The 248,863-nt window shown below is 43.1% G+C and overlaps 6 protein-coding genes, 3 non-coding genes and 3 pseudogenes across 31 annotated transcripts; 8 read left to right on the top strand and 4 right to left on the bottom strand.

Annotated features, from left to right (window-relative positions):
* Positions 1–11,798: 11,798 nt before the first annotated feature.
* On the bottom strand, positions 11,799–20,217 carry LOC112922214 (large ribosomal subunit protein eL27-like; annotated as a pseudogene).
* A 30,341-nt stretch (positions 20,218–50,558) lies between these two features.
* HSD17B6 (hydroxysteroid 17-beta dehydrogenase 6) lies at positions 50,559–92,049 on the bottom strand. 3 transcript variants are annotated; one of them, XM_072746224.1, is made up of 6 exons: positions 91,955–92,026; positions 67,404–67,496; positions 61,712–62,044; positions 59,052–59,310; positions 54,887–55,050; positions 50,559–51,990 (listed from the first exon to the last, which is right to left on the bottom strand). In XM_072746224.1, exons 3-6 carry the CDS (start codon positions 62,022–62,024, stop codon positions 51,773–51,775), a joined length of 954 nt encoding a protein of 317 aa, XP_072602325.1. In that variant the 5' UTR covers positions 62,025–62,044; positions 67,404–67,496; positions 91,955–92,026; the 3' UTR covers positions 50,559–51,772. The 3 variants fall into 3 exon arrangements, with proteins under 3 accessions (XP_072602325.1, XP_025857693.1, XP_072602324.1); XM_026001908.2 differs by lacking the exon at positions 67,404–67,496 and having other exon boundaries at positions 91,955–92,049; XM_072746223.1 differs by lacking the exons at positions 67,404–67,496; positions 91,955–92,026 and adding an exon at positions 82,536–82,618.
* Positions 82,160–82,264, bottom strand: LOC112922427 (U6 spliceosomal RNA). Its single transcript, XR_003235438.1, has one exon. It is a non-coding gene; the product is annotated as a U6 spliceosomal RNA (small nuclear RNA).
* Positions 92,050–92,124: 75 nt separating the features above from the next.
* Positions 92,125–115,576, top strand: PRIM1 (DNA primase subunit 1). Of its 2 annotated transcripts, XM_026001910.2 has the most exons (13): positions 92,125–92,311; positions 92,963–93,120; positions 98,624–98,730; positions 98,802–98,875; positions 100,492–100,628; positions 101,028–101,086; positions 102,092–102,201; positions 103,149–103,237; positions 103,407–103,545; positions 105,786–105,855; positions 106,923–107,014; positions 112,544–112,642; positions 114,190–115,576. In XM_026001910.2, the coding sequence occupies exons 1-13, from the start codon at positions 92,209–92,211 to the stop codon at positions 114,207–114,209; spliced, it is 1,257 nt and encodes a 418-aa protein (XP_025857695.1). In that variant the 5' UTR covers positions 92,125–92,208; the 3' UTR covers positions 114,210–115,576. The 2 variants fall into 2 exon arrangements, with proteins under 2 accessions (XP_025857695.1, XP_025857696.1); XM_026001911.2 differs by lacking the exons at positions 112,544–112,642; positions 114,190–115,576 and adding an exon at positions 109,208–109,239.
* A 2,731-nt stretch (positions 115,577–118,307) lies between these two features.
* On the top strand, positions 118,308–131,341 carry NACA (nascent polypeptide associated complex subunit alpha). Of its 9 annotated transcripts, none has more exons than XM_026001915.2 (8): positions 118,308–118,427; positions 119,147–119,309; positions 128,497–128,582; positions 128,763–128,840; positions 129,761–129,907; positions 130,534–130,662; positions 130,877–130,999; positions 131,216–131,341. In XM_026001915.2, exons 2-8 carry the CDS (start codon positions 119,240–119,242, stop codon positions 131,228–131,230), a joined length of 648 nt encoding a protein of 215 aa, XP_025857700.1. In that variant the 5' UTR covers positions 118,308–118,427; positions 119,147–119,239; the 3' UTR covers positions 131,231–131,341. The 9 variants fall into 9 exon arrangements, with proteins under 9 accessions (XP_025857700.1, XP_025857697.1, XP_072602322.1 ...); XM_072746221.1 differs by having other exon boundaries at positions 118,346–118,427; positions 119,238–119,309; XM_072746220.1 differs by having other exon boundaries at positions 118,416–119,016.
* A 3,518-nt stretch (positions 131,342–134,859) lies between these two features.
* LOC140597511 (large ribosomal subunit protein uL23 pseudogene) lies at positions 134,860–136,994 on the top strand (annotated as a pseudogene).
* A 9,109-nt stretch (positions 136,995–146,103) lies between these two features.
* On the bottom strand, positions 146,104–167,362 carry LOC112922215 (cytohesin-2-like; annotated as a pseudogene).
* A 5,589-nt stretch (positions 167,363–172,951) lies between these two features.
* Positions 172,952–197,797, top strand: PTGES3 (prostaglandin E synthase 3). Its single transcript, XM_026001662.2, has 9 exons — positions 172,952–172,960; positions 173,962–174,953; positions 191,215–191,328; positions 191,476–191,545; positions 192,269–192,367; positions 193,070–193,159; positions 195,404–195,466; positions 196,302–196,326; positions 196,642–197,797. The coding sequence occupies exons 1-9, from the start codon at positions 172,952–172,954 to the stop codon at positions 196,659–196,661; spliced, it is 1,482 nt and encodes a 493-aa protein (XP_025857447.2). The 3' UTR covers positions 196,662–197,797.
* Positions 197,798–204,443: 6,646 nt separating this feature from the next.
* Positions 204,444–211,058, top strand: ATP5F1B (ATP synthase F1 subunit beta). The gene is made up of 10 exons (XM_026001921.2): positions 204,444–204,648; positions 205,112–205,294; positions 205,532–205,706; positions 206,710–206,831; positions 207,092–207,276; positions 207,793–207,951; positions 208,061–208,183; positions 208,860–209,072; positions 209,606–209,807; positions 210,808–211,058. The coding sequence occupies exons 1-10, from the start codon at positions 204,525–204,527 to the stop codon at positions 210,903–210,905; spliced, it is 1,584 nt and encodes a 527-aa protein (XP_025857706.1). The 5' UTR covers positions 204,444–204,524; the 3' UTR covers positions 210,906–211,058.
* On the top strand, positions 205,361–205,436 carry LOC112922423 (small nucleolar RNA SNORD59). Its single transcript, XR_003235434.1, has one exon. It is a non-coding gene; the product is annotated as a small nucleolar RNA SNORD59 (small nucleolar RNA).
* LOC112922422 (small nucleolar RNA SNORD59) lies at positions 206,916–206,986 on the top strand. The gene has a single exon (XR_003235433.1). It is a non-coding gene; the product is annotated as a small nucleolar RNA SNORD59 (small nucleolar RNA).
* Positions 211,059–212,350: 1,292 nt separating the features above from the next.
* On the top strand, positions 212,351–247,653 carry BAZ2A (bromodomain adjacent to zinc finger domain 2A). 12 transcript variants are annotated; one of them, XM_026001920.2, is made up of 30 exons: positions 212,351–212,886; positions 217,671–217,755; positions 228,411–228,548; positions 230,128–230,721; positions 231,609–231,794; positions 232,412–232,630; positions 233,083–233,583; positions 233,723–233,783; positions 234,835–234,943; positions 235,113–235,214; positions 235,370–235,580; positions 236,839–236,939; positions 237,279–237,344; positions 237,531–237,761; positions 237,902–238,156; positions 238,553–238,767; positions 239,053–239,127; positions 239,336–239,516; positions 239,618–239,677; positions 239,869–240,013; positions 241,331–242,013; positions 242,156–242,360; positions 242,477–242,632; positions 242,745–242,896; positions 243,084–243,373; positions 243,485–243,617; positions 243,731–243,877; positions 244,273–244,496; positions 244,620–244,763; positions 244,844–247,653. In XM_026001920.2, exons 3-30 carry the CDS (start codon positions 228,413–228,415, stop codon positions 245,007–245,009), a joined length of 5,748 nt encoding a protein of 1,915 aa, XP_025857705.1. In that variant the 5' UTR covers positions 212,351–212,886; positions 217,671–217,755; positions 228,411–228,412; the 3' UTR covers positions 245,010–247,653. The 12 variants fall into 12 exon arrangements, with proteins under 12 accessions (XP_025857705.1, XP_025857704.1, XP_025857702.1 ...); XM_026001919.2 differs by having other exon boundaries at positions 212,686–212,886; positions 244,270–244,496; XM_026001917.2 differs by lacking the exons at positions 212,351–212,886; positions 217,671–217,755 and adding an exon at positions 218,158–218,404 and having other exon boundaries at positions 244,270–244,496.
* Positions 247,654–248,863: the final 1,210 nt, after the last annotated feature.

Raw genomic sequence — 248,863 nt, 5'->3', positions numbered from 1 at the left:
CTCTGCCTGGAACACCTTGCACCTTCTCGCCTGCCTTTTCAGGCTTTAGCTCAGCTCCTGTGTGAAGCTCCCAGATCTCCTGTCCTAGAGTTAAACCAGTCATCTCCATGTATGCTTCCCTTGCATTTAGTAAAATCCCATGCAGTCAGTAGATATTAATTATACAGTCAGAGGCCACGACTTTTAAGGTTCTCAACAGTCCATGCCCACAGGAAGACACTCGAGTGACTCGGAGCAGTTTTTGCTGTATTATAACTAGCTTCTGACCTGCTGTCCCTTTCTCAGGCTGGGAGGTAACATGCCCTCATCCTCACCTCCCCCAAAAGACATGCTAGCTTAGACTAAAGTTGCCTGGCAAAACAATGTTGAGAGTAACCACAACTGTACAACCAGAGAAATCATTATAAAAGTATGAAAATAATAAAGTTTTGGTAGGAATGTTTCTAATTGCATGTTAATGTGTCTCAGATCTTAACTTTTTCCTGCTCTCCCACCTAACAATGGTGATACATATTGCATATTCATGGATGTACTTTTGCTGCATTTGCTTTGACCATAGTGACCACATGATGTATCATTCAAACCATTCCCTGTGTCCAGCTTTGACCCATTACCTGCAGCTTCTCACCGGGGTTTTCCATCCTCATCCTTCAGAGCACTTACCCAGGGTGCCAAGTGAAGAAAGAACATAAAGGGGATGACTGGGTGGCTCAGTGGTTGAGCGTCTGCCTTTGGCTCGGGTCGTGATCCCTGGGTCCTGGGATGGAGTCCTGCATTAGGTTCCCTGCATGGAGCCTGCTTCTCCCTCTGCCTGTGTCTATGCCTCGCTCTCTGTGTCTCTCATGAATAAATTTTAAAAAGAAAGAAAGAAGAAAGAAAGAAAGAAAGAAAGAGAGAGAGAGAGAGAAAGAAAGAAAGAAAGAAAGAAAGAAAGAAAGAAAGAAAGAAAGAAAGAAAAGAAAAAGAAAGAAAGAAAGGAAAAGAAAGAAAAGAAAGAAAAGAAAGAAAGAGAAAGAATTAAAGAAAAAAGAAAAGAAAGTCTTTCAAACTTACCCAGTTAAAGATTTTGTTTGCTGGAGTTAGAGCCCCATCTGTCGAGTGCCTACGTGTGTCATGTCGTCCACCCCACTGAGTTATTCTGTAAAAAATACCACTTCATATAATGCTGAGGTGACTCATAGAAGGTGTTGGATAATGTAGAGTCTTCTGATGGCGCCATCTGAAAACCAAAAGAGCAGTGTGATTCTTCTTAGATTAGTTGTGACTTTTATTCTGATTTTACCATTTTAATACAATTTTGGCCACAATTTAGTTGCAGAATGGCAGAGGACAGAGACCTGTCAGGTAGGAAGAAGGTAAGATAATCTAGAGACCTCGGAGGGAGTAGTAAGGATGTACTCCCTCGGAGGGAGTAGTAAGGATGGGGAAAGGTCGAGCAGAGGAGGGAAGAGATGATCTGGAACAGGGGCTCGGAGCTGGGAGAGATACCAACGCCAGGGGAAAGGATTGACCAGGCAGGCTCACTGAGGAGACTCAGAGGCTGGGATGGGAGAAGAGGGATCTTGTGGCTCAGGCACCTGAGCCCTGCTAATGATGGGAGAAGAGGGATCTTGTGGCTCCTTCCTCTGTGGAGAAGCCAATAAGCGTGAAGGATGTGCTGACAAATTAGTGGGGGCACAGAAAAGGAAACTGAGGGAGATCCAGACCCAAGGACAGATTTCTCCATGAATTCGAAGACAAGGTCTTCTCTTGAAAGAGAAAAAAAGTGGATGGTAGGGTTTGAAAGAAGGGGAGGAGAAAACATCTGGACAATTGTTTGGGAATATGGGGGGGAAGCTGATTAGAGAGATGGGGTAGTATTACATAGAGGTTGAGAACAGTGGGCTCTTGGTGGCAGCAATCCCCACAAACAGTAATTTTAGTCTAGCAGAACTTGGTAGTGGGTGGTCGAGGAGAGAAGGGGGCCAAATGGGTTGACCCAGAATTGAGGTTTTGCTTGGCAGGTGGCACCAGGATGGGAGGGTACTGACCGGCTGAGGTCTGTCTATGAGTGATCACCTGTGAGTCAGGACTTAGAACAGGGAGGGTGGGGTAACAACGAAGGGCTGATATGGTTAACATCTTTAATCCAGAGAATATATAAAAAGCTCATACACTTTAATTAGAACACCATGAGTAAGTCTTCCCTTAAAACAAGAGACACAAATCATGAACAGGAATTACAGATAACCTAACAAATACATGGAGAATGTTTGACCTCATCAGGGGTCAAAGAAATAGGAATTTAAATACTAAGGTATCATTTTCACCTACCAGGGTTTCAAAAAAGCCCATTTTTGAAAATAAAAATACTTCATGTTGATAGATGAGAGAAAAACTACAAGGGTGTAAGTTAATACAAATCTTTAAGAAGGTAATTTTTTTAAAAGATTTTATTTATTTATTCATGAGAGACAGAGAGAGAGAGAGAGAGAGAGAGAGAGAGAGGCAGAGACACAGGCAGAGGGAGAAGCAGGCTCCATGCAGGGAGCCCGACGTGGGACTCGATCCCTGGACTCCAGGACCACACCCTGGGCCGAAGGCGGTGTTAAACCTCTGAGCCACCCGGGCTGCCTTTAAGAAGGTAATTTGGCAACAGTTTCTGCAAGCTTAAAATTTTAGGGGAGCCTATGTGGCTCAGTCAGTTAAGCGACCTTTCAGCTCAGGCCATGATCTCAGGGTCACCTGCTTGAGATTGTCTCCTGCTGCTCCTGCCCCTGCTTGTGCATGCACACCTATGCTCTCTCTCAACTAAATAAATAAATCTTTAAACAATATATTAAATTTTTACCCCTTGGGGTGGCTCAGTTGGTTAAGTATCTGACTCTTGATTTCAGCTCTGATTTGTGATCTCAGGGTCATGGGATCGAGCCCAGCGTCAGGCATGCTCAGCGTGGAGTCTGTTTGAGACTCTCTCTCCTTCTCCCCCGCCCCTCCCCCAACTCACACGTGTGCTCTCGCTCTCTCTCTAAAATAAATTTTTTAAAAAGATTTTATTTATTTATTCATGAGAGATACACACAGAGAGAGGCAGAGATATAGGCAGAGGGAGAAACAGGCTCCCCAGCAGGGAACCTGATGCAGGACTCGATCCCCAGACCTAGGATCATGCCCTGAGCTGAAGGCAAAAGTTCAACCGCTGAGCCACCCAGGAGTCCCTTATTATCCTTAAGGTACAGAAAGCTTTTCCAAGCATTACACAAAATCTAAATGGGATGAAAGTAATAAACTATAGATTTGAATAAAAATTAAAACCTTATTACCAAAAATACTTTCAATAAAATTAAAAGGTGATTCAACAAGGAGAAATGGGGAAAGAATATTTTTTACCAAATGGTGCCGGGACCACATACATACACCCCGTATATACACCCCGTATATCCTCATGTAAAAGAAATATACAAGAAACAAAATGATTAGTTGCTAAATGATGAAGATAGCATAAAGTTAATATGTACAGTATATTTACCCTTTTATTTCTAAAATGTATACAAAGGGATAGAAAAACCAAAGAACATGCAACCAACATTAACAGAGGTTATCACTAAATGGTGGGATTTCTTTTTATTTTAATTTTGTTCTTTATGTTAATCTCTAGTTTCCATAATTTCTGTAATGAGTGAATATATACATAGCTTTTATAATTGGAACAAATGATATATTTTTAGAACACTGGATATTAGTTCAGAACATGCATGCTTTATATTATTATATGAAAAAACATCCCAAGTACTAGAGATTTGTGTCATATAACACCCCCTTAAAAGATTTTTTCCCAACCTACTCTGAATCTGCTCATAGTGCCAGCTGAGTGAACAGTGTTTCCACTCCTTTGACTACAGCTAAAGGAACCAGTGGTAAACTTGACCATGATCAGGCTATCAGATTATATCCCAGGACTTGTAATTGGGATTCAGAACCTCTAGTCAATTATCTCCCGAGTTCTTGGACTAAGAGACCAGGTAGGGATAAGATGGGCATTTCTGCCATATGTATAGAAATTAGGAAGTCAATCCTAGAAGAAAAGATCAATATAAAAGAACAAGCAGTTTGAGAGACCATGAGACGTTTAAAGATTGTCCGTACCGTTCGTAAAAGCTACATTGCTCACTAATTCTTTTTTCGTAAAAATGAATCCTTTTGGCTGAGGATTCAAGGATTCAATCCTTTTGGCTGAGTTCATGCAAGGCATTATGTGGGAAAACTTCAATTGACAAGAGGAGACCCTAAGAGTATAAATCCCTGAGATTTAGCATAACTTCCTGAAGAATTTCAGACTTTAAAAGCCTTTAAAAGCTATGGCTTTAGTAGGATCCAAGCTGAGCTCTCCTGAAGGTAAAGGTTGACCCAACTAATGTGTTGGTTAAAGGTGGAACAGACAGAAAGTTGCACTAGAATTTTCCTGTGATACAATGGAAGAGTAGGAATGGAACAAGACAGACCCAGAGAAGAGGGGAGGGATTTGCTAGGCCAGATGGTAGGGGAGGGGCTGGGGCTTCAACTTCCTCTTTGTTCCCTCTTTCACCACCTAGGAACTATGATGCTGGCCGGGGGTTCTAGTCTAGGGCGCACATTTGTAGTTGCCAGAGTAAGACAACAGTGTCATCTCCTTTTCCTGAGGAGACAGGGTACCATGGCTGAGCGCAAGCTCATCTCCCTAAGGACTTGATTCTCCCTCCTACTTTCTGTCCGGGTGGGGCTCTTACTTCTGCTCTACTATCTACAGAGGACTCAGGCCTTACCAAACTTGGGGAAATTAGAGACACTGGTCAGGTAAGGGGTCTGAAGGCCCAGGCCTTAGTATGCGTTGACTCTGTTTTTCCTGATTCTCTCCCTTCTTTAATATAGAGTTGCAACTAGTAAGCGCAGAAGAAATGATCATGTTAGAAACATCACGGTTTTGCAACCATCATAATTAATCCACACAAGGATGGTAAATGGATACTAAAACTAGTGGGTGAAGATTTGACGAGAATTCAGGTATTTACATGCCCTCCAGTGTCTCCTACAAAATACTTATTAATTACAAAGAGAAAAATAGTAAATTTTTAAAAAGATTTTATTTATTCATGAGAGACAGAGAGAGAGGCACAGACACAGGAAGAGGGAGAAGCAGGCTCCCTGCGGGGAGCCCGACGTGGGACTTGATCCTGAGACCCCAGGGTCACACCCTGGGCAGGAGGCAAATGCTCCACCGCCGAGAGCTACCCCCCCACCCCCACCCCGGGCATCCTGAAAAATAGTAAATTTTACCATTGAGAAAATGGAAAAGCAGAGCACCAAATGGTCAAAGTTACTATCGCCATAATAGTAAAAATTCACATCGTGTGCTTTCTGATATGACCCTCTAAGGGCTCAGGATTGCTGCCGTGGCATTTCTTTTTTTAATTAATTAATCATTTTATTTAAATCCAATTTGCCAACATACAGTGTAACCCCCAGTGCTCATCCCATCAGGTGCCCCCCTCAGTGCCCGTCCCCCACTTACCCCACCCCCCGCCCACGTCCCCTTCCACTACCCTTTGTTTGTTTCCCAGAGTTGGGAGTCTCTCATGGTTGGTCTCCCTCTCTAATTTTCCCCATTCAGTTTCCCCTCTTTCCCTTATAGTCCCTTTCACTATTTCTTATATTTTCTGTGGCATTTCTGCCAACAATGCCTAAGGTGAACCTAATCACAAAGAAACATTAGGCAAATATAAATTGAAGAATAATCTGCAAAATAAAAGCTGTATATTCTTCATAACTAAAAGACATGAAAGATAGAAGACTTAGAAAGTACTACAGATGGAAAGAAACCAAAGAGAAATGACAACAAGATGCAACACATGATCCTGGGTTGGGTCCTGGAGGTATGCACACACATATACACCGATGCCAGTTTGTCAGGACAACTGACAACATTTGAATGGGAAGTAGATGGTAGTATTGACTTTATATCAATTTCCTGAAGTAGATGGTTTTACTGTAGGTATGTGGAAGGATTCTTTATCTCAGGAAACATACACTGAAGTGTTTAGGGGTAATAGGGCATCATTACTCTCAGCTTATCCCCAAACCGCCAGAGGGAGGAAGATAGAGAATAATAAAGCAAATATGGTAAAATGTTAAAAGGGAATCTGGATGAAGGGATACTAGAGTTATTTGTATTATTTCTGCATCTTTTCTGTGGGCTTGAAATTGTTTCAAATATTTTTATTTAAAAAGAGAAGTCATCACACAAACAGATGTCCAAGTTTAATTGTGATATGTGATATAAAGAGAATAAAGTGTTTATTAATTGGCAATAAGGGAGGGGATCCCTGGGTGGTGCAGCGGTTTGGCGCCTGCCTTTGGCCCAGGGCGCGATCCTGGAGACCCGGGATCGAATCCCACATCAGGCTCCCGGTGCATGGAGCCTGCTTCTCCCTCTGCCTGTGTCTCTGCCTCTCTCTCTCTCTCTGTGTGACTATCATAAAAAAAAAAAAAAAAAAATGGCAATAAGGGGAAATTTGCCTGCTATAAAGGGGAATACAGAAAGGCTATGGTGTGGGAGTGACTTACAAGCTGCCCATTGAGGAATGAGCAGGAGATAAATCAGGTTAAAAAAAAATTGAGATAAGCAGCTTAACGTAGAGAGAGAAACAAGTAGATGGGAAGGAGGAAACACGGCAAAGAGCTAAGCATGAAAGAGGCCAGTGGGACTGGTGCAGGGACCAGCTGGCAGACGGGGGTGAGGAGAGGCTGAGGGTTTTACGCTGAGGACAAAGGGAAGCCACCGAAGAAGACATGAGTTACACTTGACAGGATCACTTTAATCACTGGCTGGAGAACAGACTGTAGGATACAGGGGCCAGTTAGAAGGCCAGATGAATGGTCACAGGGATGAAAGCAGTAGTGGGAATCCAGATTTATTTCAGAAACATAATAAACAGGACACAGAGATGGATTGAGTAGAAATCCAAGAGAGAGAAATGTGGCAGGAATGACCCCTTGGGTTTTGGCTCCTACCAATGGAATGGATTGAGGTAACATTTCTTTCTTTCTTTTTTTTTTTTTTTTTTGAGAATTCATTTATTTTTTCATGAGAGACACAGAGAGAGGCAGGAGAGCAAGCTTCCTGTGGGGAGCCCAATGTAGGACTCAAACCCAGGACCCCAGGATCACGACCTGAGTCAGAGGCAGACACTCAACCACTGAGCCACCCAGGTGTCCTGAGGTGACATTTCTTAAGAAGGGGAAACTTCAGAAGAAATAGATATGCAGGAGGGTGAAGAGTAAGAAATCATTCTGCACAAATTAAATTTGCTACACCTTGTCTGCATGTGTGGTATATTTTGTACTTTTTGAAGAATGGAATTGATGTGCCCACGAGACATGGAAGTGGAGGCATGAAGCTGGGTAATGAGCTACACAAGGTTTGGAGTGTAAAAGACCTGTGCGCTGTCTGATAACCCACTTGGGAAAAGCCAGGTAATGAAAGGTAGTCAAAGAATTAAACAAATAAACGAACGAACTACTCTTTCACTCCTTTGAATGATGTACATTTCTCTTAACATTTAACTTATTCTAATCATTGATAGTTATTTTTATACATCTGGATTACAAAGTATGTATTTTATTCATTTTCCTTCCCCCATGCTGCCTTCAAAATGTAGGAACTAATCTACATTTATTAAAGAGAATTTTCTAGTCAAATAAAAATCTTAATTGGGTTGAATTAAATGACTATTAAGTTGGGTTTTTTTCAAGATTTTATTTATTTATTCATGAGAGACAGAGAGAGAGAGAAGCAGAGACACAGGCAGAGGGAGAAGCAAGCTCCATGCAGGGAGCCCGACATGAGACTCGATCCCAGGACTCCAGGATCACACCCTGAGCTGAAGGCGGTACTAAACCACTGAGCCACCTGGGCTGCTCCAAGTAGGTTTTTTCTATGAAATTGTTTACATATAAAAGGAAAAAAGGAAGAGAATGTCAATTTATTGCATGAAAAACTAGACAATTTGATTTCTATAGATTTCAAGTTGGGGCTTTTTGTGTTGAGCAATCTCTTCCTGCCTACTGCATTGCCATCCTGTACATAAACAGAAATAATCAGTGGACAAAAAACATCATTGTTAAACCAAATAGACCACAAAACGACATTCTATGGTCAATATAATCCAAAAGAAATTAGTTTGCATTCCTGTATTTGAAATAGTCCTCAAAGAACCTAGGAATTAGGCATTTTACATGTATCACTTCCAGTATTACAAGATAGGAATTATGCTGACAACTGTCACAATAACAAAATTTAATAGCTAGATGCTAGAACAGATGACCAGTTAAATTGTAGGCACCTGAGATCTGTGTCTCTAACGCTGGCAAATCCAAACTCTAACTAGGTGAGTCTAGAAGATCTTCCTTCTTTCTCAGGGGTAACGAAGAGACCGTGGCCATGTGGCTTCACTGGACCTCATGGGCCTCTACCTCCTTCTGCCCTGGTACTAGAAGCAGGTGGCAAGCCACCTTCTAGACCAGTATGCCTTCATCACCAGCTGTGACACAGGCTTTCAGGAACTGTCAGACTGGGAAAGGGGCCAAGCAGCCAGATATCTGGCAGGATATCCCAAGACAGAGAGCATCACTATGGCCACGCAACAGACAAAGAAGCACCTGGGGGCGACTGTCCATTATACAGGCTCCTTGAGCCTCAAGGTTTCAGAATTACCAGATAACATGTCCAATAAAAAGTATCAGGAATCAGGATGGAGATACATTGAGGTTTTTGTTTGTCTTTACATTAGGAACCACATATACATTAGTATTCATGAAGTAAATATATTTGGGACTGCCGTAAAAAAAAAAAAATCGGGTTGCGTGGAATATATATGTCTCAGGGTGGAAGGTGGAGGGTGGAGGAAGTTTACTAGCAGTGAGGAAATAGGTTTAACAGGCAAGAATATGTACCTGGAAACGGAAGGTAGATAAAGGATAGAAAGGCAAGGAAGGAAAAGAAAGAGATGACTGTGGAGTAGAAACTCTAAGGTGCATGCATGGTAGCCTCTGAAAATCTAGGGTGAAAATATTCCTCTGGTTTCCTTCAAGCCGAAAACCATTGTGCTGCCCACGTCATTGTGTTATCTTTTCCTGAGAACAGTATAAACCTGTCTTTCTCAATCACAAGATGAAAATCAGAAAACCTCCTGCATCCAAGAAGCATTCTAGGATGACTTTATTGCTTAGTCAAAGCCCACATATATAAATGAATATAAAAATATTCATTTATGAATGAATATAAAATGGGACAATTCTAGGAAAATAAGTGAGACCAATCATGCCCCAAATCTGGTCAGCAGGACTCAGAGTCCCTGTGTGTTTTCTCCTCTTATCAGTCCCGGGAAGGCTTTCTGAGGAAGCCCAGGCCAATAGCACACACGGCTTCCTGTGACCCTAGCAGGCTCCTGACCCCTGGCAAGGGAGCAGCAAATTTCCCTGTTTCCTAGAAGAGAGTCCAGGTCGGACCATTTGGGGAGCAGAAAGAGGGCACCCAGCAATGACAGGCGCAACAGGCAGCCTGCAGATAGCAGCTGTCAGAGTCTCTCTGCCCACCTGACACTCACCTGGCCGGCCCGATGCCCCCAGGTGAGAGCTCTGAGTGGGAGCACGGGGATCCCCGACAGAGGCTGTGACCAGGGAGGGCACACTGCCTGTCCCCCACCCACCCACTGTGCCCACACTGAGGGGCCTGCTGCTCCCTGCAAGTCCCGCTCAAGCCCTCCCCCTTGCAGGGCCTACCGCTCCACCTTGCAGGGCCCTCCCACTCCCAGTTCTGGAAGGAAATGCAGAGTTCCTTTCCTCTGCCCACGCCGGGGCTCCCCCCAGTCATTCCCAAGGGCTCCTGCAGCTGGAGAGGAAGACAACCCTTGCCCACCACTTGGTATTAAGGCACTGGGCCCCCTCCTAGGGCCAAAGTTCCAGGCCTTCCTTGGGGGCTTTGGCAACAATGCTTGTTCACAGTTGATGAGAGCGGCATCATTTTCTAGCTTAAATTCAAGACAAGAAACTGCTTCGATCTTTTCTCTGAGCCTCGTGGTTACTGAGGCTCCCCCAAAAGAGCATGTGATACTGCCTTGCTTCAGCCAGTTTTATTTTATTTATTTTATTTTATTTTATTAAAGAGTTTATTTCTTTATTTATGAAAGACACAGAGAGAGAGAGGGGCAGAGACACAGGCAGAGGGAGAAGCAGGCTCCATGCAGGGAGCCTGATGCGGGACTCGATCCCAAGACCCCGGGATCATGCCGTGAACCAAAGGCAGATGCTCAACCACTGAGCCACCCAGGTGCCCCAGCCAGTTTTCTTTTAAAATAGAGTTTTAGGGGTACCTGAGGGGCCCCTAGTTAGCATCTGTCTTCGATTCAAGTCATGATCCCGGGATCCTGGGATCAAGCCCCACATCCAGCTCCCCGTTCAATGGGGAGTCTGCTTCTCCCTCTCCCACTCCCCCTACTTGTGCTCTCTCTCTCTCTCTCTCTCTCTCTCTCTCTCTCTGTCAAATAAATAAAATCTTTTTTAAAAATAAAACAAAACAGCGTTTTACTTAAAAAATGGATTCTAGGGGCACCTGGCTGGCTCAATCAGCAGAGCATGGGACTCTTGATCTTGGTTCATGAGGGGGTGTCCCACGTTGCAGGTAGACTTTACTTAATTAAAAGAAAAATTAATGGAACTCAAAGTGAAATCATCACAACTACCCATGATTCATGTTAGTCAGTGGTTGGCGATGTCTTTGTAGCAATCATCACCCTCAGAAATTCTGTTGACATGAGAAAATTTTGTATTTATTTTCATTCACTTACTTTGAGGGAGAGGGGCAGAGGGACATGGGGCAGCAGAGAGAGAATCCCCAGGCGGCTCCATGCCCAGTGTAGAGCCCGACTCAAGGCTCCACCTCACAACCTTGAGACCATGACCTGAGCCCCAGTCAAGAGCAGGATGCTGAGCAACCCAGGGACCCAGACCTGAGAGATCTTAATCCCTACATGATTTACCGAACAATGGACCGTTAACGAGGTGGCATATATTTTGTAATCATTTATTTCATTTTTTAAAAAGATGTATTGATTCATTTTGGAGAGAGAGAGAGAGCACGTGAGCAGCGGGAGGGGCAGGCGCCCCTGCTGAGCTCCCACCCCCTCTCCCTAGGGCTCCACCTCTGGAGCCTGAGATCAGGACCTGAGCCCAAACCAGCAGGCAGACGCCTAACTGACTGAGCCACCCAGGCCTCCCTGCAGTCGCTTATCTCAGAAAGGTCCTATTCGGCCATTTGTGTCAAAATCCTGGGGTGAACACACCTTTACTGCCTCAGCATCTCCATAGACACTGACAAGCCCTCAGGCCCCAGGAAGCGCAGCTCCTGCCAAGTGTCCCTTGTCCTTGTCTCCTGCAGTGAAGACAGAGGAAGGGGAAAGGCCTTCCTGGCTCCCCGGAGACCCGCCTGCGTGCGTTCACCCCTTCAATGTGTCTGAAACAAGCCTCTTACACTTCAGGAGCTAAATGTGATGTGCTGGGGACCGCTGGGGACCACGGTGCCCCAGGGTCACCTTTGCCCCTTTCTGCCTCCCTGAGTCAGAGACTTTGCTCTTGAAGCGCAGCCCAGCAGCCCGAACCTTCTCTGCAAAGCGAGTTGCACGCACTCTCCGAGCTCCTTGGGCGTCTAACTGGGTCCTAAGAGTTACCTGAGCAGTTCTAGGTCTCCCGGGAGGGGACAGATGTCTTCAAAGAGCTTGACACCCATTCTAGTTGCACACCCGCTCCCCTAAGAGGCTGGGCGGCCTGGGCCCTCCAGGCAGCCGCCACTCCCCGGAGCTCTGCGCTGGCAGGGCCGCAGCAGCCCTCGCCTCTGCCTTTCCAGAAGGCTCTCTCAGCGGGGACGGCCTTTCTGGGGCAGCCAGCCGGCCGGGCCATAGGCTGTGCCAGAGGGCAGCCCGTGCATGCCCACGCCCACGCCCACGCATGCACCCAGAGTCTGAGGGGCGAGGGTAAAGGGTGTCATTATTCTACAAGAAAGGCAATGTCGGTCCCGGGGGTGGTTTCCTGGCCTCTGGCCTCACTAAGCAGCGAGGGAGTTCGGGCGGTCCGGGGCAGTGAGGCTGGGGCCCAGAAGGCCGGCCGTTGTGACCTGGCGGGTGTATGTGGAAATGGAGACCCTGCCCCTTTGTGCAGTTTTGCAAATGATGGTCTGTTTTCCTGGACACATTTTGCCCGAGTCACTGTCCAGGGACGGGACCCTGTCACCTGGGTGGGTCCACTCTCATGTGGCCCTACATCAGCATTTCTCAATCAGGCATGTGAAAGCACCGAGATGTGTCAAGTCATGGGGAGATGCAGCAGTTTCTTACTTAACAAGTAAAATTGCAGTGGCAGAGGTTGTCCAGGCTCCCTTCAAAAATACATTGAGAAAAGATACTTTCGAAAGGAGTTGAGGTCACCTCTGACCTCACTCCCTATAGGTCGGTCACATTCCAATCAACAGAGGGTTTGTGGGATTTTGTTTTTAAGACTTATTGATCTATTTTAGAAAGTGTGTGTGCGCGTGTGTGTGTGTGTGTGTGTGAGAGAGAGAGAGAGAGAGAGAGAGAGAGAGAGAGAATGGGGGGAGCAGCGTTGGAGGAAGAGAATCTCAAGCAAACCGAGCCCAATGGGGTCCTCAATGCCATGACCCATGAAATCATGACCTGAGCTGAAAACCAAGAGCCAGATGCCTCACGGACTGAGCCACCCCAGCTCCTTCCAGCTCACTCCAGCTCTCCCCTGTCCCCAGGATCTTGAGCCCACCCGGACTCCAGTGCCACTGACCCAACAACCACCTTTCCACTAACCCTCATCTCTTGCTTTGTTCCCCACCTACACTCTCCAATCTGTTACTGTGACCTCTCCCCCACTGGCCATGCCTGAGACTCTTGCCCCAATCCCCTTAACGCTACTCACTTGGCCAAACCACAGGAACACTGGAGCAGTTGGAGGAGAACTCCCAGCAGGGTCCTCCCACGCTCTCCCAGCCACCCTTGCAGCCCTGTCTGTGCATATGCAGTAGAGCACAGCCCCCTGGGCCCCTGCAGCATCCCTCCAGCAATCCCACCCTCTCCCACCTCTCCTGAATCATCACTTTCTTGCTTCCACTACTTTTTATTTTTCCCTCTTGTTATCCTTTCACCACCCTCATCACCACTGCCACGACCACATCTTTTTCCTGTTGCCACAAAATTCCTCTCTAGACTTGTCCATACTCACTGCCTCCAAACCCTCTTCCCATATTCGATTGAATATTTCTGTGATGCACTCACACCCACCACTCTTCCCAAACTGCTTCCACGGAGGTGTCCAGTGACCTCCATCTGGACTGCCAGGGTTCACTTCATGTCCTCACCCTGCTTTACATAGAAGCATTTGACCACTCTCTCTGTCTCCTTCTTGATAGACTTGGTGTCCCTTGGCTTCCAGGACACCAAGCTCTTGGAACTTATTTCCTCTTATCTCAATGCTTCCTCTCAGTTTCCTTTGCTGGCTCCCCAACTTTCTCCAGATCTTTAATGCAGAGTGCCCTCGGGGCTCAGCCCTCAACACCCCATGCAGCTATACTTCCATCTCACCCATACCTCTCTGCTGAGCTCCAGACCCGCGTTCCCAATGGCCTCCTCCACATTTCCACTTGAATGCCTAGGAGACATCTCAGCTTTAACCTTAGTGAGCGGATCGTTTTATTTTATGTTTTCCTGAAGGCAGATCATTGTGTAAATCATTCCCACTGAATCCAAGGTAATTCTTAAGAAGTTTTAATTTTCAAAAAGTATCTTTGGTAAAGTCTTAGTATCAGGCATCAAGTCACAGCTATATTTTGATCACTAAGGCCTGTTTTGTTTTTCTGCATAGTGTTTCCTCCTCATGAGTTGTGAGGAGAATTTGTGAGGCAGCCCAAGGAACTAGTAGACACGTTGTGGATTTGATCAAAGATCAACTGAGGAGAGAGACAGGTGTTAGTTTCCTGCAAGAAATGCCAAAGCTAGTCATGACATGCCCTCCAAGGAGAAGAGAGTACACCCAGCAGGACCGCCTGCAGTCAAGAGTGCCACGTGCAAATTTTACACATTCTCATGACTCTTTCATCCTTGCACCAACCTGGCACAGGCCTGAGAGCCAGCTGGCATCCTGGACAAGTGCTCTGAGGGGAGAAAGATAGAGCTCCATGGAGAGAGTCTTAAAGCTACAAGGTGTCCTAGGGACACCTGGCTGGCTCAGAGTGTAGAGAGTGCAACTCTTGATCTCAGGGTTGTGAGTTTGAGCCCCACCTTGGGTGTGGAGATTACTTAAAAATAAAATCTTTAAAAAAAAATTAAAAGGTGTCCTAGCCCAATCAGCTTGAGGTCCGAACCAACTTGCAGTCCAACATGGTCAGGTCTTTTGACTTATTGCCATGAAGGAGGCTGCACCCCAGGAGACCCATGGCTCATCTCACCAAACAAAGGATAAGAGTTAGTACAGGATTTAGGAGTGAAGCAATGTTTTAATAGGCTCCAAGCAAGCAGGGCTGTGTGAAAAGAGGTCTATCTCGTGTCTGAATTGCAAAGTGGACCTAGGGTCATCTTAGAAGGTTGACCCTTCAACAACATAGGGGTTTAGGGACGCTAACCCCCTGCATAGTTGAAAATTCACACCTAAGTTTTGATGCCCTAAAAACTTAACTGTAAATAGCCTACTGTTGCCTGGAAGCACTAGTGATAACATAAACAGTAAACTGACACATATTTTGTATATTATATGCACTATATGCTGTACTTTTATAATAAAGCAAGCTAGAGAAAAGAAAGTGTTATTAATAAAATCATAATGAAGGGCACCTGGGTGGGTCAGTGGTTGAGCATCTGCCTTTGGCTCAGACTGTTGTTATCTCAGGGTCCTGGGATCAAGTCCCACATCAGGCTCCCCACAGGGGGCCTGCTTCTCCCTCTGCCTCTGCCTCTCTCTGTGTGTGTGTCTCATGTATAAAGAAATAAAATCAGGCAGCCCGGGTGGCTCAGCAGTTTAGCCCCACCTTCGGCCCAGGTCATAGTCCTGAAGACCCGGGATTCAGTCCCACATCGGGCTCCCTGCATGGAGCCTGCTTCTCCCTCTGCCTGTGTCTCTGCCTCTCTCTGTGTGTGTGTCTCTCAGGAATAAATAAATGAAATTTAAAAATAATAATAATAACTTTAAAAAGAAAAGAAAATCATAAGGGAAGTGCAAAAAATGCCAGAAGAGCAGTCAAGGAGACTTCGATAGTGATAGGTATTTGAGATGCTGTGATGGCTCTGAGACCATGTAAGCCCTGTACAATTAATTACTGCAGAGAGAGGCTTCCAGGACTTTCTCCAAAGAACATACACAGACAGGTCTGGGAACAAAGATTGGTTCCTGAGTGATAGCCAGCCAGAAACTGAAGATCTCAATCCTATAACCACAAGAAGTGAATTCGACCAACAAAGTAAAAGGGCTTGGAAGCAGATTCATACCTAGAGCATTCAGTGATCCTATGATGGGTTCATAAATATTTACAAATAAAATATCCTTATGTCATATCCTTAACCTGACTACCCTACAGAATACATTTTTAAAAGTCTTTAGAGTTGACACACAATGTTTTAGGTGTACAATATAGTGCTTTATCATCTCTATACTATGCTATGTTCACCACAAGTGTGGCTACCTTCAGCTCCCATCTGACAACACACTACAATAGCATTGACTCTATTCCCTCTGTTATATTTTTTATTCCCATGACTTATTTATTCCATAACTGGAAGCTTATACCACACATAATATTGCATTAACTGAGGGGACCACTCTCTTTTCTCCAGGGTTCACAATTTTGCCTCTTCCCAGCTTGGGTAAAGAATCTGCTACAAATGAGGATATCATAATTTCAGAGTATTTAGTCCTAGGTACAGGGAGATACCTGCTACATCCACAAGGCCATTTGATACACCAACTTCCAGCTGCCAAGTTGAAGGTCTGGCTTGAATTCCACTGGAAAAGAATCACTTTACAGGTGGTGTAAAGGAAAAAGCAGAGCTTCCCACCTCCAGACATCAGTTCAGATCAGGCATCTATATCAAATCCTAGGTTCTATTATGCAAATTCAAGGATCTGATTTCAAATGCCAATGTTTTCCAAAGGTGCTCCCCCTTAATTTTAAGAGTAGCAAATGTTCAAATAAATGTTATATGTTGAAAAAAAAAAAGTAAAGAAAATCGTAAGAGAAATTACATTTACAGTACTATACTGTGTTTATCAAATTTTTAAAATCTGTATATAAGTAGACTATGAAGTTCAAACCCATGTTTCTCAAGGGTCAAACATACAGTTAAAATAGCTGCAAAATGTTGTGTCTAGCCCCCGTCATCTGAAACTCTGCATCTGAATTGTATATTGAAGCTGCTTCTGTGTCAAAGTGACTCAGAGATAAGAATGGGATATTCATTTTTACTGATATAATTTTAAACAGCAAGGTTTTTGATAATCGATGCTCTTTTAGAGAACAAGGTTTCTCAGTAAGTGAAAAATACAGTAGTCGCTCAAACAAAGGGGTTGTTAAAACACCACGGTTGCAGCATGTCCTTTGGAAAAATGTTCTGCCAGAAATTTACTTTCTCAGTTCAGGTTAATATTTACTTTCTCAAGGACAGGAGCAGGATGTGGGGGATGCAGGGGAGCACTTGTGGCAAGTGACACAAGGACTTGGTTAAACTTTTGCTTTCTTTGCAATTCACTCTGTAGCTCTCTTGCATTTTCCTTCTGTGCATCTCCCTTCCACTCCCAGTCTTTTTTTTTTTTTTTCACTCCCAGTCTTGAGAAGAAAACAGGGTATTAATATTCTCTGCCTCACCCTACAAGCCTTTCATCCCCAATAGCCCTGGGCCCCAAGCATGACGTAGGAAGTGAAAGTGTTAGCTCGGGGGCTGTATCTGTTTGAGGAAAGTAAAATATCTTCCTTTGAGACTTGGCAGGTGAAGTCATTTCAAAGCTGATGACAGTCTGTCCTATAAAAGCCACCTTCTCCTCTGACACTTCTGGGATGGTTGGAGCCTATAACCCTGTTCAAAACTCTCATACTCAAGTCTAGCAATTAACATTTTATGTACTTGCTTAATATGGCTGTTATTTCAAGCAAGTTGTAATCTTTTTGAGAGAAGGAATGTTGCCATAAATATGTGTGTGTTTAATATACATATAAACAATCTTTTGGTCTTTCTTAGGAGCCCTCAGTGGTACTGAGCACAGAACAATCAGCTAATACCTCCCGCCCAGGTTGGTGCTGGCACAACACCGGGACAAGACCCCTTGTCCTTTCCCATTTGAACAGAAAATTCAGTAACAGGTGAGAGGTTAGGAAGAGTGTAGAGCCAAAACCATACATTGGCAAGAGGCTGCCCTCCTGGCCTATGAATTTTTAACTCTTCAAAAATTAAAATAGGGAAGGGCAGTTAATTTAAAAATTAAAGCAGGCTGAGGGGATCCTCTATCTGAGCACCAGTGACCATCTTGGAGGGGTACAGGATGAGATACCCCAAATATGCCACTTTGGCATAAAAATTATTTCTAGTTAAAAGTAATAAAAATCGGGCAGCCTGGGTGGCTCAGCGGTTTAGTGCAACCTTCAGCCCAGAGTGTGATCCTGGATACCTGGGATGGAGTCCCACGTCGGGCTCCCTGCATGGAGCCTGCTTCTCCCTCTGCCTGTGTCTCTGCCTCTCTCTGTGTATCTCTCATGAATAAATAAAATCTTTGAAAAAAAAAAAGTAATAAAAATCCAGCATATGCAGGAAAGTCTCTCTGCCCCCAACCCATCACTGCTTAAATTTACATTGAAAGGGAGAGCCATGGGATACCTGGGGGCTCAGCGGTTGAGCCAGGGCCTGATCCTGGAGTCCAGAATCGAGTCCCACGTCCGGCTCCCTGCATGGAGCCTGCTTCTCCCTCTGCCTGTGTCTCTGCCTCTCTCTCTGTGTCTCTCATGAATAGACAAATAAAATTAAAAAGAGAGAGAGAGAGAGAAGGGAGAGCTTGTACCAGGAAGAGAAGTACTAACAGAGACCCCCTTTATCAAAAGAACTCAGCTGCTTGATAGAACAATCCTGTTTTTGCAAACATCTCCTTTCACCTTTTCACTACTTTTCACGCCTTTGTGACCTCAGGCCTTAAGTTTAAGCTCATACGAGCTTCCATTGCTTCATCATCTTCAGAGCTTCATGTCTGTCTGGATTCCCATCTGTATACACTTTAAATTTGATTTTCTCCTGTTAATCTGTCTCATGCCAATTAGGTTCAAAGTCCAGCTGGAAAGACCACAGAGCAGAGGGAGGTCTTCCTCCCCGACAACCCCCACCTTGTCAGTCATGAGGAGGACGGATGCTATGGGCTGATTCTATTGGACGTGAAGATTAGGATCCTGACTGATCCTCTTTTGCCTCCTTCTTCGTTTCTTCTTCCTCCTTCTTTGCCTTCTCTTCTTCCTCCTCTGCTCGTTCCTTTCTGCTTCACCTACTTCCTTTTCTTTCTCTCTCTTCTATTTTTCTCCCACATCTTTGTGGAAATCAAAGTGTTTCCCAGACTCACTGCCCAGCTGCAGCGTCGCTTCATAACACCCCCACGCCGTTTCCAGGGCCAATGGTCTGTCCTCTCTGCCCATTCAGGTATGCTCCAAGGGGGCCTCTGAAAGCATAGCATGACCTGCACCCAGTTGCTGGAGTGTCAAGACATTGGTTAATAAAAAGTAGTTGGGATCCCTGGGTGGCGCAGCGGTTTGGCGCCTGCCTTTGGCCCAGGGCGCGATCCTGGAGACCCGGGATCGAATCCCACGTCGGGCTCCCGGTGCATGGAGCCTGCTTCTCCCTCTGCCTGTGTCTCTGCCTCTCTCTCTCTCTCTCTGTGACTATCATAAATAAATAAAAAAAAATTAAAATAAAAAAATAAAAAAAAATAATAAAAAGTAGTTGTGGTATCACAATTTACAGTGTTTAATTACAAATCTACAGCAGGAGGCAGACTTATCAACAACATAAGCCTCTTTTCTTTATTATCCGGTTTGTTTGATTGTTTGAGATTTTAAAAACAAGAGAGGGTTACAGATTACACAGCTGTAAATTCCCCGGATGTAGGTAACATACGTGACCTTCATCTCTTGGAGAGAAAAGTGAAGATCCAAGGTACATACTGCCCTAGGAACATTGCCCCCAACACCTATTTTAAAAGCAAATCATCTACCAGCATTACAATTATTTAAGTTTCAACTCATGGTTATTCTCTGTCTGGGTCCAGAACCAATGTACTCTGAACTGGGACACCTTTGGGAAGGATGGGGGGGGGGTGGGTGGGCATGCCAGCCATGTGCCTCCTGCAGTGGTGATTTCCCACAATTTCCCAAGCTCAGCAAGATTCCTACAGGATCAGCCTCACTCTTGGCAGCGAACACAGTAGCCCTGGAATCACTTCCCCCTGGCCTAGAGAAGCCTCTGCAATCTCTGACCCACGAACCCTACTCCTATCTTTCCAGCTCACTCCCTCCAGTAAATAAATCTCCTTAGATCCCACCAGGATATACATTCAGATTGGGTCTACTGCCTCTTCCCTGGCTCCGTACCACGATGTATTCACTTTGATCTTTTTCCAGCTTAAATTGCATGAACAATTTTTTTTTTTTTTTAATGACTGCAACAAAACAGTTATACATATATAACACTGCAGCTTCTGGAAGAAGTTTGTTCTTGCCAGTCTTGTGCCTCTCCTTGAACTTGATCTTGGCCTTTCTTCAGGCCTTGTGTTTAGGGGCAGGGTCTCAGAAGACATCCTGTTTGAGGTCAGTTTTGTCCAAGGGGCTATTCACAGAGTACTTCATGGGCATGAGGTGATTGTAGTTGTGAACTTTCACCAAAGATTTTATCTTTGACCTCTTGGCGATTTCCTTCTTGCCCATGGCAGCTGTCACTTTGTGTGGGGCATAGCGGTCAATTCCAGACACCAGAGAGTGGCTGTAGGGACAGTCTGGGGTGCCCTCACCAATGTTCTTCACAATGACCAGTTTGCATCCAGAGTGGCATCCAGCCAGGACCAGCACCGCCTTCCTGGCTTTCATGAACTCGCCCACCTTAAGCACCAGCCACTTGAGCCTACAGCAGAAAGGAAGAAACCGCACTTCCACTTAGACAATTCTTTTTAATCATTCCTTCCTTTATCCTCAACTCATTTGTCTGTCTTCAGGAAAAGTGCCCTCACTCAGCCAAACCACAGCTCTAGTTGAATCCAACTCTTGTGTCTGCTCCACATGCTGAACATGGCTGAAGAACAGCTAAGAGCTAAGCTGATGTATTTAAATTGACAAACTTCTGGGGCCCCTGGGTGGCCCAGTTGGTTAAGTATCTGCCTTTGGCTCAGGTCATGATGCCAGGGTCCTGGATCGAGCCCTGCATCAGTTTCTCTGCTCAACAGGGAGTCTGCTTCTCCCTTTCCCTAGGCCACTCTCCCTGCTTGTGCTCTCTTGCGCTCTCTCTCTCTCAAATAAATAAGTAAATAAAGTCTTTTAAAAAAAAAATTGACAAACTTCTGTTGGGCCTTGACTGCTACCCAGCTAGCACATTATCCTGCCCTAGCCCATTCTCTCCCACACTCCTAGGCGAGTACTTTACACTTTGTCCTCTTTTTTCAAACTACCAATGTCTCCCCTAGCTCACTTTAAAGGAGTGATCTTGCTTCCTGCTTTACTTAGTGAATTGAAGCATTTTCAAAGAATTTCCACCACTCCCAGGACCTCATAGTCTCAGTATCTTTGAGCACATATGCCGCCCTGTCTTCTGTCACCAGAGGTGATCTCTCCACATGTCTGTCAGCCAATCCTTCCCAGGTCCTCCTATGACACTTCATTCTCTCCAACTTGAGCCAGCCTGTCAGCACACAAACACAGTTGTTTCTCTCACCTTAAACCAAAACAAAACAAACAAACAAACAACAACAACAACAACAACAACAACAAAAGACAAAAGACAAGCAAGAAAGAAAACTCTTGACTCTTCCCCACTGGGAACCACCCTACTTCTTTGTCCTCCCATATCGAGCACTCCTCCAAAGAGTGCATACTGTCTCTGGTTTCTCTCTCCCCATTTTTTCTTAAACCTATTCCAACCAGGCTTTGCCTCACAGCTCCCCTGTAAGTGCTCCTGGCAAAGCCACCAATCACCATTGATAAATCGAATAGTCCTTTATCTTACTTGACCTATCAGCATTTGGCACAGTGGATCACTCCCTCCTTAATATACTTTGTTTCCTGGGATCCAGGATGCCACACTTCACCTGGTTTTCCTTCTTCTTCTCTGGTTTTTCCATTGGTGACTCTGTCCTTCCTTCCAGCTCCCAGTGTTGCCATACTCCTGTACTCAGTCCTTGGACTTCTCCATCTGTATTTTCACCCACTCCCTTAGTGAGCTGATGCACTGACCATATCTTGACAAATTCCAAGTTCATATTGTATCTGTGACTCACACCTCTCTCCCCAGCTTAACCTCAACTACTTCAGCTGCCTCCTCGACTTCTCAAATTTCACATTTCAAAAACCCAACTCTTGATATTCCCCCTTAGAACTGAAAAAAAAAAGTACCTAGTAACCAGTGACATGCTTATAGAAAAGTCTCCAGAAATATATGTATATAAATTATAAATAAATATACACATAGGGGTGCTCAAATGTCAACCCGATTAGTGTCTATAACCAAAGGAATTTGGAGGCCACTATCTTACGTCTAATCTTCACTCATAGTTTTCATGGAGAAAGAAACATTATTCCAAGCACTTTCTTTACTCATCACAGCAACTCAGTGCATTCATTGTGTGATGTCCTTCCCATCCAAGTATGTGGCAAAGTAGGAATTTGAACCTAGATCTGCCTGTGAAAAGGGTTCATGTTTTTTCCTAATAAGAAACCATCCAGTCCTTCACCAAAGTTCTGACTGTCAGGATTTTCTAGAAGAACAATTACTGAAGTATTAATCCTACCAAAATTCTCTAAGGACTCTTTCCTCTCAGATTATACTCATATTTTGTGGATATCAGTACAATGGAGGTGGTGACAGTATTTCCACACATGTGGTTTGCACTGCTAAACACTCTCAATCTTCTCACCTTCTTCCACATGATGCGATGGCTTGGGCTCTGTCATTCTCCCGTCAGTCTGGACCTTAGTCTCTGACATACATACACACGTCTTCATAGACCATCTTAGGAGAAAGTTTCATCAAACAAGAGCTTCAGACATCAGACACTTCCAATTGTTGTTGCATTGGGCTCGGTGCTGCTCCATAATGCTGGGTGTTCAGCTGAATATTTGGAAAATGAATCCCATGGACTTGAGTTCATGACTTACAGAAGAGACAAGCAGATCAATGATTAATTAGCTATGCAACAAGCCCTCACTGTCTGAATCCAGCTGGGCCCTGAGCTCAGAAAACAGAATCTATGGCTCAGAAGGTAACTATACTGTGTGACCTCTGGCTTATTAATCATAAAATCATCTCCCTGAGGGTGGATTCATGACTTCTCCTAGGCGCTGGCCCAAGGCCTAGCGTAGAGGAATACAAGTGTTTGTTGGAAAAAAAAAAAAATGCAGATATGTACATATCAAGTCCTTAGAGAAACAATGAGAAAGATACTTAATCTCCCTTGGTGCAGGGACCCCTGGGTGGCTCAGCAGTTGGGCATCTGCCTTCAGCTCAGATCATGATCCTGGAGACCCGGGATCGAGTCCCACATCAGGCTCCCTGCAGGGAGTCTGTTTTCCCCTCTGCCCATGTCTCTGCCTCTCTCTGTGTGTCTCTCATGAATAAATAAATAAAATCTTTAAAAAAAATTTCCCTTGGGACAATAGGTCAAGAAAGGATTCACAAACGACTTGGGCTCTAAGCTGAGAAGTTGGCAAGGGGAGGAAGGGCATTCTGGGCAGAGGAAAACCTCTGTTGCAAAGACATGGAAAGAAGGTTTAAAAGAGCTCATGACAGGGCAGCCCCGGTGGCACAGCGGTTTAGCGCCGCCTGCAGCCCAGGGCGTGATCCTGGAGACCCTGGATGGAGTCCCACGTCAGGCTCTCTGTATGATGCCTGCTTCTCCCTCTGCCTGTGTCTCTGCCTCTCTCTCTCTCTCTCTGTCTCTATGAATAAATAAGTAAAAAATAAAAAAAAATAAAAGAGCTCATGACAGAGTTGCCTGCGTGGCTCAGACAGTTAAGCACCCAACTCTTGATTTCAGCTCAGGTTGTGATCTCAGGGTTGTGGGATTGAGTCCTGCGTTGAGCTCCACACTTAGCACAGAGTTTGCTTGTTCCTCTTCCTCTACTCCTCCCTCTGTACATGCTCTTTCTCTCTCAAATAAACAAATAAAATCTTAAAAAAAAAAAAAGAAAGAAAGAAAAGAAAAGAAAGAAAAGAAAAAGCCCTCATGAGTCCAGGGAACCACATGGTGCTCATCATGGCTGTCACAGAAGTGGGGGGAGGGTCCCTGAGAGAGGTGTGTGACCGGGCAGGAAAAGGTAGCACTAATGCCTCCTTCGGCCTGAAGATACTTCAGGCCTGACAAGGAAATTTATTTCCATCTCATGCCTTTGAGTGGACTTCTTCCCCAGCCCCCTAAGTTTTCCCCTTTCCTATTCTTTCCAAGCACTTTGCCTTGAGCATCGTTGCGAGGACAGGCTGGCACTATTCACAGTTACTCCTAGGTTTACCTTGGCTCACATTCTCTTGCCTCACCTCTCAGAAGGGAGAGTTGTCCTTTTGAAATTCATGTGGTTATCATAGAGCCTGGCAGCTCCAGAACAGGTCTCTCAAACCCTGACAACATATAAGATATTCCAGGGCTGCTGATCAGGCATCCCCAGAGGCAAAGGAGAGTTTGGAGAAAAGTTCTCTGAAGGCTATAGATTCCCTCCTCAATTCCCCAAGAGTGGGGTGGCAAACATATTTGTTCGGACAATATTTATTGAGCATTGTTTCCAGGCTCACTTGCTGCCTCTCCTTCACGCTTTGATGGATCTCTTTTCCCGGTACCTCAACACCTAGTACACTTGAGCTACATGTCAGGCCAATTCTAACCGCTTTATAAGAATAACTCAGTACATTTTCACAACAAACCCCTGAGGTAGGCGGTCTAATTATTCTTCTTTCGTAGATGAGAAAACTGAGGTAAAAGATGTCGAGTTACTTGTCAAGATCACCTAGCAAGTCAGTGGCCAAGTCAGGAATAGGATCCAGACGTTCACTGCCGAGCCTGTGCTTGTAACCCAGCGTACTGCTGCCTCTCCTCACACATTAGACCTGGAACACAGATAAACTTACTTTTCTCCCTGCTCCAGAGGATACATTTTTTGTTTTGTTTCTTAGCGTTTTTCTTACTTGCTTTCATAAGTATGTGTTAACACATCTCTTCTAACACTTTCTTTATGTCAGCTTACCACAGTCTGAGTGAATTCATTTCTAAAATCTAGCTCTACGGATTATTTGCTCCTCAGAGCTGAGCTGGGAAGAATTGGGTCTAACCAACGGAGGTGTAGCTTCTCCCTGAGGTAACTCAGGCCTTCCTCAGAGCACAACCCAGCCTGCAGCTCACACATCAGAATGCACAAAACCTTCAGAATTCACAAAACATATAAAAAACATTATATGTTCTCATTCATTTGGGGAATATAAATAATAGTGAAAGGGAATATAGGGGAAGGGAGAAGAGGTGTGTGGGAAATATCAGAAAGGGAGACAGAACATAAAGACTCCTAACTCTGGGAAACGAACTATGGGTGGTGGAAGGGGAGGAGGGCGGGGGGTGGGGGTGAATGGGTGACGGGCACTGAGGGGGACACTTGACGGGATGAGCACTGGGTGTTATTCTGTATGTTGGCAAATTGAACTCCAACAAAAAATAAATTTATTATTAAAAAAAATAATTCACAAAACCCTGGATTTGTATGTGAAACACATCAAAGAGTAGAACTTTAAGTAGTAGCATAAGCAGAACATAGGAACACAGTTCCAGATTCAAACTCGAGCCAACTTCCTCACTCAGTTTATCCAGTGACATTGGATAAACTGTAAAACTTCCCTCAGCCTGTCTCTTTATCGCTGAAAGAGTGACGATAGCTTTCCTAGCCCAAAGACCCTGGGAAGCATCAATTTAACTGATCACATGTGAAGAGCTTCGCATAGTATCTGACACAATGAGTACTCAAAAAAAAGTTCGCTTTAAAAAAATTATTCTCCCCTCAACAAACTAGGGATAGAAGGAAATCACTTCAGCATAATGAAGGCCATATGTGACAAGCCCACAGTGAACATCATACTCGGAGGTGAAATGCTGAAAGCTTTTCCTCTAAGATCAGGAACAAGACAAGGATGCCCAATCGCACCGTTTCTATTCAACATGGTGTTGGAAGCTCTAGCCAGAGCAATTAGCCAAAAAAAATAAAAGGCATCCAAATTAGAAAAGAAAAAGTAAGATTATCTCTGTTCGCAGATGACCTGATTTTATATGGAGAAAACCCTAAAGGCTCTCCACACACACACAAAAAAAAACCGTTAACACTAATGTGCAAATTCAGAAAAGTCGTAGGATACAGCTCAACACAAAAAATATCAGTTGTGTTTCTATACACTAACAATAAATAACCCAAGAAGGAAATTAGGAAAGCAACCCCATTTATAGTAGTATCAGAAAGAACAAAATACTTAGGGGGTACCTGGGTAGCTCAGTCAGTTAAGTGGCTGACTCTTGATTTTAGCTAAGGTCATGATCTCAGGGTCCTGGGTTTGAGGCCCACGTTTAGTACCATGCTCAGGGGGAGTCTGCTTGTCTCTCTTCCTGTCCCTCCCCCTGCTCATGCTCTCCCTCTCTAAAATAAACAAATATTTATTTATTTAACTGGCACAGTCAGTTAGGCATCTGACTCTTGGTCTTGGCTCAGCTTGTGATCTCAAGGTCAGGAGATGAAGCCTGGCATCAGGCTCCTGAGCAGAGTCTGCTTGAGTCTCTCTCTCCTTCTCCCTCTGTTCCCCCACTGAATACATACATACATACATACATACATACATAAATTTGAAATAAAATCTTTTTTTAAAAAAAAAAGAATAAAATACTTAGAAACAAACTTAAGCAGAGAGTCAAAACACTTATACACTAAAATGGTACTGACAGAAACTAAAGAGAACATAACTAAAAGGAAAGACATCCAGTGTTCATGGATTGGAAGATGTTATTACTACCTAAAGAGATCTGTAGTATCAGTGCAATCTCCATCAAAATCCCAATGATTTTTTTTTACAGAATTAAAAAAAATATATCCATCCCAAATTCAGTTGGAATTTTGAGGGACCCTGAATAGGCAAAACAATCTTTTTTTTAAAGATTTTATTTATTGGGGATCCCTGGGTGGCTCAGCGGTTTAGGGCCTGCCTTTGGCCCAGGGCATGAAACTGGAGACCCGGGATTGAGTCCCACGTTGGGCTCTCCGCAGGGAGCCTGCTTCTCCCTCTGCCTGTGTCTCTGCCTCTCTCTGTGTGTGTCTCTTGTGAATAAATAAATAAAATTGAGAGACACAGAGAGAGAGAGAGGCAGAGACACAGGCAGTCCCTGCAGGGAGCCCAGTGCAGGACTCGATCCCAGACCCGATCCACAACCTGAGCCAAAGGCAGATGCTCAACCACTCAGCCACCCAGGAGCCCCTAGCCAAAACAATTTTAATAAAAACTGAAGTTGGAGATCTCATACTTCCTGATTTCAAAACTTGCTAAAAGTTAAGGTAACCTGAATAGTGTGGTATTGGTATAAAGATAGACATATAGACCAATGGAATGGAATAGAAAGTCCAGAAATAAAACATTGCATATATGGTCAGATGATTTTTTTAAGATTTTGTTTATTTATTGAGAGAAAGAGAGAGAGCGTGTTCACACAAGCAGGGGGAGGGGCAGAGGCAGAGGAAGACAGAGGGAGAGAAGCAGACTCCCTGCTGAGCACAGAGACTGAGGGAGGGGGTGATGGGTGGTGTCTCCATCCCAGGACCCTGAGATCACGACCTGAGCTGAAATCAAGAGCTGATGCTTAACTGACTGAGCCCCATGGTCAAATGACTTTTGATGAAGGCACTAAAACCAGTTAAAGGGGAAAGGGTAGTCTTTTCAACAAATGATGCTGGGAAATCTAAATATCTACATACAAAAGAATGAAGGTAGATCTTTACCTTATACCATATACAAAAATTAACTCAAAATGAATAAAAGATTTAGAGATATAGCTATAAAACTCTTAGCTTTTAAGAAAAAACAGGGGGAAATCTTCCTGACATTAGATTTGGCAATGATTTCTTGGGTATGACACCAAAAGCACAGGCAACAAAAGAATAGATATATTGGATTATATCAAATTAAAAACTTTTTTGCACTCCTGACTTTTTGGTTATATATTTTGCTGCTGAAACAAAGGTTTTACGAGTTTAGTGTTTCCTCTGACAGTGGAGTCATGTTGGTAGCTGCCATGTTCATGGCAAACACATGTCTCCACCTGCAAAAGAAGAGTAAATCGTGCAACCAACGGTCCACAGATGGCATGAACTCCTTCCTCAACATTTCTCTCTCAGATTTTCAGGGAAGCTTTTAATTTGTTTACTTAATAATAAACCAACCTTATGACTGGCACTATAATAAAAGGCAAACACCTTAAATCACTCCTGTAATGTATCAGCCAAATAGCATTTGATCAAAAGCATAGATGGAAGTTGATGATCCAAGGCCTTCATGTGGAGAAATTATTTATTTTTCCAGACATTATCCAATAGTCTAGACAAAATTCAATTTCTCTAAAAAGTAGTCAAGTTATATGATGTAGTTAAAACAGTGAGGATTAAAAAAATAATAATAAAAATAAAAATAATAAAATAAAAAAAAAAATAAAAAACAGTGAGGATTAATATTATTGTTTTTAATGGCTGAGGACAGTTTTCCATGTTCCAAATACAGATTTCCATGTTCTCCCATTTCATTCTTATCCTTCCAGCCTCCCCCAGCTCATCTAAACAAACAAACAGATTTTTTTTTTTTTAAACAAACAGATTTTAAAAAAGGTTATGACTTTTTGCTTTTATTATCTAGGTTAGGCAAATTGTTCCCCAATTTTCCACTGTTAAAGAACAAAATTCAACCGAGTAAGTTTGAAGATCTAATTGGTTTTATTAAATTATTCTTGAATGAGGCAACATCCCATCTAGCAAACACAGGGGAGTTCCAAGGAACTGCCCAAAATGGAAGGTTTTTAAAAGCAGAGAAGGGGGGATCCCTGGGTGGCGCAGCGGTTTGGCGCCTGCCTTTGGCCCGGGGCGTGATCCTGGAGACCCGGGATCGAATCCCACGTCGGGCTCCCGGTGCATGGAGCCTGCTTCTCCCTCTACCTATGTCTCTGCTTCTCTCTCTCTCACTGTGTGCCTATCATAAATAAATAAAATTTAAAAAAAAAATTAAAAAAAATAAATAAAAGCAGAGAAGGGATGTAAAAAAGGGAATGTATTACCAAGGAATGCATAGCTTTAGGCATGTCACCCTCCTAAGGGGAGTCAAAGGGTCTGCTAGGCAATTACCTCCTAGTACCTATCAGAAAATTCAGTTCTGGCTGGTTAAGGGTTACATTAGGGGTTGGAGTGGGGATGGTTGAAACTGCAGTTAGATTAGGTATTAAGTCTTGGTTTCATGACATAGGGCCCCAACATAAGTGACACCATTTGGAGCCTGTGGTTTTATTTTTAACACCATCAAGTTTTAATTTTGTCAAAGAGACATAATCACTATCCTCTTCAAAGTCCATCCCAATCCTCTTCAAAGTCCATCCCAAGTAGTCATTTTTCTATCATGAATTTTTCAATTACCCAGTCATCTCAATCAGCACAGACTTCTTTGATTCATTCTTACTTGCATTTAATGCAAAGTCATGCTATTCAGTTTCTGGATACTGATATGAGCCGGGACCGGGCTCTACTAAAGGTTATGGTTGGTGGAACTGGTTGGCCCTAAAAGACCTCTAAGCTCCACTGGGAAGGCAGATAGAAGCAGGCCCAAGCTAACCCAGAACAGCCTGTACCTTTGAGCAGGTGAGTCAACAGATTGTACATAAGTAGTACTTTAGTACAATCACTTCCCCAGGGGAGATGTTATGTTCAATCACATTGAAGCTTTGGAATATTTCTCAAATCCGTTCCTTTTTTGTTTCTTAACTACACTGATCTGACATTTTGTGAAAACAATAATTCTGAATGTTAACCTGATAGATATTTGATATTAAAAGAGTCTCTTTAATTTAAATGATGCCTTGTGATATCTCTGCCCAGAGCAATGTGACTCCCATGACTAATACTGTCAAAATAATCTATTTCAATACATTTGTCAGTACATCATATTTGGAAAAAGGTGTCAGTGTTATGTGTTATGTAAGTTGAGCTAGATCTTTCCTTGGCTGGATTTCATGCATTTTGTCAGTTAATATTTGTGTTTGGGGCCCCTGGGGGGCTCAGTTGGTTAAGCGGCCAGCTCTTGTCAAGATCTCAGGGTCCTAAGATTAAGGCCTGCGTTGGGGCTCTGCGATCAGGGGTGGGACAGTGGGGAGTGGGTGAGGGAGTCTGCCTGGGGATTCTTTCTCTCTCTCTCCTTCTCCCTCTGCCCCTCCCCCAGCTTTTACACACACACACACACACACACACAGACACATAAACACACACACACTCTCTCTTTCTGAATAAAAGAAATCTTTAAAATATATATTTGTGTTTGTAAATGCTACTGCAATTAGCAGCACTGGGACTTTAGATCTGTGTTTTGTATTAATTTGGGAGGGGAGGAGGTCAGGGAGCATATTTTCAAGGCTCCATAACAGGTAATTTGAAGATAGAAAAACTCCTTTAAGTTATGGCAAAGGCGCCTGACGTCTCTGTAGATCTGTTTCTTTTCTGTCCCACAGTACACAGTTCTGCGCTCTTTTATCTAATGGAGTCTTGATGCTTTGTCTACCAGCATATGTGGACATTTATATGACATAGCTATTAGGTATTTGTTTGTCATATTTGCTACAGCTTCTATGCCCAGAGAGGAGATATTATTGTGATCAAAATAGTTATGGTCTTTAATGTCAAATTAGACATCCCCCAAAACAAATATTTTTTTAAACAGCCTAAATATCCAATTCCTAGGAATTACATGAATTACAAATTAAAATTCAAATCATTAAAATATATAAAGATTATGTAGAGAGACAGTATATTAAGTGAAAAAAGGACATTGTTTTGACACTATACTTAAAATGTTAAAAGTATGTCTGCATAGTGAAACGTGGCAAAAAATCAAATGGTTTAATTTGTTAGGGTGACTGAACTCTTGTTAGTTGGATTATTATCTTTCTTTATTTTCATTTGAGTGAATGCTGTTCATGCAGTTTCTAAATTGTTTTTTAAAGAATCTAGCCATTGATTATTTGAAAACAAAGTTGTTACATTTTGAATCTTATTATCCCCTCTGTAACATGGGGATAATAATAATAATACACCCTCAGAGGGATGTTGAGACTTAAAATTATTTTTTTTTGAGACTTAAAATTAGACAATGTTTTTACCAACATTTTGGAAACTGCCCAATATTAGGCAAATGTAAAGTCACATAAAAAGCTAATGAAATAGATCAACTCACCAGGATGTCCACTTTAAAGATCTTACGATCTTATGTTCAATTATAATTCAATAAAGTTTTTTTAAAAAGATTTTATTTATTTATTCATGAGAGACACAAAGAAAGAGGCAGAGACACAGTCAGAGGGAGAAGCAGACTCCCTACAGGGAGCCTGATGTGGGACTTGATCCCAGAACTCTGGGATCACACTCCGAGCCAGAGGCAGGCACTCAACTGTTGAGCCACTCAGGAGTCCCTCAATAAAGCTTTAAAAAAAGAAAAAGAAAAAGAAAAAAGCTAGTGGGATACAAATATGAGAAGAAAAAACTAATGGGATACAAATATGAGAAAAAAAGCTAGTGGGAAACAAATATGAGAGAACGAAACTAACATTCATTGAATACCTTGGTATTCATGCCATGGTACTAGGATCTCTCTACATTCATGCACGTGTGTACACACACACACGCACACACACACAATCTCATTTAATCTTCAAACAGTTCCTGTCCCCTATAGGTCCTACCTTTTCTAGCAACCTGATCTCCCACCAGAGTTCCCTAGCAAGAACACTCTCTTTAAGGACAGTCCTGTCCATACACACCCTTGCACGAGGCTGCTCATACACTTTGACTCACATTGTCCAATTTGACAAGTACCTGCTGAGTAGCTACCAAGATAAATGATACAAATGTATAGAAGATTGAGTCCTTTATCTAAAGAGTTGCCAATATCTGGGTACCTGGGTGGCTTAGTTAGCGGAGCATGCAACACTGGATCTCAGAATCATAAGTTTGGGCCCCATGTTGGACAGTAGAGCCTACTTAAAGAAGAATAAAGCATTATCAATCTCATTTGAGAAAATAGAAAGATCTAGCTTACTCAAGGTAGAAAAGTTATGTACAACTTAGAACTTATAATTTATTATCCAAACCAAGTCATTTTTGAGAGTGTGAGAGGGATATTAATAATCATGCTGAGGCAATATAAGTAAAAACTGGCAAAATAGGACATATAGGCCCCATAAGGAGATTAGATCTGAGTAAACTTTTGTTTGTTGAACACCAAGAGAGACATGGATTTGCACACCTGGAACAGGTGAAATAGGACCAAATTAAATCAATCCGCATGATGGAGACTTTGACATTCCCATGGGAAATCCCCAGAGCAATGGGAAGAAGTCAAGAGGCTGGGTGTAGGTGGAAGAGCATCAGAGAGAGAAGGCCCCATGATAAAGGTAAAAGAGAAGTCAAGTTTGGGGGATCAAGCCAGTTACGGATATTTAATTGCTTTCTTTGAGGCGTGTGAACGCCCTTCAGTTTCTCCCTACAAAATCTTGAATGAAACCTAAGGAAGAGTAGATCCTTCACTACTCTTTTGTAAATGGATTCTTTGGGGGAAGATTGGGATTCTGAATCCTACTTTTGGATTTATGTGGGGCAGAAACTGTTTCTGGCTACCCGAGCAAGAGCACAAAAGACCACCATATCTGGGTTCATCAACAAAAACAAGTCCTCAAGTCTAACCTATTGCTAAACACTAGAGGCCTTATATGCATTTTCATTCATATTTAAACAAGCTTCAGTCCTCCTGTGTGGTCTAGACTGTGAGTCTCCTTGCCTCTGTGACCTCACTGCCTGGCTCCAAGGAGCTCATTTGTGTTACATGGATGCCAACTTAAAAAATTAAAGCTAAAAGAATATAAAAAAGGTTTAGGGGACATCAGGTGTCCTTGGGTCTAAACTAAAGAGACGTCAACTTTGTTACATAATCACATTAAAAGTTTTTCATGGCACTATTTTATATTCATTGGCCCCTGTGCCCTGGCTTTTCCACATAAAACCACCACTTTGTTACCACTTCCACCCACACCAAAATCCTGCAGCATATCTCAATGAACAACTCTTCATATCTGTGAAGCTCTGAGTGTCTGTCTCTGCTGTCTCATTCAATGAATATTTATTAAGCAACTATTATGTTCAAGGGACAATGTCTTTTGACGTCCCCCACAACCCCCCTGAGGCCCAATGCAAGAAGTAAACAAAGGCACTATTATAAATGTACACCCAGACACTGAATAATGACGAATGAGGGTGCTTTACTTCTGCAATTTGTGCTTTCAAAATGATTACATCCTGTACTTCCTGCATCCCAGCTTTCCCTGTGCTTTTTAAACTTTTCTAACTTGGGCTGTAAGCATGATATAAGCCATCTAGAATCAGCATTTGTAAGTCAGGTTATTAAAGTTTAGGAAAACTTTGTTGGTCATAGTATGTCCTCATTTCAGCTTCTATGGCTAATGAGAAGTGACTACAATACGTGAGAAGTAGAATGTGTCCTTAGACCAGCGGAACCGAAGAACTTGACTGCTGTAACAAATTGCTTCACTCTTCCTCATATAACTAAATTGCATAGAAATGGAAGTTCAGTTTCCAACTCAATAAAGAAGTGTACAGAGTTGGTTCTGTGCAGAGAAGAGGGTTGGTGTGAGGTGGAGGAGCCTGGGCTCGCACAGAGGTTGGAGCCCTCCTCAGAGGAGACTTAGGAAGGTGAAGTGTTAAGAGGAAGCCTCAAGAAAGAGGGACAGGCGAATACTATAGTGAGGTCAGTTGACGTCAGAGCTGACTAGCATCCGTTAGTTTTTTAATCTGGAAGTTACAGGAGCTGGCAAAGAGCTAACTTACACTAGGCTGAGGAGGCCACAGGGTAAAGAAGTGGAGAGTGGGGGCACCTGGGTGGCTTAGCTGTTTGAGTGTCTGCCTTCGGCTCAGATCATGATCCCAGAGTCCTGGGATCGAGCTCCATGCTGGACTCCTTGCTCAGAGGGTAGCCTGCCTCTTCCTCTCCTCCCAGCTCGTGCTCTCTTTATCTCTCTCACTCAAATAAATTAAAAAATCTTTAAAGATAAATAAAATAAAATGGAGTCATTGAAGTATTTGTTTCAAAAAAGAAGTGGAGAGTGGAATATAAACTACTCTTTTTGAAGAATTTGAATTCAAAGGGAAGAGCAAGACAGGGCAATATCTAGAAAGAGATGCTAAAGTGCAGAAGAAGTCTTTTCAAGATGGAAGATGGAAGAGCGTCTCTAGGCCTAAAGGAAGAGCCTATGGACAGGAGAGGTTGAGGACACAGGCTAGGGAAGGAGTAACTGCGGGAGTAAGATGCAGGAGGGATTGGAGACAGAACAGGAGAAGGAATTAGCCTTACAACAAGAGGAGGGACGCTTATTCCCATAAAACTACAGGGAAGGAAATTATGTTGGTCAGTGAGTGGGAAACACAGGAAATGGAGAGGTTCTTCATTTCTAACTTTCCTCATTCCTCAATTTTCAGTATAACTAGTAGACTGTGGGGTTGGAGCCTTGAGAATAATGGTGAATGTTTAAATGAACTCCTAGGAAATGGGAGACAAGTGGTTAGGGACTTAGACGATGCTGCGGTAAGCTAACTCAGTGTACGACTGGAACCTCAATATTACAGTAGCAAGATTGACTATTACAATGGACCATGTGTCTGTCCTCTCCCGGGAAGAAAGTGAAGGCAAGGACAGGTTGATTGATTGAAGGAAGTGAAGGAAAGCGTCAAGGGACCTGCAGAGTACATGAGGCCACAGCAAGGGATTTGGGAAGAGAAAATGGAGACACCTGGAAATATCTTGTAAAAGAAACAAACTGAGGCTTCAGAGAAGAAATGCCTCTGAACGTTAAAAGTCTGAATTGATGACCTGGCTGCCTGAAATAGAAATAGTCACTAAAGTTAGAGAGATCGAGAAAGTGTGGGGACACCTGAGTGGCTCAGTCAGTTAAGCAAGTGACTCTTGATTTTGGCTCAGGTCATGATTTCAGGGTTGTGAGATCAAGCCCCGAGCCAACCTCTGCACTGAGTGCGGAGCCCGCTTGGGATTCTCTCTCTCTCTCTCTCTCCTCTTGCCCCTCTCTCAGTCCCTCCCTCTCTAAAGAAAAAAAAAAGTGTGAAACTAGGATATTATATCATCATCATGGATACAGAAGACACCGAGACTGATGATAAAACTGTGATGGAGAAGACCATAGTAAGCCAGATGAAAAAACATAATGGATGTGGTGGGCATTTGGTTTTTGACTACTCAGCTTCTAATTCTTCCTCTTTAAATATAGCACCTGGAGGGGTGCCTGGCTGGCTCAGGCAGTAGAATATGAGACTCTTGATCTTGGGGTTGTGAGTTTGAATCCCATGTTGGGTGTAGAGATTACTTAAAAAGAAAATCTTTTTAATCTTTATTTCTTTTAAGAGTTTATTTATAGGGATGCCTGGGTGGCTCAGTAGTTGAGCATCCGGCTTCAGCTCAGGGCATGGTTCCAGGCTCCTGGGATCGAGTCTGGCATCGGGCTCCCTGCGAGAAGCCTGCTTCTCCCTCTGCCTATGTCTCTGCTTCTCTCTGTGTGTCTCTTGAGAGGCAGAGACATAGGCAGAGGCAGAAGCAAGCTCCCCTCTGGGAGCCCGACGCCAGACTCAATCACAGGGTCTGAGCCAAAGACAGATGCTCAACCACTGAGCCACTCAGGCATCCCTAAATTTTTTTAAAAAAATAAGTTAGCCATTATTTTATGAAGACTCTACCCAAAGACAAAGACTTAACACCTGCAATTGCAGATGACACCTTCCCACATCATTCTGTGAAGAATCACTTTGCATTTCGAACAAATGACAGTTTTGATTCCAAGTTTTCTTGTCCACATGTGATAAATGAAGCCAAAGCTGTTGATGTGTCAACTCATTAGCAGAAGAATTTCACAAATGGCTAATAATGTCACTTTATGTCAGTATTATCATGTGATTCAAATAGAAGATGAATTAATTACAATAATGCAGGGATCCCTGGGTGGCACAGCGGTTTGGCGCCTGCCTTTGGCCCAGGGCGCGACCCTGGAGACCCGGGATCAAATCCCACGTCGGGCTCCCGGTACATGGAGCCTGCTTCTCCCTCTGCCTGTGTCTCTGCCTCTCTCTCTCTCTCTCTGTGACTATCATAAATTTAAAAAAATAATAAAATAAAAATTAAAAAAATAAAAAAACAAAAAATTACAATAATGCTTTGACTTTTTATCAAACTAATAAAATGAAAGTAAATTTTTTGAAGTTAATTCAAAACTATGAAAGATGAAAACATGCAACATTGTAAATATAACTGTAAATTCAGCTTAAAAGTTCAACATTAAGATAAAGTTATTATTTTTGGTGGTAATAATTACAAGTACAAAAGTTGATAGAGTCCAATGTCATAATGAGAACAATGTTTTGACTAAATTAAAATTTTGTGGAGGAGAAATGCACTTGGCCTCGGTTGTGGCACACAAATCATTAATGATGGCTTCCAAACAAGCTGGAATCTTTTACCAACCAAAGTAAAAGTTCTGTCAACTTTCACAAATGTTTTAATTTATATACAGAGGAGCTGAACTACAAATGTGTTGTGGCAAAACTGATGCTAAAAGTAAATATTTTGGGGCAGCCCTGGTGGCTCAACGGTTTAGTGCCGCCTTCAGCCGAGGGCATGATCCTGGAGACCCGGGATCGGGTCCCACGTCGGGCTCCCTCTGCCTGTGTCTCTGCCTCTCTCTCTCTTTCATGAATAAATAAAATTTTTAAAAAAAGTAAATACTTTGTTCTAATTCCACTGCAGAGTATTTTACCCAAAGAATACAAAAACACGAATTCAAAAAGATATATGCACCCTATGTTTATTGCAGCATTATTTACAACGGCTAAATTATGGAAGGAGCCCAAATATCCAAGAGTAGATGATGGATAAAGAAGATGCTCTCTCTGCCTTCTGAGTACGGAGGTGGTTTCAGATTTCACCCAGGAAGCTCCTGGGAGGGTTTCAAACCAACACAAAATTATATAATTTTAAGTATTTCAGCATCAACTTTCATTCCCAAAAATGTCCCAGTTTCAACAATGATTATGCAGTCACCCTATATTTGGAATTATACACACTGCACGGGTTTTTTCTTTTTCCAATCAACATTGGAAATGTTGTCAAAAATCTTCAAACGTCCCATTGGGTTTTCTATTGAAGATGTGCACACCCGCCACTCTGCACTTGTCCTTGTCCTTCTTTCCTAAGAGTTTAAAATGAACAGCTTATCTGGAGAGTCAAAGACAAAGATTTAATATGTTTTGCCATGTTAAGGTTTATTCTTTTCAACTGATGTAATGGTGCTCTAAAATTGTTGATATCCACCCATTCCACAAATATTTACCGTGTTTGTACCTGGCTAGACCCAGGGCCAAGTACCCTGTGTACCTGGTACCCCTCCAGAATGTTATAATCCACTGTGAGAGAGAAGTCTGTGGAGAGAAAACAGTAAAAAAAAAGACAGCTCAGGAATAGTGACAGTGTTGATGAAGTGTCACCAGAATCCCTAGGAGGGAGAGGTCACTGGAGCAGGTCTTCCCAGAGGGTAGGGATAGCATGTATGAAGGTACAGGTTTTGGAATATTACTTAAAACCATAATCCAATTCCAAATCTTTATTTACCATAGATGTAAGGGGGGGTAACTAAACCGGTGGTGTTCTTCTGTTTTTTATTCACTGCCTCAACAAACCTCTATGTGACATGTACCAGCTAAATCCAGGGGAAACTGAAGTCTTCAGAATTTTACAGGCTGGGGAAGAGACAGCCACATCACACTGCACATTTGTCACAATGTGGTGAGCGCTGGGATGGCGGTTCCTCTGATGTTTTGTGCTCCAACCAGAGGAAAAGCCATGCCTCAGACTAAGGGGAAGAGAACAGAGTCAGGGAAGTGTTCTTAGAAGTGATACCTAAACTGAGATTTTATTTTGTTTTTATGTGATAAAACATACGTAACAAATTTTACCATTCTAATCATTTTTAAGTATACAGTTAAGTGGCAATAAGGATATCCACATGGTGCAACCTGAACTGAGACTCTTACAATGGTTCTTTTTTATTTTTTACAATGCTCTTTGTAGAAAATTTAGAAAGTATGACTTACAGGAATAAAACAAGGAAGGAAATGAGAAATAAAGGCAGACAGGCAAAGGATGAAGAAAGAATGATCTGTAATCCCACTGGACAGAACCCATGTTAACACTCAAATGTGTAACCTTTTAGACTTTTCCTTTTTTTTTTTTTTTTTAAGATTTTATTTATTCATGAGAGACCCAGAGAGAGGCAGAGACACAGGCAGAGGGAGAAGCAGGCTCCATGCAGGGAGTCTGACACGGGACTCGATCCTGGGACCCCAGGATCACCCCCCGGGCCGAAGGCGGGCACCAAACCACTGAGCCACCCAGGGATCCCTAGACTTTTCTTTATTTGTGTGAGTATATGTATGCACACGTGTAACCTTTTTTAATTAATTTATTTTTTTTTAGAGTGATAGTGAGGAGAGGGGCAGAGAAGACAGAAGAGAAAGAAAGAATCTCAAGCAGACTCCCCACTGAGGGTGGAGCCTAATGCAGGGCTCAACCCCAGGACCCTGAGATCATGACCTGAGCCAAAGGCAAGTAACCGACTCAGCTACCCAGGTGCCCCACAGGTGTTCCCTTTTTAAAAGTCAAATGTAGGGGCACCTGGGTGGCTCAAATGGTTATGTGTCTGCCTGACTCAGGTTCATGATCTTAGGGTCCTGGGGTTGAGTCCCACATCGGGTTCCCTGCTTGGTGGGGAGCCTGCTTCTCCCTCTGCCTGTGTCTCTGCCTCTCTCTCTCTCTCTCTCTCTCTGTCTCTCATGAATAAATAAAATCTTTTAAAAAAATAAATAAATTGCTGGATTTAAGAGTATTCATAACATTACAAATTCTAATGATGTATAATCAAACTAGCCCCCAACAGGCTTGAAGCAATTTACATTCTCACAAGCAGTGGGTCAAAGTGCCCTAAGCCAGGACTTGAGGCTTCCTTAAGGACGCACTGCCTCATTGGGAGACTGTTAGTTGCTGCTGGACCGGAGGTGAGAAGTCCTCGTCAAGGAAAACCCTGAAAACCATTCCTTTAACTGGAAGTGAAAGTACGAAAACATCTAGAGTTGCCTGCTTTATCTCTGGCAATAAGAAACTATACAGGTGGTAAGAACGTCAACTTGGCCCTTAAATTATTACAGAGGCTTTGGGTAATGCTGTCCCCAACTCCCATCCTATCATCTACCCCTAGTAGAAGGCACCCCAGTGCTTTCTTTCCCCTATTCCCTAAGAACAGGAACCTCATCACACTGATTAATAGACTGGTTTTCTAGCCTGCCAGAAATATAAATATAAATATCTCCTATCATAAACACAACATAAATTATAGAAAATTAAAACATTACAAACATGTACAAGTATAGGTCCAGGGTGCTTGGGGGCTCAGTCCGTCAAGCATCTGCCTTCGGTTCAGGTCATGATCCCAGGGTCCTGGGATTGATCCCCACAGCAGGCAATCTGCTTCTCCCTCTTCTGCTCCCCCTGCTTGTGTTTTCTCTCTCTCTCTGTCAAATAAATAAATAAAATCTTAAAAAAAAAAAAAAGAAACAAAGAAAATATAGGTTCAATCAATCCCCATCCTGCCTCTGAGACAAACACCAACAACCGGGATTATTTCTCTCTCACACACACATACACCTGCCCCTCACATGCATGCATGTATGTATATGTACATATATAAATTTATTTTTAAAGAGGTTTCATAATATACATGCTACTCTATATTTTTTAATTGATAATATATCTTACACACAGCTTTCTATGTAGATAAAAACTTGATTATTTAGAGGTTTTGTTTAAGCAATTCACTAACAGGAAGGTTAATGTTTTATTTATCCTGTACAGCACATCTAAATGAATGTCTAGAGGCTTCCAACGGTACAAAATAGTGTAATTCATGGGGGAAAAACTCCTAAACGTGCAGAGAGAGCTATCACTCTTTTGAGATCCAGTCAGCAATTTAAGTTGATTTTTGTTCCTGCAATTGCTAACTCTTCAAGAAAACCTTCCCCTCAAAGCATCAGAAAAAAAGATAATTTTATATTTCCTGTATTTGTGTCATTCAACAAATATTTATTTAATGACTACTAGATGAAAGGTCCTAAAGTTTTACTGACACATTTATTGATTGATTTCCTCTATAAGGACTAAACTATTTTGTAATGCTGGTGCCCTCTAAACAGTCTACACTTTACTAAATCAACTGACAGGATAAATAGAAGTTTCTGTAAATGATCTACTTGAACATATTTTTTTGAAACAGTGTTTGGCCACAATACAATTTTTAACAATACCTACTAAAATGAGAACCTAGAAAAGTAGATTCAAATTATTACTCTCTATTGAAAAAAATGTGGGTTTTTTTTTACATTCAACAAATACTTTTTTACTGTTACTATACATGAGGTATAGTAGTAGGTGTTTAAAGATGCAGTTCCTATAATTTGAGATTATACAGACTATAATTTCTTTAAATTTTATTTTTGTTATTAAAATTTGTGTCCTACAAAATAGTATAAAGAATATTAATTAGGGGTGACTGAGTGGCTCAGTTAGTTGAACATCCAACACTTGATTTTGGCTCAGGTCATGATCTTAGGGACCTGGGATTAAGCCCTGCATCAGGTTCCCAGGCTCAGTGGGAGTCTGCTTGAGATTATCTCTCTCCCTCTCCCTCTGCCCCTCACCCCCCTGCCATGCTCTCTTAATCTCAAATAAATAAATAAATAAATAAATAAATAAATAAATCTTTTTTAAAAAAAAGAATATTAATTAATGCCTGCACCTATATATATCTAACACCTAGCTTAAGAAATATAACATTACTTCAATTGACATCTCCAATATACACTTCTTCAATCCCCAAAAGTAATTCCTCAATCCCCAAAGGTAATTACCATCAGGTAGTAAACATGCTAGTACTTCTACTATATACATTTATGTCCATAAGCAATATAGAGCACTTTCTGCAAGTTCTAACACTTTAAACAAAAGATATCATACTACTGTTCATATCTTCTGCAACTTACTTTTGTCACTCATTGTGTTTTTAAATATTATCTACATTGATATATGTAGCTTAATCCTCATGAGGATTCATGTTAACCATCAGATGGATGGTTGGATGGATGGATGGTTGGATAGATAGATAGATGATAGATAGATGAATGGATGATAAGTAGATCATCTAACCATTGTATGAACATACTACAATTTATCCATTTATCCTGTAAATCAACAGATAAGTTGTTTCTAGTTTATCATAATTCAAACAATAAAATAATGGAGCTTGTTGTACAGATCTTCTTGTGTGCATGTATGATATTTATGATCTGTACCTGGGAGTGAAATTGTTGAGTCATAGGGCAACTGCATTTCAACTTTATCAGATATTTCCCAAATTGCTCACCAAAATGGCTCTACAAATTTAATCTTGCACAGGAGTGTGGAACCTACCATTGATCTGTAGCTTTCCGCTAGGTATTGGCTGACTTTAATTTTTGGCAGTATCGTGGATGTGGAATTGTATCTCTCTGTGGTTTTACTTTGCATTTCTCTGGTTACTAGTGAAAATGAGTATATTTTATATATGTATTAGTCATTCAGATTTTCATTTCCTCTGTTCATTTTTCTTTTCTTTTTTTTTTTTTTTAGAGAATTAACAATTATATTGAGTCTTCTGACCTACTCATAAACAGTGTATCTATCCATTATATTTTGGCTTTCTTTATTTTTTTTAATTTTTAATTCCAGTTTAGTTAACATACAATGTTGTATTAGTTTCAGGTATATAATGCAGTGATTCAACAACCATCTATGTGTTACTCAGTGTTCATTAAGATAAGTGTACTCTTATTAATCTCTTTCACCTATTTCACCCATCACCCCTAACAACCTCCCCCCTGGTAACCATCTGTTCTCAATAGTTAAGAGTCTGTTTTTTGGTTTGTCTTCCCCACACACACACCTTTTTTCCTTGTCCATTTTTCTATCATTGTTTCTTTTTCTTTTTCTTTTTTAATAATCTCTACACGCAATGTGGGACTCAGACTCATGACCCTGAGATCAAGTTGCATGTTCTACCAACTTAACCAGCCAGGTACCACATCACTGTTTCTCTTGGTTATAATTTCAAATTCTCTCCATTTAACAGTAAAACTCTGTGATATATATGGAAGCACAAAAGACCCCAAAATGGCAAATAAATCCTGAGAAAAACAAAGCAGGAAGCATCACACTTTCTGATTTCAACTACACTATAAAGCTATAGGGTTTAAAACAGTAAGATACTGAGATGCCTGGGTGGCTCAGTAGGTTAACATTTGCCTTCAGCTCAGGTCATGATCTCAGGGTCCTGGGATCAAACCCCACATTGGGCTCTCTACTCAGTAGGGAGCCTGATTCTCCCTCTTCCTCTGCTGCTCTCCTTGCTTGGGCTCTCTCTCTCTCTCTCTCTCAAATAAATAAACAAAATCTTAAAAAATAATTATAATAAAAGAAAACAGTATGGTACTGACATAAAAACAGTCAACTAGACCAGTGAAAAAGAATCAAGAGTCCAGAGATAAACCCTAGTATATACAATCAACTTATATTTGACAAGGGAGCCAAGAATATTCAACGAATAAAAGACAGTTTCTTCAATAAATGGTGCTGGGAAAACTGGCTATTCATTTGTAAAGAATGAAACTGGACCTTTATCTAACACTACCCACAAAAATAAAATTGAAATGGATTAGACTTAAATGTAAGATGGAAACCATGAAACTCCTAGGAGAAAACAAAGGGAAAAAGCTTGTTGACATGGGTCTTAGAAATGATTTTTTTGGAAGTCACACCTAAAGCACAAGCAACAGAAAAAAAAATAAATAAGTGAACTAAAAAGCATCTGCACAGAAAAAAAAAATCAACAAAGCAAAAGGACAACCCACTGAATGGAAAAAAAATTTTGCAAACCATATATCTGATAAGGAATTAATATCCAAAATATATTAAGAACTCATTCAACTCAATAGAAAAAAAAACAAATAATCCAATTTTAACGATGGGCAAAGAATGGAATAGGCATTTTTCCAAAGAAGATACATGAATGGCCAACAGGTACATGAAAAGATCCTCAATATCTCTAGTCACTAGGGAAATGCAAATTAAAACCACAATGAGATATCACCCCACACCTGTTAGAATGGCTATCATTAAAAAGATATGAGAGGGGATCCCTGGGTGGCGCAGCGGTTTGGCGCCTGCCTTTGGCCCAGGGCGCGATCCTGGAGACCCGGGATCGAATCCCACATCGGGCTCCCGGTGCATGGGGCCTGCTTCTCCCTCTGCCTGTGTCTCTGCCTCTCTCTCTCTCTCTCTCTGTGACTATCATAAATAAATAAAAATTAAAAAAAATAAAAATAAAAAGATATGAGATAACAAATGCTAGCATGGATGTGGAGAAAAGGGAATTTTTATGTCCTATTGGTGAGAATGTAAGTTGGTACAGCCACTATGAAAAGCAGCATGAAAGCTCCACAAAAAAATTAAAAATAAAACTACCATATGACCCAGTAATTCCACTTCTGGTAATATATCCAAAAGACATAAAAATACTAATGCAAAAAAAAAAAACTAATGCAAAAGGTATCTGCGCCCTCATTTTCATAGCAACACTACTGACATTGGCCAAGACAAACAATGGATAAAGTTGTGAGATATGTATATATAATATATAATATTATATATATATATATATATATGGGTATATGTATATATATGGATGCCTGCATATATATATAATAATTATTATTTATATGATTATTTATTTATATGTATATATATACCCAGGTATCCCTACATTTATCTTTATTTTTTTTTTAATTTTTTTTAATTATTTATTTATTTATGATAGTCACTGAGAGAGAGAGAGAGGCAGAGACACAGGCAGAGGGAGAAGCAGGCTCCATGCACCCGGAGCCTGACATGGGATTCGATCCCGGGTCTCCAGGATCGCGCCCTGGGCCAAAGGCAGGCGCCAAACCGCTGCGCCACCCAGGGATCCCTACATTTATCTTTAAAAAAAAAGATTTATGTATTTATTTGAGAGAGAGAGTACATAAGCAGGGGGTGGGGGAGCAGAGGGGAAGAAAGAGGAGAAGCAGACTCCTGGTTGAGTGTGGAGCCTGGAGTGTGGATCTCAAGAGTCCTGAGTACATTTATCTTGGGGCACCTGGGTCGCTCAGTGGTTGAGCATCTGCCTTCGGCTCAGGGCGTGATCCTGGGGTCCTGGGATCAAGTCCCGCATCAGGCTCCCTGGAAGGAGTCTGCTTCTCCCTCTCCCTATGTCTCTGCCTGTCTCTGTGTGTCTCTCATGAATAAATAAATAAAATCTTTTTTAAAAAAGAGTACATTTATCTTGATGAGCACTAAGTAATATGTAGAATTGCTGAAGCACTGTATTATATACCTGAAACTAATTTAACACTGTATATTAACTATACTGGAATTAAAATAAAATAAAATAATTAAAATTTAAATATCCTCCCTTGGATGAAAAAAAGTACAAACTTCCAGTTATAAGATAAATAACTACTAAGACTATAATATAAATATGATACTAATATTGCTGTATAATATATAGGAAAGTTATTAAGAGAGTAGATCTTAAGAGTTCTCAACGCAAGGAGACTGCTTTTTATTTTATCTATATGAGATGATAGATGTTAACTAAACCTATTGTGGTTAATTATCTCACATTATATGTAAATTCAACCATCATGCGATATACCTTAAACTTATACAGTGTTGTATGTGAATTATTTCTCAATAAAACTGGAAAAAATTTTAATTTTAAAAATTTGTGGTGTATTTGTGGTTACCTATGATGCAAATACATCTCTCCAATTGGTGGCTTGTCTTTTGGCCTATGATATAGAGAAGTCCTTAATTTCATTGCAGTCAGACTTAATACCTCCTTACGACTATGTTTTTGTGTATATATCTTATTTAAAGAGTCTTCCCTAGCCTACACATATAAATATGCTCTCAATGTTTTATTTAGATCATTAGAAAGTTTTGCTTTTCACATTTAGGCATTTATTCCTCTGGAACTCATTTTTGTGTGTAGTATGGAATAGGTATCAAATTTTATTATCATCCATTTAAAAAAAACTATTCTCCAATATTTGTTATCAGATTGTTTCCCCACTACCTTTTTATTATACTGTTGTGTCAAGCTTCCACATGTCTCAGCTCTCTAATCTGCTCTTTTTTTTTTAAGGTTTTGTTTAAATTCTAGTTACTTAATCTATAGTATAATATTGGTTTCAGGAGTAGAATTTAGTGATTCATCACTTACATATAACACCCAGTGCTCATCACAAGTGCCCTTCTTAATACTCATCACCCATTTAGCCCATTCCCTACCCACCTCCCCTCCAGCAACCCTCAGTTTGTTCTCTATAGTTAAGTCTCTTATGGTTTGCCTCCTTCTCTTTTTTGCCTCTTCCCCTATGTTAATCTGTTTGTTTTTAAAATTCCACATATGGATGAAATCATAAATATTTGTCTTTCTCTGACTGAGTTATTTCAATTAGCGTAATACACTCTGGCTCCATGCACATCACTGCAAATGGCAAGATTTTGTTCTTTTTGATGGCTGAATAGTATTTCATTGTGTATATACACCACACCTTCTTTATCCATTCATCAGTTGATGGACATTTGGGCTCTTTCCATAATTTGATTTTTGGGTTTTTAAATTATTTTTTAAAGATTTTTATTTATTTATTTGATAGAGAGAGCACAAACAGGAGGAGCGGCAGAAGGAGAGGGAGAAGCAGACCACCTGCTGAGCAGGGAGCCCTACTCAGGGCTGGATCCCAGGACCTTGGGATCATGACCTGAGTTGAAGGCTGATGCTTAACCCACTGAGCCACCCAGCTAGCTGCCCCTGTAATTTGACTATTGTTGATAATGCTGCTGTAAACATCAAGGTGCTTGAGCCCCTTCTAAATTAGTATTTTTGTATCCTTTGGGTAAATACCCAGTAGTGCAATTCCTGAGTCATAAGGTAGTTCTATTTTTAACTCTTTGAGGAGCCTCCATACAGTCTTCCAGAGTGGCTGCATCAGTTCACATTCCCACCAACAGTGTAAGAGTTCACATTCCCACCCTTTTCTCCACATCCTCACCAACATCTGTTGTTTTCTGTGTTATTAATTTTAACCACCCTAACTAATGTGAGGTGGTATCTCATTGTGGTTTTGATTTGTTTTCCCTGATAATGAGTGATGTTGAGCATCTTTTTTGTATCTGTTAGCCATCTGTATGTCTTCTTTGGGAAAATGTCTATTCATGTCTTCTCCCCATTTCTTAACTGGATTATTTGGTTTTTGGGTGTTGAGTTTGATAAGTTCTTTATATATTTTCAATACTAACCTTTTATCAGTTCTGTCATTGCAAATATCTTCTCCTGTTGGTTGCCTTTTAGTTTTATTGATTCTTTCCTTCACTGTGCAGAAGCTTTTTATCTTAATAAAGTCCCAATCATTCATTTTCAATTTTGTTTCCTTTGCCTCCAGAGACATGTCTAGTAAGAATTTGCTAAGGCTGAGGTCAAAAATGTTGCTGCCTCTGTTCTCGAGGATTTCCATGGTTTCCGGTCTCACATTTAGGTCTTTCTTCCATTTTGAGTTTATTTTTGTGTATAAGAAAATGGTCCAATTTCATTCCTCTGCACATTGCTATCCAGTTTTCCGAATACCATTTGTTGAAGAGACTGTCTTTTTTTCCATTGGATATTCCTTCCTGCTTTGTTGAAGATGAGTTCACCATAGAGTTGAGGGTCCATTTCTGGGTTCTCTATTCTGTTCCATTGATCTCGGTGTCTGTTTTTGTGCCAGTACCATGTTGTCTTGAATCACAGGTTTGTAAGACAACTTGAAATCCAGCATTGTGATGCCACCAGCTATGGTTTTCTTTTTCAGCATTCCTTTGGCTATTCGGGATCTTTTCTGGTTCCATATAATTTTTAGGATTGTATTTTGTATTTTCTGTGGAAAATGTTGATGGTATTTTGATAGGGATTGCATTGAATGTGTAGATTGCTCTTGGTAGCATAGACATTTTCACAATATTTGTTCTTCTAATCCATGAGCATGGTTTAGTGGTCACAGACTCCTTTAGTTTTTGTTTGTCTGGGAAACTCTTTATCTCTCTTTTTATTCTGAATGACAGCCTTGCTGGGTAAAGTATCTTTGGCTGCCTATTTTTGCCGGTCAGCACATTGAATATATCATGCTACTGTCTTCTGGCCTGCCAACTTTCTGTGGAGAGATCTGCTGCTAACTTTGTCTTCCCTTGTAAGTTAGGATTTTCTTTCTCCTTGCCTGCAGTGTTGAGTATTTGGACCTTATCCAATGTTGGCAAGTTCTAACTAGGTGTGCTTGGGTTTGCTTGTTAAGAGGCTAGATTCTATTTCCCCTAGAGCTTAAGTTTGGCAGCACTCTGCTAGTAGACTTGGTGAGTCCCGGGGGTTTATGCTGGTCTTCTGGGGGAAGGACCCACTGCTACTCTCTCAGGCACCCTTGCCCAAGTTAAGGGGGCATAGCTTGGTATAATTGGCTCAAGCCCTCACTGTGGGTGCTATGCTGATGGGGTGGAGAAAGGAGGCAGTTCACACCCCTGCTGTTCAGGAAGCCCTCACAGAAGAGTGAACCATCTCCCCTCACGTGTCCCAGGCTTCCCTCAGATCCCTGCCTTCACCCTGTCTGTGTCCCCCAACAGAGCAGTGCTCCTGCATTTTATCTCAGGTCCACTGGCTGGGTTTCAAAATTCCAAATTTGGGGCACCGGGCTGGCTCAGGGGGTTAGCATCTGCCTTCAGATCAGGTCATGATCCCAGCATCCTGGGATTGAGCCCACATCAGGCTCCCTGTGCAGAGAGATTGCTTCTCCCTCTCCCTCTGCCTGCTGCTCCCCTTGCTTGTGCTTTTTCTCCCTCTCTCTGTCAAATAAATAAAACCTTTAAAAAAAAAAAAAACAAATTTTAGGGAGCTAGGGAGGCATGGACCCTCCCTGATTCTCTGGAGGAGAGTCTCACTGCACTATAGCTGGTGCCAATTTGTCCTAGAAGGGCAGTCACACGAATGCACAGAGCTTGGAGTTTGTGGCAAAGTGCAGCAAAAAAGCTGGTGTCCAGGCTAGCTGCCCTTGGCATCTCTACTCATATGCTAATGAGTGCTCAATGGCACTCGCTCTTTTGTCCCCCGGAGAGACAGAGCCACCTCTCCCAAATGCACTCCAAGAACTGTTTTTCCCAGTGCAACTCCGGTGATCCTCAAACCATGCATCCGCTCCTGGGCCTCTCCCATCCTTCTCCACAGGAGTACCAATATATCTGCCAGGGTCCACCCAGCGATGTGCAGACTTCTAAAACTTTAGTCTTTGAGCTCTGCTGCTTGTAAAAACTTGCAATACTCAGCCCCTTCCATTTTCCCCATCAGTGGTTTTGGGGAAGTGTTTTTCTTGTGCAATGCCCTGAGCTCTGTTCTCTCTTTGTCACTCTCCCCTCTCTCCCTGATCAGGACACCCTTCTCTCTGCAGCAAAAGTGATTGTTTTCTCCCCCAAATCATGTCTCAGCATCTCCGACCTTCCACAGTGTGGCCTCTTTTCTCCTGGTTGTGCAATTTGTTCTCTCACTCCTGAGATTGATTTCCTGGGTATTCAGAATGATTTGATATTTGTCTATGTTCTAGGGATGAGGTAAATAGAGGGTCCTACTACTCCACTATTTTAACCCAAATCCCTCCACTCAGCTCTTTACATCTTTTTTTTTTTTTTTTAAGATTTTATTTATTTATTCATGAGAGACACAGAGAGGCAGAGGCAGAGGGAGAAGCAGGTTCCCTATGGGGAGCCTGATGCAGGACTCAATCCCAGGACCCCAGGATCACGACCTGAACCAGAGGCAAATGCTCAATCACTGAGCCACCCAGGTGCCCCCCCCCTTTTTTTTCAGCTCTTTACATCTATTGGTCTATCTTTGCTTTGCATTTATTTGTTTATATTATTTTTATAGTAAGTCTAATGCTCAGAGGAGGCAAGTTTCCTTTATCTTGTTCTTCAAAAGTCTCTTGGTAGTGCATACCTTTTTGCTCTTACTATTAAATTTGAAAACCAGCTTTTTAATTTGAATAAAATGCTGTTGGAATTTTAACTGGATTGGATTTATAAGTTATTTGAAAGAAACTGATATATCTTTTTCTGATATTGAGACTCCCTATTCATAGTGATGGTATGTTTTTACATTTACTTAGGCTTTCTTTAATGTCTTGCAATAAAATTTTATAATTTCCTAAGTGAAGGCATTGCATATCTTCTGTTAGATTTATTCCTAGGTACCTTATATTTTTTGTTGCTGTTGCAAATGATAGCTTTTTATATTACAGTTCCTATATAATGTCTGAGATTTCCTTCAATATAAACCAGGTTTGAATTTAGAATCATGTTAATGTTTTACATATTCAAAAAATAAAATCAGGGCAGCCGGGTGGCTCAGTTACTGAAGCACTAAGCCTTCAGCTCAGGTCATGATCTCAGAGTCCTGGGATCGAGCCTGTTCAGTGGGGAGGCTGCTTCCCCATCTTCCTCTGCCCCTCCCCCCACTCCACTCATGCTCTCTCTCAAATAAATAAATAAATAATAAATAAATAAATTCTTTAAAAAAATAAAATCAATGAGCTTGCAGGGGGAAGAAAGGTAAATTAAATACTAACAGGAAAGAAATACACCAAACTGTGTTTTGAATAAATAATAAGAATAAACTGAATGAAGAAAAAAATCTAATGTTTGCAAGGAGTACTTTGACTATATATTTTCTGTTTAAAGACACACACACACACGTAAATATTGAACTCCATCTGGTAGATTTTTTAAAAAGTTGTACAGGTATAAGAATTCTAAAAATATGAAACACATAATGACAGCAATGGCTTATAACTTATTAAATAAGAATCCATGAGTCCATTCTTATAATAAATTAAAAAATAAAGGAGATGGAAATTTCAAGTTGTAGATGGAATGAGGGAGTTAAAAATCACCATTTGTAATCATCACAGTAATAACTGATTTTAAAAAGAATCATTAATAATTATAAAATTAGTAGGTAAAAGTTTGATGAGGAACAGGATATTTATATAATCTCAAAATATCCTCACAAATTACCTATTAATTACAAAAGAAAAAAATTAACTTTATAGTGGAGAAACTTGGCAGCCTCTGTTTTAACCAAGGGTTCAAACTTAACATCACCAATAATGAGATAAACTGACATCTATGACCACTGATATGATGCACTGAGAGGGACACAATATTACCTCTGTGGCATTTTTGCCAAAATGCATAACCTGAATCTGATCATGAGGACAGGCCATACAATCCAAATGGGGGGGATGCTTTACAAAATAACTAGTACTCTTCAAAAATATCAGTATCATAAAAGTTGTTTTTTTGGGTTTTTTTTTTTTTTTTTTTCAGTTAAGAAGCTATTATAGGTTAAATGAGAGTACAGGGAGATAACAACTAAATCAAAGTATGACCCTGTATTGGATCTGTTGAAATGGAATAGATAATTCTATAATCTGTTTAACTATCTAAAAAATACTACTGATAGTGTTCTGACATCTGGGACAACCAAAAGTAAAAAATAAAAACAGTGCAAGTAAAAAACCAAGGCAATGAGGAACTCTCAGAAAAACAACCAAAAAAATCATGGTACTATAAAGGAAAAATACTTGACTAAACAGTACGCAATAGTCACATACTTAACAAAGTCAACACTATTAATTTGACTGAAAATAAGATAAAACTTTATTAAAAATATGGAAATATAGGAAATGGCCAGGAAAGTGGTATAAATAAGCTAATAGGAAAAATCAACAGGATTTTCCTTAACAAGAAATCAACTGAGAATGTCTAAACTTAATAAATCAAGAAGTAACAGTATATTATTTACAAATACAGAGATTACTACCAGAAGAAGTAGCTAAAAGTTAAAAGCATTTACCTCTGAGGAGCAGCAATGAAGGGTTGGGAACTGCTGGCTTTTTTTTTTTTTAAGCTTTTGAATGTTAGCTGAACATTTCACTATGTGTGTGTATATATTTTAGATTTTATTTATTTATTCACAATAGACAGTAGAGAGAGAGAAGCAGAGACACATGAGGAGGGAGAAGCAGGCTCCATGCCAGGAGCCCAATGCAGGACTCGATCCCCGGACTCCAGGATAGCGCCCTGGGCCAAAGGCAGGTGCCAAACCGCTGAGCCACCCAGGGATCCCCTGTGTATATTATTTTAATTAAAAACATTAAAAACAAAACAAAACAAAAAAACATTAAAAACCACTTATTTTTAAACAAAGAAGAAACATCCTCAAAAATAGCTGGCAACAGAGAGAAGGCAGAAATATTTCATTTAAATAAATGAAATATTTATTTAAAGTACCATAGTACAGATCCATTTCTTTTTTTTTTTTAATTTTTTTTTTATTTTTATTTATTTATGATAGTCACAGAGAGACAGAGAGAGAGGCAGAGACATAGGCAGAGGGAGAAACAGGCTCCATGCACCGGGAGCCTGATGTGGGATTTGATCCCGGGTCTCCAGGATCGCGCCCTGGGCCAAAGGCAAGCGCCAAACCACTGCGCCACCCAGGGATCCCTACAGATCCATTTCAAATAAACAGGCCCATATATTTCTCAATAGTCCTCAAGCAATAGTGTATAATTGCACAGGAAAACTATTCATTTTTGTAAAGATATAATATTAAAACAAGTTCAATTGTTTTCAGTCCACTCTGTTTAACAGGCAAAGAAAAACGATGTATTTGGAAATATTCTAATGAAAAAACGCTTAAAATAGTAAAAATTTATTACCTAAAGGAAAAAGCTTTGGATATCTAGAATATAAACATGTTAATTCCAAATAAGGATTACTGAGATACTAATGATCAATTTCAGACTTTCCTCTTCTTCATTTCAAGAGCCATCAAACTAGTTTTCTTAGACTGCTTGGGCTGGTTTGGGCCAGGATCTCGTCAATATGTAGTCTGCCAGTGATGTAGGCAAATAAGATAAAGGAATGAAGAAAAACTGAGAATCCCAACCAGCTGAATATCGAGTGCGGGGATGCACAGATGTCAAAGCATGTTCCATGCAGTCAGTGACCAGGTTCAGGTTTGTGCTACATTTCAAGAGCCCTTGTTTGACGCCATTGTGATCTGTATACAAAAAGAGAAATGACGGTTAGCGATCTTACTCCCTGTGGTTTTGGGTTTTTAAGATTTTATTTATTTATCTGAGAGAGAGAGAGAGAGAGAGAATAAGTGGGGGACAGGGGCTGAGGAAGGAGAAGCAGACTCTCTGCTGAGCACAGGGAGCCCATCTCAGGACATCTCCATCCCAGGACTCTGAGGTCACAACCTGAACCAAAAGACACTTAACCAATTGAGCCACCCAGGCGTCCCAATCCTTGCATTTTAGTGTTAAGATCCTGTTATACGCTCATAGAAGTCTAACTACATTTTATTTCTACAAGGATTAGGCTGATTAGATCTATGCTTCCCAGTGACAGCCACTAGCCAAATGTAGTTACTGAACTTAAAATATAGCTAGTATAACTAAAAATGGAATTTAAAAATTTTAATTTTAAAACTCAAAGCCGGGGATCCCTGGGTGGCGCAGCAGTTTGGTGCCTGCCTTTGGCCCAGGGCGCAATCCTGGAGACCTGGGATCGAGTCCCACATCGGGCTCCCGGTGCATGGAGCCTGCTTCTCCCTCTGCCTGTGTCTCTGCCTCTCTCTCTCTCTCTCTCTCAATCTCTGTGTGTGTGTATGTGACTATCATAAATAAATAAAAATTTAAAAAAATAAATAAAACTCAAAGCCATTGTTGGAAAACGTTTTAGTATTTTTGGAATAACAGAGATATGTGAATCTACCTTTGCAACTGGAAAGTTTTTAAATCTTGTTGAGATATAATTAATATACCATAAAATTCAGCCATTTATTTATTTTTTTAAAAAGATTTATTTATTTATTTATAAGAGACACAGAGAGAGGGAGAAGCAGGTTCCCTGCAGGGAGCCCAATGCGGAACTTGATCCCACATCCCGGGATCAAACCCTGAGCCAAAGGCAGATGCCCAACCGCTGAGCCACCCAGGCATCCCAAAATTCAGCCATTTAAAGTGAAATCAATGGCTTTTAGTATATTTAGAGTTATGCAACATCACCACAATCTAAGTTTAGAATATTCTTATTATCCCCAGAAGAAAACTTACACCTATCAGCATCACCAACCCAGCTGTAGGGTTGCTGCTGTCTCTGTGGATTGCCTTTTCTGGACCTTTCATATACATAGAGTTACACATTGTAATCCTTTGGGACTGGCTTCTTTTCACTAAGCAAAACGTTCTCAAGCCAAACGTTCTCAAGCCTCTTCCAGGCTGTAGCATGTATCAGTACTTCATTCCTTTTTATTGCCAAATAATATCCTATTGTATGACTATTGTCTTTTGCGTACCCATTCATCAGTTGATGGACATTTAAGTAGTTTCTGCTTTTGAGATATTATGAATAATACTGCTGGCAACTCTAAATTTTCTTAATCTATAGATGAAGTATTTCCTAGGAAAACTTAGCATCCAAGTTGAAATATGCTGTAAATGTAAAATATGCACCGATTTTCAAAGACTAATAAGAAAAAAGAATATAAAATACCTTAACAACTTTATATTGATAATAAATACTGAAATGATAGTATTTTGGATATGTACAATTAAATAAACTGGATTAGAATTAATTAATTTCACTTGTTTCCTTTTTTTGAAGAGGCAACTAGAAAATTTAAGATTACATATACGGCTCTCGTTATATTTCTATTGGATAGCACTGTAAAGTTATCCATGATAACTCTATGAACATTTCAACTCCTTTTAAGTCATGAAATATATATATCTTTTTATATCTATATATACTTTCATGTATAGCCACTACAATAAATTCTATTTTCCTCTTAATTTCTATCATCAAACTGTATGTATCCAGAGGGGGAAAAATTCCCAATACACAGTTTAAAACCTTAGATGGGGAAGAGTTTACAGCTATGGCTGCCCCTGGCATGCTGGGAACAGTTCCCTAGCGAGTTCTGAAAAGCTCAGGCACTGTTTTGTGCCAGCTTTTTCCTGATCCACTTTTTCTCCCCTGTGCTAATGGTGACCCTCTTGGGCCATATGCGCCCAGAAGACAGTGCTGCAGGTCAGGAGTCTTCTGTTCGACTTCTGTCTACCTCCTTTTCGCTGATAAATAAACCATACCACTCAAAGCCAGCGACAAGGCTGCTGCTACCCTACCCATCACAGGGTCCCTTTATGAAAGGAGAGCTGCTCCATTTGGCCTTGGCAAGTTGTTGACTTCTCTGTGTGAAGAAAAAGCATTGCTTCTCCCAGCAAGATGGAACCCCACACCAATGTGCCTAACTTACTTCTATGAAGACGACTGCCTTGCACCCACTCCCAAACTGCCTTCTCTTCCAGGTCATAAGAATGACATTCTTACAAGAAATTGAACCATCTCACCCCAATGAAGCTCCTGAGACCTGCATATGAGGTCTAGTCTCTGGACACAGTCAATAAGGCCCTGCAAAGCTAGCCCTCACCCTCTTCCCTCTGCCCACACACAGCCTTCCTCTTCCTACAATAAGACATGGAGTTTGTGGTTGGGCCCTTTGTTACCAAAAGGGTAGACAATACTAAAGGCTGGACTTTAGTTGTGCAGGCCTCCCACACCAGCCCCACCAAACTACAGAGGGGCACACAAGATCCAGAGGTACCATACCTCTAACCATGTAATCCCTCCCTCCTGCTCAGGTGGCCAGGCCCACAGGTGACAAAGCAGCACAAGCCTTGGTCCTTGGCTATCTATATAACCTCTTCCTCAGCCATGGCAGCCATCACCAACAACCATGAGAGCACTGGGACTTTCCCAAACCCCTCCTGTCCTGGGAAGGTTTTGCTTAAGGACCTCTGCTCTCAGAGGACCTGCCAATCATTCTCACCAACCCTCTTTTCCCCTTCTCATGCAAGGTTATCTATTATCCTATCCAAAAAAAAGCTCACGAGCATCAAAGAACTTCTGTCCATAGGCTTCCTTAATATGCGTGGGGACTTCTTCCCAGGCTTGCTTTAGTCTCTCTAGGCACCACGCCACATGTGTCATTCCGGTCCTGAAGTAGCCGGGTTCAACTATGCTGATTTTCACCCCAAAATGTCGAAGCTCACGCCTGAAAATAAAAACCCTCAATTTAACTCTTTTGATTGAAAGATACCACAATTTCAACGCTCTCAGGGAGGAAAACAAAAAAGAACAAGTTTATAAAAACATCTCTACTGAATATTTTAAAGGATAAAGAAATGGAGAGGAAAAAAATTTTTTTAATATCTCTAGGTCCAACAAATCGGGACATGATCATACAAACTACCATAACCATTCAATTCTACATCCACTCTTTTCAGAGTTATTAAGTACCTGCCATGTATTAGATGTAGAACCACGAAGAATACAAGGAATAATAAAGAAAGTTAGCATTATTATGACAGGTATTGTGCTGAGTATTTCACATGCATGATCTCAGAAAATTAAGACTCAGTTGCTTGCCTCAAAAAGCTCACAGTGGGGGAGTCCAACAAGTAAGCAAATAATTGTCATACAACTCAAAAGAATTATAAAGGAGAGGTATTCGAGGGGCCATATAAGTAGAGAGGAGGAGGCAGACAGATTTCTGAGGGAGTCAGAGAAGGCTTCAGTGAGGAGAGAATGTTTCAGTAGAGCCTTGAAGGATAAAGAGGGAATTTCTGAGTAAAGAAAGGGGATGAACATAATACCAAGTAGTGGAATCGTATCCACAAGAGCATGGGCTTCTGAAAAATCACCATATATTCAAAGACTACAAGAGACCATTAGTGGAATATGACATGGGCATTAAGATTACAAGTCACTGGTCGCTCTAGAATACTCAGGTTAGTTCAACAAACAGTTCCAAAATATTTATCAGGGGCTGAGTATGTAGTAGCAGGTATGGGGCTAGGTGCTGCCTTCACCAAGTGAAGGAAGATGGCACCATGACCACAGTGGAGGTATCCTCTAGGTGCTTAGGAGACAATGATGAGGGGTACTCCCTAATCTAGAGGTTCAAGTAGCCTCACTGGAGAAGGTGAAGCCCAAGCTGATATCAAGAAGAAATGTTTGAGGAACACCTGGGTGGTTCAGCGGTTGAGCGTCTGCCTTTGGCTCAGGGCGTGATCCCAGGATCCAGGATCGAGTCCTGCATCGGGCTCCCCATGGGGAGTCTACTTCTCCCTCTGCCTGTGTCTCTGCCTCTCTCTGTGTGTCTCTCATGAATAAATAAATAAATCTCTTTTTTAAAAAAAGAGAAATGTCTGAAATAATAGTCCATAAGAAGGTAAAACACAAAGCATCATGACCCTCTAAGCAGTGAGTGACTGGTCCTCAAAGTGTGGTCCCCAAATAAATGGCAACACCAGCATCTGGGAGCCTGTTAGAAATACAAATTATTGGGCTCTAGTCTAGATTTATAAAGTCAGAAACTCTGGAGGTGAGACCCGACAATCTGTTTGAATAAGCCATCCAAGTGGCTCTGAGACATCCTAGAGGTTAAAAACCACTGTTCTAAAGGAAAAGCCTCCCTTTATCAAAGCAAAACCTAAAACTTTCCGTGGTAGAGCCTCAGTGAAAGATCCTCCAGGTGCCAGCGTGTGCTGGAGAAGAGAGGGCTATGCAAGCCAGTGGTACCTCTGGCTTCCCCTTGCAGCTTCCTCACTGTGATCCCCATCACACCACAACATCTACATTCCCTTTAAAACTCCAACTCAAATGTGGGACAGAACTTCCTTTCCCTGTTCCGCCTTAGCACAATTAAGGCACATTGCAATTTTCTAAAGGAATTTATGATTTGAACATTGGAAGGACATTCTTTGCTCTTGGTCTGCGAATGAGTCAAGGGGTCCGAGACACCAGTCATGAGTGGTGGTAAACCAGCAGGAGCAGCCACATAGGGGCAGGCAGAACGTCAGTTAGGCTGCAGGCCAGGCAAGGTGCCTGCTACACGGTGACGACTCACATGACTTCCTCAGGTATTTCCCTATTCTCTTCCTAGGCAGATAGTACAATGTGCGTGTTATACGAGATATCTACCAGTTATGGCACATGGTGGCTCAGTAACGGCCCCCAGAGATCCCTGGAACCTATAAATGTCACCCTATGTGGCACTTCACAGTTGTGATTAAATTAAGCGTCTTGAGATAGGGAGATTATGCTAGATAATTTGGGTGTGCCCTTAGTGCAATCACAACTACCCTTATAAGCGACACAGAGGCAGATCTGAAGGCCCGTAGGGGATGAGAAGGCAATGTGACCTTGGAGGCAGAGACTGGAGTGATGTAGTCACAAGCCAAGGAATGGAAAGCCACCAGAAACTGGAAGAGGCAAGGAAAAGATTCTCCCCGAGAGCCTTCAGAAGGCACCTGGCCCTGACAACAACGTGATTTTGGCCCAGTAACACTGATTACAGACTTTGGCCTCCAGAACTGTGAGGAAACAAATACGTGTCGCTTTCAATGTGTATGGGACACCTGGCTGGCTCAGTCGGTAGAGCATGCGATTCTTGATCTTGGGGTTGTGAGTTCGAGCCCCACATTGGGTATGGAGATTACCTAAAAAAATTAAGGGTTTTTTTTTTTTTTTTTTTTCAAAAAAAAGATTATATTTATTCATTCATGAGAGAGAGAGAGAGAGAGAGAGAGAGGAGAGACACAGGCAGGGGGAGAAGCAGGCTCCATGCAGGGAGCCTGACATGGGGCTCGATCCGAGGACTCCAGGATCACAACCTGGGCTGAAGGCAGCGCTAAACCACTGAGCCACCCAGGCGTCCCTAAAAAAATTAAGTCTTAAAAAAAAGTTACAGCAGCTATAGGAAGCTAATCCATAGTGCCTAAAAATATTCACAGCTCATTTCCAAGTAACTGCCCTAAAGTCAGCCCCCGCTAATGGGGAGACTAAGCAGCAATATTTCGTGCCATGTGACTACACCATCATGTCCACAGCTAACTGGACCAGGGAAGGTACTGGATGGGGAGGAAAGCCCTGCCTGGGACGGGATGGCTCTGCCTGTTATTACCTGTGTTATGACTATGAAGACTTACTAATCTCTGTGCCCCAGTTTCCTCACACCTACAATAAAGATACAAATAATACCTTCCTCATTGGGTTGCGTGAAAATTAAATGACCTGTTAGATGTCAAGTACCTACAACAGTGTCTGGCACAACAATAAGTACACAAAAATGTCACGTAAGAGGTCACTTGGCACACACAGAAAATAAACACAGCTGATAGAGTCATCTCTCTTGGGAATGAAAATGTAAAGGGAAATATAAAAAGGAAGAAGCTGACAGAGCAACATGAAGCTAAAACACTGCCTGAAAAAAAGCCAGGAGGTAGAGGCAGGGCCAACTAAGGGCTGTGGTGAACTGAAGTCCTAAGAAAAGAAGTTCTTAGATAAAGAAAAGATAAACAAAAAAAAAAGAAGAAGAAGAAGAAGAAGAAGAAGGAGAAGGAGAAGAAGAAGAAGAAGAAGAAGAAGAAGAAGAAGAAGAAGAAGAAGAAGAAGAAGAAAAGATATACAGAGTAAGGAGATGAGCGCCCAGAGAGAGAGAGAGAGAGAGAGAGTCTCACCAGGGAGAGACAAGGCCAGGCTCACGTTAAGGGGGAAGGAGGACAGTCACCTTCTCTTCAGAAATGAAATTTCATCAAAGATAAATCTTGAGAATTAAAGTGTGATCGGTGGCAGGAGACAAAGACCTAGGGTCGAAACACAGTTATGCCAAACCCTGGTTATGGCAGGTGAACTTGGGAAAAGAGATTTAAATCTGAGCTTCAGTTTCCTTTTTTTTTTTTTTAAGACTTTGTTTATCTATTTGACAGAGAAAGAGGGAGAGCACATGCAGCGGAGCGGCAGGCAGAGGGAGAGGCTAAATCCCAGGACCCTGGGATCACAACCTGAGCTTAAGGCAGACGTTCAACTGATTGAGCCACCGAAGTGCCCATGAGCCTCAGTCTCCTATATAAAACAGACTAGTAATAATATCTACAAATCAAGATTTTTAGAGTAATGAAACGGGATAATGTAGGTGAAAGCAATCAGAACAATGGCTAAAACATATTTAAGTGCTCAAGAGTTGCTTTTGTTTTAACTTAAGAGCATTACCTCAGAGTATCTGAAAAGGCTTCTACTCCGTACTTGGAGCTACAGTAGGCTCCTCCAAAGAAAGCAAGTCTTCCCAGAATGCTGGAGACATTAACAATCCTCCCCCGTGCTCTCCTCAGCAAGGGAAGCATGCTTAAGGTCACTTCAATCAAACCAGTGAGGTTCACTTTGAAGACATCCACATAGGCCTCTATCTTCAGCCACTCGCTGCAGCAATGTGGGTGAAAAATGCCTGCATTGTTGACCAGGCCCCAGAGACCTAGAACAAAGTCAAAGCAGAAGTTCAGTTTCAAACAAAACTGACAAACTTTTTACTTTAATCAATCTTCCTGCTGACAACTAAAAAAATGTTAGACAAAATATATTCTCTAATGTTTCTGAGTCCATCAGTTTGTAACAAGAAAGTATAAAAAAGGTCAGGCCAAAAACTAAGAAAAGGCGGGAATCCAGAAACAATAAAGAGGACACTGATACCAGCTTTGATTTGAAGGAATTTGCCAACCAATGTGAATACGGGTTTTGGTATTTATAGCCTCAATAAGATATGAAGTCCAGGGCCCACCTAAGGTAGGGATTCTAATAAAAAATAGTTTCTTCAGGACACCTGAGTGGCTCAGTGGTTGAGCATCTGCCTTTGGCTCAGGGCGTAATCCTGGGGTCCTGGGATCGAGTCCTGCATCAGGCTCCCTGCAGGGGGCCTGCTTCTCCCTCTGCCTGTGTCTCTGCTTCTCTTTCTGTGTCCCTCATGAATAAATAAATAAAATCTTAAAAAACAAACAAACAAACAACTATGAGTAGATAGGATCTATTCAGCATTTGTTGAGCCCTTAACAGGTACCAGAGAATATGCCAGAAACTAGAAGTACAATAATGGGTAAGGAAGGCCCGTGTCTTCAAGGTAGCTCACACTCTAACAGATGGGAAACCAGTAACAATACAACAGAAATAAACTGCAAGGCACAGCACAGAGGCTGTAACTCCCCAGAATTCCTGACTCTGCCTGGGATACATCCTCAGAGAGGATATAATATGTTGAAGTCAACTTTCAAGTCAATTTTTTAAAATATCAAACCTCCTGCAACCCAACAAAACAATGTTATTGCTAGTCTGCAACTCCTGGGGTGAAGTGAGGTTTAGGAAGGTCAATTAACAAGATCTATGGAATCAGAAAACAAGAGGGAGAGACAGGAAGGGGAATGAAGAGGATCTGGATAAAAATTAAACTTAGAAGTGAAGACTCGTGGGGTGCTTGGGTGGCTCAGTCAGTTCAGTGTTTGCCTTCAGCTCTGGTCATGATCCCAGGGGTCCTGGGATAGACCCCTGACATGAGTTCCCTGCTCAGTGGGGAGTCTGTTCCTCCCTCTGCCCTTGTCCCTGTTCCTGCTCTCTCCTCTCTCAAATACATAAATAAAATCTTTAAAAAAAAAAAAAAAAAAAAAAGAAGTGAAGACTCATCCACAATTGCCAAAAACTGAAAACAACCAAGATGTCCTTCAGGAGGTGAATGACAAAAAACTGCTATACATACAGTGGAATCTTATTCAGTAATAAAAAGAAATGAGCTATCAAGCCACAGAAAGACAAGTAGGAAGCTGAAATGCATGTTGCTAGTTGCAAGAAGCCATTTTAAAAGGCCATATATACAATGTGATTCAACTACATGACATTCAGGAAAAGGCAAAACTATGCAGACAGGAAAAAGATGAGTAATTGCCAGGATTCGCGGGGGTTGGAGGGCACAGATGGCAACCAGGTGGAACACAGGATCTTAGGGCAGTGAAACTATTCTATATCATACTATATGGTGGATACATGTTATTTAACATTCAGCAAAACCCACAGAATTGTACAATACAAAGTGGACCCTAATGTAAACTATGGACTTTAGTTAATGATAACATATTAATATTGGCTCATCAAATGTAATAAACGTATCACACCAATGTAAGATGTTAATAATAGAGGAAACTGTAAGAGGGGTTGTATATGGGAACTGTGTACTCACTTTGAATTTTTCTGTCAATCTACAATATCTCTAAGAAATACAGTCTATTGATCAGAAAAAAATTTTTTAGAAAGAAATGGACCAAAGACTGACTTCAAAGAATGACTATGTATTTCTAAATATATGTATATATTATATATATATATATATATATATTTTTTTTTTTTTTTTTTTAACTTGAGAGAGAGAGTATAAGCAATGGGAGGAGCAAACAGAGAGGGAGAAGCAGATTCCCCAACAAGCAGGGAGCCCAACACGGGACTCAATCCCAGGACCTGGAATCATGACCTCAGCCAAATTTGGACTCTTCACCGACTGAGCCATCCAGGGGCCCAGGAATGACTATATTTTAAATGGTAGCAAAGGGGGAAAGAATCAGTTTCTTAAGAATACCTTGAAAATTGTTTAAACATAAATAACTATGTTATAAATACCCCACTGACAAGGTGAAATAATAGCTTCAAATCTATTTGGCTCATTTTTCAAGGTAAACATTGTTAAGGAAATGAAACACTACCAAAGAGCACGATCATCTTTCAAATGAAAAAGACAGCTTGCTGTCTTTTAAGCCCTGCTTTTGAGATTTTATATATAGAGAGAAAATTTTAACATCTTCATGCCCAAGTAAATAAAAGGAGAAAATACTTCTCCATACCTCTGTCCCCCACATGCTCCTCCACCCACTGGGTGGCCGCCAAAATGCTCTCTGTCTTGGTGACATCCAGGATCACCGTGTCCAGCCTGTCTGACGTCTGGCTTCTCAGCTGCTGGGCCCCCTTCTCCGTCAGACATGCAGCCAGCACCCTCAAGCCTCGCAGGTCCAGCTGCCTGGCCAGCAGGTTCCCGAAGCCCGAGTCACAGCCCGTGATGAAGACATACTTGTCCTGCAGGTGGCTCACCACCTGTCTCTCCCGGTACCAGCGCAGGAGGTAGTACAGGCCCACGAGGGCTGCCAGGGACCACCACATGGTGAGGGGACCTCCTTCCCCTTCAAAAGAAAGAGAATGGCTTTTATTTCATTTTGTCCTTTTCTCTTTAACCAATTATCTACTGAGTATATATTATATGTCAGGCATTGCACCAGGTGTTGGGGACTCCATAGTCACTAATGCTCAAGGAGCCACAGTCTAGAGAGGGGATCGGAGGTAACCAGACGAGTGCAATGCAGTGAGGTGAGTGCCAAAGCAATATACACACAGTCTAATGAGGCTGCAAAGGAGTATGACCACTGCCTACAAAGTTAGAAATGGCTTCACAGACGCAGTAATTTTGGAACTAATTCCTATAAGAGTTCAAAAAGTAGCCAGATGAAGGGCATTCCAGGCAGCAGTAGTGTGTACATGAAGAAAGTGGTGAGCAGCGTAACTTCCTGATGCCTACAAGCAGTTCAGCACGGTGCGGTACAGAGCATAGAGGCAGGAAAGGCTCAGACCATGATGGTCCTTGTGGACCACACTAAGGAATCTGGACATTATCTTGTTGCTATTATTGGGAAGTATTAAATTAAGGAGTAAGATGAACAGATTTAGCTTTAGAGAGATCTGTCTCACGGTGGGAGTAGAAGGTATATTTAACAGGGCTTTGAGGAAAGCAAAGAGACCAGTTAAGAGACCCAACTGTTTGGGTGAAATAGAGCAGCCAAAGCAGTTTGTAGGGCAGCCCTGGTGGCTTAGTGGTTTAGTGCCGCCTTCCGCCCAGGGTGTGATCCTGGAGACCTGGGATCGAGTCCCACGTCAGGCTCCCTGCATGGAGCCTGCTTCTCCCTCTGCCTGTCTCTCTCTCTCTCTCTCTCTCTCTCTCTCTCTGTCTCTAATAAATAAATAAAATCTTAAAAAAAAAAGTAGTTTGTAAATAAAGACCAATTAAGATGCCTTGTTAAAATAAGTGTTCAAAGATGCCCACATTTCTTCATGTAGTTCTAGAGAAAGAGCCACCATTTGGGGGGCAATCTTTAGTGTTGGGTGAAGTAACATATGATTCGTAAGCACATAACCACTAACAAAGATGGATGTGAGCCCTCTAGGACATCGGAAGGCCTGGATGACACCTGCATGACACCTGCATGAGGTGACTGCCATTCAAAATCTCTGGCTTGGCATTCAGGCCTTCCCAGCGGTCTGGCCCTTGACTTACTCCTTTGGCTTCTTTCTTGCCACATCTCTCTTGCACCCTATTTTTCAATCATAACTAGCAGCTTTCAGTACACAATTCACAGTATAGGCTTTTCACACCACAGTAGACAATTCTCTCAACAATTCCTTTCTTCCAGCCCTAATCCATTTGACAAATAATGCTCATCTGTTAATACTTAGCTGAATCATCATTTTTTATTCAAGAAACATCAATTCAATATCTACTACAAGTTAGACACAATGTTAGGCACTGATAAACAACAGTAAACCCAACAATGTTCCATTATTCACTGAATTCACCATCTAAGTGTGAAGGCCAACAAGAAAAAGCAATGGAACAGAATTAAGGACAAGATGCGCTTGGCAGATCTTAGGTTTCTTGAAAGAGTAAAATAGAAGTTGATATCTAAAGGATAATAAAACAATAATAATAATAACAATAGCTAACAACAAAATAGCATAACACTTGCTGTGTATCAGGACCTTCTCTAAGCATTTCCCATATATTAACTCACTGAATTCTTACAACAGCACACTATGGCACAGTCCTGTCCAAGCCCTGTGTTAGGTTCAAATGCCAAAACAATTAGTATTGCAAGTGATTCAGTGGGGGAAAAGGGAGGAGTGCAGGAGTGCAGGAGTAGATGGTAATGCGGGTGTGAAAGGAGAGAGAGAAGGGAGGATTTGAGAGGAAGCTCCTTAAAGTGTAGGACAGCCTACACTTTAGGAAGGTCTCAACCAGGCCAGAGGGGGGCCCTTGAGCACAGACTGCCCAGTAGAATCCTGCACTGGGCAGAACTTGCTGGGCTCTACTGCTGCTGCCATGCCCAGTCACTGGCTGGGGGTGCCCAGAAGTGTGCCTCAGTATACATTCCATAGCCGATCCAAAAGCAACAGCTGGAGGCTGTGAGTCAACTGCACTCCTTAAAGCAAAAAAGACATCTGAGTAATGCACCTCCACAACTGCCACATTACTTTATAGATGAGCACCGAGAGATTAAGGATAGCTCAGGCAAGTGGTGGGGAGAGTGGTCCAGGCATAAGATTTTCCTGACCCCTCTTGACCTGACCCCTGGTCTGACAAAATGGACTGCTTCCTTCCTGGCATCCCCACTGCAGCCTGCACTTGAGTGGATCATGGCACTCACCAACTTGTTGCAAGGCTTCCTCCCACTTTTAGATGAACACCCTGGAGAGCCCAGGGTTGTGTATTCATCTGCACCTGGCACAGTAAATGGTACACAGTCGGTGCTATGTTGTTAGACAAATGCTGTTAGATAAATTAAATGAAAATATCCTGAGGTGGGGGTGGGGGTGGAGGGACAAAGGGAACAAAGGGAACAACAGGAAGAATGAGCCAGAGAAGTAATAGAAAGAAAGCCCAAGGAAGCCAACGTTAGAGGGGCTTCATGAGGATCAACTTCGCAGCATGGAGGTTCACTGAATACTAGCAGGTTACTGGCAATCGAAACAAGACTCTTAGGGAGTTAAGAGTGAAGACGCCAGCCTGCAGTGGGCTGATGGATGGACTGGAGGGCAGAAAGTAGAGCCTTTCAAAAGAGTCTGGGAAAGAGAGGAAAGAAGGCAATAGCTCTAGAGGAATGAAGGGTTATGATACTGTGATTTATAATAAAATATATACATATGGTCTTTGTTCATTTCTGGCATAATGTTCCTAAAACACTTGGAATTTCCTAAGTGAGGAGAACACGAAGCTGTCTTATCATGTAAATGAGGTTACTTTGCAAACCACACCTAAGGATGAGGGAAGCAATAATGTGATTGGAGGGTTGGAAGGAACCCCACCCACTCCTCCACCTCTGGGAAGGGGAAAGGGGCTGGAGACTGAGTCCAATCACCAATGACCGATGATTTAAATCAATAATGCCTATGTAATGAAGCTTCCATAAAAAAGCAAAAGAATGGGGTTCAGAGAGCTTATGAATTGGTGAACACTTGGGAGATTCCGGGAGGGCTACATGCTTAGAGAGGGCATGCAAGCTCTGTATCCTTCCCCACTCCTTGCTCTAGGCATCTCTTCCATCTAGCTATTCCTAAATTATATCCTTTTATAATAAACCAGTCATCTAGTACATACAATATTTTTGTGAATTTTTTAAAATTCCAGTATAGTTAACATGCAGTGTTATATTATTTTCAGGTATACAATATGTGATTCGACAATTCTATACATCACCTGGTGCTAATCATGTTAAGTGTACTCTTTATCCCCTTCACCTATTTCATCCACCCCCACCAACCCCCCCTCTGGTGACCTTCAGTTTGTTCTCTATAGTTAAGCGTTTCTATGAGTTTGGTGAGGAAGTCTAGCAAATTAATATAGCTCAAAAAGGGGATCACTGGAACTTCCAATGTGTAACCAGTCGGTCAGAAGCACAGGTGCTAACCTGGCTGGTAAATGGCATCTGCAGTTGGGGGGGAGGAGGCTGTCTTGCAGAACTGAACCTTTAACCTCTGGGATTTGATGCTATCTCCTGGTAGACAGTGATGATGTGGGAAACAAAGCAGAAGGAAAATTATTAGATTTCCTTATTATTTACAAACACTTGACAAGTCCTTGAAACAGACAGAGTGATGTGCCTCTAGGGATTCAGCTGCCTAAATGTTAGTATTTTGCTAAGAGCAAAAGGCAATCTTAGCCCAGGACCCTGAAGCCTTCTTTAACATACAAAAATCCCTTTGGAAATGTCCTTTATCTCTACCTCCCAAGATACTTGTTAGCAATCATCCCCCAGCCATTTGAACCACTGATAAGCATCTGAAGGGTCTCATGACTCAGGTTTTATCAGACAGTAATAAATGACCTTTTCCCAACAATAGATAGCCCCCTCAAGGTCCTGGAAACTTTGATTCCAAAATTCCTTAGAGACTTATGATATCCCCAGCCCCTTCCCAACTTGAGAGTATATAAACTGCCACCCCTAATAACCCCATTGCAGCTCTTTCTGTCCACAGGCCCTGCCCCTGCCCTCATGCTTTCATAAAACCACCTTTTTGCCCCAAAGGCATCTCAAGAATTCTTCCTTGGGCTCTGAAGCCCAACATCTTTCCTACATCAATGTCTGAATGGAGCTGAACTGGAGGACACCCAGCTGGTGTCACAGAATTGCTTGTCAGCGGGGACAACACCCCTCCCCCTGCCAACACACTGTAACTGGGTGCAGAGCCACTCAGGGTGTAGGGGAGTAAAACTGAAGGAGCCAGTGCGTGGGGAGAAAATAACTGACAGAGATGTTTAATGCTCCCTCCCTCTCTCCACCTCTCTTTCCCTCTCCCTCTCCCTCCACCTCCCCACTCTTTCCCACCCCCAGCTTTCGGTCTTTTTCCAATCTGGGAGCTCAGCGTTCTCTAGCCCTTGCTTCCGTTCTGCCTACCTGGCATTCTCTGGTGCACTCTACGGATGGCTTCAGCCTGCCTGTTTATTCACTAAAAGAGTAATTTCCTCACGCCAATCAAAGATGAAAATCTACTTCCCCATCTGAGAGCAGCTCAGGCTGCACCGACTCCCCGGGGTCCTACTCTTCAAGCACCGCATACCCAGCAGCAAGAAGACAGCTGCAGAAGAGAGATGCCAGGCCAAACAGAATCTCCAGACGCGGGCCACACCTAAACGTGAGCTAAAGATGCCCTGACTGCTTCAAATATCAAACCCCAAGTGAGTGGTCTGCTTGTTTTACAACCATCCATCTGCAAAAGCTGGGCAATCACTTAGGCTTCTGCCTTTGACCCAGGAGATTTAGACTGATATACTACTATTTCTGGATTTATCAACCCTAGACAATTTCAACCGACTTCCTGTTGAGGTAAGGGGAACTTAGCTCTTTCTCACACTACATCGTCAGTCTCTCTTTCTCATCCACATGATGCTACCTGGTTAATTTTCTTTAAGGAGTTTTGAAGTGCAACTCAGAAAACACCTTCATAAACACATGCACAACTAAGATCTAACCATTTACTCCAGGCCTAACCGCCCCCCACCCTCCACCCCACCCACCCCACCCCACCCCCGTCTTCATCAGCATTTGAAGCTGCTCTCCCACAAAGATCTTGAAAGCTGAAACTGTCCTCTCCGACTACAGCCCTTTGTATCTTTAGGGCTCTTCCCCCTTCTTCCCTCACCTCTTCCGGTCTCTTTCCTCCTACTGTGCCCTCCCTTTCCTCCGTCTCTATTATTACAGTCCTCTTACAGCTTACCGCCTTGTTCAGTGTAGGTCCCACGGCCAGCCACTTGAGGGATGTTTTACTGGCCTCCCAAAGCCTGTACCATCCGCCTTCCCTCACTGGCGGCTGTCAAAGGGCACAAGGGAATGGCCATAAAACAAACAAGTTATTTGTTGTCAATTTGTTATCAAATCAAGGATAGCCCTCCTCGGCTGGACTTTCGCTGATACAAGGCAGACCTTCTGTTTGCCTCCATCTGACCCTTCCCTCCTGTTTTCCCAATAACACCCACTCCAAATCTTCTCTAACTTTCTCGATTTCCCAACCGCCCGTTCACCGGGGCTCTTCTTCCACAGACGAGCTCCCTTCTTGTCTCCGCCAAAATCCAGACCAGCTCATCCTCCTTAAAATTGAACCAATGGCCGGCACAATCTAATTCATACCCACATTTTACCTCTCCTTTCAGGCTGCCACATCCACAGAGGACATCCCCACTCTAAATGTCTCTTGATTCTGTCCTCTGGGCTGCCTCTTCTGTCTTCCTTCCTCCCTGAGACCAGGCTACCCCGCTACCCTCTAAATGATCATCCTCTCTTACCTCATATGGTCAAAATATTCAAAGAGCCTAAGAACAGGTCCTCTGTTGTCCCATCACCCATTGTGTTCCCCAACCCCTTGTACTCCACCTCCCACTCCCATCACTCTCAGGAAACTCAGAGCTCACCAAGAACCTGGCAGCCAATCCTCAAGACCTCTTATCTCTCTTCCTTCTCTGATATCACTGCAATAGTTAGCACTTTCCTTTTTCTAGTAATCTTACCTGATTCTCAGATTCCAACTGGCTCTTGGGTGAAGGAGGAGGTTGCTTTCAGATCATGCCAATGCCCTTGTTGGAGACTCTCTATGGCTCCCTATCCCCCACAGATACAGTCAAAACTCCTCAGCATGGCAAATAATTATAATAGTGAATAGTAATTAAGAACTTATCTTCTGCCAGGCACTGTTCAAAGCAACACACACATATGTGATCCTCATGCGACCACCTCATGAGGTATGTGCAATCATTATGCCCATTTTTCAGGCGAGGACACCAAGGCACAAATCAAGGCAAAAATTAAGTGCATTGTCCAAAGTCAAACAGAAAATGAGTAGTAGAGACAGGATCAAGTCACTATATATATTCTCTCTCCCCTAGAAGACTTCCCATGGTCTGGCCCTGGTCTACTTTTCCCATTTAAGCTCCCTGCTCTCACAGGCAGAAGCCATCACCTGCTCCATCTTAACCACCCAATTCTGGGAACATGTTCCTCCCTTGACTTCTGAGATACTCCACTCTCCTGGTTCTCCTGCTTCCATCACAGTGCTCCTTCCCTTCCTCCTCCTCTGCCCTTCCCCTTCTTCCTATGCCCTAAATGCAAAGATTCCCCAATGTTCTGTCCCAGAATCCTTCCCTGCCTGTTCCTCACTCTCTCCTGGGCAATCTTATCCCCTCTCAACTCTCACTTCCACACAACTGCTCATATCTGTATCCCCAACCTGACCATTTTCTGAGGCCCTGTCCTTTATTTCTAATTTCCTTAAGTACTCTCCAGCCCGATGTTTAGCCAGATATTCAATATACCCAAGATAGAACTCATCATCTTCTCTCTTAAAAGTGCTTCTCCTTCAGTATTCCCAATTTCTATTTGTATTACATTTTAGCCTTAATGTGCTGACACATTCTCTTCCTTGCCACATATATTCCTTGAGATGAGGCTGTAGAGTCTGGCTCTGTTGTGTCTGGAGCACCTGTTCCCTCCTACTCACTCCTATGGCTGCATCCATTGTTCAAGCCTTCAACTCTTAGTGCCTCTTGCTTGCCTATCATAGACGACTTCTCGCTGTCCCCATGGTGTCAGTCCCTTCCCCTCTCATCCACATGGTGCTGTCTGGTTAACTTCCCCAAAGCACAGTTCTGCTGATGTAACTCCACGTAAAGCACTGAACCTACTAAAAATATTCTAAGTCTAAAACCTTAGTTGGGTGTACAAGGCCTTCCATGATTAGGCCTCAAACTTATCTCCCTTTCCTCTCACTCATAGAGCCTATGTTGCAACCAAACGAAAGAACTGGCCACTCTCCACCTAGTTGTGCTCTGGTCTGTCCATGCTCTTACCACTCCTTTTCCTGTAAATGCCCTTGTTGCTCCTCTCTGCATGTCAAATACTATCTTGTCCTCCCACAATGCTCAGCAATTCATACCTCCTCCATATAAAGCTCCCTCTGAAGCATCAACCAGCAGATAGATCTGTTCTCCCATAACATCTATTCATACCTCTCCCATATAACTCATCTCTCCAACAGGACTGGTACCCCTGGTGCAGTTCTGTGAGTGATTCATCTTTATAAGTGACACAGCAGCCACCTCAGGGCTTTCGTCCAGTATGTAATTGAATTGAATAAACAATTACCACTTCTGGAAGAGCCTGTTTGGTTTTTTTTTGTGTTTTGTTTGTTTAAGATTTTATTTATTTATTCATGAGAGACACAGAGAGAGAGAGAGAGAGAGAGAGAGGCAGGGACACAGGCAGAGGGAGAAGCAGGCGCTCCCTGCGGGGAGCCCGATGTGGGGAGCCCGATGTGGGGCTCGATCTTCGGACCCAGGATCCGGGATCATGCCCTGAACTGAAGGCTGACGCTCAACTGCTGAGCCACCCAGGTGCCCCACTGTTGTTTTCAGCACAATTGAAAAACAATGCCACTGCACCTAATTGATCAACTATAATTATATGTCATGTATCCCCTGCAGTATTTATGTTTTTCTTAAAGGCCGCAATTGTAATACATAGCGTTTCTACAGGCTTTTCCCCTCTGTAGATAGTTAGAAAGTATCTAATTCCACAAAGACGCATGGAAGCAAATGTAATAAGCCAAGACTCTCCTACTCAACCTGACCACTCTGCCAGGAACTGGGCTTGTCCAAAGCCTTGTCCAGTCTTCGGCTGTTCCATTTTCATCACTCTTCACTCACACTCAGTTGCTTTTCAAACCATACAGCTTCTTCTTCTTCTTTTTGTTCTTGGTGCATTTTATATCTTTATTTGATAGTTGGCAGTTGGTTAGTTCTCATCCACATTAACTGTCTGTAGATTTTTTAAAGTGATGACAGATACATAGTTAACCAACATATAGGGCTATTTTGGTCAATCTTCATCCTCATTATGTTTTCTGGACAACCACACACACAGATACAAAATGGAACATTCCTCCTTATTCCTTTGGCCCAGAGAGCTTTGTTGAGCCTGATGTCCATGCACACATCTGGAGTTCCCATCTTCTTCATGGCAATTTTTTGGATCTCTTTGAGTACGAGAGGCGATGCTTCTTGAAACTCACTCAGTGGATGTGCTAGTGAAGGTCGACAGTGTGTTCTCTGGTCACTACCATGTTAACAGCACAACAGTCCTTCTTTGTGGGAGCCACTCTGCTAGGTCCTGGTTGGAAAGGAAACCACATCCTACAAATTCTCTACTACTATTTCTTACTCCTCTGCTCTTCCTGACACTCTACCTTGGATTTTTACCTTCACTCTTCTCACCCAGCTAATCTGTCTCCCAGCTTACAGTTCATTCTACACATCACTGCTGGCTTCATTTTTCTCGGGCCCAGCCTCAGTCATGTTATTCCCCTTCAGCAGTCCCCAGTGGCCCACCAGACAAAGTATAAACCTCACCAGATGATTTCAGGCCCTGTACCTAAAGTCCAACCTACTAATGTCAGTCTGCGGTTCTTAAAAAGAAAACTACAAACCCAAAATGGAGTCACTTAACATAAAAGTATATATATGTGCATAAGTATATAAAGTATGCCTACACACAATGGAATAGTGGCCATCAAAAAGAATGAAATCTTTTTTTTTTACAATGGCATGGGTGGAACTAGAAGGAAACAAGTCAGTCAGAGAAAGACAAATACCATATGATTTTACTCATATGTGGAATTTAAGAAACAAAACAGGAGTGCCTGGGTGTCTCAGTCCATTAAGCATCTGCCCTCAGCTCAGGTCATGATCTCAAGGTCCTGGGATCAAGCCCCACATTGGGTTCCCTGCTCAGTGGAGAGTCTGTTTCTCGTCTCCCTCTGTACCTTCTTCCATCCTGTGCTTTCTCTCTTTCTTTCAAATAAATAAATAAATAAATAATTTTTTAAAAAGTAAAAAAGAAACAAAACAGATGAACATAAGGGATGGGAAGGAAGAAGAAAATAAGACAAAAACAGAGAGGGAGGCAAACCATAAGAGACTCCTAACTATTGAAAACAAATTGAGGGTTGCCAGAGGGCAGGTAGGTGGGGGGGGACAGTGTAACCAGGTGATGGGCATTAAGGAGAACATGCAATGTAATGAGCACTGGGTATTGTATGCAACTGATGAATCACTGAATTCTACCTCTAAAACCAATAATACAGTATATGTTAATCAAATGGAATTTAAATTTTAAAAAATTTTAAAGGATGATTTCCTTAGATTATTGGTCTGTTTTTTGTTTTGTTTTGTTTTGTTTTTTGGTCTGTTCTTAATAAAAACCTGATAAAAGGGGTTTTTCTTTACCTTTAATGTAATCTGCCTAGAAAAACAAAGATTCTACATTTTGTCTTTATCGGATCTTTAATTACTCAGAAGAAAAAAGCTGAGTTTAATATTAAAAGAGCTAAGGGGGGTCCTGGGTGGCTCAATGCATTAAGTGCTTGCCTTCGGCTCAGGTCATGATCCCAGGTCCTGGGACTGAGCCCTGTGTAGAATTCCCTGCTCAGTGGGGAGCCTGCTTCTCCATCTCCCTCTGCCCTTCCCACAGTTCATGCTCTATCTTAAATAAATAAATTAAATCTTTAAAAAAAAAAAGGGGGGGGGGCAGCCCCGGTGGCACAGCAGTTTAGCGCTGCCTGCAGCCCAGGGCGTGATCCTAGAGACCCGGGATCTAGTCCCACGTCAGGCTCTCTGTGTGGTGCCTGCTTCTCCCTCTGCCTGTGTCTCTGCCTCTCTCTCTGCCTCTATGAATAAGTAAAATAAAATCTTAAAAAAAAAAAAAAGAGCTAAGGCTTTTTACAACTATTTAACTTTCTGTATTGGCCCATAAAGTCTTAATGTCACTTCGGTTAAATGGATAACTAAGTACTGTTTCACGGTGACCTATGATCCTATTTGACCAAGTATTTTAAAGCCCCTTTAGTATCCTTTGATAATTTTCCCAGAATCAAATTCTAAATGAAGTCTTTTGACCACAAACTAACTTTTAAGTTTTCCTGAGGGTTCCTGGAACATTTCAAAAGATTTGATCTCCTCATAAAAGAGAGATATGAAACTAATTAGGCTTATTTGGTATGTTAGATTTCATGGGAAACATTATAAAATAAGTGATGCTTAACCCTTCGTCGATTATATTTATGTAGATATACATTATGAAAATAAGTGTTTTACAAATTGTATGAAACCTAGAAATTTGATAATTCCTAGTATATGCTATCACTTGTAATTCTAGTTATCATCTTGTCAATGACATAGTAATGAACTCTAATCAGACCTTAATGACTTTTTAAATTTTATTTTATTTAAATTCAATTCATTAACATATAGTGTATTATTAGTTCAGTGATTCATCAGGTATATGTAACACCCAATGCTCATTACATCACATGTCCTCCTTAATGTTTATCATCCAGTTACCCCATCCCCCCACCCCACCCCTCCAGCATCCCTGTTTGTTTCTTATGATTAAGAATCTTTTTTTTTTTTTTTAGATTTTATTTATTTATTCATGAGAGACACACAGAGAGGCAGAGACACTGGCAGAGGGAGAAGGAGAAGCAGGCTCCCTGCAAGGAGCCCGATGTGGGACCCAATCCCGGATCCTGGGATCATGCCCTGAACCAAAGGCAGAGGCTCAACTGCTGAGCCACCCAGGCATCCCTAATTAAGAATCTCTTATGATTTGTCTCCCTCTCTGATTTCGTCTTATTTTTCCCTCCCTTCCCCATGATCCTCTGTTTGGTTTCTTAAATTCCACATATGAGTGAAATCATATGATAACTGTCTTTTTCTGATTTACTTATTTCACTTAGCATAATATCCTCTAGTTCCATCCACATCATTGCAAATGGTAAAACTTCTTTTTTTTTTTTTAAGATTTAGGGGATCCCTGGATGGCTCAGTGGTTTAGAGTCTGCCTTCAGCCCAGGGCATGATCCTGGAGACCCAGGATTGAGTCCCATGTCGGGTTCCCTGCATGGAGCCTGCTTCTCCCTCTGCCTGTGTCTCTGCTTCTCTCTCTCTCTCTCCCTCTCTCTCTCTCTCTCTCTGTCTCATGAATAAATAAATAAAATCTTTTTTAAAAATATTTATTTATTCATGAGACACACACACACAGAGAGAGAGAGAGAGGCAGAGACACAGGCAGAGGGAGAAGCAGGCTCCATGCAGGGAGCCTGATGTAGGACTCGATCCCAGGACCCTGGGATCACGCCCTGAGCCAAAGGTAGATGCTCAACTGCTGAGCTACCTAGATGTCCCGGTAAGATTTCATTTTTGATGGCTGAGTAATATTCCATTGACTATATATACCCCATCTTCTTTGTCCATTCATCTGTCAATGGACATCTGGGCTCTTTCCATAATTTGGCTATTGTTAACCATGACCTTTTTAAGCCATTTACAAACAGTTACTGCTTTACTCAGATGCCTTTACAAAAGCTTCCAGCAAATGTTTCATCTTCAGAGAAATTCATGGAAAGGAATCTGACAAGTACTCTAGAATACAGATTTCTGATAACTTTCAGATCATACAACTGAACTAAGAATTTCCAAAACTGGTGGGAAAACTGGATTTAAACAGAACAAGAATTAGAATTAATAACATGGGACTAATGAACTGAAGAAGATTATTATAATTTTTATGACTCGTTTAAAACATCACTCATTCTCTAAAATTTTGCTTTTTCATATTTTAGGAAAACTTCTTTTTCTTGTAACTTACCAAAAATTTGGTAAGATATAGACATTTACTTTCTCTCCCTACCTGATCCCTCCATAGTTCAAAAACTCTTGAGTATTCTTTTTATGACAAAAATAGTCATTTACATAAATTCAGTGAAAATCTGTTCTCCTTTTAACAGGACACAAGTAGAAAGACTGGTTGTATTACCAAAGCTTTGACTGGAATATCCTATTTTTTTTAAAGATTTTTATTCATTTATTTGAGAGAGAGAGAGAGAGCATAAGCTGGTGAAAGAGGGAGAGAAAGAAAGAGACTCCCTGCTGAGCAGGAACCCTCCCCTCCTCCCCCGCTCCAGGATCATGACCTGAGCCAAAGGCAGATGCTTAAATGACTGAGTCACCCAGGTGCTTCAGAATATCATATCTTAAAGAGATGGGCCTAGACTCAGATATGATTAGACTTTTTAAAAAATATTTTATTTATTTATTTGACATAAAGAACACAGGCAGGGGGAGGAACGGGCAGAGGGAGAGGGAAAAGCCGGGCCCCTGATGCATGGCTCGATCTCAAGACCCTGGGATCATGACCTAAGCCAAAGGCAGACACTTAACCAACTGAGCCACCCAAGGGCCCACGACTAGACACTTTTTGTTTAGCTTCCAATTTTCTTCCATCCTTCTGATTTGGAACAGGTAAGAGCAAAGACTGCCTTTTGAATCTCCTTGGAAGTGACTTTACCAGGTCTTCTTCACTACTTAAAGGGCAGCCAGATTTCAGGGACTTAAACCTTGAAAATGCATCCACAGCTGAAGAAGGCCCCACCTACATCTGGTCCTACACAAGCAGTGGAGACTTCCAAATCAAAGTGAGTAGGAAAATAAGCTGACATTGAGATAGACTGCTTCTCTCCTAAGACATCAGATCAAGACTTCATACTTTAACTAAATATGAAATGCTTTCTTCTTCCCTTTCTTTCCTCTGGTGCTGACCTGGAAAGATACCATCATCCACATCTCCTAGGTCATGGCTAGGAGTGGAAACCTTCACCTTTCAGACTACTGGATTTGTCATCAAATCTTCTATCTGTCCATTAACAATGCCACGTTACTGGCATTGGTCTGTGCCTTCTCAGAGTTTGCCTCTGTCTGTGGTGATTACCATTCCCCTTGAGTCTATGAATGGCTAAATAGCGTAGCTGGGCGATGCCTCTTAGGGTTTCTAACTGTGTCCCTAATTTTTCACAAGTGAAATAAGACATCTCAATGATCGGTTTCCCTGGATTGACATTATTAAGTTAGAAAAAACCTACCAAGAGGCATTTGTGACTCAGGATTCACTTTCTTTGTCAGAGTCATACTTCCCTGATTAGGAGTAAAAGTAAATGAGAATATGATCAGAAACTTCTCCTTAACTCTTGAAGATATTGCAAAATTTTGCTAAAACAACAGCTGCCCAACAAGGATCCTTAGACTCTCAAAGTTGTTCTTCATAATAAGATAGTCCTTGATTATATGTTAGCTGAACAAGGTGTCTCTGTTGTGGCTAACACCACGTGTGATATCTAGATTAACACTTGTGGGAAAGCTAAAACTCAACTACATAAGATCACTGAATAAGCCACTTGGCTTAAAAAGGTGACTCCTTCCATAAAGTCTTTGTTTGACTTATTTGATTTTGATTGGTTTGGGTCCTAGGGACTATGGCTTCAAAGTACACTTCAAACATTGGAAATTATCCTCCTTAAAATAATTATAATAATCTCTCTGATGTGTTTTATTCTCTCAAAAGTTTTATATGCATGTTCATAGCCACTAACCACCAAGCAAATGATCTCCCTAAGACTGGGACATCAGAAAAAGAACAAAGAGGATGAACAACTCAAAAATTGTGAATCTGAGGTTATAACCTGTGGATATCTCAGAAATTAAGCAAAAAAAGGTCATGACCTATAAATACCAAAGGATCAACAAAAGCTGTATTAAAAAGAAAAACACAGGCCCAAAACGGTATCACTTAGGTCAAGGCCTAATTTAGTTTTAATTAGGGGCTTAATACCTAATTTAACTGCAGTTTCAACCTTCTCCCAGAAATATAGTCTTAACCAGGAATTTTCTGATCAGCACCTATGAGTCGGCCACATGGGCTCTCTCCATCCTCCAAAGGAAGATGGGATAATCTGAATGCTAAAACCCCCTAATCTTCCCCCTAAGGGAAAGCAACCTTGCCTAGAATAATCCTTTTCTTTTGTTAATAATTTTCTTGCCCTACCCTCCTTCTATAAAAACCTTCCATTGTGTACAACTCCTCTGAGTTCCCCTCTACTTGCTAGATGGGAGGATGCCTGACTCATGAATCATTTAATAAAGCCAATTAAATCTTCAAATTTACTCAGTTGAATTTTGTTTTTCTAACAGCTGTGAAAAACTGCAGAATAGTAGTTGAGGGTGGCGCTAATGCCTTAAATTTTTATCACATCTCAAAAAACAATTTTTTTAAATCACATTTCTCACTTAAACTCAAAGTCTGATCAAAAGGGGGGAACGTTAAAAAGAAAACTTCAGGCCCCAAATGGAGTCACTTATGTTAAGATCCCATGTCAGTAAACCATGATTTAATACTGAAGCTAACTACAGTTTCAACCTCCCCAGGAATGCAACCTTTAACCATCCAAAATGGAATTTCCTGGCCAACACTAGGAGATAATCTCCCATAGACCCTTTCTCCCTTAGGAGGGCAACCTTGCCTAAAGAATGCATTCCTTGCTAAAAAATTTCTTCTTAAAAACCTTTCCTTTTCCAAGCTCAGTGCAGCTCCCCTCTACTTGCTAAATGGGATACTGCCTGATTCATGAATTATTTAATAAAGTCAATTAGATCCTCAAATTTACTCTGTTGAATTTTGTTTTTTAACAGTCAAGTTGGAAAACTCAGTTTCTCCCTCTGGGGTTTTGCTCCTGCCATTTCCTCTACTTATTCACTGAAACAGACATTTATTAAATACCAACTCTGTGCCAAACCCTGGGTAAGGACTGAGGGTACAAAGATGAGTAGAACAGTGCCAACCCTTAAAAAACTCACAAAACAAGTAGGGGATATAGAAATAGAAATAAATCACTAAGAAAATGTGGAGACGACAGGAAGAGAAAGCACCTATTTTTGCCAAAGATGTAAGGGCAGAGGTAGTGTTAGAAGTGAACAGAAGCTCAGCACACTAAGAAGTATACCCCAGGCAGCAGGAACAGGAAATGAGAAGGCAGAGAGTTTTGTAAGGCTGGAGATGATGCTAGAAAAATAGTAGGGACCTGATCAGGAAAGCCCTTAATTGGCATGCTTAAAAAATGTAGACTGTGTCCTACATTTTTTCATTCATTCATCTAATAAACATTTATTGAGCACCCACTATGTGCCAGGTACTGCATTAAGTGCTCACCCCTCATTCATTGCTGATGAAAATGTAAAATGGCTCAGTTGCTTTGGCACCTTGAAAACATTATACTCAGTGGAAGAAGTCAGTTGCTAAAGACTATATATTGCATGATTCAATTTATATGAAATTTCTAGAATAGACAAATCTATAGAGACAAAGAGTAGATGAGTAGTTACCTAGGGTTGGGCTGAAGGAGTTGAGGGAAAATGGGGAGTGACTGTGAAAGAGAGTAATAAACATATTCTAAAATTTATTTTGGTTATGATCACACAACTGTGAATATATTAAGAGTGACTGAATTGTAAACTTTAAATGTGTGAAGTATGTATGTGACTTAGATCTCAATAAAGCTTTTAAAAAAGTAAACAATAGACATAATAAATAGGTTAGAAGAGGATATGCACTTTGGAAAAAAGAAAAAGAGCAGAATAAGGGGGATCAAGAAGGCTGGAGAGAGGATAGTTTATAGCATTTAGTTGTCAGAGTAGGCCTCAAAGAGAAAGCAACATCTGAAACAAAGATATACAGGAGATGAAAGAGTTAACCATTCAGTGGATCTGAAGAGGAAGGGAGCAATTAGAAATATAAGAGGCGGGATCCCTGGGTGGCGCAGCGGTTTGGCACGATCCTAGAGACACGGGATCGAATCCCACATCGGGCTCCTGGTGCATGGAGCCTGCTTCTCCCTCTGCCTGTGTCTCTGCCTCTCTCTCTCTCCCTCTCTCTGTGACTATCATAAGTAAATAAAAAAAAAAAAAGAAAGAAAGAAATATAAGAGGCAGATACCCTAGGACCTAGTGATTAGATGGGGGAGTCCTAGGAAGATTTCCATTTTCAAATCCTTGAGATGCAAGCATGGTCAATATATATAGAAAATCCTGGGGGATCCCTGGGTGGCTCAGAGGTCGAGTGCCTGCCTTCAGTCCAGGGCACGATCCTGGAGTCCCGGGATCGAGTCCTGCATCAGGCTCCCTGCATGGAGCCTGCTTCTCCCTCTGCCTGTGCCTCTGCCTCTCCCTCTCTGTCTCTCTCATGAATAAATAAATAAAATCTTTTTTAAAAAAATTCCAATGGCATTTTTCACAGAAGTAGAAAAAACAATCCTAAAATTTTTAGGGAAGCAAAAAGAGACCCTAATACCCAAATTAATACTGAGAAAGAAGAACAAAGCTGGAGGCCTCACACTTCCTGATTCCAAACTATACTACAAAGCTACAGTAATCAAAGAAGTATGTTACTGGCATAAAAACACACAGAGACTAAGGAAACAGAATCAAGAGCCCAGAAACAAACCCACATATACACAGTCAACATATATATAGGATCCAAAAAGACAAGAAATAGTAAGTGTTGGAAAGGATGGGGAACAACCTGAAGGAAGCTGGAAAGAGAGAGCAGAAAGCCTGAGTTAAGTCTCAGGGAGATGAGCAACACTGGGGCAGGGTTCTGCTTAGTGTCTTCACTGAGCTATGTCCTTGGGCTGGAGATGCTTGAGTTCAAACATGACTCTGCAGGGAACACCTACAGAGCCTTTTCTTTACCAACAGTGCAGTCATTGGCCTGTTCTGTCTTGGGGACTTGGTCCTGAGACTATCCACATAAACGACAGAGGTCATCTGGCCATTTCCCAGCCTGAGATCTCCTTCCTCTTCTCCCCATTTAGAGTGAGCTCTTCTCCCAGAGAAGGTTATTTATATTTTTGGGTGGGGCAATGTAAGTATAAGGAAAAAAGGGAAAAGCTAGCAGAAGAGGAAACAATGGTATAAAAGGATGTAGGGAAGTGGGACATGTCCAGGGGCTCCAAGAAGAAGTAGAGATGGTCTAATCTCTACCTAAGCACCACTAGGTTGTCCCTCCATTGTTCCTCTCTCCCCATTACCAGTCTCCAGATCCCATCCTTCAGCCCAGGTCTTAGTGACAGGGCTCCTTTGAAGCCCCATGAATTATCTCTCCAGTTGTCTTGGAATCTAGGGCAACCACAGGGTCCCTAGCCACTGGCATGGATATTAAAAATGTAAGTATCAACCGCGCCCCCGATTGGTTTCTCTACAACCAGGAAACCCAAAAGAAACTAGCAGCAATACTCTTATATCTATCCCTCAGTAGAGCAACCATAAAAACCTGATACAGATGTGAGAAGGAGGGAAGACTAGCAATCCTCAATGTTAGGCTCTCTGCTGTGTGGGCTTCCCTACCTAGCCATTGTACTTGCTGTGTTCTGAAGATTCTCACATCCCAACCTGGCGATGTTTCAAGCTTCCATGATGTTCCTCTTCAGCAACAGTGCACAATGTATTCCATTTGTCAGAACATTTTGGGGGGGAGCCTGTTAGTTGATACCAGTGAGACTACCTGCTAATTTCCTGCCTACTTCTCCTTTTCTTCCTTTCTAAGAATCTCTCTGCATGAGTTCCCCTGCCCCCAACCCTAATTTTGTGAATACCATAAAGTCTTGAGCCTGGATTGTGAGACCAGATTACCTGGGTCCAAATTCGGGCTTTATCATTTACTTGTTTTGTGACCTTGGGTAAGTGAATTAACCTCTCTATACCTGGATGCTCATTTTCAAAATGGGAAAATGACACCTCAGTGATTTGTTGAGAGTTAAATGAGTTAACACACATAAAACAGTATAAAATTATTAGATATTATTAGCACTATTTTGGTTGTTGTTGTTTTATCGGTGCCATTCTACACCTTTCTCTATGAGTCCTACCTCTTCCTTCAGGCTTTAACAGAAGGAAATTTCACCATGAGAACTCAAACTACCTGGTGCATTCAGCTACCACTTTTTCACAGTACACGAAACTCCATGTGTTGCAACTTCCTTCATCATTTCTACCAGCCCTTTATCCCCATACTAGACAATGCCAGTTCACCCTGACTTTCTTCAATCTCAAGCGGAGGACATATCTCTCTGTAATACGGTGCACAGCAAAATAAGGAGTAGCCTTTATTCCCTCCTTTCAAATCTTCAGACCTGGGTTTGTCTATAGACACCTATCAGTCTAGTCCCTGATGCTATGAGTGCGTCTATAATCACCACATGGAATCATGGACTGATCTACCACAACATTCTTTCTTCCCATGTTGGACATACAGACTAGGTGGTGCTCAAGTCAATAACTGTTTATCATAATCAGATGTCACTGTGCACCCACCATAATGTTTTAACTGAAAAAAAAAAAAAAGCTGACAATGTCAAGTGCTGACAAGAATATGGATCAATCATTTCCATTCAAAGAGCTGATTCAATCAATCTGAAAAAATGGTTTGTCCTTATTTACCAAAAATAAAGATCCACCTTCCCTATACTAATTGATTCCACTTTTAGGTACATTATAACAATGACAACAAAATATGTGCATCATAAGATGTGTTCATAGCAGCATTATCTGCAATAGCCAAAAGCTGAAAACAACCAAATATGTAACAACAGTTAAGTAAGTTGAAATATGTTCATACAATGTAATGCTATATAGTGACAAAAAAGAACTACAGCTACACAATTAGATGTATGAATCTCACAAACTTAATACAAAGAGGCAAAACTAATCTATCTTGCTGCAAATCAGATTCCTGATTACCCATGCGGAGGTGGGTGGTGTGAAAGATGGAGCGAGGTTTTACGGGTTGTCTGTGGTGCTGGTAATGTTCTATTTCTTGGCCTGTGTGGCTGTAATAGAAGTATTAATTTTGTAAAAATTCACTGAATTGTCCACTTATGACCTGTATCTTTTTGACTCAAATTAGATAAATAAAATTACTTCTTTGATTAAAAAAAAAAAAAGTCTGAAGAAAATTGCCTCTGCATTTGCTTATGAAATTCTTATCCACTTGATGAGATGAGCACTGGGTGTTATATGTTGGCAAATTGAATTTAAATAAAATATATTTTTAAAAATTCTTATCAAGAACAGCATGCATCTGTAAACTATGCAAGATCCCACATAATAAAAGCTGTCATGCATTTACTACCAGGAGAGACTTTGTGTTTTCTAAGTAAAGAGTATGCTACTGATTATTTTTAAACTACTTAGTTTTTCATATTTATCTTATCAGTTCAAAGCCAGGGATCCCTGGGTGGCGCAGCGGTTTAGCACCTGCCTTTGGCCCAGGGCGCAATCCTGGAGACCCGGGATTGAATCCCACGTCGGACTCCCGGTGCATGGAGCCTGCTTCTCCCTCTGCCTGTGTCTCTGCCTCTCTCTCTCTCTCTCTCTCTCTCTGTGACTATCATAAATGAATAAAAATTTAAAAAAAAGTTCAAAGCCAAATTTAATTAGTGATCAATCAGAGTAATTCTCTTAGCCTTTGTCGACAGCACTTTTTCTTCTCTCTTCTATCACTTTAATTTTCTATTTCTTTTTTGTACTCCACTGGCTATTTATTTTTTAAAACATGGCACACTTCACGAATTTGCGTGTCATCCTTGTGCAGGGGCCATGCTAATCTTCCCTATCACTCCAATTTTAGTATGTGTGCTGCCAAAGCGAGAACTCAATTTGCATTTTAATATCCCTAAGTGCATATATGTCTTTCACTTTAGGTTACCTCAAACTCTTTTTGAAGATGCTGCATCTGTCCAAGAATAAAACTTTAAAAGATTCTCCAATCTCAGCCTCATTCCAAAAACTGACTTCACTTCTGCCAAGGGGAAAAAATAAGCAAATACTCCAACAACTGATGCCTTGGACAGGCATTTTTTAAATATCACACTTCATTTCATATCAGTATATAAGATTCCACAAAGAGAAAGGAGAAATGTTACCTGAAGAATTCTTGTTTGGGAATATATGTCAGATTTCAAATACTCCTTGTTTAACTGCCTTTGGAATTTTACTTCTCTGTTTCCTACAGAATTAGAAATTTAAGAAGTGGGAAAGAATAATGGGATGATTAAACCGTGTTTACTGGACAAGTGAGAAGAAAAGAAAGAAAGAAAGAAAGAAAGAAAGAAAGAAAGAAAGAAAGAAAGAAAGAAAGAAAGAAAGAGAAAGGGAAAGGGAAAGGGAAAGGGAAGGAAAGGAAAGGAAAGGAAAGGAAAGGAAAGGAAAGGAAAGGAAAGAAAAGAAAAGAAAAGAAAAGAAAAGAAAAGAAAAGAAAAGAAAAGAAAAGAAAAAAGAAAAGAAAAGAAAAGAAAAGAAAAGAATAAATTTACCACTCCCACTACAAAGAGCTTGCTGGAAATGGGAGAAGGGGTGGCTTTGGGGTGGGGGAGTGGGGACTGTCTAAGGCAAGACCCAAACTAGACTGTCAAGCTTCAGCAACACAATTCTCTTGATTTAATTAGAGAAGGCTCCTTTTGCTTACCCACTGCTTCATGAACTTACCTCACAGCTACCAGTATTAACTATGAAAGAGTTGATTTTCCCCACTGTCAAGAATCTTAATTTATAGAACATACCCAGGAGCTCTTATTTGCAAGGATAAAATCACCCCCCAACTTTTTTTTCACCCCCAACTTTTAAACAATACTTTCCCAAACTCCAAAGGACTGAATATTTTTTTAATATTTTATTTATTTATTCATGAGAGACACACTGAGAGAGGCAGAGACACAGGCAGAGGGAGAAGCAGGCTCCCTACGTAGAGTCTGATGCAGAACTCGATCCCAGGACCCCGGGATCACAACCTGAGCCAAAGGCAGCTGCTCAACCACTGAGCCACTCAGGTGCCCCAAGAGTAAAGATTTAAAAAGCAGAAAGAATAATGCTGATGAAATGTCTTTCAGGAATGAAAGCTGAAAGATCTTTGCAGAAAATAAAAAAATCATCATCAAGACCTCTCTCCACACAGACCTTATCTCCTCCCTGTCCCCAACCCAACACACACACACATATACACACACAGCTTAGGAAAAGTCTAGTCCCGGAGACTTAAGAGGACTTCCTGAATCCCCACGGGGAGTGGCCCCCTCCCACTCCAGTGCTGCCCACCCTCCACCTTATACACTGCTTTCACAACGTCTCCCTCTTGTGGGAAGAGCCGGGGCCACTCCACTATTTGAGCTAAGCTTGCAGTTCTCAAGGATGACCAGTGTCATCCTTGCTCAGCTGGACACTCAGTGTCATCCTTGCTCAGCTGGACACGCAGTTCTCAAGGATGACCATTGTCATCCTTGCTCATCTGTTATAACCAAAACAAAAAGCAGAAAGAAAAGAGCTGCCCTGGCTAACCAGAGCATTTCCCATACTCTTCAGTCCTCCATCCTCCAGTTTAAGCTGGAATACTACAGTGCAAACCCCTGCTGGAGTTAGGAGTAAGGAAGCTGGCTAATTTTACCAGAGCCCACAAGCCTGCCAACCTGAGATTAGCTGCTTCACACTTGGGATCTAAGCCTTCAAGTAGTCAGACACCTTTCCAAAGAGCTGCAGCTGCTTAGTCTCAGGCCCTACAGCCAGGATATGTGCCTTTGTGCGTATGTGTGTATGTGTGTGTATGTGTGTATGTGTGTGTGTGTGTGTGTGTGTGTGTGTTAACAGCTTTATTGAGACAAAGTTCACACACCATACAATTCACCCTTTCAAAGTATACAGTTTGGTAGGTTTTAGTATATTCACAGGGTATCTCATTTCAGAACACTTTCTTCACCCCAAAAAGAAACCCTGTACTCCTTAGCAGTCACCATTCTTTCTTACCCTAGCCCTAGGCAACCACTAGTCTACTTTCCACGTCCATGGATTTGCCTATTCTGGAAATGTCACATACATGGAATTACACGATACGTGGCCCTTTATGACTGGCTCCTTTCGTGTAGAATGGTTTCAAGCTTCTTCCACACAGTAGTGTGTATCAGTATGCAGTACTGTAATTTGTTAAGAAATATACATTTGGTCTTTCAGATGACCAAAAACATATTTTTCATAAATGTTTGGTCTTCGTCAATATTTCTGGCTCACAGGTCCCAAAGCCCTTAGAATTTCCTGAGGGATAGAGAGCAACGGGAGCATCTTTCCTTACAATGTTTGGCCTTTTCTCCTCAGTCCCTGAAATCACTTCAAAGTCAAGAAGGTAAAGTGGGTATACTGTTATTCCTAACAACCCCCTTTCTACCACAACTGGGTTTATGTTAATGCGGTGATTTTTGAAAAGCACTTCATTGGCTGCCAGGGGAGCCAACCAGGAGTAAAAGGTTGGGATTTTTTCAGTCCCACTCCCAGACCTTCAGGGAGAAAGAAGGGGCCAGAGATAGTTTAATCACCAAAGATCAACGATTTAATTGATTGTGCCTATATAATGAAGCTGCCATAAAACTCAAAAAGGGCAAGGTTCAGGGAGTTTCCAGGTTGGTGAACACACGTAGATTCGATTCAGGAAGAATCTGGAGAGGGCATGGAAGCTCCATGCCCTTTCCCACGTACCTTGCCTTATGTATCTCTTCATCTGGCTATTGATTCATATCCTTTGTAATAAATTGGTAATCTAGTGAGTAAATGGGTTTCCTGAGGTCTGTGAGCAGCTCCAGAAAATTAATCAAACCCAAGGAGCGATCTGTGGGACACTGATTTGTAGCCAGTGGGTCAGAAGCACGAGTGACAAGATGGGCTTGCAATCAGCATCTGAAGCAGGGCAGTCTTAAGTGATTGAACCCTTAACCTACAGAATCTGATGCTACCTCCAGGTAGATAATGTCGTAATGGAGTTGAATTGTAGGACACCCAGCTAGTGTCTAAAGAATTGGTTTGGATATGTGGGAAACACTCTGTACCCACATTGGAATGGGAATCAGCATCCTCTCACAACTCTCCTCCCTTTGGCTCTTATGAAATCACCCTCTACCAGCTCTTTTCTGCTTCTATTCCTATTCATTCCCATTGTCTTTTGCTGGCTCCTCTTCCTTTACCAAGTTTCTAAAGTCAGTATCGTTAAGAGTTCTATCCTGGCCCTTCTTCTCTTCTCATTGAACACATCCTCAGTAATCATCGCCTTCAACTCTGATCTTCAGTCCGGATGACTCCTGAGATTTAGCTCCTCAGATCCAAATGCCTGCTAGACATCTTCCACTGGGTTCACTGATACATTCCATAAACAGAGTTCCTATTGTGAGCTAGGGATTAGAGGTGAGTAAGTAGACATGATATTTGAAATCTTAGAATTTACAATCTAAGCAGAAAAAACAGACATTCAATATATAATCCCACAAATAAATATATCATTACATACTGATGGGAACTATGAAAGAAAAGCACAGGGTGCTTAGAGAGTATCACAGCAGTAACTCAACTTTCCAAAACTATAATAATGATACTTCGTTGCAATCTGGTCCTCCTCATTTCCTTTTTCTTTTCTTTTCTTTTTTTTTTTAAGATTTTTATTTTATTTATTTATTCATGAGAGAGAGAGAGAGAGAGAGGCAGAGACACAGGCAGAGGGAGAAGCAGGCTCCACGCAGGGAGCCCGACATGGGACTCGATCCTGGGTCTCCAGGATCACGCCCTGGGCTGCAGGCAGCGCTAAACCGCTGCGCCACCAGGGCTGCCCTGGTCCTCCTCATTTTCATCTTATTTCTTATCCCTAAATCTAATCCACTCAACAAATGTAATGAGTTCACACTAGGTGCCAGACAACCCCCTTCTCTCCAGCTGACCAAGCCTGAAGCCTGAGAAATCATCCTAGACCACTTCCTCACTCCCCACACCCAATCAATATTAATTCTACCACCTTAAGTCAGTTATGTCCACCCAATCCCCTCCATCTACACTTTACTGTCTTAGTTCAGGCCCCAAATATTTGTCACCTGGATTCCAGCAACAGTTTCTGGGGACTGCTCTGCCTCTGGTTGCTCTCTCCTATCTGCCCTCCTCAGAGCTCCAGAATTTATTTCTAAAACACAACTTTGTTTATGCCTCTCTCCTGCTTAAAAGACTTCCAAGGCTCCTCACTGTCTTCCCACCAATCCAAATTCCTGAGGAAGAACAAGGCTTGATGTGTTTCCATTTGAATCTGTCATCCTTTATTTTATGCAGTCTGCGAAGAGAAAGCTAGACCCAAAGAGTACGTAGCTTCATGACTAACATGAAAACCTACACAATATGCACACTGGCAGATTACTTATCAAAAAACTGATGGGTTAATTTACAGTTTATTTTTTTTTTTAAACATTTTTTTTAATCTTTATTTATTTATGATAGTCACAGAGAGAGAGAGAGGCAGAGACACAGGCAGAGGGAGAAGCAGGCTCCATGCACCGGGAGCCCGACGTGGGATTCGATCCCGGGTCTCCAGGATCGCGCCCTGGGCCAAAGGCAGGCGCCAAACCGCTGCGCCACCCAGGGATCCCTAATTTACAGTTTAGATGAAAAAAATCAATTTTATATATGAAATACAGTATAGAGATTAAAAAAAAACCTGCATGTTTAATATGTTATATCAGCTTTGTGGTTATCATTTGCTTTGTAGTTAGAAGAAGCATACATGTGATATTAAACTAAAACTTTGCTCTTAAACAATTATGAAGGTTCTCTTTATTACTTTTCAGTAGTTCATGATAACAAGAGACAAAATCTATCATAATTAAACTTATTTTTTTATTATCTTATTTTATTATTTATGATAGTCACACAGAGAGAGAGAGAGAGAGAGAGAAAGAGAGAGAGGCAGAGACACAGGCAGAGGGAGAAGCAGGCTCCATGCACCGGGAGCCTGACGTGGGATTCGATCCCGGGTCTCCAGGATTGCGCCCTGGGCCAAAGGCAGGCGCCAAACCGCTGCGCCACCCAGGGATCCCTATCATAATTAAACTTAAATATGACCTTGGCCACAACTAGATAAGTCTCTATTATGATCTTGCATCATCAGAACACATTCTCTAAACTTCTCCTTTTTACCTTATTAAAGAGGAAAACAACTGGTGCAGAGGTATTTCATTTTTTTTTTTTTTAATTTTTATTTATGGGACACCTGGATGGCTCAGCAGTTGATCGTCTGCCTTAGGCTCAGGGCGTGATCCCATCTGGGGACCGAGTCCCGCACTGGGCTCCCTGTGAGAAGCCTGCTTCTCTCTCTACCTAGGTCTCTGCCTCTGTGTCTCTCATGAATAAATAAAATCTTTTTAAAAAGAAGAAGAAGCGGGATCCCTGAGTGGCGCAGCGGTTTGGTGCCTGCCTTTGGCCCAGGGCGCAATCCTGGAGACCCGGGATCGAGTCCCACATCGGGCTCCCGGTGCGTGGAGCCTGCTTCTCCCTCTGCCTGTCTCTGCCTCTTTCTCTCTGTGTCTCTCATGAATAAATAAAATAAAATCTTTAAGAAAAAAAAGATTATTTACTCTAAGACGGCTCATCAAATTTTAATATGATCAATATTCTATCTTAATTTTAACCAAAGCAGAATAAAAACAAAAGATAAATCATTTCTATTTCCACATGCAATGCTCTAGCTATGCTAGATGCAATGCTTGCCTCTTAGCTCCACCTCTCATCAGGCCTTCCCTTCAAGTCTGAGCTCTGTCCATATGGAACTCAAGCAGTTTCTGGAAAGTGCCATGCCATTTACAATTTTGTGCCTGTGTCCCTGTACCAATCCTACCCAATTCTTAAGGAAAATGCTGATACCTATAGACAGCTGGGTTATAAATACACCTATAACACTTCATTACATTTTTTGATTTGTGTTTATTGCCCCTATTAGGTTATAACTTTCTCAGAAACAAAAACTATGTCATTAATTTTTTTCGCCCTAGAATCTAGCTAAGTGCTCAACACAAATGTTCATTAGCTATCTGTGGATCTATCAATCAAATAGATCATCCTTTATATGTTAAAAACATCCGAAATAACAAGAGTCAAACTAGAAAGGAAGTCATGAAGTAGGTGTCCAAGTCTGCAAATAATTTGCGGAGACCTAGGATTGATGGATTACCCAAAGAGGATGATGGTAGATGTATGTAGTAAAAGAAAACAGGATGTCAGACGGTTTATGGCTTGAAGGACAAAGGGGTTTTGCAGCTATGTGGATGAAAGCACAAGGGGAAACCAACTGAATGACAATACTGCCCCCCAGTGGCACCTAAAATAACAGCCTTTATACCAGGGCACTTTTACAGAATAACAACTTTCTGATAGAGTGTGGTTGTGGCCTAAGAACTGTGCTAGGGACTTCTCACTTTATTTCACTTAATTCTGACAACAACTCCTTGTAGAGACACAACATGTAGCTTAGCAGTTAAATGCAGATAGCTGTCTGGCTTTCCCAACATACTAGGTGGTGTGACCTTGGACCAAGAATTTAAGTTCTCTACATATTTCCCCATCTATAAAATAGGATAATACTACTATCTACCACATAGGGTTCTTATGAGGGATAAATTCTTTTAAGTAGGCTCCAGGCCGAGCGTGGCTCAATGAGCCTGAACTCATGACCCTGAAATCAAGACCTGAACTGGGATCAAAGTCAGACTCTCAATGGACTAAGCTATCCAGGTGCCCCAATTAAGTTCTTTTTTTTTTTTTTAACAATCCTATACATCACTCAGTGGTCACCATGGTAAGTGTAGTCACCGTCTGTCTCCAAACAGTGTTATTACAATCTTATTCACTATTGGGACGTCTGGGTGGCTCAGTGGTTGAGCATCTGCCTTTGGCCCAGGGCATGATCCCGGAGTCCTGGGACCGAGTCCCGCATCGGGCTCCCTGCATGGAGCCTGCTTCCCCCTCTGCCTGTGTCTCTGCCTCTCTCTCTCTCTCTCTCTCTGTATCTCTCATGAATAAATAAATAAAATATTTTTTAAAAATCTTATTCACTATATTCCCTATGTTGTACTTTTCATTTCTGTGACTTCTTTATTTTATAACAGAAGTTAATACTTCCTAATCCCCTTTATCCATTTCACCCATCCCCCTACCCACCTCACCTCCAGCAACCACTATTTGGTCTCTGTATTTAAGAGTCTGTTTTTTTTGTTTGTTTGTTTGTTTGTCTCTTCATTTTGTTTCTTAGATTCCACATATGAGTTAAATAATAAGGTATTTGTATTTCTCTGTCTCACTTATTTCACTTAACATAATACTCTCTAGGTCCGTTCCTGTTATTGCAAATGTCAAGACCTCACTCTCTTTTATGGCTGAATAATATTCCTCTGTGTGTGTGGGTGGGGGGTGAGGTGATATCACATCTTTGTCCATTCATCTATTTTAGATACTTGGCTTGCCCACATATCTTTGCTACTGTAAATAATCTACAATAAACACAGGGGTGCACATATCTTTTCTAATTAGTGCTTCCATTTTCTTTGAGTAAATACCCAATCATAGAATTACTTGATCATAGGGTATTTCTATTTTTAGTTTTTTGAGGAAAGTCCATACTGTTTTCCAAGGGCCAGCACCAATTTACATTTCCACCAATAGTTCACAAGGGTTCTTTTTCCTCCACATCCTCACCAACACCTGTTATTTCTTGTCTTTTTAATTTTACCCATTCTGACAGGTGTAAGGGAGAAAAATAAATTCTCAAAAGGGTTCTTGACAGCATAGCAAATGCTCTATAAATAGTAGCTATTATTATTCCCTTTTTCTGATGAGAAAATCAATGTTAAATAAATTGAGTACACAGTAATAACTTAAAAAAATATAACTTCCTTTGCTTTTTTCCCTTACATCTTAGCTCTCTCAGGTGTTGTGCTCCTTAGTGGTTCTGAAATTCAAACAGGGGACTCTCAAATATTCCAAAGAAGTCAGTTCCTAAAGGCAGCAATGCAAAAACTGAGAAACCTCCATTAAAAAGTCCAGAGGGAGGGGAAGCCTGGGTGGCTCAACACTTGAGTGTCTGTCTTTGGCTCAGGTGGTGATCAGGAGTCCTGGGATTGAGTCCCATGTTGGGCTCCCCTCTGCCTATGTCTCTGCCTCTCTCTGTGTGTCTCTTATGAGTTAATAAATAGAATATTAAAAAAAAAAAAAGTCCAGAGAGAGACGGCTCTGAAAAAGAGCACTCCCCACGGCACTCTTGCTTTTCTTATTAGAGAGATCTTCCCAGTAACAAAATTCACCCTACTCAAAACAAGATGCATAAGGATTGTGAAAATCAACAAAGTTTGTGCACGAAATTAGATTTCAAGGAATATTCAAATAAGTATGATCTGCCCAGAGTCCATTTTTGACCACTTTGCCCACAAAAGCTAAAAGACTGTGATCATTTTCGAGATTAGGCTAAGAGAGACTCTATTCTCTCCTTGTTCTTCTACTGTTACTGCAAACATAAAATTCATGAAAATGATGGTTTTCAAGTAACATACTTTGTAATTATAGACTTCCCACCCCACTCCACATTTGCAATGAGGTGTATCTTTACCAGGTAAGATTGATTGGCAGATTGGCACGTGAGTAGCAGACTCCTTTCAAAGCTCTCCATGATTCTGCAAGATTCCTCTAATTCAGATTTTAGAATTCCTGGATGTTCTATTTGAGAGACTGAGTATACAAACAGTGGCCATATGTAAAGACAGAAGTTTGAGGAACCCTGGCTGGCTCAGGTGGAAGAGCATGCAACTCAGGGTTGGGAGTTCAAGCCCTATGTTGGGTGTAGACTTTACTTAAAAACAAAACCGTGACCTACAACCTGAAGAAGCCAACCCAGGAAACCAATCCCCCTATCTATCTATAATAAACACCCCAGGAAGCCAGCGTGCTGTAAGTTAGACTTGCAGAAGTCAGATCACTGTCTGTAGTAATAGTCCAGGAAGCCAAACAATAGCCCCTATAACAACTGGCCCCAAATGGCCAGCCCTTGATTAATAAATACCAGCTTCCCTAAATTTTGTGGCCACTTCCAATTTAGGACCAACCAGATAAAGTCAAATATGTGTCCCTACTCCTGGATAGCCCAACCACAGCTTTCCCATTGCAAACAGCCTTGAATCGAGGTATACCTGAAACCTCCCCTCCCCCCACTGTAAAGCTTTCCCTTGCCTCTGCCAGCCTTTGAGTCTTTGCCAAAACTCCAGTGTCTGCGGCTGACCCCTTGCCATATAGCAAACTCTGAGTAAATAGGCTTTGATTTTCTTATTTGCTTGGTCTTCGTTTATTTCCACATATTAGACCTAGTAATTCTATGAAGAATTAATTTCCAAACCCTCTTTAAAAGATACTGGCTTACACTGTTTAAATGCGTTATTTCTGAAACATCATAAAGTTAGCGGGGAACATCATTTCTTACTTCATCTTAGCACCTAAGTCCAGAAGCCCAAGGGCTCACCTTTCCGCTGGGGATCCCTCCCGGAACGGAAGCGGCTTTCCTCTGCCCACCAGAGCAGCCGAGTTTAGCGAGGCAGCTGATTCGCTGAGATCCCGCCGCGCCCAGGCCAACCCCCAAGAGGGAACTACAATTCCCAAAGGCCCTCGCAGAGGCCGGGGCGTGGGCACAGCGCGCCTGCGCAGTGGCCGAAGCTCGGGCTGTGTGCTTCCCGCCAATTCTTGCGGTCATCCTGCAGAGGTTGAGTCCCGTGCTCCATGGCGACCTATGACCCGGCCGAGCTGCCCGAGCTGCTTAAGCTTTATTACCGGAGGCTTTTCCCCTACGCCCAGTACTACCGCTGGCTCAACTATGGCGGAGGTGATGGAAGCCGGGGGCGGAGAGGGCAGTGGTTCGGGGGGCGGTGAGGAGGGGGCTCTGGGAGGGCGCCTCCTGCGCGCCGGGCGTCCTGTCTCGCGCTCCCACCACCTCAGGGGTGTAAAGGGGCCGAGCGGGCGAGCGTAAGCAGCCTCGGCCCCTGCGCGGTCGGACTCCAGTCAGGGCCGCGCTCGCCGGCCGCGGTGCCTGAGCCCGGGCGACGACTGGGTCCGAGCCTCAGGCAGCAGAGGCGGCTCCCGCCTCAGGGCCCGCGGGCAGCTCCCGGCAGGGGAGAGCTGCCGACTTCGCAGCTGAGCTTCTTGCGGCCCGCCGAGGAGCCGCGGGTGACATTGCACCTTTAAATATTTCTGAATGAATGAATGAATGAATGAATGAATGAATGAATAAAATTTCTGCATCTTTTCCCCCATTTTTACTTTTCCTATCAGATGCAGGATGGTAAACCCTTTCAAGTTAGGGAGTAGGTCTTTTTTTTTTTTTTTTTTTAATATGTAGCACAGTGTTGGGCACAGAGGGCTCATTAAAATTATCTTCTCATGGGTCAGAGTTATAATGCCCCGAGCTGAATAAAGTACCAAATTAACAAAACAAAAAGTACCAAATTAACTTTAAAATTGTATATTTATTTTGCAGTAATAAAGAATTACTTTCAACACCGTGAATTTTCATTCACATTGAAAGATGATATTTACATTCGCTACCAATCCTTCAGCAACCAGAGGGATCTGGAAAAGGAGATGCAGAAAATGAACCCATACAAGATTGATATAGGCGCGGTATATTCCCACAGAGTAAGAAGTCTTTTGTGTATTTTGTAGTTTTGTTTTTAAACCAAGAACAGGGCAGCCTGGGTGGCTCAGCGGTTTAGCACCTGCCTCAGGCCCAGGGCCTGATCCTGGAGTCCCGGGATCGAGTCCCACATCGGGCTCCCTGCATGGAGCCTGCTTCTCCCTCTGCCTGTGTCTCTGCCTCTTTCTCTCTCTCTCCCTGTGTCTCTCATGAATAAATAAAATCTTTAAAAATAAATAAGTAAAATAAACCAAGAATGGATTGGTGCCCCCATTGTTCTGAGATTTAATTATTAGAGCTTATTCTAGTGGAGCCCCACTTTAACTTTCTTGCAAGTAAATTGCAGTATTTTTTGTTCCTTGATAGTCTACATTTGGAAGTGAGTTGGTTGTATTCCAGCATTGGAGGTGTTTTGTTTTAAAGAGCTTTATCCAATGTAACTCTGAGATCGACAGTCACCTACTCTACGGGCAGAGCCAGGCCAGCACCCCACGGAGTCTTGATTCCTCTGTTTCTTTCACACTCTACATCTGTTCCATTAGGGAATCCCTTTAGCTCTACTAAAATAGTATCTGAAATCCAACCACTGGTACCAGTGCTACTACCATTATCATCTTTCATCTGAATTATGGTAAAAACTTTCTAACAATTTGCCCCTATAGACTCTAAAGTCTATTCTTCAGAGAGTAGCCAGAGCAGTGCTTTTATTTTTTTTTTTAAGATTTTATTTATTTATTCATGAGACAGAGAGAGAGAGAGGCAGAGACACAGAGGGAGAAGCAGATTTTACACAGGGAGCCCAACGTGGGACTCCATCCCAGGTCTCCAGGATCATGCCCTGAGCTGAAGGCGGCGCTAAACCACTGAGCCACCCGGGCTGCCCAACAGCAGTCCTTTTAAAGCAAGTCAGAATCTGTGATTCCTCTGCTCAAAACCATTCTCCAGTGGCTCCCCATTTCACTCAGAGTAGAAGCCCCTCTCTCCCCCTCACTCCCTCCACTCCAGCCACACTAACCCTTGCTCAAGCAGTTTCCACTGCCCAATCCCATTTTCCCAGGTATCTTGTGGGTTCCTTCCCTCACCTCCTCAAGTCTTCACTCGGTGATGCCTACTGTAACCTGCCACTCCTACCCATCGCTACTGATGTAGTCTAAATGCTAGAATAGTGCCTGGCAGAGAGTGCACCATAAATATTTGTTGAACGAGTGAACATACCAAAATTGCCATTCTTTCTCTCCTTAAAAACACACAAATGAGGGGGAGAAATACGCTCATGGGATAATAGCTTTTATATGGAGCTTTTTCTTTTCTTTATTTTTAGAGAGAGAGTGCAGGTGTGCAAGCAGGGGGAGAGGCAAAGAATCTCAAGCCGACTTACTGGTAGAGCCCAACACAGAGCTGAATCCTCTGACCTTGAACTCATGACCTGAGCCAAAATGAGAAGTCAGACACTTAATGGACTGAGCCACCCAGGCACCCCAGGCTTTTTTTTTTTTTTTTTTAGTGTTTCCTACTCCCATTATTTTCTGCTCCCCAGAGGCAACTACTTTCTTTTAGCTGATTCTTAAGGTATTTGCCCCTCGTGTGTAAATAACATTTTTGTATTTCTTCTGTTTTCCATTTTAAGCATAATCTACTTGACCTTCTACTCTGGCAAGTGAGGATTTAGCTTTTTTTCACCTCACCTTCCCATTTCCACATGTCCCAATATGTTAGATTAAAAATCTGGGTGGCCCAGTCAGTTAAGCATCTGCCTTTGGTTCCGATCATGTTCCCGGGGTCCTGGAATGGAACCCCACATTGGGCTCCCTGCTCAGCAGGAAGTCTGCTTCCCCTCCCCCTCTGCACCTGCCACCCCCCACTTGTATGCTCTCCCTCTCTCTCTCAAATAAATAAATAAAATATTTTTTAAAAATCAGGGTTAGATCACTAAGTCAACCCCAAATTTCTTGCCAATTGACTAATCTCCTAATGTATTCAGACCCACCAGGTAGTTGGTCAGTTTCATCCCAAAGAAATTTCACTGGAGCTTTCCAACCTCCAAGCTGAACTGATTGCTCCCTCTAAGCCTCATGGATAAATATGATCCTGTAATCACCCCAGTTTCCTTTCACCTCTCTCCTATTTTGGATCCTGTGTTGCCTGAATCCTTTGTTCTCTTTGTGGTTTACTTCCTGGTTTTGGTAGAGCACATTCTTCAGGAGCTTCCTGAAAAAAGGTGCATGGAAAAGAAAATACTTGACACTTTCTGTATCTGGAAAATGTCTTCATTCTACCTTTAGGCTTAAGTAATGGTTGAGTTTGTATATCAGTTTCCCCTAGTTTCCAGTGTTGCTGTTAAGACTACTGATGCAGGGGGATCCCTGGGTGGTGCAGCGGTTTGGCGCCTGCCTTTGGCCCAGGGCACAATCCTGGAGACCCGGGATTGAATCCCACGTCCGGCTCTTGGTGCATGGAGCCTGCTTCTCCCTCTGCCTATGTCTCTGCGTCTCTCTTTCTCTCTGTGTGACTATCATAAATAAATAAAAGAAAAAAAATAAAGTAACTATCTATATAAACTGCATTAAAAAAAAAAAAAGACTACTGATGCAGGGCAGCCCCGGTGGCGCAGCGGTTTAGCGCTGCCTGCAGCCTGGGGTGTAATCCTGGAGATCCAGGATCAAGTCCCACATCAGGCTTCCTGTATGGAGCCTGCCTCTCCTTTTGCCTGTGTCTCTGCCTCTCTCTCTCTCTCTGTCTCTATGAATAAACAAAATCTTTAAAAAAAAAAAAAAAAAAAGACTACTAATGCATTCTCATTTTTGTTCCACTATGTTGGATTTGAAAGCTCTTAGGATTTTCTACCTATCCCCCGTCTCCCTAATGTTCTAAAATTTGACTATGATGTGCCTTGGTGTGCATGTTTTTACACCTATTGTGCTAGATACTTGATGGGCTCTTATAATCATGAACTCATGTCCTTCAATTCTAGGACATTTTCTTTTTTCTCTTTTAAGATTTTATTTTGGGGACACCTGGGTGGCTCAGTGGTTGAGCATCTGCCTTCAGCCCAGGGAATGATCCTGGGGTTCAGGGACCAAGTCCAACATCGGGTTCCCTGCATGGAGCCTGCTCCCTCTGTGTATGTCTCTGCCTCTCCGTGTCTCTCACAATAAATAAATAAATCTTAAAAAATATATATTTTATTTTGAAGTAGTCTCTATACCCAATGTGGGGCTCAAACTTAAAATACAGAGATTGGGCAGTCCGTGTGGCCCAGTAGTTTAGCGCTACCTTTGGCCCGGGGTGTGATCCTAAAGACCTGGGATGAAGTCCCATGTTGGGCTCCCTGCATGGGGCCTGCTTCTCTCTCTGCCTGTGTCTCTGCGTCTTTCTGTGTGTCTCTCATGAATCAATAAGTAAAATCTTAAAAAAAAAAAAAAAAAAAACAGAGATCAACAGTCTCATGCTCTACTGACTGAGCCATCCAGGCACCCCCTTTTTTTTTTCTTAAATACAATTTTTTTTATCTAATTTTTCTCTGATGTCTCTAGAAATCCTTAAGTCAGATGTTATATGTCTTGGACTGGTCCACTACTTCTTTTTTAATCCTATTTTCTATTTTTTTGTCCTTTTACTCTACTCTCTGGGGAATTTCCATTGAGGTTTTCATTTCTGCTATTTTAATTTCCAAGAACTTTTTTTAGAGCATCCAATACTTTTTTTCATTAATACGTCATATCTTTCTGAGGATATCAATGATAGTTTAAGTTTTTTGTTATTCAGTGTTTTCTCAAAGTTGCTTTTTTTTCCCCGTTTTAACTCCTCTTCCATATTAGAGGCTTTCCTCAAGTCTGGTAATTTCTTGCATGTTGTTTATATTTAAAAATAGAGTACTAAGGACGCCTGGGTGGCTCAGCAGTTGGGCATCAGTCTTCAGCTCAGGGCGTAGTCCGGGTTCAGGGATTAAGTCTGTTGGGCTGTTGTTGCAGGGGGCCTGCTTCTCCCTCTGCCTGTGTCTCTGCCTCTTTCTCTCTCTCTCTCTCTGTCTCTCTGTCTCTCATGAATAAATAAATAGAATGTTTTTTAAATAAATAAAGTACTAAAAAAGCTGATTGGAAGATGTGTATACATGGCTGAGATTTATTACAGAGTGATCTGGCTGGACCAATTTTTGGGAAGGAAGTTCTGATGTCAATTTCTCTAGATCTTTGCTTAAATGAAAACTCCACTAGCACAGAGATGTTTGTTTTGATCACTCATCTTCTATTCCTAATGCCTGACACTCCTGATCAGATTCTTCAGAGAGGAATCTTCTGGTCTCCTACCTGGGGTGGCAGTGATAGGATATAGAAGTGGAGAAGAGCACTGGGTCTCAGCTTTCCATACGTAAATACTCACTTAATCCCCTGTATATCAGTACAATACACTTTCTTCAACAGTACCTGTTGTTCCTGCCTCCCATCCCAATCCAAAGAGACCCACTGTTTGAGGTTCTCCCTATAATAATTAGGTATCTGCCAGGAAACTAAAAGTGCAGTCACCTAGCTCTGCAGAGTAATGGAGGAATCTGAGGAACTAACTACTTCATAGATTTTTCACTGATAATATTTTTAATCATAGCTTCACCTCTACCACACAAACACACAGTCTTACTCTCTCACTCTAGAGATACCTGTTTTCACCTGAATTTTGGGGGGATGCTGAGGTGTAATTTCCTTATTGAGAGCTTAAGATTCAGCTCTTATGGGTATCCTTATAAAAATTGTGGTAATATTTTCTCCTCTCTGGAACTTTTTGATTTTTAAAAAGATTTTTTCCTCTGGTCCTTTTTAAAAAGATTTTTTAAATATCTTTTCTTTAATATCTTAATATCTTATCTTTTCTTTAAAAGATTTAATTTAAAAGATTTTTTAAATTTCTTTCTTAAGAAAACCTTTACTATCATTTTTGTGCAGGTTTGGAAAGACCAAGATAGGTATCTGTAGCCTGCTTTCTATACCTGGTGGCCCATAGCCTCAAAGGAGGTTACTTACAGCTTGAGCCAAAGGCTCAGTTCAAACTAATTGAGATCTTTTGAATTATTGAAATATTTTAAATATATTTTTATTACTTATATGTCCAATAATAATTAAAGGTCTTTAAGACAGCTTGCAATAGGGCATTATTTGTATGTGCTTTTCCTAATCAGAAACCTAAAAAAGCTTTATTATGATCTCTTACTGATTAATAAATATTTATTATTCAAGGGTTACATGTCAATTATATCAGTAGAACTAGAAAAAAAAACAAATATCTATGGTAATATATATTTATCAAAACCTGTTTTAGGTAGATGAAATTTACCCTGTCATCAATTCTGGGTGTATAGAATCCAAATTAATGAATTTTAACTGATAGAAAGTTGGCATTATAGTATGGTTTCTTCATTGCTCTTCGGCCACTTTTTTTATGTGTGGGTAGAAAATAGCATAATTGGCAGCATGACAGCTCTTATAGAAAATGATTGATATTTTCTACTTGTAGCCCAATCAACACAATACAGTAAAGCTGGGAGCTTTCCAGGCTCAGGAAAAAGAACTGGTGTTTGACATTGACATGACAGACTATGACGATGTGAGGAGATGTTGTAGGTAAGTGCTGCATGCCTTGCTGGTAGGGTGGGTGATATCACTGACAATGAGTAATGATTCCTGTGCTCCAGTTCTGCAGACATATGTTCTAAGTGCTGGACCCTCATGACGATGGCCATACACATAATCGACCGAGCACTGAAGGGCAAGTATTGGCAGTGGGGTCAAATGCAATAATCTGTTTTCCTGTGGATATTTATCTGTCTATACCATTTTATAATCAAATTTCATAGATTTCTAACATGTTTCCTTGAAACATATGGCCAGAAAATAAGAGATTTTTAGAATAAAGTTGTAGTTGAAACTCTAATAAAGCTATTGATCAAACCAGTGAGTTTCTTCCCAATCCAGTCATCTGTCGAGCAGCTGTATGTACTACAAACTGTCCTAGATGAGGGAAATATGAAAGATGATGATTACCTCAAGTAGGTTATACAGTCTAGGAAGGAGACAAAATTGAGGATTACATTTATGTTAAGTAATACACACAGGGTGCCCTGGAGATATAGAACAGCAGGAGTACATACAGGAATGGAAAGAGACTGCATCAGAAAAGGTAATGATAGGGGCAACTGAATAGCTCAGTGACTGAGCATCTACTTTTGGCTCAGGTCATGATCCCAGGGTCCTGGGATCTAGTCCCGCATCAGCTCTCTACAGGGAGCCTGCTTCTCCATCTGCCTATGTCTCTGCCTCTCTCTCTCTCTCTCTCTCTGTGTCTCTCATGAATAAATAAATAAAATATTTTTTTAAAAAAATGAAAAAAAAATAAAAAAGAAAAAAATGAAAAGGTGATGATAATAATGTTAAAAATAGCTAACTCTCAGCACACCTGGGTGGCTCAGTTGGTTAAGCCTCCAACTCTTGATTTCAGCCCAGGTCATGATCTCAGGGTCCTGGGATCTAGCCCCACGTTGGACTTCGTGCTGGGTGTGGAGCCGGCTTAGGATTCTCTCTCCCTCTGCCCCTGTACACACATGCTCTCTCTCTCTCTCTCTCTGAAAAAATAAATAAATAAATAAGCTAACTCTATATAGGCTGTGTATCGTGTACAGGCACTGTTCTAAACACTTTAAATTTATTAACTTTTTTTTTTTTTTTTTAATTTTATTTATTTATGATAGTCATACAGAGAGAAAGAGAGAGGCAGAGACACAGGCGGAGGGAGAAGCAGGCTCCATGCGCCGGGAGCCTGATGTGGGACTCGATCCCGGGTCTCCAGGATCGCGCCCTGGGCCAAAGGCAGGCGCCAAACCGCTGCGCCACCCAGGGATCCCAAATTTATTAACTTTTTTAATGTCCCTAGACAGGGTTGTGTTGTTGTTTTTTTTTAAGATTTTATTTATTTGAGAGAGAACACAGGTGGGGGTCGGGGCAGAGGGAGAAGAAAAAGTAGACTCCCTGCTGAGCAGGGAGCCTGATGCTGGGCTCAATCCCAGGACCCTAGGATCATGACCTGAGCCGAATGCAATCACTTAACACACTAAGCCAACCAGGCGTCCCCCTAGACATGGTCTTAAATGATAAATGGCAATTGGTCAAGGAGAAAAATGGAAATGCTAGAGTGTGAAGAAATTCTTGGCAGAGAGAGGAGACCACGATACGTATAGACATGAAGGCAAGACCATAGACACAGGAAACTACATGTAATTTAGTATAGTTAAGGTGAGCACATGTGAATAAGAGGTAAAAATGAAACCAAGGAAGTAAGCGAGAACCAGTTTATTTATAGATTTTAAAACTTATTTCTCCCCTCCTCAGAGGACTTTGGATTTAAGCATCGTCTCTGGGTATATTCTGGAAGGAGAGGTGTTCATTGTTGGGTCTGTGATGAATCAGTTAGAAAATTGTCCTCTGCAGTACGTTCTGGGATAGTTGAGTATTTGAGTCTTGTAAAGGTAAGATCTCAATGATCTTTTACATTTTTTTGTTTGCCAGATATTTCCAAGCCTGAAATGTTTAGTGAAAAAAATGAAACTATCTTTTATATGCATATTCCAGAGTAGATGATCTTACCAGCAGATCAAATAATCATAAGTAGCTACATTTTCTAAGATCTTTCATATTTTACTGTAAATATCCTCCTTTGTAACAAAAGGAAAAAATTGCTTTTCTAGTTCAATTATATCAAGTGAAGTTAACCCAGAAAGTTACAGGTATTGAAACTATATAAAATAGCATGTAAATTTCTGTATTTTGACAATTTAATCATATCTGTAGAACACATTAAAGAAATTTTTTTAGTATTTCATTTGTGTCATATATATGAAGTTCTTTTTTGATGGTTTATTTTTCAGGGTGGTCAGGACGTTAAAAAGAAAGTCCACCTAAGTGAAAAAATTCACCCTTTTGTCAGGTCTGTTGGGAAAGACTCCATGCAGTTCTTGTCTGATTTACCTACACATGCTTTTACAGTTACACTATTACCAATTTTCTCTATTGGGGTAGCATTTTATAGATAATAATAGCAAGAGTTAATTGAATGGCTGTTTTATGCTGCAGTATGCATGACATGCTTTACAAATGTTCTCATTGCCCTTAACAATAACTTCATGAGGGACATGGTGATATCTCCATTTATAGATGAAGAAAGTGGGATTTAGAAAGATTATATAATTTGTTTGGCACCACACAAGTAATTGTTAAATTCAGGATTCATGTCTTGGTCTGCCTAATTTCAAAATAGTCTTTCCACTAAATTCATTACTTCTCTAGGTGAAAAGAGCATCGTATTAAGAGTAAGAATCTCTATTCTGTGGCTTTCTAAGACCATGATAAAATATTAGAGCCTCTATTTCCATATATATATATATTTTGGGGAAAATAACATTTGCTCCATGTATTTCAGAGTTGTGGCACAGATTAAATAAACAATAAGTGTGACGTCTATTTGCAAATTGCTAAGCACTACATAATTGTTGAGGTGTTAAAGCAAGTACCTCAGTAGAAACTATTCTGTTTCTCAGTAGAAGCTATTCAGATTCTGTCCCATACTCTGCTACTGATGTATTATTATGTTGTCCTGGCCTGGTTGCTTTCTACCTTATTACATATTTATGATGCTATTAACCTTCTAATTTGTGGAGTTTTAGAAGTAAACATTTCTTGAATCTATTCTAAGCCAGGTACTGTACCAGGTTGTTCCCCCTTAGAATGTCTTAGTTAGCTCTTATGATCCTGTGAAGGTGTATTATCCCCACGTTACATAGCTAATTTCTGTTTGTATTTTTCTTATTAGACTAGTATATGCTCATTAAAAAAATTCAATAGAAGTAAGCACTAGTCTCCCAAATGGCAAGAAAAACTACGCAATGTACATGTTGCCAATAGTATTAGGACTGTGCTATTATTATTCCTACAGCAAATCTATAAACATAATAAAAAAATACTTTGAAGAATATGCCTTAGTTGATCAAGATATTCTTGAAAATAAAGAAACCTGGGATAAAATTTTAGCCCTTGTTCCTGAAAATATCCTTTCTCAAGGCCATTTCTATGTCAGCTATATGTATTGATCTATGATATTATGCATTCTGCCTACATATTCTCATATATTTACTCTTATAAGTTTAATCTTTTTACACAAAACTGGTTTTCTGCATTCTAGTCTGGAATACAATAAGAAATGAGGCCATTCTGGAAATAAATTTCATTTTTGGAATTTGATCCTCATAGAATTAATAGATACTTAAAGAATGCTGAATCATTTAGTCAAAATATGTACAGATCAGGGAAGGCTTTTATATTAACCCATATAGTTATTTTGGCATTATTTCTGTCATATCAGTATATATTTTTACAGGGGAATTTTTTAAGGATATGTGTTTAATATTTGCATTTTAGAGGGCAGCCCAGGTGGCTCAGCAGTTTAGCGCCACCTTCAGCTCTGGGCCTGATCCTGGAGACCCGGATTGAGTCCCATGTCAGGCTCCCTATGTGGAGCCTGCTTCTCCCTCTGCCTGTGTCTCTGCCTCTCTCTCTCTTTCTCTGTCTCTCTGTGTGTCCCTCATGAATAAATAAATAAATAAAATCTTAAAATTTGCATTTTAGAAAACCATAATTACTTTCTTTTTTCTTTTTTTTTTTAATGAGGGATGAACCATTTATTTTTTTTTATTTTATTTTATTTATGATAGTCACAGAGAGAGAGAGAGAGAGAGAGAGAGAGAGAGAGAGAGAGGCAGAGACATAGGCAGAGGGAGAAGCAGGCTCCATGCACCGGGAGCCTGACGTGGGATTCGATCCCGGGTCTCCAGGATTGCGCCCTGGGCCAAAGGCAGGCGCCAAACCGCTGCGCCACCCAGGGATCCCCCATAATTACTTTCTAATAAACTTTTGAAATCCTTGTGGTAATACATACTGAAAACAAGTTGTTCGTTGATGTGCCCTAAATGAGTGTTTCCTTAATGACTCATTACCAATTCATGAGAAACTTCAACAAAACTTCCAGAAGCATCACAATTCACTTCAGCGTTGGGAGTGTTTGAAGAAAGCCATCAGCTCTCAGGTATATTTCATTGAAATCTCTATTATAAATATAATAATGTAATTCTTAATTAAATTCTGATTGTTTTGCTTAGTAAGTTAAAGAAGTTAAAGAGCTTTGGAAGCCATTTTTTAAAGAAATCCTCAAAATTCCTAACTGATCCTCACACTAGACTTGCCTCTGCTTTTAGGATATCAAAAATGACAAATGTGGGCACTGGCTTGAATTGGAAATCATGCTCCAGTACTGTTTTCCACGGCTGGATATCAATGTTAGCAAAGGAATCAATCATTTATTGAAGAGCCCTTTTAGTGTTCATCCTAAAACAGGTACAGTATAAAGAAAGTAAAGAAAACTAGAAGAAAAATGAGTTCTTTTTTGTTTTAATAAGCATGTCACTCAGTGTGAATACATTATGATGTCTGAGATATATGAAAAATTGAAAGACTATTAGGTAATACCTAAATTATTTTTTAATTGTTGATTAGTAGCTACCAGATGAGTTTTCACTACATAAATAATTTTCATCTGGGTTTCTGAGGTTTAGTGTTGGAATTATTGAGGAATTTAGAAATCATAGAACAACACCTGTTGTACAGATGAGAAAACAGTTGTCCAAGAGGTTAATGTGACTTGTCTTAAAATAAATTGTGTCAGAGCTAGGAACAGAATTCAGTTCTTAAAACTCAAAAGTTCTGTGCTTTGCCCACTATGCCTCCTCCCTCAGTTCTTTTTCCATAGTTTTAGGGTTCTTCCTTCACATTTCTCTTAAATATGTTTTGATAGACTGAAACTGACTTTAAAATAAATATAGGGATCCCTGGGTGGCGCAGCGGTTTGGCGCCTGCCTTTGGCCCAGGGCGCGATCCTGGAGACCCGGGATCAAATCCCACATCGGGCTCCCGGTGCATGGAGCCTGCTTCTCCCTCCGCCTATGTCTCTGCCTCTCTCTCTCTCTCTGTGACTATCATAAATAAATAAAAAATTAAAAAAAAAATTAAAAAAAAAAATAAAATAAAATAAATATAAATATAAAAGGTGCTATATTGACATAAACTTTGCATCATCCAGCCAGGAAACATACATAGTTGTATATAGTTGTCCTTTTTAGCATCAATAATCCAACTCTGTCACGTGTGTGGGGTGTTAGGCAAATTTCTCTCTGTGCCTTGGTTTTCTCATCTGTAAATGGAGATAGTATAGTACCTACCTCCATGGATTTTTATGAAGATCTAAAATGTAAAGTGCTCGGAAAAAGTGTCACACATTCAATTCTCCCAACTTGCCTAGTTTCCTTTAATGATCTGTAATGATTCTCTAGTCCATATATTAGAATAAGCCCCTTTCCAAACTTATCAACTATGTGTTTTCAGCTTCTTTTGGTAATAAGCTTAATATTTTTTTTTAATTTTTATTTAAATTCAATTAACATATAGTATATGATTAGTTTCAGAGTAGAGTTCAGTGATTCATAAATTCCATATAACACCTAGTGCTCACTATATATTTGTTAATTTTTTTTAAAAGATTTTATTTATTTATTCATGAGAGACAGAGAGAGAGAAGATGAGAGGGAGAGACACAGGCAGAGGGAGAAGCAGGCTGTCTGCAAGAGCCTGATGTGGGACTCGATCCCTGGAATCAGGCCCTGGTCAAAGGCAGACGCTCAACCGCTGAGCCATCCAGGCGTCCCTATATTTGTTAATATTTATTAAACCTAATTCTAGAGCTTTAGTGGGTATCCCCTTATTCTAATATCCAGGGTTTGGGTAAATAATGATGTTCATATGTATGTACATTTTGATTATATCCTTTTCCCATTAAGCAGCTGCAGTCTTCAAGCAGCAACTCTCAATTCTCCTAATTATTTTACTTGCTATTTACTTGGCATTTTTTGGATTCATTATCTCATTTCTGCGATGTGATGAATTTTATGAGGTGTTCCCAGGTGTGGATATTATGAAATGGTAGTATAATGCTGTCGACTTTATTTCTAAAATGCTTTCCAAAGATGCCCAACATATAGGTGTCTGTTCTGATCTCACCAAATAAACCAAGTTAATGAAATGAACTATAACTATGTTATTTCATTTTCAGGACTCATTAATTTAATATCATTCTGTACTTATATATAAAAGGATATTAGGAGGAAGGAGATAGAAATAAAAGTAGAGGGATGCCTGGGTGGCTCAGTGGTTGAGCATCTGCCTTTGGCTTGGGTCATGGTCCTGGGGTCCTAGGATCAAGTCCTGCATCAGGCTGCCTGCAGGGAGCCTGCTTCTCCTTCTGCCTATATCTCTGCCTCTCTGTGTTCTCATTAATTAATTAAATGAATGAATGAATAGATAGATAGATAGATAGATAAGAGCACTAGGTAATAGCTCAACAGTCTTTCATACCTATTTTTAAGAGAAATTAAAAGCACGGCTAATGTGTAAGTAATTTCTAACTATTGTTTTTTTAACAGATGAGTCTAACCCTTTTTCTAAGCCTTAGATTAAAGTTTTGCCAAAATAACACATAAGATTGTATTTTACAATCATCAATTTATAACTTTTGTTTCTTATAGGTCGAATTTCTGTGCCTATTGATTTACAGAAAGTAGATCAGTTTGATCCATTTACTGTTCCAACCATAAGGTATGTTCTAGATTGTTGATTTTTTTAAAAAATTTGTGATTGTTATTCTAAATTTGAAGTAGATTGAATTAGATCCCTTCCAGAGAGGCAAAGCTGCTCTGAGGCTATATGATGATGCCCTAGTAGGGCAACATTTCCTAGTGAGTTCCACAGAACACAAGCTGCTCTTCTCTAATAAAAAGATTACAAGTTCAAATAAGTTTGGGAAATAACAACTTAAACAGATAAAAAGTTCTTTACTGTAAGATTTCCTAATTTTCATTATGCATGGAAAATTCTAACAAGAGATTGTGATTTTTAGACTATCCCAAATTTAGTTGGTCACATCTTTTTCACAGAAAATCTTGTGTGATTCATGTGCTATCACACACTGGGTAATGTTGACCAAGAACCAACTTTAAAAAATTTTATTCTAGGGTGCCTGGGTGGCTCAGTCACTTAAGCATCCAACTCTTGATCTTAGCTCCAGTCTTGATCCCTGGGTCATAAGTTTAGGCCCCATACTGGGCTCCACACTGAGCATGGAGCCTACTTAAAAAAAAAAAAAAAATTGGACGCCTGGGTGACTCAGCAGTTGGGCGTCTGCCTTTGGCTCAGGGAGTGAGGTCCTGGAGTCCTGGGATCAAGTCCCAACATCGGGCTCCCTGCATGGAGCCTGTTTCTCCCTCTGCCTGTGTCTCTGCCTCTCTCATGAATAAATAAATAAAATCTTTTTAAAAATTAGAATTCTCGGGCAGCCCTGGTGGCGCAGCGGTTTAGCGCCGCCTGCAGCCCGGGGCGTGATCCTGGAGGCCCAGGATCGAGTCCCACGTCGGGCTCCCTGCATGGAGCCTGCTTCTCCCTCTGCCTGTGTCTCTGCCTCTCTCTCTCTCTCTCTCTGTGTCTCTCATGAATAAATAAATAAAATCTTTAAAAAAAAAAAATTAGAATTCTCTTATTCTGGGGCACCTGGCTGGCTCAGTCGGTAGGGCACGTGACTCTTAATCTTGGAGTCATGAGTTCAAACCCCACGTTAAGTATAGAGTTTAAAAAAAGTTTAAAAAATTCTCTTATTCTATTATTTGTAGCTCTGTCTGCCATGAATTGGATGCCGTTTCCACTAATGATGAGGGAAAGGAGGGAAATGAAGCTGAATCTGATATCAAACATAGAACCAGAGGTACGTTAATATGTTGAAGTCTCATTTTAACATGTTTCTTATATAGACATCCTTCTGTCAGTCAAGTAATTAATTCTCTTTGGATTCAGCCCAGAATGGGTCAATATTTATCCTGAAACCACCAAATAATAATATATAATATCATAATATCATATGTAACATGATATCGTGTTAACAAATAATATCATAGCAATGTCCATTCTTCATCAATTGCCCGGAAGGTGCTGTTGAATCCAATTTAATCAACAGATATTTACTAAGCAACATCTAAATGCCAGGATCTATACTATAAGATTAAATTGTCAATTTGTGTTGATAGTTGTTTGACTCTCACAATCTTAGGTTCAACAGCTACTTATTTAACAACTACTATGTATGCAGTACTTTTGTTCTTTGTTTTTGATGTAGCTAGATGAGTGTTATGGTAATATATATCTAAACTGTGGTTGAATTATATATTCAAGATTTTGAAGGAGCTAGGGAATTTATAAATCTCCTGCTAATAGAAGCCAAATCTTTATATTAACAACACCCAAGAGACACTCTATAGCCACAAAGCCAATAGAACTTCCTGTGATGATGGAAATTTAATGCACTGCTCAGTGTGGTAGTCACTAGCCACATGTGGCACAATCCACCTGAATTGTGAAAACTGGATTTTCATTTCATTTAAAATAGCCACATGTAGCTGGTGACTATTGTAATAGTGCAGATCTGTGATCTCTGACCTTTCTTGGTCAAATGATGCTACCTTCTGTCAAAATCCAAGCTCAAATATCACTCCATTAAAAAAAAAATCATTTCATCTATTCCAGCTCTAACATAATACCTAAACATAGTACATTTCATTATTAATGTTTATAGAATGATTACAAGCATTCTGTGTAAGGTATTTGAGGGGCACCTGGGTCGCTCATTTGGTTGGGTGTCCAACTCTTGGTTTTGGCTCAGGTTACGCTCTCAGTCATGGGATCGAGCTGAGTCTGGCTCAGACTGAGCGTAGTGTCTGCTTGTCCCTCTCCCTCTGCCACCACCCCCACACTTTCTCTCTCTCTCTCAAATAAATAAATAAAACCTTTTTTAAAAATAAGTAAATAGGGGCACCTGAGTGGCTCAGTGGTTAAGCATCTGCCTTTGGCTCAGGTCACGATTCTGGGATCCTGGGATTGAGTCCTGCATCAGATTCCCCTGCAGGGAGCCCGCTTCTCCCTCTGCGTATGTCTCTGCCCCTGTATGTCTCATGAAAAAATGAATATTTTTTTAATGTAAGTAAATAAGGTATTTAAAAAATGTCTCCAACATGAAAAATCAGAATAAACTGGAAAAAGGCACTCAGAGAAAACAGATAATGCAAGGAATAAAGAAAACCCTTATTTTTTTAAGTAATGGGTTAAATCATCTCTGTGCCCAACATGGGGCTCAAACTCACCACCCAGAGATCAAGAGTCCTATGTTCTAACTGAGCCAGCCAGGTACCCTGAAAACCTTTTTTTAAGAAATTAATATCCTCAGAGGATAAGGGAAGATAGAGTATCCATGAAGCAAGATCAGATTGCTATGAAAAGAAACAGAGAACAAAGAGGTCTTAGAAATCAGAAACATAATCCTTAGAATACAAAATTCAGTGGAAGAAAGTAATACAAAAAAGATAAAGATATTTTGTTGTTATTTTAAGGAGGAAAATGATAAAGGAAATCAGAAGAATGGTTCAGGAGGTCTCATACCTCCTGTTGTTTCAGAAAAACAACAAACAAGGAGGGAAAAAATATCAATTATATAGGAAACCATTGTGAAAATGGGCCCTTTATTGAAAAGGTTCAGCATAAGAAAACAAACCAGCACCAAGGCACATCATTTCGAAATCTCAAAACACTGAGAATTAAGAAAAGAGCTTTCTGACCCCTTCCTACTTGTCCCCCACAAAAGCCACAGACCTAAGAATGGCCTCGAATTTTCTAAACAATTGAAGTGTTCATTTGCTAGAAGTAGATACTGGAAAAGAAAAAGTGGTTGCCATTCAAGATGGAGAGGTCAGAATTAGAGCAGGAAGCTGCTATTTTTTCCAGCCTGTTAGTACTATTTTATGCATAGATTACTTTAACACAATTTTTTTAATATTAATCTCTTGATAGACATCTTTTTTATTCAGGTTTTTTTTTTAATTTTTTTTTAAATTTTATTTATTTATGATAGGCACACAGTGAGAGAGAGAGAAGCAGAGACATAGGCAGAGGGAGAAGCAGGCTCCATGCACCGGGAGCCCGACGTGGGATTCGATCCCGGGTCTCCAGGATCGCGCCCCAGGCCAAAGGCAGGCGCCAAACCGCTGCGCCACCCAGGGATCCCTTATTCAGATATTTTAAAGAGAAATTTTCTAATATAACTATTCAAAAATAAACTAAACTATCATTTCAAGTATTCATAAATAGTCAACAGAGGTGCTTTAGAAATGGTGGGGGGGTTGGAGTAAGTGATATGTAAGTTCCCTACTATTGTTTTAGTTTCTGTGATTTGAAGCCTTTGTCCTTTTTCATACTAGTACCATTTGTTCCTGCCCTTCTTCCCAAATCCTGGAATATTCTCCTCTCCTCTCATTATATCTTTTTTCTTTTTCTTTTTTATTTATTTATTTTTTTTAAGATTTTATTTATTTGAGAGAGAGAGAGCACAAGCAGAGGGGAGGGGGCAGAAGGAAAGGAAGAAGCAGGAAGCCCAATGCGAGACTCAATCCCAACACCCTAAGATCATGATCCAAGCTGAAGGCAGATACTTAACTGACTGAGCCACCCAGGCGCCCCTTCTTTTTCTTCTTTAAATATTTTATTTAGGGACTACCTGGGCGGCTCAGTGGTTGAGCTCTGCCTTTGGCTCAGGGTGTGATCCCAGAGTCCCAGGATAGAGACCGACATGGGGCTTTCTGCATAGAGCCTGTTTCTCCTCCTCCTTCCAATGTCTCTGCCTCTCTCTCTTTGTCTTTCATGAATAAATTCTCTTTTAAAAATAAAGATTTTTTTTTATTATTATTTTTTTTTAGATTTTATTTATTTAAGAGAGAGGGTACAAGGGATCCCTGGGTGGTGCAGCGGTTTATCGCCTGCCTTTGGCCCAGGGCGCGATCTTGGAGACCCGGGATCGAATCCCACGTCCGGCTCCCGGTGCATGGAGCCTGCTTCTCCCTCTGTCTATGTCTCTGCCCCCCCCCCCCTCTCTCTGTGACTATCATAGATAAATAAAATTTTAAAAAATTAAAAAAATTAAAAAATTAAAAAAATAAAAACTTCTTAAAACCAAAGAGTTTGGTGCTCACTTCAGCAGCACATATAGAATTTAGCATAGTACTTAATATGTAATAGGTAGTTAGTAAATATTTAAGTAATTATTGAGTGTCTATTATATATTCCACAATGGTGAAGTAAACATATAGACTTCTTTTTTTTTAAGATTTTATTTATTCATGAGAGACACAGAGAGAGAGAGAGAGAGAAAGAAAGAGAGAGAGAGGCAGAGACACAGGCAGAGGGAGAAGCAGGCTCCATGCAGGGAGCCCAACGTGGAACCCGAACCCAGATCTCCAGGATCACACCCTGGGCTGAAGGTGGCACTTACCACTGAGCCACTGGGGTTGTCCCATATGACTTATATACAAGGAGCTTAGAATCTTGAATTAAAGATTCAAAGTTTATGTGGTTGATCCCAAACTAAACTGTTTATTTGTTATACATTTTATTATTAAAAGAAAATTCATATATAAAAGTTTAAGACAAACTATAATGTGCTTTTATAATTGCCACAGTTCAGATATTTATCCTTAATATCCTCATCAAAATTCCTTTTCTAGTCCCAAGTATGTTTATTAAATTTTTTTAAGTATAATTTTTTTCACTCTGAAATGAACCATTATGAGGAATATTCCATGCAGTCATAGCATGCTACCGAAATCCAAATCTCATCTTGTTCTCAGATTTTCTCCCCTAACAGATATTATAGATTGTGTAACTAAATAAATGAATAAGATTCTGTATTCAAAGTTTTGTTGTGTACATCTTTTAAATTTTATATAAATCAAAGAATACCTATACTTAAGTCACTGTGACTATAAACTTCAGTTTATCCCCAGGTAAAATGCCCTAACTTCACATTTTTAATGTTTGCTCTGTTAATAAAATTATTTATTACTGAAGCCACAATTTCTAAAGAAAGGAATATATGAGACTTAACAAAGAGCAATAGATTATGTCAGTCTAACACTAGAAAGCCTGACTACTAAAGTAGATATTTACATGTGACTTGGATATTTTTAAGCAGCACTCTCTTAAAATACAGTAGCCACATATGGCTATCAAGCCCTTGAAAAATGTCTAGTATAAACAAGGAACTGATTTTTTTTTTTTTTTTTTTGTGGCCTGTGTTTTGTTTTTTGTTGTTTTTTTTTTTAATTTATTTATTTATTCATGAGACACACACAGAGAGAGAGAGAGAGAGAGAGAGAGAGAGAGAGAGAGAGAGAGAGAGGCAGAGACACAGGAGGAGGGAGAGGCAGGCTCCATGCCAGGAGCCCAATGTGGGACTCGATCCTGGGACTCCAGGGTCACGCCCTGGGCCAAAGGCAGGCGCTAAACCACTGAACCACCCAGGGATCCCCAGGAACTGATATTTTTAAATTTAATTTTAATTGCTTTAAATTTTAAAACTGATACAGGCCTGGGTGGCTCAGTCAACGGTTAAGTGGCCAGCTCTTGATTTCAGCTCGGGACATGATCTCAGGATCTTGGGGATACAGCCTTGCATCAGGCTGTACACTCAGTGAGGAGGAGTCTGTTTCAGTATTCTCTCTCTCCCTCTGCCCTTTCCCTCACTTTCTTACAAGTGTGTGCACACACTCTAATATAAATAAATAAATTTTTTAAAAAAGTTTTAATGTTTAAAATTTAAAAGTTTTAATGTTTGGGAAATTTGGGTAAATGAGCCTACTTTTATACTATTTTACACTTCAAATATAAACATAAATCAAATATTTTTCATGATAATGTATCATCTAAATTGAGATGTGTACAAAATGCTAGATTTCAAAGACTATGAAAGAGAATGTAAAGTATTTCAATTTTTATGGTGTATTAATAATATTTTAGATACACTGGATTAAATATTAAAATTAATTTTACCTTTTTAATTTGGCTACTAGAGTAGTTAAACAACACATTTATCATTATGTTGGAAGTACTGTACTAGAGAATTGTGTTGTTGGGACAGCCCAGGTGGCTCAGCAGTTTAGCGCCGCCTTCAGCCAGGGTGTAATCCTGGAAATACAGGATCGAGTCCCATGTTGGGCTCCCTGCATGGAGCCTGCTTCTCCCTCTGCCTGTGTCTCTGCCTCTCTCTGTGTGTCTCTCATGAATAAATAAATAAAATATTTTTTAAAAAAATAGAGAATTGTGTTCTAGAGAATTCTTATAAGAAACTTAAAGTTATACTGTCATGTTATTCTTGCTTCCAAAATGCTAATTACAATGCATGGCCTTTATAATTTAGATTATAAGAAGACTAGTCTAGCTCCTTATATAAAAGTTTTTGAACAGTTTCTTGAAAACCTGGATAAATCCCGAAAAGGAGAACTTCTCAAGAAGAGTGGTAAGACGCTATACCTTTCCCTTTTAGCCATTTAGATCTTAGTGTGGGAAGTTGAAAGCATCCAGCAAGTGAGTAATTTTAGAGCTCTAGCCTTTGCCCTCCTAAAATAAGTTAATAATTTAGCTTACTATCCTTGGTGTTTTAAAAATTGAGCTCCCTTAATTCAATTCAACAGATATTCATTAAACACTTCTGTGAATCGGGTAATATGAAGGAAACAAAGATTAATTACAAAAATGAATTCCACACCATGCCTCCCTGCCCTTAGGAAGTACTCACTGATAAAAACAAAAAAGTATAAAATGCTAAGAAAGATCTCATCTGATTGAGAGAACCTGAGATTTCATATGAAGAGTGGTATTTGAATGCTTTACAGTGAGCTGCCATGCAGATTCTAATTCCCAATGCCATTATACCATGCCTTGAGGTATGAGTAGGATTTCCACAAGCAGAGATTTGATAAAGGTACAGGAATGGAAAAAGGAGACAGGTTGTTCATTCTTGAAGGAATAGCAAAGGTAAAGGCATTAGACAGGAAAGCGCCAGGTAACTCTGGAGGCCATCGAGTAGTTCCAGCTAACCTGGAGCAAAGATGTGTCAGGAAGTGATAGGATAGAATTCTGAAGAAGCAGACTGAAGCCAGAGTATCAATGGCCTTGAATTCTAGTCTTGAGAGTTTGGGCTTACTTCAACGGGGACAAGGAAGCTAGCAAAGGTTTTTGAGGGAGTACCATGATTTATAGTTTTATCTAGCAAAATAAAACTAACAACAATATATCTGAGGAGAGGAAGGGGAGAGAATAGAGAGAGCAAGAGGCCAGTTGGGCTATTACCATTAGGACACTAGTACCGGCTATCTCCAAAAGGTGCAAATACTACCGCCATCCTTGAGAGTTGGTAATGATTTGGACGTAGAGATGAAAGAGGAAAGTTAAAAGTGTCACAGAAGCCAGGGGAAAGGAAAATTTCAAGGAGATTATCAAGTGTCAAATGCAGTAGAGAACTGTTAAGATCCTGTTGGATACTGAAACTAAAAGGAGATACTAAGAGTAAGAGGACAGCAGTATCAAAGGAAAAAGTTCTTTGAATAGGAGAGATGTGAACATACGTATAAGCCAAATGAAATCAGCAGTGAATATTATTCAGGAAATTGATAGGATACCATAGACAACTGTAGTAGGGTTATAGAAATACAAACTCCTTTTCCACTTCATTTTTTAATAATATGCATGATGTTTAAAGAGTAGTGCCCAAGATAATGCTGAACTCATAGTAGACATTCAAATATGTGCTTATTGAATGAACAATGATGACTCTGAACTTGGAAAGCCTCAATGAACCTGCCATTCCAACTGGCTGTGTTAAGTCCTTTGTATTCTTTTTCTGTACTAGTTCAGCCTATAATGTAGGCTTCAGCAAATGTGAAAACAAATCTTTATGCATGATGTGAATTTAATGGAAGCATTAAGCAAATCAGAATGTGAAAATAAATGGGATTTGTCTTGTTTTCCCTTACTATCCTTTGATAAGAATCTATTCTCTTTCAGATTTACAAAAAGACTTCTGAGGATAACAACTCTCCTCAAACCAGTGTAGATATCTTCTAGCTTCAACCAAGAATCAGATATTTCAAGAGCCATTTGATAAATATTGTAGAACCATAGATGTGTGCTCAAAGCAAAATTTCCTTTTCTTGAAAAATGATTATGTTGAAAAGATTCCGGAGACTACCAAAGGAGAGTGTCCAGCTTTCTGGAAGGAAGAATAATGGGAGAAATAAGTGGATTGCAGATACATTTGTAAAAGTTAATATCATACAAAGATAATGCTAAGATTTTTTTTATATACCTTTTACCAGTTGCCATATGTATTTTGATATACTTCTACCAGTTGCCACATGTAGGGGCAAGTGAGCAGTAATATCCCAAAGACTCTAATCTCAGCTCACTGGAGACAGCCTCCTAATTAATGAACTGAATGAATATTCTAGGTGCATGAGAGCTTTGTCCTTAAGTCTTAGACACTTAATTATACCTGGAGTGTGTATTTCATCACTTTTAATGTTGCTTACTGATATTTTTGTTGATCAGTCCACACCCCACTGCCCATCTTTTAAAAATCATTTTATACTGGGCATCTAGGGATCCCTGGTGGCGCAGAGGTTTGGCGCCTGCCTTTGGCCCAGGGCGCAATCCTGGAGACCCAGGATCGAATCTCACGTCGGGCTCCGGGTGCATGGAGCCTCCTTCTTCCTCTGCCTGTGTCTCTGCCTCTCTCTCTCTCTCTGTGACTATCATAAATAAATTAAAATATATATATATATATATACTGGGCATCTAAACATACGGAAACTTCAATTCAAAAAATATGTTACTAGATTACAATAGGAGATAGTAGAGTGTTTTTTTACAACTGTTGCATTTGTAGCTACCAACTTCCTTCCTCAGAAAACAATTGGATTAGGCTGCACCATAAAGCAGCAGCTTAGAATAACCAGTTTCACTGACATAAAACTTGTTATACTTGTCAAAACTTGTTATACTTCCCTTTCTACATATCCAGATACTTAATTTTAAAGGTTTTTTTCTACCATATTTAATTTTTTTTTCTGAAAGTGTCAGATTTCTTTTGCCTAGTTTTACAACCAATCTAAACAAAACAGTCATTCGGGTTTACAGTCCATCTTTTGAGAAACACTGAGAAGTCAAGCTATCAGGCTGGTGCATTCTGTGATTTATGAAAATTTTCCTTCCTTTGCATTTCCTTTAACATAGTTTTCTCTATAGCCACACAGCCTTTTTTTTTTTTCTTAATCCTTTGGCGTATATATATAAAACAGACTTTACAATGCAGTCAACATATTGCAATGCCTTGCATTTCCTTCTCGTTTCTAATTTTTTAAGAAAAAACATTAAAGGCCATTGTGCAAAATTCCTCATTATTTAAGCTTCTAATTACTATATATTGTTCAGTTTTTAGGTCTGGAAAAGTGGGTCAGTTATAATTCCTGAACACAAAATTACTAAAGACTCAGTCCATCTTAAGACTTCAGAACAGGGATCCCTGGGTGGCGCAGCGGTTTGGCGCCTGCCTTTGGCCCAGGGCGCGATCCTGGGCCAGGATCGAATCCCACGTCGGGCTCCCGGTGCATGGAGCCTGCTTCTCCCTCTGCCTGTGTCTCTGCCTCTCTCTCTCTCTCTCTGTGACTATCATAAAAAAATTTAAAAAAAAAGACTTCAGAACAAGCCTGGGTAGCTCAGTGGTTTAGCGCCGTATTCAGCCCAGGTCATGATCCTGGAGACCTGGGATCTAGTCCCACGTTGGGCTCCCTGCGTGGAGCCTGCTTCTCCCTCTGCCTGTGTCTCTACCTCTCTGTCTCTCTGTTTCTCATGAATAAACAAATAAAATCTTAAAAAAAAAAGACCTTTGGGCAGCCCCGGTGGCGCAGCGGTTTGGCGCCGCCTGCAGCCTGGGGTGTGATCCTGGAGACCTGGGATCGAGTCCCACAAGGGGCTCCCTGCATGGAGCCTGCTTCTCCCTCTGCCTCTCTCTCTCTGTCTCTATGAATAAATAAATGAAATCTTAAAAAAAAAAAAAAAAAAAAAAGACTTCAGAACAAGAGTGTAAGAACTGGTATTATGCTTCAACAAGAGATGTTTCAAGCTTCCAAAATGTCTACCATTTAAAGTCTTTTAATGCTTTAATATTAAAGTTCTTGGATAAAGCTGAACATATTGTACTCATGTTAAAGAATAAATGTTTTTACACTGTATGCTAACTGGAATTTAAATAAAAATTAAAGGGGCGCCTGGGTGAGTCGGTTAAGCGTCTCCCTTCAGCTCACGTCATGATACTGGTGTTCCAAGTCCCAGGACTGAGCCCCACATCAGGCTCTGCTCAAAGAGCCTGCTTCTCCCTCTCCCTCTGCCCCTCCCCACTCATTTTACTGGGTGTTATATGTCAGCAAATTGAATTTAAAAAATTTTTTAAAACCTAAAGAATTTTTAAAAAATAAAGTCCTTTTTTTCTAAATAAATAAATGTGGTTCTTGAAGACAGCAGAAATATGCTCAAAAACTATACTGACTTCCCTATTCTCTGATTTTTACCAACTCCTACATATATGAGAATTGTAGAAACAAAGGGCACAAAACTGTCTTCCATCCCAAACTTGACAATTTATTTAAAAATCCAAAGAAAGAAAATACATCCTTCCTTAGTCATTCACAACAGAAGGGTCAGTGGGCTTGATTGGAAAGGAAAGGAAATGGTCAAAATATTTACTCGTCTAAGGAGATAAGCTATTGCTGGCCCTTTCTTTTGAAGGTAAATGGACTGTGCTGACAAATCTTCCAGATCACATGTTTACTCATAGAAAGTAATACAAGCACTTTTTAAGTAATGTACATATATTACCTAGTCTTCCTAACAATCTTATGAAGTAGTTACTATAGCCCCATTTTATAAATGAGGAAACTGAGGCACAAATGGGTTAAATGGCGAACGGTCACTATGAGGTGACTAAGCTGTGATTCAGACAAGGAGTACGGCTACAGAGTTCATGTTTTATATATATGTCTTTTAAGTTTATTTAAGCAATCTCTACACCCCGCGTAGGGCTTAAACTCATGACCCTGAGATCAAGAGTCCTGTGTGCTCACAACTGAGCCGGCCAGGCACCCCTCCAGAGTTCAGCTCTTATCACTCCGCGGTACTGCCTCCCCTACCTGAAAAGTTTCAGAATTTCTCATTCCCGGTAAACTCCACTATTTAACTGAATTCTAATTTATACTCACTTCACGTAGTTTCCTCACTTCACGTAGTTTCCAAAGCATAGTCGCTGCTTCCCTTAAAAGGCAGCCACAACGCGAACAGCGCAGGCTGGTTTCGGTAAGGTACTTGCGCCATGGCCTTTCACTAACACAAACACTGAAATTACACCCTACCGTCCAGACTCTTACCGTGTAAAGCATGATTTTTTCTTATTTTAAAGATTTTATTTATTCTTGAGAGACACAGGCAGAGGGAGAAGCAGGCTCCATGCGGGGAGCCCGATGCGGGCCTCAGTCTCCAGGATCAGGCCCTGAGCTGAAGGCGGCGCTAAACCGCTGAGCCACCGGGCTGCCCCTAAAGCATGACTTCTTAACGTGAGGGCTGGGACTACTAGAATGAATAGTATCTGTTTACCTAAAAGGAGGCCAGAAAAAAGAAAAAGAAAAAAAAAATTGTATCGCTCTTCCGAGGAGTGCAATCGACTAGCTTCGGCACCGGTCTAAACCGTGTACTCCAAAAGTAAAATAGCGGAGGATTAACCTAAGTCACCGCTGCCTTGCAATAATGTGACCACGATCCGTGGAACCCGGTATTATTTAGTGTCTCCTATTTCCCTGCATTCGTTGAAAAGGGGAAATGAAAAGTCACTGTATGTAGTACCGCCGCGCGGCTTCAGTGCCGAGCGCGCAGAGGCGGCTCCGTCGTCAGCTTCCCTTCGGGTGTCAAACATGCCTGGACGCGGCGGACGGGAAGGGCCGCAGAGCTCGGAACGGCGGGTCCCGCCAGGCCGGCGCGCCGCGTTCCCAGTTCCTACCCTTATTTAGACCTCGTCCCACCTCCACCCGCGAACACTCGGACGGGTCACCCGTTACCGGAAGTGACTGCGGCCGCTCCTGACCCGGAATCGCATTGTGGCCCCGCCCCCTCCGCCAGGCTTCCTCCTGCAACAGGCGTGGGTCACGCTCTCGCTCGCTCTCTTTCCGCCGCCATCTTGGTTCCGCGTTCCGCGCACAGTAAGTCCTGTCTTCGCCGCTACTCTCTATCCGCAGCCATCCGCCTTTCTTGCGGACTAAGCCGGCCCGCGGCCTGAGAGCTAAGGGCAGCCGGAGGCTTTGCAGGATGACTGGGTCCCCGCTCGGCCCAGGGAAGTGTGGCCTTGGGGCCTCCGGACAAAATGGGGTCTGCGGTTGACGTCCTGGCAAAAGCAGGGCAGGGGGCCCGCGCGCCGGACCCGCAGGCCGAGGCCGGGGAGAGGAGAGCCGCTCCGGTGTTGAGGGCGGAAACGGAGCGCGTCTGCGGCTGGGGCCGGCCTCACGAGACCTAAAGGAGGTTAAGGGGGTCACAGCCTGGGAACAGCCCCCCCGCGCACACGCACACGCCGTTAATTGTGGCAAGCGAGTGCGGGGACCTAAGGCGTGCGATGTCGGCCACCGGGCGTCCCGGCGGCGTGAGCGGCGGAGGGGAGGTGCTGCAGGGCAGCGTCCGAGGAGCCTCTGCTCGGCCCGAGAACGCGGTGGCGGCTGTCGCCTTTGTGGGATGTGGAGTGCGGTGTGAAAGGAATTCCCGGGCGCCAGCAGGCCGTGCCCTGCGGAGTGAAGAGAGGTAGAGGAAGGTGATCCGCTGGATCCGGGATCGGAGGCTCGCGGCTTCTTGTTTACGTATTCCTGGCTGCTGTGGGGAAGATTGTCCCCAAACACCCTGATGGTTTTGTTTGTTTGTTTTTTCTTAACAGCCCTTCGCAGAGTTTTTAAAGGATATTTGACTCTGGGTTGGGTAGCAGAACGGATCCCAGTCAATTCAGGCCTCCTTTTTATTCCCTTCAGAAATGCCTGGTGAAGCCACAGAAACCGTCCCTGCTACAGAGCAGGAGTTGCCACAGCCCCAGGCTGAGACAGGTAGGTCCCCCCCCTTACTGTGCATTAAAATGTACGATTGACCCTAAGAGCATTCGGTGGTTGTAAAACGAGGTCTTTGAGGGTTAACTCCTTGACGATGGCTGTACCTTTACCAGGGAGGAGAATCATGGTATTAACTGCTGTCCTGGAGGGACTTAATTAGGGAATGGAATATAAACCGTATTTTTAAGATCCAGGAGCATTAAAAGCTCCCTGGCCTGCTTTGTAGTGTATGGCAACTGCCTCACAGACTGTTCTGCGGAACCAACCCTCAACCCACAGAGAAAAACCGAGTGGGGAAGGGGCTTGGTGATTCTTACCTATTGGAACTGGATGACACACTTGCAGGCCAAGGAGACCTGAGCTTTTGTGAAGTTCCAGCCAGCAAGTTGCATCAAGGTTTTAGATGGCAGAGTTTGGCACTGTGCCTTCATCACATGTCTGGGTGAGATGTGTGTGCTGGTGGTAAATGTGCCCCGCTGGGCCCCCCGCCCTCCTAGGTTGGTTAACTCACTTTATGGGTTGGTGCTAAGATGTTTCTAGTGTGCTGGAATAGTGCCTGCATCAACAGCTTGCCTGGAACCCAAAATTGAAATAAGGCTTTTCCTTTGACTGCTCTTCAGCTTTGAAATTGATGGATATAAACGTAGTGTAAAGGCAAGTCTTGAATTCTGGTTAAAATACTTATCTAGAAAACTTGAGAGGTATTGAAAAATATTTAATGATATTCTTGCTGCGTCAGTTGTGTTGAAATAAAGAAATCTTCAGGCTGTAACTTCCATGCTCATTTTTTCTTAATACAAAATTTTTTTTAAACTTCACCTGTCACTTAAGGGCAATTTCTTTCTTCTGGAATTAAAATAGAGTTGTTTATAGTTGAAAGCATTGAGGTTCTCTCTCCCCACCTGTCTGATTTTAGCAGCTGAAGGGATTAATACAGCTGCTAGAAAAGAAAGGGAGGGGGCCTCTAAGCTAGTGAACAAGCTATATGACATCCTTGAAGTTCAAGGGACTTAACAGAATGAGAAAATAAAGGACTGGTCTCTAAAGACCCTGTAATTCAGTGCTAACCAGAGCCTTATTGAACAATTTGGTTTTACAAATGTGGAGACTGAAATTCAGATGAATGTAGAATAATCTGAATTATTATAGAATAATCTGAAAACAAATGCCATTTGCTTTTGAAGTCATTCTTAGTGCTGTTAAGTTTGTTTCTGAATAGTTTGAGCTTGCACAATAGGTTTTGTAATACTAAGGGAGTGCCAGTGGTAAAACATTGAATTTTTTCTATAATTACAACAAATGTGAAAACTAGCCCCAGGAATTGGTTATGGTGTCTAAAGCAAGAAAATTGGGCCTTATCCTATTTTGAACTCTAGTCAGAAGAAACATTCTAAGTTTCAAATTGTGATTAATATGTTTGGAGGCATTTGCACCCTAATCCTAAAACTTTGACCTACCTACTCTCCGGGAAAAACTGATTGGGCCACTTGTCTTTTCTCTAACAATTTCAGGATTACTGGTTGAATAAATTGTGAATTTTTATCATTCAGAAAATCTTTTGCTGAGCTTTACTGTAGTGCAGAACATTGGTCTATTTTGGCAGGATGACATACTTATCCAGATTAAGGGGTGGAGAGCCAATATATTCTCCACTCCAATTCCCTACTTCCAAAATAGAACCACAGTCTGGTTTAACAAGTTGGGCTACGGTTTCATAATAGAGTCCCTACCCTTGTGACTAAACTCTCACCCTGGCAGTCTGATTCATCTTAAATTGATGTCTGAAGAGCTCACTATATCTAGGAGAGTGTGTAGGTAGAGATTATGAAGTACATCCCATTTTTGGTTGAGTTGGGTTTTTTTTTGTTTGCTTGCTTTTGTTTTAGGGGAGTAGGTAAACAGGCACAGGGTGGCAAAGTGACTTAGTATTTAATAGTTCATATAGAATTGTACGTCGACACCACCTTCCTAAAACTTTATTCTACGAGTCAGATTTTTTTAAAAGCCTGAGCATATAAAGACTTAGGTTTGTTTGTTGTTTCATTCATGTCCAACTCCCATCATCACAGTCCCTACTTTCCTTATTCCAGTTTTCAATATGTGGTTTCAGTTTGTCATCCTTGACAGAGCAGCTATCCTAGTGGTATTCTATGGCCTGAAGAGAGACTTTGGGTTTGTTCAAGGAGGGAAGGGAGGGCACATCTGACAAAGGGTGGAAAGCATGGTATTCCCAACCCACTCCTAGGCCTGGTGCTCCCAGTTTAGAGACTAATAGGCTGCTTAGACTGTTATCTCCACCTTAAAATAGTTTGCTTCTTTTTGGTAGAACTTGGGAAATGTGGGAGATGGAGAGAGGGATGTATTCTTATTCAACCATTGAAGTATGTTTGGGGAGGTTGCTGTTGCCTGTCACCTTTGTCTAATCCTGTGTGGTGACTTTCATTCTCAGATTAAAAAGTCCGTGTTTCCTATGAGGCATGTTGTACCAAGTTGGGCTGCATAACTCACCTTTGTTTTTTTCCTTCCCTTTTTTATCCCCCTTTTTGCTTTTCTCCTCCAGCTGTGCTTCCTGTGTCTTCAGCCTTGAGTGTCACTGCTGCCTTAGGGCAGTCTGAATCTACCCTTCCCCCTCCTTGTTCCCTGGCCCCCCAGCAATGCCCTCTGGCAACCCCTAACCAGCCTTCCCCATTCCCTTCTCCCTCTGGTGTTGTCTCAACCCCTTTGGAAGCTCCTTTTCCCCAGTCATCCTCTGGGACAGCCCTGCCTTTGGGAGTTGCCCATTCCCCCACTGACACCCCAGCTTTCCTACCCAACCTAAGAGGGCCTCCCATCTCCCCAGCTGCCTTAGCTCTGGCCTCTCCCATGATAACTCCGACAATGAAAGGTGCCCATTCCTCTTCAGCTCCCTTGGCGCTGGTGGCCTTGGCTCCCCACTCAGTTCAAAAGAGTTCTGCATATCCACTTAACCCTCTTAGTTCTCCTCCTTTGATTGCTGTGGCTGAGTCTGGGTCAGTGACATCTCTGTCCCCTCCCATTGCTTTCTTAGATCCAAAGACCTGTCCTATTCAAGCTCCCTTGCAAGTAGACCCTAATCCAAAAGGCACCCCCATCCCTCCAGGTATAGTCAGTACTGTACCTTCCCGTCTTGGAACTCCCTTGGCCTCTGTTCAGTCTGGAGTAGCCTCATGTCCTCAGATGCCACCCATCACTCTTCCTCAGTTCAAAGACATCCCTGTTTCCTCAGCTCTGACTTCTCCGCAAAACCCTGAAAGCCTCAGCCTAAAGGGACCCCTTAGTTCACCTGCTGTGTTATCTCTTTCAACTCAGTCTCTATCTGTGGCTCCTAGTATCCCTCCAGTTTCCCTCACTTCTCCAGGCTCTCATCTTACACCTTTACATCAGAGTTCTCTTGGTTCTCCTCTTCAGACCTTAGGTCAAACAGGCCCTAATGTTTTGTCAAATCCTAAAGTGGATGCCATTTCTGCAGATCATTCTCCCATAGGGGCCTCTTATCCTTCTCAGAGATCTGTAATTCCACCCCTGCCTTCTAGAAATGAGGTGGCTCCTGCTGCTATGGCTACTTTTCCAGTGGGGGCTTTAGCTTCCCCTCTGGCTCTTTCTGTTGACAAAGATCCCTCTGCCATCATTGACACAGCCTCCTTTACTGGCTCAAGTGTAGATACCTCTTCTCCATTATCTCCTACAGGCTCTGTCATTCTCAAAGGCTCTCCTAATGTCACTCATCCTCAGCCTTTGGTGACCCAAATTCCTCCTACAGGGAGTCCAAGCTTGAAAGAAACTTCTGTTTGTTCTGTTGCAACCCCCCCATTTGTTATGACTAACCCCTCTAAAATTTCTGCAGCACCTACTACCTTTGAAGTAACTACTTGTGTGTCTTCTCCAACTTCATCAGGTCCCATAAGTAATAAGGACTCAGCTTCCCATGCTGCCTTGGTTATGGCTCCTATGGCTCCCAAAGAACTTTCTATTCCTCAAGTGACCCCTCTGGGAATACCAGTCTCTCCTCTGTTAGCCCCTGAGAACCCCGAAAGTCTCCCTGCATCAGCCTTGGTAAAGTTACCAACACAAAAAGATCTCCAAACTGTACCTCTCTCTGCTGTTGGAACCCCTGCTTCACCAGCCCAGGCAGGACTTCCTACCAAGAAAGACTCTACTCTAATACCACTGGCCCTGGCAGCCCCTAAAAATCCCCCCGCTCCCCAAAGTATATCATCATCTCTGGAGAGAACTCTTTCTCCTGAAGCCACCTTAGCAAAGAGAAGCCTTGTAGAGCCTCTCTGTGTAGTTACACAAGCCAGTACTGCTCCCTCTCCTCTGGATGTTAATTCTCCAACCTCTATAATCAAGACAGATCCTTGTTCAAGCCCAGACTCCTCTAGTCTGCTTCTCAAAAGTTCTCTCACTACCCCAGCCGTAGCTACGTTTCCTTTGGAACATGATGCCGCTGTTGGGGTGGTCCCTACAATTACCAAAGATGCCTCCACTCCTACCGCTAAAGCCAGCCCTAATCTAGGAGATGTCTCTTTAGCTCATAAAAGCCATCCAGATAAGAAGGGTAGTTCCACTCTTTCTGTTTTACCTTTGGTTCCTCCAGCCTCGGAAAGTTGCCCTGTGGCTTCAGCTATGACTTTATCCTCCCAGAATGTTTCTGCTTTTCCAGCTGCCGTGGCACTAGCCCCTGAAATTCCCAAGTCTGAGCCCTTTCCCTCTCTTCCTCATGGTACAAAGAAAGTTCATGGTATTTCTCATACCTCAGCATTGGCACCTGTGGCTTCCTCTCCTGAAAGGCACCCAACTAAGGACCCTGGTCTTTCTGTTAATGCATCTTCTCAAGGAACTTACTTAGGTGACTCCTCATCTCCTTTAGGGGCTAAGGTGTCTCCTCAAACTAAAAGACGTCCAACCAAGAAGGGTTCAGCTCCTACTACCTTAACTCTTTCTCCTTCTCTTTCTAAAAGTATTCCTGCTATCCCTGATATTCCTGCTGGAAATCACTCATCACCCCCTGTTTCTCCGGTTGAAGCTTCCTTTCTTCCACAGGCCAGTCTTTCCCTTCAAGCCCCTAAAGGGTCACTGGCCAAGAAGCATTCACCCACTCCATCCCCTAGAGAGACCTCAGATACCCCATCTCCCAAAGAGGCCTCCATTCCTCCAGCTGTGGTTCCTTCCTCCCCCAAAGGAGCCCCAGCAACCTCAGCCCCCAAAAAGGCCCAAGCGGCTCCAGCCCCCAAAAGAGGCCCGGCTACTTCATCTCCCAAAGGGACCCCTACTGCCCCAGCAGTGACTCCTCCCTCCCCCAAAGAGTCCCAAGCAACTCTAGCCCTCAGACAAGCCACAACTCCATCTCCCAAAGGGGGGCCAGCAAGCCCATCCCCTAAAGAGACCTCCACTCCCTCAGCTGTGGTTCCTTCTTCCGCCAAAGAGTCTCAAGCAACTCTAGTCCCCAAAAGAACCCCAGCTAACCCACCTCCCAAAGGGACCTCCACTGCCTCAGCTGTGGCTCCTTCCTCCCCCAAAAAGTCTCCAGATACCCAGTCTCCCAGAGGGGCCCCCACTGCCCTAGCTGTGGCTCCGCCTTCCCCCAAAGGTGGTCTAGCAACCCCATCTCCAAAAGAGACCTCCACTCCCTCGATTGTGGCTCCTTCCTCACCCAAAGACTCTCAAGCAACTCCAGCCCCAAAAAGAACCCCAGCTAACCCACCTCCCAAAGGGACCTCCACTCCCTCAATTGTGGCTCCTTCCTCCCCCAAAGAGTCTCCAGCAACTCCAGCCCCAAAAAGAACCCCAGCTACTCCACCTCCCAAAGAGGCCCCCACTGCCCCAGCTGTGGGTCCTCCTTCCCCCAAAGGAGGCCCAGCAACCCCATCCCCTAAAGAGACCTCTGCTCCCTCAAGTGTGGCTCCTTCCTCCCCCCAAAAGTCTCCAGCTACCCATCCTCCCAGTGGGGCCACCACGCCTCAAGCTGTACCTCCTTCCTCCCCCAAAGAGTCTCAAGCAACTCCAGCCTCCAAAAAGACCCCAGCTACCCCACCTCCCAAAGGGGGCCCAGCAACTCCATCCCTTAAAGAGATTTCCACTCCCCCAGCTATGACTCCTTCCTCCCCAAAAAAATCCCCAACTACCCAGTCTCCCAAAGAGGCTCCCACCCCCCAAACTGTGGCTCCTCCCTCCTCCAAAGAGTCCCAGACAATTCCAGACCCCCAAAGAGCCCCAGCTACTCCACCTCCCAAAGGGGGCCCAGCAGCCCCATCCCCTAAAGAGACCTCTACTTCCCAAGCTATGGCTCCTTCCTCTCCCAAAGAGTCCCAAGCAACTCCAGCCCCCAAAAGAACACCAGCAGCTCCATCTCCCAAAGGGAGCCAAGCAACCTCATCCCCTAAAGAGACCACCATTCCTCCAGCTGTAGCTCCTCCCTCCCCCAAAGAGTCTCAGGCAACTCCAGCCTCCAAAAAAGCCCCAGTTACTCCACCTCCCAAAGGGGCCCCCACTGCCCCAGCTGTGGCTCCTCCTTCTCCCAAAGGAGACTCGGCAGCTCCATCCCCTAAAGAGACATCCATCCCTTCATCAGTAGCTCCTTCCTCCCCCAAAGAGTCTCCAGCTAACCAACCTCCCAAAGGGGCCCCCATTCCCCCAGCAATGACTCCTTCAAAAAAAGCCCCAGCTACTCCACCTCCCAAAGGGGCCCCCACTGCCCTAGCTGTGGCTCCTCCTTCTCCCAAAGGGGGCTCGGCAGCTCCATCCCCTAAAGAGACATCCATCCCTTCATCAGTAGCTCCTTCCTCCCCCAAAGAGTCTCCAGCTAACCAACCTCCCAAAGGGGCCCCCATTCCCCCAGCAATGACTCCTTCAAAAAAAGCCCCAGCTACTCCACCTCCCAAAGGGGCCCCCACTGCCCCAGCTGTGGCTCCTCCTTCTCCCAAAGGGGGCTCGGCAGCCTCATCCCCTAAAGAGACATCCACCCCTTCATCAGTAGCTCCTTCCTCCCCCAAAGAGTCTCCAGCTAACCAACCTCCCAAAGGGGCCCCCATTCCCCCAGCATTGACTCCTTCAAAAAAAGCCCCAGCTACTCCACCTCCCAAAGGGGTTCCCCCTCCCTCAACTGTGGCTCTTTCCTCCCACAAAGAGTCTCTGGCAACTCCAGCCCCCAAAGGGGCCCCAGCAACCCCATCTCCCAAGGGGACCTCCGTTCCCCCAGCTGTGACTCCATCCTCTAAAGGAACCCCATCCTCCAAAGGTGCCTCAGCAACTCCATCCCCCAAGAGAGCCCCAGCTACCCCATCCAAAGGTGTCCCCACTTCCTCATCTGAGATTCCTCCCTCACCCAAAGAGGCCCCTACGTCTCTAGTTTCAGTCACATGTCCCTTGGGGTCCGTTGCCCCTCAGGCTTCTAAAGGCCTACCAGTAAAGAAAGGCTCTACAGCTCCCTCTGAGAAAGGTCTCCTGGCCAAGAAGAATTCTGCTTCACCTCCTGTGTGCCCAGATCCCTCGGCTAAGAATGGTACTAAAGGACCCCTTTCTACAGAGACAGTTTCTGCTCAGAAAGTCTCTTCAAAGACTCCCAAAACCCTCCCTCTTTCTCCGTTAAAAAGCAAAGATTCTTTTCATTCCCCAAAAAGCCCTTTGGCTCTTCCTCCTGAGTCTGTGACGTCTCCTCCTCTAGCAACAGTTTCCTCTGAGAAAATCCTTTCCAAAGCTGGATCAGCACCTGTCTCTCCAGCACCCATCCCATCAGTCTCTCTGCCTCTCGCTCCCTCCCCAGTCCCCCCTCTGCTTCCTAAACAGCAATTTCTGCCGTCCTCACCTGGGCTGGTGCTGGAATCACCCTGTAAGCCCTCAGCCCCAGCTGATGAGGATGAGCTGCCGCCTCTGATTCCCCCGGAACCAATCTCGGGGGGAGTGCCTTTCCAGTCGGTCCTCGTCAACATGCCCACCCCCAAACCTGCTGGGATCCCTGCCCCAACCCCCTCTGCCAAGCAGCCTGTTCTGAAGAACAACAAGGGTATTTGCCTTGGTTTGCTGTGTGCATGGTGTGTTGCCCACACCCCTCCTGGGGCTACCCACCAATACTAACCCTAGGATGCGCCGCTTTCTCCAGTATATCTGCTTGTGTTTGGACATAGAACATAGAGTGATAATTTTAAATGCAAAAGCTCTAGGAATGTGTAACAATCTTGGTTTTCATCACCTCAGATAGTCTGTTTTGTATCATCATCTATAATACAGTCCAAGCTAACTACGAATCTGCTATCTTTTCTACCTGAATGATCTGACATTGAAAACCAAGACCTATTAGGACTTTTAATTTGCTCTAATCTCTACCACATAACTAACCTTGTCCCTGGGCCTGGGATTTGCTAAAATGTTGGGAAATATGGAACTACTTGAATTTCTTTTCACATCTTCGATTTAGTAATGACCAGTGCCCAAGGGACTTCCTTTTCAAGACTTTTTTCCTAGCCTGAGAATGGTGCAGGTGTATGCTTTTTTTCTCTCAGTAGTCTTTATTGATGCTTGGCCTTGTGATTGAGGTAAATGTAAAATATGTAAATTATATTTGGAAGAAATGGGAGAGGTCACAGGATAGGCTCTAACAGAGGTAACTGTTAGAATTGTAGGTTGGCAATCATTGAAAATCATCAAGTTATATTGATGAAACCAAATTGCTAGGGTGAGTAGTTTGAAAGTAAAGCTGAATGTGTGTACACAACTGCTTCTGGCCTTCCCCAACCCAATATAAAGGATGAAGGGAAAGTGTCCTCCCTGGTCTACTTCCACAATGTGATCTTACTTATCTGGAGATACCTTGTCTGCTAGAACCTTTGGGGGTGGTTGGGCTGTTGGGTAGAATTTGGAGTTATATAGGTCATTGGTGTTGGCGTGTGCCAAGTGAAGACCTTGAGAGAAAGGAAGCAGTTACAGTTGATAAACTGCTTGGCTGTAACTAGTAATCACCTCTTATTTCTGGGGCTGGGTCTCTAATGGATGTGTACACACTAGTTTGGCTAAGTTGGAGGCTGTCAGGCTGGCTTCACACAAGTCAGTTGGTTTACATTTAACTTTGTGAGGTCTAGCATAAGCCAGTGATCTCTAATCCAGGGGCTGTGGTGAGGTGCCTCCTCCTTATAATCCATTATAAAATAATAAAAGTTATTTGTCATCTCAGGGTCTGGAACAGAATCTGACAGTGATGAATCAGTACCAGAGCTTGAGGAACAGGATTCCACACAAGCAACCACACAACAAGCTCAGGTGGGGGTATTCTCTTACTTGCTGGTCAAAGTACTTGAGTCAAGGAAGCATTGGAAAACGAGGGTTGAGAGCTGACTTAAATATTAGGAAATGTGAACCTTAATAAACGGAAAACCTCATGGGGATTTTGCTATCCAGGCCTTATATTCCAGTTTACTCATAGCTGTTTTATCTTCTTAGCTGGCAGCAGCAGCTGAAATCGATGAAGAACCAGTCAGTAAAGCAAAACAGAGCCGGAGTGAAAAGAAGGCACGAAAGGTAAGATTTTTTAAGTTACAAACAATGATTAAAAGTTCTGATGAAGCAGCTTTAGAGAGGAGGAACCATAGTAGTAAAATCATACTTAAAGTGATAGAAATTACTATGGCAAAAAAAAAAAAAAAAAAAAAAACAGGAGTCCTGAAAACCAATTCAATATTATATAAAGTTAGCCTAGGAAAAGGCTTTGCTTTGGATGTAGTTATTACTATGTTCTTTACTTTCTAAAGCTACTTCTCTTTTTTTTTTCTTTAATATTTTACTTTATTTACTCATTTATGTGAAAGCAAGAGCTCACACACGAGCAGGTGGAGGGGCAGAGGGAGAAGTAGACTCCCCACCAAGCGCAGAGCCTGAAGTGGAGCTTGATCTCATAACCCTGAGATCATGACCTAACCTGAAATCAAGAGTTGGACATGCTGGGATCCCTGGGTGGCGCAGCGGTTTGGCGCCTGCCTTGGGCCCAGGGCGTGATCCTGGAGACCCGGGATCAAATCCCACGTCGGGCTCCCGGTACATGGAGCCTGCTTCTCCCTCTGCCTTTATCTCTGCCTTGTCTCTGCCTCTCTCTCTCTGTATGACTATCATAAATAAATAATAAAAAAAAAAAAGAGTTGGACATGCAACCCTCTGAGCCACCCAGATCCCCCCCCCCCTTTTTTTTTTTTTTTTTTTTTACTTTTTTTTATTTATTTATGATAGTCACACACACAGAGAGAGAGAGGCAGAGACATAGGCAGAGGGAGAAGCAGGCCCCATGCACCGGGAGCCCAACATGGGATTCGATCCCGGGTCTCCAGGATCATGCCCTGGGCCAAAGGCAGGCACCAAACCACTGCGCCACCCAGGGATCCCCCAGATCCCCCTCTGAACCTGCTTCTAGAGAAGTTAAAAATCTGACGTTCTTTTCTATTCCTTAGGCTATGTCCAAACTGGGTCTTCGACAGGTTACAGGGGTTACAAGAGTCACTATCCGGAAATCTAAGAATATCCTGTTTGTCATCACAAAACCAGATGTCTACAAGAGCCCAGCTTCAGATACCTACATAGTTTTTGGGGAAGCCAAGGTAAAGTTTTCTTGGATGTGCTCTAGACCACGGTTTCTCAACCTTAACCCTATTGATACTCCATTGGATAATTCTTTGATGTGGAATTTGGGGTCAGATAATTCTTTATTGTAGAAAAGCTTTCCTGAGTGTTAGAGATGTTTAGCAGCATCCTACCCAGTTGTGATAACCAAAAAAAAAAAAGATCTCAAGACATTGATGTCCCTTGGTGACAAAACCATCTCCTGGTTGTAAACCACTGCTTTAGACCTAAACTGCTTTTTTTTTTTTTAAGAGTTTGTTTGTTTGTTTGTTTGTTTGTTTATGAGAGGCAGAGAGAGCAGAGATGCAGGCAGAGGGAGAAGCAGGCTCCATGCAGGGAGCCCAATGTGGGCCTTGATCCCGAGACGCCAGGATCACACCCTGGGCCGAAGGCAGACACTCAACTGCTGAGCACCCCCCAACCGTCCCTAAACTACTTCTCTTTGTGCAGTGATCTATAATCTTGGTGAGGGCAAGCATTTAAACTTATATAGTAAGTTAACCTGAAATGGTTTTAGAGTGAGAGTTTAGAAAAGATAAAAATGGTGTATTTCATTTACTGCAGACTGATCTATTTGCATAAATCTGTATTTTCTGCACTATAGATTGAGGACTTATCTCAGCAAGCACAACTAGCAGCTGCTGAGAAATTCAAAGTTCAAGGTGAAGCTGTCTCAAACATTCAAGAAAACACGCAGACTCCAACTGTACAAGAGGAGAGTGAAGAAGAAGAGGTATATAGGGAAATCTTTTATACTTTTCATCCTCTCCAGATAGTAGTATGTTTGTATTGATGAGTGGATTCTGTATTGCTTTAGACTATCTAATTCAGTGGAGTTCAATAGTTTCTGAATTATATTATCTAGGTTCAAGAGACTCCTGACTCCAAAGAACTACTGAAATTGTTCTTGGCCTTTAATTTATTGTGTATTTTTTTCCCTCTCTTAGGTTGATGAAACGGGTGTAGAGGTTAAGGACATAGAATTGGTCATGTCACAAGCAAATGTGTCAAGAGCAAAGGCAGTCCGAGCCCTGAAGAACAACAGTAATGATATTGTAAATGCTATTATGGTAAGTGTCCAAACCTTTATTCCTTGAATTCTGCCCCGACCAGTTATGGGTGACTTTATTTTCTCTGTTTAATATTAGCCAGTTAGGAAGCTTCATCAAAAAAAAAAAAAAAAAAAGGAAGCCTCATCCCAAAGCCTATTCTGAGTTACTTCATATTTTAATGGCCTGAATTCTCAATTTGCTTATTACTACTACTAATGATCTCTTTTCTTACAGGAATTAACAATGTAACCATATGAAAACGAGGACTTTTTTTTGGTGTTTCAAAAGAATAACTGCAGCTTGGTTTGAAATTTGTACTGTTTCTATCATTAATAAAGTTATGGCTTCTTGTTGGATGAACTCAGTGGGTGCTTGGTCTCTTCCCCCCTCCCCCCACCCCACCCCCCAAAAAAAACATGAAGGCTCTAGAATGAAAAATCCATAATTACTCTTCAGACCTCAGCTTTAGTTGAAAAGGTTTAAAGCCACATATTCCCCACTTAAAATCTCAGTCCTTTTGACCCTTGTAAGAAGATGCTATATTAGGCTGTTAGGACTGTCTTGTCTTCAGTAAATACAACTTACATGTAAAGTTTCTCCTTTACATTTTCTTTCCCAGGTGTTAATTGTTAGCAAATCCTGATTCTTTTTTTTTTTTTTTTTTTAAGATTTTTTTATTTATTCATTCAAAGAGAGCAAAGAGAGAGGCAGAGACACAGGCAGAGGGAGAAGCAGGCTCCATGCAGGAAGCTCGACATGGGACTCGATCCCGGGTCTCCAGGATCACACCCCAGACTGCAGGCGGCGCTAAACCGCTGCGCCACCGGGGCTGCCTGTGATTCTTCTATATTTGATAATCATCAGCCTCTTTTCTGGCCTACAATCTTTTTTTTTTTTTCTTTTTTCTCTTTTTTCTTTTTTTTTTTTTTAAGATTTTTATTTCTTTATTCATGAGAGACAGAGAGAGGCAGAGACACAGGCAGAGGGAGAAGCAGGCTCCCTGCGGGGAACCTAATGTGGGACTCAATCCCGGAACCCCAGGATCACGACCTAAACCAAAGGCAGATGCTCAACCACTGAGCCACCCAGGCGTCCCTCAACCACTTCTTTTTGGCCCAAAATCAGGTGGCCCACAATCTTTTTGAATATATATATTGGCCTTTGAGAAGCAGTTCACACTGGTTACATCTTGATACGTAAAAGCTTGATACAGGGCTTAGAGGGAACATGATGTAGATGAAAAGACTAAAAATGAAAAGGTACCTCATGAAGGGAGTTTTTGACTGTTGTATACAGTGCAAATCCTCTGCTCTCATTATACAGACATTTTAATGTACAGAATAAATTATAATTAGCCATAATTTATGCTAAGACAGTGAGTGGAAACCAGGTAAATTGATACATAATTAGCCAGTATATGAAAAATATACCTAACTCCATAGAAGTCCTATGAAGAGTAAAGCTTCTAAGTTTGAATTGTTAGAAAATGGTTTGGGGGAAAAGCCGAGAACTGAAATTTGGAAATAGGAAGGCTTAAAAGTAAATGTAGAGATAAGAATCCTAAAACGAGTGATAATATACCTCAAAGCGATGTTAGGAGGTTAACATGGTGGAAGGCTTTGGGGACGAAACTTTAGACATTTATATTACTGTTCAATATTTTTTTTTAGTTTATTTATGTAAACTAAATTTATGTATTTTATGTATGTTTTTATTTATTATGTAAGATTCTTCACCCAACATGGGGCTTGTACTCACAACCCTGAGGTCAAGAGTTGTATGCTCCTCTGACTGAGCTCCTTGAATTCAGTCTTCTTGATTCCTAAGAGTAGATATTTTAACAGATGTGAGTGAAAGCTGAGGGCCAAAGAGGTTAAATGACTTCCCCCAAAGACAGCCACTGAATAGTAGTGTCTTTTCATTGCGGTAGGCTATATTTGTAAGAAGTCGTAGGCTGTACTGAAGAACCACAGATTGATATCTAAGAACGGTGACCTTCCATTTTACTGGGGTAGAAGAGTTCATTTGCTCAACGAAAGTCTCATGAGGCTGAAGATAGGCCCCTTGGTTGCCAAATCTGACTTAGCTCTGTAATTCTCATTTCAGGAAGAAATTCAGGGATATTAACTCCTAGTTCCCTCACCTTTCCCTCTCTACAGTGTTAAACTGCCAATTCTTGGTTACTTTTAGAGAAGTATCTTGTTCAAGGCTATTACTGCCACTAGTGCTATAGTGTTTTCTTCCCATCTCAAGAACCTTGTTATCGCTACTTTTTTCTTCAACCATTCCTTCCCTTCAAGCATTTTTTTTCCACCACACTTGAAATGTATCACTAACATTCTCTGTCACAGAATGATCAAATTTTTGGTTCTTTTTTTTTTTTTTTTTTTTCGAATTTTTGGTTCTTAAGTTAGGGAATATATAGTTTGTTTTAAGATTGTTTCATTTATTTATGAGAGACAGAGGCAGAGGGAGAAGCGGGCTCCATGCAGGGAGCCTATTGTGGGACTTGATCCCAGGACCCCAGGATCACGCCCTGGGCCGAAGGCAGGTGCTAAACCACTGAGCCACCCAGGGATCCCCTCTTTGCTGGTTCTTAAAATGATTAAGTCTCTGTTCAAATAGTCACCAGTCCTTTTTTTTTTTTTTTTTTTTAAGGTTTTATTTATTTTAGAGCAAAAAAGAGCCTGAGTATAGGGTTTGGGGGGGCAGAAACAGGAAGAAGAATACCCACTGAGCAGAGAGCCCAACTTGGGGCTTTATCTCAGAAACCTGAAATCAAGACCTGAGCCATCCAGGTGCTCCCGAAGGACCATTTAACAGTGATATATTCTTTTAAAGTTATTTACTTATTCATGAGAGACCAAGAGGCAGAGACACAGGCAGAGGGAGAAGCAGGCTCCATGCGGGGAGCCCAACCTGGGACTCGATCCTGGGAATCCGGGATCAGGTCCTGAGCCAAAGGCAGACGCTCAACCACTGAGCCTCCCAGGCGTCCCAACAGTGATATTTTAAGTAACCTCTGACTTCATCTGTTAAAGGAAATAAAAACAAACTGATATTTCTAAAACATGTATAGGATTGTTAGATCCGGATCCTTGGATCCCTGGGTGGCGCAGTGGTTTGGCGCTTGCCTTTGGCCCAGGGCGCGATCCTGGAGACCCGGGATCGAATCCCACATCGGACTCCCGGTGCATGGAGCCTGTTTCTCCCTCTGCCTATGTCTCTGCCTCTCTCTCGGTCTCTCTGTGACTATCATAAATAAATAAAAAATAAAAAAATAATTAAAAAAAAAAAAAAAAGGATTGTTAGATCCCACTGGTTATTTACTGAATGACCCTTCTGATTTATAAAGGAAAAGATAAAGAAAACAAAATAGGCCAGTTAGCTGTATTCTCTCACCATGTTTCTCCATTAGCAGTATTTGGGGAAATACTTCAAACGTGCAGATAGAGAACTGTGCACCTGACATCAGCTATTTTGTTTTTAAGACTTTGTTTATTCATGAGAGACACACAGGTAGAGGGAGAAGCAGGCTCCATCCAGGGAGCCTAATGTGAGACCCGATCCCAGGACTCCAGGATCACACCCTGGGCCAAAGGCAGATGCTCAGCTGCTGAGCCACCCAGGCTCCTGCTATTTTGTTTATTAGAAATTAGGGATCCCTGGGTGGCGCAGCGGTTTGGCGCCTGCCTTTGGCCCAGGGCGCGATCCTGGAGACCCGGGATTGAATCCCACATCGGGCTCCCGGTGCATGGAGCCTGCTTCTCCCTCTGCCTGTGTCTCTGCCTCTCTCTCTCTTTCTATGACTATCATAAGTAAATAAAAATTTTAAAAAAAATTTTTTTTAAAAATTAAACCTTACAGATAGGTATAGAGACCCTTGTATATTCTTCCTCAGATCTATTTACCTCCGAGATAGCACTATCATGAACTAGTTTTATAATTACTCTACCTAAGTTGATATTTTCTCAATACATATTTATATACCCAAAGAAGTTAGTGATTTACAAGTTTTAAAACTTTAAACAATGTAAAAAAAAGAAAAAACTTTGTACATTATATATCTTCCTGCAGATTTCTTTTCATTTCAACTTTGTTTCCATGATCTCTCTATGATGATAGATGTAGCTCTACATTCATTCCCTTTCTAGTCCATAGTAGGCTTTTATCTGTACCTTTCCACCAAATAGCTCTCAAGTTCACCTAGTTGCTAATTCCAATGGGCATTGATGCATAGCTATATTTGTCTTCAAATTAGTCTCCTTAACATCCCCTTGGTTCCTCTTAAATTTGTTTCATCTTCAGTTTTGACATCCCCAAAATTAATTCCATTATCTGTCTACCCTCTCAGAATTTTCCTGTGTTTTCCCTGTGTTAATACAGCTCATGAATGACAAAGCATTCTCGCCTTACCATATAAAGAAATTAACTGCAAATGGATCAAAGGCCTAACTATAAGACCTAAAACCGTAAAACTCTAAGAAGAAAACAGGAGAAAAGCCTCGTGCCTTTGATATGGCAATGGTTTATGTGATCCCAAAAGCATAGGCAATAGTAAAATAGGTTTGAGTGCCTGGCTGGCTCAGTTGGTAAAGCATATGACTCTTGATCTCAGGGTGGTGAGTTCAAGCCCCACGTTGGGTGTAGAAATTACCTTTAAAAAAAAAAAAAAATTCCTTTCATGGAGATGTTCCCTAAGGTGAAGAAGGAAGCCCTTGCCCCTCCCAAAGCAGAAGCCAAAGCAAAGGCTTTGAAAGCCAAGAAAGCTGTGCTGAAAGGCATCCAAAAAAAAGATCTGCATAATGCCTATATTCCGAAGACCCAACACACCCTGCATCTCAGAAGGCAGCCCAAATATCCACAAAAGAGCATCCCCAGGAGAAACAAGCTTGATCACTATGCCATCATCAAGTCCCCCCTGACTACCAAGTCAGCCATGAGGAAAATAGAAGATAACACACTCGTTTTCATTGTGGATGTTAAGGCCAACAAGCACCAGATCAGGCTGTGAAGAAGCTCTACAATATTGCTGTGGCCAAGATAACACCCTGTTCAAGCCTGATGGAGAGAAGAAACCATATGTTCCACTAGCTCCCGACTGATGCTTTGGATGTTGCCAACAAAATTGGGATCATCTGAACTGAGTCCAGCTGGCAATAAATCTAAATATAAATCTCTTGCCATAAAAAAACAGTAAATTTAGATTTCACCAAAATTTAAAATTTCTCTGCAACAAAGGACATAAATCAACAGAATGAAAAGGCAACCTACAGGCGTACCTGGGCAGCTCAGTTGGTTAAGCAGCTGTGTTCAGCTCAGGTCATGATCCCAGGGTCCTGGGATCGGGCCCTTCCTTGAGCTCCCTGCTCAGCAGGAAGTCTTCTCCCTAGCCCTCTACACCCACCCCGCCACCCCACCCCACCCCCATCAGCTTGTGCTTTCTTCTTCCCTCTCTCTCTCTCTCTCTCTCTCTCTCTCTCTCTCTCTCTCAGAAAAAAAGTCTTTTTTTTTTAAGATTTTAAGAGAGAGTATGAGGTGGGGTGATGGGCAGGGTGGGACAGAAGCAGACTCTAACTGCTTAACTGCTAGACTCACTAACAGGAGCTTGATCCCAGGACCCAGAGGTCATGACCTGACATGACCTGAGCCAAAAGCAGGCACTAAATCAACTGAGCTACCCAGGCATCCCTCAAAAAAATTTTGCATCAGGCTCCCTGCTCTGTAGGGAGTCTGCTTCTTCCTGCCACTCCCCCTGCCTGTGCTCTGTCAAATAAATAAAACCTTAAAAAAAAAAAGCATTCAGATTGTCAGAATATATTCATAAATGACCTATCTGATGAAGGAATAGTATTCAGGATATATAAAGAACTACAGGTGAACAAAAAAAAAAAATTTTTTTTTTAATGGGCAAAAAACGTGAACAGATCTTTCCCCAAGGAGTTCTACAAATCGGCAATAAGCACAAGAAAAAATGCTCATTGTCACTAATCATTAGGGAAATCCAAGTCAAAACTACAGTGAGATAGCACCTCACACATTACTATAGAATAGCTACTATAGTATATATATATATACTATATAGTATAGTATATATAGTGTATATATATAGTATATATATAGTAGTATATATAGTAGTATATATAGTATATAGTATATATAGTATATATATACTATAGTATATATATATACTATATATAGTATAGTAGCTATAGAATATATATATAATATATATATAGTAGCTATAGTAGTATAGAATAGTATATAGAATATATATAGAGAATATAGAATAGTAGTATAGAATATATAATATATATATAGTAGCTATAGAATAGCTACTATCAAAAGGAAAGTGTTTTCAAAAATTTGAAAAAGGGTTCCTGGGTGGCTCAGTTGGGGTTAAGCATCTGCCTTCTGCCTTCAACTCAGGTCATGATCCTGGGATTCAGCCCCACATTGGGCTCCCTGCTCAGTGGGGAGTCTGCTTCTCCCTCTGCCCTCCTCCCCACCCCTCTTGTGCTCGCTCTCTCTCTAGTAAATAAAATCTTGACAGAGCTGGAAAGCCCACACAGGGGGCGGGGGGAGGCAGGGTGGATAGCAGAGGGAGAGAGGGACAAGCAGGCTCCCCGCTGACCAGGGAGCTCCTTGTCCTCAATCCCAGGACCCTGGGGTCATAACCTGAGCCAAAGGCTTAGCCAACTGAACCACCCAGGCTCCCTGCTGTGCACCATTAATGGAAAGTAAAATGGTGTCTTTGGTATGGAAAACAGTATGGTAGTTATCAAAAATTAAAAATAGAATTACCATATGATCTAGTAATTCCACTTCTGGGTATAGACTCCAGTGGAATCAGGGCCTCAGAGACATCTGTATATCCATGAAGTATTCACAATAGCCCAAAGTTGGAAGCAACCTAAATGACCCTCACAGATGAATTGATAAACAAAAAGCAGTATATCTACACAGTGGAATAGTATTCAGCCTCAAAAGAAAGGAAATTCTGGGCAGCCCCGGTGGCATTGCCTGCGGCCCGGGGCGTGATCCTGGGGACCCTGGATAGAGTCCTTATCGGGCTCCCTGTGTGATGTCTGCTTCTCCCTCTGCCTGTGTCTCTGCCTCCTCTGCCTCTCTGTCTCTATGAATTTAAAAAAAAAAAAATCTTTAAAAAAGAAAAAAAAAGAAAGGAAATTCTGGGCAGCCCTGGTGGCTCAGCGGTTTAGCGCCACCTTCAGCCCAGGGCCTGATCCTGGGGACCTGGGATCAAGTCCCTCGGACTCCCCGCATGGAGCCTGCTTCTCCCTCTGCCTGTGTCTCTGCCTCTCTCTCTGTCTCTCATGAATAAATAAAATCTTAAAAAAAGAAAAAGAAGGAAATTCTGGCACATGCTACAACATGGACGAACCTTAAAGACATTAAGCTGTGTAAAATAAGCCAGTCACAAACAGGCAAATATTGTATGATTCCACTTATATACAGTACCTAGATTAGTCACATTCATAGAGACAAGATAGAATGGTGTTTGCGAGGGGTTGGAGAAAGGAGAGGAAGAATTTGGTTTAGTGAGTACAGAATTTCAATTGGGGAAGAGGAAAAAGTTCTGAAGATAGAGGGTGAGGGTTGCACAACAATGTGAATATACTTAATCTCACTGAACTAACTACACTTAAAAAGTGGTTAGGATGGTAATCATTTGTTTATGTTAAAGGCTTTGTTGGGGGATTTTTGGGTTTTTTTAGATTTTTTATTTTTGAGTAATCTGTATACACAACATGGGGCTTGAGCCACAACCTGAAATTAAGAGTCACATGCTTTACTAACTGAGCCAGCCAGGCACCCCTATGTTAAGTGTTTTGGCTTTTTTAAATTATTTTAAGAAAAAATTTCTGAGGCAGCCCAGGTGGCTCAGCGGTTTAATGCCACCTTCAGCCCAGGGCGTGATCCTGGAGACCCGGGATCAAATCCCACGTCAGGCTCCCGGCATGGAGCCTGCTTCTCCCTCTGCCTGTGTCTCTGCCTCTCTCTCTGTGTCTATGAATAAATAAATTAAATATTTAGAAAAAGAAAAAAAAATTCTGTCTCTCCCCTCTCTCTTCATTCCTAATGCCTTAATTGAAAACCACCTAAGGCACACCTGGGTGGCTCAGTCAGTTAAGTGACCAACTCTTGATGTTGGCTCAGGTCATGATCTCAGGATCATGAGAGGGAGCCCTGCATTGGACTCCCTGCTCAGTGGGGAATCCCCTTGAGATTCTCTCCTTCTCCCTGTCCTCTGTCCTTCTGTCTCTACCCCCACTCACTCACTCTCTCTCAAATGAAAGAAAGAAAGACCACCCTGAGCAGGCTATTGACATAATTTCCTAATTGTTCTACTTTCCACGAAGTATCCCTCTACACTTACCTCCGTAAGGTGGGTTGACTGTAAAACCTCCCAGGTCTCCTGGTTGGCTCAGTCAGTTAAGTGCCTAACTCTCAGTTTTGGCTGGGTCATGATCTCAGAGTCCTGGGATGAGTCCGGAGTTGGGCTGCACACTCCGTGCAGAGTTGGCTTGGGATTCTTTCTCTCCCACTCCCTCTGCCTCTCCCCCTGCTCATGTTCTCTCTCACTCTCTATAAATAAATTAATAAATTAATTAATTTAAAAAATTTTTAAAGTAAAATCCTCTCCCACATAAAGCTCTGTTGAATAAAGCAGCAACTTACTTTAAAACTTTAGTCATGAAATCCTTTGTTCCATATAAGTTAATTAAAATTCTAACAAACTGATTAAAGAAACTATTCCGGAGCCTTGCCTACTCAGCCTTACATATCCCTCTCATTGGAACAGAGTTTGAAAAATGGGAATCAGTATTCACTCATTCAATAAATTCCACAATTCCTACCATTAGCTACACAGTGAGAATCCAACAGAGAATAAGACATGGATATGCCCTCCTGGAAATTAGTCTAATGGGAAAGGCAAATAATGAAATTCTAAATCCTTAGCTTGGTCTCCATATATTTCTCTACACATCTTTTAACCTATTCATTTAAGGAGTATTCAGCATTTGAACAGCCTCCAATTATTGTTTTATTTCTGTTGGGGTAATGAAAGAGAGAGATTTTCAGGAACACCTGGTGGCTCAGTGGTTGAACATCTATGCCTTTGGCTCAGGTTGTGATTCCCGAGGTCTTGGGATGGAGTCCCACATTGGGCTTCCTGCGTGGAGCCTGCTTCTCCCTCTGCCTGTGTCTCTGCCTCTCTCTCTCTGTGTGTGTGTCTCTCATGAATAAATAAAATCCAAAATAAATAAATAAAATCTTTTTTTAAAAAAAGTGTGGTTTGAGAACTGTAGTTGAAATATAATGAATAATACTGTGATTATTGATGTGGTAATAAATCAAGTTGGTGTATCTGGTTATAGCATAACATTAAAGAAGGATTTAGATTCAGTCTTTAACTTCAAAGGTTAATGCTTTTTGCAATGCAAACCGGTGCAGCTACTCGGAGAACAGTATGGAGGTTCCTCAAAATGTTAAAAATAGGGATTCCTGGATGGCGCAGCGGTTTGGCGCCTGCCTTTGGCCCAGGGCACGATCCTGGAGACCCGGGATTGAATCCCACATCAGGCTCCCGGTGCATGGAGCCTGCTTCTCCCTCTGCCTGTGTCTCTGCCTCTCTCTCTCTCTCTGTGACTATCATAAATAAATAAAAATTTTAAAAAAAATGTTAAAAATAGAACTACCCTGCCATCCTGCAATTGTACCACTAGGTATTTACCCAAAGGATACAAAAATACAGATTCGAAGGGATACATGCACTCATTGTTTATAGCAGCATTATCAGCAACAGCCAAATGATGGAGAGAGCCCAGATGTCCATCAACTGATGAATGGATAAAGAGGATGCGATATGCATACACACATACACACACATACTCACACATCACACAATGGAATATTACTCAGCCATCAAAAAGAATGAAATGTTGGGCAGCCCCAGTGGCGCAGCGGTTTAGCGCCGCCTGCAGCCCAGGGTGTGATCCTGGAGACCCGGGATCAAGTCCCACATCGGGCTCCCTGCATGGAGCCTGCTTCTCCCTCTGCCTGTGTCTCTGCCTCTCTCTCTCTCTCTCTCTCTGCGTCTATAAATAAATAAATAAATAAATAAATAAATAAATAAATAAATAAATAAAAAATAATCTAAAAAAAAGAATGAAATCTTGGTATTTGCAATGACATGGATGGAGCTAGTGTGTATTATACTAAGTGAAATAAGTCAGCTCGAGAGAGACAAAGACCATATGCTCTCACTTATATGTGGAATTTAAAAAAGAAAACAGATGAACATATGGGAAGGGAGAAAAGAAAAAAAGGAGAGAAGGACATAAGCCATAAGAGGCTCTTGATAATGGAGAACAAACAGGGCTGATGGACGGAGGTGGGTGGGGAATGGGCTAGATGGGTGATGAGAATTAAGGAGGCATTGTTAGGATGAGCACTGGGTGTTGCATATAATGAATCACTGAATTCCACTCCAGAAACCAGTATTGCACTATACAGTAACCACCTAAAATTTAAAAATTTTAAAAAGTTAGTGCTTTAAAGCTTCTTGATGATACTACATATGGATACAGACCATTTTTCAAAATATAGTGGAACTAATTCAAGAGCAATTGAGACCAATTATGATTTGATACACAATTTCTGAGCATTGTCCAGAGTAGATATCAAGATTGTTTGATTTAATCATCCAAGAATGGCATCTGTTTTCCGGCTTAGGGAAGGAATGGCTCATGAGCGTAAAACATCTTCTGATGAAATTAGTATTCAGAATGGTATTTCTATAGGGAAACAACTCTCTTGTGAATTTCCAAGACCCTTCCTCCTCTGTTATCATCCAGTCTGGTGACATAACTAAGCAAATACTTACACAAACTATTGAAAATTTCAATATATATTATAAAGGAACAAGTAGGGCAGCCCCGGTGGCGCAGCGGCTTAGCGCCCCCGGCAGCCCAGGGCGTGATCCTGGAGACCCCAGATCGAGTCCCGCGTCGGGCTTCTTGCATGGAGCCTGCTTCTCCCTCTGCCTGTGTCTCTGCCTCTCTCTGTGTGTCTATGAATAAATAAATAAAATATTTTTAAAAAATAAAGTAACAAGTATTTCCTCCTTCTGCCTGTGTCTCTGCCTCTCTCTCTGTGTCTATGAATAAATAAATAAAATATTAAAAAAAAATAAAGTAACAAGTATTGGCCTCTCACTTATACTTTATGTTCCAGTCTTCCCAAATACATAAAACTATTTAATTAAATCAAACTTTTATTGTGCAATCCTTTGCCTATGTTCTTCCCTGATATATCCTCATACCTTGATCTTGCAATACTTTTTGCCCTTATCCATCTACACCAGCAGTGATAAAATGGTCAGCCACAGAAATGTTTAATTAGTTAATTAGTATGGAGATGTTTAAATATAGCACTTGGATTTTACTGCTTTTTGCATTTGGCCTTTCTAGAGTGCTTTTAGTCTTTATACTTTCTTGCCTAATAGCTATACACACATATATATATACATGCCTGGCTCCTGAAGATTGGGGTCCATGCTCTGATGAGAACTCCTTGTGGAAATAGAGTTCATTGGTTTTTGCATCCCTGATACATGTCCCATAATAGGGATAAAGAGTGGATCAAATCTTGGCATCACATCAACACTGGAGGCTTAGTAAGCAACATCAGGCAAGTTTTACAGAAAGCTAAAACTAAGTAGAAACTTATCCTCAAAAAAAAAAAAAAAAGAAAAAAGAAAGAAAGAAAGAAAGAAAGAAAGAAAGAAAGAAAGAAACTTATCCTCATGTGCACAGCTTAGAATTCAATCGAAGATTCAAGATCTCTATACAGATTTCTGGGCTCTTTTTCAATTTACTATTTAAAGTGTTTAATTTGATATTTTTTGACATATTTATACACCCACACACCATCACCAAAATAAAAATAAACATACCAATCACTCCAAAAAGCTTCTTTAATGCACCTTTGTAATCCTTCCTCTTTCCCCACCCCAAACTTTGGCACCAGGTAACCATTGATCTATTTTGTCACTAAAGATTAGTTTGAAAAAAAAAAAGATTAGTTTGAATTTTCCAGAATATTTAAAAATTGGACCTGTGGTGGCTCAGCCATGAGCGTCTGCCTTTGGCTCAGGGCATGATCCTGAAGTCCCAGGATTGAATCCCACATCGGCCTCCCTGCAAGGAGCCTGCTTCTCCCTCTGCCTGTGTATCTGCCTCTCTCTCGGTGTGTGTCCCATGAATAAATAAAATCCTTTTTAAAAAATAGGACCTGGGGGGATCCCTGGGTGGCGCAGCGGTTTGGCGCCTGCCTTTGGCCCAGGACTGATCCTGGAGACCCGGGATCGAATCCGACGTCGGGCTCCCGGTGCATGGAGCCTGCTTCTCCCTCTGCCTGTGTCTCTGCCTCTCTCTCCCTTTGTGTCTCTCATGAATAAATAAATAAAATCTTTAAAAAAAATAGGACCTTTAATTATACAAGATATACTTTTTTGACTGGCTCCTTTCACCGTTAGTAACTAAGATTCGTTTATGTTGATGTATAAATCAATAGCTTGTTTCTGTTAAATGCTGAGTATTTGGTAAGTTTAGAACAAATTTCCTCCAAAAGTACTGCCTACTGCCTTTCTGGAGTCCACAAATCTCCACAAACTTTAGTTCAATTATTTTAAAATTCCCCTTCAATTTTTTCTTTGACTTGTGGGTTCTTTAGAATTGTTTTATTTGGTTTAAAATACTGGGGTATTTTCTAGATGTCTTTCTGCTCCTGGTTTCTAATTTAATTCTATTGTGGCCCTAGAATAGCCTGTATACTGATATCTTTATAAATTTATTGAGCCTTGTATTACAGCCCAGAATATGGTCTATCTTGGTAAAAGTTCTATGTGTATCTGAAAAGAGTATGTATTCTGGTGTAGTTAGGTGGAGTGTTCTATAAATCTGAGTTACATTATTTTAAGACATAATTCATATATGATTTGCGCATTTATGAGGCACCTGTGTGGTTCAGTCAGGTAAGCGTCCAATTCTTGATCACAGCTCAGGTCTCGATCTCAGGGTTGTGAGTTCAAGCCCTGTTTTGGGCTCCATCCACACTGGTCATGGAGCCTACTTCAAAAATAAAAATTACTCATTTATGCGTGCAATTCAGTGGTTTTTAGTAAGGATTGTGCAGCCATCACCACAATCAATTTTAGAATGTTTTTATGAGCCCAAAGAGATACCCTATACCCAATAGCAGTTACTCATTTCTACCCAACCCTCCCCACTCCAACCCAAGATATCCACAAATCTACCTTCTGTCTCTGTTTATCCTGGACATCTAATGTAAATAGAATCACACAATATGTAGCCTTTTGTGTCTGGCTATTTTCACTTACCAGAATGGTTTTAAATTTCATCTATATTGCAGTATGTCTTTCTCTTTACGGCCAAATAATATTCAATTACATGAACATACCACATTTTGTTTATTCATCCATCAGTTGATAGACATTTGTGCTGTTTCCACTTTTTTTTACTACTATGAATGATGCTGTTAGATATTCACATACACATTTTTATATAAATGTATGTTTTTATCTTTCTTTAGTACATACCTAGAAGTGGAATTGCTAGATCATGTGGTAACTCTGGAAAACACTTCCTTGAAATGTTAAAGTGGCTCCACTATTTTACAGTCCCACCAGCAAAGTATGAGGGTTCCTATTTCTCCTCATATTCACCAAAATTTGTTATTGTATCTCATTTTTATTTTAGCCATCCTAATGGGTATGAATTGGTATCTCATTGTAGTTTTGATTTGTATTTTCCTAATGACTAATGTCATCTTTTCAAGTGCTTACTGGCCATTTGTGTATCATCTTTGAATAAATCTTCTTCTAATCCCGTGTCCATTTTTTAATTTATTTTTTAAAATATATTATTTATTTATTCATGAGAGACACACAGAGAGAGGCAGAGACACAGGCAGAGGGAGAAGCAGGCTCCATGCAGGTTGCCCAACGTGGGACTCGATCCCTGGTCTCCAGGATCCCACCCCGGGGCTGAAGGTGGCGCTAAACTGCTGAGCAATCGGGACTTCCCCTTGTGTCCATTTTTTAAATTAAGTTATTTATGCATTTAATGTTGACTTGGAATAGTTCCTTATATACTCTGTATGCTAGACCCTTATCAGATATATGATTTACAAATATTTTTTCTCATTCTGAGTTATCTTGTCACTTTTCCGGAGAGTATCCTTTGAAGAACAGGATTTTCAAATTTTGCTCAATTCTGATTTATAAAATCTTTTTCCGTTTGGTTGCTTACACATTTGGTGTAAAATGCAAGAAGCCATTGCTTAATGCAATGTCACAAAGATTTACACCTATGTTTTTCTTTAAGGATTTTATAGTTTTAGTTCTTTTTTTTTTCTTTTAAAGATTTTATTTATTTATTCAGAGAGAGAGAGAGGCAGAGTCACAGGTAGAGGGAGAAGCAGGCTCCATGCACGGAGCCCGACGTGGGACTCGATCTCTAGTCTCCAGGATCACACCCCAGGCTGCAGGCAGCGCTAAACCACTGTGCCACCAGGGCTGCCCTAGTTTTAGTTCTTAATATAAAAGCCTTTGACCCATTTTGAGCTAATCCTTATACACAATATAAGGTAGAGGTCCAATTTTTTTTTTTTTTTTTTTTGCATATCTAGTAGTCCCCACATCATTCATTAAAAAGATTATTCTTGGGGATCTCTGGGTGGCTCAGCGGTTTAGCGCCTGCCTTTGGCCTGGGGCATGATCCTGGAGTCCCAGGATCCTGTCCCACATCCGGCTCCCTTCATGGAGCCTGCTTCTCCCTCTGCCTGTGTCTCTGCCTCTCTCTCCTCTCTCTCTCTCTCTCTCTGTGTGTCTCATGAATAAATAAATAAAATTTTAAAAAAAAGATTATTCTTTCCCCCATTCAACTGTCTTGACACTCTTGTCAGAAATCGATTAACCAAATAGAAAAGTTTATCTCTGGATCTCAATTCTATTCCATTGGTCTCTGTATCTATCCTTATCCCCAGACCACAGTCTTGATTGCTTTACCTCTGTACTAAGTTTCCAAGGATGGAAGGATGGAGGTGCATGTGGCCCCGGTGGGGTAAGCAAGGCTTTTCCGGGCGGAGGTCGTGGAGGCCTCAATCGGGGTGGCAGCTTCAATCACAGCAGCAGCAACAACTGCCCACTTCAGAGGTGGAAGCGGTGACTTCGGAAGCCGGTGGCAGCAGAGGAGGATTTGGACAAGGAGGTGGCCGCCAAAGGCCAACACCAAGGACCTCCGGAACATGGAGTTTTATTAGGAGAGTTCCTGCATCCCCGGGATGATGACATAGTTTGTAAATGTACTACAGATGGAAATAGGTGCCTTATTTCAATGCTCTAGTTTATTTAGAGAACAAAGAACAAATTGGCAAAGTGGATGAAATATTTGGACAACTTAGAGATTTTTATTTTTCCTTTTTTTTTTTGTTTGAAGATTTTATTTATTTATTCATGAGAGACACACACACAGAGAGAGAGAGAGAGAGAGAGAGAGAGGAAGAGGCAGAGACACAGGCAGAGGGAGAAGCAGGCTCCATGCAGGGAGCCCGACGTGGGACTCGACCTCAGAACCCTGGAGTCAGGACCTGAGCCAAAGGCACAGGCTTAACTCCTGAGCCACCCAGGTGCCCCAAAACTGCAGAAGTTTTATATAGACCCATGTAAACAGCTGTCACTCAACATCCAGGTGGTTACCTCTTGGAGGTGGTGACCAGGGAGGTCGAGGAGGAGGTAGCAGAGGTGGTACAGGTGGAGGTTTTAGAAGTGGAAGAGGAGATGGAGGTGGAGGCTTCAGAGGAGGAAGCGGGGTGGTTTCAGTGGGAGAGAACATAGTGTGACAGTTGACAGGGAAACTTCTGCATGATCTACTTCTATGGATCAGAAACTTGTTTCTTGAGCAAGTTTTGAAGAACTGGTCTTTTTATGACAGTGGAACTAAAATGTCAACGCCATGCAAAAATGAGTAAAACAGAATAAGCAATTTTCCTCTAAAAGAGTTCCAACAAATGTTTTAATGCTTTGTACAATGCCTGGAACTCTGTGAGTGCTTAATAAATGGCCAGTTTATTTATTTTTAAAAATATTTTATTTATTTATATATGAGAGACCAGAGAGAGAGAAAGAGAGAGGCAGAGACACAGGCAGAGGGAGAAGCAGGCTCCACGCAGGGAGCCTGACACCAGACTCGATCCCCGGACTCCAGGATCACGCCCTGGGCTGAAGGCAGATGCTAAACCGCTGTGCCACCCGGGCTGCCCAAATGGCCAGTTTAAATATACAAACAAACAAAAAACATGGAAGGATGAGTCTTTCTTTCTTTCTTTCTTTCTTTTTTTTTTTTTTTTTTTGGATGAGTCTTTCAACTTTTTCTTTTTCAAGATTATTTTGTTATTTTGTCCAGGGGCAGCCAGGGTGGCTCAGCGGTTTTGCTCCACCTTCGGCCCAGGGCATAATCATGGAGGCCTGGGATCGAGTCCCGCGTGGGGCTCCCTGCATGGGGCCTGTTTCTCCCTCTGCCTGTGTCTCTGCCTCTCTCTCTCTCTCTGTGTGTCTCTATGAATGAATAAATAAAATCTTTTTTAAAAAAGATTATTTTGTCTATGCCAGGTGCCATGCATTTTTATATGAATTTTAGGATCTGCTTAGCAATTTCCACAAAAGAGCTAGCTGGAATTTTGATAGGGATTGCACTGAATCTCTGGATCAGTCTTGGATGTATTGCCGTCTCAACAAAATTAAATCATCTAAAAAAATAATAAAAAAATAAATCATCTAATCTATAAACAGGAAATGCCTTTTATTTTTCTTGCTTGATCTGAGTGAAAACCATTATGTCTTTCAGCATTAGTGTGATGTCAGCTGTAACTGTTTCTTAGATGCTCTTCATCATATGGAAGTTCTCTCCTATTTCTAGTTTGAGTGTTTTTATCCTGAAAGTGTTGACTTTTCTCAAATGTTTTTCTGTATCCATTGAGAGTATAATGTGATTTTTTGTCCCTTATTCTACTAATACGGTAAAAACATATTAAATTGAATTTTGGATGTTTGTCTATAGAGACACATTACAGTAAAACTGTCAAAAGCCAAAGACAGGGACACCCGGGTGGCTCAGTGGTTGAGCATCTGCCTTTGGCTCAGGTCGTGATCCTGGAGACCCTGGATCGAGTCCCACATCGGACTTCCTGCATGGAGCCTGCTCCTCCCTCTGCCTGTGTCTCTGCCTCCGTGTGTGTGTGTGTGTGTGTGTGTGTGTGTGTGTGTGTGGTGTCATGGATAGATGGATAAAATCTTAAAATAAATAAATAAATCCCTTGGGAAAGTCACTTCAGTCAGAGGGAGATGTATAACAACAGTAGTCATCCTTGTCTTCGTCTGTACCTCTGTGATCAGAAGCAGCAATCAGAGATAAGAACAGAGATTACCAACATTTGGAGGAGAGGATCCTTTTTATCCACTCTGGTTCTCACAAGCTGCTCCTAGAACATGCGCATAGCTGCCTGCTGTGGGGCTAGGAGTGGAGGATGGGTAGGTGCTACTATGTTAACAGCTAAAGTTGATCAAAACCAGCTAAAATTTACTCTCCAAGTCTCCTCTTGGAAGTTGCAAGCCTTTCCTCGGCTCCAGAGTTCCAAAATAGTTACATCAGACTGATTTTGCCAGTGCAGCTGCTGCCTAGGTGGAGTGACAGGCCCCTGGTCCTACTCCATCATCTTCTCAGAATCTTCTGTAGTTTCTTTTTTTTTCTTCTGTAGCTTCTTGAACATATGAAATAAAGTTTTAAGTGTTTTAATCTTCGTTTACTAATTCTAACATTTGTATACTTTCTGAATTAGTTTCATTTGATTAATTTTCTTCTCATAATTGGATACTATTTTCTCTTTCTTTGTATGTGCGTTTATTTTCAAATGAGTAGGGATCCCTGGGTGGCGCAGCGGTTTGGCGCCTGCCTTTGGCCCAGGGCGCGATCCTGGAGACCCGGGATCGAATCCCACGTCGGGCTCCCGGTGCATGGAGCCTGCTTCTCCCTCTGCCTGTGTCTCTGCCTCTCTCTCTCTCTCTCTCTGTATGACTATCATAAATAAATAATAATTAAAAAAAATATTAAAAAAAAAAAAGAAATTTTATTTTCAAATGAGTGCCCAGACATACAGATTTTACTTTGTTGGGTTCTGGATATTTTTCTATTCCTATAAATATTCTTGAGATTTGTTTTGGGGACAGTTACGTTACTTGGAAATAGTTTCATCTTTTCAGGGCTTGCTTTTAAACTTTGTTATATGCCGTCAGAGCAGAGTTTAGTCTAGAACCAATTTTTTCCTACCACCACTATTTAAATTTTTTTTTAAATAAAGTAGAAGTTTTATTTTTATTCATACAACAAGTAGCAAGCAGGCTCTGCTTTATGCAATCACTCAGCAGCCCAGGCGAAAGCAACTTAATTCATCTTCTACATATGCTCTCCACAATCTCCTGTGATAGTTCTCCAGAAAACCTCAGTGGGCTTGAGGGAGCACTGCATGTTATAATACATATGCTTAGTATAGTGCCTAACACAGAGTAAGCAATTGATAAATGCTAATGGTTAATATTAGCCATAATTTTGGCTTAGAAACCAAGAGACTTAGAGGTGAATTGAAATAAATGTGAGTCTTCTTAAACCATAAAAGAATATTTTATATATTTATTTTGAGCACAAAAATGAGACAATTAGAACTGAGATAAGAATTATTCTGGGGGATCCCTGGGTGGCTCAGCAGTTTGGCTCCTGCCTTCAGCCCAGGGTGTGATCCTGGAGATCCGGGATCAAGTCCCACCTCGGGCTCCCTGCATAGAGCCTGCTTCTCCCTCTGCCTGTGTCTCTGCCTCTGTGTGTGTATCTGTGTGTGTGTGTGTGTCTTATGAATAAATAAATAAAATCTTTATTTAAAAAAAAGAATTAAAAAAATTATTCTGGGCAGGGGCACCTGGGTGGCTCAGTCAGTTAAGCATCTGCCTCCAACTCGGGTCATGCATGATACCAGGATCCTGGGATTGAGCCCCACGTGTGACTCCCTGCTCAGCAGGGAACCTGCTTCTTCCTTTCCTTATGCCCCTCCTCCTGCTGGTGCTCTATCTGTCAAATAAATAAATAAAATCTTTAAACAACAACAACAAAAGAATTATTCTGGCCAATACCTGTAAGGTGGCTCTGCGGGGGTGTGGTGGTTGTAGGCTGACCATCAGCTGGAAGACAGTTATAATGGGATAGATGAGAAGTGACATCAGAAGGAGCATGGGGAAGAAGAAGGAAACAGCTAATAGACTCTACTCTCTGGAGGTTTGTAGAGTCTAGATCTCTTATATTTCTAGATGTCCTACCTTCAAATATGTGTTTGGTGTCTCTATTCGTCACTGGCAAAAATAAACTATTTCGTTGGTAATCTCAAAATAATTTTTGCTAATATTTGGATTTGATTGCAAAATATAACATGAGAAGGTACCGTAGGAGATCCCCTCAACATTAGATATGTGACTATTTGGAAATCGAGTGAAAATGATTTTGTATTAAGTTCTGCTTGTTATTAAATGACTCTTAAGTTCTTATTTTCTCCCTGTATGCCTCAAAATTATTAATATATTTAGTTACTTCTCTGCTTTGATTTTTTTCCTCTTTTTTTTAAACATTTTTCTTCTTCTTTAGGGTAATTAATCCCAATTTTCTCTGATTTTTATACCAAAAAAAAAATGCTCAAGCAAATTTCTAAGTATTGTACCCAGGGAATTACAAGGTCCTCTATTCTGGCAGGTGGGAACACACTATTCCTGGTCTTATGTGAGATTCAGAGGTTACTCTCTTTGTTTCAGGTGATTCTTTACCTGGTTTAAGTGATTTCCTCACATAAATACACTAAACAGGGGCTCCTGGCTGGCTCCGTCAGTAGAGCATGTGACTCTTGATCTCAGGGTCATGAGTTCCAGCCCCATGTTGGATGTAGAGCCTACTTAAAAAAAAGGAAAAAAATAAGCTAACCAGTACTCAGCAGATGATTCAAGAGGAAACCTCAAGGTATCTTTTAAAATCTCTTAGTGTATAGCTCTCTTCGTTCTGTTCCTTTGTCCTGTGCTCTCTAGCCACCCTGGCCTCCATCTCTTTAACTAAAGATGACTGCCAAGTTCTTTCTAGGTTCTTCTTGTGTATGACCTAGAAATTCTCTCCAAGCAATAAACTGGGAGAATCATAGGGTTTACTTCATTTGTTTCTCATCTTTCAGGAATCACTGCCCATTACTGCATGGTGTCCCATGTCTTGAAAACCATTGCTTCATATATTTAATCAAGTTTTTTAAGGTTAGTTTTGGTTTTTTGGTTTTTTGTTTTGTTTTGTTTTTTCAGTTGAAAAGATCAGATCCCTGTTACTTCATCTTGGCTAGAGCAGTGTTCTGGCTTTTTTCCTGAATAGTTCCTTCCTCATCAGTAGTCTACCCAGCAAATTCCACTTGACTCCGCCTCCACAAAGTCTACCCCTGTCTTCTCAGCTAGGCCAGACTGCAGTGCTCTGCTTGGACCCCACTTCACTAGGTTGAGAGTTCATAAAATGCCACGATGACTATAATTCTCACCTTGTTTGTTTCTATGCCTGTTGTCCAATGTCTAAAAACATTTATTTGATATATTTTTTCCCAATTTCTAGTCACTTAAAATAGGAGGGGTTACTCTGTGCCAGTTTCTTTGTTATGTCTAGAAGTGGAAGCCTAACCTTATTAATTTTTTAAAGCTGCCTTACTTGGGGCACCTGGGTGGCTTGGTCGATTAAACATCTGCCTTCAGCTCAGGTCATGATCTTGGGGTCCTGGTATTGAGCCCCACATAGGGCTCTCTGCTCAATGGGGAGTCTGCTTCTCCCTCTGAGTTCTCTCTCCCTCTCTCTCTCTCAAAAAAATTTAAAAATTAAAAAAAAAAAAAAACCTGCCTTGCTTTATGGCATAAACAAGATGTCTCAGGCTCACCTTATACCTTTCCTGCCCCAGATTTTGTATCAATTATTTCTCAAAAAAGCCACTGATTCCTTTCAATGGAGGAAGGTAGAAACAACCAAAACTAAAGTTCTTACTTCATGTATTTGATTTTATCTATTTTCCTCTAAAAAATATTAATTCCTGAAATCGTTAACATATTATTTATTTTATCCTTTGAAATAAAGAAAAATATATAAAAATGGCAATATTAATGTCAACTGAGGCAACCTGCAATATTCTTTTCTTTTTCCTGCAATACTCTTTTTGTACAATCTTTGTTAACTCTCTATAAAGCAATAAAGTTCAATTAAGAGGTAAAATTAAAAAAAAAAAAAGTGGTATAGTTTTTTTCTTCCCAAGGTGATCCAGGAATAAAATTAGAATTGTAAGGTGTCTGAGTGGCTCAATCTGTTAAGCATCTGCCTTCCGCTGGGGTCATAATCTTTGGGTCCTGGGATGGAGCCCCGCTTCAGGCCCCACACTCAGCAGGGAATCTGTTCTCCTCCTCCCTCTGCCCTTCCCATCGCTCCCGCCCCTCCAGCCCCTGCTCCTGCGCTCCCGCTCCCGCTCCCGCTCCCGCTCCCGCTCGCTCTCTCTCGCAAAAATAAAATCTATTAAAAAATTAGTTGAGATCTTCAGATCCTATTTCTTGTGCAATTTTCCTAATATGTTACTCTGCTCCTACCTGTTTTCTACCTCTATTCAAGTAGAGCTGAGAATTCCTAGCCCGTTGATTAGCCTTTAATAATTATTTCCTTTTATAGACACTGGCCTCTTACTCCTTAGCAATTAGGATTCCCAATCACAGAATGTGGACACAGTTGAGAAAAAGCTCTTATATTTGGTTTTTAGTCTAAAAAGAAATCAACTTTGAGGATGACAGTGAAATCGAGTAAAGTGGGGTGGGGGTGGGGGTGAGGGTGGGGGTGGGTGGCTCAGCGGTTTGGCACCTGCCTTTCGCAGAGGGTGTGATCCTGGAGAACCGGGATCGAGTCCCACATCGGGCTCCCTGCATGGGGCCTGCTTCTCCCTCTGCCTGTGTCTCGGCCTCTCTGCGTCTCCCATGAGTAGATAAATAAATTTTTTTAAAAAAATATATCGAGTAAAGATATCCTCAAATTTGAAGCAGGTAGAGCTAGGCCCGACCAAATATAAGTAGAAGCTAGTTATGAGAATTTTTATGATTCCAAACATTAGGAGGGATAATAAATAGGAGAGAAGCCTAAAGCTTTACACAGTAGATCATAAACCTAGTTCCTAGGTTTCCTCACTTGCTGACTGATTCTTATTGATTAGCAATTGACAACTGATGCTTAGAGAAAAAAAATTTTTTTAGAGCAAATTTTTAACTTGCTGAAAATCGATGTCTCATGCTGCTTTGGATTTGTTGTATTACAGCTGACCCTTGAACAATGCCAAGCCCACACACAGAAAATCCAAGTATAACTTTTAACTCCCTAAAAACTTAACTACTAATAGCCTAAAGTTGACCAGAAGCCCTACTGATAACATAAACAGTTGATTAACATATAGTTTATATATTATATACTGCATTCTTACAAAAAAATAAGCTAGAAAAGAAAATGAAAATGTTATGAAGAAAATCATAAGGAAGAGACAATATATTTACAGTACTGTGTGAAAAAAATCTGCCTGTAAATTGACTCACATAGTTCAAATCTGTTGTTCACATTTCATTCTGTATTATTTCATTTGCTGTATTATTTCATTCCTTGCACTTCATCAAGAGAATTGGTTAAAACAAAGTTAGGAACAATGAAGTTCTGACAGTAACTTCTAAGGAAGAAAAATACATTTTCTAAGAACATTTCAATGGCTATTTAATTTCACTACAGCTTCTCTTCATGGTTCAATGTCTCTAGGGATAAGAAGCTGCATATTGGTGAATTTTTCAAAATTGTTATATAGTTGAATGAACAGACATATTTAGCATTTTCCCATGTTAGAACCAGAATGAATTAACAAAGAGTCTGCTACATTTGTTTTGTTTTTTTTGTTTTGTTTTTTAAACATTTCTTTTTTATTTTTATTTTTTTAGTTTTTATTTATTTATGATAGTCACAGAGAGAGAGAGAGAGCAGAGACACAGGCAGAGGGAGAAGCAGACTCCATGCACCGGGAGCCCGACGTGGGACTCGATCCTGGGTCTCCAGGATCGCGCCCTGGGCCAAAGGCAGGCGCTAAACCGCTGCGCCACCCAGGGTTCCCTGTTTTGTTTTTTAAACACTGCTCCCTTATGATAGAAAATTTTCCACTGGGCAATTAGAAAAAGCAATAAAGTTGCCCAAGCCCTTTTTATCCTGGACATGTTAAAATAGTTCTTTATTTTCTCTCTATATGTAATGTTATGTACATGCAAAAATATCATTATACAAGTCTTTTGTTACTGTTTTTCTTTTTTTAAAAAAATATTTTACTTATTGATTCATGAAAGACACAGAGTGAGGCAGAGACATAGGCAGAGGGAGAAGCAGGCTCCATGCACCGGGAGCCTGATGTGGGATTCGATCCTGGGTCTCCAGGATCGCGCCCTGGGCCAAAGGCAGGCGCCAAACCGCTGTGCCACCCGGGTGTCCCTGTTACTGTTTTTCAATGCACATACAGATTTTTTGAAGAACAGCCTTGTCAAAAGCCTTAAACATTTTTCTGCATGTTTTCTTATTCAATATTCTTCTTTTTTTTTTTTATATGTATCTTCTTAAATTTTATTTATTTATTTATTTATGATAGTCACAGAGAGAGAGAGAGAGGCAGAGACACAGGCGGAGGGAGAAGCAGGCTCCATGCACCGGGAGCCTGATGTGGGATTCGATCCTGGGTCTCCAGGATCGCGCCCTGGGCCAAAGGCAGGCGCCAAACCGCTGCGCCACCCAGGGATCCCCTTATTCAATCTTCTTATTCAATCTTTCTTATTATTCAATATTTCTTATTATTTCGTAGAAATATATTCAAAGTAACCAGTATCTCTCTTTTCATTTTTTGTTTAAGATTTTATTTATTTATTCATGAGACACACACAGAGAGAAGCAGAGACACAGGCAGAGGGAGAAGCAGGGAGCCCGACATGGGACAGATTTTAAATAAAATCTTTAAAAAATAAAACAATAAAAAAAATTAAAAATAAAATAAAACAAAACAATAAATGATAGTGATTTATGTTCTTTTTACGATTTATTTATTTATTTATGAGAGAGAGAGAGAGAGAGAGAGAGATTGAGGCAGAGACACAGGCAGAGGGAGAAGCAGGCTCCATGCCAAGAGCCCGACGTGGGACTTGATCTCGGGACTCCAGGATCGCAGCCTGGGCCAAAGGCAGGCGCTAAACTGCTGAGCCACCCAGGGATCCCCAGTGATTTATTTTCTTAATATTCAGCCACTCTTGCATTCCAGAAATAAACTTTACTTAGTTGTAGGGTATTATTCTTTTGTACATTGATGAATTCTCTTTGCTAATATGTTATTTAGAAGAACTGCCCCTCCAAGTAGGAACTCTCTCTCGTGGTTAAATAGTAAGATTACCAACAGTGTAAAAAAAAAAAATTACCAACAGCGTGTTGATTGCAAATAAGAGAACAGTGATAGAGATGGTGAATTTTCCAAACCAGAATCTGCAACAGCAGGACCCAGGGATCCAGCCACCAAGATAGGGCAGCTCCACAGTAAGTAATGGAGCGAGGGGGCAGGGCTGCTCCCTCCTTTTTGACAGAATCAGCTTCTTCCTTGCCACCAGCATCTCACAGAAAGGGCCTATCCTCACAGGATCCTGAATGAATTTGATCCACTTTTCTTCGCCTGCATGGGAGCCGAAGCCAGGTACACCCCCTGCCATCTGCCTTCATTTTGCAGACTTTGATGAGCTGCCCCACGTTGTTGGTGATGCAAAGCTCAAAGTGGTTTGGTTTCTGAGGCTTGTCAACATCTTGGATGTTCAGATTATTCACAGGGATGATTCCTCCCAGGCCCTTGTCTGTCATGTTCTCAAAATGGTAGAGGCAGTTGTCTGTGACAATAAAGCAGCGCCAGTTCCACACCTTCACCTGGCCTCCTCCAAGCTTAAGGAGCCAGGCCTCCACGTCCAGGCTGAAGAAGGTATGGGTCTGACCATTCCCATCATCCTCAGGAATACTGAAGAGCTCATTTCAGATGCTGTCGTAGAGGTTTCTGAGCGGCTCCTCAGGCAGTTCCCACCCTCACTGATGCTTTGATTCATGGCCCCAAAGAGCTCCAGGCCCAGCTTGTCCCAGACACTGGGATTGTGAAGGCCGGCGTTCAGCATGATCAGGTGAAGGATAGCACCTCACATACACCTGTAGACTAGAAAACCCTGGGGTTGCACAGGCAGTATCACTGGGCAAAGGCTCCTGTCATCTATGGCCAGTCTTCTGGGCCTCTTTGGGGAGGCAGAAAGCTCCAGAGTAACTGACTGAGGGTCTGTACTAGACTGAGGTCTGTGGGCTCCTACAGACCTACAAAGGCATGGAGCATTGGCAGGTTTAGCCCTTTCCTTGCCCCAAGGAAGCCCCCATACCTGTGTTGTTCAGGCTCTTGCCCTGGTACAGGAAATGAGCATGTTCTGGAGAAGTTCCTTCTCCACCAAGAACTAGATCCCCTTCTGGGGCACATGTTGAAGTTCTTGCTGCCCATTGCTACCTTTTAGTTCTGTTGCAAGGTTTTAACTGCCTTCTTGGGCTTCCAGACCTTCCACCTTGTCAATGGCCTCACTGAGAGCCTCCACACGCACTGGATCTCCACCAGCAACTCCAGCTTCAGCCGCCGTGTGTTTTCCGGCTCCGTCAGCTCCTCCGGAGTCAGGTGTTGGGGGGCTCACTGGCACCCTCCATAGCAGATGGGGAGGCTGCAGGGAGTCCGCGCAGGCCTGCGGATCTGGCCTGGATCCTCATTGGCCCACGGGCCGGGTGAACCACTCACAGTCTCCAGGTGCCACAGCCTCCCTGTCTGTGCCCGTCTGCAGGCTGAGGTCTCTCTAGCCTCTCCCCCTCCCCGCCCATAGGGAGTTCTGCATCTGGCCGCCAGTTTTCTCTTTATAAAAAACAAAAAACCTATAGCAAGATATAGTGGAGAAGATGGAATCACGTGATGTAACAAAAAGAACATAACTTTATAAATTAGAAGATGACATTTAGTGTTAAATACTTACTAATAAACCAAAACAAAATAATTTTAAAAATCTCTAGGCACTGGGATGCCTGGTGGCTCAGCAGTTGAGCCTCTGCCTTGAACTCAGAGTGTGATCCTGGGATCAGGGATCGAGTCCCGCATCAGGCTCCCTGCAAGGAGCCTGCTTCTCCCTCTGCCTGTGTCTCTGCCTCTCTGTCTGTCTCTCATAAATAAATAAATGAATCTTAAAAAAAAAATCTAAGCACTATGTTCTATGATTCCACCATGCTTTGGCATGAAGTTTTAAACAAGATAAATGCAGTAATAGAACAAAATTAGGATTTTATTACCCTTAGAATTGGCATCAGGCAACCACAAACCTTCCACCACAATGTCAAGACACTGAACCTTTTATATACATGTCAGGCTCCATCCCTAAGGACATAGGTTATAGGTCTTGAAAGATTTAAACTAAAATGCTTGGCAGGCTGGGTGGCTCAGCGGATTAGCACTGCCTTGAGCCCAGGGTGTGATCCTGGAGGCCTGGGATCAAATCCCACGTCGGGCTCACTGCATGGAGCCTGCTTCTCCTTCTGCCTGTGTCTTTGCCCCTCTTTGTGTGTCTCTCATGAAAAATGAATAAAATTAAAAAAAAATGAAATGCTTTTGTGTTTTATCATTTCATGTACCATTATCAATTCATATAAGCATGAAAAGCATTTGATTATTTTATCTAATCCACAGCACCACTATTTTCAGCAATAATCCCTAACTTTGGGGCGCCTGGGTGGCTCAGTTGGTTGGGCATCTGCCTTCAGCTCAGGTCATGATCTCAGGGTTCTGGGATCGAGCCCCACGTCGGGCTTTCTGCTCAGCCAGGAGTCAACTCTCTCTCCCTCTGCTGCTCTCATAATGCTCACTCTGTCTCTCAAATAAATAAAATCTTTTAAAAAAAAATCCCTAACATCTACTCTTCCAACTAACAATCTATTAATTTATCCAATATAAATTAATTTCTGTCATTCATTGGTTTAATAAGTAAAACATCTAATGTTGATTAGAGTTGAAATGACTGAAGTGCTTCTAGCAATTCCTCTGGTGTCTGAATTCCCAATTAGAATGCTAGCTGCACCTAGAGGATAATTCTAACCTAACAAACCCATAATATTTTACTCTCTACACTGGAATAGTTTAATTAATAGATATTGTAACACCAGATTCAAATACTAATTCTGACACTTAATAGCTATGTGATATTGGGCATGAATGTAATTTGATCCCCCTAAGACCCAGTTTCTTACATGTCTACTGGGGATAATACCCAGTAGAATGGTGAGAATTATAATATAATGAATATAAAAAGGCAATATAAACTCTGAAATAGTCTACAAATTTTAGGCATTATTATTGGATAATAATACCTCAAATAGAAGTTGGGTTCTGTTGAGTTCCTTTGAGGATTTGTTCATGATATGGAAGGTTAGGGGATCTCTAATGTTCATCTATTGTAAATATTATAGTTTTGATGTTCTCTTTGCTTGTCTATGAAGCAAGGAGAAAAGCAAAATGAGTAAGTTATGAGGTCCTTAACCCAGAAGGTCAAAATAATTGCCTTACCTCTGGCACAGGGGCTATAACCCTCATTGACAGTATTCTTTCTAGTGGAAGATTCTCTATCATATGAGGGCAGACCTAATAGATTTAATAAGAATAACTAATATTTATTCAGTGTTGACTCTCTTCCAGGCAATGTGCCAAGTATATTATCTAATTTAATCCCCATAATAAGCCAATAAAATAGGTATTTTTTTATTTTTTTTGTTTTTTTTATTTTTTTTTTAATTTTTTTTTATGATAGTCACAGAGAGAGAGAGAGGCAGAGACATAGGCAGAGGGAGAAGCAGGCTCCATGCACCGGGAGCCCGATGTGGGATTCGATCCCGGGTCTCCAAGATCGCGCCCTGGGCCAAAGGCAGGCGCCAAACTGCTGCGCCACCCAGGGATCCCAGGTATTTTTTTAAAGATTTATTTATTTATGATAGAGAGAGAGAGGCAGAGACACAGGAGGAGGGAGAAGCAGGCTCCATGCGGGAGCCCCACGCAGGACTCAATCCCAGGACTCCAGGATCGCGCCCCGGGCCAAAGGCAGGCGCCAAACCGCTGAGCCACCCAGGGATCCCCGAATAGGTATTGTTTTTAAGTCCATTTTAAAATAAGGAAACTAGGGCACCTGGGTGGCTCAGTTGGTAGAACGTGTGACCTTTGGTTGTGAGTTCAAGCCCCACAATGGGCATAGAGCCTACTTAAAAAAAAAAAAAATGAGGAGACTAAGGCTCAGGGAAATGAGGTAACTGCCCAAGTGGTGGTTCAAGGATTTGAACTCAAGCAGTTGTTCTTTTTTTTTTTTTTTCTTTTTAAGATTTTATTTATTCATGAGACACAGAGAGAGAGAGGCAGAGACACAGGCAGAGGGAGAAGCAGGCTCCATGCAGGGAGCCCGACATGGGATTCCATCCTGGGACTCCAGGATCCCTCCCTAGGCCAAAGGCAGTGCTAAAGCACTGAGCCACCGGGGCTGCCCTCCCCGGTGGGCATCTGCCTTCAGCTCAGGTCATGATCTCAGGGTTCTGGGATCGAGCCCCACGTCGGGCTTTCTGCTCAGCCAGGAGTCAACTCTCTCTCCCTGAGCAGTTGTTCTTAACCTATCTTCTAAATTCAACAGTTCATATATAAATACTATATCTATATTTTGTATGACTGTCTATTTGAATTTTCCTTAACATTCTAGGCTTAAGAACAGGAGGGCAGGGACACCTGGGTGGCTCAGCGGTTTAGCGCCTGCCTTCTGCCCAGGGCTTGATCCTGGAGACCCGGGATCGAGTCCCACATCAGACTCCCTGCATGAAGCCTGTTTCTCTCTCTGCCTATGTCTCTGCCTCTCTCTCTCTCTCTCTCTCTTTCTCTCTCTGTCTCTCATGAATAAATAAATATAATCTTAAAAAAAAAAAAAAGAACAAGAAGGCAGACAAAATGCATGATGTTTCCTTCCTTCACTAGAACAAACATATTCATTCATTTGTACGTTCAGTTAGTTTTCCTGGGGAAATTCAGCTGACCACAAAAGCATTGTAGAAGCACACCTATATTGTTTTTTCTCTGTTTCATCTCATATTTCTCCTCTTTTCTCAACTAAAGTTATTTTCTGTCTCTTTAGTCTTCTCTTTTCCCATGTGTGATAGATTGTCTGCAAAGGTGACTACCAATATAGTTCCTGCCATTCCTATTCTTCTCATCAAGAGGTTGCATTTATTTATTTATTTATTTATTTATTTATTTAGAGGTTGCATTTATTTCCCCAACCCTTGAATCTGGACTGGCCTCGCTACTTGCTTTAACCGTGAGAATATGGTGGAAATAAAACTGTGACAATTTGAAAGTTAGGACTTTTTTTTTTAAGATTTTATTTATTTGTTGAGACAGAGAGAGAGGCAGAGGGAGAAGCAGGCTCCATGCAGGGAGCCTGATGTGGGACTCAATCCCAGGTCCCCAGGATCACACCCCAGGCTGCAGGCAGCACCAAACCACTGCACCACCAGGGCTGCCCTGAAAGTCAGGACTTAAGAGACTTGGTAGTTTTCACTTTTCACCTTCTTGGAGCCTTGTAGAGAAGTCCAGCTATCCTGCTGGAGAGATTAGGTGGAGAGAAAAGTTCCAGCCAATAGCAAGAACCTACTGACCAATGTGTGAGCCATATTGTATCACTCACACATTGTATGAGGTTCACTTTTCTCATATTTTACTCATGGCATGTTATTAAATTTGACATCCCATTCCCCTTAAGCCCAATAGACAAAGGAGGCCCCAAAGTATTAGGGGGAGAAAAATTCACCTTATTTTATTTATTTTTAAATAGGTTCCACACCCAGTCTTCGTCAAGACTCTAGATGACTGTCATATGAGTAAACCCAGCTGATAACACATAGAGCAGAAAAGTCACATAGTTGTAGCCAGCCAACACACAAAATAACAATAACAAATTGTTGTTTAAAGCCACTTTGTGGTGGTTTGCTATGCTGCAAAAGCTACTGAACTGCAACATGATGGCTAGAAACATTTCGATAGAAAGGCCAGTCACATCACTGGGAGATATCTTCAGTTAAAGAGATGACTGTTTTTGTGATCTACAAAAGAGCATGAAGCAGTGAAGTAAAATGTGTGGCTGATTTGGGCCTGTCATACCCATTTCTGGATCGACTAGCATAAAGAAAAGAAAACTAGGGCAGCCTGGGTGGCTCAGCGGATTAGCGCCACCTTCAGCCCAGGGCCTGATCCTGGAGACCTGGGCTGAAGGTCTCCCTGCATGGAGCCTGCTTCCCCCTCTGCCTGTGACTCTGCCTCTCTCTTTCTCTCTGTGTCTCTCATGAATAAATAAAATACTTAAAAAAAAAAAGAAAGAAAAGAAAACTAGATACTAAAGTCTTTTATTTTTTTTCTGACCACATATAAGAAAACATGAATATGTCTCATTTTGCCCAATATTCCATCTATCGGACTTGAGCCAAACAGGAAAACAGGTTGTCTGACATAAACATTCTTACTCCTTGAATTTGGCTTTAAGGTGCAAAGAGGCTGCTTCCTTCCTCTGAGAGTTAGAAGCCTACACTTACACTTACAGGATGGAGTATATACCAAAATATCAAGCTTCTTAGAAGCTGCATTTAGAACTGCAGTCAATTCCCAATTGTCCACATAATGGAAGTTAAAGCCAGGAAAATATAATTTAAAACTTATCTGAGGAAAATGTTTTTATTTTGGAATATCCTGAGGTTCACTTTTCTCATATTTTACTCATGGCATGTTATTAAATTTGACATCCCATTCCCCTTAAGCCCAATAGACAAAGGAGGCCCCAAAGTATTAGGGGGAGAAAAATTCACCTTATTTTATTTATTTTTAAATAGGTTCCACACCCAGTATGGAGCTCAACACGGGGCCCCGAACTCATGACCCTGAGTTGAAGACCTGAGTTTATATCAAGAGTGAGATGCTCAGGGATCCCTGGGTGGTGCAGCGGTTGGCGCCTGCCTTTGGCCCAGGGCGCAATCCTGGAGACCCGGGATGGAATCCCACGTTGGGCTCCCGGTGCATGGAGCCTGCTTCTCCCTCTGCCTGTGTCTCTGCCTCTCTCTGTGTGTGACTATCATAAATAAATTAAAAAATTAAAAAAATTAAAAAAAAAAAAAGAGTTAGATGCTCAGACGTGATCCTGGAGTCCCAGGATCGAGTCCCACATCGGGCTCGGGCTCCCTGCAGGGAGCCTGCTTCTCCCTCTGCCTCTCTCTCTCTCTCTGTGTCTCTCATGAATAAATAAATAAAATCTTTAAAAATAAATTTGTTTCAACAATAAAATTTAAGCACTGAGTACCAACTTTATTAGCGATCTATCTCATGATTTAGATTGTGACAAAATCAAGATACAAAATTCCTCTCTTCCGGCAGCCCCAGTGGAGCAGAGGTTTATCGCCGCCTGCAGCCCGGGGTGTGGTCCTGGAGGCCCGGGATCGAGTTCCACCTCGGGCTCCCTGCATGGAGCCTGCTTCTCCCTCTGCCTGTGTCTCTGCCTCTCTCTCTGAATTAAAAAAAAAAAAAAAATTCCTCTCTTCTTCCTCTCCCCTACTCACAATTATCAGAGAAAAGGAATGTAAGAAATTGAGAGTTGTTTCTCATGAAGTAGCGGAAAGGAGGCTAAAGGAAAGGAAAACCAAAAGGTAATCTTTAAATACAAAGGAGAGGAAGCATTGACTTTCTTACCAAAGACAAATGTGAAGGGGAGAAATGGTGATGGAAGTAGGTAGATTCAAATGGTTCTTTTTAAAAAATGGATTCTCACTTCTGTGAGGGAGTTAAAGTAGGCTTAGGAAAATGTGTGAGAATTACTTTCTTGATTTCTTCATGTGTAAGAACTGTTAGATAGATAGATAGATGATAGATAGATAGATAGATAGATAGATAGATAGATAATGTGAAAAATTTTATACATAAAGTAAAAAGATTAGTGCAATGAATAGCTATATTCCTTTCCAGAGTCAACAACTATTATTTTGCCATATTTGTTTATTTGCTGAACTTTTTTTAAAAAAGATTTTATTTATTTATTCATAGAGAGAGAGAGGCAGAGACACAGGCAGAGGGAGAAGCAGGCTCCATGCAGGGAGCCCGATGTGGGACTCGATTCCGGGTCTCCAGGATCACACCCCAGGCTGCAAGCGGCGCCAAACTGCTGCGCCACCGGGGCTGCCCTGAACAATTTAAAAAAAAAAAAAAAATATATATATATATATATATATATATAATTTATTTATTTATTCATGAGAGAGAGAGAGAGAGAGGCAGAGACACAGGCAGAGGGAGAAGCAAGCTCCCAGTAAGGAGCCTGACGCAGGACTCGATCACAGGACCCCGGGATCCCGCCCTGAGCCAAAGGAAGACGCTCACCCACTGAGCCACTCAGGTGTCTCACCCTTTCTTTCTTTCTTTTTTTTTAATTTTTATTTATGATAGTCTCACACACACACAGAGGCAGAGACATAGGCAGAGGGAGAAGCAGGCTCCATGCACCGGGAGCCCGACATGGGATTCGAACCCGGGTCTCCAGGATCGCGCCCTGGGCCAAAGGCAGGTGCTAAACAGCTGTGCCACCCAGGGATCCCACTGCGCCACCCAGGGATCCCTCACCCTTTCTTTCTTAAAAACTCTTTCTTTGCTCTCACTCTTGTACCAGGAAGGGTGAAGAACATCAAATCCTGAACACCGATAACTTCTAGCTGTCACAGGTATCTGCAGAATAGAGAACCTGGAGAAAGCCATAAAGAAGGGACCTAGAAACGAAGTAGCTGAAGTTCTCACAAGCCTCGGCCCCTAAGTCCCGCAAAGCTCCTCCTTCTGCTGTGCCTTCTCCTCCCCCTTGCAAACAAAAAATATAATCACATTTTGAAGTTTTTTTTTTTAATTTTTAATTTTATTTATTTATGATAGTCATACAGAGAGAAAGAGAGAGAGGCAGAGACACAGGCAGAGGGAGAAGCAGGCTCCATGCGCCGGGAGCCTGATGTGGGATTCGATCCCGGGTCTCCAGGATCGCGCCCTGGGCCAAAGGCAGGCGCCAAACCGCTGCGCCACCCAGGGATCCCACATTTTGAAGTTTTATAGTGGTTCTCCCAACCTCCATCTCAGGGAGGGGCCGTGTAACCACCTAGGAATTACAATATGGTCTGTACAAAGGTGCCACAGAGGGCCGTCTGGGGGGCTGCCTGGGGCCCAGGGATGGAGTCCCACATCGAGCTCCCTGCATGGAGCCTGCTTCTCCCTCTGCCTGTGACTCTGCCTTTCTCTCTGTGTGTCTCTCATGGATGGATGAATGAATGGAATCTTTAAAAGAGAGAGAGAGAGAGAGAGAAAACTCTGCGTAGGGCCCAGAGAAGAGGGAATAGGGACCTGACTCCTTAGGATTTTCTCTAAGATTAAAAAATGAGGTAAAGATAGTGGACAAGATTACTCTTTTCAAAAATATTGTGCATTTGATGGTAGGTCCCTACTGTTATGTCTTCTCAGGAACCTTTGGATTATATATAACAGTAATAGATGACAGCACCCTCAAAACCTCAGTAGTGTGCTGTTGGGATGGAGATATAAAGATAAGTTTGTCTCCCTGCCTCGAGGAATTCAAGAGTTTTTGCTTGGTTTGGTTTGGAGGCAGGTACTTAAGACAAGTACATTAATAACATTAGTAGCTGCTAATACAAGTTGGGTTTTTTAAAAGATTTTATTTATTCATGAGACAGAGACATAGGCAGAGGGAGAAGCAGGCTTCCTGTGGGTAGCCTGATGTGGAACTCCATCCCACGACCCCAGGATCATGATCTGAGCCTAAGGCAGACACTCAACCACTGCACCACTTGGGTGCTTTTTTAATTTCTAAATTAAAGTTTTTAATTTGTAAATATACATATGCATATACAGTCAATCTTCATTATTCACGGATTCCACATCTGTGAATTCATGATCATCCACAGACATGCAGAGCAGTGAAAAAGTTCCCTGATGTGCACATACTGAGCTGTGGCACAGTTGTTTTGTTTCAGATCTCAGACTGCAAACATGTTTTTGTGGTATAGTCACACATTTTTTGCATTCTTTTATTGCAGTTTAAAGAAGCCTTCACGTGTATTGAAGTGATGTGTAGCTTTCCTAGGTGCAAGAAGGCTGTGACATACCTTCTGGAGAAAATACAAGTGTTAGATAAGCTTTGTTCAGGCATGAGTTATAGCGCTGTTGGTTGTGAGTTCAATGTTAATGAGTCAACAGTATATATATATATTTTAAGATTTTATTTATTTAGGGGATCCCTGGGTGGCGCAGTGGTTTGGCGCCTGCCTTTGGCCCAGGGCGCGATCCTGGAGACCCGGGATCGAATCCCACGTCGGGCTCCCGGTGCATGGAGCCTGCTTCTCCCTCTGCCTGTGTCTCTGCTTCTCTCTCTCTCTCTCTCTGTGACTATCATAAATAAATAAAGAAAAAAATATTTAAAAAAAAGATTTTATTTATTCATAGAGACAGAGAGGGAGAGGCAGAGACACAGGCAGAGGGAGAAGCAGGCATCATACAGAGAGCCTGACGTGGGACTCCATTCAGGGTCTCCAGGATCACGCCCTGGGCTGTAGGTGGCGCTAAACCGCTGAGCCGCCAGGGTTGCCCTAAACTGTCTTTTTTTTTTTTTTTTTTTTTTTTTAATTTATTTATTCATGAGAGACACACACAGAGAGAGGCAGAGACAGGCAGAGGGAGAAGCAGGCTCCATGCAGGGAGCCCGACGTGGGACCCAATCCCATACCCCAGGATCACACCTTGAGTCAAAGGCAGATGTTCAACTGCTGAGCCACCCAGGCGTCCCAAACTAAGTGTCTTTAAACAGAAACACATATAAAACAAGATCATGTACCAATCAGTAATGAAAATGTGACTAGAAGGTTTTATCTTGTTTTTTAGACTTTTATTTATTCATGAGAGACAGAGAAAGAGGAAGAGACAGAGGCAGAAGCAGGCTCCATGCAGGGAGCTGGATGTAGGACCTGATTCCAGAATTACAGGATCACACCCTGAGCAGAAGGCAGACACACTTAACCTGCTGAGCCACCCAGGCATCTGTCTAGAAGCTTTTAGAAACCTAACCTGTATTTCTCCTAGGAGCAATGGTTCAGTTTTCACTAAATCAGTGTTTGTGGTGACTTTACAGAACATAACTACCATAAATAATGAGAATCCTTATTGTATATATATATAAACTATATATAATATATATATATCCCCAATAAGTTATTGTGATTAATCCTTATTGTATATATATAAATAAACTATATATATATAATATATATATATATATACACCCCAATAAGTTATTGTGATTAAGAACGTTTAGCCACTACTAGTGATGGAAAGGAGCTCTGAGAATAGAACTTGGGAAATCCCCTATATTTAGAGGACAGCAGTCTGTGAAGGACAGAGAAAGGTCAGTCAGTCAGAGATTGATAAGAACCAAGAGAAAGCCATTTCAAGAAACAGGAATGGTGGGTAGACTATGTCAAATGCTTCAAAAGATCCAGAATGGGGACTTACCAAAAGTCTTTGAATATGGCTATTGACAGATCTTACTTTTTTTTATAATGGAAACTGTGCCAAATGTGGGGCTGGAACTCAAGACCCTGTGATCAAGAATCTCAAGCTCTGACTGAGCTAGCCAGGGGGAGGGCAGAGGGACAACAGTGAATCTCAAGCCGATTCTACACAGAGGGCAGGGCCTGAGGGGGGCTCGATCTCATGACCTTGAGACCACGACTTGAGCCAAAACCAAGAGTGAGACTTAACCAAGCAAGCCAGCCAGGTGGCCACCCCCCATCTTAAAAAAAAAAGGGTATAATATGTAAACATAACAAAGTACCATAAACTACGTGGCTTATAAGCAGAAATTTCTCACAGTTCTGGAAGGTGGAAGTCTGAGATCAGGTTACCAGCACCGTTAGATTCTGCTGAGGACTCTCTTCCAGGTTTGCAGACTGCCAATTTTATGTTGTATTCTTGCATCGTAGAAAGAGGGGAAGAGAGAACTCTCTGCGGTCTCTTTTATGAGGGTACTAATAACCAATTAAGAGGACTCCACCCTCATACCAAAGTCCCCACCTCCTAAATCCATCACATTGGGTTTAGGATTTCATTGTATGAATTTTGGGAGTACATAAACATTCATTCCATTGCATAAATCCAAAACTGTAACATTCCAGGATTAGAATACCAAAAATAGTTCCAGCTATATATATCATACAAGAGATCCATCCTTACAAGCCAAGTCTTGAGTTTTTCTATGTGTAAAGGAGTTTAGAATGTATCCACATACTAGTTTAAAAGCCCTTAGGCTTACTTTCATCTCCTCCCCTCTTCCTAAACCATCTCTTTTCCCTGGGTTTTATCATTTCCTGCCTTATGCCAGACTTTGTTCTCTGTTATCCTGTCTTCTCCAGTACCTCCATTTCCATTGGCTTCTCTCATCCTTCAAATATAATTTAAAAAAAAAAAACAACCCTCCTAATAGGGGCAGCCCCGGTGGCACAGTGGTTTAGCGCCACCTGCAGCCTGGGGTGTGATCCTGGAGACCAGGGATAGAAGTCCACGTCGGGCATGGAGCCTGCTTCTCCCTCTGCCTGTGACTCTGCCTCTCTCTCAATAAATAAATAAAATCTTTAAAAAAATAAAAATAAAAACCCTCCTAATTCTTAAACAAGCCAAAAAAAATAAAAACCTTTCCCTTGACTACTTAATATATACAATACAGTTATCATGTTTTTTACTCCTATATTTGTCCCTTTCAGTCTCAGCTGATGGTGTTGCATCACCAACACCCCAAGTGTTGAAACTCCCCAAGTAGAAACCTCATTTCTTCCCCGTTTCTAATTGGTTTTCAAGGTCAGAAATTTATCAAAATTCTGAGTGAGCTTTTTTTCTAACCTCTTGCCTAAACTATCATAACTAGTCTGTCTGCAGTCTTTCTCCACTCCAGATGGTAAATTATATTCTACAAACATTTTTTTTTGCCAGACACATATGTGTCTGGCGTTAGAAACACAAGAGACAAATATGACACTCAAGAAACTTGTGTGCCCACAATAGCATCAGTCCTATTAAAAATTTCTTTGTTGCCAACATAAGTTCAAACTCCTTAAGCAGCCATTTGGGCCCTTCACCATTTGGACTGGATCCACCGCTCTAGCCTTAACTCTCACCATTCTACTTTACCTACAGTCTCTCCTAAGCTCCAGTCACAATATACTTTGCACAGATCTTATAAAATTCCATTGCCCCTGCTTTACATATGCTAGATTTTCTGTCTGGAAAATGCTCTATTTTTTTAAAAAAGATTTTATTTATTTTTAAAGACTTTTTGTTTATTCATGAGAGACACACAGAGAGGCAGAGACACAGGCAGAGGGAGAAGCAGGCTCCATGCAGGGAGCCCGATGTGGGACTTGGTCTGGGACTCTCCATCACACTCTGAGCCGAAGGCAAATGCTCAACCACTGAGCCACCCAGGCATCCCAAGATTTTATTTTTATTATTTTTTTAAAGATTTCTGTCTCTGTCAAATAAATAAAATCTTAAAAAAATGGGGGTGGGGTGGGGGCACCTGGGTGGCTCAGTTGGTTGTCTCCTTTGGCTCAAGTCATGATCTAAGGTCCTGGGATCCAGCCTCGTGTTGGGCTCCCTGCTCAGAGGGGACCCTGCTTCTCCCTCTCCCTGATTTCCTTCTTCAAATTTTACCTGATTTCTTCTGATCCCAGAGAATATTGCTAATTTACATAGAAATAGCATGTATCACTCATATCACTCGTTTTATAGTCTCATTTCCTGTACTATGAACTCTAGGTATATATACTGTAAGGTAGTATTTGGAATACAATACCATTTTTAGAGAATTTAAATATATTTCATTTTATTTTTATTTTTAATTAAGTAGGCTTCATGCCCCATGTAGGGCTTGAACTCATGAAGCTGAGATCGAGTCACATGCTCCACCAACTGAGCCAGCCAGGCATCCCCAAATATATTTCATTTTAAAAAGTAAGATTAGCTTTTTATTTTTTTTAATTTTTATTTATTTATGATAGTCACACACAGAGAGAGAGAGAGACGCAGAGACATAGGCAGAGGGAGAAGCAGGCTCCATGCACCGGGAGCCCGAGGCGGGATTCGATCCCGGCTCTCCAGGATTGGGCCCTGGGCCAAAGGCAGGCGCCAAACCGCTGCGCCACCCAGGGATCCCAAGATTAGCTTTTTAAAGAGCTAACCTCTTCATTCTCCTAGAGCTGTTCATGCTTTTATCAGCCCACAAAATGGTAGCAAAACTCAGAATAGGAAAAAGCTCAACATGAAACACACTTGTTTTTAACCCTTCCCATTACAGCCAAACCAGACGTATGATTGCAAACGGGGGGAAGATGATGGCATCAGAGAACATAAAGTAATTTAAGTTGCTATATGTGATATTTAGCTAGATGATTATGACCCAATTTCTTATTCTTTATACCTAGAACAGATTACTACTTTGCCTCACAAATACAAAATTAACAACCTAAGTTTTTTTTTTTTTTTAATTTATTCATGAGAGACACAGAGAGAGACAGACACAGGCAAAGGGAGAAGCAGGCTCCATGCTGGGAGCCCGATGCGGGACCCGATTCCAGGACTCCAGGATCACGCCCTGGGCCAAAGGCAGATGTTCAACCGCTGAGCCACTCAGGTGTCCCTTTTTTTTTTTTTTTTTTTTTTTTTAAGATTTTATCCATTTATTCATGAGAGACAGAGAGGCAGAGACACAGGCTCCATGCAGAGAGTCTGATGTGGGACTCAATCCCAAGACTCTAGGATCACACCTGGGCCAAAATGTGGGCACCAAACCGCTAAGCCACCCAGGTGTCCCAACAACCTAAGTTTTTTTTTTTTTTTTAATTTTTAAAATTTATTCCTGAGAGACAGAGAGAATAAGAGAGAGAGAGACACAGGCAGAGGGAGAAGCAGTCTCCATGCAGGGAGCCCGACGTAGGACTGGGTCCCAGGTCTCCAGGATCAGGCCCTGGGCTGAAGGCGGCACTATACCGCTAAGCCACCTGGCTGCCAATCTAAATTCTTATTAGAAAATCCCCTCATAAATCTTATTGTTCTCACTTGTTTTAATTTTTTAAGTGCTCATGTCAATCTTCTAGATTATAGTTCTTTTTTGCTAGTAGTGTCTGTGGAACCCACATTAAAATTTAGTCCTCAGAAAAACATCAGGGAGGAATGCCTGGCTGGCTCAGTGGGTAAAGAACCCGACCCTTGGTCTTAGGGTTGTTGAGTTTGAGCCCCACATTGGGTGGGGAGATAACTTAAAAATCTTTAGGGAGGGCGGCCGGGTGGCTTGGTAGTTTGGTGCCGCCTTCAGCCCAGGGCCTGATCTGATCCTGCGGACCCGGAGTCGGGTCTCAAGTTGGGCTCCCTGTGAGGAGCCTGCTTCTCCCCCTGCCTGTGTCTCTGCCTCTCTCTCTCTCTCTCTCTCTCTCGTGAATAAATAGATAAAATCTTTGGAAAGAAAAAAGGAAGAAAAAAAATCTTTAGGGGTGCCTGGGTGGCTCAGTGGTTGAGCATCTGCCTTTGGCTCAGGTCCTGGGATCTGGGGTCCTGCCCAGGACTCTGGGGTCCTGGGATCAAGTCTCGCCTATGTCTCTGCCTATGTCTCTGCCTCTGTGTCTCTCATGAATAAAATATTCTTTTTTAATTTTAATTTTTTTTCATGAATAAAATCTTTAAAAATACTAGAAAGAAGATTTATACTACTATTATAATTAACAAATTGTTTTCATGTTGCTTTTACTAATTTTTTTTTAATTGGCTTTCTCTTAGGGATTGTTAGGATTAAACCCAGGAGATGGAATTAGTACTTGCCAAGTGTTTTCCAGTTCCTGTCATTTTGGGTTGTAGATTTCTCTCCCAAAAGCCCTGACACTATAATTATACATGTTTGAATCTAGATTTTGCCTCCTACTAGAAACAGAACTTGTGAGTTTAAAAAAGAAACCTGATACAACTTGGGTCCCTACCAGCTAATGATTGATGTAACATGTAAAAGCATAAATCTTATTGCAAAGGGTGAGAAAGCCATTTCCAGACCGACTAACATGAAATCCCCTGAAATAGATCCAATAAGAATAGTAAGATAAAAAACAAACTATGAATTAGGGCACAATGGGCCTTAATTTCCAAAAATTTTTTGTGTGAAAGTCAGTTTTTCCCATAGGACTTCTTTTGATAAACGAAATTGCCAGCTATTTGAGGTTGCAATCTTTTAAATGCTATCTTCAATTCAGTTCTTCCATTTTCACTTCATCATATGTTACCAAATTGATCTATCTAGAACACAAGAGTGTTACTCCTCTCCAAAAAAAACCTTCAACACCTTTCCATTGTCAGAGAAATAAATTGAGAACAATTAACCCGATACTCATTACCACCATTTCTTGGTTGTGATCTACTTCTAAACCTTGTCTTGAATTATTCCCCACACTCTGGGCTATCCCAGGTCAGGGGAGTGGCAAACTATAGCCCGCAGACTAAATTTGGGATACTATCAATTTTTAATTTTGTTTTTTTAAGATTTTTAAAAAATATTTTATTTATTCCTAAGACACAGAGAGAGAGGCAGAGACACAGGCAGAGTGAGAAGCAGGCTCCATGCAGGGAGCCCGACGCGGGATTCCATCCCCCGACCCCGGGATCCTATCCTGAGCCGAAGGCGCGCCCAACCGCTGAGCCACTCAGATGTCCCAAGATTTTATTTGAGAGAGAGCAGGAACAGGGAGGAGAGGGAGAAGGAGCTCCCAGCTGAGCAGGGAGCCCAACTCCGGGCTCTATCCCAGGACCCTGGGATCACAACCTGAGCTGAGGCAGACACTTAAGCAATTGAGCCCCCCAGGAGCCCCTAATTTTTTTTTTTAAGATTATTTTTAGGGATCCCTGGGTGGCGCAGCGGTTTAGCGCCTGCCTTTGGCCCAGGGCGCGATCCTGGAGACCCAGGATCGAATCCCACGTCGGGCTCCCGGTGCATGGAGCCTGCTTCTCCCTCTGCCTATGTCTCTGCCTCTCTCTGTCTCTCTCTCTGTGTGTGTGACTATCCTAAATAAATAAAAATGAAAAAAAAGATTTAAAAAAAAAAGATTATTTTTAGAAAAAAAAAAAAGATTATTTTTAGAGGGGGCAGGGAGAGCTCAAGAGCCATGGGAGGGGCAGAGAAAGAGGGAGAGAGAATCTCAAGCAGAGCTGAAACAGGGCTTGATCCCAAGGACCCACCCTGAGGTCATGTTCTATGGTTGATTTCATGCTACAATAACCGAGTTTAAAAGGTGCAACAAAGACCTTGTAACTTTATTTCACCCTTTACAGAAAGTCGGCCAACCCCTGACCTAGATCTTCACCTTCAAGATTCCTGCCTGAAATGTACTCCTCCCACTCATTCCTGCTGTCACCTCTATGAGACTGTCAAGAGTCTTTTTAAAAATTTAAAAACGTAATCCCCCCTTCCCGAAAAAAACACATACTTCTCCTACAAATATAAAATTAACAGGAGCCAAACATTTATTTACCGCATTGATGGCACTAGTAAGATGGTAAAACTGGTTACAGGAGCACTTAAAAAGCCAGGCAAAAAAAAAAAAAAAAAAAAAGAGAATGAGGTTGCAGGTTAAACAAAACTGGTGAGTGTTCTACAGAGCAATAAAACCGTAACTTTGGGGCAGCCCGGATGGCTCAGCGGTTTAGCGCCGCCTTCAGCCCAGGGCGTGATCCTGGAGACTCGGAATCGAGTCCCAAGCTGGGCTCCCTGCATGGAGCCTGCTTCTCCCTCTGCCTGTGTCTCTACTTCTGTGTCTGTCCCTCATGAATAAAATCTTAAACACACACACACACACACACACACACACACACACACAAACACGTAACTTCGGGGTTAGCTTTTTTATCACTCATAAATTTTGAGGTTTAATCATATTATAAACAGGGATGTCCAGAGCACCTGGGTGGTTCAGTGATGCGGCTGCCTTCCGCTCAGGTCCTGATCCCAGGGTCCTGGGACAGAGCCAGGTGTCAGGCTCCCAGCTCAGCAGGGAGTTTGCTTCTCCCTCTGCCTCAACACGACCCCCCTCGAGCGCTTTCTCAAATAAAATATTTTTAAAAGCTAGCAAAGTCAAATATAGGCACCTTCGCCTAGAGAACAATCCTTGGGGAGGCAGGTTAAACCAAGTCCCAGTATGAAGTGAAAGATCATCCCTCCACTCCTTGCTTTACTTCCACGTTTGGGATTATTATTATTATTTTTACAGGGCCTGTGCTAATCCTTCCAGTCAATATCGGCCTCTCCTCCTTTTATGCTCCCATTACTTTTTGGGCCTCCGTTAGAGCACTCGACCTTTGTGTATTTTGCTCTCCCCAACAGGCAGTAGGTTCCTGAAAATCATAGTATTGGAAGGCTGGGGCCTGGCACCCCTTTGAAACGAAGATTTGCGCGTGGTGTCCACGGTCTGTGGTTCCCGGCACCGCCTTGCACAGCACGAATCCCCGGGTCCTTAACGCTGTGAAGCCGGTACTTCCCCCAAACGTCTTAGGACGCCCCGGCTCCCTTTGTTCCCCTTGCTGCGCTGCTCGGGGCCCCTCTCCGGGGGACGCAGGACTGCTTTCATTCCCCGGGTTCCTACCCCTCATCAGGGCCCAACCAGGTCCAAGGGACAAAGGGGCAGTTCCACGAGCAACGGCTGAGCTCGAGCGCGGAACCCGCTCCACGACGCGCGGGGAGGCCGCCCGCCCCCGCCGGCACGAGCCGTCTCGGAGCGAGGGCACGTGCCCGCCCCAGGGCCAGGCGTCCCTCCTCCGCCGAACACCTCGAACTCGCAGCGCCCCTCGAGAGGCTCTCCGACCGTCCGGGGGCCGGCCTTGCCCGCGGCACCCCCGGCCCGGGCCTTCCGTGCCTCCGGGGACCAGCTCGCTCCGTCCAGGGGAAGCAGGGCCCTCCGCTTCGGCCTTCCTCCCGCCGCCGCCAGCACAGCCGCGTCTCGGGGACGGCGCCCGGGCGCGTGGCCCGGCGGTTGGCCGCCAACGGCTTCCTACGGCGAGGGGGGAGCGCGGGAGCAGAGGCGGGAACGAGCCCGGACGGACGGAGCCGGCGCGGGGCGGGGCCCGCGCCGGGAAGGATCGCGAAGGAGCCGGGAGGCCCCGCCCTTTCCGTAGATATCTCTAGAAAACCGCGCAGGAGCCCGAAAACAAAGAGTGCGCACGCGCGGCGGCAGGGCCCGGGCATTTTGCTGCGTCACCAGCCGCCGCCCGGCCTCACCACCCCTCGCTCGCACGCACGCACGTTCATCCTCCGTCCTCGCGCCCCGATTCCTACACTCTCCTCTTCTCCGCGACCGGAGGAGCCGCTCTCTCCGCGCAGTGCATTCTGGGGACCCGGGTCGAGCCCGCCGTCGCCTGAGGGAAGCGAGGAGAGGCCGCGACCGGGAAGAAAGCGCCGAGTCGCCACCGGAGGAGAGTCGACTGCCCGGCAGCTGCCGCCGGAGAGGCCCGCCCACCCGCTCGCCCGGCCCCCCGCCCCGTTCACGATGTGAGTGCGCCGGCCGGCCGGGGAAAGGTCGCCCCGCGGGGAGGCCGAGGCCGCCCTCCCCTCCCCCGCCCTGGGCCCCCTCGGCCTTCTCCCCGCCGCGGCCGCGGGCGTTCGCTCTTGCGGTGGGAGGTCTGGTATCCTTGTTCCGGTTACCGTTGGCGGGCGGAGGACATTTTCCCTCCAGATGTCCTCTTTCCCCGCCTCGGACCGGCCCTCGGCTTCCCCGCGCCGGAAGCCCCACTTTTCCTCGCTTGCCGGCCCCGGTTGCTCGCACTCTGCAACTTAGCCGTAGGCCTCAGCCCCCGGGAGCTGTGGGCGGTGCGGAGCCTCCTGGAGACCGCCCGGCTGGGGCAGTCCGCTTCTGTGGCTCCGGCGCCGGGCCCGGGCCCCGGGCCAGGTGCACCTGCGGGGGGCGCTCCCCGAAGGCCGGCGGCGCTCCTCGCAGAGCAGCACGCGGCCTTCCGCCGCGAGCGACAGGTACTGCTCGGCCACTGCGGGGAGGTCACAACGTCATCACAACTTTCTCCGCTCTCTCCGGGTCGTGATTTCTTGGGAATGGGTCTTCCCAGGCCTCCCAACTCCAAGCTTTTGCCGAGAGTGAAGGTTGCCAAAACTCAGCCTTGCCCGTGGCCGCGAGGAGTTAGCCTTGAGCAGGTAGTTCGCACGTGTCGAATCGAAAGATCCTTGGGGACGTTTTCTGTGTTCAGCGTTAGACTGGAGGTGAGGTTTCACGATCCTGTTTTAATTAAAGGTGCAAATTGGTACGTGATTGCCCTCTTGTCTTTAAGAGCTTAAATTTGTTTACGTTGGGTAGACAGGTTTTTTGTTTGTTTTGTTTTGTTTTCTGGGCAATTTTAGTTTGTGGTAAAAAGCGAGGCTTAGTGATTTTTAAACGAACGAAAGTTTTTGGCACTCCCGTTTCCAGGCCTTACAGTCTTAGGGAAAGCTTTCTTTTTGCAGATGGGAGAACCTTCGGTTTTATAGGTTTTTTTGGTACTACATGCTCCCTAAAAGTTTATAGATGTATGGAGTAGTTGAAGGGTAACAACTTTAATTCCTGTGAAAAGTAACACTCTCAAAGGTTTACTTAATAAAATGATACTAATGGTGAGTATGTTGTGCTGGACCTCTAAATGGATTAGTAAAGGATACACTGCAGCTGGTTGATGGAGAGCAAGCCTCAAGAACACAGTAATACCTTGTAAGAGGGAACTACCAAATATTAGGATTCCCCCTTCCCCCGTGGTGTCTAACAAAATATTTTGATCTATGTGAGGTAGCTTTTGTTTTTCCCTTTGCAATATCTGTTCCAAATAACGTTAGCAGAATTGTCTCCCCCCACCCCCCCCAGGATTGTCAGTCTTAAAATGCCTTTTATACTTTGAAATTCCATGAGTCGAGAATAAATTCTTTGAGAAGCTACCAACTGTTAGTAGACTAATGTAGCCAAATAAAATATTTTTTCACTAAGAAATACCAAGCTTTAAATGACTTGAAATATACTTTTGGGAGGGCACATGAAATAAAGATAAGAGATGTCAGGTAAATAGATTAAAAACTCAGATGAAGCGGCAGCCCGGGTGGCTCAGCGGTTTAGCGCCGCCTTCATCCCGGGGTGTGATCCTGGAGACCCGGGATCGAGTCCCATGTCACGCTCCCTGCATGGAGCCTGCTTCTCCCTCTGCCCTTGTCTCTGTGCCCCCCCCCCCCTCTCTCTCTCTCTCTGTCTCTGTCTCTGTCTCATGAATAAATAAATAACATCTTAAAAAAAAAACTCAGATGAAAAGTGTTAATAAACCAAAAAAAGCAGTCTAAGTTACAAGAATGCTACTTTCAAAGCGTGTTTTGAAGAGACTAGATAAATCTCTTTAAAATAAATGCCATCTTGCAAGTTATTTAGGTGATCTTCTTGAACTAATGACTTGAATAAGTTTACAAGATGAATATTATGAATCCGTTATTTCAGTTGGAAAAAAACTTTAGTAGGTCATTTAGTCCCCAGAAGGATCTGGCCGATAAGGGTTCATTTTGTTAATGCTTGCTATAAAGCATTCTAGTTTTTATTTTTATTTATTTTTAATTTATGTTTGTTTAAGTAATCTTTATCCTCAGCATGGGGCACTAACTCAGGATCCCGAAATCAAAGAGTTCCATGCTCTTCTGATTGAGCCTGCTGTAAAACTTATTTTAAGGTGGAGAGAGACATTCATGCTTGGATATTTTAAGGTCTGTTTTTTCTCATTTGAGTACTGTTTAGTGGTGGTTTTTCTAGGACATTTCTTAGAATCAAGTTTTTAAAGTTTTGTTTAATAGTTTACATAAAAAATCTCTCACTCTTTTAACCTCTTTGGAGGAGACTGGTTTAGGACTTGTCACCTTCAAAGGTGTAAGGGGGTGTGCTAGTTTCCTTGCTTTTTTAAATTTAGTCATTGTAGTTGGTTCTCGTTCCAATTTAGACTCATGAACAATAGATACAAAGTAAAAACAAAAATACAAAAAAAAAGTTTTGTTTTGTTTAAGATTTTTATTCATGAGAGACACAGGCAGAGACAGAGGCAGAGAGAGAAGCAGGCTCCATGCAGGGAGCCGGATGGGGGACTTGATCCCGCGACTCCAGAATCATGCCCTGAGCTGAAGGCAGGCACTTAACCACTGAACCACCAAGGGATCCCAAAGTTCTGTTTTTTAAAGGAAAAGTTGTTAAGTTTTTGTTGGGTTTTTTTGTTGTTCTTAGTAATCTCTACACCATCATGATCTGGAGGTCAGGAGTCCCATACTCTGACTGAGCCAGCCAGGCACCCCTGTTTTGTTTAGTTTGGGGCTATTTGAAGTCATTATTTGGGTTGTCTTGTACTTGAATTAAGTTGTCCAGAAACGTACTGTGACTATCTCAAACATTGATTAAAATCTTTAATACTTTTACCAACACTCAGCTTTGTAGAATTGAGCCCCCCAAAATAAAATGATCACTCTTTAGCCTCCAAAATATAATAATGAGCGTAAGGTATATGGTTAATTTCTGGAAGTTAAGAGTAACTGATGATGGCTTTTTTTCAGTGTTGATTTCCGAACCATTGTAACCTGGCAACTGGATTTTCTTCTTTTTTTTCTATGCTTAGTTAGACTTTAACTAGAAAGCAGTTGAAACTGGAAGTGACAAATCAGTTCAGTGCAGGCAAGTATATACTATTACTTAAGATACACATGTTTAATTGTATTTTCTGTTTTACAGTCTTCTTGAAGCTGTATCATTTTGGAGTCCTGAGTGATAAGGATGTCATTTTTCAAGGAAAAATACTCTTGTAATACGGACTGTTTAGAACCAGTCTAGCTTTTAAAGTTTGTTTTTGTTTTTTAAGATTTATTTATTCATGAGAGAGGCGGAGACCTAGGTAGAGGGAGAAGCGGGCTCTTCGCAGGAGCCCTATGCGGACTCAATCCTGGATCCCAGGTTTATGACCTGAGCCTGAAGGCAGCCGCCCAATCGCTGAGCCACCCAAGCATCCCATAAATTCTTAAGATATTTTTTCTGAGTTCCTAAATGGGAAATTGTTGATCCTAGTGTATTCTGTTACAGAAATACAATATGTGTTGTAGTAAACTTTATTATCTACTGTGTAGATTGACAATGATTTTAAATTGAAGCTGACTTCTCTGTCTCCCTACGACACCTTTGAACTTCTGGTTTTCAGGAAGATGCCAATTACTTTACACATTACCTTGAGCAGTAGTTATGTTCTTCCCCATATTGTATTCCAAAGCCATAATGTGCTGTAGTGCATTTTCTGTACAGTAGTTGATCTTCACATGTTGTCATACTTTATTATTAAAAAAGTATTTGTCAGGGTCCTTTCCAGCTCAACATTTTAATTATCTTTGTGTACAGAAGGCTCTAAGTCACAGACAGGTGTTCTTAAAATTTTTAGTATATATTTAAATTCCATAAATACTAGTTCACACAGTGCTAATTAGTATAAGGAGTTGTCCTAGATAGAATTGGAGCTCAGGATTTCTGACAGAAAGGTTATTTTTTCCACTTTACAGAAAGGAAGAATAATTTCCCAGTGATCTTTTATTTCCAAAGAAATAACTATGTCTCTGTAGTTCTGTCTTATTATGTAAACTGTTTCTGTTAAAACCTGTGCCACTTCTTGACATACGATAATGGAGTCCAGAGGCTCTGAAATTTGTCTCTACTGGAGGCAATGAGAACGTTGACCTTGTTTGAGTCTTATTTGTTCTTTTTATTTTTATTTTTTTTTTTTGAGTCTTGTTTGAAGAAAAATTACTATATATGCTTTGGAGATATTTAAAAGAGTGCACAAAAGTGGGAGTGTAGGAAGGCTGGAGTTGCTTGGAAGAAAGGCACTAAGTCTTGGGAGAAATACCATCTTTAAGACCAGCTTTCACTTTTACGTTTAGAGTAGGAATTACCAAATAAAGGAACTAATAACACAGAGGCTCACAAATGTTCTTGGTTTGCCCTTTTTTGTCTTAGGTTTTTTGTTGTTTCTTGGGTTTTGTTTTGTTTTGTTTAGTTTATGGTGTTGCTGGCCAAAAGTAGTAACCTAGCAGTTCTGTTTTCTAGTTAGGTCAAAACAACTTAAGTAATTTATCCGAACAACATAGTAGTCTTTGAAAAGCAAATCCACAAAAATTGAAAGAAAAAGGTTTTTTGTTTTGTTTTGTTTTTAATAACCACAGTTATGGAATATGAATGCCCTTTGGGCACTGTGTAACTTATAACTTGAATTCAGATTAGATATGTCTATCTCAATTTCTGTTCCCTACTGTTTTTTTTTTTTTTTTTTTTTTTTTTTTGGGTCCCTTTCTCCCCCCTCCCCCTTTTTTTCCCCTCTAAATCACAGCAACCACCAGTATTCTAACTTTGGAGAAATAAAGGCTAATGGAGAGGGATGTGGTGCAGTCTGCTTTAAAACTGAGCCACCTGGTGTCTGAACTGAGGTTGAGTATCACTAAATTTTTCTCAAATTTAAAATATCTTGCAGCAACCCAGTAAGTTTCTTGTGGTGCCCTGATGCACCTTGGCAAGTAATTTGGAAGCAACTGGGTCAGCATGTGTATTCAGATCACTTATCTAGAAAGTTTTACATGGTAGTACAACTGACATACAGATACTCTGAAGTATGAGAAGCATATCTTGGGTTTTGTTTGAAGAAAGAATATGCATAAGAGAGTGTTGGATTGGGGATCCCTGGGTGACTCAGCAGTTTAGCGCCTGCCTTCTGCCCAGGGCAAGATCCTGGAGTCTCGGGATCGGGATCGAGTCCCCACGGCCTCCTTGCATGGAGCCTGTTTCTCCCTCTGCTTGTGTCTCTGCCTCTCTCTATCTCATGAATAAATAAAATCTTTAAAAAAAGAGAGAGTGTTGGATTTTTAGACATTTGTGGACAGGGCTTTTCACTGCTCAGTCTATGTGCAGTCAAAAGCCCAGTCCAAAAAGGAACTACTTTTTTCCTTTCTAATAGCAGAATTTCATGTTTCCATATCATTCCTCACTTAGTACAAACTAAAAAAATTTACCTGTGTCTTGATTCCCTTTTGTAAATAATAGACTATTTGACAAACTTAGTTTTAAAAAAATCAGTAATTCTGAATTTTATAACCTCTTTATTGCTGATTTTTTTCCTTGGTTTTAATGATTTTTCTTTTATAATCTTTTATGATGTTTAAAGATACTCTGAGATGTAAGAGATCATCGAATCTAGTGTTTAAGAAGCTTCCTATTAAATAGAAATGTTTACTTCTAAACCTAGAAAATACTAGGTTGTTAAGCTTTAGTAAAAAGTTAGTCTTCTGATTTCTATTGTTTTATCTTAGAATTCAAAGTGATCCTGTAATTCAGAAAAATAATGGTGCTCCATTAAGAGTTAACTTGAAAGGAAACTCATTGGGACACCTGGGTGGCTCAGTGGTTGAGTGTCCACTTTCACCTCCGGTTGTGATCCTGGGATGGAGTCCCACATTGGGCTTCCTGTGGGGAGCCTGTTCTCCCTCTACCTATGTCTCTGCCTCTCTTTGTGTGTCTCATGAATACATGAAATTAAAAAAAAAAAAAACTAAGTACAGTTGATTCTTGAGGAACACGGGTTTGAACTGTGTGGGTCCATTTAGGCAAATCTTTTCCAATAAATACAATAAGGTAAGTGTATTTTTTTCTTTTTAAAGATTTTAACCAATTGAGCCATACAGGCGCGCGCGCGCGCACACACACACACACACACACACACACACCCTTTTTTTTTTTTTAATTTATTTATGATAGTCACACACAGAGAGAGAGAGAGGCAGAGACACAGGCAGAGGGAGAAGCAGGCTCCATGCACCGGGAGCCCAATGTGGGACTCGATCCCGGGTCTCCAGGCTCGCGCCCTGGGCCAAAGGCAGGCACCAAACCGCTGCGCCACCCAGGGATCCTTTTTTTTTTTTTTTAAAGTAAGTTCTACAACCATTGTGGAGCCCAGTGTGGGGCTTTGACTCACAACCCTGAGATGAAGACCTGACCTCAGACTCAAGGGAGTCTGACTCCCTTAACTGCCTGAGCCACCCAGGTGCCCCTGTGAAATTTTTTTTTTTTAAGGACTTTCTCAACATTGTTTTTTTTCCTCTAGTTTCTTTCTTTCCTTTCTTATCTTTTTCCTTTCTTTTTCCTTTCCTTCCTTTCCTTCCTTTCCTTCCTTTCCTTCCTTTCCTTCCTTCCTTCCTTCCTCCCTCCCTCCCTCCCTCCTTTATTTATTTATTTATTTGTTTGTTTATTTATTTATTTATTTTATTCAAAGAGGCACAGAGAGAGAGAGAGGCAGAGACACAGGCAGAGGGAGAAGCAGGCTCCATGCAGGGAACCCGACCCGACCTGGGACTTGATCCCAGGTCTCCAGGATCACGCCCCTGGCTGCAGGGGACGCTAAACAGCTGCGCCACTGGGGCTGCCCTTTTTCCTCTAGTTTCATTGGAAGAATATACAGTGTATAACATATAATATACAAAGTATGTGTTTATTGTTTACATTTGGATAAGAGTCTGGTCAACAGTAGGCTATTAGTAAAGTTTTAGGGGAGTCCTAAATTATGCTTGGATTTTCAACTTTGTTAAAGGGTTGGTGCTCTTAACTCTCATATTCAAAGCTCAGCTATACGAATAACCAGAGAAAGTTTTTGTTTTTTGTTTTGTTTGAGAGTGTTGTGATGTGTTACCTATGTACACATTAAGATAAACTGTAGTTAGTAATGGACCTGATCCCTTTACACCCCTCCCCCAATATTTCTTAGGAGAATATTTTTGGACTACATTTAACTTGAATGTAAGTTTTGTTTTGTTGACTGCTCTATCTCCAGAACAATTCCTAACCCCATGTTTAATAAATATTTGTTTATTGAATAACATTCAAGCTCTAAATGTATTTTATCTGCTAGGCTTGGCTACATGAAGTGCTTGATAGTGAGGATTGGGCCTAAGGTTTTTTGTGGGTTTTTTTTTTTGTTGTTGTTGTTGTTGTTGTTGTTTTTACTATGACTCTGTTATTCCGCTATATCACATTTCATCCAAATTCAACTATATCTTCTGTAGAATGTAGGTGGTCAGTGTTGAAAGATAAAGTTGATAAGAACCATCTATAAATTAAATAGTTGATTTTATATTTTGTTAATTGAGGCTATGCTTTATTTTGGGAAATCTGGGGGAAAAAAAGTATCGCCAAATCCATATATACCCTCAAAGTTCGTTTGACTTGTTTGTGAGCCCTTTATGTATTTACTTCTTTTTTTAAGATTTATTTATTTATTCATGGCGGCGGGGGGCGGGGGGTGCTGTGCAGAGACAGAAGCAGGCTTCATGCAGGGAGCCTGACGTGGGACTCGATCCCGGGTCTCCAGGATCTCGCCCTGAGCTGAAGGCAGCGCTAAACCGCTGATCCACCCAGGGATCCCCTGTATTTACTTTTAAAGATTTTATTTAGGGGCGCCTGGGTGGCACACTGGTTGAGTCTCTGCCTTCTGCTCAGGGCGTGATCCCAGAGTCCCGGGATGGAGTTCCACATCAGGTTCCCTGTGGGGAGCCTGCTCCTCCCTCTGCTTTTGTCTCTGCCTCTGTGTGTGTGTGTGTGTGTGTGTGTGTGTGTGTGTGTGTGTGTGTGGTCTATCATGAATAAATAAATCTTTTTTAAAAAGAGAGATTTTATTTATTTGAGAGCGAAAGATAGAGCAGGAAGAAGGGGCTGAGGATGCCCCCAAAGAGCCTTTATCTTGTGACCAAATGATAATATCCGAATTATTTCCCAATGATTTAAAGTAAGGAGTCCAGTACTAATGATCTATCACCTTTGCATATGATAGAAACTTTTTGGCGGGGGGGGGGGGGGGAGAACATGAACAGGGGGAGAGGGAGAGGGAGAAGCAGACTCCCCACTGAGCAGGGAGCCCGGTGCTGGGCTTGATCCCAGGTCCCTGGGATCATGACCCCAAGCCAAAGGCAGATAGTTAACCAACTGAGCCAGTCAGCCGCCCTAGAAACTTTTTATGTAAGGATCTTATTTATTTAGTTGAGAGAGTGTGGGCCCTGCCATTGCACTTGGTGGAAGAGGGGCAAAGGGAGAAGCAGACTCCCTGCTGAGCAGGGGACACACACACACACACACACACACACACACACACCCAGTGCAGAGCTCAGGGGACCCTGAAATCATGACCTGAGCCAAAGACAGACATTCAACCAACTGAGCCACTTAGGTGCCCCTGTTTCACTAAATTCTGATGTACAGGCTCAATACTTTTCATATTTACTGTGTGTGATGGTCTGCAGTACCTGCTTATAAAAATATCTGGACATTGTAAATTCTGAGAGAGAAGAAATAAAGATGTTGGAGTTTTGACTAGAGTGTTAATGGTAGAGAAACAGGTCATAAGCTATAGAATTCTATGTGGAGGGGATCCCTGGGTGCAGCGGTTTCACACCTGCCTCTGGCCCAGGGCGCGATCCTGGAGACCCAGGATTGAGTCCCACCTCGGGCTCCCAGCATGGAGCCTGCTTCTCCCTCCTCCTGTGTCTCCACCTCTCTCTCTCTCTCTCTCTCTCTCTCTCTCTCTCTCTCTCTCCTATCATAAATAAATCTTAAAAAAAAAAAAATTCTGTGTGGAAAATTCTTCTCTCAAGATTTCCAAAGCTCGGGCAGCCCGGGTGGCTCAGCGGTTTAGCGCCACGTTCGGCCCAGGGTGTGACCCTGGGGTCCTGGGATCGAGTCCCACATCGGGCTCCCTGCATGGAGCCTGCTTTTCCCTCTGTCTGTGTCTCTGCCTCTCTGTGTGTCTCTCATGAATAAAATAAAATCTTAAAAAAAAAAAAAATTTCCAAAGCTCTAAAGGGATGATGGCTGCCATTAGTGTGTGTGTGCTTGTTTATTTTTAACTACCCAGTTAAAGAATAAACCAAATTCCTTTCCATTGTCTCCAGGGGCATCTGTTGATCTAGCCTTAACTTGGTTTTCAACTTTCAGCATTGTGAACTTACCCCAAGTTATGTATGTCTGTTCTTCCAGTTCACAAAAGGCTTGAGGTTTTTTAATGGTCTCTTATAATTCAGTATGACTTGCACATAGAATTACATTCGAGAAGTTTTCTTTAGCAAATTTTTTCCATTTAGCTTTGCTGGTGGTCTAGTCTGTTTGGACTGCTGTAACAAAATATCACAGACTGGTTAGTTTATAAACAGCAAAAATTTATTGTCTTACTATTTTGGAAGCTGGAGGTCCCAAGATCAAGACACCAACAGGGTCATCTAGTATTAGAGCCCACTTCCTGGCTTTTTATTCAGGAAGGCTCTACCCTCATGACCTAAGCACCTCCCAAAGGTCTTACCTTCTATTATTATCACACTGGGCATTGGAATTTCAACATACATGTTTTAGGGGATGAATTCAGACCGTTGCACTGATGCATCTTTTGGGGGGGGTTAATCTATTTTTAAGGTGAAAGGTACTTGTAGTTTTCTACGAATTTGAATTAAAACTTACCAGATTCTAACATATTAAAAATGGTATTTGGGAACAAATAATGGTACCCCCTCTGTCCTTTTAAGACAAACTAAGAAGTTTTAGTCAAAACTATAGCGAATTTTAGGTTCTGCAAAATTTAGTTGCTTGAATAGATCTGGGCCTAATGTTGAACTTGGAAGTTCTGTCGGAAGAGCACAGAATACCCCACTGTGGGGGGTTTCCAGTTTTGTTTTAAGTATTGGATTATTTATATAGCATATGCGGAGGTAAAATTTTTTCATTTACATCTGTAGGTATATACTATTAGAGTGAACTGACTTGCACAGTGGTTATGAATTTTGCCAATGTTAGTATAAGGCTGGAAACAAATTCACTATAATTTAGGAGCTGGAGTTAAAGCTAAACCAGCTTCTCTTTTGGTTAATAAAAAAAGAAACATCCTCAGAAGACAAACATGATTTCACAAACAATTGATTACTCTTCCAGATGAGTGGATATATGAGTTTATTACTAGTTTAGGGTTAAGTTATAGGGTCCCCTCTTGTATTTTTGATAGTTTAGATCAGGACTTCCTAATAAACATTAAGCTTTGCAAGCCACAAATATGTCTCACATGCTCATTTTTACAATGCCTTACAAATATAAAACATTTTTGGCTTCTGCACCAAACCCTGGTTTAGATCATTTAATTTTGTTATTTGGAAAATGATTGTAATAGCTTGCTTAGAGCTGCCTTAACAAAGTACCAGAGATGGGGTGACTTGACAATAGAAATTTATTTCCTCACAATTCTGGAGGGTGTTAGTCTGAGATCAAGGTGTCAGCACGATTGGTTTCTTCTGAGGCCTTTTTTCTTGGCTTGTAGATGGCCCTCTTCTCCCGTGTCTTCATGGGGTCTTTTCTCTCTGTCCTTGTCTTTTTTTTTTTTTTTTTATTCATGAGACACACAAAAAGAGGCAGAGACACAGGCAGAGGGAGAAGCAGACTCCATGCAGGGAGCCCGATGTGGGACTCGATCCTGGGACTCCAGAATCACGCCCTGAGCCGAAGGCAGACACTCAACGGCTAAGCCACCCGGGGATCCCCCTGTGTCCTTGTCTTTTGTAAGGTTATCAGTCATGTTGGATTATGGCCCACTATAAGACTTCATTTTCAAAGATTCTCTTTCCAGGATGCCTGGGTGGCTCAGTCACTTAAGCATCTGCCTTTGGCTTGGGTCATGATCCCAGAACCCTGGGATCAAGTCTTGTGTCAGGCACCCTGCTCAGCAGGAAGCCTGCTTCTCCCTCTGCATCTCCCCCTGCTTGGTTCTCTTGAGAGAGAGAGAGGGTTCTCTCTCTCTCTCAAATAGTCTTTAAAAATAATTATCTTTTGTCCAGATACATTCACATTGTAAAGTCTGAGGGGTTTAGAATTTCAACATATGAATTTGTAGAAGATACAGTTCAGCCCATAATAATGATCTAATTCTAGATAACTTCATGTGAATTTGAGAAAAGGAAAAAGATTCTCTGGTTCCAAAGTTCTTAGTATGAACAAACTGAAGAGCTAATATGATAGTTGGGTTTTTATGTAGCTGTTGTAATAACCATGTCACCATTAGTGTGCTCTTTCACTATTACAGTAGGCTTTTTTTTTTTTTTTTTTAAGATTTTATTTATTTATTCATGAGAGACACAGAGAGAGGCAGAGAAGCAGGCTCCATTCAGAGAGCCCGACGTGGGATCCCGGGTCTCCAGGACCAGGCCCCTGGACCAAAGGCTGCGCTAAACCGCTGAGCCACCCGGGCTGCCCCACAGTAGTAGACTTTTAATATGCAACTTTTACAAGGTAAACATAATCTTCAGATTATGTTAAATTTGGCTACAAAAGCATTTACCAGTTTACCATTTGTAAAATATATTTGGAATAGAATCCTTTCATTAATCAAGTAAAACACAATTTCAAAATTAAACTGGGTTACACCAAAGGAAGTATTCTCTGCCAGAATCCTTTAGTGACTTTTTTTTTTTTTAAGTATAATGAAAAAAAAAAAGGTATAATCCCCACCTACCTGTCATCCAGATTCAGTGCTTCGCAGGCCTTTGCCACATTGCTTTATCTGCCCCCTTTTTGTTTCCTGGAGTCTTTTATTTTTACTTTATAAGATTTCACCTTTTTTTTTTTTTTTTTTTTTTTTTTTATGATAGTCACAGAGAGAGAGAGAGAGAGAGGCAGAGACACAGGCGGAGGGAGAAGCAGGCTCCATGCGCCGGGAGCCTGATGTGGGATTCGATCCCGGGTCTCCAGGATCGCGCCCTGGGCCAAAGGCAGGCGCCAAACCGCTGCGCCACCCAGGGATCCCAGATTTCACCTTTTTGAGAGAGGGGGAGTTGAGCACACTTGGGGTGGAGAGGGGAGAAGACAACTCCCTGATGAATGTGGAGCCTGACCCAGGACCTGATCCCAGGACCTGGATATCATGACCTGAGCTGAAGTCAAATGCTCAACCAACTGAGCCACCCAGGTGCCTCTGCTAAAGCCATTTATTTATTTATAAGGGTTTTTATTTATTTGAGAGAGAGAATGGGCGAGGGTGTAGAGAGAGAAGCAGCAGACTCCCTAGTGAGCAGCAAGCCTGAGGTGGGGCTCCATCCCAGGACCTAGGCATATCATAACCTGAGCTGAAGGCAGACTCTTAAGACTTAGCTATCCAGGTGCCCCCCTGAAGTTTTTTATTTTTTTTATTTTTTTATTTTTTTTTTAATTTTATTTATTTATGATAGGCACACAGTGAGAGAGAGAGAGAGAGGCAGACACAGGCAGAGGGAGAAGCAGGCTCCATGCACTGGGAGCCTGACGTGGGATTCGATCCTGAGTCTCCAGGATCGCGCCCTGGGCCAAAGGCAGGCGCCAAACCGCTGCGCCACCCAGGGATCCCCCCCCCCCCCCCGAAGTTTTTTAAAGCAAACTCCAAAAATAAACTTCATATACCTAAGATTTCATCTTCAGTGGATTTTTCCCCCATAAAAATAGTGCCTTTCATGCCTACCAAAATTTAACAGTGTTTTTCATATTATCTAATATCCTGTCCATATTCAGATCTTCAAAGTTTCAGTAATCTTTTAAAGATTTTTTTCACTCGTGAGAGACACAAGAGAGAGGGGCAAAGACACAGGCAGAGGGAGAAGCTCCATGCAGGGAGCCTGACTGTGGGACTCGATCCTGGGTCTGCAGGATCAGGCCCTGGGCTGAAGGCAGGCACTAAACCGCTGAGCCACCTGGGCTGCCCCTGACCTCATAGTTTTTAATAGCTGCATTTGCACAAGATGTCCCAACCTCATCTGTATTTCCCACCTCAGGCCTTGAGGTCAGCCATTTCTTTATAGGAAACCTGGTTCCTTTAGTTCAAATAGTATTTTAGGGACGCCTGGGTGGCTCAGAGGTTGTGGCTCAGAGGCTGGCGTCTGCCTCCAGCTCAGGGTGTGATCCTAGGTCCTGGGATCGAGTCCCACATCAGGCTCCCTGCATGGAGCCTGCTTCTCCCTCTGCCTGTGTCTCTGTCTCTCTGTGTGTGTCTCTCATGAATAAATAAAATCTTTAAAAATTTTTTTCTGTTCTTAAAAAAAAAAGGAAATAGTATTTTAGCATATGGTATTCATTGTTTTTTTGTTGTTTTTTTGGTTTTTGGTATTCATTGTTCAGGTTATCACGAGCACTTTTTATTTTTTAAAGATTTTATTTATTCATGAGAGACACAGAGAGAGGGGTAGAGACACAGGCAGAAGCAGAAGCAGGCTTCATGCAGGGAGCCTGATGTGGGACTTGATCCCGGGTCTCCAGGATCACGCCCTAAGCTGAAGGTGGTGTTAAACCGCTGAGCCACCCAGGCTGCCCTCTTGAGCACTTCTTAAACATAGGACTATATGGTCACTTCAATTTGAAAATCAAGAACCAGGGCACCTAGGTGGCTCAGTGGTTGAGCATCTGCCATCGGATCAGGTTGCAATCTGGGGGTCCTGGAATCGAGTTCTGCATCGGGCTCCCTGCGGGGAGCCTGCTTCTCCTTTTGCCTATGTCTCTGCCTTCTTTTTTTGTCAAGAATAAATAAAATCTTAATAGGAAAATAAAACAAAATCTTTAAAAAATACATTTTAAAAATCTGTGAACCTAAAACTAGTAAGTTTTCATTGTTAGCAAATATTTTCTGTTAAAGACCAACAGGTTACCACATACTGAGAGTGCCATTTTGGTAAGAAGTGAGCTGAAAATAATGTGACCTATTCATAAAACTCCTAATTTGTTTGTTAGCCGTATTAACATACTGACATTAAAAGTGATTCCTTAGTCCAAAAGAAGTTTGGTTAGACTTCAGATCCATGTAAAAATCTATTTGTTTTTTAAATTTGTTGATAGATACCTAAAGAAATAGCTTTACCCTTGCTGCTTGGCTAGTATTTAGACTTTGAAAACTGCCATCCATAGTTTTTAACCTCCTTTGGATCTGATATCAATATCCCAGAGTGGAATATGACTATTCAAGTTTAACAGTTGTGTAAAAACACTGATGAGCACTTGGTTGCAACTTGTTTATTTATAAGGACTTTAAACTGCTACTCCTTAGGGCTGGGAATTTCAGAGCTTTGAAACAAACTAATTCCTTTCGTTTGAGTTTATCTTATGTGTAGTGCTAGAACATACGATAATTAAGTTTTTTAACTTCGAGGATTACCGAAGAGTTCAAAAAATAAAATAAAAAAAAATAATAAAAATTCCTGTATAGCCAGCCTATAACTTTAACTTTTACATTATCACCAGAACATGCTTATTTTTAGGAAATAAGTGAAACCATTGAAAATCATGTGGTTCTGCTTCCTTTCCCTCATTGTCTTTCTGGTTCATTCTATGGAGCAAATGCTGTTCGGGTGCGTATGTGTGTGAATTTTACTAGGAATTTTTATGCATATGAGGATATTTGTCTAAAGATTACAAAGAACAAAAACAAAAAAAAAAAGATTACAAAGAACAGTTTTGGGGCACTTGGGTGGCTCAGTCAGTTAAGCATCTGCCATTTGCTCAGGTCATGATCCTGGGGTCCTGGGATTGACCCCCCACATTGGGCTTCCTGCTCAGTTGGGGGAGTCTGCTTCTCCCTCCCTCTTGCTCTGTGCCTCCCCCTCCTGCTCTCTCTTGCTCACTTGCTTTCTTATTTATTTGGAAAATAAATAAAGACCTTTTTAAGAGAAACACTGTAAAGGAACGATTTTTTTTTTTTTTAAGTTAAGAATTGGGGGTGAGGTACTTATGGGTGGTTTAGCGGTTGAGTGTCTGCCTTTGGCTCAGGGTGTAATCCCAGAGTGTTGGGATCAAGTCCATGTCAGGCTCCCTGTGAAGAGCCTGCTTCTCCCTCTCCCTTTGTCTCTGCCTTCTCTCTGTCTCTCATGAATAAATAAAATCCTTTTTTTAGAAAAAGATTTTTTTAAAGATAATAGTCCAGGTTCTTTCCAGTATAGTATCTATTGGATACATGTGTAGAAGAATAGAAGACTGTAAAAAAAGCTTAATTCTTTAATGTCATTAAAGTTAGGAAACTTTGTCCCCAGAAAATGGTTGCCTGATATAGTCAGAAATAAGCTACAGATGAGAACTTTTTTGAAAACACTGTCAAAAAAAAAAAAAGAAAGAAAAAGAAAACACTGTCAATTCTACCATCATCTCCCCTACCCTCTCCCTAGTTCTGGCATTATAAATAGAAATGTTTCTGAATTTCAGTTGACAGTGGATTAGTTCTGATGTGGTTTTTTTTTGTTGTTGTTGTTTTTGTTTTGTTTTGTTTTAATTCTATGAAATTGGCATTTAGGAGCAAGACTAAAGGTATATGGCACATAAATTTTGACAGGGCAACGTAATGGTTAACCCTATTGTATGTTGTTTCATTTTTTAATTCTTTCCTATTGTGAAATCAGTATCATTGTGTTTTAACTTGGAATGCAGCTGTTAAAGAGTAAAGATGTAGTTTCCATTTGAAATTATAGTTAACTGCCTCAAGGGACACCTGGGTGGCTCGGTCAGTTAAGTGTCAGGGTCTTTGAAACCAGATTCAGTCTTGATCCTCAGGGTTGGCAGTTCAAGCCCCTACTTAAAATAATCTGCCTCAGAATAATCAGTGTTCTAGTGGAGTAGAGAAACGTTACTTATATGCCAAACTCTGGAGGTTATGTAAATACTCAGTTAATGAATTCCAGCTTAACTTTGTTTAATTTTATCTCTTTGTAGGCAGCCTGCTTCTGCAAAGTGGTACGATCGAAGGGACTACGTCTTCATTGAATTTTGTGTTGAAGACAGTAAAGATGTTAATGTAAATTTTGAAAAATCCAAACTTACATTCAGGTAAATTACCATTTTACATCATTGGGTAATAAGTTTGTGTCAGACAACTGAATAACTTTGGCTAGCTTGTTTTGTGTTTTTACTGAAATTAATACTAATTTTTATCTATTGAAGAGGCTCATTTTTTTTTTTTTTTTTTTTACACAGTTGTCTTGGAGGAAGTGATAATTTTAAACATTTAAATGAAATTGATCTTTTTCACTGTATTGATCCAAATGTAAGTAGTCTTGATGCTTTAATTCCAATTTATATGTGAGGAAATGGGCATACATCAAGTACTCTTTTTAGCAGTAAGCAGTAATTGTTAATAGTTCAGAGGTTATGGGATGCCTGAGTGGCTCAGGTTGAATGTTGAGTGGCTGCCTCCAGCCCAGGGTGTGATCCTGGAGTCCTGGGATCGAGTCCCACATCGGGCTCCCTGCAAGGAGTCTGCTTCTCCCTCTGTGTCTCTGCCTCTCTCTCTCTGTCTCTCTCATGAATAAATAAATAAAATATAAAAAATAAAAAAGTTCAGAGGTTAACTAGGCGTATTTATATTTTTGCAATATTTCCCTCTGCAACTACCTCTCTGCATACTCTTTTTTTTTTTTTTTTTTTTGTTCTTGCTATCACTGTTTGGACTTAGGGCAATATTCTTGAGGTTTGTCTTAATCTAACTTTATAGAATCTTTAAATTATTCTATGATTGCATTATATTTGGTTAATTTTTTTAAGGTTTTTGTTTTATTCACTTTGTACAGGGAGGGAAAAGTTATTTTTTGCAATTTGCATAGCTACTGAATTTTTAGTAATCTAGGGAATATTTCTTTAAAGTTTAGAGAAAACGTAGGGAAAGAAATTAGAAAGGAAAGTTGAGGAATGACAAGCTATTTTCTATTCTACAGTGATACTGGAGAGATAAATGATGTGATGGTGCTTTTGTTTTTGTTTTCGTTTTTAGGATTCCAAGCATAAAAGAACGGACAGATCAATTTTATGTTGTTTACGAAAAGGTGAATCTGGCCAGTCATGGCCAAGGTTAACAAAAGAAAGGGCAAAGGTATGTTTCTTTTTTGGTAGGGAAAATTGAACATTTTTAAGTAATAAAAGACACATTTGGCATGAGGAATAAAATGTTTGTTTCAGAGTTAAGTGGTATTAAAGTCTGTGTTCTATATGTTTTTCCTTTCTTTGAGTTTTATTAGTTTTAACTTAAAACCAAATGTGGTCAGAATAAGGTCAGTCCCTAGTTGATGCAGAATCTTTTGCTGAATTCAAGAGGCAGATTTTTCTTAGGCTTTATTTATTTTTTCTTTCATTCATTCATTCATTCATTCATTCATTCATTCATTCATTCTTAGGCTTTATTAGTTATTTATGTATCACATGGGAACATAAGTAGGCTCCACACCCAGTGTGAAGCCCAGTGTGGGGCTTGAACTCACAACCCTGAGATAAAGACCTGAGCCAAAATCAAGAATCAGAGGCTTAACTGACTGGGCCATTCAGGTGTCCCTCCCCCACTTTTTAAATTATGATTAAGAACTGTGAGAGAAGCTTTGTGAAACTATCTTGACTATTTTTTTTTTTATCTTGACTATTAATTACATTTTACTTCATTCTGATTTTTTTTATAATCTATTATTTTTTTGTTAATTTTTTGTCTTTTTTGTTAATTCCCCAAAATATTGTTTAAGGTACATACATATATACCTGTATGTATAAGTTAACCTAATTATAAGATGTTTGTATTGATTTATAGCTTAATTGGCTTAGTGTGGACTTCAATAATTGGAAAGACTGGGAAGATGATTCAGATGAAGACATGTCTAATTTTGATCGTTTCTCTGAGGTAAGTTCCTATAAGTGCATTTTACCACATCTCAGTACATTTCTATGTGAATTTAATTTAGTTTTAAAGCACCTTAGTGGTATTTAAGACCTAATTTTTTTTTTACTTTAAAGGTCATCCTGCAGCAAAATAAAGTAAGATCTTAACAATGATCATTTTATCCTAAAGTTTAACATTCTTTTATAATTCTTTTAAAAATTAGTGGTAAGTTCTAAAATTGTATACAGACAAAAACCACATTGTCAATGCAAATATAACTAGTTTTGGGGGGTGGGGTGTTGGTTTGTTTTTACAGCCAGTTATTCTAGTATTGAAACTGATTTTTTTTTTTTTTGAGCATGGATTACTTTGCATTTTAGAGCCATATAATATGAATATAAACTTTATTTTTTTTAATTAATTAATTTATTTATTTATGACAGTCACACAGAGAGAGAGAGAGAGAGGCAGAGACACAGGCAGAGGGAGAAGCAGGCTCCATGCACCGGGAGCCCGATGTGGGATTCGATCCCGGGTCTCCAGGATCGCGCCCTGGGCCAAAGGCAGGCGCCAAACCGCTGCGCCACCCAGGGATCCCTGAATATAAACTTTAAACAGAAAAATGGTAGTGAGATGTGCATGATGAGTGGTGTGTAAGGATGTTTTAGTTCGCAAAATTAAGGAAAGGATTAAAGTAAGCCTCTTTTTCCAAGATGTCATCCAAATACATATTGCATGGCCAAAGGGGGAAAAAAAATCATTGATCTCCCTTTAGGTAGACTAAGCCTTATGAAATAAATGTACTGCAGTAAACCTGATTAGAAAAACAGAATATTAGGTTGTAAGTTGAAGATGAGATCATTTCATGGCTATTTGAAATTTTAATTGACTAGGTTTTGTTTATATCCCTTCTTTGAAAATTAAGGGCTAAAAGGAATGAATTCCCAGTGTCATGTATGCAACTGCTTATTCAACATCTTACATGGTTCTGGCACCTTGATTTCAATTTAAAGAGGAAAGGGAAGATTGGAAGATTCTCTTTATGCTATTCCTATTCCTTACCTGTAGTAATTGGTGCCACCATTTTACCCAGCTCTGCGTGTCACAGCTTAACACTGTTTTCTCTTACTGTCTCCATCTAGTATAACATTAACAGCTATCTTTTGTTCTGTTTTTTTGTTTTACATCTTAAATAGCTCTTGAATGTATTAAGTTCGTTCTATCTCTATTGCCATTGTATCCTCAACAGCTAGCATTGTGTTTGGCACATTTTGAGCATTTTTGCTGCTCAAAGAAACTTAACCGAAGTGTTCAACAGTACTGTAGGGAAACTCTTTATTAGTTATTCATATTATTCAATACCAGGTTGCCCAGAACTTTTATACTGAGCAATTTGAGGATTAGGTAGCTTTTAAAGGGCCCTTCTAACTCTAAAGTGCAGGTAAGCATAGATTTTTGAAGCTTTAATTTTTTGTTTATAAAGTTATGTATGATTATGCGAATATTTTAAAATTTAAAAAATATACAGAAAAGTTGTCCTTGAAGAGAGAAGTCCCTCCCCATCTGTTTTTAGTTTGATTTTTTTGTATCTTTTTAAATAATATACTGCTTGATTTGTGATCAGAAATTAAAGATAGTAAAAAAAAAAGAAAAGAAATTAAAGCTAGTAAGTTAGTATTTCATGTAAGTATGCTGTGTTGTTAGTCCCAACATCTTGTGAGTATACAAGAGTACATACACAAGGGTATTATTCTCCATAGTATATGTACCTTTTATTTCAAGAATTATGTTTATTTTTTGTTTTTAACATGTTACTGCTGTTCAGTCTTTGATTTAGGATTCAGGCCTTTTATACAATGTAATCATCCTGAGGGTCTTTATAATACACATGCCACTTAGCTTAAGATATACAAAGCTTTACAACTACAAATGAATCCCATTCTTTTCCTTAGGCACCAGAGGTAAGCACTCTTCAGGATTTTGGTGTTTAATTTCTGCATCATAGATAAATATCTGCTAGATAAATTTTAATAACTTCACTTTTCTTCAATGAGAACTTAGTCTTCCCTACAAGTTGTCAGGATTTTATGTAATTACCTATAAAAATCTACCTTTTCCAGCAAGGAAGGTACTTAACATTTGTTTTGCTTTTTTTATTGGTGGAAATCTATGACAGACTTAAGGTGTATTCTGGAGCTTGCAACCTCTAATAACTAGGGCTTAATTTAACATCATTTTTAAAACTAATTTTTACACTTCAAATAGATGATGAACAACATGGGTGGTGATGAGGATGTAGATTTACCAGAAGTAGATGGAGCAGATGATGTAAGTCTATAAATTCTTTTCTCTGTTTACTTAAATAGTAAGAAACAATGTATTTATAGGTTGTTTTATATAGATTCAGGATTGCTTTTTTGCCACTTCTTGTTGGGTTTTTTTCCTAAGAAATACAGGGAAAAGCAATTTTGAAATGTGCTCATTTTTGAAAGATAGGTATCTACTAGGGAATAGATGTCCCATGGACCATTCTTCAAAGGACCAGATTTCAAGAGAATCACTGCATGGAGACATCATATGCCGTATTAAATTAAGATTTAACTTAGGGATTATCTTGACTAAGTTAAACAGGTTTTGCAGCAGGATTGATCAGAAACCATAAAGTAGATGGACCTTTCTGAATCTTTAAGGATAAACTGGATCACTTTTCTCAACATTCCCCCTGTTGGCATCCTGCTAACATCTTCAAGAAAGTTGTTCGGTACAGTTTGAAAAATATGTAGACAACTCAATAGCTAGGATTAGAATTCATTTTGTCTTGTATCAGTCCAGTAGTTTTCACAGTGAGCTGTTTTCCTCTTCCATTGAATGCCAAGGGAAAAGAGAAACCATTTTATACCAAGATAAGTCAGGAATTTAAGGGATGAGCACCAATTCCCATCAAAAGGCACACATCTTACAGGAAGGTAGATCCTCAGCGATTATGTCTCTTCATCTTAAGTAAACCTGTTAAGTCCAGTGATTATATTCGTAAGCTTAATATAACCACATATCTTTATTACTTTAGTGAAAGTACAGTGCTTCAGCTTTTTAAGGCAAACTGTTCAGTTAGTAGAGGAATGTTTGATCAACTTGGTAACTTTTGAAATTCTTCTTTCTGCAGGATTCACAAGACAGTGATGATGAAAGTAAGTGTCTTTGTAATAAGTCTATTTACATAGTGATATTTCACATCAAAGACCACAAGCTCTCAAAATAGAGATGTTAACTTCTTTACAATTCTTGCAAGAAAAATTAATTCTTCATGGCCTCTAATAAGAAAAAGTAGAAATTTGAATGATTTGAAATTTACATTTAAAAAGACAATTCCCAAAAAAAAAGACCATTCCCTAGGAAACTAATTCTATTGTTGACTGCCTTTTTTTTTTTTTTTTTTAAATAAAACTTTGAAGTTGATAGATTGTTCCCTTATACTTCATGCTGATCTTTTTTAAATCTTTCAGAAATGCCAGATCTGGAGTAAGAAATGTTGTCATCACCGGATTTTGAGAAAGAAGAGTAACTTCTCTGCAAGATTTCATAATTGAGAGAATTCCTGAATTGATAGCTCTAAAGGCAGATGCTGTATTTGCCTCCTTTAACCCATTTTTCAACCTGTTTGTTTTTTTAAAGGCTTCACTAAGGGTTGATATGTACCATTGTATGGGGCAATTTTAAGTCAGCTAAGGCAATAACCTTATGCATGAACTTTTCCCAGACTTCCATGATGCTGTTGAGGTCCTAGGCAATTGATACAGCAGTTGTGGTAAATAAAAACATTTCACCTCAGTCTCCTTTTACTTCATAACATAGATACTGACATGATAAGAAGATCTTGGCTTAGAAGAAAGATAACTAAATTTTAGATTTTAGCACATGGACTCAGAGTGGCTGATGAAACCAATTGGTTGATACCTTAAACTGGTAACTTGTTCCTCTGGTATATCCTCCAGAATTATTCCACTAAAGTTTTATTTTTCAAAAGATTTACTTCACATTATTGTAAGTGATCACTTGTCAGTGTTCCAGATGTATCTTAGCTAAAACTAGTGAATGCCCTAACTTAGATGGTTTTGAAGCCTGTACATTTGGTATTGTTTGACCCTTAAACTTTTACATCTCTTAGCATGGAGGACGAAGAAAGGCTGTACATTGTTGCTTGAGAGTCTGTACATTTAGACCAAATTGTATTTGCACTGTCAGTATGGCAAATGAGTGGAAAAAATGTTAATACACTATTGGATTTTTTATTTTTTTGATTCAGCTTGTCTCAGGCTGAAAACCTCAATTTATGTTCATGACAGTGGAGATTTTTTTTTTTTTTTTTTTAATGTCTACATTCTTTCTAATAAACTGTTGGAAGACTTTTTGGCTGTCCTTTTAAGTGTCTGGTTTACTGTAATTCATGTATTACCATTTACTGGAATGGAGTTTTTCTTTTTACTTGAGGAAGAATTTGGGAATATTCCTCTGTTTGGAAAAAAAAGGCTTGCTGTAATGTCAGGAAACCTTTTAAAAGTGGATCTGTAATAGCAAATTGTAGATGCACTTTGCAGCAGTTGGAAAAGAAAGTGTTGTGATTTGATTGAAATAAAACTAAATGTGTTGTCCTCCTGTAAATCTTTGAGCATCTGCATTTTGGCAGTTTTTATTCCCTCTAACTTCTGTGTATTCTGTGTTCTGTGTCCTAGGATAGAAGTGCTTCCCGTTTCGTGTTTCTTTATGTTTGACGTTAAGTACATACAGGCAATATTAAGTGCTACAAATATAAAAACAATTCTTCAGGTATTTAATGTACTCAGGGAGTCACAGGCTAGGCAACAGGGGACAAACTTTGAACAAAAACTGGATAGATGGGAAGTGTGCCATAATAGGTTTGCATAGGGCATTATGGTGATTTAGAAGGGACAACACCTTTTCCCCTTCCCCTGTTAAGTATATGACTGTTCAGAGTGATACTCAAAACCATTTTCTTGAAATGCTATGAACTAGAAAATCTTCATACTTTCCAGGAGGCCTGGGCATAGCACTTCGCATTCAATTCTGTTTTATTATGTTATGGTAGTATAATATGGGTTCTGGTCCTGTTAAGGAATGCAGCTTCTTCAAAGCCCTAGATTTTTCTACATTGGGAGGTACATTTGAACTTCAACAGTCCTTTTAAATTGTTTTAAATTTGGTCTCCTTTGTGCAGCAGCTCTTTTGCCTAAGAGTCCTGTCCTGACCATGCTTTAATAAGGCACCTTTTTGCACCAAAAACAAACAAAAAAAACCCCTTGCTCTCCTTTGTCTGGAGCATGTCAAAAAAAACCCTTGCTCTCCTTTGTCTGGAGCATGTCAAAGGTATTTGGGTGGCGCCGCGGTTTAGCGCCTGCCTTTGGCCCAGGGCGCGATCCTGGAGACTGGGGATCGAATCCCACGTCGGGCTCCCGGTGCATGGAACCTGCTTCTCCCTCTGCCTATGTCTCTGCCTCTCTCTCTCTCTCTGTGTGACTATCATAAATAAATTAAAAAAAAAAAAAATGTTCAGGCTGCTAAAGGGATCCCTGGGTGGCGGCCTGCCTTTGGCCCAGGGCGCGATCCTGGAGACCCGGGATCGAATCCCACATCGGGCTCCCGGTGCATGGAGCCTGCTTCTTCCTCCGCCTGTGTCTCTGCCTCTCTCTCTCTCTCTCTGTGACTATCATAAATAAATAAAAATTGAAAAAAAAAAAAGATTTGTTTGAGAGAGGGACAGTGCACAAGTGGGAAGGACAAAGGGAGAGGGAGAGAGAATCCAAAGCAGACTGCACACTGAGCATGGAGCCTGATGTAGAGCTCAATCTCCTGACCCCCGCCGAAATCCAGAGTTGGGACATTCAACTATCTGGGTGCCCCAAGATTTTAAGTAATTTGCCCAACCTGGGACTCAAACTCAGCCCACTTGAGCCAGCCAGGTGCCCCAACCATTGTTCTTTGTTCTCAAAACTAGTAAGCCTCGAAGCTCTAGTTTCATCCTTTCCTTCTTTGGCTCGTCTTGAATCCAGTGGTTCTCAATATATCAAAATCACGGGGCTTTATGATAACGTGGATTGCTAGGTCCCATTGGTAGGTAGACAGGCTTTAGTAGGTCCATGCAGAGACCAAATTTGCACTTTAACTGATACTTGAGGTCAGTGATTTCTGAAGAGTGGTCCCTGGACTTTGCATTCGTCTTTCCTAGAAACTTGTCAGAAATACAAATTCTGGGCCCCCAGACAGGCCTACTGAGTCAGAAATGGGAGGGCAGAGGAGGCCAGTGATACGTTTTTAAGACATCTTAAGCTTGACAATGACTGTTTTAGATCTAAAATGCAGATTCTGAATCAGTTGGCACTGCAGATATATCAGCTCTGTCCACTGTGACTTTCTGACAAAGGAAATGTTCTATATCTTTGTCTGATAGAGTAATTACTAGTCACATAGTTACTGAGAATCTGACATGTGGCTAGTATCACTGACAATTTTAATTTTTCTAAATTTAAATAACTCCCTATGGCTAGTGTTTTATCATAATGGCTAAGTGTTGACTTAGGTGATTCTCATGCAGATTGTTCTGACCCATTCACTGAAACAATTTATTAATCAAATTCTTACCTAATGCTATGGGGACATCCAATCATAAACTAGAAGCTACAAATGAAAAGTTAATCTGACATTAAAAATTAACATAGGTCAGAGCACCTGGCTGGCCCAGTTGGTAGAGCATAGGACTCCTGATCTCAGGGTTGTAAGTTTGAGCCTCATGGTAGAGATTACTTAATATCTTCAAAAAATATGTCAAAAAATGGGTGGCTCAGTTAAGTATCCAATTCTTGAACTCAGGGTCACAAGTTAAAGCCCAGGGCTGGGCTCCATGCTGGATGTGGAGCCTACTTAAAAAAAAAAAAAAAAAATGCTATCAGGGGACGCCTGGGTGGCTCAAGTGGTTGAATGACTGCCTTCTGCTCAGGGCATGATCCCTGGATCCAGGATCAAGTCGCATCAGGCTCCCTAAGAGGAGCCTGCTTCTCCCTCTGCCTATGTCTCTGCCTCTGTGTGTGTGTGTGTGTCTCTCGTGAATAAATAAATCTTAAAAAAGCTATTAGGTTAAAGGATAAGTGATGTACTAAAAAAATATATATATAAAAGCATTTAACAAAAAGCATTTGAAGAGCACTTAAGGGCAGCCCCAGTGGCGCAGCGGTTTGGCGCCGCCTGTAGCCTGGGGTGTGATCCTGGAGACCTGGGATCGAGTCCCACATCGGGCTCCCTGTGTGGAGCCTGCTTCTCCCTCTGTCTGTGTCTCTGCCCCTCTCTCTGTGTCTATGAATAAAAAAGTAAAATCTTTCTAAAAAAAAAAAAAATGAAGAGCACTTAATCAGGCAGCCCCTGTGGCACTGCGGTCTAGCGCTGCCTGCAGCCCGGGGTGTGATCCTGGAGACCCGAGATCAAGTCCCATGTCGGGCTCCGTGCATAGAGCCTTCTTCTCCCTCTGCCTGTGTCTCTGCCCCCACCCCCATGAATAAATCTAAAAAAAAAAAAAGCCAGATTAGGTCTTTGTGGTTCCTATTGTCCCATGAAAAGTAGCTTGTATTTCACATAAAATAGGTACCTTGGGCTATCTGGGAATCAAGAAACATGAAATAGGACCAAAACATATCAGAACTCTAAAATAGATGACACTATTTGTTCAGAAAGGTCTATCTCATTTCAAGCTAATCAAATTTATTTTCTTTTTTTTTTAATTTTTTATTTATTTATGATATGCCCAGAGAGAGAGAGACAGAGAGAGAGAGAGAGAGAGAGGCAGAGACACAGGCAGAGGGAGAAGCAGGCTCCATGCAGGGAGCCCGATGTGGGATTAGATCCCGGGTCTCCAGGATCGCGCCCTGGGCCAAAGGCAGGCGCCAAACCGCTGCACCACCGAGGGATCCCCTCAAATTTATTTTCGTATTATTTACAAATATAGCAGATTCACTAATTTCAGAACAAGATATAAAGTTGCTATGGGCCATCATCAAGAGCAAAAATAAGTTAACGAAATTGAGCATAATGGAGGAATAGTTCATCTACCTTAATAACATTGAAAGTATTTAGCATTGGAATTTGAGATGTTTAATGATAACCCAATGTCCAAGAAAAAGTTAAATTACTTGGTAATCTGCTAAGAGAAATGTATGATGCATTTCAAAGGGTAATGAGCTGTAATCTGGAAATTTATGAAAATCTTTGACACCTGGGTTTAGTGAAGTGTCACTATAAATGTTGGTTCATAATATTTTGGCCAAGACCAAAGTTGGTGATACAAAACCAAAGGATCTTTTAAAATTATTTTTAAGGATTTTATTTAATTATTCATTAGAGACACACAGAGAGGCAGGCGCCACGCAGGGAGCCCAATGCAGGACTCGATCCCAGGTCTCCAGAATCACATCCTGAGCCGAAGGGAGACGCTTAACAGCTAAGCCACCCAGGCATCCCAAAACCAAAGATCTTAACACTAAGTCAATAGTAAGTAAAAATACTAGCTAACACAGATACAGTGCTGATTATGTGCCAGAACTGTTCTAAATACTTTTTTCATTATTAATCTTAAGTCTCAAAAGAACCCTATGAGATTATTCCCATTTTATTATCTCTTTTATAGGTGAAGAAAGTGATGTTCAGAGAATTTAACTCTCCCAATGACATCTAGTAAAGAGCAGAAACAAGATTTTAACCTAGTCTGGCTCCAGTGTGGGATATCATGGCTTAGCTACAGAAACTTCAACTCTTAATAGTTGAGGCCATAACATATAGGGACCTATTAACTGGGATGCTGCCCAGAATAATGGAAAGAGCATGGATCATAAATCAAAAATGTGTATCATGTCTTAAGATGCAGCCCACTCAAATTATCTTTGGATCCCCCACCTTTACCATGGAATGAATTCCTAGTTGGTTCTTTTCAGCCCTTATTTTATAGAATATTTGTGATTGATGCTATTGACCACTTTCTCAACATTCTCTTTCCTGATTTTTAAAAATATTTATTTATTTGTTTGTTTATTTATTTATTTATTTATTACAGAACATCAAGGGGGTGCAAGGAGAGAGAGAGACAGACAGACACTGACTCTCCAGCAGACTCCCTGCTGAGCTCAGAGCCTGACCAGGGCTCAGGTCTCAAGACCTTGAGATCAGGTCCTAAGCTGAAATCAAGAGTCAGACACCCAACAACTGCACCACCCAGGTGCTCCCCCTTTATTTTCTTTTTTTAAAGATTGATTCATTTTATTTTAAGATTTTATTTATTCAAAAAAAATATTTTATTTATTCATGAGAGACACAGAGAGGCAGAGACACACAGGCAGAGGGAGAAGCAGGTTCCCTGCGGGGAGCCCGACATGGGACTCCATCCTGGGTCTCCAGAATCACACCCTGGGCTGAAGGTGGCGCTAAACCGTTGAGCCACCCGGGACTGATTTATTTCATTTTAGAGAAAGAGTGAGCTAGAGCACGGGGAGGGGCAGAGAGAGGAGTGAGAATCCAGAAGCGGACTTCCTGGCTGAGCACCAATCCTGATCAGGGTCTTGATCCTAGAACCCTGAAATCATGATCTGAGCTGAAATCAAGTCAGCTGCTTAACCAATTGAACCATCCAGGTACCCCTCCCCCTGATTCTTCACATTATGGTCCTTGGTGTTATTCCTCTGCTGCTTTCTTTGTTGTTTAATTTTTCTTTCTTTTTTTTTTTTTTTTTTTGAAGATTTTTAAAATTTATTTATTCATGAGAGACACACACACACAGAGGCAGAGACACAGGCAGAGGGAGAAGCAGGCTCCATGCTGGGAGCCCAATGTGGGACCGGATCCGCGTACACCAGGATCATGCCCTGAGCTGAAGGCAGATGCTCAACCGCTGAATCACCCAGGTGTCCCTGATTTTTCTTACCTGCTCCATACATGTTGCTGTTTTCTTGGGTTCTTTGCCTCTTATTAGGCAAGATTACCATAAGCACCCCAAAATTAACATTCTCTTCCTGTTTTCTCCTTTAATTCTTTGATAGCTCTCTCTACATGCCAAACAGGAGACTTTCTCACAATCATGCAGAAAGATGAAAGTATGGGAGCTGGTGGGACAAAATCTGGGGAGCTAACACCACGATAAACTCTATATGGCCACGCTTATTCTAATAGATAAAGGGTCTCTCCAACCTGCCAAAATCAATACTACAGAAAAGAATGCCCTGGGTTTTCTGATTTTCCTAACTCAAGGAACATTTCCACACACTTACCTCAGCCCTGTCTTCACTTCCATCCAAAGCCCTTAGAGCGGGCTCCTGCTAATCTTTTTACTACTGTTTCTCTTTTTTCCTTATTTCCAACCTTCCTCACCTGCAGTTTAAAAAAAAGAACATAGTTTCACGCAAACATGTGCTTGGAATAGTCTACTTTACCCTGGAATTTCTACTTGGTTTCACAAGTATATTCATCTCCTCCACTTTGAGACAATTCCATTGCATCTCTAGGTGGCCCAAATTCATCCCTTCCTTCTTCCTGTACCTACTTTACCCTGCACTAGTCGTTTCTGCATCGTTTTCTGTTTAAAAGGTTGGTCCTGGGGCACTCGGGTGGCTCAGTCCATAGACCATCTGACTCCTGATCTCAGGGTGGTGAGTTCAAGCCCCACATAGAGCGTAGAGCCTATTTAAAAAATAATAATAAAGGCAGGTCCTAAGTCTTAATTTTACCTTTATCTCCTCAATTTCTGGCACACACACACACACACACATCTGTTAAATGACCGGGTTACACTAGTTTCTTTCATTGTACAGTACTAAGTGTCCGGATTCCTGACCTCCTGAACTACTTGGAAGCTTCCAATTCCACTGCTGCAAAAGAAGAACCGTGCTTTGAGTCTAGAGAAGGCTCCTGAGTTCCCCAAGGTCACCGTCAGGGTGACCCGCCCCGCAGACCGTCGCCTCGCTCAAGGTCCCAGCTAACGTGAGAGCCCAAGGACAGCCAAAGACAGCCCGCGTGCTTCACGACAGGAACTCGGCCCCGCTCGGAACGTAGTTCCGCCAAGAACGCTCTCTAACTGGCATCTTTGTTATCCAATTATGTCTCGAGGCTCCGAGGGTGGACCTAACCTGATATTGTCCAATGAAAACAAGGAATTCAGATTGGCACCGATTTTGACCAATGGTTGAAAAGATCGGATATTATTGACCTATAGGAGCAGCACTGAGAGTGATGTTCAGCAAATTCATCCAATGGCCGTGCTTACTGCAGAGTAGGCCCCGCCCTAACGGGGGAGTCGGCGGCCCGCACCGCTGCGGCGCTCAGTCTCCACCCGGGCTCCGCCATGTTGGGTTTTGTGGGTCGAGTGGCTGCAACCTCGGCCTCCGGGGCCTTGCGGGGACTCGGCCCCTCGCCGCTACCCCAAGTCCAGGTCTTGCTGCGGGCCAGCCCGGCAGCGCTCCAGTCCGGTGAGTGTCTTCCTCTGAGAGCCGGGTTCGCTTCTGCCGCCCCATGACCTTGAGCCGCAGGCCGCTTGTCACTGGGGCCTGAGGCATTTCTGGTGACCGAAGGACGTCCCGGCCGGCGCCCTGCCCTTTAACCGCGGGCGAACAAGAATAGGTCGCCTGTGGGAGCCTTCTTCGATATAATTCGCCTCATTTTGGGAAAGGGCTCTCTGTGACGGCGAAGTGCGGGCAGGTGCCTTGACCTTCCCTTGGACGGGGTCACGGAGACCGCGAATAATGGAGTTTTGTGCATGGGAAGATTGTGCAGGCGCCTTCTTGGTTCCTGCGCGGCCCTCCCTCCGGACTTGTCTTAATTGAAAGCAAGAGGAGGCCGGTCTTGGGCCGAATTTGCCGGTTCATGTGACCATTAACTGCCCTCACCCCAATTTCTTCCAACATTTTTTTTTTTTTTTTTTTTGTCTGTTAGCCAGAGACTATGCCACCCAAACATCTCCTTCGCCGAAGGCAGGCGCTGCCACCGGGCGCATCGTGGCGGTCATTGGTGCAGTGGTGGATGTCCAGTTTGATGAAGGACTACCACCCATCCTAAATGCCCTGGAAGTGCAAGGCAGGGAGACCAGGCTGGTTTTGGAGGTGGCCCAGCATTTGGGTAAGTAGAATTTCTTAGGAATTGTAAAGAACTTGCTGAGTCCCAAGTACCCCCCAAATCGGTCCTCCTTCAATGACGATTATATCAAAATGACTTTCGTTCTTCTGAGTTTGCTGAAGCCACATTTCAGGTACTGAGAAGGAGTCTTGGTTGCTGTAGGTCTTTCATGCCAGCTGAACATTAAATACCAAGACTGCTTGTCCTTCTGTATAACCTTGCAATATCTTCAACTAACAGGTGAAAGCACAGTGAGGACTATTGCCATGGATGGCACGGAAGGCTTGGTTAGAGGCCAGAAAGTCCTGGATTCTGGTGCACCAATCAAAATTCCTGTTGGTCCTGAGACCTTGGGCAGAATCATGAACGTCATTGGAGAACCTATTGATGAGAGAGGTCCCATCAAAACCAAACAGTAAATATCCCTCTTGTTGCATTTACATGCAAAGGGACTACTTTTTTTTTTTTTTTTTTAAGTAAGCTCTATACCAGAATTCACCTGCTCTACTGACTGAGCTGCCCAGGCACCCCTCTGTAGTTTTGTATATGAAGGCAACACCTTGTAGTGTAGCAAAATGTTCCTGCAGAGACTGCTTAAAATGCTGATATATTGTTTGTTTGTTTTTAAAGACTATATTTATTCATGAGAAACACAGAGAGAGAGGCAGAGACCTAGGCAGAGGGAGAAGCAGACTCCTCACAGGGAGCCTGATGTGGGACTGGATCCCAGGACCCCGGGATCACGCCCTGAGCCAAAGGCAGACGGTCAACCACTGAGCCACCCAGGTGTCCCTGATGTATTGTTATCAAAATCGTAGATATAGTTTCTTAAGAAAATTAAGGATGCAAAAGTTCTGATTGTAAAAAACAAAACAAAAAAACCCTGCTGCTTAGGACTCAAGTTGATTATGTGAGTTTTAATTCCAATGGCTGGGATGCCTGGATGGCTCAGCAGTTGAGTGTCTGCCTTCAGCCTGGGTAGCGATTCCTGGATCCTGGGATCGAGTTCCGCATCAGGCTCCCCACAGGGAACCTGCTTCTCCCTCTGCCTGTGTCTCCACTTCTCCCTGTCTTTCCTGAATGAATAAATAAAATATTTTAAAAAATCATAATAATACCAATGGCTGAGGTTGTGGGGTTTCCAGAATTGGTGGGTCTTTGTATTTCCTATTGACGCATGAAGAAGTGCTGTTAGGTTAGGGCTTAGCAAAAGGAAAATCTTTTTGACTGTTAAAGTTGTTAGGGATTGCGATTCTGGTTTCCTGAGATAATGGAAATGGAATCCCCTTTATTGCAGAATGTTAGGCGAGGTGCCCGATGCCAGCTTGTGTGGAGTGTTGTATAAGAGATGAGAATTGAGAGAAAACTTTCAACAAGATGAATAAAAAGACACTGATCCTCTCTACCTACCTCTACAGATTTGCAGCTATTCATGCTGAAGCCCCTGAGTTTGTGGAAATGAGTGTTGAGCAGGAAATTCTGGTAACTGGTATCAAGGTTGTGGATCTGCTGGCTCCCTATGCCAAGGGTGGCAAAATTGGTAAGTTATTTGTAGTACATATTTTCCAAACCTAATGTGGGAAGAAAAATCCTGCAGTGTAATAAGTAGGTACTAAGATCTATCCCTCACTGATGAGTAGCTTCTGACTTTCGTTCTTCTGAGTTTGCTGAAGCCAGATGCCATTCCTGAGAAGGGAAAAGATAGAAAACTAGTGTAATTTTTTTTTCTATTTTTTTTCTAAGTTTGCTTATTTGGGAACACACAACGCTTAAATATTACTTCTTTTCAATCTCTTCCAGGGCTGTTTGGTGGTGCTGGAGTTGGCAAGACAGTACTGATCATGGAGTTAATCAACAATGTCGCTAAAGCCCATGGTGGTTATTCTGTGTTTGCTGGTGTTGGTGAGAGGACCCGTGAAGGCAATGACTTATACCATGAAATGATTGAGTCTGGTGTTATCAACTTAAAAGATGCTACCTCCAAGGTAAGTAGTGACCTGGTTTATGTCCACGTAATAATAGTGCCAGGAAACCATTTTAGCTGACTGTATTACTTGCTGAAGCCGTGTGTTACGTTTTCATTTTAGTGTCCCAGGGGCTACAAAAATTTCTGTGTTTTTCCTGCAGCTTGTAATACACTAAAGTATATTTTCTTTCTTCATTGACATTACGTTTCCAAACTTTGTTTTTAGTAGATAGTCCCATCATTTAAAAGTTAATTTTGGGAGTTGGAGATACTTCTGTGTCTCCAATTAACCCTGTTTTGTGCCTTTCTTCGTTTTATTTCCTTCCTATTTCAGGAGTTTTGCCTTAATGCTATAAGAAACTATCTTTGTGTTATTTTGAGCCGCATCTCTAAAAGGGAAAAGAAATTTGCAAACCAAAATCTTGACGCTTTTTGAGAAGGAGGGTTTTTTGGTAGTTTCTCCGATTTGGAGACCTTGGGTATACGGCTTCCATATTCCCCTGCCAGGTTTTCTGATTGTGTATGATTACTCCAGGTAGCGCTGGTGTACGGTCAAATGAATGAACCGCCTGGCGCTCGCGCCCGGGTGGCTCTGACTGGACTGACTGTTGCCGAATACTTCAGAGACCAAGAGGGTCAAGATGTACTGCTCTTTATTGATAACATTTTCCGCTTCACCCAGGCTGGCTCTGAGGTAAGAAGCCTCGAAAGAACCTATTTCCTGGACTTTTCTATGGAATGGTGCAGATGAGGCTAAAGATGTAGACACCTAATACCTTTGTTCTTTTTCTTTCTTTTTTTAGGTGTCTGCTTTATTGGGCAGGATCCCTTCTGCTGTGGGCTATCAGCCTACCTTGGCAACTGATATGGGTACCATGCAGGAAAGAATCACCACCACCAAGAAGGGATCTATTACCTCTGTACAGGTAAGAACAATGAAATGGTTGAAGGTCTAATTTGTATAGAGGTATATACAGGAAAGTGTACAGCCTAGTTGCTTATGTCTCAAGGTTTTGACCAGGTTAATGAGCTCCCCAAAATAATGTATAAAATTCTATGTGTGCATGTTAGAGACCCTAGAAGGTTAAGAAATGCTCATTTGAAGTAGTTGAAGACATGTGAATGTGGATCACAAAGTAGTGGTTTCTAGAAAGCCTTAGGAGTTTGGAGCTGCATGGAAACCGCATTAATCATGTACTGCACTAATGTGCCACACTACACATCTGCAGATATAGATGATGTGTGTATGTGTATATATACACACATAGCAAAATTACTTTGTCTAAACTGTTGTGACTTTCAGTGAACCTAGTGAACTGCTGTAGTCATGCAGGATTTTTTGTTTTTAACTGAAATTGTGGGTATCAATAAAATAGAATTAAAATGGGGGATGAAAAACAAAAGGAATGACAATGAATTCTTTGAGCACAGCTTGGAGGGACCAGATCATCTATATGCTCACTCAGCAGGTATTAGGGATGATAAGGCTATTTTTGAGGTTGAGTCTTGAATGCTAAAAGATGATGGGAGGTCAAAAAAGGGTGGCTTAAATCAAATTACTTGGTTTCCTGCTGCTCCTCATGGGGTCTTGACTCACTATAGGCTATCTATGTGCCTGCTGATGATTTGACTGACCCTGCCCCTGCAACTACTTTTGCCCATTTGGATGCTACCACTGTGCTGTCCCGTGCTATTGCTGAGTTGGGCATCTATCCAGCAGTGGATCCTCTGGATTCTACTTCTCGAATCATGGATCCCAACATTGTTGGAAATGAGCATTATGATGTTGCTCGTGGGGTACAAAAGATTCTGCAGGTGAGTAATGCAGGTGAGATCAGTGGCCATAAAGTCATACGGTGGGTTTTTGGGGACAATATTAATAGCAAATCTTTCCTGGTGACCTGTGTGATTTTCTTTGGAGCAAGGAAAGATGAAACTACCACTTTCTATTAGTGTGAAGGAGAACTCTTGGGTTTCCAGGTACTTAGGTTTGGAATCCGTTTTCTAATGGCACCAGACTAGAGGGGAGGATAAGACCTTGATCTTAGCTGAGGGCCCTCAGGATCCCAAGTATGTAACTTCACCACTACTAATTTGTTTACTTTGTGAGGTAAGGTGCTAAAATGCTTTGTACAAAGCGCTGGGTACAAGGTGGTATTAACCCTTAGGTTTTTGTCCAAATTTGAAAGAATGAATATTGGGGTGCTTGGCTGGTTCAGTCAGTAGAGCATCCAACTCTTGATATATGGGTTGTGAGTTTAAGCCCCACTTTGGGCATGGAGCCTACTTAAAAAAAAGAAAAATATTTTGTGTAAGTATTTATTCAGGCCTTTCTTGTTTTCTCATAGGACTACAAATCTCTCCAGGACATCATTGCCATCCTGGGTATGGATGAACTTTCTGAGGAAGACAAGTTGACTGTGTCCCGTGCACGGAAAATACAGCGTTTCTTGTCTCAGCCATTCCAGGTAGCTGAGGTTTTCACAGGTCATATGGGGAAGCTGGTACCTCTGAAGGAGACCATCAAAGGATTTCAGCAGATTTTGGCAGGTGAGATTACGTGTATAAAGCTGAACATAAAATGGCAGAGAAACTGAAATCTCTTGAATGCTCACTGTGCTATATTTCCATTCCAGCAATCATCGAGCAGTACATAAGTATATTGTGTCTAGTCACGTAATTTTAAAAAATAAACTATTTCCTATCAGTGTTCTTTGGAAATACTCTGTATTTACTTCTGAGAGTGAACTTGTAGGGATCCCTGGGTGGCGCAGCGGTTTAGCGCCTGCCTTTGGCCCAGGGCGCGATCCTGGAGATCCAGGATCAAATCCCACGTCAGGCTCCCGGTGCATGGAGCCTGCTTCTCCCTCTGCCTGTGTCTCTGCCTCTCTCTCTCTCACTGTGTGCCTATCATAAATAAATAAAAATTAAAAAAAAAAATAAAAAAGAGAGAGTGAACTTGTATTACTTGGTTGTTGTCATTTAACATTTACTGAGTGTTTTCAGACCTAGCTATTCTAAGTGAATTACAGGTCCTTGTAAGGAAGGCGTGATTACCGTGTTTTTACAAATGAGGAATCTTTTTTTTTTTTTTTTTAATTTTTATTTATTTATGATAGTCACACACAGAGAGCAAGAGGCAGAGACACAGGCAGAGGGAGAAGCAGGTTCCATGCACCGGGAGCCCGACGTGGGATTCGATCCCGGGTCTCCAGGATCGCGCCCTGGGCCAAAGGCAGGCGCCAAACCACTGCGCCACCCAGGGATCCCACAAATGAGGAATCTTAACGCACAGAATATAAAATAACTGGTCCTGATATCCAGCTGAAGTAAAGAGTAAGAATTTGAATCCAGGTTATATGGCCAGGACCATTTGTTCTTAATCCATACTGTATTATGTCTTACAAGTTATTTGTGACAGAAGTGTGTTAAAAGATTTCTTGGATGACACAAATTCATCACATTCTGACTGGTGGCCCCCAAGTGGTGAAGTATGTATACACTGCAAAAAGTTGCCACTTCTCACCAGTGGATTTTTTTTTCCATATAGGTGAATATGACCATCTTCCAGAACAGGCCTTCTATATGGTGGGACCCATTGAAGAAGCTGTGGCAAAAGCTGACAAGCTGGCTGAAGAGCATTCATGAGGAGGTCCTTTTGGCAAACTAAGCACTGATCATCCTCGGTGCTGTGCTTCTTGCCCCTAATCTAAGAAAAATCTGTTTGCTCTGTAGGCCACATGAAAGCCTGTGTTCTGTCTGAAGAGTATTTAAAGTTTCCAATAAAATGTACATCCCTCAGAAGTGGTCTATTTTTCTTTGTCCTGACACCACCACCAACACTAAGTTTTAGAGTGGCTGTAAGAAATACTACAAAGTACTGTCTTGATGGACAACTGCCGGTCTTATGAGGGGTTCCCTGCAGATGTGATCTCAAAAGTAGGGCCTCCGCTTTGGCCCTTTATTTGGCAAAGCAAATCAATTGTTTGCCTTGAATATACTTTATAGTTTATTCCTGCTTGATTAAAAAGCAACAGGGAAAAAACAAACAAACAAAAAAAAAGCAACAGGGATATTTTTAAGAAGAGCATATGGAGGGGCGATGGGTCTACAGAATGCAATACTAAGACAAAGCAGGGATCAATCAGTGAATTGAAGGAATCCAACTTTTTGTAAAGGATGCTTCTGAAGGATTAAAAACCTGCAAAACTCAAGTCAAGCCCGCCACCACCACCGCCCCCCCCCAGGTCTACCTAAGGTTGCTTGCTTTCTCCTTGCCCACCTTTTTTCAGGAAGTTGTTGACTATTGCCTGATTTATATTTTGGGCAAGCCTAGAGTTGCGTGTGATCCCTTGAGGCAGTGCATGGTATAAAATAACCATGAGGCCTGTCCTGATTCCTAAAATCCTTAAGGAAAGTTGGGGAGACTTTATCTGTTACAGGGCATGGCAATTTCCGGGTTTGTGGGGTTGGCCTTCTAAACTAAATAATGGAATTAGGTTATTTCCGCTTCATTTTAGCCACTAAAATGGCAGGTCAGGAGCACTCCAAAGTACACCTATTTCAGTGTGAACTAAGTGCCTAATCCCAGCCCAGTGAGTGTGCTTTCCTGAACTAGGGCCCATCTCCTGCTGCCCTCTGGTGGTAGGCCGGGAGATTGCAAGAACTCTGATCTCACCATTTTGAAATCCATAAAGGCCATTTGCTGGGATGTGGTTCTTAGCTAATGACTGTTTACAAACCAGCTGGGGCTTTTGTCCTGAGGAGGAGCCTGCATCTATAGGCTCCACCCCTGAGGCTTTCAAGCTGGATCGAAGCAGGGCGGGGACAAACTGAGATCCCAATTCAGAGGCCCCTGAGGGCTGAAGGTTGGGGAGGGGCCTTGGGAGAGATGCCAGGGGTGGAGTAGGGGCCTGTAAGTTAACTCCCATCTGCCTATGACGTCCGTGGCACTAGTCTCTCCTGTGTCATGATCTGGACAGAAGGTGGAGCCCCTGAGCCGACTGTGCCAGGTCTTTTGCTCCCAGAAAAGCCTGGATTTGGGGAAATGCTGAGTTATGGGGGTGGGGGCACTTCCTCTAGATCCTGACTCCAGTGGGTAAGAAGATGGTGCAGGAAGGCCCCAAGATATGGGGGCTTTGTTTTCCCATGTTACCCAGATGCAGACCCGGGAACTGATCCTTAAGGTCGTTTGTATCCCTCCATCCCCTCCCCCACACGTTTACGTGTCTCAGCATTCATCGAGAACCTTCTCCCTCTCACTAGCTGCAACTGTTTATTTCCTTCCCCCTTTACCACTCTTCCACCACGCCTCTGGAGTGTCAACACAGATCTAACCTTCCTCCATATTTCTCCTGGTTCTGCCCTGTCCTAGCCTCCTCCTCCCTCTCCACCCAGAGAAAGCCCCGCCCTTCCCTCCTCCCTCCCCACCCCAGTCTGTCACACAGGGACATCACCCTACAGCAGTTCAGGCTGTGGTTCGCAGGAAGCATACATTGGCTTTTTGATTCGTGCTAGTTCCCAGCTCACAGTTTAGGAGGATCTAACACCAGCCTTCACGTGAAGGGGGAACCAAGGACAGTGAGGAGCTGGGTGGTCCCAGCTTTGGAGCCCTGCCAGCTGGACATGGGTAAGTATGAGGACCAGCCCCCGGGGAAGGCCTGAAGGATGCCTACCTCCCTCCCTGGCTGACTCAGCAGGGGTGGGGCCTAACCTTTGCTCTTTTGGGGGGTGAAGGAGGGGAAACCGGGCTACAGGGGCGCAGGACTCAGGCGGTGAGTCTGCGGACCAAGGGATCAGGAGCACTGACAAGCTCGGGTTCCCAGGAAGAGTCTGAGACTGCACCTTAAGTGGGGCTCTCCCCGACCTCCCCGTACCCCCGACGCCCCAGCCCCCTGCTCCTCCCCATTTGAGCTGAGATTCAAGGAATACTTGACAGTATGCACTGCTGGCCTCCCCCCAAAAAGTAAAGCCCACTTTTGGTAGCGTTGGAGGATTTTTAAGGTGCCTCTCCTCCCCTCATTTTCTCCCAGGCCTTTTAAGTCCCGTCGTCTCTCCTCCCCCACCCTGACCCACCACCAGGTGGGGGCTGCACTGAGCAGCTGCTTCCTGTTGCCCCAGAGGTTGCTGCAAGGGTGGTGGTGGTTGGGTGAAAACTGAAATAGAGCCGGTTCTCACGGTCCCACAGCGGTCCCACCAGGGCTGCCACTGGCGGCCCCCCAGCGCCAGCCCCCAACACCCCGCGAGAGGCAGGCTTGAGGTTGAAGGGCCCAGGAGGTCCTGGCCCTCGTGGCTTCCTGAGTCCAGAGGCGTGTAGGGTCGGGTCGCGCTGGGGAAGGAGGCCGGGGGCCCCCCCAGCTGAGGGCACGGGCCGCGGGGCCGAGAGCCGGGGCCCTGCTCACCTGGCAAGGCCGCGCTGCGCTCCCGGGCCGCGGCCGCCCCCCTCCGCCCTCGCCCCGCGTCCTTGACCCGCCGCCGCCCTCCCGGCCCTTTGTGAGGAGGTCGCGGCCGGAGCTCCCCCCGAGTCCTTCGGCTTGGGCCCACCAGCCTCCCCACTTCACCGGAGAAGTTTGTCTCTTCTTCTGGGCTCTCTTCTCTTCCTCCATCTGGGATCCTTCCTGGTTCTCGCCCCTAGGAGACGCCACCCGCTTCCCCTCCCCCAGCGGATTCCTCGCGACCGCCCTGCCCGGCGCCGGGCGCCACCCCGGAGCTCCGGCCTCTTTAAGTGCCCCCCCGCCCCCGCACACACCGCCGGCGCCCCCCCCCCCCGCACATACCGCCGCCCCCCCCCCGCACACACCGCCGGCGCCCCCACCACCTGCGCGCCGCCCCCCCCCGCACACACCGCCGGCGCCCCCACCACCTGCGCGCCGCCCCCCCTCCCCGCACACACCGCCGCCCCCCCCCCGCACACACCGCCGGCGCCCCCACCACCTGCGCGCCGCCCCCGCGGCCCGGCCCTGCTGCAGGTGAGGCCCGGCTCGCGCCCGGTAGCGGCGTCCCCGGCGGGGCCCTCCTGCGGTCGCCGGCCCGGGGATCCCCGCCGCCGAGCCTCGGCCCGACTCCCCTGCGGGAACTGCCCTTCCTCTCTCCCCAACACTATCTGCCCGCGCATCTCTCCCCGGTCCTCGGCGCCCGGAATCCGGGCTTCTCACGCCTTGGCCGACCTCTCCCGAGCACCCCTCCTATTCCAGCCCCGGGAGCGCCCCTCCCCCGCGCCTGCCTCGCCAGAGAAATCTCCCGCGGTCTGGGTTTCGCCTCCTCCCCCCTGGATCCGGAGCTTTCCCACGCCATCCTAACCTCCAATGGGAGGGGGAACAACCGCCACCCCAACTCCTCTCCCTTCCTCGTAGTAAGTGGGGGTTGGAGGTTTAGCATGGACATGGACTACCCAGTCCCTAGAGGGCCCTGCTCCGTGTCGACCTTCAAGTTCAGCTGAGCCCCAACTAACGCTCTTCTGTAGCTCTGACCCCACCCCCCGTCTCCCGAAGTTTGGGGGTCCAACCTCAGCACCCACCAGCCAGCCCAGGTGGGAAAGGCCCTCTTCCTGGACCTGGGGTGGGCTGGGCCAGCTTCGGAACACTTCTATTCCAGGAGCAGGGAATGGGGGGGAGGGAGGCACACCCAGAATCTTGTGATTCCGGGCTTAAGGGTCTGCAGGGACATAGTGGGTGAGGGCTGGATCTAAGCGCGTGAAGGTGCTGGGGGGTGGGGGTGAGGGAGAGGTGAGGGAATCTTAACCTTCTCGGCTCAGATGCAGAGGGAGTCCCACTCTAAGGAACAGGGCTTTCCCCCCCGCCTGCGAGACTGCGGCGGAGAAGCTCATTGGGGAGTTTGAAACAGGTCTGTGGGTGAATCTGAGGGGGGCACATACCAACTTGGAGAGAAGAGGAGGAGGGTTTATGGTCCTTTGGATGTGTTACAGGAGAATCGAGCCGCCTCCAAATAGAGAGGGGGAGGAGACTGTTTTGGACTAACCTGGAGAGGGAGGGGAGCAAGTTGGAGTGGCTGCGGGGTTCAGGGCTGACTCCCGACCAGCCCCTATCCACACGGCAGACCGTCCAGCGCGGGGAGTGGGGGCTTTAATAGTTACCTCCCCTCTATCGGGGAATATACCCCTCCCTCCGAGTCCAGCCGGGCCCCCAACTCTGCCCCTTCCCATCTGGGGCTTGCATCCTTCCCCCACTAGATCCGCCACTCCAGAATGAGGGGACCGGGCATCTGGATTTGTTCCAGACTCGGAGTCCTGTTCCATGACCTGGAAGATAGCTGGGTGGAGGAGAAGGGTGGTGGGCAGCGCAGCCCTGGCGGGTGGAATTCCAGGAGTATCTGGAGGGGGAGGGGGGGAACGGAGGGAGGGAGGTAAAGGGATGCAAACGAATCCTCTTCCTTCTCCCATTCTCTTTCTTCCCCCTCCCAGCCCCAGCCATCTGGCTCGGTGGAGCCAGGCACTGTGGCAAGTCAGGGTGGTGCCGCAGGAACACAGGCAGGGCGAGAAAGGGGGAGCAGGTGCTAATTTCTCCCTTCTCATTTTCTTCATTACCCGCCCACTGGCCTGGCTTGAGAGAGGTTCAGAGTATTCCCTAGATACCCTTCTCACAAGTTGCTGAAAAGGTGACCATTTGCCCCTTCCCCTTTCTAGTAGCTTCCTGAAGGGAGATAGGGTGGGTGATTGACCACATGTGATGAGACTGAGGAATGTTTGGGGACATATGGGGTCAGTCTGCCCTCTGTCGTCTGGATGGGGGGAGAAGCACAGCTGCTGCCTGGGGTAGCTTCTGACTAGAAGTAAATACCCAGCTGTTGGGCATATTGACACCTCACCCTCATCCGGGCTCAAAGAGCAAGGAAGGTCTCTGGTTAGATGGGATGAGGAGGGGGCTCTCAGGGAGGAAGGTAATTGAAGTCTTTCTGCACCAGATGGGAAGAACGGATCCTGCCCCACTTTCCTTTCTAATCCCAGGTGGCCCTCCTATCCAACACCCCTCTTCCCTACCGCTCCTGGCTGGGATAGTCCTAGAGGTTGCCCTGGAGACTAGGCCTGGGGCTCGGAAGGGGTGGGGGCAGCCAGTGGGGCACAGGAGTAACCGGCTCTTCCGGAGCGTAGTGGAGCCAGCGGGTGGGTGTGTGTGGGTGTGTGGTGGGGGAAGGGGCGTGGCCACGCCCGAGACTGGCGGGCTCCTCCCCGACCTCCCGCCTCTGACTGGCCAGCCCCACGACGGGGGCGGAGGTAGGAGGATTGTCCCTCGTCTGCCCTGGAAAAGGGAAGAGAGAGAGAAAAAAGATAGTACCTCTCTTCCCTGGCCTTTTAGGAAGCCACTTCCAAGCCCTGAACCCTCTTCATCTGCCCTTTTTATTTTTTATTTTGGGGAAGGTGGGGCATTCCTTAGCAGAAGTTTGCCGGATCCCTGCTTTCTCCAGAAGAAGGGGCCCTTATCCTTTGATTTAGCTCAGGTCAGCAGGCTGTTAGGGTCTTTTTTTTTTTTTTTTCTTTTTCCAATGGTGACCTATAAATCTGTTATTGAGTCAGGGAGGGGAGAAGAGTTTTGATTTGACCTGTCTATTCCTTCCCCCTAGTAAACTACTTCTCTCAGGAACGGGAGAGTAACCCTTCTAACCCTCTTAGCCTCTTCCCTCTGGCCCACAGGCTTTAAGGCTTTACTGAAGCTCACTTCTTTATTAGCTTCTCTGAGCCATTTGTGGTAGGGAGTAGAGTCTGTTCCCAAAATTGAGGCAGAGCCTACTCCTCTGTGACGTTAGGAAATACAATCCAGACTGGTGTGTTTTTGGTCCTGCCTTGCCCTGTCCCCATCCAGTTTTCAGATTTTCTTCCTTCCCAGACCCCCAGAGGAAAAGGTATTTGTTGACTCTCCAACCTGCCAGAGTTTCATTATCCACACTCTGTTCCTCTTCCAGCATATTCAGCCTGAGTTTTGCAATTGTTTGTAGAACTACATTGCATTGAATAGGAATTATCTTGAAGTCTGCAGAGCCTGTTGAGTTACAAACCTGATTTCTAGTCACATTTTATCCACAGTTTGACCTTGAACAAGCCTGTTAACCTCTCTGGGCCTTAATTTCTTCACCTGCCAAACGAGAGCAAGTTGAGCTAGAAATTCTCTAAAATCTAATATTATATGACACTCTTCCATCCTGGGCCCCGCAATAGACATTATAGATGAGAGCCAAACTGTAGTCCTCTGCTAGTTTTTTTTCTTTCCTGTTCTCAGGTTTCACACAGTCATATAGCCCTATCAAAAACAGTACTGGGGTTCTAGAGCAGCTGGACATTTGGGGCATCTTATTTGCTGTGCCAGTTTTCCGGCTAATCCCCCGCGGATCCGGCCAGGTTTAGGCTAGACTGAGGTCTTCCTGGTCTGGTTCCAGAGCCGAGCTTCCTTTTCCTACGCACAGGAATCTTCCTGACTCCCAGAGCCCTGCAGATGTCACCAGGAAAGTGGTGATCCAGACAGGACCAGGCTGCCCCCACGGGACACAGGTGAGTGGGCGCAGACGCCGCAGCCTCTTGCCTTTCTACCCGCCCCTTTATCAGGACTGAACTTCCTCACTAACCTTTCAGCTCCTACACTTCCACTTTTCAACCAACCACCCAGCCTGGGAAATAAGTGCCCTTGAGATTATCCCCTCCGCCTCCACCCCACACCCCTGTTAGGGGAATGGCGCATGCCTTGGTCCTAAAATTTTGGTCTAGTCTTTCAGGTTAACCTCTGGGCCCGTGGCACGCCTTTCAGCTTGCTCGGTGTGAAGCAGGACTACCGCCCACGAGGAGCCATTAGGCCGAGGGAGCCGCCAGGCCGGCTGGGGGAGCCGCCGCGGCGCTAGGACCCAGATCCGGGTCGGGGAGCGGGGCCGGCGGCGCTAGGACCCGGTGGCGGAGGCCGCGGAGGGCGGCTCTCTCTCGGCCGCAGCTTCCCCGCCCCCGCCGGCTTCGGCTCACTCCTCCCCCGCCGGCCATGTTGGCTCCGCTCGGGCCCCGCGGTTGAGCCGCGTCCCCCTCCCCCCTCCCGGACCCCAGACCCCCTCCCCCGCGGTCCCCTCCCCTCCTGGCGCCCGGAGCGCGGCCATGTGAACCGCCCGTCCCCCGGGGAGAGACAAGCCCCGAGCCAGGCTGGACGCCGCCGCCTCAGGTCTGTTGGGTCGCTGGCCGGGGGCCTGAGGGGAGGGAGCCCCGCTTTCTTCCGAGGCTTCCCTCAGGGAACAGGCTGCGGGGCAGCCCGGAGCGTCGCCCCGGGCGAGGAGCTGACTCCGGCGTCTTTCCTGCTGGGACCCAGCCTGGGGCGGGGGGCTCGCCGCTCCGCGGGCCGGGAGGGGAAGGGGGCTGGCGGGTCGGCTGAAGGCCGGGCCGGGCTGGCGGGGGCGGGAGCGGCCGAGGAGGCTCGCGGCGGCGGCGGCGGCGGCGGCGAGGAGGCGGAGGAGCCGCCCGGCCGGTGGAGACGCCTCCTGTGGGGGACTCGGAAGGAATCCCCGGGAGGGGCTCCACCTCCTCGGGTGGGGTGGGGGCGGGGGCTGCCCGGTGCGGAGGGTGGGCGAGGGGGTTCCCTGGGCGGGTGAGACCCTCCGTCTGTGGGGACTGGGCCGTCCTGGCAGCGGCGAGAGGAAGGTAGAGGGGCTTCCGGGGGTCTCGGGTGCCTCCCTCGGTGCGGGGTGCGCGCTCCCTCGAGCGTGGCGAGCAGGGGAGGGCCTGGCTGGAGCGCGGTGTGCTTGGCTCGGGCCGCCGAGCCCCGGGAGTCTCCCACTAGAGGGATGGGGGTTGATGGAGCTGACGCCGAGACGTCTGAGCCGGGCTTTTAGGGGCCGAAGGGAAGAATAAAGAGGGATCCCCTTCCGAGGGGATCCCTTACTAAGGGGATCCCCGGTTCCGTGGCAGAAAAGACGATCCCGTATCATCCCTTTCTTTCCTTATGTTCCCAGTTTTCCGAGGAAAGACTATGCCGATAGCGGGCATCCTTTGTAGGATTTATTGGAGTGCGAGATTTGCATCCTACGGGGGGGCGGGGGGGGGGAGCTTCCACCTCCATCTGTACACAAACAGCCCCTCCCCCAAGCCTCCCGCAGGAAGTGGCCGGGAAATGGCAGCTGTGCGTTTGCTGCTGCGTCTCTTGTTGTTTTAAAATGTCCATTTTAATCAGATTTGGTTTCATTTTCTGAGGCCTTCTGGGCAAGCTTGGATCCTGCCAACCATGTGGCTTAGGAGTCCTTTCGTTCGACTTTTTCTTTCTTTCTTTTCTTTCTTTTTCTTTTTTTCTTGGTAAACTTCATTTGTCAGCTGGAAGTGTAGTCACTGCAGTTGACTCACTGAATCCCGATCTGCCTCCCCCCTCCTCCCACACTCCAGAGCATCTCTGCTTCCATGTCTGGATTTTTTTGTTGTTGTTTTCCTTGAGCTAGAGGTCATAGAGAAGCAAACTCAGTCATCCACCAGCCCCGCTGCACTTTGAATACTAGTGATGAAAATTCTCGCAGGGTTAGAGAGCTGCCAGGAAGACCTGGGATCTTTCTGTGGCATGAGAGTGACTTTTTAGGGTCCTACTTAATGTATTCTTAAGTATAACTTTCTGTATTGCAGAGCATCTCATCAGATGAACTTGTGAGATGAAGAGTAGATTCTGAGAAGTGGAAGAAGAGGGAATGGAGTTTATATGTTGGAGTAGGGACTGATTTGCGGGGTGAAGGTGATGGACTTATTCCTTACTGGTGATTCTAGCCTAAGAGTGGTTAGTCCCCGTGGGAAGCGTACTAATTGATGTAGGGGGCTGGGTGGTTTACTTTCTGCAGAACCAACTAATAAGGAAGGTTAGCTGTCATGTGACTCGCTCTTCAATCCATAAAAGACATCTTCTCTCTTGTTACCTTTTGGAGAGTGGTGAGCTTTTTTCCCTCTGTTCTGCACAAAGTCATGTGTCCACATTTTCTTTCTCCTACCTGATAACTGCAGAGGATTTCTACTCTAGCATATAGTGGTGCACTGTGTGTACTATGTCCCCAGGCACTTTGGTTAGAGAGGAGTTGGCAACAGGATTTTGTATTTTGAGAGATGACATACTCAGATCATTGGACTATCCTAAAAACTGCTTAAGGCTGGCATAAACATTAATCTTTTCAGTATTTTCCAGTCATAACCCTCCCACCTGAATTGCAGATTCCTAGATTAGAGGTCCAGGTGGGAATAGATGGATGTATGACGTGATAGCAGCAGCATCACTGTTAAGATAGCATCGTTGCTTTTTTCACTGAAGCTGTTGAGGTTGATATTATGGAAAAAATAAAAACAAGTTCAGTATTGTCCTTTTTCTTGTCCCTCTTCATGACTGGTTGTTTTTTTTGGGGGGGGGGGTTATTTTATTTTTAAAGATTTTATTTGTTCATGAGAGACACAGAGAAGCTGGTTGGTTCTTTTGAGGTGTTTTCTGACAGGGTTAATTTGACACACTGATTGTAAGTTTCCCTTTCTTCAGCCTTTGTTTACCTAAGTTGAGACCTGACAGAATAGTAAATTGATTTTCCCCGTTGGGGGTTAAAAAAGTGAAGGAAGGAAAAAGACCACTCTTTTCTTTGGACTCCGTAAAGGAATAGAAGTTGGTTTTGAGAAAGTAAATATGGATTCATGATTAATTGGAATGGTGAATGAAGCAAACTTTTCCCACATCCTTGTAAAATGGATGCATTTTTCCATCAGAGCAGCGGATTTCTTAATATTGAGTGTTTTGTTGGTTTCTTGTTTTTGTTTTCTTCATAAAGGAGAAAATTTTGAGGTATAGAGAGAACTATGTGGGCTGACCTCCAGAGCTAGTCAGGAATCTAGACTTCCTTGAGAGGCTTATCTTGCAGTCTTGTGGTTCTGGAATCAGGTGTTGCCAAGAGAAGCAAAGCTTGTTAGGATAACTGTGTCTTGCTGCCATTGACCTTTCTTATTACCTCTGAAGAGGTTTGCTATGTTATATTCTTTTACTGTTAAAATAGTGTAGAAGTTAGTCCAATAGTTGGTGTGATGTTTGACCTTGGTTTTTTTTATATATAATTATTCCTTTTTAAAAAAATTTTTTTTGTTTGTTTATGATAGTCACACACACACACAGAGAGAGAGAGGGGCAGAGACACAGGCAGAGAGAGAAACAGGCTCCATGCACCGGGAGCCCGACGTGGGATTCGATCCCGGGTCTCCAGGATCGCGCCCTGGGCCAAAGGCAGGCACCAAACCACTGCGCCACCCAGGGATCCCTTGACCTTGTATCTGATGTGTACAGTAAGGCAATAATGCCAATGTTTTTATGTCTTGGGACATAGAGTGAAGTATAAAACTTGGAAGGTATTTCCTGGGGCAAATAATCTTCCAAGTTTGTTTCTTGAGATATGGATGTCTTCATATACCCCATAGCCCAAGATTAATACTTTATCAGCATTGTTGCACATGGGTCAAAGGACTTTATTTAATATAATCTCTACACCCAACATGGGGCTCGAACTCAGGACCTGGAGATCAAGAGTTGCATGCTCTACTGACTGAGTGAGCCAGGGCCTCCAGAAGGACTTTTTTTTTTTTTTTTCCAACCAACTTGTCAGTGTGCCTCATTCATTTTGAAATTTATGAAATTCTGCAAAACAGAAAACCTGTATTTGAAGAGCTCTGGAGATAGTTCTTAGATTGGGTCACTAGCAGTAAAAGTAGCATTGTGTTACTATGTTGCTTAGTGTTTTGTCCTAGTTAAAGAGAATAATAGGGCATTTTTACCAATTAAAAAGATAATCTTAGCAAAAATTCATTGAAACTAACGTATGGGGGTTTTTCGGGAGAAGTGGTCTCACTACTTTTGGTCTCCTCAGGTTGGACTCTTCATGACCTGTCTCACTAAACAGGATCTTAACCTACCTGCTCATCTCATGTTTTTTTTTTTTTTTTACGGGGGGATGTCTTCTTGAAGGCAAGGATCGAGTTTTTTTTTCTTTTTTTTTTTAAATTTTTATTTATTTATGATAGTCACAGAGAGAGAGAGAGGCAGAGACATAGGCAGAGGGAGAAGCAGGCTTCATGCACCGGGAGCCCAACGTGGGATTCGATCCCGGGTCTCCAGGATCGCGCCCTGGGCCAAAGGCAGGCGCCAAACCGCTGTGCCACCCAGGGATCCCAAGGATCGAGTTCTTAACTGTTAGAACTGAAATTCTGAGAAACAATTAGGGCTGAACGAAGGAAATAACCTTGTTACAACCTTTGGAATATGACTTTTACTGTCCTGTAATTTCAGAAGCATCTCCATTCCTCTGGCAGTGAAGTGACCAGAGAGAACTGTGACAGAAAACCTCATTTAGATCATTATATGATTTCTTTATTCAGTCAACAAATAGTTTAAAACCTACTGTGTACCTTGAGTGTGTACCTTGAGTGTTCAGTTAAATCAACCAAGAACATTTCACTAATTTAGAGCTCAAATTTATTGCCTCTTACTTTCTCAGTACTTCCCTGTTTCTAGGCCTTATTTTCCGTAGGGGACAGCTGTCTAAAATACATTAAGATTTGGGACCTCTCTTCTCTCTAGGAATTGTTACCTCTGAAGAATGAAGCTAAATTTTTGGGTTCTCTGAGCAAAAACCACAGCCTTTATTGAATGAGTAAGCTGATAGTGGCAGAAAAGATAGATTTATTCATTTGTCCAATCTGTGGCTTCAGCAATATTTCCTTTGGTTCTTTTATGTACTTAGCACTAAATTAGGTGCTGGACATATAATGGTACAACATATTATCTGATTGATGGTGTAGAACCTATATGGTTTGGAAGAAATAAGGACAAAGAACAATCCTCTTTGTGTTCTGAGCAGCCTAGACATGGCCGTTGTCTTTGAGTGGCGCCCCCCCCTTTGTTTTTTTGTTTTTTTTTTTAAGATTTTATTTATTTATTAGAGACAGAGGACAGAGACAGAGAGAGACAGGCAGAGGGAGAAGCAGGCTCCATGCAGGGAGCCAGACATGGGACTTGATTCTGGGTCCCCGGGATCACGCCCTGGGCTGAAGACAGTGCTAAACCACTAAGCCACCAGGGCTGCCTCCCCACCCCCTTTTTTAAAGATTTTATTTATCTAATAGAGACAGGGAAAGACAGGCAGAGGGAGAAGCAGGCTCTATGCAGGGAGCCCAATGTGGGACTTGATCCCGGGTCTCCAGGATCATGCCTTGGGCTGAGTGGCTCCCCTTAATATATGTAGTCTTCTTTCATCATTCTTCTGCCTCATTGTCCTGCCTATGAAAGGGAGTTAAAGCACATTTTGAGAAAAAGCCTCAGTCCATACGTGCTGTAGTGGTCTGAGTCAGAGTTCCAAGTGCAGATTGTTACCAGGGCTGTTGGAATGGGCTATCCTTTACTAGAGAAGGCATGGGTTGGCATTTTGAACTCTGTATGGGTGGAGGAAGACAGCTTAGCCAGAAAGGGGATTTTAATAAAAGTCAGTACATCTTTGTAATTCTCTCAGGGTATGGAATAGGAATTGCAGAATGGGGCAGCTTTTGTATGGGGCAAGACTTTTCAACTTTGGTACAAATGATATTTTGAGCCAGATGATTGTTAGTTGTGGTGGGCTGTCTTGTATATTACAGGATCATTAGAAGTATCTCTAGCTTCTACTTACTAGATGCCAGTAGAATATACTTTTCAACATTACTAAATAGCCCCAGAGGCAAAATCACTCCTGGTTAGGAACCACTGTATTAGATTATGGTTCGTGAATCCAAATATGAGTAGACTTGAGAAATATCCTTTATAACATTCACAATTATGAAGCTAAGACATAGTGGTATGATTTATTTACTATACAGTAAAATTTGGATTTCCTGTTTAATAAAGATAAACACTTGAAAGCTTTCCCCACCCCTTCCTGCCCCGCCCCCCAATTTAGGAACCTCTCTATTTGTAGAACTGTGGTATTACTATATGGGAAGAATGAACCAAAGAACTGCAGGTACTGCCAAAGTGTCTGGCTGGATGGTTAAAGTGCCTTTTCTTTCTGGGGGTAGCCTCAGAAGTCTGTTAGGATTGGCCAGGACACCTGCAACAGTGTTGAAATCTGTAATATTTATTTCAACACATTGTGCATTGTCAGCCTTTTTATGTTAAAACCATGTCACAGGTCCACAGAATAAGTAGCTCTTCAGTTGAGACTGAGAAAAACAGCCTTATTTGGCCATGTGGCAAGGGCTTTACTGCTTCAAGCTCAAGGAGCAATGTCCCTTAATTCTTACAAATGAAGCATAGAGTCTCTTAAGAGATCCATTTACACACTACCAGGACTGGGCTGAGTACTGGCCTGATTGTACTTCCTGGTCATGAGAGCTGTCTACTATTCTGGGGGTTGGGCACTGACTGATTCTTTTTTCATTTGGCCAAAATCCTATTAGTTCAAAGGAAGATATGCTCCTTTGCTTTACCTATTCTCCTTAGTAGGAGGGAGGGCATAGATGGAAGGTCATAATTTACCTTCAGGCATTATTGTGACAAGCATCTTGGGTAGGAAGGTTAAAATGAAATAACCCTAGGTTTATTGCTTACAAGAGCTGTCTACATTTTTGCATTCCCGTGGTGTGATCCCATAGTTAAGGGTCATCTGAAATCAAGAGTCAATGTGTAAGGAAGTCTGGCTGGGAGGATTACCCCTAGTTTTGTAGTACTGGTAAAAAAAAAAAAAAAAAAAAAAAAAATTAAGATTTTATTTATTTGAGAGAGAATGAGCAAGAGTGAGTGGGACCAAGGATGTGGTGGGGAGGGGCAGAGGGAGAGAGTCTCAAGCAGACTGCTCTGAGCACAATGTGGAGCTCAGTCCCACGACCCTGAGGTCATGACCTGAGCCAAAATCAGGAGTCAGACACTTAACTGACTGAGCCACCCAGGTGCCTCTGATTATGGTTTTAAATTGTATTTTTATTTTTTATTTTTATTTTTTTAATTTTTTTATTTTATTTTTTTTATTTATGATAGGCACACAGTGTGAGAGAGAGAGAGAGGCAGAGACACAGGCAGAGGGAGAAGCAGGCTCCATGCACCGGGAGCCTGACGTGGGATTCGATCCCGGGTCTCCAGGATCGCGCCCTGGGCCAAAGGCAGGCGCCAAACCGCTGCGCCACCCAGGGATCCCTGTATTTTTATTTTTGATCTTTTGGGTCTTGTTATCTTTTTATCCTCACAAGCCATGGAGGTGGGTACTACAATTTTTAGTAATGATGAAACTGAGGTTCAGCAACATTGAGTAACTTGTCCAGGGTCACACAGCTAATGGTAGTATAGCTGGGATTTGAACGTAGAGCCCGTAATGTTGTGCTCTTTTCACTGCACGGCACAAAGAGTATTTTATATTTTTAGGAAGCTTCTTGTAAATGAAGTGATTGTGGTCCTGATGACCCTTCAGCAAAGGCTAGTGGGGAAACAGACCTCAGGCACTAGATAACTTCCCATTCCTTTTACTTATCTGATTTCTGTGAGCCATCCATTTATTCCTATTAGTATGTAATTTATGAGACCGGAAACGCTGTGTTTTCCCAGAGTAGCAGAGAGGAGAAAGAAGGTCACTAGTTTCCTTGCAGATTCAAATAGAAAATGGAGAAATGAACTGTGGCCTATCATTGAGTGGAAGGATATAGTTTGGTGCACATGGGAGAAAAGGTGTTTGTCACACACATACCATGGGAGGTGTGGCTGTGCATAAAACTGGGGGAGGGAAGAGGTGGGGATCAGATGAGATTGGCTCTCCAGGAATAGCGTTTCTAGTACTTCCGAAATGAATTACTGCATGTCCTCTTTGCTCTGTGATGTAAGCTTTGGAAGGAACCTAACCTAGAGGATTAGGGAATGAACTTTCCTCCTTGATGTCTTTCATTTCAGAAGCTTATCGTTCCATAAGGCTTATTTTTCAGACCCTTTATTACTGAGGAGTGGCCCTTGTAGGAAAATCCTCGGAGATCCTGAGGTCTTTCTCTGTAGAAACCCAAGTTTCTTTGATGCACAGCAGGTTTAGTTCTGCCTATTTTAGAGTGAATATGGGAAATCAATCTATGCTAAAAAGATTTCCCCCTTTTGTCAATAAAATATGACTTGCTTAAAAAAAAATTTTTTTTTTTTTTATTTCAGTTAAGGGATACCTGGGTGGCTCAGTGGTTGGGTGTCTGCCTTTGGCTCAGGGTGTGATCCTAGAGTCCCGGGATGGAGTCCCACATCGGGCTCCCTGCAGGGAGCCTGCTTCTCCCTCTGCCTCTGTCTCTGTCTCTCTCTCTCTCGTGAATAAATAAAATCTTAAAAAAAATTTTTCAGTTAAAATCTAAGGTAGAGACAATTAGGGTATTTAGCTAGAAAATCTGATAGCTGTCATGTCACAAATAGTTTATATTTCATATTCAGAACACCTAATGGTGTCTAATTTGCATTATCTAGCATATTTAGGAACATGATTCTGAAAATCTTTGGGCAGTAGTCATATATGTTCTTAATTTATTCATTCTTTAAACAGCTTTACTTCTGATTCTTTTTAAAAAGAGGTTGCTTAAAACATCATCTAGGTCTTTATTGCCTTATCTTGGAAGCTTGATAAATCTACCTGAATTATTCTGCCCTTTTTAAAACCATGGTAACATAAGGAGTTGCTTTTTCTATATTGAGATAGATTGTGTTTCTTACATATCAAATTAGTATGTACTAGTATGTCATAGTATCTGATAAGTCAGATTTTACCAGTAACTCTGGCTTCTGCTTCCTATCTTTCTTCCCTCTTATCTTTGCTTTGTCAAGGTTAAATATATTCTTTTTTTTTTTTTAGGATTTTATTTATTTATGATAGAGAGAGAGAGAGAGAGGCAGAGACATAGGCAGAGGGAGAAGCAGGCTTCATGCAGGGAGCCCGACGTGGGATTCGATCCCAGGTCTCCAGGATCGCGCCCTGGGCCAAAGGCAGGCGGTAAAACTGCTGCACCACCCAGGGATCCCAAGGTTAAATATATTCTGACCAAAAGCTTCACTTATTCCTTCTCATTTCGCCCTGTCATGTTCAGAACAGTGCAAAAAGCTTTTTAACCATACTGTCCCTCCAAGGAACCACTACCCTTTACAAATGTAAGATCTCCAACTATTCTCCCATGACCCTTTACATTTAAGCTACAGAACCAAAACATTAGGAAGTAACCATAATAGGTATAACAGAATAATATTCCTTGGTGTTCCACTTTTTTTTTTTTTTTAATATTTTTCTTTATTTATTCATGAAAGACGCAGAGAGAGAGAGGCGGAGACACGGGTAGAGGGAGAAACAGGCTCCACGCAGGGAGCAGGGAGCCTGACGTGGGACTTGATCCTGGGACTCCAGGACCACGCCCTGGGCCGAAGGCAGGCGGTAAACTGCTGAGCCACCCAGGGATCTCTTGGTTCCACTGTTTTTTAATCAGTTTTCCACCTCTGACTTTTTTCTGAGTTGTGTTCTTAGAAAACCATGAAAAAGAGTAGAAGTGTTGGATGATTTTGAGTTTTGCTATTATGGTCTACTTCCCTAAAACATGTTTTCAAATCCCTTCACTAAGGTAACTACTATCTTCTTCACATGCCTAGGGCTATCGATAGGATAACATGGAAATAATTTAACTCAAGTATAATAATAAACAATGTAGCATATGTGTCAGATATGCTTTTTCTGCCAACACCCCTATCTCCATGGCTTCCTATCAAAAAGATGGCATTGAGAACCTTCTATGGCCCCTGGGAATGGGACTCTGGCCTTACCTTGAGGGAAAGGAAAACAAAAGGTTGGAAAAGGTTAAATATAACATAATAGAGGTTTAATAATATCTAACTTAGGAGGATAACCTGGACCAGAAGTTAAGATTGATTAAGGGGTTTACAGGGGAAGATTATTCGAGGCTTATAGCTTATTTTTTCTCACTATCTCTACAAGGGTGGCTTTATAGCACTATTTCTGTAGGGTCATTGCCCAGGTTAGGGGTATAGTTCCTCCTCTTTTTTCAACCTGTACCCCCTGAAATAACCCCCAGTACATAGGTAGAAGAAGGGTAAGTAGATGGAGGGGAGGGGGCATTCCCTCTAGAAAATTCCAGGTGATATAACCTTGTTTAACCGCCAGTATTTTTTTTTCCCCCCTCTCTCTTCCCTCCTACAGAAATGGAGGCAAACGACCATTTTAACTTTACTGGCCTTCCCCCTGCACCTGCTGCCTCAGGACTGAAACCCTCTCCCTCCTCAGGGGAGGGCCTCTACACTAACGGGTCTCCCATGAACTTCCCCCAGCAAGGGAAAAGTGAGTGTGAGGGCCACATGGCCTGGGGAGGGAGTGGGCATAATTCCTATAGAGCAGGTTGATGGGACAAGATTTGGCTCCCCTCTGGGCTAGCTACCTCACTACAGCTCTTTTTCTTGCCCTGTGGGGAGGGAGGAAGTAAATCCTCAGAACTTCAGCTGCTGGAGAGAAATCAAGTTTCTAAGAACAAGTTCCAGGGGTTTTTGGAAGCAGCATTCTTAGTCTTGACTTAAGGTTGGGAGGGGTTAGAAAAACATACTGGCTTTTTCATCTTGGCCTGCTCTTCTGTCAGCCCTGTTCCCCGGCTACTGCCAGAGTGGTGAGATGGCTACTGCTTCTGATAATACTTCTGGACCCATGAGAGAGATAAAGGTCCAGCCCCCTGAGAAGCTGTTTTTAAAGGTGAAGCCAGCCCTAGGATTGGGGGTGGAGAGTTTGGGTGAAGGTAGGGATGTGTTTGCCTTTTAGTTTTTGTAGTAGAGGAGAGGGCAGATGCTTGGAGTGTCTGTGCCACCCCTGTCCTTGAGATTAGAAGGTAGGGACAGAGAGAGTTTTAATGCTTACTTAGTTCCCCATAGGGAAACATCTATTATAATTCCAGATGGAAGTGTTGCTGCCAAGATCAGGTCTTTCCCTGGATTTGGCTTATCAGTTGCTCTGTACATAGCTCTGCCAAGTACTTCTCTAATCTTGCCTGGATTTCAGGTACTTTATACTTGGAAGCAGAGAGAAGCCCAAATGCTTCCCTCCTTCCTTACAGCAGAAAAATACTGCCATAGCCTTATACCTATTTCTCCCTTCTGTCCTTCACACGGGGGTTGCAGATAGATAGACGAAGCTCCTTTATTTCACTGGAGGACTCCCTCTCCCAAGTGTCTTTAGTATCTTGGTTCATTTTATTTGAATTGTCCTCCAGTCCAGAGGTGTTGAGAACTGAAGTCTGTAGCACTGGTCACACAGTGATTTTCCCCCCTGCAATATTACCCTCCAGTTCCTATGGGGAGGGGCCAAGCCCAGCCTTCTGAGTTGGGATCTTGCTGCTGTGGTGACTGCAGATTCTATTCTTAGCCCAGCACAAAGTGCTGGATCTGCATGTGCCAGTGAGGTGGAGGCTGTCCCTTCTGGTGCCACTGCAGGGCCAAACGAGCTCTGGGGTAAGGGGGGGTGGGGGCCTGGAGAATTCAGTCATGCCACTCCAAGGCAAGAATTCCTCTAGGGAATGAGGGTGGAGAAGAATGCAAGTCACTGTAGGGAGTCTGCAAGCAGCTTCATTTAAAAAAATAAAAAACCCTGAGCATCAGCAGCAGTCAGCTCTCTGCTGGTCGCTCCTGTGCTAGGCCAGTAGAGCTCCCCAGCTCCCTACTCAGCAGCCTCAGAAGCAGTTGCTAAGCTTACATCCAGGAGCATCAGGAGCATCTGGGTTCGGTGTTCCCTGGAGACCGAAAAGCTATAAATATAGCAGAGGGGGAATCCCCCTCCCCTTCACCTTCCCTTTTTCTAGTCAGCGCTGTTCTTTTGGTAGAGGCGCTAGATCTTGCACACGGATCTGTAACTGACCCTTCTCCTCTTTCTCTGCCAGGTTTGAATGGGGATGTGAATGTTAATGGCTTATCTACTGTATCTCACACTACTACTTCAGGGATTTTGAACTCTGCTCCCCACTCCTCCAGCACCTCGCACCTCCATCACCCCAGCGTGGCCTACGACTGTCTCTGGAACTACTCACAGTACCCATCTGCCAATCCTGGCAGCAATCTCAAGGACCCACCCCTTCTCTCCCAGTTCTCGGGGGGACAATACCCACTCAACGGCATCCTTGGGGGCAGCCGGCAGCCTTCATCCCCAAGTCACAACACTAACCTTCGGGCTGGGAGCCAAGAGTTCTGGGCCAACGGTACCCAGAGTCCCATGGGGCTTAACTTCGACTCACAGGAACTGTATGATTCCTTTCCTGACCAGAATTTTGAGGTGATGCCCAATGGACCCCCTAGTTTTTTCACCTCCCCACAGACTTCTCCTATGTTGGGATCCAGCATCCAGACCTTTGCACCCTCCCAGGAGGTAGGCAGTGGTATCCATCCTGATGAGGCAGCAGAAAAGGAGCTGACTTCAGTTGTGGCAGAGAATGGCACTGGCTTGGTAGGCAGCCTGGAGCTGGAAGAAGAGCAGCCAGGTATAACTGGGTCTGTGAGCTGGGCTGGGAGAGGAGAAACGGGGCTGTGGGGGGGGCAGTGGCTTTTTGAGGTGAGGAAAACTTGTCTTTCCAGCTCTCTGCAGTGGAGGCTGATTTGCATGTTGGTGATTAGCAGAGCCAAGTGGCTGGTGTTTTTGTGGCAGCAGCACCAGCTCGCGAGTGGGAGTGCAAATTATTTCAAGCTCATGCAGAGCTGCTGGCCTGGAGAGGGCAGGTGGGCGAGCCCGAAACAGCCCCAACAGACACCCTGCATCAAGAAGGGCTTCTTCCAAAATACAGGAAGGGGTTGGGGCATTAGCGGAGGGCATTGAAGCCAATTTGACTTGACTATGGCAAGGCCAGACTGGGCTGCTTGAAGTGGGCTGAGCCCTAATAGTGATTGGCACCCAAAGGTGGGAATGATGCAGGCAGAGCATACCGTTGCTTGTCTACTCCATTTGTTGTTGTTGTTGTTGTTGTTGTTGTTGTTAGTATTGGTACATGTGATAGTCCTTCTCTTTTTCCTCAAAATAGATAAATGCTTATTTTGGCATTGATTCCAAATACAAGAGTGACCACTCTATAAAATCACTGGGTATTTTCTCTGCTTACCACCTGTTCCCGCTGGATGGGGGAAATAGCTGAGAATATGATGGGGCTCTTATCTCAGACCCCATTCTCCTTTCCTCCTCTCTTTACTTGCTATAGGATTTTATTAGCATTACTCACTAGAGTATCTTGGTAAGATTGGAACCCAACCATAGGACTGGTACTTAAAATTACTAAAGAATGAACATCCCACTAGCAAAGACTGACTGCCTACTGTAGCCACAGTTGAACAGTTGAAGGCACTGATATGACTTTTGCTCTCTTCTGGGATTTCCTAGAACTAAAGATGTGTGGCTACAATGGCTCTGTCCCTTCTGTGGAATCATTACACCAAGAGGTCTCAGTCTTGGTCCCTGACCCCACAGTGAGCTGCTTAGATGATCCTTCACATCTTCCTGATCAACTGGAAGACACTCCAATCCTCAGTGAAGTCTCTCTGGAGCCCTTCAACCCTCTGGCACCGGGTAGGCTTGGCGGCTGGCTCCCTTCAGTTTGTCCATGCAGAAGGTAGCCAGCTTCTGTCACCTAGAAGAGATGGTAAACCAAGGAAAGTATTGAGGAATTTGGAGCATCAGGGCCTCCAGATAATCCTGTGGCCGAACACAGTTTCATGCCACTGGCTGACTAGGCCAGCTGCACTCTGAGCTGAATTGGTTCATTTCCCAGGTTCTCTCCCAATGTTCCTTTTGGCCAGGAGCCCTGGGCTGTAATAATTCACTGGATAAGGACTTATTACCACATAGTTGGGCTATTTGGGTTCTAACTATCTCACTAAGAAAACTTGCCAGTGAACGAGTACCTTTTACCCCACTGAAATATAAGAAAGGCCGACTTTATGATGAATGCTAGAATTTTGTGTTGGTCTGTGGGTCGATATAGAGCCAATACTTTTCCCTTCATTTCTATTTCAAGCTTTTACAATCCCTATTAGCCTGGTGACTTTACTGTTTCAGGGAGAGAGCTGTAGAATTTCCTTAATTTAATAATTAGAAACTTCACACAATGAGAACTAACTAGAATTGGGAAATCCTGAGACCAGTATTTCTTAAATCTTGTTTTCTGATTTTTCCACCTCCTGAAGAGCCAGTGAGTGGAGGACTTTATGGTATAGATGACACGGAGCTGATGGATACAGAGGACAAGCTGCCTCTTGAGGACAGCCCTGTGATTTCTGCCCTTGATTGCCCTTCTCTCAATAATGCCACTGCCTTCAGTCTCCTGGCAGATGATAGTCAAACTTCAGCCTCTATCTTTGCCAGCCCCAACTCTCCACCTGTTCTTGGGGAGTCTGTCCTGCAAGGTAAGTGAAGAGAGGGAGGATAGAGTCTCTTCAACCCGAGAAAAGGTGAGAAAACCAGTTCCGTAGATAGGGCCTTAGGGGTGGGCGCCTTACTGGGAGCTGAGGGGGGCTATGGAATAGTGTGCTTTGGGACTAAAAAAGGCACAGGCTGCTCACTGACTTCTGCTCTGTGCCCAGAAGAACTTGTGGGACTTGGAGTTTGCAGGAAGAAGGAGGCCAAGGGCCTTACTGGGTCCAGGTAAAAGGTACTTCACACAGTGACAGCAACAGCTTTGCCCTTTAACCTTCATGAATGGCTGGAGAGGACAGCCAGAGGCTACTTCTTGTTTTCTAACCCTAGGGAAAAGCCCTCTAAGTGACTCTGTTTAGTTTAGTCCAGGTTCGACTGAGTAGACTCTCTTGCTTTGTAAGACACTATTTTTCCGTACCCATCCTGTCCCTTTGGATTCTAGATAACAGCTTTGACCTGAATAATGGTAGTGATGCAGAACAGGAAGAAATGGAGACTCAGGCTTCAGACTTCTCACCACCTCTCACCCAGCCAACCTCTGACCAGTCATCCACTATTCAGCTCCATCCAGCAACTTCACCAGCAGTCCCACCAACAGCTTCCCCGGCAATCTCCCTGGCAGTTTCGCCAGCAGCCTCCCTGGAAATCTCTCCAGAAGTCTCCCCAGCGGTTTCGCCAGCAGTCTCCCCAGAAATTTCCCCAGTCATCTCCCCGGCAGCTTTCCCAACTGTCTCTCCAACTTCATCAGCAGCCCTCCCACCAGTCTCCTCAGAAGTCTCCTTGACAGCCTCCCCGGTGACCTCCCCAAAAGTATCCCCTGCAGCTTCCCCGGTAGCTGTCCTCCCAGCAGCCTCCCCAGCAGATAAGGATGTCAGCACCTTACCTGAAACCACCACTGATCTGGAGGAGATCACTGGAGAAGGAATCACTACTTCTGGTAGTGGTGAGTGTCAGATTCTGTTCCATTCCTAGCCAGTTTCAAGAAGTTGCTATCCTTTTGTGGCATTTAGCCCTTTCCTGCTGGCCTGTTTCACTGTTTTGCTTAAATTCTTAACTTGGGTATCCCCCATCTTCCTCCCAAGGTGATGTCCTGAGGAGACGTATTGCTACCCCAGAAGAAGTTCGTCTTCCCCTCCAACATGGGTAAATGCTCTAATTTGCTACATACATTGACCTTGACAAATTTAGTGAATGACTTTAGGAAGAAGGGAAGAGAGGTCATCTCATCTGAGATGGAGAGGAATGGGCTAGGCAAAAAAATGGATTAAAGGACAGTTATCTGCAATGATAATGCCTGAGATTCCTAGGCTTTCCTCCTTCTCCCAGGATCTGCCTCCCCTCACCTATTCTTTATTCATCTTGTAGCTACTTGGATTTTCGCTCCAGGGGCTTACAGCTGTTATCTTTTTCCAAACCCAGCTGGTGACCCTAGAGCTCAGATATCCAAATTAGCTGACTTGCTTTATATACTTACAGAAGGGATAGCAGTGAGTAGAGAGTGGCTAAATCCTGATAAGTTAGGATTTTTTATTATTATTATTTTTTCAATGCTCTTTGGAGAGGTAAGGGCAAGAACGGTATGTGACCAGAATGAACAAGCCAGTTGACACTGAGGGCCTCATAAGAATGACTGCCTTCCTGATTGTCCCCACCCCCCACCCCTCTAGGCTACTTGTGGTCACCAAGTCTGAGTTCTTAAAGTTTTGAGAGAAAGATAAGGCTTAGTCTTAGAATAATCTGTTTCTCAGAACACAGAGTTCCTTACTAAACCTTGGCCTACAAAGTCATTTCATGAAGTCAGCAGCAAATTTACTCTTCTGCTTGTGCCCTCACCCTCTTTCTTTTCTGCTTTTAGTCTTCATCCTTTTCACTGGAAACCCAGCAATTGCTTTGAATGGTATTAGGGAGGGGGTTCCTAGCTGCTCATCACACACTGATTTTGTCAAGGCAGGGTGCAGGTCTTTCTGGGCCTGTGGAGTTTGGTGTATTGCCTTCGCCCCGGGGCCCTGAAGGATTTGTAGAGTTCAGGCCTGCCTTGCCACCACATTTGTGTCTCGTGCTATGTTTGCATCTATGTTTGCATCTAGTAAGACAGGATGCTGGGAGGGTCATCTCAGTGAGCTTGCCTCCTGGGATGGCTTGACTGTGGGTAGGAGTGTGACCTGGCGGCAGGGCACGTGTGCTTCTCTGGCAGGTGGCGGAGAGAGGTGCGCATCAAGAAGGGTAGCCACCGATGGCAAGGGGAGACGTGGTATTATGGTCCCTGTGGGAAGAGGATGAAACAGTTTCCAGAAGTGATCAAGGTAATGTAGCTTTCATGGGCATTTTAATGGAAGCACAGGCTCTTTTCTTGGGCCCAGTGGCAACAGACTAGCATTTTCTGCTCTTTGGCCTGTTCTGCTTGTGCTGTTATTGGACAAAGGCATGGTAGGGCTGTGACTTTATTAATGCCACTTTGCCTCCTCCTTTTAGTATCTGAGCCGCAATGTGGTACACAACGTCCGCCGTGAGCACTTCAGTTTCAGTCCCCGTATGCCTGTTGGAGATTTCTTTGAAGAGAGAGACACACCAGAGGTGCATACCCTGGGGTTAAATATGCTTTTGTCTCTGAGAAAGAATTGGTGGACAAACTGTAGCTTCTTATGGGGTTTGGAGGTTCTGGGCTGAATGATTCAAAGGATCCAGTGGCTTGCACCCTCACATTGTAATAGTCTTCCTCATTACCTTAGGGCTTGCAGTGGGTACAGCTCTCAGCAGAGGAGATCCCATCCAGGATTCAGGCAATAACTGGGAAACGGGGCCGACCTCGAAACACTGAGAAGGCCAAGACTAAGGAAGTCCCCAAAGTGAAACGGGGACGAGGTCGGCCACCCAAGGTCAAAATCGCTGAGTTGCTGAATAAGACAGATAACCGCCTCCTAAAGAAACTGGAAGCCCAAGGTACAATGGTGTCTCTTATTTTACTTAGGATTCTACTTGCTTTGTGAAGTATTAGAGATGTTGAGGAATTACTAATGCCTGTGTTTCCCAGGAGCATGGCATTAATTATCTGGACAGAATGAATTTGAATCTACCATCCCCTCCCTAGAAAACAGCACCAAAGTCCCAGCACTTTTCTTTAACAACCTGTTTCTTGATTTGCTCATACTAGTGGATCCTTGGGTGGTCCACAGACCTGGGTGGTTCCCAGATATTGATAGGCAAAGGATAGATATCCTTCCTTGCCATCTTTCAGCTCCTTGGCTTATAGGTTTGGGTTGTGCACTTTTACCTTATTCATTGCCACCATCACAGAGGTTCGGGATTCACATCTGAATCCAAAGATAATTGACACTGGTAGGAAATAGTCAATAAACAGGAAATAGTGTAATTTTTCAGCAAATATCACATTTATTCATTATAGTGTGAAAATTTTGAAAAAAAATTTGTAGTCTTCTGACTCTTATTCAGAGTTCCAGCTCTGCCACATTCTGACCACATGACCTGGAGCAAGACACTTACATTTTGCTAGAAGCCTCTATGGGGTTATCTACAGATAGTATCTAATTTAGAGGGTTGCCGTATAGATATGGTGGTGTGTCCATGCCAGAAGAGAATGGGTACTACTCTGTTATTTGTAGCATTCCATTTCAATATTCAGTCTTCCAAAAGCAAAGACTTTTTTTTTGGATAGAGTAAGACATAAGATCGGACCATAAGCAATAGCTGTGTCAGTGATCCAATTCTACTGAGGTGTCCGTTATTTGAGCCCTTTCTTTCTAGCACATTGTTTATTAATTTGTGATTCCAACTTTGGAGACCCCCCTCTTTCCTTGGCAGTTTGGTTTTGTTTTCTTTCTGTGCACTGAAATCAGTCCATGGGTTGCTGCCCCAACCAAATCTTCTGGGAAGAGAGACAGCTTACAAGGCTACTCTGCCATTGTGGCCTCTAGGACCCCTTCTAAAGTAGTCTAATCTGTTCTAGGGGCTGGGACTTCTGGAGAGGATATTTTTGAGTTCTTTGTGCTGTCCCATAGCTGGTATCTCTTCTTCACCATTTTTCTCCCTAGCATTTTATTATGTGTACTCAAAAATAAAACTAGATTCTTTAGGGAGCTGCTTATTAGGAACCCAGTTTTGTGATAGGCGTGTGCTGCTCTGAATGCTGGGAATCAGTCTGCCCTGCCTCACTCTTCCATTTTTCTTTCTGCCCTCACAGAAACACTGAATGAGGAGGATAAAGCAAAGATGAGTAAAATCAAGAAGAAGATGAAGCAGAAGGTACAACGAGGAGAGTGTCAGCCTACTAACCAAGGGCAGGTGAGAAACATCAGAGATTACATAGTGGGTTAACTTTTCCTACAATCTGCTTCATTGTCTTTTTCTTTCTCCCACATTTGCCATCTGCCCCTCCCTCCTCACGGCCCCTCATGTAGCAGCATACTTTCCTTACCTAAAATTTCGGGGGGCTTAATTTAGAGAATTGGGCTTGTTCAGAAATCATGTGGGCATTTCCAGGGTGAGAGAAGTGATCCATTGCCAACCCCTCATCCCATCTCTCACCTCTCCTCCCCAGCACCCTTGTCTGTTTTTGAATCCTAGCCCAAGCAGAGATGCTTTCAGAGTTTGAGGAGAAATGACTTCCCTTATGGTTTACAGGCCAGAAACAAGCGGAAACAAGAGACCAAGAGCTTAAAGCAGAAGGAAGCTAAGAAGAAATCCAAGGTAGGTGCATGTACACACAAGTATAACTTTGAAGTCACCAAACTTATTTTGTAAGACATGTGTGAGTTGGTCTTGTTTTATAGCCATGTTTGTGGGCTCTGAGGTGGGGAGGATGGGGACCAGGGAAGAAGGGTGGTGACTGGAATCTTTATGGAACTCTTGGTTCCTCTCTCCTTTGGTGAGTAGGCTGAGAAGGAGAAGGTAAAGACAAAGGAAAAACTGAAGGAAAAAGTGAAGAGGGAGAAGAAGGAGAAGGTAAAAATGAAGGAAAAGGAGGAAGTGTCCAAAGGCAAATCAGCCTGTAAAGCCGATAAAACGCTAGCCATGCAGAGGCGCTTGGAGGAGCGGCAGAGGCAGCAGATGATCTTGGAGGAGATGAAGAAGCCCACAGAGGATATGTGTCTGACTGATCACCAGGTAGTGAGGGGAGAGTAGCAGGTCCCTGGGTCCTGGAGGGGCCAGTTGTGAAGACATTTCCAATAAAAGAAGAACCTCCTAGATACCCAGACTGTTGCCTTCAAGTATGTTTGACAGCCCTACCGCTTTTATCCTTACAGCCCCTACCTGACTTCTCACGCATCCCGGGTCTGGTCCTGCCCAGCGGGGCCTTCTCAGACTGCTTGACCATCGTGGAATTCCTGCACAGCTTCGGCAAGGTGCTGGGCTTTGACCCTGCCAAAGATGTACCTAGCCTAGGAGTCCTGCAGGAGGGACTCCTGTGTCAAGGCGACAGCCTGGGTGAGGTGCAAGATCTGCTGGTGCGGCTCCTGAAGGCTGCGCTCTATGATCCTGGCTTGCCCTCCTACTGTCAGGTGAGGGCCTTCCCCAAGCAGGTTGGGCAGGCCTGGGATCCAGGGCTATGTCTCAGTTTTGCTTTCTCTTCAAGTTAAACACAAAAATAAACCCTTCCCTGAAGTGGTCAGGACAAGTGGAAGGAAGATCTGGTTTCTTCCTCTTTGTTTTCCTTATAATTTTCCCTTCTGTTGATCTTCCTGACTTCTCTGCTTATTTTGTTCATTTTCCTTTATTTTACTTTTTTTTTTTTTTTTTTTTTGTACTTTTGTGTGATCTCATCAAGTCCTAGCACCTTTCATTCTTTTCTCTTTTCACCCCATAGTTCTCTCTGGGTGTATTTTCTTGTTCCAGATTGACCCAACCTACGTTGTTCCGCTTTTCTCTTAACTCCCATTCTGCTCTCCTCCTAACAGTCCTTAAAGATCTTGGGGGAGAAGGTGTCCGAGATCCCACTGACAAGAGACAATGTATCTGAGATCCTACGCTGCTTCCTCATGGCGTATGGAGTGGAGCCAGCCCTCTGTGATAGCCTGCGTACCCAGCCTTTTCAGGCTCAGCCACCTCAACAGAAAGCTGCTGTCCTGGCCTTCCTTGTGCATGAGCTCAATGGCTCCACCCTTATCATCAAGTGAGGGGCTGCTTGGGGGGCGGGCGATGGTTACTGTATGCCTTGGTCAGAATGGGAGGGGTGATGTGTGTCCACTGCCATGCTCTGGAAATGCTAGAGCAACTTGGGGACTGTACTAAGTAAGGTACCTTCCCAGGGAGACTCAGCCGCCTTCTGCCATTTATCCAACCTAGGCCCTAGGATGAAACTCCTGTTCAGCTGCATCCCCTTCACCGTTTAGGCTCCCTTCTTTTTTGTTTGTGCTACCACTCCTGCTTTGAAATCTCATTTCCTGTTCCTCTGCAGTGAGATTGACAAGACTCTGGAGAGTATGTCCAGCTACAGAAAAAACAAGTGGATTGTTGAAGGCCGGCTCCGGAGGTAGGGATTGGACAGAGGGAGGGGCCCAGAGAGGAGAGAATGGGGCAAGGGGGAAGCATAGCCAGAACTTGCATCTGGAACTGATGCCTCTAGCCTCTCCCCTGGGGTTGGGACCTTACCCCAGGGCTCAGGATGGCTTAGATACCAGGGTTCCTTTAGTGGTAGTCTCACATTCCTCACCACAGTTTTTCCCTTAATCCGTTTCAAGACTGAAAACTGCTCTGGCCAAGCGAACTGGGCGGCCTGAAGTAGAGTTGCAAGGGCCAGAGGAGAGCCTGGGAAGGAGGCGCAGTTCTCGCATCATGGAGGAGACCAGTGGCATTGAGGAAGAGGAAGAGGAAGAGACTGTAGCGACGGTCCATGGCCGTAGGGGTCGAAGAGATGGAGAGGTACTAGCCCCACACTGAGGGCAGTGGGAGTTGGAAATACATTACTTCTCTTTCTTGACTCTAATAATTCCCTTCCTCTCATCCATTTGTTTCTTCTCCAGGTTGATGCCACAGCATCAAGCATTCCAGAGCTAGAGCGCCAGATAGAAAAACTGAGCAAGGTACTGTGCTTCTTACCTTCCAGGAACTGGGGATGTGGGCTGGGAGGGAATTTATCATTGTGTGAGTTGGGCCCCAGGTGGTATCAATTTTATAGGGAAGCTGAGAGCCATTGCCCATCTCCCATATACTGGACAGAGTCACTCTTTGGAAATGTGTTTTTTATTCCTTTTTCCTTCCACTGCCTACCCAGCGTCAGCTCTTCTTTCGAAAAAAGCTGCTTCACTCATCCCAGATGCTTCGAGCAGTCTCCTTGGGTCAGGACCGCTATAGACGCCGCTACTGGGTGTTGCCCTACTTGGCTGGTATCTTTGTGGAAGGAACAGAGGAGAGCTTAGGTAGGTGTTTCATGGGAGCCTGAATTGAGTCCTAGCTAATGGAGGTAACTAGTTGCTTTTCGTTTGGGCTTTCTTTTTTTTTTTTTTTTAATTGGAGTTCAATTTGCCAACATATAGCATATCACCCAGTGCTCATCCCGTCAAATGCCCCCTTCAGTGCCCGTCACCCAGTCACCCCAATCCCCCGCCCGCCTCCCTTTCCACTACCCCTTGTTCGTTTCCCAGAGTTAGGAGTCTCTCATGTTCTGTCTCCCTGTCTGATATTTCCTACTCATTTTCTCTCCTTTCCCCTTTATTCCCTTTCACTATTTTTTATATTCCCCAAACGAATGAGACCATATAATGTTTGTTCTTCTCCGATGGACTTACTTCACTCAGCATCATACCCTCCAGTTCCATCCACTTTAAGCAAATGGTGGGTACTCGTCATTTGTAATGGCTGAGGAATATTCCATTGTATACACAGACCACATCTTCTTTATCCATTCATAAGTCGATGGACACCGAGGCTCCTTCCACAGTTTGGCTGTTGTGGCCATTGCTGCTATAAACTTCGGGGTGCAGGTGTCCCAGTGTTTTATTGCATCTGTACCTTTGGGGTAAATCCCCAGCAGTGTAATTCCTGGGTCGTAGGGCAGGTCTGTTTTTAACTCTTTGAGGAACCTCCACACAGTTTTCCAGAGTGGCTGCACCATTTCACATTCCCACCAACATGTAAGAGGGTTCCCTTTTCTCCACATCCTCTCCAACATTTGTTGTTTCCTGCCTTGTTAACTTTCCCCATTCTCACTGGTGTGAGGTGGGATCTCATTGTGGTTTTGATTTGTATATCCCTGATGGTCAGTGACGCGGAGCATTTTCTCATGTGCTTTTTGGCCATGTCTATGTCTTCCTGGTGAAATCTCTGTTCATGTCTTTTTGGGCTGCTTTCATTTTATGAGAACATGCTCTGGGGCGAGACTTCCAGCTTCCTTGCTGTATGCTTCAGTTTCTTCATTTGTAAAATAGGGATCACGATAGTACATATACCTCATAGGGCTGTTGGAAGGATGAGTTAATACTCTTAGCATAATGTTTAACATCTATCCGGTTCTTTAAAAATGTTAGCTTGTGATTATGCTGCTGCTTCTGATTACTTAGGAGAATAGTGTTTCTTTCCCAGCACTGTTCATTGGTGTGTAAGTTGTTCCCAGTTGAATCTCAAAAGGGGGAACTAAGTCCAAGAGAAAAAGAAAACGTATATCCTGTATTTATACACCCTCTTTCCTTCCCTTTATACATCAGTGTATGTCTTAAACTCTTCACTTCTCTTTACAGTTCCTGAGGGTATGATAAAGCAGGAAACTGACTCCTTAAAAGTGGCAGTTCATCCAGCGCCCAGCTCGGCCCCCTTCTCTCTGAAGAAGGAGTTAGCTGGCTCCAGCACCTCTGCCAGTACTCCTGCCCGGTCCCGAGGCCGACCTCGGAAAACTAAGCCTGGCTCTCTGCAACCTAGGCACCTGAAACCCCCTGTCCAGGGTCAGGGTTCAGAACAGCCCGATGCTCAGCTTCAGGCTGAGATCCAGCCCCAGCCCCAGCCCCAGCCCCAGCCCCAGCCTCATCCTCATCCTCATCCTCAGCCCCAGCCCCAGCTTCAGCTCCATCCTCAGTCCCAAAATGGGTTCCTGGAGCCAGAAGGCTCCCCCTTGTCCTTGGGTCAGAGCCAGCATGACCTCAGTCAGTCAGCCTTCCTGTCTTGGCTGAGCCAGACTCAGAGCCACGGCTCCCTGTTGAGCAGCTCCGTCCTCACACCTGACAGCAGCCCTGGAAAACTGGACCCGGCCCCATCACAGCCCTTGGAGGAGCCAGAGCCCAGTGAGGCAGAGTCCGTCCCCGATTCTCAAGCTCCCTGGTTTAACTTCTCAGCCCAGATGCCTTGCAATGCAGCCCCTACACCACCCCCAGCTGTTTCTGAGGACCAGCCTGCTCTCTCCCCTCAGCAAGCTGCTGCCCCTAGGCCAGTGAGTAGTGATTGACTTCATCTTGCCACGGGCTCCGCTGCTGCTCGGGTGCAGGCTGTTGCTGGAGCTGGGGGAAGGGCTGGGCCTTTAGGCCCTATAAAATATGGAAATGCCCTTATCTTGTGTTTGCTCTCACTCACAGATCAATAGACCCTGTTCTCCAGTACAGCTCTCCTCTATCCCCTTGCCTGGGACGGCCCCTAAGAGAAGGACAGGAGACCCTGAGGGCACACAGAGTCTCACAGGGCTAGGACAGCCGAAACGGAGAGGGAGACCCCCCAGCAAGTTCTTCAGACAGATGGAACAGCGTTATCTGACCCAGCTGACAGCCCAGCCGGTTCCCCCTGGTAAGTGCCCGTGAGGTGGCACGGGGTGAGAGTGTGGTTACGATCGGCATCAGTATGGGCCATGGGATTCAGAACTGGTTTCCACTCCCCAACCCACATATATCAACTCTTCACAGAGATGTGCTCTGGCTGGTGGTGCATCCAAGATCCTGAGACACTGGATGCTACGCTCAAGGCTCTGCACCCCCGGGGCATCCGAGAAAAGGCACTTCACAAACACCTCAACAAGCACAGGGACTTCTTACAGGAAGTCTGCCTCCGGCCCTCAACCGGTAAGATGCGTCGGCCCAGCCTGAGCTGCCGAGCCCAGGGATAGGTGTTGGGCTGCTGCTGGGGACAGTGGCCTCACTGATGGGTCTTTCCCTCTGCCTTCTGCATTCTCAGACCCCATCTTTGAGCGCAGTCAGTTACCCGCCTTTCAAGAAGGGATTATGAGCTGGTCCTCCAAAGAGAAGACCTATGAGACAGACCTGGCTGTGCTTCAGTGGGTAGAGGAGCTGGAACAGCGGGTCATCCTGTCCGATCTGCAGATCCGGGTACCCCGGGGCTGGCACTGGGTGGGAACTTGCTGAGGGGGAGGTGATTGTCTCTTAAACTCTGTTAGGAGAAACCCTGGGTCCCCACTTCACAAGTGACATCTTAGGATGCTACTTTTTTTTTTTTTTTTTTTTAACGCTTTATTTTCTTTCTTTGCAATGAGTTTTAATTCTTTCCCATCTGCAGGGCTGGACATGTCCCAGCCCAGACTCTACTCGTGAAGACTTGGCCTACTGTGAGCATCTCCCTGACTCCCAGGAGGACATCACCTGGAGAGGTCGGGGTAGAGAAGGACTGGCACCCCAGCGTAAAACTACCAACCCGCTGGATTTGGCTGTGATGCGACTGGCCGCCCTAGAGCAGAATGTGGAGCGGCGGTATCTGCGGGAGCCCCTCTGGCCAGCTCATGAGGTTGTGCTGGAGAAGGCCTTGCTCAGCACACCCGGTGGTGCCCCCCAGTGCACCACCACAGAGATGTGAGTGCCCCCACCCCCATTCTTGGTCTTGGGAAGAAGGGTTAAGTTTAATGGATCCTGCTCCTCATCCGGAGATCACCACTTTCTCCCACCCCCGACTCCCCACCACAGATCATATGAGATCACCCCTCGCATTCGGGCCTGGCGCCAGACACTTGAGCGGTGCCGGAGTGCAGCCCAGGTGTGCCTGTGCCTGGGCCAGCTGGAGAGGTCCATTGCCTGGGAAAAGTCCGTCAACAAAGTGGTAAGAGGCCGGGAGAGCCTGAGAAGGCTGAGGGGCAGCCAGTCTGGGCGGGGTCGGCTCGGGGCAGGCAGAGGCTTGGGCGCTCACCTTGCCTCCTCATACCGTTGGTCTAGACCTGTCTTGTCTGCCGGAAGGGTGACAACGATGAGTTTCTTCTGCTTTGTGACGGATGTGACCGTGGCTGCCACATTTACTGCCATCGGCCCAAGATGGAGGCTGTCCCAGAAGGAGATTGGTTCTGTGCAGTATGTTTGGCCCAGGTAAGGCTTCTGCTTTGTCATTCTCCCTCCCAAGCAGAAGTCCGAGGTTCTCTCCCCCGCCGTGTGTCAGCAGTCCTATACACGGCACTGCCCACCGCGCCTCGGTCTCTCCGTGGGAGGAACTCCAGGCTCCGTGCTGGGAGGCCTGGGTTCTGATCCTTCTTGGGACAAAGTCACTTATGTTCCGTAGCCTCATCTGCTTTCTTCTGTACAGTGGGATTGATTGTTTCCCCCTTTACCTACCTTATTGGATCATGTGGGTAGATGCACATGCTGGCTGACGTGTGGAAGTATTTCGAAGCCTCAGTCGCAGACACGCAGGGATGGAAACCAGCAGGGAGCAAGCCGAGTACCTCTCCAGCTGTGACTGGTCTCCCTTTTCCCGGCCTCAGCAGGTAGAGGGAGGATTCGCTCAGAAGTCTGGTTTCCCAAAACGAGGCCAGAAGCGGAAAAGCAGTTATGAGCTGAACTTCCCGGAGGGCGATGGCCGCCGCCGCCGGGTACTCTCCAGGGGCCGGGAGAGCCCAGGGGTGCCTCGGTACTCGGATGAAGGGCTGTCCTCCTCGAAGCGGCGGCGTTTCTCCATGCGGAACCACCACAGTGATCTCACATTTTGCGAGTGAGTTGAATGACTTCTGGGGACAGTTGGCTCTACCTTGGCCAGAGTAAAGGACTAGGAGGAGAGGGGTCTGTGTGTTTGCTGCTTAAAGAAGCAGCCGTCCCTGTCCCTTTAATGACACAGGATTATCTTGATGGAGATGGAGTCTCATGATGCAGCTTGGCCTTTCCTGGAGCCTGTGAACCCACGCTTGGTGAGCGGGTACCGGCGCATCATCAAAAACCCTATGGATTTCTCCACCATGCGGGAGCGGCTGCTCCGGGGAGGGTAGGTAGACCTGCGCCGGCCCCTGGCTGCTGTTGCCGCCGCCCCCCGCCCATGCTCACGCGCCGCCTCCGCCTGCCCAGGTACACCAGCTCCGAGGAGTTCGCGGCTGATGCGCTCCTGGTCTTTGACAACTGCCAGACCTTCAACGAGGACGACTCTGAAGTGGGCAAGGCTGGGCACATCATGCGTCGCTTCTTCGAGAGCCGCTGGGAGGAGTTTTATCAGGGAAAACAGGCCAATCTGTGAGGCAAGGGAGGTGGGGAGTCACCTCGTGGCATCTCCCCTGCCCTGCAAACAAAAAACCCTGCCATTCTCACCTGCTGATGCTGCCCTGGGTCCAGACTCAAGTCAGAGATCTCAGCCTGATTTTTGACCTTACCCTCGGCAGCGCCCTACATCCTCTTCTCCCTACGTCCCTTTTTCCCTTTCCTCCTCTTGCTCCTCAACTAAGAGGGGCAGAGATGAGGTCCTTCTGGACTGAAAGCCAAAAAAAAAAAAAAAGAAAGAATTTTTCCTTTCTGTTTTATTTCCTAATTTAAAAAGAGGAGGAGGAAAGAAGTCCCTGCTTCCTCCTCCCAGCTTATTCTCCTTCCCTGTACGTGCCCCAGCATCCTGGGGCTATTTAACAATAGCAATAGTTCTAGTGAATGTGTGAAACCGAGAAACACTCTGTACTGTGTGTGGACCCGCAGTGACGGCCAGTAAAGTGGACTTAACTCCCAAGTGTGTCGAGCCGGACACCGGGCCCTGAACATGCTGCTTCCATGTTCAGTCCCTTCCCTGCTTCTCACCTTCTCAGTTTTTCCTTTTCCTACTCTTCCTCCTTTAAGATTTTTCTCTCATCCAATAATGTAAATCTATTGTGTACGGGTTCCTCTACCCTTTTTTTCTCCCCCCAGATCTTTTTTCCCCTCAAAGGAAAAAGAAGTTCAGAGGTCCCTGTCTTTCTCTCTGTCCTCATCTTCCTGCCAATAGCTGTCCTGTCATGTTGGATACTCCTCACGTGCTGAGTTTCTGGCCTTTTGTGAAACCGGGTAGCTGGGGAGAGGGCAGGGAGGCACCCTGACCCCGGGCCTCCCGGCCTCCTTCCCCGCCTCTTACCCAAACCTCCTTCTTGGGAACTCCTCAGGGACAACTACTGCTGAGTTTGGGCGCACTCCCAAGATGGAGGCCAGGTAGCAATCAGCTGGCCTCAGAGGTGTGTGTGTGTGTCTCTGTGTGTGTGTGGTGTGGGGGGAGGGGGAGGGCAGGGATCGCTGTGCTTGTGCCCCTGTGCTGTGATGGTATCCAGGTTCCCCAAGTGTCCGTTTTTATTCCCACCTTCCCTACCTTCCCTAGTGTTTCAAACCATCACATTTTTGTCCTCGGGAAACCACAGGAGCAGTTTTTCTGGGTACAAGGCTGTGTCTCCTCTCTCCCAGGCATTTCTGTTCCAGCCTCTTCAAACTGTGCAATCTTTCAGCAGGAACCCCCTCTCCTGTCGGAGCTTCGAGCCCTAAACTCGCCCTAAGCTCGGGGAGAGGGGTAGAACTGGATCTTTTCCTAATCCCATGAGCTTCTGTGGGTTTAGTTGTGCTTTTTCCTCCTTTCCCTACTTAAGCCCGGGACCCCTTCCCCAGCAGCAGCAGCAGTGACCGCAGAGCACAGGAGAGCCGGGAAGGAGGTTCGGGGGTCCACCACTGCCCTACCTGTGACCACGCCCCCGTTAAGCCCAGCACGTGAGAGGAAAGCTGCTAACTCCCGCTCCCGCTCCGGCCCGGCCCGCCCCGCCCCCTGCTCTCCTGGCGGCAGAGCCCCTCCCACCAGAGATACGGGTACTTGCACTGGGGAGGGGCTGCTGGCAACCCAAGCAGAGCGGAGGCGTCGGCGTCGGGGCGGGGGAGGGGCGCCGGCGAGGCGGAGCATTCCCTGTACTGGCAGCACTGGATGGCCCTGGGGGCGGGCGGGGCAGGAGGCGCTGGGCAGCCCCTGATTCCTTTGTGCCCCCCTTCTCCTCCATGGCCTATTTCTAAAGTCGCCTTTTCTGTCAGATAAACCTCAAAACTTTTAATTTTATTTGAGATTTTTTTTTTTGCTTTTTAAGAGGATTGAAGAATATTTGAATTGACTTTATATTATGCATAAATATTTATATTTTATCTAAATAACTGCGCTGTAACAAAGTTTGTGTTAGTCAAACGTTTGGAACTGTTCTAGTTGGGGGCTCTTCTTTTTGCCCCATGGCAGTTTTCCCCTGGTATAAAATGTACTAATTTTATTGTTGGAGGCGAGGTGGACAGGGGGAGTGAAGGCTCCGTGTTCCTTGTGTTCCTCTCCTAGCGCCACCTCTTTCCCTAGGGACCAGGCACTCGAGGTGGGGTGGCGTCCTAGCCTCAGTTTGAAGAAGTTGGGGCTGAAAGGGGGGTGGGGGTAGGGCATGATCAAAGGGGCCATTTCTCGTGTTTCTTTCCTCATCTTCACTGCCCCTTGAGCTAGGTGGATTTTCTCTTCTTGACAAATGAGAGTATTTGGTAGGGAAGGCAGGTTAAAAAAATAAACCCACCCCCTGCCCCTTGTTCCCCCTCCCCTCTATCAGTCTGGTAACAGGAAGAAACCACACCATCAACACCAACAAGTTTCCATGTTCCTTTTACAACAAAAGGGACTTGAGTTTTTATATAACCAAATGTGGTGTTTTAGTGACTTTTTGATAATGTACAGTTTTTTGTGAATTTAAATTTATTTCTTTCTATATTTTTAGGACCAATCTCATTTTTAATAAGGTTTAAAAAAGAAAAAAAAAGGTCTAGAGAAAAAAACTCCTGTTTTTGCCATGTGATGTTCCACAAGTGCAGCTGTAGAAAAGTGCTTGTCAGTTGAAATAAAAACCACATTTGATAGAGATTCAAAAGACTCTGGTTGTGTATTTATCTCCTCGCTGTGCCTGAGGGGAAGACTGGGCCTCAGGCAGGAGGGCGCCCACGAGGCGCCCACGAGGCCCCTCCGACCGTCGCAGCCAGGTGCCACCCAGACTGCCGAGTCCGGGCCCTGTCCGCGGCTGGTGTTGCCGCCGCTGCCGCTGTTCCCATAGCAGCAAATGCGGGCCCTTCCCCAACCTCCCAACTTCCGCCCACGGATAAAGCACCAGGAGGTCCACTTTTACGTTTTATTTCAAAACAAAAGTTGAAAATAGACAAAATAGAGTCATACCAAGGGTCAAAAAGGAAGAATAAACTAGAAGGGTAGGTAGCACTGGCATAGAAATGAAAAGAATATAAAACTAGAAGCATCTGGATAAAAAGAAAAACATACAAAATGTGTTTTGAGTATAAATTAAATATATCCTGTTGAAGACAAGTGCACGCAACAAAGCACTCACCACCCAAAAAAATGCGTTGGGACAGGGACCCCAGTGTGAGGGCTCGGGCTGCGGGAACCGCCACCCTCCAGGCTGGAAGCTTCCCGCGAACGCTCTCCCGACGCGAGGCGCAGGGCGCCAGCCTCCAGCGGAAGTCCCACTCCGCCCTCTCGGGTACTTGTTCTTAGTCCTCCAGCTCCCAGCGGTGGCTCCCAGGCAAGAGGTGACCTCCGCCGCTGCCACTCGCCCCCCTCCCCGCTGTGAGACCCAACTGAAGGATTTCCACTGAGGAAGACTCACGAGCGAAGTCTCCAAGACGACGCTCCAGAAATAAAAATGCCCAGAGCTGGGCTGCATCTGCTCACGGAGGCAAGGAGAGCGCTCACCACGTGCCCGTGCCCCCTGTTGACCGGGGAAACTGAGGTAGATGCGGAAGGAGGACAAAGGCGTTCGGGCCTGCTGGGCCGCGGCCCCGCACGGAGCCCCTCGGCGAGGTCAGCGAAGATCCGAGGCGTGGCCGCCCGCAGGCCGGCCGCGGTGGCCCGGGGACCGTCGCGCGCCAAGACACGAGGGTCCACTCGCGCTCTGCAGGGCCTCCACTGCGCGGCGGCGGGGGGGCGGCGCTGTTTTGAGGAGGGACCGTGGGGCGGGGCCCAGGCGAGCCCCGAGCCCCGAGCCCGCCGTCGGGGAGCCCGCATCCCCGTTCCACCCCGGCCTCTGAAGTACCTTCTGGCTAGAAGGGAGCCCACGCGGGTGGCGCTGG

This window comes from Vulpes vulpes, unplaced genomic scaffold (assembly GCF_048418805.1).
Source record: "Vulpes vulpes isolate BD-2025 unplaced genomic scaffold, VulVul3 u000000674, whole genome shotgun sequence".
NCBI lineage: Eukaryota > Metazoa > Chordata > Mammalia > Carnivora > Canidae > Vulpes > Vulpes vulpes.
This window is presented reverse-complemented; position numbering and strand designations above follow the sequence as displayed.

Bases quoted from the DNA above. Each gene is read 5' to 3' on its own strand.
- BAZ2A (XM_026001919.2), top strand. From the start codon at position 228,413: ATGGAGGCAAACGACCATTTTAACTTTACTGGCCTTCCCCCTGCACCT. The intron at 228,549-230,127 runs GTGAGTGTGAGG...TTTCTCTGCCAG, and splicing joins CTTCCCCCAGCAAGGGAAAA to GTTTGAATGGGGATGTGAAT. The intron at 240,014-241,330 runs GTAGGTGTTTCA...TTCTCTTTACAG, and splicing joins AGGAACAGAGGAGAGCTTAG to TTCCTGAGGGTATGATAAAG.
- NACA (XM_072746218.1), top strand. From the start codon at position 122,175: ATGATAACTCCGACAATGAAAGGTGCCCATTCCTCTTCAGCTCCCTTG. The intron at 127,333-128,496 runs GTATTTGCCTTG...TTGTCATCTCAG, and splicing joins TGTTCTGAAGAACAACAAGG to GGTCTGGAACAGAATCTGAC. The intron at 128,583-128,762 runs GTGGGGGTATTC...TTATCTTCTTAG, and splicing joins CAACCACACAACAAGCTCAG to CTGGCAGCAGCAGCTGAAAT.
- HSD17B6 (XM_026001908.2), bottom strand. From the start codon at position 62,024: ATGTGGTGGTCCCTGGCAGCCCTCGTGGGCCTGTACTACCTCCTGCGC. The intron at 55,051-59,051 runs GTAATGCTCTTA...TTTTATTTTCAG, and splicing joins GCCTTTTCAGATACTCTGAG to GCGTGAGCTTCGACATTTTG. The intron at 51,991-54,886 runs GTGAGCTTTTTT...TTTTGTATACAG, and splicing joins ACAGAAGTTCTTTGATGCTC to ATCACAATGGCGTCAAACAA.
- ATP5F1B (XM_026001921.2), top strand. From the start codon at position 204,525: ATGTTGGGTTTTGTGGGTCGAGTGGCTGCAACCTCGGCCTCCGGGGCC. The intron at 206,832-207,091 runs GTAAGTTATTTG...AATCTCTTCCAG, and splicing joins TGCCAAGGGTGGCAAAATTG to GGCTGTTTGGTGGTGCTGGA. The intron at 209,808-210,807 runs GTGAGATTACGT...TTTTCCATATAG, and splicing joins ATTTCAGCAGATTTTGGCAG to GTGAATATGACCATCTTCCA.
- PRIM1 (XM_026001910.2), top strand. From the start codon at position 92,209: ATGGCGACCTATGACCCGGCCGAGCTGCCCGAGCTGCTTAAGCTTTAT. The intron at 103,238-103,406 runs GTATATTTCATT...CTCTGCTTTTAG, and splicing joins AGAAAGCCATCAGCTCTCAG to GATATCAAAAATGACAAATG. The intron at 105,856-106,922 runs GTATGTTCTAGA...TATTATTTGTAG, and splicing joins TTTACTGTTCCAACCATAAG to CTCTGTCTGCCATGAATTGG.
- PTGES3 (XM_026001662.2), top strand. The intron at 191,546-192,268 runs GTAAGTAGTCTT...TTTCGTTTTTAG, and splicing joins TTCACTGTATTGATCCAAAT to GATTCCAAGCATAAAAGAAC. The intron at 193,160-195,403 runs GTAAGTTCCTAT...CACTTCAAATAG, and splicing joins ATTTTGATCGTTTCTCTGAG to ATGATGAACAACATGGGTGG.